This window comes from Homo sapiens, chromosome 4, assembly GCF_000001405.40.
Source record: "Homo sapiens chromosome 4, GRCh38.p14 Primary Assembly".
Lineage (NCBI taxonomy): Eukaryota > Metazoa > Chordata > Mammalia > Primates > Hominidae > Homo > Homo sapiens.
In genome coordinates, this window is record NC_000004.12 from 187,532,579 (window position 1) to 187,820,936 (window position 288,358).

At 38.3% G+C, this 288,358-nt stretch overlaps 5 long non-coding RNA genes and 1 pseudogene across 14 annotated transcripts, besides 6 other annotated features; 2 read left to right on the top strand and 4 right to left on the bottom strand.

Moving 5' to 3' along the window:
* Positions 1-299: 299 nt before the first annotated feature.
* LINC02492 (long intergenic non-protein coding RNA 2492) lies at positions 300-140,063 on the bottom strand. The gene is made up of 3 exons (NR_110436.1): positions 139,984-140,063; positions 133,184-133,260; positions 300-625 (listed from the first exon to the last, which is right to left on the bottom strand). It is a non-coding gene; the product is annotated as a long intergenic non-protein coding RNA 2492 (long non-coding RNA).
* Positions 32,052-113,786, bottom strand: LOC105377604 (uncharacterized). 3 transcript variants are annotated; one of them, XR_939614.3, is made up of 4 exons: positions 113,632-113,786; positions 60,165-60,349; positions 49,843-49,952; positions 32,052-32,295 (listed from the first exon to the last, which is right to left on the bottom strand). It is a non-coding gene; the product is annotated as an uncharacterized LOC105377604 (long non-coding RNA). The 3 variants fall into 3 exon arrangements; XR_939612.3 differs by lacking the exon at positions 32,052-32,295 and adding an exon at positions 32,436-33,319; XR_939613.3 differs by lacking the exon at positions 32,052-32,295 and adding an exon at positions 44,826-46,250.
* Positions 32,521-33,022: an enhancer, noted in NCBI's record as "H3K4me1 hESC enhancer chr4:188486253-188486754 (GRCh37/hg19 assembly coordinates)". NCBI's record gives its function as "activates a minimal SCP1, AML or CMV promoter by ChIP-STARR-seq in primed H9 embryonic stem cells {active_cell/tissue: H9 hESC(primed)}" and the evidence as "EXISTENCE:reporter gene assay evidence [ECO:0000049][PMID:30033119]".
* Positions 33,023-33,522: an enhancer, noted in NCBI's record as "H3K4me1 hESC enhancer chr4:188486755-188487254 (GRCh37/hg19 assembly coordinates)". NCBI's record gives its function as "activates a minimal SCP1, AML or CMV promoter by ChIP-STARR-seq in primed H9 embryonic stem cells {active_cell/tissue: H9 hESC(primed)}" and the evidence as "EXISTENCE:reporter gene assay evidence [ECO:0000049][PMID:30033119]".
* Positions 69,456-70,655: an enhancer, noted in NCBI's record as "BRD4-independent group 4 enhancer chr4:188523188-188524387 (GRCh37/hg19 assembly coordinates)". NCBI's record gives its function as "activates an origin of replication core promoter dependent on BRD2, P300/CBP, MED14 and CDK7 cofactors, and independent of BRD4, by STARR-seq in HCT116 cells {active_cell/tissue: HCT116}" and the evidence as "EXISTENCE:reporter gene assay evidence [ECO:0000049][PMID:35650434]".
* On the bottom strand, positions 80,342-83,144 carry LOC124900879 (uncharacterized). Its single transcript, XR_007058510.1, has 2 exons — positions 80,908-83,144; positions 80,342-80,767 (listed from the first exon to the last, which is right to left on the bottom strand). It is a non-coding gene; the product is annotated as an uncharacterized LOC124900879 (long non-coding RNA).
* On the top strand, positions 81,149-101,069 carry LOC105377603 (uncharacterized). 6 transcript variants are annotated; one of them, NR_188472.1, is made up of 3 exons: positions 81,149-81,421; positions 89,099-89,332; positions 100,072-101,069. It is a non-coding gene; the product is annotated as an uncharacterized LOC105377603 (long non-coding RNA). The 6 variants fall into 6 exon arrangements; NR_188473.1 differs by lacking the exon at positions 89,099-89,332 and adding an exon at positions 90,064-90,162; NR_188476.1 differs by lacking the exon at positions 100,072-101,069 and adding an exon at positions 94,201-94,787.
* Positions 138,728-139,927: an enhancer, noted in NCBI's record as "CDK7 strongly-dependent group 2 enhancer chr4:188592460-188593659 (GRCh37/hg19 assembly coordinates)". NCBI's record gives its function as "activates an origin of replication core promoter dependent on BRD2, BRD4, P300/CBP, MED14 and CDK7 cofactors, with strong dependence on CDK7, by STARR-seq in HCT116 cells {active_cell/tissue: HCT116}" and the evidence as "EXISTENCE:reporter gene assay evidence [ECO:0000049][PMID:35650434]".
* LOC107983963 (uncharacterized) lies at positions 139,207-181,724 on the top strand. Of its 3 annotated transcripts, XR_939608.2 has the most exons (4): positions 139,444-139,876; positions 141,005-141,176; positions 172,386-172,845; positions 179,166-179,658. It is a non-coding gene; the product is annotated as an uncharacterized LOC107983963 (long non-coding RNA). The 3 variants fall into 3 exon arrangements; XR_939607.3 differs by lacking the exon at positions 141,005-141,176 and having other exon boundaries at positions 139,207-139,876; positions 179,166-181,724; XR_939610.2 differs by lacking the exons at positions 139,444-139,876; positions 141,005-141,176 and adding an exon at positions 149,748-149,821.
* Positions 211,841-213,040: an enhancer, noted in NCBI's record as "P300/CBP strongly-dependent group 1 enhancer chr4:188665573-188666772 (GRCh37/hg19 assembly coordinates)". NCBI's record gives its function as "activates an origin of replication core promoter dependent on BRD2, BRD4, P300/CBP, MED14 and CDK7 cofactors, with strong dependence on P300/CBP, by STARR-seq in HCT116 cells {active_cell/tissue: HCT116}" and the evidence as "EXISTENCE:reporter gene assay evidence [ECO:0000049][PMID:35650434]".
* On the bottom strand, positions 213,556-215,627 carry ADAM20P3 (ADAM metallopeptidase domain 20 pseudogene 3; annotated as a pseudogene).
* Positions 256,346-256,942: an enhancer, noted in NCBI's record as "H3K27ac-H3K4me1 hESC enhancer chr4:188710078-188710674 (GRCh37/hg19 assembly coordinates)". NCBI's record gives its function as "activates a minimal SCP1, AML or CMV promoter by ChIP-STARR-seq in primed H9 embryonic stem cells {active_cell/tissue: H9 hESC(primed)}" and the evidence as "EXISTENCE:reporter gene assay evidence [ECO:0000049][PMID:30033119]".

Here is a 288,358-nt window from a genome sequence, read left to right on the forward strand (position 1 = left end):
TATCTTAGAATAGTATCTGTAAACATTTAAATGATATTACTATGTATATACATAAAACATTGCGTGAGCTTGGGAAATATACATATTTTTGCACTTGTAAGAACTGTTAAGAGGTGGAAAATATTTTTCTATTCTAGCAGTTGACAGTTTCTTTCTGTAAAGGGCCAGACAGTAAATATTTAGGGCTTCGTGATCATAAGGAACAATTCAGGGCATTATGTATGTACATATATAACCAGGGAAAAAAATCCCACAATTTGTATTGTCAAAATTTAGAATATGATAAAAATTGACTATGATTTTGTCATAATACAAATTTACTAATGAGAAGAACAAAAACCTTTTTTGAGGGGAAAGGTGATAATATTTTGTTTAGTTGCGGTTCAAAGTGAGTGTTCTCTCTTGTCAACCCAGTTTTAACATTCATCTGTAAAGACAGACTCATTTGTGGGCCGTAAAAAAAAACACACGTGCTGGACCGGATTTTGTTCATGGGCTACATGTAGTTCGCCGACTGCCGCTCTATTTAGTCTGCTCCCATTTAGCTGGAATCCAGACTTAGGATTTCTCAGCTCTCTGTTGTGAATCGCCAGGTTTCTTCTCAGTTTGTTGCAGAATCAATACTCTGTTAAACAAAATAAAAACTGAGTTACTATAAAAATGAAATTTAAAAAAAAAGCAGACATACAAAATATAGCCCCCAACATTTAATTATTAGAATTAATAAACAAAATTATCCTGCTAAATTACTACAAAAGTTTCTGAACACTTACATTTTCAATTTCCATATTTATATAGTGGCAAAAAGATAATAAAGAGCTTTGCAGCCTGATCCCAAATAGTTCCTTCATCTTTTTGGACTTTTAAAAAATATATTTTCTAACTGCATTGTAGTATAATTTCTAACATATATGGCATTGCCAAAACTTGGAATGTGCTTTTCTGCATCATTAGTGACTTCTGACTTCTCCGATTGGAACACACGTATGTTTGTTTCCTTTGCAGGCCTAATTGGCAAGACTGCAGATACCCTAGAGGAATTGAGGAAAGGTGGATAAAGCAACTGATTGCTTTTTTTCAGGACCCTTTAGTCTATTTCCTTTGTGAATTCGTTCATTTGGAGGACAACCTTAGAATGAGCATTAGTTACCAGATTGAGCCATCAACTATCTTCCGAGAGACAAACTATAATTTCCTGAATTTATTACCCAATATTTTATACCACTTGTCTTGCAGTATTTTGCTGTTATAAGATGCATTTATTACTGATGATTTCCATCTACTAAGGCGTAAGTCAAACCAGCATTCCATTTTGTCACTCTTCTGCATTTCATATTTAGCCAACTTAGAGTTCGATGGAATAGAAATACGCTCTATCGAAATTACTCAATTACTGTATTCAAAAGTTTCCACAAATGCTGTAGGTACTAAGAGAATATTTATGTAAATTCACATTTTCCAACCATGCTCATCTATGTTAGTTTAAAATGCAAGAGTTAAATTTTTCATTTTGTGGTGATACTATTCCCAAGTGCATTATGTTCATTGCTTTGAAGAAGCATCTATTACATCTTAAAACACACTTGCCATCATTTTCTTTCTTTGTAAGAATGAAAACACTTTAGAGCTACAGCAGACTCTTAATTAACTTAAGAAAAAGATGAAAAAAAAAGCCTTGCTTCCTTTCTCTGTCTCTGTCAGGCTGCAGGAGGACTACATTCTTGAGTAGGAAATGAAAGATTTACGACATTTTTGAGACTACAATTTTTAATGAGATGCACATTCCTTTTCTCATGTAAGCCTTGTCTCAGGGGGTCTCGGAGCAGAGAGGGAAGGGTTTTTTTGTCTGCGTCTCCTGATGGTCCTCACTGGATACGTTTTGTGGAGTGTTCTTCTGTTTAAGAATTATTTTCTTTCATATCGTTTTCCCCATTAAACACATATCTTATGGCATATTTGTTTTGTGCCATACAAAGGAAACGAAAACGCTAAGTCCTGTTTATAGCAACCGTTTACCTGAGTATCTGGAATCTATACAGTGCACGATTTTCTCCAAATTACTTGTATGTTTCTATTCTTTAAAATAAAGAATAAGGTAATTATAAAACAGTATTCTGATGTGTAACTTCCAAGATCCTAATTTCTCTCATACATATTGCTACTAATGGCCTGACAAAAAAGAAAATATACTTCATATACTTTTCTTTACTTCAGTCGCATTAAACCTAAACTGTGTAAAATTGATCCTTCTTGAATACAGAGTTGGAGCTCAACCATTGTTGTATGTTCTCATGTCACTGTTAGAAAAACAAAAAGGTGCTTTTAAGATCAAAGAACAACACAAACCCAGAATACACAGTCATGGTTTGAAAACATAGTTTTAGAAATGCACATTTTGATCTTAAAAGATCAATGAAGGAAAGGGTTTGTGTACTAGACTCTGCCACAAATGAGTACCTATATTTTGCATGTGACATGCTGAATGTAATCATATCAACACTAGTGAATGAATATCAGGGTATGCCACAAACAACAGCTCATTCTGATTAACTGGCTCATATGCTGTTTTCAGTCTTCCTCTTGGGAGAAAAGTATCTCATATCAACAAAGTTGATGTTTCTACAACTAATGTAATTCCAAGCTACTCTACATAGCCTAACATAGAGCAACCATGAGGTTTTAAAGCATTTTTCTTATAGAATATTAGGACTCACAAATACACTTCTAAATCTGCTTCAAAATACCTTGAGTTCTTATCAACACTGACACTAAGTTATCCCAGGTATCCATATTATAAATAAGCAGATAAGAATAATTTCATATTTTTGCAATAAAAGGATGCTATGTAGCTCATACTGCATAAAATTTTCAAAAATATAAATTTTTGGCTCCACGGCCTTCATTTCAAGCATCTTCTAAATGTGTGCCATTTCTGCAATCAGGGAGATGGCGGCTGGACAGCAATCTGAAGGTGCTGATTAGAGGTGTTCAGGGATGAACCCAATCAAAACAGTTAAGGGCAGGAACCTGCCAGTTCCAGGGAGTTTCACACTGAATGGAAAATACTGAGTAATCAGAATTTCAAGCAGTGGCCAATGACACAGAAAACTCATAAACATTCTAAAATAAAAATGTTGCAGGAATGCCACCTAAAGTTTTAAAAATCTTTAACAATAATAATAATAGTTAACATAGATGAAGTGCTTACTATGTGCGAGGGACTCTTCTAAACATTTTTACATCATTTGATTCTTACAGCATTTCTGTAAGTATATTATTATCCCCATTTTAAAATGGGGAAATAAAAACACAAAGAAGTCAATATCTTGCCCAAGATTACACAGCACAGAAATTCTGTAAATAAGATTTTAACTCTGATAGTTTGGTCTAGAGCCTGGGCTCTTAACCACTAGGTATAATGGTAAGCAAACATTGGTGAAAAAAAAGTCCTTATCTAAAACTATGAAAATTAATGTTAACATCATCACCACCACCATCATTTAAATATTGGATATGCTTGGGTTTAAAGCACAATTTAGTTCTGCTACTTAGGAGCTCCATCGTTAACATGTTTCTTAACCTCTGTAAAATGGTACAATAGCTGTCTTTCAGGGTTACTGCGAGATTGTTATGAATGTATGTAAACCACCGACACAACCTCCTGGCACATCGCAGTTGCTCCAAAAGGGGTATTTTTATTATAAGTATGATAACGGAAGTGATACATGCATGCTGCTTACATTAACTGCTTACCAGATGATTAAGCAGATATGTCTGAATATGAATACAAAATATAAATCCCACACCAGCAAACGTCTCAATAAAACATTTCAAAAAATGTATTGGGTCATGAAAATGAACTTCCTAGATGTAGTGTTTTACGGTTGTGTATCACATACGTATAACTTAGGGCATAAGGAGAAGTCTCGGCCCAGACTTCACAGCCTCAGTTTTGAAAAAAGGGTGTCCATGGTAGGTGTTTGATACGTGCTTGGGGCTGATGTTTATGCTGAGTTTCAATGATCATTCTCCCACATTAACGGGTTTGGCTGAAAATATCAATATGCAAGTAGCAGATGTGTATAGCAACTCAAAATGTTTATATAGCATGAAACTCATCTATGCAAGACAGAGACTTTGCTGGTATACTCTCCAAAGCTTGAAAGTAGAGGCCATTTAGCCGTAAGGCAACGGTCCCAATCTGCTGGTCCCTAACACCACCCCTTAAGGGTTCCCCCAACCTACAGTCGCACCAAGTACTATTTGCAAACTAATCACAAGCTGCTATTCTGATTAATAGACTACAAATTAACTCGGATGGATTGTTAAGGTCATAGTAGCATGTGTGTGTGTGTGTGTGTGTGTGTACAGAAGATTTTCTTTCTCTGGGGTAAATGCCCAAGAATGTGACTGCCGAGTCATAGGGTAAGTGCATTTTTAAAGATTTAAAATGAAATATACTTGATTTTTAGAGCAGTTTTAGAGCAAGTGAAGAAAGTGCATATATACCCTCTCCCTCCACACATGCACAGCTTCCCCCACTACCAACGTCCTGAACCAGAGCAGAACATGTTAGAATCCACGAACCTACTTGGACACACCATTATTCCCCAAAGTGTCTGTGGTATACATTAAGGTTCGCTCTTGGTGTTGTATATTCTACAGGTTTTGACAAATGTATAAAGATACATACTCACCATTTTAGTACCATCCAGCAATTTTCATTGCCCTAAACATCTACTGTGTTCTGTCTCCTCATCCCTCCCTTCTACCCCAATTCATGGCACTCACTGATCTTTTTCTGCCTTTTTCAGAAGATCATATAGTTGCAATCACACAGTATGTAGCCTTTTCAGAGTGGCTTCTTTCACTAAATAATATTTATTTCAGGATCCTCCATGTTTGTCTTCCTTGATAGTTCAGTTCCCTTTGTTGAGGAATATGAGTCCATTGTCCAAAGTGGCACAGTTTTTTTATATAGTCACCTGCTGAGGGGCATCTTGCTTGCTTCCAAGTTTGGGCAATTATGAATAAAGCTGCTGTAAGCATCACGTTTTGGTTTTTGTGTGGATGTAAGTTTTAACGCATTTGGTTAACTATCAAAGAGTGCAATTGCTGAATCCTATGATAAGAGGATGTTTAATTTTTAAAGAAACTGCCAAACTGTCTTCCAAAGTGGGCGTAGCATGTTGCCTTCCCACCAGCAATGAATGCGAATTCCTGTTGCTCCTCAGCAGCATCTGGTGTTCATATTGTAGACTTTGGCCATCTTAATAAGTGTGTAGTGATATTTCATTGCTGTTTGACCACAGTAGCTTTTCATCATGATATAGTATCTCAGTAAAAACACAGAAAAAGTATAATTACTTTATCATAAGGGGAAACTCAAAATTTTGTTGGAAAGAGGGACTCTCATATTCAAAGAGGTAAGGGATCACTAAGTAAAAGGATCCTGATGAGAAAATTGTACATTTCAAAGTACTTGTGCAAAAATGTCCCCTTTTACTTTCTGGCCACACACCATTCCTTTACCTGAAACTCTGGTGCAGCCTCCCAGTTCATGCTGTGCCTCCTATTTCTTCCCAATTTTATATTCCCTCAAAGCACATAAGGGAAAATTTCTCTTTCTCTTTCTCAAGAGAAATTCTCTAAAACTGTGCTCCATGAGATCCTGGTATTATGCAAGATGTCGTTAAAGGCTCTATGAAACAAAGTTCCATCTGTTTAATATAACTCGTTACACTTCTCCTTCTCTCCATGCATGGAGATACACAATATTTAATGGCCCATTAAAGGGTTTGAGAAGTATTAGAATTAAAACAATTAATAAAGTAGCATTCCAAACTATATTCACATGTCAGGGGCCCCATGGGTAGGCGGTGGAGGAGAGAGATTCAGCAGAATTTTTTTTCAGGCAGCACCATAATTACCTAGAAAACATCATGATTAGAAGAAGTCATGTGTCTAAGACTGTCCTTTCTGAAACAAGGGAGCAATTTCTACTTTAAAGATTTTTAAAGGGTGAGAGTGGCTGGGCACAGTGGCTCAGGCTTTTAATCCCAACACTTTGGGAGGCTGAAGTGAGCAGATCACCTGAGGTCAGGAGTTCAAGACCAGCTTGGTCAACATGGTGAAACCCCCTCTCTACAAAAAATACAAAAATTAGCCAGGCGTGGTGGCAGGCACCTGTAATCCCCGCTGCTCGGGAGGCTGAGGTGGGACAATCACTTGAACCTGGGAGGCAGAGGTTGCAGTGAGCTGAGATCACACCATTGTACTCCAGCCTGGGTGATAAAGCAAGACTCCATCTCAAAATAAATAAAATTAAAAATAAATAAATAATTAAAACTGTGAGAGAAAATATAGTGGAGATATGGATAAAGAAGTCAGAGGAGTATGCAGCACATCACCCTTCCTTAGACCATCAGTAAAAGTCTGCAAGATGAGGAAAGTGGATGGTACTGGATTTCCTATATAAAACAGTGACGGACGGACCAGCACACAAGGTGGCCACATGGACAAGGGATAGTCTGCATGGACAAGGCACAGAAGGCCGTTGTGGGCCCTGGACTCCTGTCAATGAGATCACTCAGCTCTCCCTACCAGCCAGAATTCTGCCCACTCGAGTTAACCCAAGAAGCTCAACTCCAGATACCTGAAACCCTTTAGAACATCATATGATAAGATGTAAACAGTGTACCCTCTCATTTCTGATGGCTTAAACTAACTATGCATTCATTAGGTATAACTATAAATTCATTAGCTTTTTCCACTTAAACCTGGCCAGGCCACATGGAATCTTTGATCTTGAGCCATACTTTTCTCCAGACAGAGACTGATAAATGACTTTTTCTGGTAGTTAGAACTGAATCTTTATTCATTGTTTCAGTATCTTCACTCTTTTATGCTCCTTTATAAAATACTATAAGAAAAATAGACATCTTCATTAAATAGAATTCTTTAAAAATTGCCTTTCATGGTATTTGCTAAATTTTATTTGCTTATAATAGATGATGCTCAACACAAGGCCAGCTGTTGATGGTGTGTTATTACGTAAAACTTGTAAACAAGGAAGCAAGGAAGTAAACTGTTTGGTCCATAGGCATGGGTCCACAGAATATCTACCCCAGAATCAACACAAGTGGGTTCTCAACATGCTGATTCCTAAGGCTGCCCTGGACCTATTAATCCTGAGGACCTGGGACGTGGCCAAGCAATCTGAAAGTTAATGGTCTCTGAACCACTGGGTTGGATCTTCATAGACAGCAAACCTGGCCCAAAGAATTACTCAGAGTACAAAGAGAACACAAAAGGATGAAGAAAAAGTAGTTGGAATTTTGCAATTTAGGGGCTGTAAGGGGCCTTAAAAGATCATCTAGCTCAACCCTATGTCTTTATAGTAGAGAAAAATATGTTATTTAACCCAGATCACCAAGTTGAATCAGTTGACATTCTTTCCCATCTAAAATGTCGTTAGTCTAGAAATTGAAGAAATGAAGAAAATCTGAAAGAATGGAAAAGGAAAGAAACATATATCTGGAAGAAGTCAACTAACCAGTTTCAGAGAAATGTTCTAATTGTTCAAGATGTACTCAACTTGAATCTGTGATCTTTTCTAAAGACATTTTTTTAACCTTAAGATTTGCTTTTCAGTATTAGTATTGCTTGAGACAATAGAAGCTAAATATTTGTGGAAATCTACATCATGAACAGGTACTCGCTTGGGCAGCAAATTACAGAGTAAGTAATCATTTTCTAATTTCAAGGTTCCTATTCTTTTAGTCATTTAAAATTCAGACTTCAAGCCAATCTATGAATGCCAGGTTTCTGTTAATTACAAACAATTCATCTTAATTAGCCTGAAAGATGGTTCTAACAAGAAATAAATTATTGAGCACAAAAAGCAAGTTTTATGACATGTTTAATGTTCATTTCAAATCCCTTTCAAAACAAATAGCAGTGGAGAACGTGGAGGGTTAGAAAGATAACTTTTGTTGCTGGATTGATTTCAAATCTTCCCTGGCTGCTTGCAGGTGTAGCACTGTTCACTTGAAAATTTATTGTAACAGATCACAATCATTACAATCATGATGGTAATCAATGTTCATTAAAGATACAATGAAAATTCCATGATTAAAGGCCATTTGTTTCATCACAATAAGATCATTTATTTATTATTGGGTAAATTGTTACAAATTGCATATGTTTGGGGCAGTTGAAACAGGGAACATGAATTTGGGGATTGAGGCCGTGAGTGCCTTTTACTTGGTGAAATTCTGACAATTCAAAGAGAAGACTGCATGTGGCCCGTGAAAGAAAGACAGGCTGTGCTTTTACTCACCACAATTCTACACTGTGATCTGATGGTCATTATTCCTCCCAACTCGGCTCTTCATTTTTCTAAATTAGACAATGCTGAACATATCCTGGTGCCTTTGCGCTGTGTTATAAATGGTTTTAAGCAGCATGGAAGTTGCACTGTTCTTTATTTAATTCCATCAGCACTCTTAGCTAGTCTACTATGTAAAAAGAGAGTTGAAGACATTATATGGGCTTCTTCTCTTTATTTTTGTTTTCGTTTTAAAACCAAAGCAAACATCTCAGATCAATTCAAAAGGAATGAGCAGGAAACCCTCACCAAGATGGAAAGTGCTAACATTTCACATGAAAAGAAGTTTTTTCCCTGAATTATGCTCCCTGTTTAACCATCTAACTCAGATTAACACTATCTTACTTGACAGCCACCAGCAAGATTCACCTACCCCTGCCATTCAAATTCCAAACAGTCAGTACAAACAAATTTTTTTTAAAGACGAATTCAACTGTTCTAGTGTAAAGCTGTTTTGGGCTCATCTGCAGGCCAAACACATTGGCTCAGAGAAACCTGTTTGCTGTCAGACAAAGGCTGTTGCTGTCATTAAGAGTTGTTCTTAGAGGGTGGCCAATCAGACACGGTGAGTCAGGTGGTCCCAAGGAAAGAGAAAGAAAATGCCACCCACCCACTCTGCGAAGGCTCCACTGGAAAGGTTCCATATGATCTGGCTGTCATTGCCCTTGAATTAGGGCTACGGGAACAATTTGCCTTACGATTCACTGAGCAGGAAAGGGTCCTCGTGTTCCCTTGTGTACAGAGGGTGCACATTTCCCTAAACTCTCCTACTTGGAAGATGGACAATTGCCGAGGAATACTAAATATGGCCAGCAAATTTTGTCCCCAAGAAATCTGAGTGATCTCTGAGGTCAGGCAAGAATGTGATAGCAATTTAGAATTGGGCGGGGTAGACAATTAAAATTAGTCATGAGGAAACATGCAAAAAACTTTTGCCTTCTCTGACTTCCGATCCCACGAAGCTGACTTCATGTTGCTAAATATTCCGATTACAAGTGAAAAACTCAGACATATGAAAATTCTGTTTATGAGAACCAAAATCTACAAAGAACACATTTTTCCCCAAGACACTAAATTTATGAGGTCTCAAGTTTATTAGTCAGTCCTTAGTTCCTATTTGAGGTTCCTATTTTGAGCCCTCAACAAGAGCTAAGAGGTTATGCCTTGATTAAGAATCAATCAGAACTGGAGTTTTACTCAATGATATACTTAACTCCTTACTTAACCTGACTTAGCACAATTAATTATATAAGCCACAATTTCCTACTCCTTAAAATGAAAGAAATAGTAATATCTGTGCCATGGAAATAGTAATAGAATTAAATGATACGATGTATGGACACATCCTATATGGCACATGCTTAACAATCAATGAAAGCTACTTACAACAACAACAAACAAACAAACAAACAAACAAAAAACCTAGGGCCAGGCACAGTGACTCACACCTGTAATTCAAGCACTTTGGAAGGCCAAGATAGAAGGATTGCTGGAGGCCAGGGTTTCCGTGAGCTACGATCGCACTGCTACACTCCAAAGATCTCTTTTTAGCCTAGGAGTTAATAATTAATTTCATCATTATTTATTGTTCTATTTGATGTAACCACATACAGAAACTGGAAAACAGAAAAAAGAAGATTTTCTTAGACACACAGACCGATGGAACAGAAAAGAGAACTCAGAAATAAGACTGCACACCTACAACCATCTGATCTTCGACAAACCTGACAAAAAAAAAAAGCAATGGGAAAAGGGCTCCCTATATAATAAATGGTGCTGGGAGAGCTGGCTAGCCATATGCAGAAAATTGAAACTGGAACCCTTCCTTACGACATACACAAAAATTAACTCAAGATGAATTAAAGACTTAAATGTAAAACCCAAAACAATAAAAACCCTAGAATAAAATCTAGGCAATACCATTCAGGACATAGAGGTATGGGGAAAGATTTCATGAAGAAAATACCAAAAGCAATTGCAACAAAAGCAAAAATTGACAAATGGGATCTAATTAAACTAAAAAGCTTCTGCACAGCAAAAGAAACTGTCATCAGAGTGAAGAGACAACCTACAGAATGGGAGAAAATTTTTTGCAATCTATCCATCTGACAAAGGTCTAATATCAAGAGTCTACAAGGAACTTAACAAATTTACAAGAAAAAAATAAATATCCCCATTAAAAAGTGGGCAAAGGACATGAACAGTCACTTCTCAATAGAAGACATACATGTGGCCAACAAACATGAAAAAAAGCTCAACATCACTGATCATCAAGGAAAAACCACGATGAGATAACATCTCACGCCCGTCAGAATGAGTGGCATTATTATTAAAAAGTCAAAAAACAACAGATTCTGGCAAGGTTGTGGAGAAAAAGGGATGCTTTTACACTGTAAATGGGAGTGCAAATATTTCAACCATTGTGGAAGACAGTGTGGCAATTCCTCAAAGACCTGGAGGTGGAAATACCATTTGACTCAGCAATCCTACTACTGGATATATACTCAAAGGGATATAAATCATTCTATTATAAAGATACATGCACATGTATGTTCACTGCAGCACTATTCACAATAGCAAAGACGTGGAATCAACCTAAATGTCCATCAGTGATAGACAAGATAAAGAAAATATGGCACACATACACCATGGAATACTATGCAGCCATACAAAGGAATGAGATTATGTCCTTTGCAGGGACATGGATGGAGTTGGAAGCAGTATCCTCAGCAAACTAATGCAGGAACAGAAAACCAAACACCACATGCAATCATTCATAAGTGGGAGGTGAATGATGAGAACACATGGACACATGGGGGAAGGACACACACTGGGGCCTGTGGAGGGGTGCAGGGAGAGGGAGAGCATCAGGAAGAATAGATAGTGGATGCTGGGCTTAATATCTAGGAGATGGGATGATCTGGGCAGCAAACCACCATGACACATGTTTACCCATGTAACAAACCTGCACATCCTACACATGTACCCCTGAACTTAAAATAAAAGTTGAAGAAAAAAAAAAGAGATGCTCCCAATTGCAAGATCCTAACAACTTCTGTTAGCATTTTGGTATAATTTTCCCAGCATTTTTTCCTGGCTGCATTTTTTTACATTCTCTCTCTCGCATATGTGTGTGTGTGTGTGTATATATATATATATATATATATGTATATATATATGTGTGTGTATATATATATGTATATATATATAAAACCTATATATAGTCCATATATAGAGATATATATGAGCTGTCTTTCCAACATTTCTTATAGCTTTAATCATGAAGTAAATCAATGTCATAATAAATTTTGGCCCTAATTATCTGCCATTGTTTATTTGCCTTTTTTCAAAGTCAATTAGAAAAAGAGAGAACATTATTAAGTATTTATTAAGTTAAAGCTCCTTAATATTAAAAAGATTAATATAGGAGAAGATATGAGGATCTAAGCCTAAACCTTAACTGGCATGAAAAAAAAATGACTTTATCCGATGCTACTTTGTTTCATTTAACACAGTACACTCATGTAGGATGTTCTCTTCTTTCCCTCTCAACAGAGGCATGTGGCACTCTAAGCTCCACATTGCTGAGTTATCTTTAACTTAGGTTTTTCTACGAGAAGAAATATGTGACTGCATGCAATACAAGTACCTGCAGAGATTTAGTTTAGCCTTGGGACAAAAATTCATAATGGCTAATTTAAAGCACAAAGGTGACGCCACCTTGCTGGAATGAATTTAGAGTTGTAACAGTTGTAAAGCATCAGTCCTGTAGTCTGGATACTCGGGGTTGTTGCTACTTTCTGTTTGATTTGGACTCACCATGATGTAACTCTGGCACCACTGAGACCACGCCTGGAAAATGCATATTCATTTGATGCCATATATAATCAACCAAATATACATTGTGTCCTTATTTTGATCTAGTCACCAGTGATACAACAATAAACAGGACCAGTCTCTGACCTCAAAGAATTCATCTAGTCATTCTACTGAGCTGATGTGTGCCAAGATTGAGTTACAATCAGCCTAGAACAGTAGCAACCATAGACACTTCCAGGGTGTCAGGCTGATTCCCCATCTTCTAAAATGCAGTACATTTCTTGAATAAATTGGCCACCCAAGGCAGACATGTGCCTCTTCACTCATCTAATTCAGTTCATCCATCCATGACTTTAGAATTGTTCAAAAATTGCCCAGCTTCCTAATACCAACAAATATTGATACTTCCCTGTTTTATTTTAGATCACATGGTATCTTTTCCCTAAATGTATTAGGTATATTTGTTAAATAGCAGACTACCAATCTGGGGAGCAACTGAAATCAGAAACATAGTGAAAGTACCCAAGATGTATATATGGGAATAATAATATTGGTGATTACTACAAGGAATTCTTGTGAGAATTGAATGGAAAATTATATACATATATATATTTATATATGTAATTTTTAACTTAATCTTGGCCCACATCACATAGAAATAGTAGTAGCAGATATTGTCTTCATCATCATCAAGATAATAAAACCATTTCAGCCCCTTTGGAAAATAATTTGGCATTTCCGCAAAATGTTGTGCATAAACCTACCATATCACCAAGCAATTCCACTCCTAAGTATCTGTCCAAGAGAAAAGAAACATCTATCTACATAAAGACTTGCACATCATTGTTTATAACAGCATTATTCATAAAAGCCAGGACCTGAAAACAACTTGACCACCCCTCAGTTGGCGAATGGATAAAAATATGGTCTATTCATATGATGAAATAGCATTGGATAATAAAAAGGAATGAACTGCTGGCACATGCTACATCATGGATGAACCTCAAAAACATTGCCCTAAGTGAAAGAAGCCAGTCACAAAAGACCACAGACTGTGGATTCCATTTTTAATGATCAATACTAGATTAGTAGTTGCCTGGGGATTAAAGTGTGAAAAAGAATTAACTGTAAATAGGCAGTAGGGATTTTAGATGGGGCATGAAAAAATGCTCCGAGATCGATTTATGGTGATATTCCTATCATGCCACAGAGTTACAAAACAGTCATTGAATTGTATACCTGCAATGGCTGAACTCTTATGATATGCAAAACAGACCTCAATAAAGTTCTTACAAGGAAGATAACAGAACCAAGTTCTAAGTACACCAATTATCCAGTTGCCTCCTTTGTATCTTTCATATATTTAGAGAATCTATGTCCACTAAAATCGCATTTATCCAGTTAAAGATGAGATTAAGAAATTGTGTTTTCCTGTTGATAGCCTGAACCTTAACAGTATAGGTAATATAGGACTTAACGTGATTTTTAGATTCGGAATGATATATTCATTTGTGAACCGTTTTCTGGATCACATAAAACTTTATTCCAAACATAAACTGTAGCACAAATGACACAGTCCTTCTTCACACAGATACACACACACACACACACACACACACAGCCATCAGTACGAGCAGAATGGGGCATAACCTTTCATTCCTCACATAACATCTCCACATGATCCTCCTGCCCCATTAAGAAGACGGCCCAAACCAAGTACCTCAAATCCAGTGTCCCAAGAACTGTTTTTAGTGTTTGAGGTTGTGTACCTGTCTTTACTTGTTCCCAAATTATTCTAATTCTAATCCTTTCAGGTCTCATTTTGATCTTCCCAGCTCTGATCTCCCAACTCTGTGACCCCAAGCTTGATCACTAACTATAGATTTATGGCTTTGAATTGATCTCTCTCTCTCTCTCTCTGCACAGTTTGTCTCCTGTGTGTCTGTCTCTGGGAGAAACCCTCTGCTCTAGCCATGTGAAAACAAATTCTGAACCAGGCCTTCTGACTCTGTCCTCATCCCTCCCTCACCATCTCCTAAACCCTTCGAAGAGGAAGCCATCTTTTTCTTTTCCACATACAGAGCCTTTTATCTGTACATCTATTATGAAATTTAATACTTTCTACTATATATTAAATATAGTTATTTATGTAGTTGTTGTAACCTCAATTGTTTCATCTTTACTTAATATCTTTCAAAGCATGGAATACAGAGCTTTGCTCTCAAGAAAGTATATTTTCCGAAGTGTCCCGATAGATTGAAATATCTGTTAAGTTTAAGTGAAAGGGTTGGTTCTGCTACAGTTTATTTCAGTTATCAGTATAGCACGCACTGATGCCTGAGTTACTGCTGGAAAATACTACCTTCCTGTCTTCTTAAGGCATTGCAAAAGGTATGGGGAAAGATCCTGAATTTGCCCCAATTTTTAAACAAACCAGAGAAACAGTAAAGCATTTAAATGACTTATTAATGTTAACCTATTTATATCTACATATTTGTTAGCCTGTGAGTAAATGGAACTTCGGATCTTTGCAAAAGAACTGCCGGGTTGTAAAAAGGATTGGAAAGTCAGGCTCACTTAGTAGTGTGCAGAGAAACAGACTCTATGCCTGGAGCAAAAAATCCCAGCATCCCCTCCACCTCTACGGTGTGATTTCTTAATGCTGTACTTGGCTCGACAAAGGAAGTCTGATATTTCAGAGGTGAGTTGCAAAGTGGCCAAACCACTCTTTAATGCACTATAGCTTGACATAATATTTGCTGCCAGCTTCTCGTTTAAAAATGCCATCAGTTTAACATTAACTGAAAAAGTAATTATTCTCCAGTTTCACGGAGCTATTAAGAAAAAAAAAGTTCATTGAAACTCCAGGAAATGAAATACTGTGCTTTCAGGACCTATTGGAAGCCTTTCAACATTCAGAGCAGAAAAACATAAATTTATTTTTTAAGAAGCAGATTTAGGAACTTTAGTGAATGGGAACAGAAAGCATTAACTTAAGCCTCAGGGGAGATAACGATTCAACAAAATTCTGAAAACCCTCCTTAGATCAAACTCTCACATATTCTGAAAACTCAGTACCATTTATTGTTACAAGATCCTTGATGATTTAGAAACATGTACCCACACATGTTAAGTCCTCTGTACTAAATCAAAGAAACTTCAAATTAGCTTGAACTTTGAAATGCTGTAAGTTACATGAATGATGATTCATTTCTTTATATTCAGTCACCAAATGTTATTGAGCCGATGATAAGCTTGAAGACGTTAAAGGCTTTGGGGTACAGAAGAGAGATACTAAAGTAACAGCCTGCACATGAGATCTTGACCTGTAATGAAGTGCCAATTTAGTTGTAAAGACAGAACATGTCATCTATAACATCTGAGGAAAATCTTGCTGTGTATGCGGCATAACCTCAGTTTATAAAAATTTGAGAGGAAATCACAAGAATGGAGAGGTTTTGCAAGGTTATGGAGTTTGTACACCATTTTTTTAGAACATGAGGTCTAAAATCAGATGCAAATGTGGGCTCCACATCCTATTTTTTAGGTAACTTTGAACAAGTCACCTCTTTGAACCTCAGTGAAATGCAGCTGAAAGTTCTTTGAAAACTGTAAAGATTATTTATTATTCAGAGATGATTTCTGTGGGTATAAGCAGAAAACACTACTTTTTGAATGAATTACAAACATAAAACCATGACTTTAATGCTAACATTTTTTGAAATTTTTATAAAACTTTCTAATTCACGTTCCCCTACTGTTCCAAAGTCAGTAATTTTAAGATACATGATTTAAAAAGGAAAAAAAAAAACCTAACTGTCAAGAAATATCGCTAACTAGATTGATCATGTTATTTCCTTATTTTTATAATTGAAAAAACCCAAAACTTTAATACTAATTTCTGGTTGCTTAAAAACAAATTAAATATAAAACTGTGTGGCTGTCATAGATGATGATATTTTAATCTATTGAAAATTATTACAGTAGAAAATTTTTAAAGTCTAGGAAGCAATAATCAGCACCAAAATATTGTTTTTGCTGTTGTATGCACAGCTTTAGTTTCCATTTTATGAATAAATACATAAAAATATAGGGTAAAAATATATGTATTTAATAGGATTCTTACAACTTTCTATTAGCACAATGAGTGCAGAGCATTTGTGAATAACATAGAACTAGGGTCTCCCCTACAGCTTTTGAGTTAAGTCTTTTTCTAACAACTGCTATTTATTCAGAGAGGATGCGAAGTAACAGGTCTAAACATTACATTGGCAAAGGAGTACCTTTAAATTGTATGTGGCACAAGCTAAATCTGGGAAAGGAAATGAAACACAAATGAAAGGGCAACTTCTTCTGGAAACCTCCCTTCCTTTGTGGTATTTTTGTCCTTCCTCCATTCCATGAATCCTATTAAGAAAAAAATTTCTCTTTTGCTTTCTAATTCCCAAATCTTTACTGCTTTTCTTTAACAAGGCTTCCAAGAAGAATCGGAAGGTGAAGGAAGGGATGGCCATAAAGAAGACTGTTCTTTAGATGAGATTTTTGTCATATTGTTACTGAAACACCAGGGGTTTGGTCTAGGTCCCCGCTGCTCCCAACACATAAGGCCAACGACTAGGGTGATGAGTATCGCCAAGGAAGAAGCTCTAATCAGGTGCTGCAGGCCAAGAGATGGCAGCTCAGTCTCAAATCTATCTCTGGGACCTACTCAAACTAGGAGTTTATATAGCAGGAAAGGATTGTAACAACGTGTAAGAAAACAGGAACTAGGGAGGGGAAAGGAAGCAATCATGATGAATGAGGGATCTGGCATCTCATTGTCTGGATGTGATGATCTAGTGAGTTTCAGTTCTTTGATACTTTTTTTGAGAGGTCTGAAGGGTCATTTCCCAAGGAAGGAACTCAGATAAAACAAATGTAAGTTTCAAGCTTTAAGACCAGAAGGATTGGCTGGTCACAGTGGCCCACGGCTGGGCGTGGTGGCTCATGCCTGTAATCCCAGCACTTTGGGGGTCCGAGGCAGGTGGATCAGAAGGTAGGAGTTCAAGACCAGCCTGGCCAACATAGTGAAACCCCGTCTCTACTAAAAATACAAAAAGTAGCCAGGCGTGATGGTGCACACCGGTACTCAGGAGGCTGATGCAGGAGAATCGCTTAAACCCGGGAGGCGGAGGTCGTAGTGAGCTGAGATTGTGCCATTGCACTCCAGCCTGGGCAATAGAGTGAGACTCCATCAAATAAAAAAAAAAACCGGAACGATCAATTTCTATATTTATCCAAACATGATTGTCTATGGGACTCCTGGATCAGTTTCAGGCCTCCCTTTCTATTTATCAATTCCTCAATCATGGGGAACCTGGTTGTTGATCTTCCTGGCTGCTTCCTGCTGAGGAGGGGTGTCATGGGCAGCTCCATACCATGGGTGACCACATGGCCACTCAGGAATCAAAGGTTAATCTCATATTAGAGTTTTGTTCTGAAACACAGTATTTCTCTCTCCAGCCCCCCCACATCCACCAGAGACAAATTGTTACTGAAACACCAGTGATTTGGTCTGGGTCCTGCTGCTCCCCAGACAGAAAGCCAATCGCTGAGACAACAGTGTTGCCAAGGAAGAAGGCTTTAATTTGGTGATGCAGCAGGGGTTTATATAGCAGGAAAGAATGTAACAATGTGTAAGAAAACAGGAACTCGGGAGGGGCAAGGAAGTGATCCTGGTGAATGAGGGGTATGGCATCTGGTGTGGTGATCTGGGTTCTTTGATGCTTTTTGTAAGAGGCCTGAAGGTCATTTCTTGAGGAAGGAATTCAGATAAAACCAATGTAAGGTTCAAGCCTTAACAGCAGAAGGGCCCATTTCTATGTTTATCCAGAAGCAACTGTCTATGGGACTCTTGGGGATGGTTTCAAAATCACAGCAGGACCAATCTACCTGCAAAATAAGCTTCAGTCCCATATACTAGCCTGATTACTCACACAGAATGCAACAAGATCATTGTCTACATAGGCATTCCTAGACTTGCTTTGCTGGAGCCTCTGACAAGGTCATTTCAGTCAAAGCCCTGGGAAATAACCAGTTCCTCCAACCGGGCGGGGTCGGGGGGTCCATTATAAAAGCAAACATGTTGTTATTATGCAAACAAACACATTGCCATGAGTTAAGAATATTCACAAATAGTTTACAAATTATGAAGAAATTGAGCAGAGAGAGAAATAGGCCTCAATTTCTGTTTATAAAAGTATACTCTATTCGGTACACTTAAAGCATACTTAAAGCCTGTAAATATCTCAAAAGGAAAAAATTATTCAGACTCTGAAAAACAAAACAAAAACAAACAGCAATATTTCAAACATAAAAATCATAAAAGATTATCTCAGTCCTTATTAGTTCAGTCTATGCAATCAGCTCCTGTTCTGCTTCATATTGGATTAGTGGCAATCTTTATACAACAGCCTTTCAATTAGGGGCCTAGAAGTTTTCTCTCTAATCCAATGGCACAATCTCCAAAGTTACCAGAAACTTCCATTCAAGAGTCCTTTTTATGAACTCTTCCAAAGAAGCAATGTTTGGACTGTGGCTGATTGTAAGTCACTTTTTGAGAAGGATCAAAGCAAAACAACAATTGTGGATAACAAAAAGTCTTGAGACAGCCATAGTTAGAGACACAGTTGACAAGAAAATTTGGTTATTTCTGTGGCATACAACAACTTAATAATTATAATTATTACTGACAACATATATTTAAAAATACCAGAATTTTAAGAATCTCATACAATCCTGGAACACATATTATCACCACATTTATATAAATATAACCCAAAGGAAGATAAACACCACCTCAGATTTGACAATGCTTCCTGCATAATTCTAACACAATGAATAAGCCTATTATGTCTGTCTTGCATGTCAGGGAACCTAATATCTAGAAAAGTTAGTTTGAGGACAAAAAGACTGAATTCAGAACTTGAAATTTTACTCCTAGAAAGTTTACCAAATATCAAAGTTTTAAGACACTTAATATCACAAAATAGGATCACAAGTCACTATAAAATAGTCCTTCATTTAGCCAAAGTGATAAATCAAAAACATTTACGTTTTGATAGAGACTCTGTTTCCCAAACAAAGACCTAATAAAGACAGCATGAGGCCAACTGAATCTGTCTCTCCCCACTCCCTTTTCTCTCTGCAATTTACTCAAAAAGTAAACAAAATCTTTTATCTCTCAATATTACATATTTTGTTTAAAAAAACCAAAATTTTCCTTTGAATGGTATGGTATTAATGTTAAAGCTAATTTTAATAAAATATTATAAACAAATCTATCTAATTTAACCACTTTGACTATAAGGTACAGATTTCTGTAAACTTTTTTTTTTTTTTTTTGAGACAGAGTCTCACTCTGTCACCCAGGCTGGAGTGCAATGGCACCATCTCAGCTCACTGCAACCTCCACCGCCCGGGATCAAGCAATTCTCTGCCTCAGCCTCCCGAGTACCTGGGACTACAAGCACCCGCCACCATGCCCGGCTAATTTTTATATTTTTGGTAGAGACGGGGTTTCACCATCTTGGCCAGGCTGGTCTTGAACTCCTAACCTCGTGATCCACCAGCCTCGGCCTCCCAAAGTGGTGGGACTACAGGCATGAGCCACTGTGCCTGGCCAATTTCTATAAACTTTTTGTAACCTTTTTCCAATTTTCTATTAAACAGCAGATCAATGCTTCAAGAAAACTGTTATTCCAAGACATGGGTCCAGACACTATTCTTGTATCAATGAGCTTTTGATATTAATGTTGTTTAATGTATAGAAAAACTCTGAACTAATCCTATGCCTCAAAAATCAGCCCTGACAATCTCACATGACTACCTCTTCCACAATAATCCCTGGGCCTAGAGGGATTAAGTAGTTTTAATTTCTGGCCTGTGTCTCACGAAACAGTTCCTTGTGATCGTCACCTTCTCCAGAGTCTGAAGAGAAACCTTTGACTGCTGTCAATGCTCAAAATTTAGCAGGAATTGGTGCCTTCTTCAACCCAAGAGTCAAAGCCCTGTTACTTAACAGCACAAGCGTTAGTTAATAGGATGTTTATACTACAGAAAGTCCTATCATTCCCTCTAACATGTTACAAACTAAAACACTGTGATTTGGCATTTGCGGGTTACTGCCTGCAGCGCTTCAAACCACTGTGTTAAAGTAGTTAGGTTACTCATTGCATAATTGCTAGGATTCTAGTGACAGAACTGTGACCAAAAGCATCAAAACGTGACAGGTTCTATGCCAAACTTTTCAAAGTAAGACAACTAATGTTTCTTGTTGTCATTTTAAAAAAAATGGTAAATGCAAATATCAGTTTTGGAAAAAATGTCATTTAAAAAATGGTAAATGCAAATATCAGTTTTGGAAATTCAGTATAAGAATTAATCATCTCCTTTCACTTAAATACTATACAACAAAACAGGGATAAAGTAAGGAAAAGCACACAGCAATTTATTTTCAGCTATTTTAAAAGAGCATCATCACACTTTTCCAAGATTGGTTTCTCGATGCAGTGCCGACCACCAACATTTTCAAAGCAGGGCAACACTGGTGCATATCTTGTTTCCAGGTACACACATGAAGGCCCACCAGTGATAAACAGCTTAGGATCAGAAATCACTACAAAGTCTCACATGTTTTAAATACTATTATTGCTTCATCCAAATGAATGTCACTTAATGGTAATAATGATAAACACAACTACAATAGTTTGAGGAAAATCCCAATCACTATAATTTCCTTAAGGAAAAGGCCAATATTTCCTGAACATTAAATTTGCATGTGTAACAGGTTTTCCTCATTAAAAGAAAAGATCTGAAACCAACTCAAATTATTGACTGTATTGAATTACCTTGGAAATAAATACCATTGAAACATTTTTACTCTCACCTACTTTTTCAAATAATAAATAATGTACTATTTCTGTTCAGAAGTTATAAAAAATCTTTTATGCAGTTTTTTTGCCAGGAACCTTAAAGCTCTCATAGCTCTCTAGATCATCAGAGGTAAGGAAAACCAACAAAATTTTAAATGGCTGATGTCCTCTATCAATTTTTGGAGGCTTCACAAAGGTATATTAGGAACTTTAGATCAATAGAACAAACAATGAATTGTTGGAAATGTATAGAAAACAAATGACTACTTATAGAACCAGATAGTTTCAAGCTTTAAGACCAGAATGGTCGATTTCTACGTTTATCCAAAAACAACTGTCTACGGGACTGTTAGGTCTGTTTTTTGGGGTTTTGTTGTTGTTGCTGTGGTTTTGTTTGTTTGTTTGTTGACGGAGTCTCGCTCTGTTGCCCAGACTAGAGTGCAATGGCGTAATCTCGGCTCACTGCAACCTCCGCCTCCCGGGTTCAAACGATTCTCCAGCCTCAGTCTCCCAAGTAGCTGGGACTACAGGCGTCCTCCACCACGCCTGGCTAATTATTGTGTTTTTAGTAGAGACGGGGTTTCACCATGTTGGCCAGACTGGTCTCGAACACCTGACATCAGGTGATCCATGCACCTCAGCCTCCCAAAGTGCGGGGATTACAGACGTGAGCCACCACGCCCAGCCGGGTCTGTTTCAATCTTCCTATTTGCAGCAGAATTGGTAAAGTGAGTTAACAGAGTAGCATCAAAATGATGGTAGTATTGTGACTGGGACATAAGATGCATAGATTCATGATACAGTGACAAAATGCAGCGTTCAAATAGGATCCCCCATAACTCTATGCTGTAGGCATATACAATATTGTGACTAGTCCACTTATAGGACATTTCTGTTTCCAAAGTTGGCACGAAAAAAAAGAGACAAAAAACAAAGACATGCCCAGCGAAGGTCTTGAGTGCTGGGATCTAGTTACAAAGGTTTGGGAAGTAGATTTTTTAATCTTAGAGGACTATTCATGGCTGATACTTTCTCAAATGTGCCTTAGAGATGCTTCCATTTGCAGCACACATTCCATAGACCGCATCAATCACTCCATTCAGTCATCCTTGTCTGTGTCCTTGTCTTGCCACGTGTGTCTGCTATTCTTTCCACAATAGGTGACTCTGGGTCCAGGATTCAGACTTGCTTTAGCCAATAGGATGAGGTGAGATGACAGTATGGGCTTCACAAGGTTCACAGTACCTCTGCTTGCCCTTCTGTGTCTCGGCCTCAGCCATTTTTGGGGGTCTCAGGAGGAAGATAAAAGACAAGTGGGACAGAGCCACACCCAAGGACCCCAACCCAACCCAGACGGCTTACACTCGGCTGGTGACATGCGTGAGTTGGTGCAATTAAGACTGCAACTTCTGATCCTGTCCTGCCTGGATCCATCCACCCTGGGAACTTGTAAGAAATAGTGAGTGATTATAGTTTGAAGTCATTGAGTTTGGTGTGCATGTGCCTGTGCATTTGGGGTGGGGGGAGGCAACAGGTAATAATAAAGGTAACTAATCTCAAAATTGTGGCCTTTTCTATTTCCAGGACCTCTGTAGAAATCATGTTTTTAGTATGTACAGACTGAATGCTAAACTTTTGTCTCCAAAGAGTAAATACTGTCCACAGGGGAGGTCTACAGAAAAGAAGTAAATATATGAGTCATAATCAGTCTCAAGATATAGTACACATGTCACTGAATAAACTGATGAACCAAATGGCTGAAGAGGAAAATTTTTAATGCTCTGCTTCACACTAATAAAAACACAGTAGGCTCAATTTCCATATTCTCTGAAATAATATAAATGATTTTGCAATGATATATTTACTTACATTTATTCTGCTCATTGAAATATTTCCTTTAAGGAAAAATACTTGGAATCCAACAAATTTCTTCACTCAGTATCTTCAGCACATATTCATACAGGTAAATAAGCAAACAATTTTTATTTAATATTTAAAGTATCAACTAAAACTATCTGAAAATTATCAAGAATGTAAATGACTATAGAGCAGTTAATTTTTTTTTAAGAAAACTTACTGTCAACTTGTCTTTCCTTTGATGGGTGGGATAAAAGGAGTAAGTTACAATTTCTTCCTTCATCTCTGCCTCTTTCAATGTCCCTTCCTTTATGCTCATGTCAGTCTCTCTTTAACCAAACTTGTAAGCTAAGTCTGGCAAGACACATAGCATTTTTCAAGAAGTCAATAAACATTTAGCCCTCTGAGGAGACATCAAAGAAGCAAATTAAATTTGTTACAACGACTTGATCCGTGTTCTTTTGGTCTAATGATTTAAGCCCCAAATCCAAAAGTTAAAAGAAAGCAGAATTAGTTTTAAATCACTTTGCACTTAATCTCTCTTTGCCTCTTCTCTCCCCACAGTACTCATTTTTTTTACCTAGAATATTCTTTCTTAAATATACTAGGATACAAACTCTAATATACACAGGGAAATTTGAGCCTTTAGTGCCCAACAGTGCTCCTCACAGCACTTAGCATGGGGATTTGTGACAGGTGCTCACTCTGCTATAAACCAATGTTGTCTGATACACCAATTGACCTAGCATGACCATTCATATTGAAAATCTTTGTGTTATCAAGGTTAATCTTTTCCTATTCACAAATTCCTTGAAAACATGATACATAGTGTCAAATATTGCCAAAATTGTGAGGTGTTGTATCTAAAACTGCAGCCTTTATTTTTTAAGGTGTTATAATAGTAAAATTCCAGGAAGAAATATGCCAAGATTGATGGAAATACTATTGTGTTTCACAAACAAATCTCAATGTATTTATATGTACGAGTAGTCTTCAACTTTACAACAACAGAAAAATTAAATAAGAACTCTAACAAAAATTTGTTTTTCTTTTTGAATGTTGACCAATTTGTGATTTTAAAATTTTTACTTGTGTCTCTGTTAAGTCTTTGAGACTATCCATTTTGCTTTTCTGATCTTAAGTTCTTTCCAAAAACACAGAAACTCTCCAAGCTGTCAGTGTCCCAGATGGAACCAAAGTTGTAGTTTGCACTGGACATTAAATGCCGAACTTGAAATTAATCAGATCTCTACTTGAGTAAAATGAAAGCTATCCAACGAAAAAGCACCAAAATATTGTACCTACACAGCCAGGAAAACATCAAAGGCCTTCAAAAAGCTAATATATCTAGTGTTGACAACCTAGTACCACACAAGAACTATGGGAATGCCAAGGTTACAATGTACTAAAAGCGCCTCCATGAAGAGATGAAATGGTCAAATGTCCAGGACTCTTTGAGAAAATAGGGGTAAATAGCTAAAGAATATTGAAGTTGCTCCAATAATCACCAATATGTTTCTTCTGGTTTTTCTTCCCCAACTAGAATTAAAAATTGTGTATGCTCCAATTTTATGCTTGAAATATAAAAGAATCAAAATTTTGAATAACACACAAGTAGATGTTTTTATTTACTTTTTAATTTTATGGATACATAGTAGGTATAAATATTTATGGGGTACATGAGATATTTTGACATAGGCATGCAATGCATAATAATGACATAAGAGTAAATGGTTTCAATTTAGAAAGATATTTTTGCTGGATACAGAATTCTAGGTTGGGAGGGACTTTTGCTCTTGTTGCTTTTTGGCACAGTCTTGCTTTCATTATTTGTGATAAAAAGTTAGCAGGATTTCTCATTTTTGTTTCTCTTTATCTCTGACTGCATTTAAGAGTTTCTCTTAATGTATTTTCAACAATCTTATTATAATGTGCCTTGATATGTTTTTCTTAGTGTTTCTCATGCTTAGGGTTTGTCAAGATTTTTGATCTACAGGTATATTTTTATTAGAAAGGGGATCATGAGTTAACCAGACATGAGCCATGCTTGGGAAGCTGTTACTGCTCCTGCGGCTACAGACACAATGGAAAGAGGTAAGGTTTCCACATGGACAATCACGGCGGGTTTCCTGACAGAAGCAGGGTTCACTGAAGGTGGGTGACTGGGAGAAATACTTTGGTTTTTCCATACCTGTTCTTCCCTAATCTTCTGTCAGTACCTCCTATAGTCAGAATTTACCCTGTGATGAATAGCAGAGCATGTGAAGGCTGGAAACGGAGCTCAGAGAAAATCAGCAGCTGCCCCTCACAAAAGCAACGTATTCTGATTTCTTCACTGTTGGATTCATGCCATCTGGAAGAACAACTGGGCATATATTTGTTGAATGAATGAATGAAATATAACTAAACTCATGTTTTATTATTGAGAAAATTGAAGCTCCTGCGGGCTTCACAATTTACTCAGGTGGTTAAGAACTAGGACTTAAATTTAGGCTATTTCATATTTTAACATAGCAATCACCTCTGACTTCTGTAAATTGAATCATATTTTAAATCCATATGAGAACTTTCTTTCCAAAGACACTCTGTATTGCGTTTTTTGCAAAACTGAAAATCCTTTATCACCTTTTTAGGTAGATTTTTCAAATTTCAGTTTCTCTTCAAGCTTTCTGGACTATTTCTTTCGCTGGGAGGTTTTACATAACAACTCTATTTTAAAAGAACAGAGCATTTCAAAAGGGTTATCATTTTGGTAAAAGAGTCAGCATAATGTGAAAGAAAGAGCATGGTTTTTGATACCAGATAGTACTACATTCTGATCTAGGATTTGCAAGTAATAGCAATTAGACATTAGAGAAAACACTTAACTTTCCTGGTCCTTGATTCCTTATTCTGTGAACTGGGGATAATAATACCTTCTCTAATCATGTCACAGAACTGTAAGAATGAAATTAGATGATGCGTATGTTATGCAAATACATTTCTTACTATTGCTTAGCTGTGAGTCACCTTCTCTCCAGATTAGCTTTTATTACTGATACTCATTGTGGACATAGAGTCCAGCTGATAGCTGGATGGGTGGGTATGGCTGAAGCAGAAGCATAGAATGTAAGAGACCTGCAATAGAGACTTCATTGTCTGATGAGATCTAGTGAGAACAGCAACACTCATAGCAGGTAAAAGTGCTGCAAAAAGTTGGTAGGAGGCAGTAAGAAAGTAACTGAGATGAATCTACTTATTTTGCATTTCCTATGCTAATGGTCATCTTCATTAATAAAGACAATCCAGTCACTTTAAACCAGAGGCTGGCATCACAGTAAAAAGGGACCATTTCCATTCTTCCAGTATCTATCCTTGGCACTTAAATCCACGTGATTTTTTAACAGCTTTATTGAGATGTAATTCACAGAACACACAATTCACCCATTTAAGAACACAGTTCAATGGCTTTTACTGTATACACAGAGTTATGCATCTATTGCCATGATCAATTTTAGAATCTTTTCACTACCCCCAAAAGGACCTCTCTTGGGTCCCTTAGCCATTACCCCTTGAGAAATTCCCCCAGCCCTGGGGAGCCCCTCATTTACTTTCTGTCTCTATAGACTTGCTTGTTCTGGACGTATTCACATGAATGGAATTATACAATATGTAGTGTTTTGTAGCTGGCCTATTTCGCTTAACATAATGTATTTGAGGTTCACCATGTTGTAACATGTATCAGTACTTTATTTCTTTTTATAGCTACATAATATTTGCTATATATTTTTTCAAGCATTCCACTTCACTGTTATTTGTTTTTCCACTTAATTTACCTGTTCTGATCATATGTAAGATCAAAGGAGTCCTTGGGTGTTATGAATTCAACCACTGTTTAATCTTGAAGAGAGAAAGTCTAAATTGTCAGAGGGTCCTGAGTCAAACACTTTCCTGTGTGCAGGAGGACACGGGGCCAGGCCCTGCCCTCTGACTGTGCACCACTGGCTTCCTCTAACACCGACTCCAAAATGGTAGAAATTCTCCTCCAGATAACATTTAATCATTATAAAATGCTTCCTTATCAAGGAACTCATAATCTGATCCCAAATTTGTATTGGTAAATAGGTAAAAGAGAACTATATATTTGAAGCATAAAATATAATTACTGGCCAAAATTCTCCAGATAATTTTAAAATAGACATATCTTACAATGAGCCCCCCAGATTGCCTTTTAAAATGATAATGTAAAATGTTTGCCTGGTCTCACTGATTACTTGGTAAATTCTGAATATGATGACTTTCTGTTCTTACAATCCATAAACGCAACAGCTATAAAAGCCACAAGAGTCTTGATGACAATGAAGAAGCATTTCTGTGCTGACAAAGTCATTCTGCTTTAGAACTGTGGATACTATAAGCCAACATAAGTCTTCTCTTTTCCTCCCCATAGCATGTCATAAACTTTCTGAGACCATTTGTACCAACGAGACCCAGAGCATGCATTTATATGCAATTGCTGACGTTTAAAATGCGATAATTTAATACCAGTACTAACAGAAGCTGCAGAATCAAGTGCTATTGGTCCTGCTATTTACACTAAAATGGGTAACCCCAGTGTGAGTGACGGCGAAGTCCTTTCAAACCCAGAGGTTAAAATCTTACTTCCTTTCTTACACTCCTTTTCATCTTTGCTTCGGTGTAAAATCTGCATGACTTATTATGCCATTGTTGAACTGCTCTCTGACCTCATTAACATTCTTATCTCCCAGAAAAAAAAAAAATGTTACAAGAGACCTGTCTGGTTATTATCTCTGCCACCTAAGACTTAAAGCTTCACTATAATTTCCAAATACATCTACCTTGAAATATCTAAGCTTACGTGTCTCAGCTACTTCCCCAAGTATGCTGAATTCTAACGGTAGAGATTCACTAAACCTATTTTCTTTTTCACACTTCATAATCCCTGGTACAGGAAATGGCTCAAAGCACTAAATTTGATTTGTTTTTCAAAAAACAACAAAGCCATAAAATTCTAGAACAGTAACACTCAATCTTAGGATATACAACAGGATACAGCTACAGATAAGAGCTCTTGGTTTATTCCGGTGTTTCAATAGGTATGAAATTGATTTTTGCAAATAGAAAATTGGCAGATTATAATTTTACTTGTGGAACATTTAGCATATTAATTATGAGTTTGAAAATTGCATTTTCGAATGATAGTGAGGGCAGCATAAGAACTGTGAAAGGATAAAAGGCATATCTCGAAAAAATTTTAAGACATATAAGTAAGTATATCTTCAATAATAATTTAATGATTGAAATAATATTACTTATTACTGTTTTAGGAGCACTTGATGTTTCTAGTAACACCCTGGCAGTTCTGTGCTCCTTCCCAGATCTTTCCATTTCTACCCCAACTTAAAGAAAATAACATTACAGCTGAAATCAAAGAGAATTTAAGCATCATTTGGTTTGAGAATTATCTTTCTCACTGGGTGGTTGTCAGACAACCTAAACGCTTGGCTTCTTTTTTTTTTTTTCTTTGAGACGGAGTCTCGCTCTGTCGCCCAGGCTGGAGTGCAGGGGTGCGATCTCGGCTCACTGCAAACTCCACCTCCCGGGTTCCCGCCATTCTCCTGCCTCAGCCTCCCGAATAGCTGGGACCACAGGCGCCCCCCACCACGCCCGGCTAATTTTTTTGTATTTTTAGTAGAGACGGGGTTTCACCCTGTTAGCCAGGATGGTCTCGATCTCCTGACCTCGTGATCCGCCCGCCTCGGCCTCCCAAAGTGCTGGGATTACAGGTGTGAGCCACCGTGCCCAGCCAACGCTTGGCTTCTTTTATAGCTTCCTCCAAAAGTGTGATTCAAGTCGGTATGAGGGTAGGGTGTAGGGCTGTTTGCTGAGACAGTGTTGTCCCCAAACTCACACACACAAACACACACATATACACCTGTGTTTACCTATATATGCCTGTGTATATGTGTAAACGTGTGGATCTCTATCTATAGATTCATCTACTGTTGGCCAATAGGACATAAAAAAACATCCAAGTTTTTTTTCATTCTTCTGCTCTGCTGGGCGGCTGGGGGTCAGGGGAATTGCCGTTTCTTCTCACAACAGAGACTTATTTTCGGTATCTGTCCTCTACTTCTTCCTCATTAATAAAACCCTGCATTTCAGATGGACTCAAATAAAGATCACATCCATTTCTCCCCTTGAAGTCAGCGACAGTAATGCATACAACTTACTATACCTGTTCTTTAAAAAGGGAGCCTAGTCTTCTCTTGCTGTTTCCTGCTGGTAGGAACACAGACACACGTGTGCGTAAACACACACACACACTGTGGGAGAGATGGAGCAGTTCTTGCCCCCTCGGACTACAGAGTGGAAGCTGCATGCTCCCAGCCTGCACATGGCAAGCATGGAGGTTCCTGAGGCTTGTGGAGCTCCTACAGCCTCACTGGGCTCACTTCACATGTAAGTGTTCACCAAACGTAGGTAGGCTTCTCATCAATATTCACTGGGTCAATCTCCACTTTATTCTTTGTGTCTAAGTTCAAATCCTCTTAAGCTCTTACCTAGGGTTTGGTAATGATCTCAAAATTGTTCTTTCTCTCTCCAGATCTCTCCCTCCCTTATTGTCTTCTGCCTGCTGTTGCCAAAATACAATTTGTAATGTACAAGTCTGCTCATAGAAAATAAGTAACAGAATCAGAATTCTAACTTATGTCTATCTTGATACAGAGCTAGAAATATTAGAGACATTGTGGATAGCTAGGAAAAAAAGGAGAAATTTGACCTAAAAAGAGGGCACGTGTTAAACTCAAATGACAGATGAAAGGTATGCAAGGGCTGAGCATGCCGGAGAAGACGTGACGGCTATGTTCCCTGTGTTAGGTCATGGGTGAGTTATTGCTTGCCATTATTTCATTTGTACCTTTATATTTAGCATCATATCTGAAGCAGCTTTTACACAACCTGGAATTGCTGTGAATGAGCAGCCACTAAGAACGAGTGCAGGAGATGAGAAGTGAGTGACATTTCCCAGCAGTTAAAAACCCTTCCTGCACAAAGCCATGCCTGACTCACATTCACCCGTGAACATCATTCTCTCCCTGTAAATTCTGCATGAGAATAATCCTAGGGTTTCTCAGTTATTACCATGAATTGTTCATTAGATTGCGCACATGGTGATTTTATCTATTGAACAGTTGAACCTACTTGAACAATTCTATACTTCTCCATAACAACCCACGGTGTAATATCACATTTTTAAAAAACACTAAATGAATGAGCTTAATTGAGTTGGGTATTTTGTAATTGAGGAAGAGGCAAAATACATTTTTTGAAGAGTAACTCCTTGATGAGAGATGTTAAATGATTCATGAATCCACATCAGTGATGGGGCTAGATAATGCAGGGTTTTCATTCTTAGATCAGAATCCTTAGTCTATCATTAGACCCACCAGATCCAAAAGATAACTTTATAAAGTCAAAGAAATGATTTTGTCTACTTGACTTATAGCCTGGATCATACAGGAATATTTTGTTTTCATACATGAAAAATGATCATATTTCCTCACTGATGTTTTACAATCCAAACTAAAGCAAATCCAAACTAAAGCAAAATCAGATGGTTTTACAATCCAAACTAAAGCAAAACGGTACTTTGAGAATAAAGAGTTAAAGACACTGCCTTTATACAAATAAAACACCATGTGTATTAAAATATATGATCCCTAATGAGATGGTATTTGAATGAGAAAAGCTGGGCATATCATAATTCTTAGCCTAGATATCGTAACTGTGCTTTAGAATTGGACCAAGACACTTTCTTACTAAGAACTATCTTTAGAAGCCATTGTGTGCAAATAACTTCTTTCTTTAACTAGTTGGTGGCCTTTTATTCTGTGAGGTATTTAACATTTAAGTCTGAGTCACTTGCTTTTAATGTGCCACAATGATGTGATCCCTTAATATCGCTGAACTATGACAGTGACATCCTCTTTGAAAAGACCAAGCTACCATTAGAAATGGGTCATGAAGCAAAAGTCATTAACTCATTTAAAAAAGGCCAGAGCCCAGCACCGCATTACTGACAAACCTCCTTCCCTGTGTCCATTTGTCTTTATCAAATATCACTTTAATATCCATCTCCCAAGCATGAGATAGGGTTGTGAAGCAGCTCCCTTTGAAAAATTAAAACCCTTAGCAATTAAATTTGCTTTCAAGTTTCACTTTAGATGAGCAACTTAATTCTTGTATGCAATATTATAAAGTAAGTATTAATAACTCCCAGTAATACAAATAATGATTCCAGAGTTGCTAGTCTGAAAACATTTGAGGACTCTTTTTTTTTGAGACGGAGTCTTGCTCTGTCACCCAGGCTGGAGTGCAGTGGCTTAATCTCGGCTCACTGCCAGCTCCGCCTCCGGGGTTCATGCCATTCTCCTCCCTCAGCCTCCCGAGTAGCTGGGACTACAGGCGCCCACCACCACGCCCAGCTAATTTTTTTGTATTTTTAGTAGAGATGGGGTTTCACCGTGTTAGCCAGGATGGTCTCGATCTCCTGACCTTGTGATCTGCCTGCCTCGGCCTCCCAAAGTGCTGGGATTACAGGCGTGAGCCACCGCGCCCAGCCTTGAGGACTCTTAAAAGAGGAAAATTCAATTAATAGAGTCAATGATGAAAAAGTCAAGACAGAGTTTCTAATATTTTCCTTGATGTTAGTTTTGCAGAAAGACAACATGAGATAGAGGTCGTATCTTTTCCACATACCAAATGAGAGGTTTATTTTAAAATAATGTTAAAGTAGTAACACAAATGATAGGGAATAATATATGTCAACGTGAGTGGGCTTCTTGTACTAACATTTTAAGTTTTATATCAGAATGAGCTTCCACCTTCAGCATTCAAATGGAAATTTCTCACAACAAGGAAAGATAATCTATGCTCTAGGAATCCCCTTCTGGTAGACAACCTTTGTAGAATCAATTTTTACGTCTGTTTTCCTCTGTTATATCTCTCAGAAAACAAAAAGTTTCATGAATTTTTTCTTCTCTGGGCTCTCAGCTACAGATGCTGTTGCAAAATGAGGCAAGAGTGAGTTCTGCCAAGAGCAATGTCCATCATGCAAAATGCCTACTACCTAGGAGCTTTCAGAAGAAGTAAGACAAAGGCTGAACATAGTAGAAGTTTGTGTTTCTTTCCTTCAACTGACCCCATGACAGGAAGCAGGTGGTGGCAGCTGTTTATCCAATAAAAGTATTTTTGTTTGTTTTGTTTTCTTTTGCTTTGAATGGAGTCGCCTATCATCTCAGATCTCAGATATACCTATAAATAAAATTTTAAAATTTAAATATTCAAATATTTTGGCCAACGTGCAACACAATCCGGTTGCTCTTTAAAAGCAGAGATAAAGCTATTTTATAGGCAAAGCAAAGCGCACAGTCACAACAGAACAGCACTGGATGTTTGCGTTTTACTTATTTTATTTTTATTTTTTATTGATTTTTATTTTTGTTTTTTTTTACAAGACGGTACTTTCATTATTGAACTTTAAACATGAAAGATTACATTTCTACAAATATAATAGAACAAAAATGAATGTGGAGAAAAAAGGAATTATGGTAACTGTACAGGGCATGAAATGGGCACTTTCCGATGATTGAGCAAGAAATTAAGTACAGATTATAATACATTCTTTTTAAATTCATTTGACACATTTTATCTTTATTTATAACCTATTCTTGTCTTCATTTTCCTCCTCCCTCCTCCCTTCCTCTTCCCCCTTTCTTCCTTTGTCTACCACTCTGATCTTCATTTTTCATTTCACTTTTTTCTTTTTTATTAAGCATTTGTCATGTATTTTATAAATCTATACTCCTCTGTTACAATAGGTATTAGTTATTCTGCAGCAGATCACCTCAGAGGGCCCCACGCACCCCACAATAATCCCTCCACAAACCCCCTCCACATTTGTTTCTCAGAGCTGAATCTTTAAGGCCACCTGCTGCTGGGGGCAGGCGCCCTCCAATCCGGCAGCTTGGATGGAGCTGAAGCTGTCCACGCGGAGGCTCCTGGGCCCCTGACCTGGCCTCACGGTGTCTCCTTCGGCTGCTGCTACATCCTTCCTCCTACCTCTGCTGCTGCTGCTGTTCTATTATACGTCCGACCTTGACCCAGCTCTGTTGCGGTGTTGACACCTGTCTGTCAGCACTCGTTGAATTTTAGAAAATGCTTGACATATTTTCTCCATCCTCTTATTTTCAGTCTTTCTGAGTATTCCTGTTTTCAGTTTCTCTTCCAGACAAGATATTTCTTCATCCAATTCAGGGTGTCACGTTCTTTTGTTTACCTTGGGTTTTAATTTGTGTAATTAGTATTAAATTAGATCTTATTTTTGACATCTTTATTCACATTTTCAATTTAGGTGTAAATTATAATTATTATTAAATTAAGGGCCAGGTGTGGTGGCTCACACCTGTAATCCCAAAACTTTGGGGGGCCGAGGCAGGGGGGATCACTTGAGATCAGGAGTTCAAGACCAGCCTGGCCAACATGGTGAAACCCCGTCTGTACTAAAAATACAAAAATTACCAGGCGTGGTGGTGCATGCCTGTAATCCCAGCTACTCAGGAAGTGAGGCGGGAGAATTGCTTGAACCCGGGAGGTGGAGGTTGCAGTGAGCTGAGATTGCACCACTGCACTCCAGCCTGGGCAACAGAGCAAGACTCCCTCTCAAAAATAATAATAATAATAATAATAATAATAATAATAATAATAATAATTAATTAAAACTTATTTCTGCCATCTTTTTTTTTATTTCTTCTCTTTCTTCAGACCTTTCTACCCCCCTTCTTTCCTCCTTTCAATAAGATAACTTCACATTTTCTCTTTCTGATTTAAAGGTAACATCTTTCTATTTTTATAATTATGATTGTCATATTTATGACCCATACTCTTTTTATTCTGTCCTTATTAATTTCCTAAATTTATATATATTCACATCTTCCTCCTAACACAATAAAAACTAGATTGTTTCTAATATTTATTTTGTCTTGCCTCTAGTGATTATGTTGTTATTTCCTAGGGCTTCAGTTTTAGATTGCTGTGGATAGACTTTTACTTGTTTTCATCCTTCTACTTACCTAACAAAAATGAGTTTTACTAAGATATATATTTATCCTTAATATCTGTTTTTTTTTTCTTCAAAATGTGTTTTAAATGAGGGCCATTTTATAGTTAAAAGTTCTGAGGCCTTTTAAATGTATGAAAAAACATATGAAAATACTTTTATAAAGCCTTCATTTTTATGAGTCAGCTTCTCTTTAGATTCATAGTTCTTTTTCTTTAGTACATTAAAAATAACCCTAAATTTTCCTATTATATTTAGTTTGCTACTGAGAAGTCAGCTAATCTGATTGTTTCTTTGCAGATGATCTTTCTTGCTGACATTCTTTAAATTTTCCTGCCTTTGAATTCTTAATTCTCATTATAATATTTAAATGCAAATTGTTCCTTATCTTTCCATTTTTCCTTGATAAACTCTTCAATTTGAAGTCTTTCAAGTTTCTTTAATTCTGAAAAATGTCTATTAATTCTCCGCATTTTTCCCCTTATCTTTTCACTTTTCTCTCCTTTTGGGACTCATCCAGGTATTGATATTTATTGTATTCTCTATATCTTTCAGTTTTTCTATTATGTTTTCTCTTTCTTTATTCCCTCAAGGAATTCCTTAATCTGATCTTTAAACTCACTTATTTACTCTTCAGCTGTAAACATCAAAATATTCCATCTATTATGTTCTTTATATCAGCAATTATATTTTATTATATAATATTTTTCCTATATTCTATTTTATGATTATTTCTTATTTTATATTGTTAACATCTTAGATTATCATCTTAACTATACTTATCATCCATTTATAAAATTCTTAGTCTACCTGCTCTGACAATTCTCATTTACAGGATATATAGTGACTATTTCATCTTGTTTCTTTATTTCAGCTCATAAAGGTGTAAGGGCCGTATTTGTGCCAGTCTTGGGTAAGTTTGAGGAAAAAGCTAGGGTTAAGATAAAATGCAGAGAGCCCAGGCATTGTAGGATCCCTCTCATCCAATGACATTCCTCCAAACAGTCCTTCTGATCATGGCTGTACTTCAAAGTCTTAAGATGAAGCTCTGGCCAGGCGTGTTGGCTCACACCTGTAATCCCAGCACTTTGGGAGGCCGAGGCAGGTGGATTGCCTGAGCTCAGGAGTTCGAGACCAGCCTAGGCAACATGGTGAAACCCCATCTCTACTAAAATACAAAAAAAAAACAAAAAAATAGGCATGGTGGTGGGCACCTGTAGTCCCAGCTATTTGGGAGGCTGAGGCAGGAGAATTGCTTGAACCCAGGAGGCAGAAGTTGCAGTGAGCCAAGATTGAGCCACTGCACCCCAGCCTGGGTGACAGAGCCAGACTCCATCTCCAAAAAAAAAAAAAAGATGAAGCCCCACTCGGAAAGGGCAGCCTCTCTAGGATCCGGTCCACCAGCCCTGAGTGCTGTGAGAGGCTAGAGGAGTGAATGTCTAAGGGCGGCTGGTAGGTCCACATTTTTCCAAAGATTTCCCAACCTTACAAGACTTTTGATCTGCTTACTATAACTTCAGAACACATCTGTAAGAAACTGGGCTATTGTTACTTTTTGCTATTCTGGAGGAATTTTTTTTAATGAATTATGAAAACTTTTCTACAATCTATTATGTTGTTCTCTTGCCAAAACTTTCAACCATGGTTCAAACCAGGACCATCTACCTAGTTTTCCCATCCACATCAACTCAAGCCAGCCTTCAGTCTCCCTAGGGTGGTTTCTCTCTCCTCTCTCCCTCCATCTCTCCCTTCCTCATTCCCTCCCTCCATCCCTTCTCTCTCTCTATGTCTGTCTGTCTGTCTCTCTCTCTCTTCCTGGTATCTTTCTCCTTGTATCTACAGTTTGTCCCACATTGATTTTGGGGGACTGCAGCAATCAGCAGCCTCAGCTTTTCCCAGAGGCCTTGCTCATACCTCCCAGGCCTGAACACCTAAAGAACCCATAGCTGCTGGACCCAGGAGGGATGGTTGACCAGTTGATTGGAGTTAGGAGGGAAGCACAGTTGGAATGCGTTCTAACTGCCATATCCCTAGAATCCTTTGGTGTTTAATATTTAGTGCAATAATTTTCATGTAGATTGAATTTAACTAAAGCAAGTGTCATGGCTTTGTCAGGAATCTTAATCATGAAACTTTCCTTGGCTTCCAGTATCTATTTGTGGTAAATGTTAACATGTACCTGACTAGGTGGCTCCTGTTGAAAGCAATTGCAAAAATAAAGGCATAGAGAAGTATGAGTGAAGGTCTGGATTACACTTTCTTTCAAATAAGAATTCAGCATGCATTCTTTTTTCCAGAGATCTTAATTCAAGATCCATAATATTGCATCTTTCTCTTTTCTTCTAAACCACAGGGTAAATGAGCCCTAAAATAATTGTGGGTTCTGAATCTTCACTGGATTCTACTTATGTCACCTGTCTCTTCAATTCTCTAACTACACCCTCCAGACACAACCTCTGAATAAGTGTCCCCAAGCACCTGACACTCTCACTTCCACGCCTTTGCAGATTCCTTCCGGCATGGAATACTCCGCACTTCTCATCTTATTCTCTTGTTCTGCCTATTCTCTGCTCATGCTGAAGAGGCTTCTTGGCGCCTTTTCACTAAGACGATTGGTGACGAGGCCTTCTCCTGGAAGCATGACATCACTCACCTCTCCCAGCCGACGCCATGCTCAAGTCTCCTTGCATGAGACCATCATACTCTGGTTTGGATTTTGTAATTTTTATTTGACTTTTTCTGCCACTGGAATATAGGGTCTTTGAGATCAGGACTCTATGTCCTAGACATTTTTACACTCAACCTTAGCCCCAGTTAGCTTTTAGACAAGTAATTATTGAATGGCAGTAAATATTCCTTGGGTTTCACTGAAGTCTGCTCTAAATGCAGTTGAGTTTAATGATCAAGAGCTTGGACTCTAGCATCAAATGTGAGTTCAGATTATTTCTCCATTACCTCCTAGTTGACTAACACCTACTTTCTGACTATAACAACAAATGTTACTGATAACTATTTCTAGGAAATTCATTAATAACATATCTATTATGTAGTAACTTATCAATAAAGACAAGCTGTTGTAATTTGATCAGGTCAACTTCCTTTCATTAAAAAAAAGGTGAAATTAACTAAATTTATCTTTGGTATGCCCAAAACCACTCTCCCATCTCTCCAGTAACTTCTCTGTGTCTTTATGTGACTCGGGACACTTCTTTGTCAGGAGATAAAATACTTTGATGAGGAGATTTACATAAAGGCGTAAGTAAGAACGACTTAAAAAATTATCTTTGATAACATAGTTGCTGCTAATCCAAAGGAGAAACTTTAATGCTGGAATGGCAGGCATTAACAATAAATAAACCGCTGGAAGTAATTTTGAACGGGATGGCCTATGGGAAACATCCTAGAAATCTTACTATGTAAGGAATCTACTTACTCATTTATTCACTAAGTTGAAAAATTCATACTGAATTCTTGCTGTGGGAAATATTTTTCTGGGTGTGTAGAAATGTAGAGATTTATATTACTTACTTTTATCCTCAAACGTGCTCATAATCTAACAAAGCAGACAATAATATCTTGTATTTATATTGTTTTACATATATTTACTTATAATAACTATCTTGTGATGAAGGTTAAGAATTTCATTCCCAGTGTTCAGGTTTGGAAAAGGAATTGGATTTACCCAAGGTGATACAGCTAGAAAGAGGAGAAATCTATACTCATATGCAGTTCTCCTGAATATAACTATTTTTCCCCCATGACACAATGCCTATACAACCATAATCCAAATAAACTGATAGGTATCATAAGTGCCAAAGTAATACATTTAGATGAGAGTAAAATTAATGTTTGCAATTAATTAGTAATGGTCTCATACATAGGGCATTTCAGTGCGTGGGCACTGAAGAATGAACTGGATTTTGACAGGTGGAGATGGTGGAAAGGACATTCCAGACTGGAAAACTGGAGAAAAAATAGGAAGTGCACAACAGAGGTGGGAAAGAACAGATCTTTTTTTTTTTTTTTTTTTTTTGAGACCGAGTCTCGCTCTGTCGCCCAGGCTGGAGTGCAGTGGCGTGATCTTGGCTCACTGCAAGCTCTGCCTCCTGGGTTCACACCATTCTCCTGCCTCAGCCTCCCGAATAGCTGGGATGACAGGTGCACGCCACCACACCCAGTTAATTTTGCTTTTGTATTTTTAGTAGAGACAGGGGTTCACCATGTTAACCAGGGTGATCTCGATCTCCTGACCTCATGATCCACCTGCCTCGGCCTCCCAAAGTGCTGGGATTACATGCATGAGCCACCATGCCCAGCCTAGAACAGATCATATTGTAGGAAGGCCAACCACCCTGGCTGACTAGAATATGGGGTATGTGAAAGAAAGAAGTGGTTTTGATAATATTTAAAATATAGATTGGAACTAGATTATAGAGAATTGTAAGTTTTCACTCTTTTCCAAAGCCAGTAGTACTCAGGCCTGGCTCAGAATCAGAGTCGATTTTGCAGCTTTTTTTTGAAATGCCCACGCCTTGGCAGCACTCCCAGAGATCCTATTCATTAGCTCTCAGGTGCATGGACATCTGCATATTTTAAGATTCCTCTATTGATCCTGCCCTGTAGGTACAGTAGAGGGTCCGCGTCATGGTGATTGAAGCGCGGTCCACTTGGCGTGTGGTCTGTAGACTGTGCTAGTTTTCAAAGGATTAGTGCCCATGAAGAGAAATTGAATAGTGAAAGGGTAAAAACTGTATAGCAGTTTGATGAAGTAATTTTATATCTGTTGAGACACAGAACTTAAAAATGGCAATGTGTTTTATATGTGTTTTGTTCATTCTTGCACAATTCATCTTATTATATTTTACAAAGATATTGTTACCTGAGAATTGGAAATTAAAAACAAAAACAAAACTGGGTTTTTCACACAGATAATCCAGGAAGTGTCATCACTCCAGGCCACGGTGGCATTCGTGAATGGGAAACAATGTTTGGAAAGTGTGCCGTTTTGACATCAGTGTGGCTCTGGCACGTTGGATGGATGAGATGAGTAGGAATCAGTGTGAAGTCCGCATTACAACATGCTTGGATTCAGTTATGCCAATGGTAATGGAAAGAAAGAGGAAAGATTTCAGAGAAGTATGCAAAGAAAAAAAAGAAACAAACTGTCAATAGATAGAATAAAAGAAAAGATAAAATCTAAAAATGTTCTTGATGTTTCATGCCTGCGTGACTGAAAAAAAAAGTGCTACTATTTAGAAGTATGTAGATATCATTAAGAACATTTGGGGGCAAAAAGGGGGTGGAAGTGAGGGTGGAGACAGTGATTTTAGCTCTAGGCACATTCAGTTTAAGAAGTCTGAAGTAAGGCCGGGCTCAGTGGCTCACGACTGTAATCCCAGCACTTTGGGAGGCCGAGGCAGGTGGATCACGAGGTCAGGAGATCGAGACCATCCTGGCTAACACGGTGAAACCCCGTCTCTACTAAAAATACAAAAAATTAGCCGGGCGTGGTGGCGGGCGCCTGTAGTCCCAGCTACTCGGGAGACTGAGGCAGGAGAATGGCGTGAACCCGGGAGGCGGAGCTTGCAGTGAGCCGAGATCGCGCCCCTGCACTCCAGCCTGGGCGACAGAGCGAGACTCCGCCTCGAAAAAACAAAAACAAAAACACAAAGTCTGAAGTAAGTCAAATGGAAATGTTTCCAAAGCCGGTGAACATATGGGCCCTGGAACAGTGACAGTCACAGCAGTTGGGATCATAATCAGGGGTGGTATTAAGGACATATTCAAAGTGGCCAGTGGAGCACAGCACTGACAGCCCCGAAGGCACAGTGGCCATAAATGCACGACGTTGCCAAGGGAGTGCCTGCCCACTGAAGGGCAGCCCTGGCTAGAGGTGGGATAACCCTGGATAAGAGTGGGCAGGGAGGGGGATCTCTGAGGGAGAGATGATAGAGAAAGCAAAGAGATTGTAAAATAACTCTTAGTGAAAGTGAGAGGAGAAAGGGGATGTGGGAAATGTGGAAGAATGATATAAAGTTGGTTTTCTTTCTTTCTTTTTTTTTTTTTTAGACAGAGTCTCGCTGTTGTTGCCCAGGCTGGAGTGCAAACCTCCGCTTCCCGGGTTCCAGCAATTCTCCTGCCTCAGCCTCCCGAGTAGTGGAGATTACAGGCGCCCGCCACCATGCCCAGCTAATTTTTGTATTTTTAGAGGAGACGGGGTTTCTCCATGTTGGCCAGACTGGTCTCAAACTCCTGACCTCAGGTGATCCACCCGACTCGGCCTCCCAAAGTGCTGGGATTACAGGTGTGAGCCACCATGCCCAGCCAGTTTTCTCTTGAAATCAGGAAGAGAAGAAATTTTAAAATGAAAAGAACAAGATGACAAACATTGATGAACCATACAGAGAAATGGAAGAGAATGAGAAATAAGTAAAGACTAGATTTAGGGAGCAAAAATAAACAGGAAAGCTTGAAGAAATCAGCTTTAGTATGTTAGGAAAAATTTAAGATATAGAGCAATGAATAGCAATATTTGGTAAATGCTACCGGCTGGATTGTGACGCCCTAAAACCCATATGTTGGAGCCCTCATTCCAATGTGATGGAATTTGGAAAAGGGACCTTGGGGAGGTAATTAGGTCATGAAGGTAGAGCCCTCATGAGAAGATGAGTGTCCTTACTGATTTTATTTTTATAGATTTAGGAGGTGAAAGTGCAGGTTTCTTACAGGCATATACTGTGTACTGGTGAAGTCTGGGCATTTAGTGTACTCATCACCTGAGCAGGAAACACTGTACACAACAGTTAATTTTCAACCCTCACCCCCCTCCCACCTTCCAGCTTTTGTAGTCTCCAATATCTAATTTTCCATTCTGTATGTTTTTGTGTACACATTGTTTAGTTCCCACTAATAAGTGAGAATGTGCTGTTTCTGATTTATTTTACTTAGGATAATGGCCTCCAGTTCCATCCATGTTGCTGCAAGACATAATTCTATTCTTTTTTTTTATTATTATTTTTGAGACGGAGTCTGGCTCTGTCGCCCAGGCTGGAGTGCAGTGGTGCGATCTCGGCTCACTGCAAGCTCTGCCTCCCGGGTTCACGCCATTCTCCTGCCTCAGCCTCCCGAGTAACTGGGACTACAGGCGCCCGCCACCACGACCGGCTAATTTTTTGTATTTTTAATAGAGATGAGGTTTCACTGTGTTGGCCAGAATCGTCTCAATCTCCTGACTTCATGATCCACCCGCCTCAGCCTCCCAAAGTGCTGGGATTACAGGTGTGAGCCACTGCAATCAGCCGATTTTATTCTTTTTATGTTCACGTAGTATTACAAGGAATATATATGCCACATCTTCTTTATGCAGTCGTCTGTTAATGGACTCTTAGTTTGATTCCATATGTTTGCTATTGTGAATAGTGTTGTGATAAACACAGGAGTGCAGGTGTCTTTTGGATGTAATGATTTATTTCCCTTTGGGTAGATACCCAGTAGTCAGATTGCTAGATTGAATGGTAGTTCTTTTTTTAGTTCTCTGAGAAATCTCTGTACTGTTGTTCAGAAAGGTTGAACTAATTTACATTTCCAAAAACAATGTATATGTGTTCCCTTTTTCTTGCATCCTCACCAACATCTGTTGTTTTTAGACTTTTTAATAATAGGCATTTTCTCTGGTGTAAGATGGTATATTCTTGTGGTTTTAATTTGCATTTATCTGATGATTAGTGATGTTGAGAATTTGCTTATATTTTTCTTGACCATTTGTATGTCTTCTTTTGAAAAAATGTCTTTTCATGTCTTTCCCCCACTTTTTAATGGGGTTGTTTTTGCCTTGTTGAGTTGTCTGAATTCCTTGTAGATTCTGGATATTAGCCTTTGGTCAAATGCATAGCTCACAAATATTTTTTACCATTCTGTAGATTATCTGTTTATTGATTGTTTCTTTTGCTGTGCAGAAGCAAATACAAAACACTGATGAAAGGAATCATGGATGACACAAACAATAGAAAAACATTCCATGCTTATGGATTGGAAGAATCAATATCATTAAAATGACCATACTGCCTAAAGTAATCTACAGATTCAACACAATTCCTATCAAATTACCAACATCATTTTTCAGAATTAGAAAAAAAAATCCTAAAATTCATATGGAACCAAAAAAGAGCCCAAATAGCCAAAGAAGTTCTAAGCAGAATGAGCACAGCTGGAAGTATCACATCATCTGATCTCAAAGTATACTACAAACTACAGAAACTAAAACAGCATGGTACTGGTGTAAAAATAGACATGAAGAACACTGAAACACAATAGAGAATCCGCAAATAAAGCCACATTCCTACAAATAACTGATCTTTGACAAAATCAACAAAAATATACACTGGAGAAAGGACACCCTATTCAATAAATGGTACTGGGAAAATTGGAGAGCTGTATGCAGAAGAATGGAGCTGGATCCATACCTCTCACCATATACTAAAATTAACTCAAGACAGATTAAAGACCTGAATGTAAAACCAAAAACTATAAAGATCCTAGAAGAAAACCTACGAAAAATTCTTCTGGACGTTGGCCTAGCAAAGAATTTATAACCAAGTTCTCAAACGTAAATGCAACAACAACAAAGACAAATGGGACTAAATTAGATTAATGTCTTTAAAAGACAAATAGGAGGCTGTCATCTGCAAGCCAGGAAGAAGTCCCTTACCAAGAACTAAATCTGCAGGCACCCAGATCATGGGGCTTCCTAGCCCCCAGAATGGTAAGAAAAATTTTCTGTTTTACAAGCCACCCAAGCTATGACATTTTGTTATGGCAGCCCAAGCAAGGAATGACACTAAAGAAGTGGAGGCAGTGAATATAAAGTCTTCACAATGCTACCAAATAAATGAAAGAAAAGGTAAGATTGTCGTTTAAGAAGGGTGAAGAAAACAAAGGCAGTATTTGAAGAGTGAGTGGCTGAAAATTATTCAGAAATGATGAAAGACATCAATTCAGAGATACTGGAATCCCAAGAAATATCAAACAAAATAAATAATATATATTCAATCCATTTTAATGAAACTGCTGAACATCAAATACATGGAAATCTTAAAAGTACTCAGAGATAGCAGGCATGTAACTTGCTACGTAAACTGAAAACAGATTTTTCAACAGAAACAGGGCAAGCTGGAAAATCGTAGAATCATATTTTCAAAATGCTAACAGAAAACTCAGAAATTCATTTCCAGCAAAAATCTTCCAATGGGAATGAAGGCAAAATAAAGACATTTTCAGACACACAGAACAGAGCTTGTCACTAAATACAATTTTCTGGCAGAAGGAAAATAATCCCAGTTAGAAAGTTGTGAATATAGAAGGGAATAAAATATGACAAGACTGGTAAATATGTGAAAAATTTAAATAAAGATCAACTACATTAACTTGGCCCAGGCTGGAGTGCAGTGGCACGATCTCAGCTCACTGCAACCTCCACCTCCCAGGTTCAAGTGATTCTCCTGCCTCAGCCTCCCGAGTAGCTGGTATTACAGGCACATGCCACCACATCCGGCTACTTTTTTTTTTTTTTTTGTATTTTTAGTAGAGATGAGGTTTCACCGTGTTAGCCAGATGATCTGGATCTCCTGATCTCGTGATCTGCCTGCCTCAGCCTCCCAAAGTGCTGGGATTACAGGTGTGAGCCACCACACCTGGCCAAAACTTATGTCTTGTAGAGTTTAAGATATGGAAAGTAAGTGACAACACTGTGTAAGTCACAGAGCAGTAAAAGAAGTTGGAATATTTTACCACAGTTGCAAAAAGGAGAGGGTTTGTGAGGCCCGGGCTTCTTTATATACAAGAAAAGGCAACACTGCCAAATCCGAGTCTAGGCGCCCAGAAAGCTAATGCAAAACCAGTGCCTAAAGGAGGAAAGTATCAATGTCACCTTGAAAGTGAACAGAGACACTACTGTTATTAAAAAGAAAAACAAGTCATGAGGAAGAAGAATGTATTGAGTCGTTAGCATGCTCAAGGAGGTTTCCACATATTAATATTATCTTAATTTATGTTATTTATTCCTGTTATATTCTAATACTATGTATTATTATTTATGCTAATACTATGTATTATTATCTCCTTTTTCCAAGGAGGAAACTGACTCTGTAGGGTGAGCTAACTCATCCTGAATCAAAGCTGCAATGTGGAGATTGGTGTGTTCCATTACATCTCATTGCCCCTTTAGAAGCAGGCTGTGCTGGGGACCAGGAGGAGGCCATTGGATGGGTGCCAGGAAGCTCAGGGCTTCAGGCATGGCTGACCCTGTTTCCACTGGGCCCCAGGGAAATTGAAGCCAAATGTATGAGGATGGAACAGTTCTGAGGCTTTCATAAGTTATTTTCTGTAATCCATTGACCATTTTGATGATCATTTTTCCTCCCAGAAAAATTCACTTACCCCTTTTCTCTTCTGTGGACTGCATTGCCACATTTTCCTCTCTCATTTGATTTCACAAGTGTCCATAATCTTACTTGCTCCTTTCCTTTGGCATTTTCTCTTGGAATCTAAGTATCTCTGTTTTTTATATTTTATAGTCACTTGCTTCATGTTTATCCTCTTTTTGTTTTCTATCTCTTTCTTTCCCCAAAGAAATAAGTCTTTGCTGCAATTCATAGGGGCTGATATTGAACCATACGTCCAGGGTATTACTTTACAATGTCCATAAGCTCCCAGAAATGCACCAGAAATACGCCAACAATTAAATGACACTTTATTTCTGGGCGTAGGTAGGGGTTCTTGCTGCCCAAGCACAGCCTGGCAGACAGAGGCAGGACTTCAAATGACCACTGCAAGCCTCTCTTTTTGACGGATGCAGCTCATCCAATACACCAAGAGAAGGATTGTCCAAATTAAAATCTATTTCTAACAGGAACCCATCAGGAACAATCCCTAATACTGTTCTTCCATGAAGAATAAAAAAGGTAAAAGTCATATAAAAGAGGGAAGACATGGCAAGATAGTTACAAGAATATTTTCAGAGTATAAGTTTTAGGAAATATGCTGAATTATCCAGTGTTTTAATTACCCTGAAGCTGGACTTTCCAACCAAAACTCATAATCTAATTAAGGAAGTCCATCATATCAACAGCACATAAAGCAACAAGCAATTAACATTTTCCAAAAATGAAACTGATGCAGGAGCATTTCGATTTACTCTAATTATACTGTGAATGCTGTGCCTAATGCAACAATGCCTTTGCATTTAAAAAATTGTCTTTAAAGGTCTCCCTCCAAATTGTAATAGGCTTATATTTCTCCCATTCTAGCTGCCTGTAATATACATAAAAATGAGAATTACAAAGAATTCTCAACTCATGGATATTATAAAATATAGATGACAGAAACTTGGCCCTGAATGCTCCCACAAGAACAGTTTGCAGCAATCACACTACAAAGAGTTGTAAGGATAGCACTTTGATCAATCTGCTTCATTCATCTCTATGCGCTTGAAAGAAATGTCTTGGAAAGGGCTAAGAGCCAGCGTTCCTGAACCTCCGAATACAGGCTTGTTCTTGCACCAGATATCGTGCCTACCGCAGTGCAGAGCTCGCTAAGCCTTCAGGAAGCTTTTGTTTCAGACCACAGTGGTGTGCACTCCTCTAAAGCATATGCTGCAGTACATGACTGAGCCTTCTGTCAGCTGATGAACTGCATCTGACTCCTGGTGTTTAAAGGGTCTGAAACAAGCATATCATTCTGCAAAGTCTGAGATTCAAAATAAGTAAATCCTATTGATTATATCAGTAGAAATTACAATCATGGGATTCTAGAAGTACAGGGAAACTGGAGGAAACTCCAGATGAAGAAGCTGACATCCAGGAAATAAATAGTTGCCCACTCCTACACAAAGTGGGAAACAAATTGGCTTTATTGACTCCTAAACTTTTGGAATCAGAAAGATCTGGCTTCAGATTCAACTTTTCCATTTAATGTGGGAATGTGAGCGAGTTACTTCCCTAGCCCTTTGGTTTCGTGGTCTTTAAAATGGAAACAGTAATACAGACCCCTTACAACATGAAGATCAGATGAAATGACACATGGGGAACCTTTGATGTTCCCACTGTTCTGAGCTGCAGGCTCTCTGAAGTGATCTTCTTCCTTCTCATGTCATTTTCTGAGGTAATAAAAAGCAGATGTGAAGTAAAAATTTGTCAGATAATTAATCAAGAAGAAAAACCAGAGCAGGCAGGACCTTCAGATATTCAAAATCATAAAGTTGACATTTTATCTAAATTCCTCAAGTTGGCTTTTCATAGAAGCTATATAACTGGTGTTTCACACTGCACGTCATGTTTTTACCGAAATAAGAGGAAGATTACATCCCTAAATACAAATTTACTACCAAATCATGACGTGAGAATAGGAGAAATAGCTCCGTGGGACATTAGCCAAGAACCGTGATAAATAAGAAGAGAGAAGAAGGTTGGGTGCTAAGTTAGATGATAAAGTTACCATGATTTTCTAGCTAATAATTATCCTACATTCTCAGATGCCTGAAGAAAGATACATGTGTTTGTGTGTATATATATATATGTGTGTGTGTGTGTATATATGGCATGCAACACCATAAATTAATTAGATGTGCCTTGTATCACATAGCTTGAATTAAGACCATAGAAAAGATAACAGAAGTAAGAATTTAAAAATAGGACCCAATATAAATATCTATTTGATTTATGAGTGCATTTATTAATTCATATATTTATTGATACTTCCTCTGTGAATAACTGTGCAAGTTTTAGAAATATAAAAATGCAGCTGGTGCAGTGGCTTACACCTGTAATCCCAGCACTTTGGGAGGCCAAAGTGAGTGGATCATGAGGTCAAGAGATCGAGACCATCCTGGCCAACATGGTGAAACCCCATCTCTACTAAAACTACAAAATTAGCTGGGTGTGGTGGCGGGTGCCTGTAGTCCCAGCTACTCAGGAGGCTGAGGCAGGAGAATCGCTTGAACCTGGGAGGTGGAGGTTGGCTCCACTGCACTGCAGCCTGGGCAACAGAGCAAGACTCCATCTCAAAAAACAACAAAAAAAAGAAATATAAAACTGAATTAAATATGATCCCAGCCATCAAAGAATGCACAATTCTAGAATAACAAAGCATAAGCTTATAGCACTGGCATGGTTTCCTGCTGAGTCTATAGAGCCTGCTTCCAATGTTATCATGCCACTGTCAAAAGACATACAAAATTAAACAATATTTTAAAGAGCAAAAAACCTCTGTGTCTCAAACTCCAACAAATACTATTTCTACAGGACATACAAGTTTTCAAATGCTTTGAGTTAGCCTTTCACAATAAATTATTTTCCAAAAAAATGATTTTTAATGTGTAAAAATTTTTCTGCTGTGAGAAAAAATAAAATATTGTTTAAAATCTTAATACTTTAACACTTTACAATACTTTATATATTATTTTATATAATTGTCCTCATAGAGTATATGTAAGTTTGTGTCATGTATTATATGCCTAGTGTTACATCCTAAACATGTCCCCAGTGGTAACCACTGTTTGTTTTTATGGCAGCACTGTATTAAATTTAAGTAATAATTTACTGAATAATGTCTGTATTGTTGGATATTTAGAATTTTTCTGCTTTGTGATCATAATAAACAATGTAATTGGTACAGGGCTTTAAAATGTGATAATTATTTAGACCATCACTGAAGTCCCAAAATACTAGCTACCATATTCCAAAGTTAAGTCAAGAAACCATGAAGGGCCGGGCGCAGGGGCTCATGCCTGTAATCGCAGCATTTCGGAGGCCGAGGTGGGTGGATCACATGAGGTCAGGAGTTCGAGACCAGCCTGGCCAACATGGTGAAACCCCGTCTCTCCTAAAAATACAAAAATTAGCAGGGCGTGGTGGCGCTTGCCTGTAATCTCAGCTACTCGGGAGGCTGAGGCAGGAGAATCGCTGGAAACTGGGAGGTGGAGGTTGTGAGTGAGATTGCGCCACTGCACTCCAGCCTGGGTGACACAGCAAGACTCTGTCTCAAAAAAAAGAGAAAGAAAGAGAGAAAGAAAGAAAGGAAGGAAGGAAGGAAGGAAGGAAGGAAGGAAGGAAGGAAGGAAGGAAGAAAGAAAGAAAGAAAGAAAGAAAGAAAGAAAGAAAGAAAGAAAGAAAGAAAGAAAGGGAGAAAGAGAGAAAGAAAGAGGAGGGAAGGAGGGAAGGAGGGAAGGAGCCATGAAGGACCTGTGCAGATATTGGGAAAAACTGTGTTAAGCCGGGTCATATCCCTGCCCCCCACGAATGCTTCCTCCTCATCTCAAGTGACGTAAGGCGATTTCCAAGAGCATGCTATGAGGCTCTGGGAATTTGGAACCTCGTGGCCTGGTCTGGCTCAGACAAGAGAAATGTAAAACACAGGAGACCTTGGCTGGCAAGGAGAGGTTACTGCATTGTTGGACAAAGGATGTGTGGCAATTGTCTCAAATACTGTCTAAAACACGTCAGAAAGAGAAAGACTTCCCAGATGCCTCAAAGATTAGCGAAATTACCAGCAACCTGTTAAAAAAGAAGTCTCACCAATATTAAGAGAACGCTAAGTAAAAGATCCCTGGAAATACGGTCTTCAAAGAACCCATGTGAGCATCCAGGAGGGACGTGTTGGCTTAAATACCTGCCAGACCAAAGGAGCGCCTGTCCCTTCTCATTCCAATCAGTGAAGTGAAACATGGCAGCCTCCTTTAAGTGAATGTATGTAGTGTGTAAGGGGTCGGAGAGGGAAGCCACAAAAGCAAAGGAGGGAAAAACAGAGGGGAAATCTTCCTCCCTCCCATCACAGGACTGAGGCTGAGGAGACAAGAAAGAATCTTTTTAAATAAATATGAAGCTGTAATCACTCTACTAGAGTAAAGAAACTAATTTGTAAGTGATTCTTCTTTGTTTTTCTAACCATAAGCATCAGTAGGACTCTTCACTATCTAAGAATGAGTTGGGGGACCACGAGATCTGAGCTCCTTGTCATCCAGGAAGATGGGAGGAATGAGTTTTACAGAATGGTTGTAACAAGAAGTCAGCAGATAGCAAGCTGATACCTGATACCGTACCAAGAGTCTTGCTTTTCCAACATAACAGTCAGACTATAATACAGATTACAATTTGTAATCCCAGCATTTTGGGAGGCCAAGGCAGGAGGATCCCTTGAGCCCAGCAGGTCGAGGCTGCAGTGTGCTATGATCACACTGTTGCACTCCAGCCTGGGCAACAGAGTGAGACCCTGTCTCTTAAAAAAGAGAGAAAAAGAAAAAAAGAAAAGAAAATTATGTTGCAATTACATTTTGCATTCTTTTAGTATATCTCCTTTGGATAAATCCTCAGAAGTGAGATTGCTAGGGATTTCATGCAGGTGCCATCATTTACTTAATCAAACCCTATTTGCAAACAATCTAGGAGTTTTTCCTTCATTTTTTATGATGATCAATGATGTTGAAATGGATGTAATTTTATGTAACAGATTTTTCCTCCTTTTGGGCTATTTACTGTTTATGTGTGACCCATGGGTGGAAATTGTTTTTGCTCTTGATGCATTTACAAATGGCTCTCTAAAGGGATTGTTCCCCCTTCATTATTACCAGTGGTGTGTGAACATCCATTTTACTAGAACTAGATATTATTTAAATACAAATTAATAAATATAAAATATCAATCTTTTAAATTTGAATCTCTTCTTTCACTAAAAATATTATCCCATTCACTTACCATTTACAATTTCTCCTTTGTGGAGTGGTTTATATTTTTGTCAATTTATCCCAAAGGGATTTTCTGATTATAGACTGCTCATGTTCTCACCCCAGGCTCTCCAGCTGCATCTGTACCAGCAGGGGGAAAAGGAATAAAATAGGTGATAATATAATCATAAATATTTGCAGGAATCCTGCTGTCCAAGTTTCCTACTACTCTGGGCATTCACATTTATTTATTTATTTATTATTTATTTTAGACAAGGTTTGGCTCTGTCACCCAGGCTGGAGTGAAGTGCCACGATCTTGGCTCACTGCAACATTTGCCTTCTGGGCTCAGGTGATCCTTCTGCATCAGTCTCCTGAGTAGCTGGAACTACAGGTGCATGCCACCATACCTGGCTAATTGTGTGTGTGTGTGTGTGTGTGCGTGTGTGTGTGTGTATGTGTGTACAGAAGGGGTCTCACCATGTTGCCCAGGGTGGGTTCAAACTCCTGGACTCAAGCGATCCACCCACCTTGGCCTTCCAAAGTGCTGGGATTACAGGCACGAGCCACCACATTTAATTCTTAATAAAGACAATGGAATTTCTAGGAAGAACTTCCTCTTACGAAAGGAGCTAATTTGTTTTCTTTTGCAAGATATGTTGTATTTATCATTATAACTTAGATCAAATGAAAAAAATAACAAGGGAATTTTGCATCTTTTTGGTAAAAAAATCTGATAAGTTTCAGCAATATTAAGATTACTGTAAAGGCTTCTCTTCACAAAGAGTCTAAATAGGACATTGAATAGCTTCTTAACCAAAATGAAGTAAAATTTGAGTAACTAAAGTAAAATAAAATTTTTCATGTCTGAGCCAGACCAGGCCACGTGGCTCCAAATTCCCAGAACCTCATAGCATGCGCTTGGAAATTGCCTTCCGTCACTTGAGATGAGGAAGCATTCATGGGGGGCAGGGGTATGATCTGGCTTCTGACAGCTTTTTCCCAATATCTGCTTCTCTTGCCCTCATCTCCAAAAGCCTCAGACCTTTGGCTCACAAGCCCTTCATGGTCTCCTTCTTTCTTCTTCTTCTTCTTTTTTTTTTTTTTTTGAGTAAAAGAACACTAAAACAGCAAGAAAATTTTTCTGTAGTTATCAGAAATTTCGCTGTTATGCGGATAGCTTTGTTTTTCATTATTAAACATAATTTTGTGTTTCTTCTAAAAGAAATTATATTTTGCATCTAAACGATAGCCACAACAAAATCATTAGAAAGATATTATACAACCATATCCAAGTAGGATAAATAGTTGTTGTAGAAATCACAAAGCAGAAATACGTTATCACAATCAGTGAATTTGATTTGAATTTTAGATAATCATATATTTCTACCCAAATGAATCTTGCATTTATATCTATGTGACAGCTGCCAAATTGGCCTGGAATGGAATTTGGCTGATGTAATTTACAACAGTTCATCTATTTGGTTTAAACAAATAGCAAAGACCAGGAATACCAGAGTTGGGACATACCTGATTTACAAAGAGCAATCAGACGAATCGGTGTTTTCATTCTACTCAGATCTACCCAGGTTGTGTCACTTTAGGTTAGGACACAGTCGTGGAGATTTTGTCTTTAACTGCTATGCGGTTTTGGTTGTGAGAAGCCAATCACCTTAGAACTGGCTTCTGCCACTTTTTGGAGGGAAACATCAGAAAAAAGGGCAAAGTAGAGTTTTCTCTCCTTGGCTTTCTTTGGTTATTAAGAGCTCCCCACCCTCTCTCTAGTATTTGTGATGCTGCTTCTGTCCCTCTACTTAATCCTATTGAAGCTCACATCACACTCTAGCCTGGCATCATTTTTGTGAGTCTTAGAGATAAAAATGGTACTGGAGTATTACTTAATAAAATCCACCCACTTTTCTAAATACAAACAAAACAAACTGACAAATGAATAGAACAATTACTTAGCAACCAATGGGTGGAGGATGACCTCCTGACAAAGGGTGGGTACCAACAGTATTTAACCTGCAGCATATACTTAGCAGAAAACATCAGAAGCCTGCTTGTTAAATATCCCAGCAACAAGACACAAATACTCCCTATCACTGGTACTATTCAAAACTGTAGAGAAAGTCCTGCCAAAAATATACAAGCTAAACGTGAGTGATAGGATTACTGGAAACAACGAAAAAAGAAATTCTACCTAGAAAAGCCAAAAAAAAATCAACTGACAAACTGGTAAGTCACTTTAGCCAGCTCAAAATATAAAATAAAAGCAGGACAAAATCAGTAACATCAGCACTAGGCTACTTGAAAATATAACTTAAAATGTTCAATTACACTAGCAACACACTTATCTACATAGGAAGATACCTAATTAGAAAAGGGTGAGTCCTGTATGAAAAAAACATAAAATTGAATTTAAGAACATAAAAGAAAGTGAAAACAGACCTACATCCTACGCCAGGTTAAGAGAGTTCCATATAATAGAAAAGTTTTTAATTCCTAAATTAATAAATTCTGTTCAATTTTTAAAGATAAGCATGTTTCCAAGAAACACTACCATTCAAAGCTTCATCTGGAAGAGTGAATTTAAAAACATAGACAAAGGAATTTTTTTTTTTTGAGATGGAGTCTCGCACTGTCGCCCAGGCTGGAGTGCAGTTGCGCCATCTCGGCTCACTGCAACCCCTGCCCCCTGGGTTCAAACAATTCTCCTGCCTCAGCCTCCCAAGTAGCTGGGATTACAGGCACCCGCCACCTTGCCCAGCTAATTTTTTGTGTTTTTAGTAGAGATGGGGTTTCATTATGTTGGTCAGGCTGGTCTTGAACTCCTGACCTCATGTGATCCACCCACCTCGGCCTCCCAAAGTGCTGGGATTACAGGTGTGAGCCACCACACCTGGCCAACAAAGGAATTTTTTAAAAAGAACAAGACTGTGAGGTGAAGCTAAAGAACTAGCCCTTAACAACATAAAAACATACCATAAAGTTGTAATAATTCAGTTAATCTCCATTACTGTTTTAAGTGAGGATTTGGCATAAGAAAGGAAAAAATCAATCTGTGAAACAGAATAGGAAATATAGAAACTGACCCATGTGTATAACTCATGTGCAGAATGATAAAGGTAAATCATTCAAAATTGTAGGAAAAGGATGGATAGGAAAATACAATAAAAATAGAATTTGAAAACCTATTTATCCATTTGTGGGGTAAAAATAACTTTACAGCTCACATGTCATATATTCCAGATTCAGTAAAACCATAATATTATTGTAAAAAATAGAATAATTTTCAGAATATGGAAGGCCTTGTAAGTAATAACTGGGAAAAAAACAATAATGGGAAAGACAGACAAGTTTGGCTACATAGAATGTAAATTTTTGTATAATAATAATAATAAAAGTAATATAAATAGAAGTCAAGAGACAGACTGGGAGAAACTCTTCCACTTAGAAAACATACAAAGACAATACCACACATTGGTGAAGAAAGGATGTAGACTGCGTTTGTCTGACTGTCTGACTTTGTGCCCAGCTCTGCCACCAACTGTGACCTTGGGCAAGGTCATTGTCATCAATTTGTTTAATATAGTTGCTGCTTTGGCATCCATTCCTAAGCCAGACATTTTATATATATATATATATATATATATATATATATATATATATATATATATTCCCCCCCAGACGGAGTTTCGCTTATGTCGACCAGGCTGGAGTAGGAGTACAATGGGGCAATCTTGGCTCACCGCAACCTCTGCCTCCTAGATTCAGGCGATTCTCCTGCCTCAGCCTCCCGAGTAGCTGGGATTACAGGCGTGCGCCACCACACCTAATTTTGGGATTTTTTTTTTTTTAAGTAGAGACGGAGTTTTATCATGTTGGTCAGGCTGGTCTTGAACTCCTGACCTCAGGGGATCCACCCACCCTGGCCTCCCAAAGTGCTGGGATTACAGGCGTGAGCCACCTTGCTCAGCCGTTAATATATTTTTTGAAGCTCAGCCGCACCCCATCACCTTTGTCCTAGTTAAACCTCCCCTCGCGTGTGAGTAGTTGTGATACAGCCTGCTTCTTCCTCATCTCACTGACCTGAAACCCAGCACACCCCACGGCTGCTGGTGGTGGTGAAGCCTCCTGGTCAGCACCAGAAACTATAACAAAGTTCCTCGCTTTGCCGTGGTTTCTTTACAGTCGCCCATCCACACCTGCACAGGGAAGGCCTAGGGGAAAACACCCATGGACCCCAATAAAGGCACAGCCCCCAAGTCCTCCCTCTCTCAGTCAGCCGCACCTTCTGCTTGAGCCTGTGTCCCTGACAGCCCTGACTGCTCCCCGCTTCCTGCTGGCCCCGTAAGGTCTGCTGCCCTCCCGCCGCGGGGTCTGTGAGTAATAAAACTGCTCTGTTCTGGATTTCGCTGTACTGCCTCCACTGTGTCTCACCTGGCCGACTCACCTGAACCCAGCTTCTTTCTCCGTCAAGACTCTCCTAGAGATCGGCCATCCTGGTAGGAATAAACTGCACACAGGTCAGGCAAGAGCCACAGGGTGTCTGCCAGTATCAACAAGCTTCTTGTGGAAGGGAGGCCTGGTCACAGGTTGGACATTTAGGCAGTAGGCTGTCTGCCAGAATGAAGTCGTTAGTAAAAGGCACACTGTCAACATCCGTGACCAAATGCCCAGGAATCTCATCAGGGCAGGGCTAAAGTTTGTAGCCACTCTGCTGAGAGAGACCTCCAGACGAAATGAGAAGCTACGTGCGCGCACACACACACACACACACACACACACACCCCAGTCTTTCAGCTCTCTGTGTCTCAATTCCCTTATTTGTAAAATGGGGACAGATGTGCCGGCTCACTGTACTGAAAGAATGAAATGCAGTCATCTATAAAAAGTGCTTAGAGCAGTACCAGGACTCAATTACCATTGGGTGTTATTATTATTATATACAACCAAAAACATCTAGAATATTTGACTATGCGAAAAACTCCTAAAATTAGTTTTAGAAGTATAAACAATACAATTTACAAATGAGCAAAAAATAAAGACAGGCAACTCACAAAAGAAACATGAATAGCCAATAAATAGAAACCAAAAATTTTCAACCACAATGATAATCAAAGAAATGCAAATTAAAATATCAGTAAGATGCCAACCTGCATGCATCAGGTTAGAAAACGTATGGGATAACTATGGCGATGGATACGACAACACCATAGTCAGACAGCCTGTTGACAGGCAGGCAGTCATTCCTACCAGTGTTGGTGAATACAAACCCATGCATTCTTTTGGGGGGTGAATTTGGTAGAATATTATAAAATGTAAAATGTAAACACTCTTTCATCTAACAGCTCCAATCCTTGAGTCTGCACTAGAGAAATACTCTAAACAGGTATTGTTCATCACTGAGAAGGTAGGACAGCCTCTAAATGCCCTACTTACAATACTGTAAGATAATTAGTAGTTCATGGTTCAATGCAACGATGCATATCTGTACATATTGCCAAGAAATTTTCAGTCATACTGTTGTTATTTTTTAAATTGAAGAACAATATATAAAAACTGGTCCCATATATATTTTAAAGCCCACAATAAAAAATAGTATATAATATAGAATTTACACATATAAACATATGTGGCATATAAAACATATTTATAGAACATATGTAAAATCATATGTATCATATGTAAATGAAGAGCAACAGTGATCAATTCTAAGGGGAAGGCATATGGGTAGGGGATTGGAGGAACAGAGATTTATCAAGGTTGAATTTTGTTTGCTGTGTATTGACTGAATTATTTACAATAAGGATGCATTCACTTACGGATTGTGAAATTTTAAAATTAAAAAAAAAGACCTGACATATAGGTAATATTCAGTAAATAATTGCTGTTATTGTAGATGTGAATGTAATTATTAATCTTGAAATTATGTATTAGTCTCTTGCTCTTTTTTTTTTGAGATGGAGTTTTGCTCTTGTTGCCCAGGCTGGAGTGCAATAGCATGATCTCGGCTCACTGCAACCCTCGCCTCTCGAGTTCAAGTGATTCTCCTGCCTCAGCCTCCCAAGTAGCTGAGATTACAGGTGCACACCACCATATCCAGCTAATTTTTGTATTTTTAGTAGAGACGGGGTTTCACCATGTTGGTCAGGCTGGTCTCGAACTCCTGACCTCATGTGATCCACCCGCCTCGACCTCCCAAAATGCTGGGATTACAGGCATGAACCACCACGCCCAGCCATCTCTTGATCTTAAGGCACCAAGAGTCTGCTTTTCTGACAACCAGAATGCCACTGTACTATTATTTTTTTTTAAGCTGAAGTCTTCAAACCAGTTTCATACAACCAAAGCAAAGAGGAAGCCTACAGAGTTTCATAAAGTGACCAGGAACAGCTGTCTGGATTGATTCGAAATGAAAGAAAAGCTCGAACTTCCACTGCAGCAATCTTGTACAGCACTTTACTTCGGTAGACCTGACCCAAGCAGCACAGAGCCCGGCATTTGCAAAGGGGAGTATACTTTCAGACATAATGGGAAAGAAGAGAATTAGCATTTTAAGGGTTGTGTCTTTTTTGCTTTATTTATTCATGCTTTATTTTCATCTTTTTAAATAAATCACATTAATAGGCTATATCTGTGTAGCAGACAGAAATGTAATTTATTTGAGAAAGGCAAAAATAAATTGCCATTGGTTTTTAATTTTGATTGTTAATAAGATGATACAGTTAATACTGATTTAAAACGCCTGCAAACAAGCTCTGCAGAATTCAAATTATTTATAGATAAAACGTTAAATATTCTATAACAAGCTTGTATCACAGAAACATCAGTAATTTTGGGTCTGCCTTGCAGCTTATGTCACAGAAACCTGTCTTTTTTTGGTGTGTCCTTCAGTTATTAGATATAAGGTCAACAGTCTCATGTATTATACTTAATGCGATGGTTGTGTCCAATTCATCTCTTTATCACCTAATGATAATTCTTATTAATGTAAGTTATTTGGAATAGATGGAGTCAGGCCAATCACAAAATCCCTTGACTGTAGTTTTGAAATATGCTCAACATCATAATGATGGAAAGTCATATTTGGAAACTCTGAGGGTATCTTCAACTTGGAAGTTAACTTCTTTAAGTAAATTAGGATTGTCCTTGGCAGATGGTGAAGGACCTCACTAAATGAAACACATAATTAGTTTTACACTGACATAAATATATCTCCTTATGCCTGTATTTGTTCATTTTAAAAATGAGATTTGATTAGATGATCTAATCCTATCTTTCAGTTACAAAAGAATGTATATACACATATATGCTCTCCTATAGATATCATACCATATAAAATTAGAACAATTGTAAATTATTTCTAAAGAAGAAAATAAAATATAGGTCTAACTCTGATGAAATTTCAGAACAGATCATCAAAGATGTGTTCCATTAGTACTTGGCAAATGAAAATAAAATGATAGTAAATGTAATAATAGTGATTAGCATGGGTTGCATGAGAAATTTTATCAAACAATACTAATCAGTAAATACGACATGCCTTCGGGTTGTTATCAAGATATTTTTTATAAGAAGATTGAAAAGTTTCAATAACAAGGTCTTCTTGTGGCTTGTAGAATAAAAAGGATTGATTATTTGTCCATTATCAGGCTGAAAGAGGATATCTGTTTTCTTCTGAAGTTTTTGTCCATGGCCCCGACTCAGTGCACACTTTTTTTAGATCAATAACTTGAAGATATAGAGAGTATCAAGTTTACAAATCATTTAAATCAAAGAGGCATGGCTAACTGTACATCTAGTAGCAAAAATATGATTCCAAAAGTTTAATAGGCTGAAAACATGAGATTAAAACTAAAACAGCAAGATGGGAGCTGGAGGCAGTGGCAGACACCTGTAGTTTCAGCTACTCTGGAGGCTGAGACTGGAGGACAGCTTGAGGCCAGGAGTTGGAGACTGCAGTGAGCTATGATTACGCCTGTGAATAGCCACAGCACCCCAGCGTGGACAACAAAGGGTGACCCTGTCTCTAACAAAAGAAAAGGCAAAAACTGAGCAAGATGAAATGTAGAAAGGATAAAATAAATAGAAAACCCAAATTACCGATATTCGCTGTGAATAAGACATAGAAGTTTATTTGTTCACAGTGAGCTCAATATGAGCCAGTGGTGTGATTGGTTGTGTTTCTTCCTTCTGAAAATGACTGCAGTTTAAACTAAACTATTAGTGTTCAACACACACAAAAATATAGTGGCACTTGGTTAGTTTATGTCTAGAAATCCATGTTTAGTTCTGGTTACCGTATTTAAAATATTTGGTTACCTTTTTAGTTCTGGTTACTATATTTAAAAGCAGATTACAGACATGCGTAGACAAAAGGTAGTTTTAAATATGGTAATGATATTGGGAAGTGTGTAATAGGAAGCCAAATGTTTTTAGCCTAGAAATGTAAGGTGTATGCATTTGTGTTAGGGTGCACGCTTTTAGAGAGGGTGACTATTATGATTGGGAGGGGAAATAAAGAGATGCCATTACTATGCAAATATTTATAGGACTATGTCTTAGAAAACACATTTGTCTTACATTTATCTTTTTACTCTGCTTTATATTTTTAATAGATGTTTAAAAAGAAAATTAAAATTATTCTTCACAGTCACCATTTTTGAAAAGACAAAAGTAGCAAAAAGAGAGATACCAGCTCATGCAAACTAAATAAAACAAAAGTGTTCCTGTTTCTCCACGTGTGTCCATCTTTATGTACTCAGTGTCAAATATACTGGCAGGCAGACAGCAGATGTTACATATGTACTGGCCAAATGAATGAATAATAAATCACTATGAAGTGAATGGCTTGTGAGAGCCCAGCCACTAGGCAAGCCTGGAGGATGACCATCTATGAGGGACCTCAGAGAAAGAACTGCTGAAAGAAGCCCATGGGCCTCCTTGACTTCTAAGATACATTTAGACATAATACTATTTAAGAGAGCAAGTAAGAGCAAATTTTCTCCCATAGTTCTGATTATCATTATAGTTTAAGCGTTAGACCTTGTTCAAACAAGCTTGGAAAACAAGCTGTCTTGTCTGTTAAGGGGAGAGTAAGTGATATAAAAATGTAAAGGTTAAGATTTCTGATAAGTTAAAGCTTGGTAAAATATTTCCACGTATGTAAATGATTATGCCAATTTAATTTGTTTCCAAAATTGGAATATCCTTTAGAATAGAAATAAAATATTTAATCTGAATGGTAATACACTGATCTCCTTTTGTCGTGAACTACCGAGTCCTTTCTACAGTTTTGGCCATACACATGAAAATTAAATTACAGTATTTTAAAATAGTATTTGTATATTCCATTTGGGATCCTAACTTACCTAAGCAGCTCGAATACATTTTAAATTAAAATCAAGTTTGGATTTTTTTCCCAGAGAGGTGACTTATTGCAAATAAGTAGCTCCCTCTATTTCATATTTGTCCATTTTTATTCTAAATATTTTAATACTATAACTTAAATATTCTATTGGTTTTATTTTTCTTAATATGATAATATTTTTATAAAGTATTTAAAGTAAACAAAATGTATTATAGTTATTGTTAGATAAAGGTGATAGACTTAAATAAACTAAGGCATGAGCCATATCTGGGGTTCATGGATATTGAAATAATTTATTCTTTTAAAGCACATTATTGAGATGTTACACACATTTGGAAACACAAAGGGTAATAACTTTAGTTTCTATCGATAATAAAAATTAGATAACCTGAGGAATCTTTAGAAGAGCATAGCAATGTAAAAAAAAAAAAGAGGCTAAAATAACACACATACGTTTTAACAGTGTTTGTCTTTTGCTGGTGGGACTATGAATGATTTTTCTCCCCACTGTCTACATTTTTACAATTAACATTATTTTAACAAGAAATAAAAATGGCGTGTTACTTTCTTTTAAAAAAAATTGTTAAATGTTAAGAGTAAAATAATGGCACTACACTATTTCAAAAGCAAAATATTAATTTCATGTTGAGCATAAAATTCTTATTAAGGCTGAGTCTCTTTGTGTCATACTAATAAAAAATTCTCCAATTATATATCTTAAGGGTACCTGGGCAGAGCAACCCTCAACATCACTAGGAAATGAATCCCTTCTTGGAACTAAATTCTCCAAATCAGGGAAGTCACTTTCTTAAGCAATAAAATATTTGGAAAATTAAACTTATTTATAAAGTCTGTTTTTCTACTAAGTCATTTAGCTCCTTTATTGCTTTCTTTATGTGGCTATTTTTCAACATTCTCTTAATGATTCAGAGATATTCTTGTGATTGTTAAAGACTTCACAATTAAATACGCGGCACCTGTTAGGATGTAGCGGGCACTAGTGACTAGCAAAGCTTTGGTTTTGAGTTACAGTGTTTGTTCTTTATGGAATTTCTGTATTTTCCCCTGTAGCCTTCCTGTTAGATATTACTGCTGTTACTGTATCTTTCTTTAACCACCTCTTCTTTCCTCGTCTTCTAGCTTCTGGCTTTTAATAAATGTGCTATGGTAAAAAAAAAAAAAAAAAAAGAAAGAAAAAAGTTAATATTGCTTACAGCTATGTGTAATAATATTCAGTAATTTTCTCAACAACAAATATCTTCTATGGCCAGGAATAGCATAAGGCCATTAAGTTGCTGTGAGATAGGAGCAGAGTGCATCTGCAGGTGTCTGAAGGAGGAGAGCAGAATGAGAATGCACTCAGAGAGTTCACGCAGCCCCTCGTTCCCTCATTTTTAGGCCAGGAAGTGGCTCATCTGGCTTATGTTTTAAATATCATTATGATTGGTCTATGCCAAATAGATTTTAGAGAAACAAGTGGTAGAAGTAAAATCAGGATAGAAATGACAGAGGCTTGGACTAGGGTAGCAGTGGTGGATATGATGAGAAGCAGTATAATACAATTTCTGTTTTGAAAATGTTAATACATAAAATCTTGTCAACTTTTTAAGGGGCTCAATATGGGAAAATGGGTTATAGATACGGGTAATGGCAAGAGCCACTGACAAGTTTACCAGTGACAAGATGTGCCAAAGGTTTAGGTATGGGCTGAGACACAGAAAGAAATAATAAAGGACACCTCCCAGGTTTTGGCCTGAGCAACTGCCTGAAGGTGATACCACTTACTGAGGGGCCCAGTAAGAAAAGCAAACTTGGCTGGGGAAGAACTAGAAAGGAAATCGAGAGTTCAGACCTGCCATGTTAAATGTGAGATGCAGCCATACAAGTGGACGTGATGACACCATTCTGTAGTTCAAGTGAATGTTCTGGCTAGAGATATCCATTTGGGAATTTTCACAGTAGATACAGAATTAAAACCTATGCAATTAGATATTATCAACCAGAGAGCAAGTAATGATAGAGAAAAACAAAGTATAAGGAAAACAGTAACTTGGGCAGTGCAATATTTAGATGTCATAAAGAGGAGGAAGATCCATCAACGCAGATAGAGAACACGCTAATGGGATAGAGGGAAAAAGTAACCCAATAGTACGTGGTGTCCTGGAAGCCAAATAAAGGAGGAAAAGCAGCTGGACTGTGTGATATGCTATTCAGAGACTGAGTAGGTCACCACTGCTTTGAGTTCCAGAATCTGAGTCTAGAGGGTCGCACATAAGACTTAATATTTAACGTATGTAATATTAGTTACATGTATTTTCCACCTCCTAAATTTCTCCCAAGCCCACCCTTCTTTCAGTTTTCCTACCTGTACAATAAATGGCCCTTATTAACCCATTCACTCATACTGAGTCCATTATAAAAACACAATAGTCCTTAACTCTGAAATATATTTCAAATCTACTCACTTCTCTCCGTCTCTACTGCCAACCTCCTTGTGCAAACCATGTTTGAGAACTTTTGTAACTCATTTTTTGAGAACTATTGTAACTGCTCTTTAACTAATTCCTCATCATCCCTTCTTTCCACTCTTGGCTTTTATAATCTAACATGCGGAGCTCTCAAGGTTTGCTGCCATGTTAAAAAAACAGTAGCAGAGAAAACCAGAAAAGAAAGCGGATTCTAAGGTTTTGGTCTGAGAACTCCGTGAATGGCAATGCCATTTATTAAAACAGGGAGCTCTAAGGAAGGTGAGTTTGATGAGGGATTGAGAAACGTGGAAATCATGTGTCTTATTATGTCATTTCCATTTTTTTTTTTTTTTTTTTAAGGCAGAGTCTCGCTCTGTCACTCAGGCTGGAGTGCAGTGGCGGGATCTCGGCTCACTGCAAGCTCCACCTCCCGGGTTCACGCCATTCTCCTGCCTCAGCTTCCTCAGTAGCTGGGACTACAGGCGCCCGCCATCACGCCTGGCTAATTTTTTTGTATTTTTGGTAGAGATGGAGTTTCACCGTGTTAGCCAGGATGGTCTGGATCTCCTGACCTCATGATCTGCCCGCCTCAGCCTCCCAAAGTGCTGGGATTACAGGTATGAGCCACCACGCCCAGCCTATCATTTCCATCTCTTTATCAGTTCTAAAAAATTATATTCACAATAGCATAAAAAGAATAAAATATGAGGGATATTTTAACAAAAGTAGTGCAGAGCTTGCACACTGAAAACCATAAAACATCGCTATGAAAAATCAGAGAAGATCTAAGTGAACAGAGAGATAGTCCATGTTTATGGATTCAAAGACTGAGTGTTGTTAAGATGGCAAATTCTTACCAAATTGATCTATAGATTCAACACAATCCCTATCAAGAATTCAGCAGGCTTTTCTCATTTAAAATTTTTGCAGAAATTAACAAGCTGGTGCTAACATTTATATAAAAACACAAAGGAATCAAATTAGCCACAATAATTTTGAAAAATAAAAATGAATTTAGACTACTTACACTTCCTGAATTTGAAATTTCTATAAAGATACAATAATCAAGACAGTGTGGTACTGACATAAGCATGGAAATACAGATCAATAAAGTAGAGTCAGGAATCCAGAAATAGCTCCTTACATATAAAATCAACTAATTTTTGACAAAGCTGTCAAGGTACTTCAGTAGGGAAAGGATAGTCTTTTCTACAAATGTGTTGGAACCCCTGGATAAATTCATGCAAAAAGAGGAATTTAGGCTGGGCACAGTGGCTCATGCCTGTAATCCCAGCACTTTGAGAGGATTACTTGAGCCCAGGAGGAGGATTACTTGAGCCCAGGAGGTCAAGACCAGCCTGGGCAACATGGCGAGACCTCATCTCTATTAAAAATACAGAAATTTCTGGGTGCAGTGGCTCATGCCTGTAATCTCAGCACTTTGGGAGTCCGAGGTGAGCGGATCACGAGGTCAGGAGTTCTAGACCAGCCTGACCAACATGGTAAAACCCTGTCTCTACTAAAAATACAAAAATTAGCTGGGCATGGTGGCAGGTGCCTATAATCCCAGCTACTCAGGAGACTGAGGCAGGAGAATCGCTTGAACCCAGGAGGCAGAGATTGCAGTGAGCCAAGATCGTACCTGTGCACTCCAACCTGGGTGACACAGCGAGACTCCGTCCTCCCCACCAAAAAAAAATATTAGCCAGGCATGGTGGCATGCAGTTATAGTCCCAACTACTTGGGAGGCTGAGGTGGGAGGATTGCTTGAGCCTAGATGGCAGAGGATGCAGTGAGCCGAGATTCTGCCACTGCACACACTAGCCTGGGAGACAGAGCGAGACTCTGTCTCAAAAAAAAAAAAAAAGAGAGAGAGAAATTTACACACTTTACTCATATAATACACAAAAACTAACTCTAGATAGATCATAGACTTAAACGTTAGAGTTAATATTATAAAACATCCAGAATAAAAACATAGAAGTATTTTTTGCGAACTTGTGTTAGAGAAGAGTTCTTAGACATGACACTGAAAGCTCAATTCATGAGTAAACAAAAAAAGATAAATTGTTCTTCATCAAAATTAAAAACTTCATCATCCAAAATATACCATTAGGAAATGAAAAGACAAGCTACACGCTGGAAAACATATTTGCAAATCATATATTTGACAAAGGACTTGTACCCAGACTATGTAAAAGGCTCCTACAGCTCTATTAGAAGACAACTCAATTAAAAACTGAGCATAATATTTGAATAGATATTCACTTAAAAAGATATATCAATGGCTAACAAACATGAAAATATTCTCCATGCCATTAATTAATCAGGGAAATTCAAATTAAAACATGCATGAGAAACTATTTCACAATCAGTAAAATGGTAATATCCAAAAAAATAAAAGATAATAATAATACACCCCCTACCACATGAATCAGCAGTTCTACTCAGAGGAATCTACTCAGGAGAAATAACACACATAGCCACACAAGGACTTGTATGCAAGTGTTCATACCAGTAAGAAAAGGCAAATCTTATAGGGGCACAGAGTAGATTAAATTAATGGTTGCCTAGGGCTGGGGAAAGAGTGTGGATTAATAAAAATGGACACAAGAGATCTTTTGGGAGTGAAAGAAATGTTCTAAAACTGAATTGCATTAATAGTAGCATAAGTCTATAAGTTTATACACATTGATTTGTACACTAAATCTCAGAGAATTTTATGGTGTGAAATTATAACTGAATAGTATTGTTAAAAAATGTAACGTTCTTTCTGCACAAATAAAGTCAATTAATCCTTAATAAAGGAGAAAAGCAATTCAATAGACAGAAAAAATAGTCTTTTCAACAAATGGTACTGGAATAATTGGACATGCATATGCAAATATAAAAAGTAAATATATTGAACTTACACTTTTCACAAAAACTGACTCAAAACAGATCTTCAACCTAAATATAAACCAAAATATTATAAAACTTCTGGAATAAACAAGAGGAGAAAAATTAATGTGATTTTGAGTTTGGCAATGGATTTTTAGATATAACATCAAAAGACATAATCAGTGAAAGAATAAAAATGTCAGTTTTATTAAAATTTAAAACTTCTCCACAAAAGACACTATCAAGAGAATGAAAAGACAAGCCACAGAATAGGAGAATATATTTGCAAAACAGATATTTGATAGAGGACTTATATTCAAAATCTACAAAGAACTCTAAGAAACTCTTAAAACTCAACAGTAAGAAAACAACACAATTCAAAACTGGGCAAAAGAACTGGAAAAAGACCAGGCTGTCAAAGATACAGAGACAGCAAACGAGCATGTGAGGAGATGCTCAGTGTCGCGCGTCATCAGGGAAATTTGATTGAAAACAGCATGCTGATACCATTATACACTCATTAGAATGGTTAAAATCAAAGAAACTCACATTACCAAATTCCTATGAGGATACAGACCAACAGGAACTCTCATTTTTTGTGGGAATGAAAAATGGTATAGCAGCTTTAGAAGACAACTTGGCAAACTCTTACAAAACTAAACATAATCTTACTATACAATCCAGTAATCTCATCCATATTTGATTTGAAAACTTATATCTACACAAAAACATGTATGAATGTTTAAGCAGCTTTATATATAATTGCCAAAATTGAAAGGAACCAAGAAGTCCTTCTATAGGTGAATGCATAAGCTAGTAGATCCATATAATGGAATATTATTCAGTGGTTAAAAAAAAGTGCAATCAAGTCACAAAGACAAGGAGGAAACTGAAATGCACGTTGGTAAGTGAAAAAAGCCAGTGTGAGAGGCTACATATGATATGATCCAATTATATGACTTGTAAAATGAAAACCTGCCATCTATGAAAACACAAATCCTGATTGCTAGGAAGTGAAGTCAGAGGGGATCAAGCACTGGGCTTGGGGCGATGGTGAAACCATCCTGTGTGATGCTGTAATGGTGGATGCACGACATTATGCATCTCTGAAAACTCATCAAACTTCACAGCATCAAGAGTGAGCCTTAAGGTATGCACAATTTAAAAAATAGGAGGCTGGGAATCCCAGAAAGATATGCAGAATATGACAGAGGAATGCGACTGTATCATAAATATATCAAATTACCTCACTGAATAGGGTCAGGAGAAAGGGGCTGACCTAAATAACTTTGGAATTGAGCAAAGTTTCTAAAAATTAAAGAACAGCAACTGCACGTAAGCACTGTACTGTAGCTGGCAAAGTTGTCTCCCATGGGAATACAGCTTCACGATTCTTAGCCCTCCCCTTACTTCTCTGTAAATTCTCAGTCTAACTGTAAGAACCTGGCTTCTCTCACCCACCATCGTTTATGTAGCTGTTCAGTGATATGACACCTTTATACAACTATTCGAATGGCTGAAATATAAGCAACTCACGTGACCAATGCTTATGAGGATACAGAGCAAAGGGAGCTCTCATTCATTTTTGGTGGGAACAAAAAAGATACAGCCACTTTAGAGTTTGGCAAACTCATACAAAGCTAAACATGAATAGGTATATAAATGAAGGTGGGTTGGAAAAGCCAGGTTATTTTTTGGTTAGAATTTACAGATAAGAGAAGGAGGCTAGAATGATGCCTTTGTTAGCATATTTGAATTGGAGACATCAGTATAAGCTCACATTTAGCTTAATATAGATACAGATGGCCACCTATGGAAATATTTATAGATGTATGTATATACATGCGTTAGGATACACACATCTATTTCTTTGCTCTATCAGCTGAGAAGATCTAAAACAAATGGCACCCTCGTATCAATGAACACACCTAGATCTTGCATTGACTACCTCCTCCAATAAAACAAACCAAGTCTTCTTGTAGAGAGGGCTGATACTAACACCAAGGCCAGGTGTATACAGGATGAGCCTGGAGCATCCAGTAGTCACAGAAAGCAGGGCGTGCACCCTCCTCCCCACAGAAAACCTCACATCATGAGGGTGTGTGAAGGGGGCACAAAGCCAACTGAAAGCGCTCCCAATGGCCAAAGCTGGAACGATTTGAGCCACAAAATAAGTCGTGTTGGATTATAATCCAAACTATAAAAGAAATATCCATGGCCTGGTGCAGTGGCTCACACCTGTAATCCCACCACTTTGGAAGGCCAAGATGGGTGGATTACAAGGTCAGGAGATCGACACCATCTTGGCCAACATGGTGAAACCCCATTTCTACTAAAATACAAAAATAAGCTGGGCGTGGCGGCGCGTGCCTGTAATCCCAGCTACTCAGGAGGCTGAGGCAGGAGAATCGCTTGAACCCAAGAGACAGAAGTTGCAGTGAGCCCAGATAGCACCACTGCACTACAGCCTGGCAACAGAGCAAGACCCTGTCTCAAAAAAAAAAAAAAAAATCCACGAGTCTACACTGATATAAAGAATGATTGAATAAATGAATAAATCGGGGAGTCAAATCAAATCCCCTGCCAAATCATTTCTAATAACTTATGCCACTGTTTTGCCTTTAAGGAAGCTACTCCAGCCTTGAGGGATTGGAGCATAACTCCTAATCCCTAAGTGTGAGCTACACATACAGACTCCCTTCCAAGGGGTAGATTCTGGAAAGTGCAGGGCGAGGCAGCGGAGGAGCCACTTTACAGGGAAGAAAACACGACCTCAGCCAGGTGATTCAAGTCGAAGTCAGAACCAACAGTCACAAATCATGCTGACAGTGCTTGCCCACGATATGATGCAATGAAAATGGCGGCTTAGCTTTGTGATTTTCCTCTACAAAAGACACAAATCTAGTCTAATCATGAGGGGAAAAAAAGTCAGAAAATTTCCAACAGAGGGCAACCTACAAAAGAGGACTTCTCAAAATTGTTGGGGTCATCAAAAACACAGGAAGTCTGAGAAACTATGACAGCCAAGAGGAGCCTGAGGAGTCACGGCCACTAAATGTAACATGGTGTCCCATAGGATTCCGGAACCTAAAGCTGATGTTGGGTAGAAACTAAGGAAGTCTGGGCCAGGCACAGTGGCTCACTCCTGTAATCCCAGCACTGTGGGAGGCCAAGGCTGGTGGATCACCTGAGGTCAGGAGTTCGAGACCAGCCTGGCCAACATGGTGAAACCCCTTCTCTGCTAAAAATACAAAAATTAGCCAGGTGTAGTGGTGCATGCCTGTAATCCCAGTTACTCAGGAGGCTGAGGCAGGAGAATCTCTTGAACCTGGGAGGTGGAGGTTGCAGTGAGCCAAGATCATGCCACTGCACTCCAGCCTGGGGAACTGAGTGCGACTAAGTTAAAAACAAAAAAAACCTAAGGAAGTCTGAATAAGCTATGGGCTTCAGTTCATAAGATATTTATAATATTAGTTCATTAATTATGCAAAGGTACCATGCTAATATAAGCTGTTAATGATAGTGGGAACTGGCTTGGGTGTATGGGAACTATCTGTACCATCTTCCTAATTTTTTTATGAACCTAAAACTGTTCTAAAAACTAAAGTCAGAGTCGATGTTTCTATCAGTATCCCCACTCTCCAGCCATGTCTTTGTGTTCCTCTTCCTCGCAGTGCATGTGAGGATTTGCTCCTTGGCCTGGAACACTGTTTCTCTTGCTGTGGATCAACATAAGCCTAATCCATTTAATCATGGCGATCTCATCATCAGCTCCCACCTAAACTGCTCCTCTTCACAGAAGAGTTTTGCTGCCTTCAATCTACTCCATTGCACTCTCACTACTCCCTCGAGTTTTTCTTCACAGGACAAGCCATATTTGTATTATCTGAGTGTTATTAATTAGTTAAAGTCTATCACCTCCAGAGACTATAAGCTCCATGAAAGCAAGGACTACATTTGCTCCCAATTTCAATACTGAGAGTAACATTGAATATTCGATCATTTTAATGAATGAATACACGACAGAAAAAATGAATCCTGACCTCTCAAAGATTATGTACTTATTTTTACTTCCTTCTTGGCAGCATGTAAGATTACATATATTCTAAATTATTGATAGTGAACTTCTGTCTAACCCACGTGGTATTCTAAAAGACATTTTAACTATTCAGATACAGCTGAATATTTGTATCAGGGTAATACAGGCATAAATATCCAGTGGTTAAACCTCCATGAATGTACAATATTTTAGTCCATATTTTACATAGTCATTAAATGCTTTATTGAAGCAGAGTAAAGTCTGAAAACTAAAGCCAAATCCTTTGACACTAAAAATAAAAAAAAAGCGGGTGTCCAAGCAACATAACGGTCAGTGATTTGCTACTTAACAAATGAAAAACAAAGAAACAAAATCCAAATCAATGTAAACAATATATACCTCTCTGTTGACAATGACAACAGGTGCTATCAACACAGAAGATGATATAAATGTAAGTGCTTTAGTCAACATTACAGCCAGATGATAATAAGAACATTTCACTCTGCATTTATAGGACCCAGTAGCAGTCGGCTGTTAAAGAAAAGTAACAATAATCAAACTGGGCTAAGTATTTTCTATGTGAAGGTATCATGAAATTTATGAAGTCTGTGTAAGAAAGATAAAGGCATTCACTTTTGAAAGAATAAGATAGTTTAAACCTCAACATTCTCTATGCTTAAAATTGAGCTAATTTGAATAAACAGACCATGACATGGAACTGTCACTTTACAAGTTCCTGCTTTAGTCTTTAACTCTCAAACTAGCATTCTTTAAACTGTCTAACACTGTGAACTAGTTTTAATGCCTCCAGCTTTGTCTCCTATTATTATGAGCACATTATATGGAGTGAAAAAAGAGGAATATTGTTGGACTTAATAGTAAATATAATATGGAAAATAATGCAATGAGCACTTAAACAAAGTTATAACCATGGTTAAACAAAAGAAAGATTGTATGTGTCAGCTGCTGAAAGACATTCTAAGTTATTTGTGTGCAATATACTGTTGTTTGACAGAACTGACACCTAAATGTGAATGATGGTTTGCTTTCGCTAATATTAGGGCATGAATCTAGGTTTAATCCAGTCCAGTCAAACCTGGACTATGCCTCACTTTTTCTTCATAGATTTGACAATGGGTCTTCATTTTAAAATCACTTACAACCACGAAGAGAAAAAAAAAATCTCTTCACTGGTCCGTTTGGCAAATGACAGTTTGCTTGAGATTTCCTTCTGAGATCAAAGAGGAGGAAATAATGTCACGCTGCAGGAATTTCTAATGATTAATGTTATTACCATGAACACCAAAGGAAGTGATAATAATTTGCCAAGTGTGCTGCCCGGTTTTCCAGTATTAACTCATCACTATTTGCTTCCTCAGAGTAAGGATTTCTCACAAATAAGGAAAAGGGATGAGGAGATATGTATTGCTTTTGTTTTCCGAGAATGCCACGCACCCACACTCAGCACACCCTAGCGAGATTTTAGCCTATGCATGTGCGTCTTTCCTGCCTTTGCCTGTTTCTGCCTCTTGACCAGCGTCTATCAACTATGGAGCTCGACTCCCTGCCATTAAGGAGACAGACTTCCTGGGGTGCTCTGCTCCCACCTGCTCCCTTTTGGACTAAACAATGTGTGTGCTCTTCTGTTACAGAGTCAGTTCCTTCCACAAAATTACCGTCTTGCTGTCATTGGTATGGCTGCCAGCAAACCATGCCAAGGTCTTCTGGTGTGCCTACAGCTAAATACTTGAGGAGAAAGAGGGGAACTTTGAAGCTCTTGATGCCACACTCAGCATGGAACAATTTTGGCAAAGCAACCATTTGAAATTTGCTTACTCTTCAATTTAGGGACGGCTCTGATGATTTATGAGTTCAGTGAGTTGAATTCAAAGATAGAAAAGAGCATGTTTCTCCTGGACAATTATGGAGAAAGGGAGAATTAGCTGTTCCTTATTCTTCTTGTTAGTTAAGTCCTATTTGAACTGTTCTTGCCTCATGTGATGGGAATGTCTAAAAATGCCAAAGGAGCCATCCATTTATTTCCAGAATTAGCAAAAACCACAAACTTCGCTGCTGAAGAGCAGGCTCCCACAGGAACTCATATAATTCTGCAGCGTGCCATTGACTTTAAATGGCCCCAAATACTTTCTTAAAACTCTCTGATGTGATCTATCTTTGTGGTAACCTTCCACACAAAGTGCTGGAACAGTGAGAAATAGAAATATACATGCTTCATAATGACTTGCTAGTTTAAAATGAGTGCTTTGCACATGGCATTGGGCATATCCAGGCCCTCTCTTGCTTGGGCATAAAGCCAGTCTGAAAAGTGAATGTATAAATCATTCAGCTAGATATGTCAGCTTTTAGATGTATACGCTTCAGCTTAGAGGCCTAAAATATATCACACTGTTTTCAGAGTTTTGTAGCTTATTATCGGAGCAATAGAGAAAGATTTTGATTGTAGAATCAGTGTGTCTAAGTGCATAGTATGGGGCAAATGTGGGTATCTAATGAGTTAATTCAAAATCATAAGCAGAGGCGCTATTCTTGCTTCTTAGTAATAAAGTGTTCCTATTGGAGTCATCAATGATAATACAACTTTAGTCTAAAGCAAGGATGGAATCAAGGAATTTTATTTATAGTACTGTAACCTGTTAATTTGATGGGCAAAGACTGACAAATTCAGGAATGAAAAGAATGTGCTTTTCTTTCCCTTTCCTCTCCTCTCCTCCCCTCCCCTCTCCTCTCCTCTCCTCCCCTCTCCTCTCCTCCCCTCCCCTCTCCTCTCCTCCTCTCCTCTCCTCTCCTCCCCTCTCCTCTCCTTCCCTCCCCTCTCCTCTCCTCCCCTCCCCTCTCCTCTCCTCCTCTCCTCTCCTCCCCTCCCCTCTCCCCCCCTTCCTCCCCTCCCTTCTCCTCTCCTCCCCTCCCCTCTCCTCCTCCCCTCCCCTCTGCTCTCCTCCCCTCTCCTCCCCTCCTCTCCTCTGCCCTCCCCTACCCTTCTCTCCCTTCCTTCTCTTCTTCCTCCCTTCCTTCCTTTATCCCTCTCTCCTTCCCACCCTCTTCTCTTCCTCCCTTCCTTCCTTCTGTATAAAGTAAGATAGAGGTAATAAACTCAGTAGATTCAGTATACCGATAGCATATAACACTGACAAATCAGGTACCAGAGGCAAGTTCTGCAGTAGAATCTACAAGTGAAACTTCTAGAATTGTATTATTAAACCATAAAACATGCATCCCTCCCACCCTAAAGCTATTTTTTCTTACCACTTAGATGTAAATCATCTGAAATAAAGTTACAGATTTTGAGTAACAATATTAGTATGTGAATATGTGTTGCTGCTTCTCTAAGAACCTCCTAGTATACCCAGTACACCTGTTGGTAAGCCCCTGTCAACAGACAGAGCTGGTCATCCCCAGCCACTTCACAGGAGTTCCTGCCGTTTACAGTATTTCTTCAGAAGTTACGTTCAACAATTCTGCTACTTATGGTTTTCTTTTTCTGTAAATTTACTAGGCAAGTCATCTCTGCCTGACTTGCAAATTCAATGCTTGACTCTCAGATTACTACTGCTTTCATATAGATGTGGATCTTCCTTTGCAATGGTTTTTTTTTTTTTTTTGAGGCTGGAATTCAAACGTATTATTGAACCTCTAGAATAAATTAATATTTCTTTTCAGGGTTACTATCGATGAGACTATATCTAACATGTCTGCCTGAGTAATTTGTTTTCTATAATTATGGATTACTAAAGGGTAGAATCAAAATATTTCTGAGGTTCTCATACAGTATAATGTCTAGAATTCAAAACTTTTTTGTTAAGTGAAAAGACAGACTGTCTTATTCAAAAGGTGCACATTCGCTTTAATAAATGTTGACAAAGATTCTGTCTTTGAAATTTAGCCAGGCTTCTCTGAGCCCATTCTTACCCTGGCCTTGGCCTCGGTCTATACAGACATGTTTGTAGTGGCCTCCAAACACTAAGTTCGTTTCTCACAGTTGAAAGCTGCATCCCCAGGGACGACCCCGACCCCGGCTCGGCTTCAGTGCCTGCCTGAGGACACTGCAGGCTGCCCAAGGAGTCTACTGTTTGCTCCAGCCAACCCCTGGAGAGAGGGCTCCCATCTCCTAGCCTCTGTGGGAGGGTAAGGGCCTCATCTTGACAAGCTCCAGTTAACAAAACAATGTGGGTTTCACACGGACCAATCCCCGATTTCCTGCTTTTTGTAATTTTCCACTTCTCTGACCAGACTGATCCCCCGTCACCCATGCTCTCTTCTCTCGCTCTTGCTTTAAAATGCCCAGTCTCCTCTGCACAAATAAAACTTGAGTTCAATTCATGCTGGACTTTTTCCTACTACGATGGTACGTTATGGATTAAAAAACCTGTCCTTCCAGCTTTACCTAATGGCAGGCTTTGTTTCTCTTTGGACCATGTGCATGGTGTATCTTTCTTCTCTGCTCTCAGTGTGCCAGAAGTAAAATTAAGGGATTGAACCAATGGCTAGAACATCTCCAAAATTCTTACTCACTCTGGGTATGGTCTGCTATTTTTGCATTTAAAAAAAATAACTTTTACTTTAGACACAGGGACTACATGTGCAGATTTGTTACATGAGTATATTACACCCAGGTGGTGAGCATAGTACCCAATAGGCGGTTTTTCAGCCCTTGCCTGCTCTCTCCCTACCACCTCTAGTAGTCTGCAGTGTCTCCATTTTTCCCATGTTTATGTCCATATGTGGTTAATGTTTAGTTCCCACTGGTAAGTGAGAACATGATGTATTTGGTTTTCTGTTTCTGCATTAATTCAATTAGGATTACGGATTCCAGCTACATCCATGTTGCTGTGAAGGACATAATTTTACCCTTTTTATGGCTGCATAGTGTTCCATAGTGTATATGTACCACATTTGCTTTAACCAGTCCACCACTGATGGTCACCTTAGGTTGATTTCATGTCTTTGCTATCGTGAACAGTGCTGCAATGAACATACGCGTGCATATATCTTTTTGGTACAATAATCTATTTTCCTTTGGATATACACACAGTAATGGGTTTGCTGGGTCAAATGCTAATTCTGTTTTAAGTTTTTTGAGAAATCTTCAAACGGCTTTCCACAATGGCTGAGCTAATTTACATTCCCACCAGCAGTGTATAAGCGTCCCCTTTTCTCCGTAGCCTGACCAGCATCTGTTGTTTTTTTACCTTTTAATAATAGCCATTCCTCTGATATGATATGGTATCTCACTGAGGTTTTGATTTGCATTTCTCTGATGATAATGATGTTGAGCATTTTTTCATGTTTGTTGCCCACGTGTATATCTTCTTTCAAGAAATGTCTGCTCATGTCCTTTGCCCATTTTTAATGGGGTCGTTCACCCTTCGCTTGTTGATTTGTTTGAGTTTCTTATAATTCTGGATATTAGACCTTTGTTGGATGCAGAGTTTGCAAATATTTTGTAATTCCCAGGCTAATCATATTATACAAACCCAGGTCTGTTAGCCTGAGCTGCAGTTTGAGATAAATACCAGTAGGTGGCAGTGCAGGTCACATGGTGGCTTATTCTGCACAAAGCTGCTTTCCCATGGGGGTATGCCCTTGGGAAGAGAGGACTCAGGCACCAGTCTGGACAAGCACCCTTTTGTTAACGCAAAGGAAATAAGTCAATCAAATCAACACCAGTAAAGAAAAGTATACTTAGAAATACCAAACAACAATATTAAAAGAAAAACATCCTTAAGAGTACTGTTTTCTTTTCTCCTCATACTATTTTTGAGTTTACATTGCTGCTGCATTTTATGAACTCTTTTTGCATTGCAGCCCCAGGTTCAAGGCTTGGTGGAGTCCTGTAGTAGCCACCCAAGATTTCACTGGTCTTCAGAAACTTGGAAATAATCTCTCACAATTCGTCTTAAAACCACTGAATGTATGGTTCTTATGGAGGAGAGGCTGGCTAAAGGCAAAGTAAATGTAGATTTCGTGTCTCATCACAGAGGTTCAGCAATCACTCGCCCTGTCCTCAGTAGTTCCCCAATAGTCCCCTCCCAGGTCCCCACTCACTGCCTCTGGGATGCATCCCCCACTCCCTCCCCACTCCCCTGGGGTCTGAACAATAAATGGAAAGCAACTCGGCCTCTTCCCTTTCAAGGTGGGCACCGCCACTCTAGTTTAGTGAAAAATCTTTCCCTAAAATGGTCAGATTGATAAAAGGTAGGCAACGGTTCAGGAATATTTGTGCTTCCATTAGTGAGATTTATGAACTTACTCCAACATTCTGAAACAATGGGGGTTGATGATACAGTTCCCTAAGGTTCTTTTTATAAATTTAGCTCCAAGATCTTTATTTATCTGTAACTTCTGTGCTTCTCCTGAGCCTGTGGTAACACACACCTCTTAAGCAAGGGCTGCTCAATTAAGAACACCCTAGGAGGCTTGCACCTGAAGGTTTGGCTTTATGCCAGATACCATATCTGCACTAAAGAGCTTGTCTTACTAAAGGGGCTCACTCCCATTCTTTTCCATTTTAACAAAGGTTAACTTAACTTAAACATAAAATATTTGAAATAATTCTATAGTGACTGTCCCATAGAGAGAGAGGAAATGTATTTACATTGGGAGCTCTATGGAAATTTCATAAAGTGAATAGTTCTAAAATGAAAAGACAGAAATCTCTAGCATAGGTTATATGTTCCAGTGTTATGAATTAAGTCTCAAAGAAATTAAGTTCTTCAAAAAAGTTCCTGTTATAATGACACATGCTGAACTCTTTGTGTGTGTGTGTGTGTGTGTGTGTGTGTGTGTGTTTGTGGGGCCTCTAATACCCTCATGTTTTCAGTTTATATTTTACAGTATCCCCATTTTTCAGTTGAAGAATCATAAGGAGATGCTTTAAATAGTTTGCCCAAGAACATCAAGTGAGTAATTTGACCAAGCCAGAAAAATTGCAACAAAAGCTGGGTTTCTGCATTGCATCAGCCAGAACCGTGCTTTCTCAGAACTCTAATTCAGTATTATAATATTTCTGCTCTAACACCTTGCAGTGGGGAAAAAATTAAAATCTGATATTATACACACACTTTGGAATCCTTTAAAGTAAATGAAATATTTATGATTCAACCTGGGTTCAAATGAAGGAAGTGTAGGCATATCAGCTACAGTAAACCAATTGATGACTCAAGATGGCCAATGATGATAAAGTTGAGAGTCAGCTGGATTTTCACTGGGGCTGGCAGCAAGACAGGCCTGATGTTGAAAAAAGCAGACACAACAGGTGGAAGAACGGCAGAGTGGCTCTTGCTTTTGGTCTGAACACTCCCACTGGCTGCAGCACTGAGTTCTATAGAAGCATCTGCTCACCTTTCCTCTTGGCTGGAAAGACTTACATCAAATGATTACAGGTTTAATGAGGGAGAAGTGTCAAGATTAGAAAGACTAAGCTGTAGGTTTCATCTGGTAAACAATACGGGAAAGAGGCTGGGCACACTGGCTCACGCTTATAATCCCAGCACTTTGGGAGGCCAGGGTAGGAGGGTCACCTGAGGCCAGGAGTTCAAGACCAGCCTGGGCAACACAGAAAGACCCTCATCTTGACAAAAAAAAAAAAAAAAAAAAAAAAAACAGCTGGACATGGTGGCATACACCTCTATTCCCAGCTACTTGAGAGGCTGAGGCAGGACGATCACTTGATCCCAGGAGTTTGAGGCTACAGTGAGCCATGAGTGCACTATTGCACTCCAGCCTGGGTGGCAGACTGAGACACTGTACAGAAAAAAAAAAAAGAAAAAAAGAAAAAAGAAAAGAAAAAGGAAGATATTTACTCTTGCAAAGAATATGGGAATAAAGGCTATTTTTAAAGATATGTGTGCATTTTTATTTTATCTTAAACAAAGCTCTCTTTTTACAGACCTATTCAAAAACACTGTATTATCTACATTTAAGGTTTCTGAATTGTTCTTGAAAAAGGTAAGCTTAGACTGGTAATTGTGGCTCATGACTGTAATCCTAGCACTTTGGGAGGCCCAGGTGAGAGGACTGCTTGAGGCCAGGAATTCAAGACCAGCCTGGACAACATAGTGAGATCCCACCTCTACAAAAAAATTTAAAAAATTAGCCGGGCATGGTGGCACACGCCTGTAGTCCCAGCTACAGAAGAGGTTGAGGCGAGAGGATAACTTGAGTCCAAGAGTTCGTAGCTGCAGTGAGCTATGATCATGCCATTGCCCTCCAGCCTGAGTGACAGAGCAAGACTCTATCTCTAATGCAAATGAAAGCCACAATGAGATACCATCTCACACCAGTTAGAATGGCGATCATTAAAAAGTCAGGAAACAACCGATGCTGGAGAGGATGTGGAAAAATAGGAATGCTTTTACACTGTTGGTGGGAGTGTAAATCAGTTCAACCATTGTGGAAGACAGTGTGGTGATTCCTCAAGGATCTAAAACCAGAAATACCATTTGACACAGCCATCCCATTACTGGGTATATACCCAAAGGATTATAAATCATTCTACTGGTCGGGGGCGGTGGTTCACGCCTGTAATTCCAGCACTTTGGGAGGGCGAGGTGGGCGGATCACGAGGTCAGAAGATCAAGACCAGCCTGGTTAACATGGTGAAACCCCGTCTCTACTAAAAATACAAAAAGTGAGCCAGGTGTGGTGGCTGGCACCTGTAGTCCCAGCTACTCTGGAGGCTGAGGCAGGAGAATAGCATGAACACAGGAGGCAGAGCTCGCAGTGAGCTGAGATCGCGCCACTGCACTCCATCCAGCCTGGGTGACAGAGCAAGACTCTGTCTCAAAAATAAATAAATAAATAAATAAATAAATAAATAAATAAATAATTCTACTATAAAGACACATGAACACATACGTTTACTGCAGCACTATTCACAATAGCAAAGACTTGGAACCAACCCAAATGCCCATCAATGATAGACTGGATAAAGAAAATGTGGCACGTATACACCATGGAATACTATGCAGCTATAAAAAAGGATGAGTTCATGTCCTTTGCAGGGACATGGATGAAGCTGGAAACCATCATTCTCAGCAAACTAACACAGGAACAGAAAATCAAACACCGCTTGTTCACACTCATAAGTGGGAGCTGAACAATGAGAACACGTGGACACAGGGAGGGGAACATCATACATTGGGGCCTATTGGGGGTTGGGGGGTTAGGGGAGGGAGAGCATTAGGAGAAATACCTAATGTAGATGACGGGTTGATGGGTGTATCAAACCACCATGGCACGTGTATATATCTATGTAACAAACCTGCACCTTCCACATGTATCCCAGAACTTAAAGTATAATAATAATTTTAAAAAGACTCTATCTGTAAAGAAAAAAAAGAAAGAAAAAGAAAAAGGTAACCTTGTCTGAAAATCTTATTTATTTGTATGAGATTTTCATACTATACTCAAATATTCATCCAAACATTTGATTTAAAAAAACCCTCTTTCTCAGTTTTCAGTTACGTTTAAACAAGTTAGGCAAAGTTACTAAATCATGATACAATGAAGATCGTATTACATTTTAAAATTGCTAAAATATAAAAAAGAACACTATATATCTTATTTTTGTTACAAACTCATAATAGATCAAACTCTATAATATTTAGATTTGTGACTTCTTTGCATTTAAGTTTGCAAAATTCCATAAAAATACATCCCACAATTTTGTTTCTAGTCTTATTTCACTGAAACAAATTTAAACGATTTTTATGTAGATTAGCAAAATAAATGCGATTTTTATTTCAGCTGGAAGTTGGGATTATTTTTTGTGAGCTGGAAGAAGTGATAATTTACTAATCACTATACTAAGGGGTCACTTTTGCAAAGAAAATATTTCTTTTACACCCCATTTTAAAAATATTATTGTTTTGTTGTATATGTAAGTTTTCTTTGGTTATTATATGTCTACTCATCTTAACAGTTTTTGCTTTACTTATGAATAAGAATGATAAAGATCACTGTATGCGTAACAGCTGAACTGTTGCTCATTTTCCTATTGAATATAACACGAAGGAAGAGTTTCTAAAGCATTGGAGGAAGCAGGAAGGAGTTGTTCTAACAAAGTGATCATATTCACAACGAGGAACTGTTAAAACTACTGCCAAAGTTCCTAACTGACATGAAAATCTGATGGAGTCCTGGGGGTAGTAATTTTCCCTGTGAGCTCTCTTCAAGAAGTCCCTAAGGAAAGAATATTGCAAAATCAGAAGTTGAAGAGAAACATACAGAAATATTCAGGTTGTGTCTTCCATGCAGAACATATCAAATAGCTAAGAGTCTGCTTAATAAAAGAGAATCAGAACAGGTAGATTGGAAGAAAATCTAACAAAAGTCGATTTGACTTTTTGTTTGTTTGTTTGTTTGTTTTGAGACGGAGTCTTGCTCTGTTGCCCAGGCTGGAGTGCACTGGCACAATCTCAGCTCACTGCAATCTCCGCCTCCCGGGTTCACGCCATTCTCCTGCCTCAGCCTCACGAGTAGCTGGGACTACAGGCACCTGCCACCACACCCGGCTAATATTTTATATTTTTAGTAGAGTCGGGGTTTCACCGTGTTAGCCAGGATGGTCTCAATCTCCTGACCTCCGCCTGCCTCGGCCTCCCAAAGTGAAGCCCCTTGGCACTGCGCCCGACCATTTGACTTTTTAAAGTGTTTTAATTTAACAACAATGTGTAGCTGGCTATATATTGGTAAGGGAAATTAGTGAAGTCAAATTTGTAGTTGAGGAGATCTTTTCTTCTGCATTTCCGCACATTGCTGTGTAAACATGAGTGCAGGTGACCGCTGGTAATTCTCTATTGGAAACTTGGTGTCTTCATTCTCCATCCTCCACGTGGCTCCGAAGCCCTGCTCTGCCTCAGGTCCCTGTGTGTCCAGGCCCTCTATGGTCATATTCTCTCACCTACACTTGGGCCAATGACATGAACAGAATTTTGACAGTTTCACAAAGCACTTTCACCTTGTGGGTGGGTTCAGTTTATTTCCTTACAGGAGGATATTAATATTGCAGGTTCTAAGGCGAGAGGAGCTTTGTGATAAGTTAAGAAATAAGGAATGAAGAGAGGCAGGGGAAAAGACTTCTGTGTGAAAATAGAAGAGGCCCATTTTAAGCACATAATTTTCCTTATTTCAAAGGGAATACGCAGGCAGGTTACTGTAGCAGAGTCACAAACAAGCCAATGTGACTTAAAAGTATGAGTCATGGGGAAATGGAGTGACACGAGATCAGCTCCAGGGATCACGCCTTCACTTTGCCTGCCTTGGGGACTCAGAGATCTGCTTGCGGGTTTCCTGACTCCTACGTGAGGTGTCAGTGAAAGCAGCAGTGATGTTAACTTTGAGGAAATTTGGTTATTGTGACAGGATAGATAAATGAACCGTATCGGGGTTTCTTCATTTTCGTAACTGTGGTGCTAATGAGGTATTCAGTATCTGTGGTTGACTGATTTATTCCCCACCAGAAAAGATGCTTGGGCTGCAGATTTCACATTTAGAAAAAAACATGATCCTTTGGAAAAGTTGCCACCAATTACTCAGTCTCCAGTTTCAGTCCATCCACGGAATGATCTGTCTATACCTCTGTAATGTACTGCGGCCCCAGTCAGCCACTTGGCAGCTTTGCAATCCCATGACCTTTTTAAATCCTGAAAATAAATAAAATTGTAACATTCTTGCCTTGTTAGCTCTTAAATTTTCAAATTTCTATGTGCCAAGTTGTTCTGCTTAATAAATCACCAAGGAGGTATTGTCATGATGGATTCGTATTTTATTTTTATTTTCAGTATTGTATGCAGTTTACTTAAAAAAGATTTGTGAAAAAAAGAGATAGCACTTTTAGCTATTGCTAAATGAGATCAGGAAATTGTCTTCCAAATAGGCAAGCACAAAGCTGAAAAAAAATGAACAAAATCATCCATTTCCATACTGTAGAAATTGAGCAAAGGCTTAACACAAATTTGAGAGGCACGGATGCTTAAAAACTGTCGAACTTCTGGGAAAAACGTGGGAACTATGTCACTCTGGCCTGGGCTGCCCACCTTGTCCAGGGTGGGACGAACTGTAGAGGGTTTTCTGCTGCTGGAAGGGCCTCTGTGGCTTTGGGGAGACGGCAGCGCCAGGGCCCGCGGGGCGGCAGGAGGGACTGGGAGGCCCACAGCGGTCCCGTGGGAAAGCTCTGTAGGGACGGGCAGGAGTGAACATGTTGTGTTTTGTGGGCTACAAACAGGCTCTATTTCCTCTCTGCCTCCTCCTCCTGCTTTTTCTTCCACTTTTTTTTAACATTTGTTTTTAAATGGAAAGTAGTTTTTAGCTCACAGGTCATACAAAAGCTGGCAAACGGCTGGCTTCGAACCGTCCTGGCTTCGAACCGTGGCTGCCATGTGCCTCCCGCTGCTCTACTCGCCTGAGGTTGACCCTGGTAAGCGGTTGCCGCCTGCAGACACGGCGCATGCGAGGGAGGGTGCAGGCCGAGACTCCGCCCCGAAGGGCGCGGCGTGCCCGAGAGATGCGAGCGTTGAGGAAACGGAAATCCAGCGCACACGTGAAAACGCCCCGGACTGCGGCTGCGCCGCTTACCCGCACACAGACGGTTGGCAGAGGAAGAAAGCCTTGTCACACTAAAGGAGAGACAGCGGATGTTCTGAACAGTCCTGTCGTGAAACGTTAGACAACGTGGACGAAACAGGCACATTCCTAAGCATCACACATTACTGAAACTCAGTCAAGAAGAAATAGAAAATCTGAATACATCCATGGCAAGCACAGAAACTGAACTAGGGGATTCGAAATCTTCCCACAAAGAAAAGCCTAGGCCCAACTGGCCTCTATGGTAAGTTCTATCAAATAGTCACAGAAGAAATCATGGCAGTTCATCACTTACTGTTGATGTTTCAGAAGATAGTGGACTAAGGAACAATCCCAAATCATTTTACAAGGCTAGTAGTACCCTGATAGCAAAGCCAAAGATATCACAAGAGGAAAAACATCACAGACCAGTATCTCTCATTAACATGGTTGCAAAATTCCTTAACAAAGTATTAAAAAAGTGAATCCAGCAAAATATAAAAATGATTATATACTATGACCCGATGGGGTTTATCCAAGAATGCTGGGTTCATTTGACATCCAAAAACCAATTTAATGTAATATACCAATCACATTCAATTTATAAAGGACTAAAATACTCCGTGATTATCTCAACAGATGTAGGAAAATAATTGGACGGCATGTAAGACCTATTTATGATTTAAAAAAAAAATCTTAAAAAACTGGAAATAGAACAAACGCTTTTTAAACTGACAAAAAGAATTTAGGAAAACACTACAGGTAACATCATATCTAATGGCAAAAGACTGAAAATCCCCCCTTAAGAACAGTAGAAAGATGTCTACTTTTATTATTTGTATTCACAATTATACTGGATTTTCTAGCCATTCCAAGAAAACAACCAACCAATCAATCAATCAACTAATTAAATGTATCCAAAGTGGAAATAAAGGAGTAAAACTGTCTTTATTTAAAAAGAAAATGATTCTATATGGAGAGAATCCCAAAAAATCCATTAAAAAAATCTAGAACTCATCAATGAGTTTAGGAAGGCCTTGGGATACAAGATCAATATATAAAAATCAATTGCATTTTTATATACTAGAAATACAAAAACACAAAAATTAAATGAAGAAAATTTCATTCACACATATGAAAATGTAAACTTTTTGGAAATTAACAAAAGAAGATGACATCTATTGAAAACTACAAAATGTTGCTGAGAGAAATTAAATATGTACATAAATAGACATTTCATATTGATGGATTAGAAGACTCAAGATGGAAATTCTCTCCAAATTAGTTTAGAAATTCAACACAATTCAAAAGCCCAGCAGGCTTTTTTTTGCAAAAATTCATAAGCTGATGCTAAAACTTATCTGCATATTCCGACAACCTGTTAAAAACAAAATACTGTTAAAAACAAAGAACTACTTGATTTCAAAAATTTTGTTAAAGCCACAGTAATCAAGACAACGTGGTGCTGGCACAAGCTTAGACGCATGCACATCAATGGAAAATAATTGAGTCCAGAAACAAATTCCTGCCTTTATGGAAAATTTACTTTTCACAAATGTTCTAAAACAACTCAATGGGGAAACTATAGGGCTTTCAATAAAAGCCTGCCCACACACACACACACACAACAACGTCTACCCCTAACCCACCAAACCTGTGACTATGTTACCTTAAACATGGCAAAGGAGAGTTTGCAGTGTGATTAACGGTATAGATCTAGAGATGGGGGGGATCATCCTGGATTATCTGGGGGCAGAGGGGCCAGTCTAGTGACTTGAGTCCTCAAGAGAGGAAGGGAAAGGCAGAAGGGTGGGTTAAAAAGACTCACTATGAGAAGTACTTCATCCTTCATTTCTAGCTTTGAAGATGCAAGTGGGGACCATGAGCCAAGCAGTGTGACAGGCTCTAAGAAGCTGGGAATGTCTGTCAGCTGACAGTCAATAAGAATTTGAGGACCTTCTTCTTGCACCCACAGTAAATTCATTTCTGCCAACAAACTGAATGAGATTGTCCCCTAGAGCCTCCAGAAAGGAACACAGCTTACTGTCATGTTTATTTTAGTTTGGTGAAACCCAACCCAGACTTTCCATCTATGGACCTATAATTAAAATAGTTTGGGGGCATTCTTAGTCCACAAATTTAGTCCAAATTTAATAACAAATTTGTGTTACTTTAAGCCCCTGAGTTTATGATTAATTCATTAAGATAGCAATAGAAATCTAATACACAATGGGATGAAAAAGAAATTAAAGAATTATAAAAGGATTTATGTGAACCATGTTAAGGAAGATTATTTAAAACTAGGAAAAAAGGCAAAAAAAGATGAGTAGTATGTCCTTTCAATGTCATATTGGAACACTTTATCAATTTCAAACAAGGATTATTTAATTTCCTATAATAATGCATTTTTACGTTTTGCTAATTGGATTTGATTGACAGCTCAAGTTTTAGGAAGTAACATGTTAACTTGACAGGTTTCATTTCAGTAGAAAAGATATTTCCAAAAGTTATGGTTTCATTGCCCTGTAGGGTATTAGCCAGTTTTGTACTAACCTAGCAACCCTATGACAAAGGTCTATTTTTAAAATACCTGTAAAGACTGTGTACTTCACAGACTCTTGGAAATGCTTTATATTCTACCTAGTTTGCTCACTCTTGAGCTAACAAGTCTTTGGTGTATATTAATTTTATGAATCATACTTTTAACTTTTTTAAAGCATTATAGCTGGACAACCATAATGTATTACTTTTAAGAATTCTGGATAATTTTGAGACATGCCAAATTAGACCCATCAGTAAAAAACAAGATTTAATAAATAGAAAAATAATGAATGACCATATGAATAAATAGATACAGAATAAACAAATGGTACATAAAGGTTGACAAGAAAAAGCCTTGATGATTCTGGAATGTTACATAATAATATAGGAATCAACTTAGGCTGTCATTTTCAATATCTTCATTGCTATCAATTTATGAGGGATTTTGTTAGCATTAATGTGATATACAATGGAAATTTGAGGAAAAAAATGACATTGTTTTAGGTGAAAATGGAAAATTTAACAGGAATATAAGGAAAAAAAATACTCCTGGGAAACAGTATTTCCCATACTTAAAGCAAGAAGACATTCTGGTGACCAATAGGCTCACATGCTAGTTTTGAGAGAATTTGTGTGGAAATTGATCAGTAAATTTTTTCTAAATGTCCTAGAGACTTTAGGTGATACTTTGGATGATGACAGGATTTTTAAATTATAATATTTCTGTAGCTACTTCTCTTTTTAAAGAAAAAGATAGCAATTTTTTTCTATCTCCTGGGTAGAATTTTGTAGTTTAACACATCTCTATAGCCAAGAGTTCATTTTTTTCCCTCAGATCAGATCCTTATGCCTGTATCTCTAGCTCTGATAGAACTTATGTTTCATTTTAATTATATATTATTACATTGTCCCTCAAATGATGGACAATGCATTTTCCTGTTAAATTTTAAAATTGCCTTAATTATGTAGTTGAGGGCCAAGGTACTTTACATACATCACAATTATACCAGAGAGAACCATGATGCAATAGAGTGCAATTGTGAGAGCTAGAGTATTGCCTCATTCTGCTACTAAATTTAAAATAGTCTGGGGGCACTCAGTCCAAAAATTTGGCTCCCGTTTCCCACTGTTCCTAACTCAGTTTCTTGTCTCATTTTGTATTCTCTGACCAAAGTTATTCAGGCTAAATCAGTATTAGGAAACAAAGATTAGCAAGTGAATTGTACTTTTAATTATTCAATATGCTTGTCTGTAAAATAAAGCTGAACAATGGCCGACTTCAATTCGTGGTTTTAAAATAAGTGGCTAAGGAAAAGCCAAACTGCTATGTGGATTTTTTTTTCCTCTACCCAAGTTTGTATCAATCCCAGGCACTATCGTAGCTACCAATCTGGCACACGTGACACACTTTGGGGCTGAGATCAGCATTTTACATAAATTTTCAACCCAGCCATCCAACTTGAAAGACAGAAACTTCCATCTCCAGAGTGGTTTTATCACCCATGAGGAAAGCTGGCCCCAGAGAAGTTAGGCCCCTTGGGTCTATGGTCACACAAGCTGACATTCAGACCCAGTTCTGCCTGAACCCGCCGGCTCTGTCCTTCCCATTAAAATGAGGGAATTGGGAAACCTGAGTTCTGGAGCTGCTTTGTGACTTAGAGTCAATCATGTTACCTCTCTAGATCTTTGTTTCTCCAACAATAAGAGAATATGACAAGGCTAAGTCAGGTTGAACATCTCTTCCAAACTTAAACGCAGATATGACACATAGTGCAGTGTTTACTATATAACCATGTTGTGCTTATCCTTTGAGGAAAAATAATAGAAATTCTAGGGCCAAACTTTTCAACTTTTTGGCCTGGGTGACTTGTTTTCCTCCTTAAAAAATCCATATCACAGAGCCACCTGCTTCCACAGTTACCATATTAAAATCATCCTAGGATTTTACCACTGATCTTCATACATGTGTATTTGGACTGAGTCACATTTTGTTGTAAAAATAAATGATGTCAGATAAAACATTGTGTTTAAAATAAGTGGTATTAATAATCTCTTTAAAATGCATGCCCATGAAACATTAAGTTGTCTGAAAGAAATATAATCTGCTTTCAATATATTTTCTCATTTAAGTTGAGCGTTCATGTGTTCAATTCACCCTAAATACAAAATAATTCTTACTTTCCTAAGAATTTTTCATGAAAGCATGTTAGGTAACTGGTAATGCCAAAATGAAACTAAGGCACTAAGTAATAGATTATGATAAAAAGAAAGAATTCATGCTGAGGGAAAAAAAGAAAAAGATGAGATTGGACTTAAAATAAGTTACATGGACCCATTTGGAGCTGAGTCTAACAAAATATGATTTATGTGCAAAGCATTTTTTGTTACATAATTTATGAAGCAAAAACGTGGAACATAGCATATGGTGAGTTGATTTGGAAGAGGGGATTTAAGCATAATCATTCAGCCTGGGGTTTATGCCGTGTTTGAATATCTGTCATACCTCTGCCTGGCTCCCATCCCCACATGTGACCTCCTGCATGGTGAGACTTACATCACATCCCACACACTTTCTGGACTGTTTTGATTATTCACTGTTAACCTTAAAAAGTATGGCTTCCTGTTAGGCACTTTTATTTCATACAACATAAGTTGTATGCAGTGTGCTTCAAATAAGTAAACAACCGGCAGGTCAGAATAGCTTTTATTTATTTGTTTTGTAAATCCCAGCTTTCTCTGGGTCCTCATAAAGAGGAGTAATAGAGAAATAGTTTCTGGCCACTCTGCTTTATTATTTCAGACATGCATGGCCTCCTATATAATTTGCTTATTGATTTCAATAATAAAGACCAGGAAATTACATCCTCTCTTGTCTGTGGAGCTATGAATCACAGATTGCTTAACCACTGTCAAATTAAACAACTTGCCTGTGACTGAGAAAGGATTCATATAAAGACTAAAATGATCATCAGCCTCCCACTAATCCAGTGTGTCCCCCATGTTAAATGAAGTCAGCATCACTCTGGGCAGCTGTGCTGCCTCCTTTGAGGAAATCAGCCTCCTTCTCAATCATTTGTACTGCCACACAGTTTGAATCCCGGATTCTGGAAGATTATGCCAGATACCTTTCTCTCCTGGGAGATAACTGCTCAAAAACAAAGACACAATTAAAATAAAAATTAGACATGAGCACAGTGGCTCATGCCTATAATCCCAGTGCTTTGGGAGACGGAGTCAGGAGAATCGCTTGAGGCCAAGAGTGTGAGACAAGCCTGGGCAACATAGAGGATCCCAATCTGTACAAAATAAAAAAATTAAAAGAATTAGCTAGGCGTGGAGGCTCATGTTTGTAGTCCCAGCTACCTGGGAGGCTGAAGCAGGAGGATCACTTGAGTCCAAAAGCTTGAGGCAGTGAGCTATATTCATGCCACTGCACTCTAGTTTGGGCCACAGAGTGAGATTCTGTTTCTACAATAAGAATAAAAATAAAAATAAAATAATAATAATAAAAATAAAATCAAACAAAACATTGAAAGAACTCTGGTTTCTGATTATCTAAAAGCTCCCAACTGATACCGGAAATACTGTTTTCTAATGCTAACATTTGAATACCCAAGGTCTCTCATAGATTTATTGCATCAAATCTCTGGGTTAAATTTAGAATGAGGTTGATCTTCAGGAGCAGATTCTCATTCTAAATCACACAATTGTATCTAGAGGCTGAGTGTTTAAAGGGACAAGACCAACAGTGGGCTCTGGGTGCCCAGCCGAGCAACCTCTAGAAGTGTTTTGCTTTTTCAGAAAGCAATGAAGGGGCTTAAAATCATTTGTGAAAATGATTTAAATGATTTAAGGGTTGAAAGCAAAAAACAAACAAACAAACAAAAAAACCTCATCTGGGCCCAGTATTCTCATTATAGGTAGAATAATGATAGAAATTGCAATGCACAATTTTACTGCAAATTTTGCTTGAAAGCAGACAAATCATCTTGGAAAAGTAGATTTGACTCCCTGCACTTTAGTTTCCTTATCTAAGCCTGAGGGTTTGATGATGTCTTCGATGTTTTTAGGAGTTCTAACTGTATATATTTTAATGCCAAAATAATCTTTGTGGCCAATCTTAATTCTACAATTTGAAAATAGTTTTAAGTTAAAGATTTTAATGCGCTTGGATAACCTGCAAATTTACATTTAAACCTGTTTATGTAATTATTCACTCACATTTAAATGTGGTAACTTCTGCCCATGTGATCTTAAATTAAAACATTCTTTGAAGCTAGATGAATACTTAGCATGTTAATAACATCTGATGAGACCCAGATGAAAGCTGGTATGAAGTACTTCTTGGTCAAGAAGTTCTCTCTCTTTGTTAATGTAAATTTTATAAGTTTCCATTACCCAATGAACAAGGTATATAAATTGGATGAGTTCTTCTTTTTTGAATTATCGTCAGGTTATACAAAGAGGAAAGGTGGAACATTAAAAAGAATGAAAATTCAAAGGACTTGAATCATTGGTCTGTTAGTAAATTTGCAATTTTATAAACCGCAATGATTTATAAACTATTCAAAACATTAATATTTACAAGCAAAATTATGCAAAGCATACACAACTTTTGCTGTCTTGATTAGACTGCATCTTTTGTCTCCAGGTAAAAATAACTTTTAAAGTTATTTTCAAAAAATATTTATTTTTTGATGCTTAATTTTTAGTTGCCTAGTGAAATGATTGCTATTCATATCTAAAAGGAAAACGAACCTCAGGTGGTATGTCACAGTGAGATGTCATTAAGTTATTATTAAAAATGGCTTATATGCAATTTAAAGCCAGCTTCCACGAATGACTCTTGTGGTGAACAAGAAACCAATATAGATTATTTGTAGAAATAAATATTCCTTGATTCCTAGACTCCTATAAAACCACCTGAATAATATTGTGCACTGACTGTGGAAGGATTTTGATAAAATGTACGTTTTTCATGTCAGAATGAATGAATTATGTGCATGATATAAAGCAATAGCTCCCAAATTTCCCACAAAGGACATCTTTTGTTATCACTGTTTTTTTTTTTTCATCAGTATCAGTGGTTTAAAAGATATTTTTCTATTACCACGAGATAGCCAGCAGTACCATATTGGCTTTCTACAAGGCATTTTTAGGTTGTGAGGTGCTTCTGAGGCTAAAGATATATTACATTTGGCTTTTTGAAATAGTGAAATATAAATCTCTAATAGTCTGAGAAGTTGAAATTGGGAATTACTAGTGTAAAGAAAATAACTTATAAACAAGGCCCTTGATTCAAGTCTTTTCCATGACTTTGGTTAACTTTATCTATTAAAAAAAAAACTAGGCAATTTTTAAGTTTCCCTTTTAATGCTAACATTTCATATTGTGTTTTCAGCATCCCACTTGATGAAAATTCCTGTTATAATAAATTAGCCCCTTGAGGTTCCTGGAAAAGCATGAAGACTTGATATCACCTCCTTCCTCCCACTCTCCATGTATACAAACACTCCAATTGATACTTTCTCTTATATTATTATTTAAACTATTTTCTTTCTGACTCTGCGTTCTATCTTCTGTCTTGACTTTATTCACCCAAGATGACCAAAAAGACAAAGATTTGAGCTATGAGGTAGGTGTATGATACATAGGGGAAAAACACATACATATATAGGTTATATGAATATATGTATATCTCCATATATATATGTTATATACCCATAAAATATGTACCAAATTGCTCCTTCAAGCTATATATTAGACCATAAACACAATTAAAGTATAAAACAAAATGAAAATATAATAAAGGTTTTTAATATCAATGACTGGTATAAAGGCATTCATAAATAGCATTTTAAAGAAAAATACATTTAAAATAATTAAAATATAAAATAAAAAAGTATTTTGAAACATTATCTTTAATGTTTATAGCCTAAAATATATTTTTTAAATAAATAAAGTACCTACATTAAAAGGTCTAAGTTTTTTTTAACAAAATAAACACAGGTCTAAAGAAAAAAGGAAAACATAAATGTATAAAAGAGAATGTAGCAAAATAGGAAATAACAAAGAGGATCAGTAAATATAAAAGTTATTTACCTTCCCCCCCCAAAAAAATGAATAAAATATACAAGTCTTTAAGCCAACTTTTACAGGGAGGTGCTGTGGTTTGAGTATATGTGTCCTCCCAAAATTCATCTGTTAAAACTTAATCCCCAATGTGATAATATCAAGAGCTGTGGCCTTTGGGAGGTAATTACGTCATGAGGGCTCCATGTTTATGAATGGAATAACACTTTTAATAAGTATCCTTACTTATTAAAGAAACTTAAGAGGAACTCTTTGCCCTTCTACCATGTAAAGATACAGCAAGAAGGTGCCATCTATGAAGGAGAAGACAAGCCCTCACCAGACACCAAATCTGCTGATGCTTTGATCTTGGACTTCCCAGCCTCCAGAACTGTGAGCAAGAAATTTCTATTTCTATTTCACCCAGTCCAAGGTATTTTGTAATAGTAGCCTGAGCAAACTAAGACAGGAAGAAAAAAAGTATATATAGCTGTATCAGAAATTAAAAGGGGACATAACTACGGTAGAATATATACTTATATATATATTTATATATATTTTGACAATATATCAAAAATTTAAGTTAATGCATTTGAAGAAGATAAAATTAATACCTTTCTGAAAATATAATTTTAAAGTATTCCTTAAATTACAAAATTTAAATACAATTATAGAAATTGAATCAGTAATTTAAATTGCCACACCCCAAGTTACCACAGATGTAATTTTGCAGATGCATTTTAGAAAACTTTAAGATAAAAACTTTTCATTTTCCCTTTTTTATTTCAAAGAATAGAAAAATGTTCCTCTTCCATTCGTGGCTAAGCAAATTCTTATTGAACCAACCCTTCCACAGATAGCAACTCTAAACAAAATGTTGAAAAAGCAACTACCTGCAGGCACTGGAGAGTGAAAATAATGTGGGAGACACTGGAGGGAAGTTATGAATAAGATAACAGTAGGGTGTGACTCTCCACTTGTTAACTGCTTTTAGAATGAGAGCAGTCTGCAGGTGTTGCCACACAAAGCAACTAAAATTCATATGGAAACCCATGGACTTACTGACTTGAAAGGCCAGGGGCAAAGACTCGGGCAACTGCAGCTGTTGGTAAGTGAAGGAGCATATTACAAAGAAGAAAGGACAATCACAGGGAAACAATTTTGCATAAAAAGCAGTCTGAATCTCTAGACTTCAAAAGGCCAACTAAGGTTTTACCCACACAGGGGAGATAGAATCAGAAGTTCAAGTTCAGCTACTGCTTAACATTTTTTCAATAAGAATGAAAATCCTTCAGAGTAACATAATTTAGAATTTAGAGTCTCTACAATGTATCACAGTGTTCAACAATCTTATATTACTTGGTATACAACAGAACAGAAAATAATAAACGTTCTCAAGAAGAAAGAATGTCAGAGACTAACCCTGAGACCATCCAGATAAAGATTTTGAAGTAGCCATTATAACTGTGCGCAAGGATAGCAAGGAATAGATTGTTAAAACAAATATAAGATAGAAAATCTCAGCAGAGAAGTTAAAACTATTACAAATGAAAATTAGAAAACTAAAATATATCTGAAATAAAAATTTTGCTGGATGAGTTTATCAGCAAAATAGAGAAGACAGAAGAATTAGTGAACTTGATGACTCCTCAATATAAAATATCCAACCTGAATAAGAAGGAAGACGATTCAGAAAAATAAATAATAGAACCTCAGAGAACTGTGGGACAATATCAAAATGTCAAGTGTGTGTGTGTGTGTCTCTCAGAGGAGAAAAAAGAGACAATAAAGCAGAAAAAAATTTTGAAGAAATAATGTCTGAAATTACACAATTGTGATGGAAGACATAATTTACAGATTCAAGAAACTCAGTGAACCCTAACAGGATAAAGTTATACATATGTACATACTCATGCACACACACAGAGGCCTTAATACATCATAGACAGACTACTAAAAACCAAAGATAAAGAGAACATCTAGAAAAAAGACAGAGGAAAATGATAAATTCCATATAAGTGAATAATGATTTGAATAACCTCAGGCTTCTCATCAGAAATAGTGAGAGCCAGAAAAAAAAAAAAAACAACTTTTTTAAAATACTAGAAGAAAAAAAATGTCAACCAAGAATTCTATATTCAATGAAAATATCCTTTAAGAATGTAGATAAAATGAAGACATTTTCAGAAAAATGAAATAAACTAATCTCTACTATAAGAAATGCTAGAGGGAGTTCTTCAGGCTAAGATAAAACTATAAAGAAACATGAATCTACTGGAAGAAATAAGATGTATTGCATTTACATGTGTTACAATCCCTGTAATATTTTAAAATTAGTATTATAGGGATTATAGCACATGCAAATACAGTACATATGACAACTAGAGAATCAAAACTGAGGGTGTGGTGAAGTGATCATGCACTTGCAGGATTTGTACACTGTATACAAAGTGGTTTAGTATTAACTGTGTAAACTATGAGGAGGTAAAGATTCATTGTAATTATAGGAACAACCACTAAAAAAGAAAATAGCTACAAAAATAAAAAAATTAAGTAAAAGAAAATAAAATTCCTAAAAAATTTATATATTCCAAAAGAATGCCAAAAAGGAGAAAGAGAAGTACAAAAACAAAGAGACAAATGCAACTCATAATAGGAAAATGATAGATATAAATCCAACTATATCAAGAATTACATTAGATCATCAATCACTCCAATTATAAGGCAGAAATTTTTGTAAGAAATAAAAAAGCAAGATTCAACTATATGCTATCTACAAGAGAAACATATTAAAAATAAAGAAATAGAAAGGTTTTGGTTGACAGTAAGTATACCTACCATGCAAATAGTACACATAAGAAGGTTGGAGTGTTTATGGTAAAATCATATAGATTTCAAGATAAGGAATATTAACAGATAAAAATGATGAAAGTTTTGTCAGGAAGACAAAACAATCATTAAAGTATATTTATCAAAGGATAGAAGAGAATGAAAAACTACTCATATCCTTAAAAAGATTATAAACTATACTGAAACTAGTCAATTTTAAGATAAGAAATAAGATGACAATCTCACATAGTATATATACAAAAATTTTCAATAAGCTATCAGCAAATTAAAATTGTCATTATAATAAAAAATTATAGCAAGAAGTGTTCATCTCAGAAATATAAAGATAATACATCACAAAACATAATACAACACATTTACATATTCTTTTTTTTTTTTTTTTTGGGGACAGAGTCTCCCTCTGTCGCCCAGGTTGGAGTGTAGTGGCGTGATCTCGGCTCACTGCAAGTTTCGCCTCCCAGGTTCACGCCATTCTCCTGCCTCAGCCTCCTGAGTAGCTGGGACTACAGGCACCTGCCACCACGCCCCACTAATTTTTTGTATTTTTAGTAGAGACGAGGTTTCACCATGTTAGCCAGCAAGGTCTCAATCTAAACAAAATAGTATGTTTATAATGGCAAAATTAATTTTAAAAATTTAATACTGACTCATCAAGAAAAATAACAACAAAAGAGGCCATTTTCAAAGCAGGAAGAGAAAGGATTTTTTTTCCCCGAGTAAGAGTTTCTAGTAAAAACTTTAACATACATCAGACTTAATGGTGACAGGTTAGAAAAAGTATTCCCATTAAACATATGAATAAGAACCAAGATGTCTGCAATGTTCCATTATGTTAGACATTACATTGGAGGTATGTGTAAAGATAAAGATTTTATGAGGAGATATTCCAAAGACAGATTTGTGATTCTTTGGATGTGGCACTGTTGAAGGTGAATCTAAAAGCTTTTATGGAGCAATGTCAAATTTGTGAGCCACACGGAGATGGAGATGAGATTATAATACACTTTTATATGTACTATCATAGATGTAAAACTCTCTATCTTAATATTAACTTTGAAAATGTTAAATTGAGAATCCTGTTAACTTACATTTTATGAATTGGCATATTGTATTACTGCAAGATATATTTGATTTTCAGCATAATGCCAAAACAAAAGATTTTTTAAAAAACTATAAAAATGCATATATTTTTCTAAATTTATTTTGTCTTAAAGCACACTTTAAATGTCATTTCTCATTGAGCAAAATTGTCAAATTTCTATGGAAAATTTTAAGATAAAAAGAAATAGGCAAAGAATTGGAAAGAGACAAAATTGACAATATTTATATCCAATTTAATATTCTAAGTATATAATCCAAGAAACCATACAGATAAGTTACTAAAACTTGTAAGAAGATTTGATATAGTTGCCAGATTACTATATAATTGAATAATTATATAGAAAATAAGTAGCATTCTAAGTGCCTTTAATAATTTAAGAAGGACTTCTGCTTATAGCCACAACAAAATAGCCAGAACTGGATTAACTGTCCCAGCTAAAATCACTAAAAAATAATCAAAATATATGTTTTTAAACACAGTTTCAGACTTTGGACAACATGTAGCCCAGGACAGTGATCCCTGAGAAAAGGAAGACAAATGAGGTGACACTGTGATAGACCCAGATCAACGCCTGGAAAAAGTTTCAAAGCTACAATGTGAGGAGTGGGGACAAAACAGTCTAGTGGCTTTGCTGAGTGGAGAAGGCAAGTACTGGAGTCCAGGCAAAGTATTGGTGAAGGTGGAGCCCTGGAGAAAAAGAACTCTAGAGATCTGTAAGAGGCTCTCCTTGAAACTTCTACTGAGCACAGTTCTGCACATGCATGTATAGAATTTACTCAAGATGAAGAAAGAACCAACGAAAAAAAGCATAGTATAATGCTGAGAACTCATAAAATCGAGTAGGAAATCTTGCCTATTGAAAGAGCATTGAGACAGAGTCCTCAGAAGGAATTTTCTCAGTGGTGGGAACAAATTAGCTATAAACCCAAGTTTGCTCTGATATTGCTATAACAAAGCTTAAAAGCAACTCTCAAAAGGCTCAAACTGAGTACAAAACATCTAATTGTAACCCAGGGTACTTCCCAACAGTATTCAAGGGAATAAAATATTTTGTGTATATTTTGTATTACAGGAATATATTGTATTCCTTTATATAGCATATTGTATTTCTTTATATATGAAATGATATATCATCCTAATTTAGAGCATGAAGTTACAGATGTATATTATAAACTCTAGAACAACCACTAACACTATTTTAGAAAGCTATAAATGATAAGCAAATAGAGATAAAATAGAATGATAAAATATAATCAATCCAGAATATGGGAAGAAAAAGAAAAAGGGAGCAAAAAAAAATGAAAAAAATGAAACAAATTGCAAGATGACAGATTTAAACCTAATCATATTATAACCACATTATATATAAATAGGCTATATACTCCAATTACAAAACAAAGATTGTTGAATAAAAAAGTAAGACCCAACTACATACTTTCAGCAAGAAACCCACTTCAGATATAAAGACATAAATTCAGTAAAACTCATAAGTCAATGTCATAAATACATATATATAATATGCTCGCACTAATTAAAAGAAAGCTGGAATGACTGCATTAATATCAGAAAATGTAGATTTCAGAGCAAAGAATAGTACCAGGGATAAAGAGGCTGAATTCACATATTATAGGGGTAAAATATTTGAGAGAACATAAGATTAGTCTATGTGTATATCTGATAGCCCAGCTTCAATATATATGAAAGAAAAATTAGTGGAACTGAGTGGCTAGATATACATATCTACAATTGTATTTGCAAAGTTCAACAACTTATTCTTAATCATTAATAGATCAAGTAGAGAAAGTAAGGATTTACAAGAATTGAAAACATCACCAACCATCTTGACATTTATCGAGCAACTCCACCCAACAAGAGCAGGAGGTATATTCTTTTCAATTTCCCATGGAACATTGAATAAGATAGATCATAAAACAGGTCTCAGTAAATGCAAAAACATTAAAACCACACAAAAGAACGGTCCATGTCCACAAATGAATTAAATTAGAAATCAATAGCAGAATATTTTAAATATTCATCCATATTTTCAAACCAAACAATATACTTCTAAATAACTCATGGGTCATAAAAGAAATGACGAGGCAAGTCAGAAAGTATTTTGAACTGAGTGGTAATGAAGCACTACACATCAAAATCTGAGGGACAGAGATAGGTAATGTTTAGAGAAAAAATCATAAAATTAAATGCTCATATTAGAATAAAAAGTTTGTCAAATCAATCATTTTGAAGCCTGCATCTTAAGAAATGTTCAGTCTTCAAGATGGTGGAATAGAACCTTTCAGCAGTTGTCATCAATGTGAACAACTATCCACACTTGAAGACACCTTTGCAAGCATTAAGGAATCCAGGTGAGAGACTATGACACCTGAGTGTAGTATGGAACTAAGAAATGCACTGAAGAGAGTGGAAGGACAGTTTCACATGACCCATGTCACCCTTTTCCATGCCCAGGCAGCACAGCACAGAGATGCCCTCTGGGTGGGAAAGTAGAGTGATGTCACCACCTGACTTTGTGTGGAGCCCAGCACCAGGTACACCCCAGAGAAACCCAGTGCTGGGCTGATTCCAGCAGCCCCAGGATCCAGATTAGCCTCTGTAGATATAGGCTGCAGGCTTGCCCGGCATCAAGCTGGCCCCTGTTGCCCCAGACTCTCGGCTGGTTGCAATGGCCACATGTTCCCAGCTGACCCAGTCCCCAGGCCCATGTCAGTGCCAGAGACCTAGCCACTGCGGACCTAGCCTTCAGGCCAGCATCCACAGATGCAGTCTCTTGGCCAGGCTCCATGTACCCAGGCTCTATGCTAGCCCCATAGTCTCATGTACTAGGCCAGCACTCATGGACACAGGCTTGAGACTGGCCCCTGCAGACCCAGGTTCCCAGGCCTGTCCCAGGACCAAGACAGCCCAAGCTCCATGTCAGTCCCCACATCCACAGGCTTCAGTGGACCCAAGGTCCAGTCTTGCTCCAGTAGATTCAGAGTGCAGGCTCACCTCAAAGTCAGCAGAAGGAAGGAAATAATAAATATCAGAGCAGAAATAAATGAAATAGATAGTTTAAAAATCAGTGTAAATATCAATGAAACTAAGAGATGGTTTTTTGAAAAGATAACTAAAATTGGCAAGTCCTTAGCTAAAGAAAGAGAAAAGACTCAAACAACTAAAATAAGAAATGAAAGAGGAAGTATTACAACTGACACCACAGAAATACAAAGGATTATAAGAGAATACATTAGCCATTAGCCATATAACAGCCTGAGCCATTATACATTGCCAACAAATTGGATAACACAAAAGAAATGGATAAATTCCTAGAATCATACAACCCACCAAGGATGATTCATGAAGAAATAGAAAATCTAAATAGAGCAATAATGAGTAAAGAGATTGAATCAGTGATCAAAATATCTCTCAACAACAACAACAAAAAGCTCAGGTCCTGATTACTTCACTGGTAAATTCTAGCAAACATTTAAGGAAGAATTAATATCAATTCTTCTCAAACTCTCCCAAAAACTTGAGGGGAAAGAAATGCTATCAAATTCAATTTACAAAATCAGCGTTATTCTAATATAAAAGCCAGACAGGGACACTGCAGGAAAAGAAAATTACAGACCAATATCCCTGATGAACATAGATGCAAAAATCCTTAAGAAATACTAGAAATCCAAATTCAGCAGCACATTACAAAGACCATTCATTTAGGTGAGATTTACCCTTGGATGCAAAGATGGATCACCATATACAATCAATAAATGTGATATACTGCATTAACCATATGAAAGATAAAAATCATATGGTCATCTTAATATATGCAGAAAAATCTTTTGAAAAACATCAGCATCTTTTCATCATAAAAACTCTTAACAAATTAGGTATAGAAAGATTATACTTCAACATTATAGAGATCATGTATGACAAGCCCACAGCTAACATACTCAATGGTGAAAAAGGTGAAAAACTAAAAATTTTTCCCCCAAGATAGGGAACAGAACAAGGGTACATACTCTCACTACATCTATTCAGTATAGTACAGGAAGTCCTAGCCAGAGTAATTAGGCAAGAAAAAGAAATAAAAGGCATCTAAATTGAAAAGCAAGAATTATAACTGTCTGTTTCTGCAGATGACATTTTTTATATAGAGAAAATCCCTGAAGACTCCCCCCAAAAACTGTTAGAACTAATAAACAAATTCAGTAAAGTTGCAGGATATAAAATGGACATAAAAAATCAGTAGTAATTTATATACTAATAACAAACTATCTGAAAAAGAAATTTTAAAAAAGATCTCATTTACAATAGCATCAAAAAGAATAAAATACTTAGGCATACATTTAACCAAGGAGGTGAAAGATCTGTATGCTGAAAACTATAAAACTTTGATTCAAGAGGCTGAAGAAAACACAGATAAATGGGAAGATATCCCATTTTTATGGATTCGAATTGATAGTGTTAAAATGTCCATACCAACTAAAGCAATCTACATATTCAATGCAACCCCTATCAAAATTCCAGTGGCATTTTCCTCAGAAATAGAAAAAAAATTCTAAAATTTGTGTGAAACCACAAAAAAAAGTCAAAGCAACATGGACCAAGAAGAACAAAGCTGGAGGCATCACAATACCTGATTTCAAAAGATACTACAAAGCTATAGTAACTCAAACATCATGGTACTGGATAAAAACAGACATGTAGAACAATGAAACAAAATATAGAGTCCAGAAATAAATCCATGCATTTTGGTCAATTAATCTTCAACAAAGATGCCAAAAGCATGCAATAGGAAAAGGACAGTCTCTTTGATGAATGGTGATGGGAAACCGGATATCATATGCAGAAGAATAAAATTGGACTCATCTTACACCATATACAAAATCAACTCACAATAGATTAAACCTTAAACTTAAGACCTGAATCTTTAAATTTATTAGAAGAAACAATAGGAAAAAAGCTTCTTGACATAGAACTGGCCAAAGATTTTTTTGATATGACCTCAAAACACAGGCAATAAAAGCAAACCTAAACAAATGGGATTACATCATACTGAAGAGCTTCAGCACAGCTAGGGCAACAGTCAACAGAGTGAAGAGACAGCCTATAGAACAGGAGACAATATTTGCAAACATACATCTGATAAAGGATTAATATCCAAAACATACAAGGAACTCAAATAACTCAATAGCAAGAAAACAAATCACTGGATTAAAAAAAAAATGAACAAAATATTTGAACTGACATTTCTCAAAAAAAGACAAAGGGCCAATAACAATGTGAAAAAAATGCTTATTATCACTAATCATCAGGCAAATGCAAATTAAAATCACAATGAGATAATAACAGCTTATATTTGTATTCTGTATATATAGGCCAAACATTGTTTCAAAAGCTTTATGTAAATTAAGCCATGTAATCCCTACAACATTCCAATGAGGTAAGTGATATTACTACCATTTTATAGAGAAGTTAAATAATTTGCTGAAATTCAAACAGCAAATCAGTTGACAGTCAGGATTTTATTCTAGGAAGATTGGTAGTCATTTCACAAAAGAGAAAACAGAAATGGCCAGTAAACTTAAATATATACTGTCTCAAAAATAATATGAGAAATACAAAAAGTGCTGTTACACCATGTGCTAGCAATGATACTAAGAAATGAAAATGCTTACACATGGCTGGTGTGAAAATACATTAAGATGACAAGAAACATAGCAAAATGCAATAAATTTGAACATGATATATTTTCATCCAAGCAATTTTACTCCAAGAAGACAAGAATAAAAACATATTGTAGCGTTTTTAACTTGTAACAAAATACTGCAAATAATCTAAGCACCCTGGACTGGACAAGTAAATGGACAAAAAAAAAAAAACAAAAAAAACAAAACTCATGGCATATTCATAAAATGGAGTAATGTGCTAATAGAGATAATATATGAACTTGCAGTACCTGTACCATTTCAGATATGCTCAACAATATACTCAAGTTAAAAACACATAAGGTTGCAGAATGATGCTAATTTTGTAAAACTAGGAAATCTCAAAGCTTATTCTACTGATTGATTCTGAAACAGGAAGTAAAAGTATAAGAAACATTCGTGAGAATAACAGACATCAAACCAAGGAATGTGGCTCCCTCTGAACAGGGCAGATGGGAATCTCTATTAGAGAAAAGTCACAGTACACTTCTTCTTCATGCACTAATGGGTTGGGATTTGAGGTTTTAAGATAATAGGACTTGATTCTACTTGAAGGATGAAAATTTTCTTCCAATAAGATGACTTTACCCTATTTCTTGTGAAGTGATCTTTCTTGATCTGCTTTGTATTTTAAACCAGGCTCACACCCCTTTATTAACTGAAGCTGACTTAACCCGAACTATCTGAAGCTGACTCAACCCGAACTATCCGAGATCACACGTAAATGTTTTCCTTCTGATCTCAACTTTTCTCCTTATCGTGGGGCATGGAAAGGAGGAGATCGCAGCAGGGAAGTTTTTGTTCTTGTTCACATGCTAACAATGGTAAGCTTCTTAAAAGTGAATCACAGTAGCATCACAGAGTTTGGACAGGTGATGTAACTAGGAGCTACGAAAATTGAGTGCCATAAAAGAATCATCTTTAAATACTGAAGTGCTTCTGTATGCTTGAATTATACAGCATTTCCTGTTTCAAAGCAGTTTCACACAATCTCATTTAACACTTTTAAAGTCATAGTAGTTGAACCGAGTATATCGCACCCCTGTTACGGCTTTTTCTTGATTATAGGACAAAATGAAAAGAACTTTTATGATCTGGCTCCAATTATACTTTCAAGGTTCAAGTCTTCCCATCCGGTAAGATTTTTCTTCTTTACAAAATGCCCCAACTGAGGCACTCATGTACTAGGCACAGGAGACTACCTGTTTGAAATATCCCTTGCTTCTGCTGGAAATGCTGTTCCCACACTGAACTCATGTGCCAACTCTCAGCTCAAAAGTGCATGTTTGTCTCTACCAGTGGACTAAGGACCAGCTCCTAGGATGGGAGCAGTTTCTTACTCATGTTTATAAAGTGCTATGCAGAAAATAGCAGGGCTATGGGAAAGAAAGAGACCAGGTTAGAAAAGTCATTTGAATCGGATCTGCATGAAAAAAGGCACTTTAGATAAGACCTGATAGCAAAGGGCTGTAAGAGGAGAAAAGGGCAAATCAAAGGTACCGACAGAACATATTAAGCATGGCCTAGGCTGAGCAAAGCCAAATTTAAACATAATTTTGTATGTTGAAGCACATTATTTTCCAATATGTTAATGTGTAGCCATTCTCACATACATAATAAAGCTAATGGATTATTTATTCAATTGTATGTTTTGTTATAGGAGCCTCTGTCATTAAAAAGAAAATTTATTTTCGTATCTGGGAAAAGTTGCCAAGGCAAAAAACACACACCTGGCCATGCATCTTTAGTTTGTTATTGTTTTTAGGTTTATTTGAAACTTACAAAGTGAAAAAAATCAATGACTTCTCAGAAAAAGGAAAAAAATAGATGTAGGTGGAAGAGAAAGAATACATAGGATTATAATAGGTTTGGCGAGGATCTCATGTTGCTGAAGAAAACGAGTCTTGGGATTCTTTGTAGTGGGTCTTCAGAACAGGCAAAGAAATGGTTACGAGTGAGGATACCAGAAGGAGAAGAAAACTAGAAATTTGAATAGAAAGTTGAACAAAATGAACTTTGGATACCAATAACCTTCAGTGAATGGGTGAAGAAGAAAAAACCTTTCTCTAGTTCTGTTTCAAAGGCAGTAATGAATAGAATAGCAAAAGTTAAGCATGAATGAAATCCATATTTATCTATTTTTTGAAAGGTAATGCATGTCTTATTTTCACTGCATTATTTCCAGAGCATAATAATTTCAGCCTAAGTTAACTTTCAATGGTCAGTCTTTGCTGTCCAGCACTGCATTGCTCAGGAGATTCATTAATCAATCAATCGATCAATCAATCAGTTCCTTCTGTTTCTTTCCCACCTGGAGCTCTGCTGTCAGAGTTGCACATGTGAGTGAGATGTAGCTCACTTAGGAATCCATGCCTGCAGCTACCCTGGGAGCTGACTGCCAGTCTCTGCTCAGAGGCCCTTGTTCCCACAGGCATTTGCTCTCTGCTGTGTAATTTATAGTTTAAGTCAAATGATTCCAAACACAGTCTCTAACATTTGGGTAAAATCTGTCTAGTACTTTCTTGTGACACAGAAACATAGAGGGAAAATATTGCTATATTTATGCAAATATAGAATCTTTACTCTGAGGCTTTTCTTAAATTCACAGTCACCCATATGCCAAGTGGATTTACTGTTCATTACTCAGTGTCTTTACTGTTTGTAACTCAGATCACGTTTTCCTTCACAAAGCCTGCTTACTGAATATTTGTGTGATGATTTGAACTCAATTAGCTACTTATTGCTAGGTTATATTTTCCCCTTTGCAGCAAGCATGTCAAAGATTATACATTTTTTTAACAGATTGCTTTTAATTGTATTAGTTGAAGAGCAGTCTTTATATGTAAAATAGTGAATTATAGTTAAGGGACCAAGGGCCATTGTGTCTTAAGTTTTAATTGTTCAATAGATCACCTAATAGTTTTTAAAATTTTTATAGGAATGTCTGATCTTATCCACAAACTTTAACAAATGGGCATAAAAATATTCCTCCCTTAATTTTTCTGACCTGCACTTTTTCTGTTTTGTTTTTGTATTTTTTATTTTGTTGGTTACTCCACGTCATTGGTTACTTCATGTCAGGATTATTTGCAGCAATCTTCTGTCCTTAATATATTGATGTTTTGGGGGCTTCTAACCTAAGCTCTATTCTTTTTCCATTCTTTAAATTCTCCAAGTAATCATACATTCAGTTGGCTTTGATTACTATGTATATTAATAATTCTGGCCAGGCGTGTTGGCTCACACCTGTAATCCCAGCACTTTGGGAGGCTGAGGTGGGTGGATCACGAGGTCAGGAGTTCGAGACCAGCCTGGCCAAAATGGTGAAACCCTGTCTCTACTAAAAAATACAAAAATTAGCTGGGCACGATGGCGGGCGCCTGTAATCCCAGCTACTCGGGAGGCTGAGGCAGGAGAATCGCTTCAACCCGGCAGGCGGAGGTTGCAGTGAACCGAGATCACACCACTGCACTCCAGCCTGGGTGACACAGCAAGACTCCATCTCAAAAAAACAATAATAATAATAATAATAATAATTCCAACACCCCATCTCTATGTCCACCCATTTCTTTTCTAAACTTCAGGCTCAACTGCTTGTTCAAGCTCTCCATTGTTTACCTCACAGGAATCTCAAGGTAACTTGTTCAACTTGAGTGTCTCTGGACCTCCCCTCTCTACTGGCTTCTCTGCAAACGTTTTTCTTGGTGAGTGCATCTGCTTTCCCAGCTGCTCAAACCAGATTTCTAGGGCTCTCCCTTTGCTGTTTCCCATCCGACACTCCCCATCCTGGAAATCACATAGCTTTGTCAATTTCATCACTAGAAACACCAGCCCCTGCCCTTCTGTCCTACCGGCATCACTGTACAGCATGCTACTCTCATCTCTTGTAGCCTCATTGCAGTTTACCTCCCTGTTTCTAACTGGGCCCTGCTCCAATCCACTTTCCACACTGTATCCAAGGGATCTTTGTAAAATTCTAATCTGATTGTGCCATTCCCTTGTTAATACCAATCAATAAATTCCCAAAGTTCTTAAGTAAATCTAGGTAAGTTGTTTATAAATTCCTTCATGTTATCATCTCCATTTACTTTTTTATCCTCGTTTCTACCCAACCAAAACACCTTTAAGTGCAACAGTCCCACAGTTCTAAATTACATTCATTTTTTATGGTATGCTATTTCTCACTTTCAGCATTTCTATTTGCTGTTGATTCTGCCCAGAATGCCGTGGACAGTCCCCTCTCCTTGCCTCTCATGCTCATTTTTAACCAGCTTCTACTCATCTTTATTTTTCATATATCGTCTCAGATATCACTTCTTCTGAGACACAATCTTTAGGGCCTCAAAGCTGATCTAGGTGTCCCTCTTATGTACTTTAATTTCTTGATCACATCAAATATAGTACTGAAATATTATTTTTCAGTGATGCTTAACACTGGTTCTATTTTTCTTTTTCTTTTTTAATACTTGGAAAACTTTCACTAACTAACTTACTATCATTGAGTTTCTTGACTGGGGTCCCATACTTTTTTTAAAGGTGGATATTAGATTTGGAATAACCTCATGGGTGATTCCAATACATCTTTGGGGCAACATCTCTGACTATACATTGAGAAACACTACTTATTGCAATTCTTGTTTATTTATTTATATTCTACATTAGCCTGTAAGCTAGCTCTATCAGGGTTGTGCCTCTATTTAAAAATCTTACTGCTGTATCCCCCGTACTTATCAGGCACTTTGCAAGTAACAGGAATTCAACAGATGATGGAGTCATTGAATGAACAGCTTTTGTCAATGAATGAAATGTTCAGGAGCACTTTCTTTCTTTCTTTCTTTCTTTTTTTGACGGAGTCTTGCTCTGTTGCTAGGCTGGAGTGCAGTGGCACAATCTTGGCTCACTGCAATTTCCACCTCCCAAGTTCAAACTATTCTCCTGCCTCAGCCTCCTGAGTAGTTGGGACTACAGGTGCATGCCACCACACCCAGCTAATTTTTGTATTTTTAGTAGAGATGGGGTTTCGCCATGTTGGCCAGGATGGTCTTGATCTCTTGACCTCATGATCCGCCTGCCTTGGCCCCCCAAAGTGCTGGGATTACAGACGTGAGCCACAGTGCTCAGCTGAGAAGGAGCACTTTCAAGGGAAGGAAAATAACCCTAGAAATGTCAGATTTGTGTCTACATAATTAATTTCTACTGTTATTCCAGGAATGTGACCAAAATTTATTAGATCTGTGCTTAAGAACAGTAAAGAACTTAAAAATTATCAAAAGCCTTAAAATGTGCATACAGCAATTCTAATTCTGGGAATTTATACTGGCAAAACATAAAAATTAGCATTAGTATTTAATTACCTTGAGTTTTTATAATGGTAAAAATTGTGAATGACCTAAATGATCAATAATAGAGGATTGATTTATGAACTTATGGTATATTTATACAATAAACTATAATTTAGACATTAAATCATATTTTTAAATGTTATGTGTATTTTTTTAAAAACTTTAAGTATATTGAAGGTTTATTACATAGGTAAACTCACGACACAGGGGTTTGGTATACAGATAATTTAATCGCCCAGGTACTAAGCCTTGTAGCCAATAGTTATTTTTCTTAATCCCCTCCGTCCTCCCTCCTCCCTCTCTTCACCCTCAAGTAGGCCCCAGTGTATGTTGTTCCCCTCTTCTTGTCTATGTATTCTCATCATCTAGTGCCCACTTGTAAGTGAGAACATGTGGCATTTGGTTTTCTGTTTCTGTGTTAGTTTGCTAGGGATAGTGGCCTCCAGCTCCATCCATGTTTCAGCAAAGGACATGATTGTGCTCCCTTTTGTGATTGCATAGTATTCCATCGTGTATATGTACCACTTTTTTTATTCAATCTGCCATTGATTCCACGTCTTTGCTATTGTGAATAGTGCTGCAATGAACAAACACATCCATGTATCTTTATGGTAGGATAATTTATATTCCTTTGGGTATATACCCAATAATGATATTGCTGGGTCAAATGGTTGTTCTCTTTTTAGCTCTTTGAGGAAGTGCCACACTGCTTTCCGCAATGGTTGAACTAATTTACATTCCCACCAATGGTATAAAAGTGTTCCTTTTTCTCCACAACCTCAACAGCATCTGTTATTTTTTGACTTTTAGCAATAGCCATTCTGACTGGTGTGAGATGGTATCACATTGTTGTTTGAATTTGTACTTCTCTAATGATCAGTGATACTGAGCTTTTTTTCATATGCTTTTTGGCTGCATGTATGTCTTCTTTTGAAAAGTGTCTGTTCACGTCCTTTGCTCACTTTTGATGGGATTGTTTTCTTTCTTGTAAATTTGTTTAGGTGTCTTATAGATTATGAATATTAGGCCTTTAACAGGTGCATACTTTGCAAATATTTTCTCCCATCCTGCAGGCTGTTTACTCTATTGATAGTTTTTCTGTGCAGAAGATCTTAAGTTTAATTAGATCCCATTTGTCAATTTTTGCTTTTGCTGTAATTGCTTTTGGTGTCTTCATCATGAAACTTTTGCCATCTCCTACGACCAGAATGGTTTTGCCTAGGTTGTCTTTCAGAGTTTTGACAGTTTTGGGTTTTACATTTAAGTCTTCAATCATCTTAAGTTGATTTTTGTACATGGTATAAGGAAGGGGTCCAATTTCAATCTTCTGCATATTGCTAGCCAGTTATCCCAGCACCATTTATTAAATAGGGAATCCTTTCCCCATTGCTTGTTTTTTGCAGCTTTGTCAAAGATCAGATAGTTGTAGGTGTGTGGCCTTATTTCTGGGTTCTCTATTCTGTTCCATTGGTTTATGTGTCTGTTTTTGTACTAGTACCATACTATTTGGGTTACTGTAGCTCTGTAGTCTAGTTTAAAGTGGGGTAACATGATTCCTTTTTTGTAATAGTTTTAGCAGGAATAGTACCAGTTCTTGTCTGTACATCTGGTAGAATTCAGCTGTGAATCCATCTGGTCCTGGGCTTTTTTTGGTTGGTAGGATATTTATTATTGTAAAATCATATTTTAGAAGTGTATCTACTGATATGCATTTAATAATATATAATAGACAAAAAAGATTACCAAAAACTACACACATAATTTCATTTGTTAAATTTATATTTTATACATTTAATATATTATATAAGAAACAGTGTTCACTGATATGTACAATCATATTCATAATTTTTATCACCCTAGCATAAGATAATTTTGTATATTCTCTTTCTGTTTTTTGGTTTTAGTAATTATTATTTTTTTACTCTGAAAGTGTGTTTCACAAATTACAAAATGTTCCTAAATATTAAAGTATGTGGAAACTAAAGAGAAGTATTTGCTCAAATTTTTACTGAAATCTTCTTCATCCATCACTTCCCACTAACCCAGTGTTTTTCTCAGGAGGCCCACACAATTGCCTATTATCAAGAAAAGATACTTTCAAAAAAACTGAAGGGAGCGGTTATATGCTGTGGCACAGCAATTTCAATATAAGTTGTGGATATTTCCCAAAGAATAGTGTCTTGTTCATGGAAATGCACTCTTGCTTAATCAGATGATGACCTGGGATATGGTGTTAACTAGATTAAAAAAAAGGCCATCTGTGCCTGAGGCTCTTCTGGTAGGAAAAACTTGGAGCTTAAATTGTTTTCATTACTAGAATTTGCATGACAGTGGTTTTTAGTAACATACAAAGAAAAACATGGTACTTAAAAATACTATCAAAATACTTTTCTTACTTTAAAAGAAAAAAGTTCTACTTTTTTTTTTTTTTTTTTTTTTTTTTTTTTGAGACGGAGTCTCCCTCTATAGCCCAGGCTGGAGTGCAGTGGCGCGATCTCGGCTCACTGCAAGCTCTGCCTCCCGGATTCATGCCATTCTCCTGCCTCAGCCTCCCGAGTAGCTGGGACTACAGGCACCCGCCACTGCCCCCAGCTAATTTTTTGTATTTTTAGTAGAGACGGTGTTTCACTGTGATCTCGATCTCCTGAACTCGTGATCCGCCCGCCTCGGCCTCCCAAAGTGTTGGGATTACAGGCGTGAGCCACTGCACCCGGCCAAAAAGTACTATTAGATAGTGTTACTAAATATTAAAAGGAACATTGTAAGAATTCTTACACATCTTATAGTGTGAGGAAAATATCCTCTTATTCTTAATTGTGTTATTTTAGACTTACTGCCTTTACATTTTAAACCTTTCCTGACACTTTTTTTTATTATGAATACATTAGTGTTATGTACTTTACCAAAATTATTGCTTTAGGGTAAAAACACTATTGAATAGTTTAGACTAAGGAATTTTGAAGGCTCATTAGTTTTGTTCATATAAATTGCCTATGAAATTAGGGATTCCTGAAAGGATAGTGGTATCTTTTGAGTCAATTGTGTTGTCAGAAATAATAATAATAATAATAATAACTTCACAAGCCCATGCTTCGGATCCTAGCTCTGCAGCCATTCTGTGACCTCACAGGCGTTGGACCCTACAGTCACTGCTATAGAAGTCACATCTGCATCACAGACCTTAGAGCAATGGTTGCTCCACACAAACCCACATTCTGGACCCCGGTTCCATAACAGCTCTACATGTGCCAGTGCCTACAACACAAGAGCCACTACTGCTTTAGAAGCACCCATGCCCTGGACCATACAGAAACTATAGGTATCCACATGCCTTTGTTTCAGACCCTGGCTTTCCAGCTGTTCCATAAGCATCTGTTCATTGCACATTGAGACCAACACTGGAGCCGGGGTGCCTGCATGTTAAGCACCAGTGCCACTGCCACCATGAACATAACCATGAACCAAACCCAACACCAAGAGGGATCCCCTTGGCCATGACTTCCCACACGGGAGAACAAGAAATCAGGAGGGCTCCTACCACCTTCACCAACTCTTAACCCAACAGCCCTCACCACCACTGTGGACATCTGCAGCCTTGGCCACTGAGGACCCTTGCAATCTTCAACGGATGGAAATACACAGAGACTATGCTTTTGTATCTTCACTGGAGCTGGAATTGCTGCATCCCACCCATCAGTACCCTCATACCACCTGTAGGTGAAGGACTTTCCTCACAGAAAGTAGCCTGTAAATTCTGGAATAGGTGACTGCCCCAGCAAATATGCAGACATCAATGCAAGACAAGAAAAGCAGAAAACATCAAGAAAACATGACACTACCAAAGGAAAACCATAATTTCCAGTAGCCAGTCTTCCATAATGGAGATCTACAAATTGTCACAGAAAGATTTCAAAATAAATGCCTTAAGAAAGCTCAAGCTACAAGCAGACTCAATGATATCAAGAAAACAATACATGAAAAAAATGGGGTAAATAAAGAGATATAAATAATTTTCAAAAACAATAAAACAAATTCTGAAGCTGATGAATACAATGAATGAAATGAAAAAAATACAACAGTGACAAAGCAGACTTGATCAAGCAGAAAAAAAATTTGCGAGCTCAAAGACAGGTAATTTGAAATTACCCAGTTAAAGGAAGAAAAAGAAAAAAAGAGTGAAAATGAGTGCAGAAAGCCTATAGGATTTATGAGATACCATCAAGCAGCCCAATTTACACATTATGATAATGTAAGGAGAAGAGAGAGAAAAAGAAATAATATTTAAAGAAATAGTGGCTGAAAATTCCTGAAATCTGAGGAAATATATATACATCAGGATACATTAAGCGCAAAATTTCCCAAACAAATTTAACTCAAAGAGGTCTCCACTGAGGCACATTATAATAAAATTTTTAAGTATCAAAGAAAGAGAGATTTTGAAAGCATCAAGAGAAAAGAGACTCTTCACATAAAGGGGAAATTTCATTAGACTACAGATGATTTCTTAGCAGAAACTTTTCAGGCCAGAAGAATAGGCTGATAAATCCTAAGTGCTAAAATAAGAAGAGAAAAACTACCAAACAAGAATACTTTACTGAGCCAATCTGTCCTTAAGAAATGAAGAAGAGATAAAGACTTTCCCAGACCAAAAAACAAACAAACAAACAAAAAACAAATGAGGGAGTCTGTTACCACAAGACCTGCCTTACAAGAAAGTTCTCCATGCTGAAATGAAAAGACTTTAGTAAGATGAAAATATAAGAAAATATAAAAATCATTAGTAAAAATAAATACATAGTCAAATTGAAAATATTCAAATACTATAATAGTGATAGGTAAATCACTCTTAACTGTGGTATAATGGTTAAAAGACAAAAGTATTTTTTAAAACTATAGTTAATTTTTCAATAAACATACATAATAAAAATATGTAAACTGTGAGATCAAGAAACATAAAATATATTTAGGGGGAGTGGAGGAAAGAAAGGGCAGAGTTTTTGTATGTGATTAAGGTTAACTTGTTATTAGTATAAAATAGACTGTTATAAATCTAATGTGTTTTGTGTTAGCCTCCTGGTAATTGCACAGGAAAAACCTATAGTAGATACAGATAAGATAAAGAGTAAGGAATCATCAGATATCACTACAGAAAATCAATAACAAAGGAAGTGTACAAGAGAGGAAGAAAGAAGCAAAAGAACTACAAAAGAGACAGACACAATTGAAAAAAGGCAATAGTAAGTCCATGCCTATCAATACTTACTTTAAATATAAATGGATTAAATTATTCAATCAGAAGACATAGAGTGGATAAAAATAAACAAATGTGCACATATGCACACACCCACACAAACCAAACTATATGCTGCCTACAAGAGACTCACCTCAGCTTTAATGACATTTATAGGTCAAAAGTGAAGGGATGGAAATGGAAATGGAAACCAAAACAATGGAGAGGTTGCTATACTTACATCAGACAATACAGACTATAAGTCCAAAACTGCCACAAGAGACAAAGAAGGTCATTATAGACAGACAAAAGAATCAACAAATCCAGAGTATATAACAATTGTAAATACATACGCACACAACATTGAGGCACCTACATATATAACATAAATATTACCAGAACTAAATGGAGAAATACACAACACTACAACAAATAGTAGGTAAATTCAACACCTTCACTTTCAACAATGAACATACTTTCCAGAAACAAAATTAATAAACACATTGGATTTGAACTACACTCAGACCAACTGTCCTAACAGACATATGCAGAACACTCCATCCAACAGTAACTAAATACACATTTTTTTCAAGTGCACATTAAACATCCTCCAGGACAGATCATAGTTGAGGCAAAAAAAAAAAAAAAAAAAAATAGGCCATAGCACAGGTAAAAAAATTGAAATCATATCAAGTATTTTTCCAACCACATGATATGAAACTAGAAATCAACAATAAGAGAAAAACTAAAAATTTACAAATATGTGAAAATTAAACAACACACTCCTAAACAACAAATGAGTCAAAGAAGACATCAAAAGGGAAATAAAAAGATTGTAAAACAAATAAAAGTAAAACATACCAAAACTTATGGGATGCAGCATAAGCAGTACAGGAAGTTTACAGTAATAAACACCTATATTAAGAAAAAAGAAACATCTCAAATAAATAACCCAACTTTACACCTTAAGAAATTAGAAAGAACAATCTATACTTAAAATCAGCAGAAGAAAAGAAATAATAAAGATCAGAGCAGAAATAAATAGATACTTAAAAAACAATGTAAAGGATCATGGCTAGGCACACTGACTCATGCCTGTAATCCCAGCACTTTGGGAGGCTGAGGTGGGTGGAGGTCAGGAGTTCGTGACTAACCTGACTAACATGGAGAAACCCAATTTCTACTAAAAATACAAAATTAGCCAGGCGTGTGGTGCATGCCTGTAATCCCAGCTACTTGGGAGGTTGAGGTAGGAGAATCACTTGAACCTGGAAGGCAGAGGTTGTGTTGAGCCGAGTTTGCACCATTGCACTCCAGCTTGGGCAACAAGAGAGAAACTCTGCTCAAAAAAAGAAAAAAAAGTGTAAAGGATTAAGAAAACTAATACATGTTTTTTGAAAAATTTAAAAAATTAACAAACTTTCATTTAAATTAACTGAGAAAGAAAGAGAGAAGACCCAAATAAATAAAAGTACACATTAAAGAGGAGGCCTTTAAATGATATCACAAAGACACAAATTACTGAAAGAGACTATTATGAACAATTATATACCAACAAATTTGATAAGCTAGATGAATTTGGGTAAATTTCTAGAAACACAAAACCTACCAAAACTGAATCATGAAGAAATAGAAAACTTGGACAGACTAATAATAACTAAGGAAATTTAACCAATAATAAAAAATCGCTCACCAAAGAAAAACCCAGGACCTGATAAAATTTACTATTTGGTAGACCTCACTGTTGAATTCAACAGTGAATTCTACTGAACATTTAAGGAGAATTAATGTAAGTCACTTTCAAATTCATCCAAAAAATTGAAAGATAAAGAAAATTTTAAACTAAGGCTAATATTAAGGTATTAAGGCTAATATTACCTTAATACCAAAGCCAGATAAAGACACGAAAATATAAAATTACAGGCCAATATCCCTGAGGAACACAGAGGCAAAAATCCTTAACAAAATATTAGCAACCTGAATTTAACAGCATTAAAAGGATCACATACCTTTATCAAGTGGTATTTATCTCTGAGATGCAAGGATGGTTCAACATACCAAAATCAATAAGTGTGATACACATTAACCATATGAAAAGTAGAAATCATATGATTATCTTATAGATGCAGAAAAAGTATTTAACACAATTCAACATTGTTTCATGATAAAAGCTCTCAACAAATTGGATATAGAAGAAATGTATCTCAACATAACACAGTTTATATGTAACAAGCTCCAAAATAACCGTATACTCAGGAGTGAAAAGGTGGAAGTTTTTCCTCAATGATCAAGAACAAGGTTGCCCACTCTCACCACTTCAACTTAACATAGTACTAGAAGGCTTAGTTAGGGCAATTAGGCAAGAAAACAGAAAAAAAAAAAGGCATCTAAATTAGAAAGGAAGATGTAAAATAGTCTCCTGTTGCAAATGATATGATCTATATATAGATAATCCTGAAGACTCCACCAAAAACACTGTTAGGACTAAGAAACAATTTCATTAAGGTTTCAGGATACAAAAGCAACATACAAGAGGTAGTAATATTTCTATACACTAACTGAAACTGCTTGAAAAATAATTTTTTAAATTCCATTTAAAATAGCATCAAAAATAATATATTTGGAAATAAATTTAAACAAGAAGGTGAAAGATCTGTACACTGAAAACTATAAAACTTTGATAAAGGAAATTGAAGAAGATGCAAATAAATAAAAAGATATTCCGTGTTCATGATTTGGAAAAATTGATGTTGTTAAAATATCTACACTATCCAAAGCAATCTATAGACTCATTGCGTTCCATACCAGAATTTCAATGACATTTTTCACAGAAATAGAAAAACGATTCTAAAATTTTTATGGAACCACAAAAGACCCCTAATAGCTAAAGCAATCTTGAGCAAGAAGAACAAACCTGGAGGTATTACACTTTCTGATTTCCAATTATGTTACAAAGATATAGTAATCAAAACAGTATGGTATTGGGATAAAAATTAGACATATAGATCAATGGAGCAGAATAGAGAGCTTAGAAATAAACCCACACATATGTGGTCAACTAATTTTCCACAAAGGTGTCCAGAAAAAACAATGAAGAAAATACAGTGTTTTCAATAAATTATGTTAGGAAAACTGGACATCCACATGCAAAAGAATGAAATTAGACACTTATCCTACACCATATAGAAAAATCAACTCAAAATGGAGTAAATAATTAAACTTAAGACCCAAACCCTTCAACTTCTAACAGAAAATACAAGGGAAAAACTCCTTGATATTGGTTCTGGCTATATATGTATTTTTTGGTTACAACCCAAAAGTTTCAGGCAACAAAAGCAAATATAATAAGTGGTACTACAAAACACTGAAACATGTTTACACAGCAAAGAAAACAATCCAGAAAATGAAAAGGTGACCTACAGAATGGGGGAAAATAGTTACAAACCAATTATCTAATAAGGGGTTCATATTCAACATATGCGATAGCCCCTCAACCCCCATCCATAGTTTCACTTTCCATGGTTTCAGTTACCCATGGTTAACTGCAGTCTGAAAATATTAAATGGGAAATTCTCAAAATAAACAGTTTATAAGTTTTAAATTAGCATGATGAAATCTCACTCTGACCTGCTCCATTCTGTCTGGGATGTGAATCATCTTTTTGTCCAACATATCCATGCTGTATATGATATTCATCTTTTAATCATCCACATGGCCTGCTCCTGACATCCAACCAGTAACATTATCATGGCTCAAAGATCAGGAACACCCACAGCAGATGATCCTCCTTCTGACATATGATCAGAAGATCAATAGTAGCCTAATGCTACATCACAATGCCTGCATTATTTACCTCACTTCATCTCATTAGGTAAGCATTTTATCATCTCACATCATCATAAAAAGGGTGAATGCAGCGCAATAAAATATGGGCCAGGCATGGTAGCTCACACTTGTAATCCCAGTACTTTGGGAGGCTGAGATTGGTGGATCACTTGAGCCCAGGAGTACTAGACCAGCCTGGCCAACATGGCAGAACCCTGTCTCTACAGAAAATACAAAAATTAGCCAGGCATGGAGGAACATGCCTGTAATGCTAGCGACCTAGGAGGCAAAGGTGGGAGGATCGCTTGAACCCAGAAGGCAGAGGTTTCATTGAGCCCAGATCATGCCACTGCCCTCCAGCCTGAGTGACAGAGTGAGACTCTGTCTAAAAAAAAAAAAAAAAAAAAAAAAAAAATTTAGAGACCATATTCCATATTCCCATAATTTTAATTACAGTATATTGTTATAACTGTTCTACTTTACTGTTAGCTATTGTTCATCTCTTACTGTCCCTAATTTATAAATCAAATTGTATGGTAAGTATGTATGTATAGAGAAAAAAGCATAGTGTATACAGAGTTTGGTACTATCTGCTGTTTCATGTATCCACTATAGGTACTGGAAGATATACCCCCAGAAAAGTAGAGACTACTCTATAAAGAACATATATAACCCAATAGCAAATAAAGCAAATAGCCCAATAAAAATATAGGCAAAGGAGCTCAATAGACATTTTTCCAAAGAAAGCCATGCAGATGGCCAACAGGAATATAAAAATGTGCTCGGTGTTACTAATCCTCAGGAAAATGCAAATTAAAACAACAATGAGATATCTCATAGCATTCAATAAGACAGTTATTATCAAAAGTCAAAAGATCACAAGTGTTGTTGAGGGTATGGAGAAAAGGGACCCCTTGTACACTGTTGGTGGGAATTTAAATTGAAAACAGTATGGAAGTTTTTCAAAAAATTAAAAATGCAATTACCATATGATTCAGCAACCCCACTTCTGGGTATATACCCAAAGGAAATAAAACGACTATCTCAAACAGATCTATGCACTCTCATAGTCATAGCAGCATTATTCATGGTCGCTAAGATACAGAAACAATCTAACTGTCCATCCACAAATGAATGAATAAAGAAAATGTAGCATATATATATATATATATATATATATATATATAATGAAATATTATTTAGTCTTACAAAAGAGGGAAATCTTTACAACACAATGGATGAACCAGGACATCCTGCTAATTTAAATAAGCCAGGCATAGAAAGACAAATAAATATTGCATGATCTCACATGTGAAATATAAAAATGAATAATTAAATAAACTTATCACCTCACTTCATTCCTATTTTTCTGTATGTGGTAAAAACATCTCAGATCTATCTATTCTTTTAGCAAATTTCAAGTATACAACACCTTATTATTAATTTATAGTCATCATGCCATACACTGGTATGCAAAACTTATTTACCTTAAAGCTTGCATCTTTTGACCACCATCTCACACCACACACAGAAAAAGTAGGTATGAGGTGAGGTGATGGATATGATAGTTTTATTGTGGTAAGAATTTCACAATACATAAGTATATCAAAGCATTATATTGTATATTTCAAATATACACAATTTTGTCAATTATACCTCAATAAAGCTGGAAAAAAGAAATCTAATAGCTCCACTTAAATGATGTTCAGCTTCAACGACTTTGTTTGCCAAAAAATTTTGTTAAAAGGTGTTACAGTAATAATCATCTTCTTTAAAATGAGCACTAAAACTCAGAAAATTAATATAGATGTACATAAAATAATGTCAATTTCTTAAATCCTAGAGCATTTGGTTTTTAAAACAAGAGCTGTGATTTCTATTTTGATTGGGGCTCTGATAAAAGTCAGCCAGATTCATTTGCTGCATAAATTACTCACAGATCATTAACAGAAGTTTTTTCTGCAGCTGCAATAACTCATCCAGGCTGTTACAGAACTATGTAACTCACTGCAGGCAGAACTTCCTAAATGTCAACTTAGGAACCAAAGAGGTTTCATGGATCTATATGAAGCTTTAGTACCATCCTGGGTTTTGAACACAGACACTCCACAGACCTGTGACTGTATTTACAGTAGCATAATGATTCAGTTGCTATCTAACATCTAATCTCCAGCCTCTAAATATGCCACAAATGCCACTGTTCACTGCTTATGTGCTAGACTTGCCCACCTTGTCTCATACCTACTTTTAACTACTCTTCTTTATGCTTCTCCCCATAATTTTATGCTAGGCAGTCACCTCCATTGGAAATATTTAGAAAGAGCCAAAAATATATTTAAATGTAAGAAACTCAAGGAGGAATGCACAATCAAGGAGGAATTATGAGGAAATGAGTAGGGATGCAAATAATTCACAGGGTACTAAATATTCTTCCATCTTCCAATTTCCCTTTATGGTACTTTTCCATATTCATCCTCAACTTGAGCTTCCAAGATAATAATGCAATAGCAATTCATATCCCTAGATTATCCACAGATAAAATAGACTGTAGCAGCTGCTGTCCTCTGCCCAGGTCCCCCTTCAGTCTTCAAGGATGTAGTCCCTCAGCTGCGTAGAGTGCTATGGCTGACAGTCCTCAATGATCACCTCTCTCTTGGAATTGCCTGTTGGTGGAGAGAGCTGCCTCTCTTGATGTCACAATCCTTTCCTAAGGGAAATCTGTTTCCAATGCCTGTTGAGGAAGCTTGGCCCCTCACTCACTCAGGTGCAGCTTTCAAAGACAGCTATGAGGGGGAATTCTCTCAGTGTGCAGGGCTTCACGCACTACACTTGGTCATCAAATTCATGTTGAAAGAGATGCAGCCTCAGCCTCAGTTTGGAATATACACAGACGGGTAGGTGCTGAAGGGCACAGACAGATCATCAGAGGCCTAGTGGGAGAGAAATTAGGAGATCATAGACAAGGATATCTGGAGTAGTGTTGTGTAGATGACACTATGGGAGAAGACACAATGTGGGAAGATCTTTCAGTTGCAGGTTAACACCTACCAGAAATCATCTATTTTGGAAGAGGCACTAGACAGCCAAGTAGATGGACTGACTCAGCCACTTGATGCCAGCCAGTTTCTGTCATTGGCCATTCCAGTGCTGCTGAAATGAACACATGAAAAGAGTAGCTTTAGTGTCAGAGATGTTAGGTTATGCTCGGGCCCAACAGCATGGGCTCCCATTCATCAAAGCTGGTCTAGCTCCAGGTGCTGCCGAACAGCAAACTTGCCAGTAACAAAGATGACATCTTCATCCCCAATATTGCATCATTTCTTCAGGAGATCATCCCATCACTAAGCGGCAAGTTCACCACAGTCTACTTCTTTCATCTTGCCAGGGTCAGTGGTTCATTTTTGACAGTAACAAATTCTGAACATGAATTTGCTTTTTCTGTCCCCATGGTTTCAGGCAACACTGTTATCTGAATGCTTGCAGAGTGTCAGATCCAACAACAGCAATTTCACTTATAATTATGTCAGGCAGAGGGACAAACCTTAAAACCAAGCAGGTCCATCAGTGGGTCCATAATGACAGGATCTGCTGGTCATATCACAAGCCACACCACTCTATTGCATCAACCTGATAGAGTGCTGAAACAGCCTGTTGAAACACAACGGAGGTGTAGGCCCAGACATGCTTCCCTGTGAGAATGAGACAGCACTCTCCAGGACATAGCATCTATCCTGAATCAATGAGCATTCGCGGGCTCTGGGTTCCCGATAAACAGAATACATAGATGAGAAACCAAAGTCTAGAAGCAAGAGTGGCCTCTGTTACCAACATTCCCAGTGACCCACTGGAGAATTTGTGCTTCTTGTTCCTGCAACTCTGGGGTCTGTGGGTTTAAAGATCTTGGTTCCCAAAGGAAGAACATTTCTGCCATGAACACATCATCATTTCCCTTGAATCTAAGCTGTGGTAGCTTCCTGGACACATTAAATTTCTCATGGCAAAGGACAAAAGGACAAGAAAAGCAGTCACCATCCTAACAGAGGTAATGGATTCTGGCCCTCCTTTATGCCCCACCTCAGGAGGAGGAGCTGCTGCTACAGGGAGGAATATGCTGGCAATCTACCTTTGGAAAGTCCTTGACCAATTGTTTCGGTAAATGGACAAGTGTAGCGGCCCCAGCCTGAGGCAGGTATAGTGCCCAGGGTTTCATGCCAGTAGATGACCCATCCAGAAGAGCAGAGGTGATGTCTGAGGGTGAGTAGAATCTAGGATGGACAGTAGAAGAGGGAGACTGTGTACTAATTGTGGGTCTTGAGACAAAATGCAGTGGTCAGGCCTGTAATTTTCCTTCAGGATGCTCACTGGAATCCCTGGAGAGGCTACCCCAACATTTAAGTAAAGAAGCAGAACAAGTACAGCAGGGAATGAGCTATAGTAGACATAGCTGAGCTGCCCAGATTCTCCCGCAGGATTGAAGGGCCTGTTCCTCCCCTTTCTCCTCCTGGCACTGGTAGATATCAGCCCAGAGATGTGCAGTGTACTCTGAGCACCTCGAGTTTGGGGCTTGACTTACAGTGCCATGGTGCTTAACACACTTGAAGAGAGGGTGAACGACTGTGTGATAGAATGACTGTTTTAATTACAGCGTAGCAGGGTGTTGACTCTTCTCTTTTGGCTTTGAGACAATGTTCTTGTTCAAGTCATGAAGTCACCTGTCTTTAGAATCACTAAGACTTGGTCCAAGATAACTTAGTTGACTCAAACACTACATTAATCATGTTATGTGACCTATGAAATAGTCTGCTGGAAAGCAAATTATGTCATTTCATTAAATCATCTTATCAGGGATGACCACAAAACCCATGAAATAAGCCACTTTTTCTTAATTTCTTTCATAGATTTCATATTATTCATAAACAAATTTTTAAGAAAGTAATTTAATTTGGGTACAAAAATAATTATATATTAAGATACACTGGATTTTATGTTATGATTGGAAAGTCATATTCATCTGGACGCATTTAGGTAGCAGCTGTAGGATCTTATGTAAGTTTCTGAACTTTTCTGTATTTTAATTTCTGGGCCTTGTTTGTTAAATATACCTTCCTTTTAAGGTTGATGTGAAAATTATATGAGTCAGTAAGGCACTTAAAATGTGCTTGACACAGAGTAAGCCGTCATGTTATTATTATTTTTGAATGCCTATCGTATGTCAGAGACAATAAGAAGGTTTCTCTTGGATAATTGCTTGTACACACATCATCTCATTTAATCCACACAATAACCCTAATGTATAGCTGTTCTTCATGTTACTTATGAGGAAAATGAGGGCCAGAAAAATGAAGCAATCGGCTCAAGGTCACACAGCTAGATAGTGGCCATGCTAAGGCAGCAAAGGTCAAAGCTAGAAGAAACAATCCTGTAGGTACCTTAGCAATTCTTCACAGTCTTTCTTTTCTTGGCTTTATTATGACTCTTTCCATCTGGCCATGTCATCTGTTTGGCCTATTCTCCAGAAGTCAAGAGATTAGATCTGAATCTCAGCAGTCTTGTCCTTGATGCAATAGAGAGCTGAAATCCTCTCTCAGAATACATATCAATATAGGCCGGGCACGGCGGCTCAAGCCTGTAATCCCAGCACGTTGGGAGGCCGAGGTGGGAGGATCACAAGGTCAGGAGATCAAGACCATCCTGGCTAACACAGTGAAACCCTGTCTCTACTAAAAATACAAAGAATTAGCTGGGCGTGGTGGTGGGCGCCTGTAGTCCCAGCTACTTGGGAGGCTGAGGCAGGAGAATGGCTTGAACCCAGGAGGTGGAGCTTGCAGTGAGCTGAGATCGCGCCACTGCACTCCAGCCTGGGCGACAGAGCGAGGCTCCATCTCAAAAAAAAAGAAAAAAGAGAAAGAATACATAACAATATAAAGCTTGATTCTTCCAGCAACTCTGGGAACCAACTCTAAGTTTGCTGATGAAATACCTGTTCCAGCTTACCTCTCAAATATTGCTCTCTGAATATTTTTTGTTGAATTCAAAGAAGTTTGCATGCTTTTATCCATTCGAGAACAAAATTTTCTGCAAATACACCTGAGACATACAATATATGCATGTGGATTTTTTTACTGAAAGCAAGTTTACTGCTCTATCCTTCCGTTTTTCTTCAAAGTATCAAGTTGTACTGAAGTTTGTTACCTCAGTGCTGAATGCCATTTTCTTTTTTTTTTTTTTTTTTGAGATGGAGCCTCACTCTGTCGCCCAGGCTGGAGTGCAGTGGCACGACCTCAGCTCACTGCAACCTCCACCTCTTGGGTTCAAGCGAGTCTCCTGCCTCACCCTCCCGAGTAGCTGGGACTACAGGCGCTCACTGTCATAGCCGGCTAATTTTTGTATTTTTAGTAGAGACAGGGTTTCATCATATTGGCCAGGCTGGTCTTGAACTCCCGACATGAACTGATCCACCTACCTCAGCCTCCCAAAGTGCTGGGATTACAGGCGTAAGCCCCTGTGCCTGGCCCATTTTTATATCATAAAATAAAGCTACATATTTATTTACCTATACTTTTCAAAGTATTGTCACATAGTTATTCTATCTAAAGCAAGACTTAACTTTCAATGTTCAATTAAATCATTCACTGCATTGTGTTTATTTAACATTATATCACCATTGGTTCACATTGTATGTCCTCCTTTGAACTGAGTCAAATATTAACAGTAAAAAGTTATCTTTTTGATAAAAGTTTTAAGCACACTAAATAGGAAATTTATAATGAATCTCAGTTATAGATCTGTTAAAATATGTTTTTAAAGGTATATTTCAAGTTTTCTATCAGAGAATATAGCAATCTGATGAGAGATATCTAGTGCCTCTTTATTAATAGAAAATGACTGAAGCTTAGTCTCACTCTTGATAAAATCATAAATAATTTTTTGAAAACCACATACAGATAATAATGAATGTCTACATTTATAAGAAGTAGAATAATGTTTTGTTATATCATCATCTATTAGAAACATAAAATTTTTTAAACTACAATAACTGTAGGTCCATGGACTGAGTTGAATTATTTCATTAGAAAATAATTTTAAAAGAAAGCCGATTCACTTATCAACATAAAGTATTGTGAAATGGAGTTAATATCTTACTTGTAATATTTCTAGACTTTTTAAAAGGGCTAATATTAAAAGAGAAAGAGAGAGAGAGAGAGAGAGAGAAGCTTGATTAGCCATCAGGGAAATGCAAATACAAACCAAAATTAGATACCACTTCACACCGAGCGTGAAGTGAATGGCTACAGTAGAAAAGACAGACAATCACAAGTACTGGTGAGGATGTGGTGAGATCGGACCCCTCATGTTCTGCTGGTGTGTATATAAAATGTGCAACTTCTTTGGAAAACAGTCTGGCAGTTCCCCACACAGTTAAACAGAGTTACCACATGATCAAGCAATTTCACTCCTAGGTGAATACCCAAGAAAAATGAAACCATGTGTCCACATAAAAGTCTGTACACAAATGTATACAGCAGCATTATTCATATAGCCCCAAAGTGGAATCAACCCAAGTGTCCGTCTGATGAAGGGACAAACAAATGCCCTCATTCATACTATTAAATGGAATACTATTCAGCAATAAAAAGGAATTCAGTACAGATACTTGTTACAACGTGAATGAATCTTGAAATCATGTTAAGTGAAAGAAGATAGTCACCAAGGATGGCTGTATGATTCCACTTATAACAAATGTACAGAATAGGCAATTTATAAAGACAGAAGCTAGATAGGTGATTACCCAAGGCTGGTGAAATGGGGAGATTTAGGAGCCCTGACTGAGTGCAGAATTTATTTTAGAGATCATAAAGAGTGTTTTAAAATTGACTGTGATGATGGCTGTACAACTCTGTAAATATGCTAAAAATAATTAAATTGTATTTTATAAGTGGGTAAATTTTGTGGTGTGAAGATTATATCTTAACAAAGTTGTTAAAAAAAGAGAAACAGTGAAGTGTGTCATACTTAAATGAAAAAAATCTTCATTTCCCTCCAAATTTATTTTAAAATCTTGCCAAAGTGTAGTATATGTAATAAATTGAACGATGAATAGTACTGGATTTTAATCACACTTTACTAATTCTTAATCAAAATATATGCTAGATGAATACTGTTCAATTTGTAATTACTTTGCATAGGCTTTTAAATAGTACTAAATTACTCTAGGTATGAAAAGTCTTTGAAATGAATATTCCACCTATAGAAATATATCCTTTGGAAATAATTAACCACATGTATAATTATTTCACTTCAAGAATGTTCACTAATAATGTTTCTGATAATAAAAATTTAAGATAATCAAAATGCCCAACATTAAGTATTAGTTTAGATAATTTCACATTATTTAAAGATTCAATATTCTCCCCTTTTAAAAAAGCTGTGAACGTACCTATTGAAATGAAAATGCTTATAATATGGAGTTTAATGACTAAAACAGTTTTAAATGAGCATGTACCGTGTGATCATTTTTCTTAAAGATATGCATGGAAAGTTATCTATTAATAGTAATGGTTGTCTCTGGGCAGTGTGAGCATATGATTATGGTGTGTCTCCTTTTATTCATCTATACTTACAAGTCTTTCCTATAATGAGCATCTATTGATTTGGTAACATGTAAGATATTTTTAATTTTAAAAAATAACCAAATCGCATTTTAATGTTAACAGCAAGCAGCACAAAGTACTATGTTGCTCCCTGAATATTTCACCAGAAGGGTTAACTTACATTACCCTGGAAGGAAGACAATAAGAAATGGTGAGCCTGATGGAATAGAGAGAGAGGCTGAGGAGTAGTTCTACCTGCCTGTTTTTCCATGGTGACAGTGGAATATTAATCACAGATGGATGAGACTTAACATTGCTCAGACTATCATTAGCTGTTTTCATCAATCACTGTCCAGTTATTGCTAATCCTCTACCATTCTCATCCTGTGGGGGGTGGAAAATGACAGACTGCGTGTATCAAGCAAGGTTCCCAGGTACAAGCAACAAGAAAAAAAAAATGAAGTTGGCTATGTTAAGATAAATGAATCAACTGGAAGTATGTAGAGGGCTCAGAAAACAAAGGTGATGTAGGGGAACCTGCTTAAACAACCAGTAAGAACAAAAGAAGTTCTAGAAGCCAAGTTGCAACAAATTCCTAGATGGAATGCCAATACCCAGGACCACTCTTAGGCCCAGGCAAGAAGGGCCATTGCCCCAGCTCTGGGTTTTAAAGAAACTCTGGCCCTGTGGCCTTGTCCCTAAGGCAAGAGTCTATGAAGTTGAGGATGCATGTTACCCAGATCCCAAGCCCTGCCTTGAGACCATGTTGGGACACGTATGACCCCAGGATTGTTTGCACAAGTAGTCCTTAACTCACTCAAAGCCTATGCAGTCCTCTTCACAGGCTCCACCCACTCGAACAGAAACTGCATACAGGTGGACCTAGGAGTAGCCAACATGCAGCTTTCTGTTGGGGGTTATGGATGAAGCTTAGATCTATAGGTCAGGCTGTCCACTTGTGTAGGCACAAATTTCTTACAGAGCAAAACACAGCCAAGAGCAAGAATCTAGGGGAAAAGGGCTCGCATACTAAGACCAAACACTGGAGGCCAGTATTCCCAAGCTTCCAGAATCCAGCATGCAAGCCCCAGGGAGCTAAGAATTCTAAACTCAAACATGGCCACCTGGGTTTTTATGAAGGCACATTTTTCCAGGGAGTAGAATAGATATACATATTATGTATATGATTAAGCAGTTTTTAAGATTAACCTACAACTTTTAAATATTTAGTTTTATGGCATGTGGACTTCCATGTATACAGTTGGGTCTTGCAAATGTCATCATTGCCAGACAAACCTAGCAAAGTCTAAGTATATGCTGGTCACTCCTTTATCTTTGCATTTCTTTTCCCTCAAGATACAAAGACCCAGAAAACAAATATATTCATCCCAGGTCATAAGTCACACCCTTGCTGCCAGGTCTTGAGAGAGGGGGATATGGCCTTTGGCAGCCTCTCCAGTGGGAGGCAGGGCCCTATTGACCCACAGGAACACACATAATGGCGATGACCTGCTCTTCTTCTATTAATAAGGAGAGAGAAGTGCATGCTGGACAGCCAAACAAGGCAAAACCCAAAGAAATATGCATTGTATTGGGAGGAAGAAGGCCATCCTTACTCAACTAGCTATATGAGGTCAATGACATTAAGCCTCTTTTTCTCCCTTATAAAATAACCATAAAAATCCCTACTTCATTGGATTGTTAACACCATTAAAAAGATAATATGTGTGAAAAAATGCTCTGCAAACTGCAAAGTGCTATACAAATTAGCATATTAGTGTTATACTCTTGGGAGAGCTCTGGCAGTTGCTAATCAAGAATTAAGAGAAATATGCTAATTAGAGGAGACACCTGACAATGATGAAGATAGGTGGCAGGTAAGACCCCACCTGCTTCAATGCAGCCCTATTCAAATCTTTACATTTTGTATGCTGCTACTCAGCCCCACATTACAATAAATATCTCCCACATAATCTGCACAATTTCCCTACAATAAATTGTCAAGCTTCATCTGGTCATCCCTATAAACTCAATATACTCTAAGCAGGTTGTTAAGTACATTCAAGGATTTCACAATGAACAGCTGAGATCCAGTTATCATTAAAATGAAGTGCTGACACTGGAATAAAGCCACAAGAAAGTGTTTACTGCTACTGCTGCTCTGGAATTATAATCATTTCTTTGCTTGGCCTTTAGAGGACTGAATCATCTGATGCATATCTATCTTGTTTAGTAATAAGATTTGAAACCTAATGTTGAAATGTCCATATCTATGTTTATTAGAACTAGAAACCAGGTCCACATTAAGCTCACAAAACCATAGCTTCTTTATTAATTGCCTACATTTATTATCTATGCTGGCTGCACACAATTTTATGAAGTGATAACTATTTTCCAGTTTAACAGAGTATGAGCTGCAAAGTGGAGAGTTTGGGAAGAAGCTTGACATTTAGTAGGAAGCAAAAGATAAGAGTGAAGTGTTCCTCTCCCCTCTCCCCACGGTCTCCCTCTCCCTCTCTTTCCACGGTCTCCCTCTGATGCCGAGCCGAAGCTGGACTGTACTGCTGCCATCTTGGCTCACTGCAACCTCCCTGCCTGATTCTCCTGCCTCAGCCTGCCGAGTGCCTGCGATTGCAGGCGCGCGCCGCCACGCCTGACTGGTTTTCGTATTTTTTTGGTGGAGACGGGGTTTCGCTGTGTTGGCCGGGCTGGTCTCCAGCTCCTAACCGCGAGTGATCTGCCAGCCTCGGCCTCCCGAGGTGCCGGGATTGCAGACGGAGTCTCGTTCACTCAGTGCTCAATGGTGCCCAGGCTGGAGTGCAGTGGCGTGATCTCGGCTCGACACAACCTCCACCTCCCAGCCACCTGCCTTGGCCTCCCAAAGTGCCGAGAGTGCAGCCTCTGCCCGGCCGCCACCCCGTCTGGGAAGTGAGGAGCGTCTCTGCCTGGCCGCCCATCGTCCGAGATGTGGGGAGCGCCTCTGCCTGGCTGCCCAGTCTGGGAAGTGAAGAGCGCCTCTTCCAGGCTGCCATCCCGTCTAGGAAGTGAGGAGTGTCTCTGCCCGGCCACCCATCGTCTGAGATGTGGGGAGCACCTCTGCCCCGCCGCCCTGTCTGAGAAGTGAGGAGCGTCTCCGCCCGGCAGCCGCCCCGTCTGGGAAGTGAGGAGCTCCTCCGCCCGGCAGCCGCCCCATCTGGGAAGTGAGGAGCGTCTCCGCCCGGCAGCCACCCCGTCCGGGAGGGAGGTGGGGGTCAGCCCCCGCCCGGCCAGCCGCCCCGTCCGGGAGGTGGGGGGCGCCTCTGCCCAGCCGCCCCTTCTGGGAAGTGAGGAGCCCCTCTGCCCGGCCACCACCCCGTCTGGGAGGTGTACCCAACAGCTCATTGAGAACAGGCCATGATGACAATGGCGGTTTTGTGGAATAGAAAAGGGGGAAAGGTGGGGAAAAGATTGAGAAATCGGATGGTTGCTGTGTCTGTGTAGAAAGAAGTAGACATGGGAGACTTTTCTTTTTGTTCTGTACTAAGAAAAATTCTTCTGCCTTGGGATCCTGTTGATCTATGACCTTACCCCCAACCCCTTGCTCTCTGAAACATGTGCTGTGTCCACTCAGGGTTGAATGGATTAAGGGTGGTGCAAGATGTGCTTTGTTAAACAGATGCTTGAAGGCAGCATGCTCGTTAAGAGTCATCACCACTCCCTAATCTCAAGTACCCAGGGACACAAACACTGCGGAAGGCCGCAGGGTCCTCTGCCTAGGAAAACCAGAGACCTTTGTTCACTTGTTTACCTGCTGACCTTCCCTCCACTATTGTCCTATGACCCTGCCAAATCCCCCTCTGCGAGAAACACCCAAGAATGATCAATTAAAAAAAAAAAAAAGAATTTGACAAAGTAAAAAAAAAAAAAAAAAAAAAAAAAAGGAGATTTACTAATGTGGAAGATTAATATGGAAGATTCCTGCTATATGTTCTTTTTTTTTTTTTGAGACAGGGTATCTCTATGTCACCCAGGTTGGAGTGCCTGGGTGCAATCATAGCTCACTGGCTCACTGCAGCCTCTACCTCCTGGGCTCAAGTGATCCCCACTGCCTCAGCCTCTCAAGTATCTGGGACCATAGGCATGTGCCACCATGCCAGGCTAATTTTTAAATTTTTTTGTAAAGATAGAATCTTGCCATGTTGCCCAGGCTGGTCCTGAACTTTTGGGCTCAAGCAATCCTCCCACCTCGGCCTCCAAAAGTGCTAGAATTACAGGCATGAGCCATCATGCCTGGCCATGTTCTCTATTAAATAAAAGCCTTCCATCTCTTTCTTCATTTCAGCCAGTTAAATTGAGATCTAAAGGCTTGAATTTACTATTTAATGCTACCTAATGACATTTCAGAGACTGGCTATAAAAAAGCAAGTGTTGAAAATTAACAAAAACGTCTCTACAAAGGAAATGAAAATGTTCCCTCTTCCTTGAACCAACAGAGAGAGAAATATCCTTTCACTTTATAAAATGAATTCCAAGACTCTGATTTGATGCAGCGTTAAATTGAAAACATTTAGGAAAATATCAATCTTGTTTTCTCCATTTCCATTTGTGCAAAATGGAGACTTGCTGACTATTCATAATTATCAACTTACTCTGTACTGTTTTCTATTAATGTGAATTCATTGGAAGTATACTTTGAAAAGGAGGTCATGTAAAACTCTTGTCCTGGGAAAATTACTTTCAAAATTAAAAAAAAAAAAAAAAGAGTGAAGTGTTTTGATTTAGGAGAAGATGTACATCCAAAGAGACTTCTGTCTTAGGAAACATGAGAATTTTGCTGTAAAGCTCAACCTAGATGCAAAGGAGACTAAAGACAAGCATCCCAGACAATTATAGACCAAGCATTGGGAAAGGAATAAGTTGGGACTGACTCATAAGACACTTAGATGAAGCTAGGACAATGGACATTACGTTAGCTAACCCTGAATTTGTGCTGGAAAGATTTGACAAAACCTAAACCTTATCTATTTCTTATAAGTGCAGAGAACAAATAGTTCAAAACACAGTATCTATAGATAACTCTGTAAAACAAAACAAATTTGTTGTTTGGTTAATTCTCCTCAAGACATAGGTTGCAACTGATATTAAATTTCTTCTCATAGACTATCGATTTACAGCAATGGATTGGTCAAGGAAGGATAAAGAAACTTGGAAAGAACTATCATGATACCTGCCCTGAGAAGCCAAAATTTGGTTTAACTTTGTGTTGTTTACTGTTTGGTTCTATAAAAGCTAAGTTTATAAAATATTGTATGACAGGTGAATTTAAATGTTACTAACCATCTTGGATGTCCTGCTCTTCTGCTGTACAGCAATAAAGTCTCTCTAAATGCAATGTTTGGGACAGAGTTGCTCTGGGAAATATAGTGGTTTGAAAGGTGGCTATTGTACCCAAGATGAATATGTTATTATCTCATTGGACATAGCATCAAATGTTATTTATGAAAATGCTTATCACTGCCACAGGCTTCTGGTCTATACCCATGAAGACATCGCTCAAGCATAGCACCTCAACAGAGTGAAAAGTGCAACCCAATGCTATAGTAAAGGCATCACCTAAAACTTCCTTGCCTCAGACACCTGAATGGCAGTGTCTTCACTCAGGTCCCCACTCAAATGTCACCCCATCAGCAATGTCTTCACCAATAGCACTGTATAAAATGGCAAGTCCACTCTCCAAACAAGTACTTCTTCTCCTTTCTCCACATTATTTATCTCCACCCCACTATGGCCATCTAATGAAGTCTGCATGTATTTGATTCTACATTAGTTTTCCCTCTCTCCCTATATTTTTGCATGTCCAGCTCCATGGACCCAAAAGTACAGTCTGAGCAAGATGTTTGAAACCACCTTTGCAAAAATTATGACATTGAAAGTAATCGGACATAGCTGAATCCATCTTGCTTCTAACCTCACATGCTGCCCTTGTTCACTTCTAGGCATAGGCCAAGCTAACTATGGGAGGAATTTGGTTTATAGTTTAACTTTAAACAAAGACAACCGTCCTTTCCTGAAACTAACTCCCTTCCCAATGGCTCCTATAGATACTACTATTGTAAAACCTAACATTGGTGTTTGAGCTATTTTTTTGACCCTACATTCTGATGGATCAGCTGGCACCACCTGGCCTGATAACCCATACCAAGAAACTGGTTTATCTGGTCTTGTGACCCTCACCCAGGAACTGACTCAGCATAAGAAGACAGCTTCCAACTCCAATGATTTCATCCCTGACCCAACCAATCAGCATCCCCATTCCCTACGCCTCTGCCCACCAAACTACCCTTGAAAAAACCTAGCCTCTGAATTCTTGGGAGGGCAGATTTGAGAATTATCTCCCATCCTTCTGCTTCGTTGGCCCTGTGATTATCAAACTCTTTCTTTGCTGCAAAACCTGCTGTTCTCAGTGAATTGGCTTTTCTGGGCAGTGGGCAAGAAGAAGTAGTCAGGCTGTTACACCTTCACAGCACTCAGTGATGGTTCTTAGATGAAAGTAACAACTTATAAGCACGTGGATCTGGATGAGTCCAGCATGTCCCGAGATGTGTAGCATGTTTGCGCAGTAGAACAAAGGCTTCAGGGATGTCTGGTTCACATGTGGCAGTCAAAAAAGTCACAATATTAAATTATAAACCTTCTTCCTTCCCCTTCCTTTTTTTCCTTTAGATTCTCAATAAGATTCTATTTTGAAATAAAATAGAACAAAGGCTGATGTGCTACTAACAAAACCTTTTGAAGGAAATTTCAAAACAAGAGCAAGTTAAGGCATGCCAATTTATTATCATACTCTTGGATTAAATTCCCACTTTTTGCCTGTATTTTCACATCTGTAATTTGGAGGAGTAACTTCATGGGTTGTTAAAACAGCAATTAATAACTGTGTGTTTTAAGTGTTAGTTTTAAATATTACTTTCTATGTAGCAAAAAGATTTCTGATAGTGCTATAATTCTCCAAAGAGTAGGGTCCTGAGTAAAACAGAATGTCACTGTTACTACTTGACGATTGTCTTCTGAAATAACATATTCAAACCCATGTACTTTACTTACTATGAAGCATTTTATGGCTTTGACGAAACCATTTCAACCCCATTCTTTCCCATGTTTTAAGGGTTTTTTTAGGTAGCTCAAACTCAGCACATCCACGAAATATCTCATCATCTTTCCCCCCACACTCTGTGTCTATACCTGAATTCTCTTTGATGAATAGCAAAATTTCCTTCAAGTTACTCTTACCAATAACTTTGGAAATATAGATTTGTGAAAGGAAAAGAAAATCTCAGGACCCCAAACTCTCTGTCAAAGGGAAAGCAAGTCACACAAAAAAACTGCCTTCCTCTTGTTCCCAAGCAGACAACTGTAATTTCACATGTGAAATGTAGATTTGCCAAGCCAGGAAAAGACATACTTGACCTTTTCCACCACTCCTCTCTTTTCACATGTCAAACAAAGATTTTTGTGAGTGCTAATCAAAGCCTCGCAAGAATGTAATGACCACACTGCCTAAGTTCTACCTCCCCCCCACTTTTTTTTCTTTCCTCCTTCCCCTCCTGCCTGCTCTTTCCCCCTGTAGTATTGAAGTTCTCAAAACCTTCTTTGGAAAAAGCACAGTCCACATTCCAGGCACATCCTCAACTGTGGCAATATACACCTCTAAATCTGTGGCAGACACTTTTGGTTTACAGCATGATGCATCCTGATGGATGCATTCTGAAGTCAGATTGAGCTGCATCTAAACTCTGCTTTACCAACACCTGTGCAATCTCAGCCAAGAGCTCGAAACTCTCAGAGCCTCCAGTTCCTTCGTCATTGAAGTGAGTACAGAGTACCCACTCATAGGTTCCTTGTGAAGAGTAAATGAGATAATGTTCACAAAATACTTAGCATGCTACTGGCTTATAATATCCATTCAATTAAAATTGATGATGATGATTCAGGCTTTAATCATTTCTTGCACTGATGGCTTTCTTGTCAGTTTTTCTTTCAGGAACATGCAATTCTTCCTACTCTGGTTTTGTTTCTCCGCATGTCTACAGAGCTGCCAGAGGGTTACATTTAAAGTACATGACTGTTCATGCCAATCTCCTACTGTCCTTCAATGGCTCCCCAAGGCTTTCTTTCTAAAGTAAAAACTCCTTTCATTAGCACGCAAGTCCCTTCACGGATTGAGTACCCTCTGTTCCTCTAACCTCATCTCTAACGCTCTCAAGACTTGCCATTTCTGCAACAGACAGATCCAACTGCTTTGAGCACTTCCAATGAGTCATGCAGATCATGTGTCTGTACATCCCACCCAGATATACGAGGCACTAGCCACTGTTCCAATTTATCAAGCAAATGCTTACTCACACTTTAGGGAAACTTCTTTAATAATTTAGAATCACCTGTATCTTTTCTCCCCCAGCATATACATACTCCCCCAGTGTATGTATATTTGTTGCAAAGCTTATTACATTTTGGTGTGGATGTGATTTACTTGTTTATTTCTTTCCAAGTAATCAAACCAATTCATCTTTCCATCTCACAATGTTAGACACCGTGCTTGGCACATACAGATATATAATGGATATATATTAACTAAGCAGATACATATGTTAAAATGAGATCTGAGTCATGAAGATAATGAGCTTCTCTTTCCCAGCTCACTGCAGTACTCTTCTTACTGTGCCTGACTCTGATGGGCTCCATTTTAGAATTTTAAGGTTGTGAGGTTGTGTTACCAGAAAGGGGTCATGATCCAGACCCCACAAGAGGGTCCTTGGATCTCTCCCACGAAAGAATCAGGGTGAGTCCCCAGTGCAAAGTAAAAGCAAGTTTATTAAGAAAGTAGTGAAAGTACAGCTACTCCATAGACTGAGTAGGGCGTTTCCAAAAGTAAGAGGAGGAACATGTCCACCCTAGGTACAATGCTTGTATACACGGGGAGATGTGCTCTGCCACAAGGGTTTGTGATAAAGGATTAATTTTCTTAATTACTGTATTTTGCAAGAATCAATATTATTATCTTTAAAGCAAAATTAGGAGTGCCTTTGTTCTCCAGATATCGGGATATCTGGACACCCCCAGGTCAGGTTTGTTTAATCAACATTATTAATCTGTTCCCTTAACTGTAAACATCTAGAGGCGAGAAATGTGTGACTTTCTGGGAATGCGGCCCGGCAAGTCCCAGCATCATTTTCCTGCCCCTCACTCAAGATGGAGTCATTCTGGTTTCAACACCTCTGACAGTTGACAGGGCATTATAGGTAAAGTAGTAGATCTCTCATCAGAAACAAGAATCCCCACTACAACCAGGCCCCAACTCACCTTATTTCAGAAATGAGTGAAAAAGAAAACATCTTCAAAGAGGTTATCTGTGCTCCTGTCCCTTACGAGCAAGATAAAATCCACTGTACTTCACTTAGTACTATAATGTTAAGTGTCTGCTTCAAGGTGAAAGATTTAACTGCTATTTTTTACACGTGGCACTGATAAAACTCAAAATGGGACACAAGGCAGAATAGCATGACAATGACATCAGATTTAGGGAGGCCCAAGTACGTCTGTCTTTACAGGATTATTTCTTAGAAGTTAACTGGGCTCAGAGAGAGTATATTCAAGGTCTTTTTTTTCCTTTTCTTTTTAATTAGTGTGGGTCAGAGGAATTTTGGGAGTGGATCAATAGATTGCCAACCTCCCACTACATCAATGTACCTTCCAAGGGAAAATAGACAATTTAGTTAAGCTCTGCATTTCCTGAACAACTTCTGGATCAAGAGTTCATTATCTGCTATATTTGCCAATATGTAAAGCCTTCAGGATAGTTGCCATAATTAAACAAACAAAACCTTGTATTTGCAGACATATGATTTGAGATTCAAAAGGATTTCTTCTTTTATTTTTGGTGTTAGCTTTGACCCTTATTCTGCTTGTCACTTTTTCTTTAGGGAGTGTGCAATTCTAAATGCTTCTCGCTTAGACAGTAGCTTTGACATCCAGTACAAGTGGACCCCTCACCTTTTACAAAACAGTTAAGCTACTTATCAGATTTCCTGGTTTCTCAAACCACTCTTTTCTATCAGGTGGAAAGGACTATTCTCTTGGGAGATCGAGGGCCATGAGATATAATTAACTTTCCCCATCCCTTCCCTCTTAGGAAATGGCTTTTAAACAACTTCTATGCATCCCACCATGGTTTATGACTACACTATATTAAACATGATGAAGCATTTTCAGAGAGGAGGGCCATCATTATGAAGTGAGTTTAAAAACAAATTCCCATGAGATCTGATAATTATCTCATGGAGCAGAGATTATCTGCCTACTGTAAGAGGCTTTATTTTGTTCACTGCTGTGCTCATAATAATAGCTTGCAGTGTGATATAAAAAGGAGAGAGTGAAGCATACAATCTCAGGAGACCAGAGACACCACTTCAGTTCTATAAAGGAAATCAGACATAAGAAGACAAAAACAGTGCAAATAACAATCATATTCTGAAAAAGAATTTGATCAACTCTCAGTCATCTTTCTTGGTTCACATTGACGCAGTTTAGCAGAAACATTTATTGTTCGTATTATTCCATGTCTCTGGCTTTCATTCCCACATGCAGTCTACAAATCAGGTGGAGATATTTAAACCAAAGTACTTCATTCCCTTCCCCAAATGAGGAAGTAGTGATGAGAAAAACCGCAGAGAAAGAGAGAGCAAGAGCGCGAGAGAAGGAGAGTAAAGATAAGAAGGCTAGCTTACTCTGACACTTGTCACCAGCAGGAGATGTGGTCTAGCCATTCCTCACAGAGCAGGAAACCAGGGGCTGTTGCATTCAGCTGTGAGCAGAAGACAGAGAGGGAGCCTGAAGGTGGGACTTCATTATATTATTTAAAGCAAATTTACAAAATCTCCTATTCATGCGTAAGTTAAAGTACAGAATCACATTTCCAGGCCAAGTATAAATGCAATATTGTACTTAGTACCAATTCAAATAAAGACGAATGGATAATTGAGACCTGTGAGCAACACACTCCTTGGTACCAATTCAAATAAAGACAAATGGATAATTGAAACCCGTGAGCAACACACTCACAGGTGTCAGGATTGGAGTACCACAGAAACTGATCATCGCTGCAGCCCTACGAGAGCATTTGGTTCCATCCTCTCACTCTGCAGATGAATATAAGCCAGAGAGATGAATCACCACACTGAGACCCAGACTGGGTGGTCTTTCTCCAACGAGTTATGCAAAGATTATGTTTATGTTACATACAAGTAAGTTGTGTGTGTGTGTGTGTGTGTGTGTGTGTGTGTCTTTTTGGCCATTTTAAGAGTATAGTATTTCCAGGGGGCTGTTGTAAGTATTATGTGTCTCAAAACATCAAAAGAGTGTAGAATCCTAGTGGATGGAAATAATATAATAATATTTATTGCACGCCTGCTAGGTATGCAATGAGGTATGTTACCTATATTGTCACATTAATTCTCAAACAGCCCTATGAGAAACACCTCATCTTCCAGGTGAGGGGTGCTGACACTCTGAGCAGTTAAGTGCCTCTTGCTATGTTGACAAAGAAATGGAGAATGAGTTTAAACCTGGTCACTGGTGTCCCAAATCCCAGTCTTTCTGCCTCATTAGACTGCCTTCGGCACGTCCACTAGCATGGTCTCAGGAAATTCTGTTTGTGAAGTTCCTGCTTGTGTTTTAGCAAGCGAACGAGTCGTTGGAAATAAATAACTGTCCCGTGACTCCCACTCATGACTTTTCTTGACAACCTGATGGCAGCATTGCACAAGATGGAAAATGCTGTGCGATGTCTAAGGAGGGTGGAGCAGGCTCAGCTGCAACATGAAACATCCATCTTCCTTTAGCGTCTCCTCTGCACATCATTCACACTTACAGTGCAGCCCAACTTTTCTCAAGAAAAGCCATCATGTCCCGTGAGGCTTTCTGGGCTCTGATCCTAAAAGGACAGTACATTTGGAAGCTGCCTTTGAAGCCTGTTCACACATGTCTGCTGCTGAAGTTAAGTTTCCAGTATGTGAGGACTCTCAGCATAGGGGTTGGATAAAGTAGTTGATGAGGATTCACGTGTAAATAATGAAAGAAGCAAGTCGATCTTTGTTGCTGTTATTCTGAGGGAGAAAATAGATGGGCTGGCCTGCCACTCAGAGGCTGCAAGGAATAATTTATCAGGTGATGTTATGTTTGAAACACAAAAATAAGAGTTAGGAAATTTGAAAGTTGGTCAGCATTAATTTTCTGCTAGCAAACAACTAGAGATGTTGTCAAAAATGCCAGCTAAGGCATTTAATGAGGGGGTGTACCATGAAAACAAGTAGCAGACACAAGCTCATTCATTATCTTTGTTCCTTACCTGTGAATACTGAACAATTTGTCTTTCTAAATCAGTTATGTTTATATTATGATCATTCAACACAGAAAGAATTATCCAATCTAAAATCACCTAATTTATCTAGATCAGGGTTTGGCAAATATTTTCTGTAAAAACCCAGATAGTATTTCTGGCCAAATTAGACAAATCCTGGCCTATTTTTTTTTTTTTTTTTCGTAATTGTTGGCAGTAGCATGTTTAATATGAGAAAGTCTTCTTTGTTTATGTTCAAGGACAAGGAGAAAGAGAATTTGGGAGAGATGATTTGAGTAGGCCAGACTGGAAGCGGCAGTAGGAGATTACAGTACGGCTGCTTCCTTGCTGTGGGGGATTTATCTTTGTACTCTTTGCTTGGGAGAGATAGTTAATGAGTCTTAACATCGGCTCACGACACAGGTGATTTGCCAGAAAAGAGTCCTCAAGGGCGAATTAAGGAACAGCCCAGAACAACAGGATCCCAAGTTATTCTATCATGGTAACTTCTGTCTGTTCAAGACCACACAGCCTCATCTCTCAATAGCACTTTTTTCCCCAAAAGAAATGCTATTTTCAACATCTGACTTAATTTCACACTGAGTTCCTTTGTTTTTAATTTTTAATTTAATTATTATAGGATGTGATTATTTTGTATTCAACGGGGCTTACTTTGCTTTGGATATTATTATACTTTATCTTAGCCTTTCATCAAATAACAGTATCCTACGGTGTAATCAGGCATCAAGAGATAGAGAAAGATCATGCATGGTTTTAGGGTCCAGGCACTTCCACATGCAAAGCATCTAACTATAGTTTCTCTCTGAACCCCAGGTGGCTCATGTATGAAATGAGGCTGGGTGCGGTGGCTCATGCCTGTAATCCCAGCACTTTGGGAGGCTGAGGTGGGTGGATCACCTGAATTCAGGAGTTGGAGATCAGCCAGCCAACATGGTGAAACCCTATCTTTACTAAAAATACAAAAAATTGGCTGGGCATGGTGGCAGGTGCTTGTAAATCCAGCCACTAGGGAAGCTGAGGCAGGAGAATCACCTGAACCCGGGAAGTGGAGGTTGCAGTGAGCCAAGATAGTGCCATTGCACTCCAGCCTAGGTGACAAGAGTAAGACTGTATCAAAAAAAAAAAAGAGAGAGAGAAAGAAAGAAGGAAAGAAAGAGAGAGAGGGAAGGAAGGAAGGAAGAGGAAGGAAGGAAGGAAAGGAAAGGAAAGGAAAGGAATAATTTCTCACTCCTAAGGTCATTGTGAGAACTGGAGATGACACAGGCCCAGTGCTTGTCATAATGTCTAGCCCATCCTAGATACTCAGTGCTGGCTGTTCGTAGCCTAATATAGCAAAGTGCTGCTTTCAAAGCCATGTCACTTTGTTTCTCTCGTTTTTTTAAGCAGCTGAATATAATGTCTATTACGTGTGGGAGTCTCCTTTTTCTCTGAAGTAAATTATGTCTAAACAATTTATATTATGAATCATTGGGATGGGTGTTTCACTGTCTAGAACTCATATTTTCCTATGACTTCCCTTTTGACTCATTATACTTAGTGAACTAAGTTTCTAGTAACAGTCCAGGAGGCAGGGGCCTGTTTCATGACTGACAGTGGTTTTGTGCTGCGAAGAGATCAAAAGGCTTGATTTTACATTGTCATACCTTATTTTTCCTGGACTTTGCTTATGCTCTGTTGATGGTGATAGCACAAGGATTCCTATAAGTTTGTATATAATAATGTAGTTGTTTGTAGAATTTGGAGCTTAGAATAAGTATTTTTTTTCTTTAAAACAGAAAATTGTAATAGTTTCCCTTAAAGGGCTGTCCTCTCACACAGTTAAAATTAGCTGTCTTACTAGGTAAAACTATATTATTTTGTAATGATTAAACTAGTATGGCCATTCACCTCATGTCTCTCAACAGTTTCTTGTCAAATTTGGGAGAAAAAAAAAAGCGACCTTATAAGATTACTGCATTCCAAATGCTAGAGTGCATTATGCCTGGGACCAAATGGGACAGGATATATGCTCGCCTCTACTTGGCTGTGTAAAATTTGCTTGGAAAAGAGACATTCTGTCTTTTGAAAGAGAGCATGACTTTCCCTTGCATTGTGATCTATGAGCTGTAGCTAAGAGCACCCTCGGCAGTGCAGACCCTAAGGCAAACCTACCACATGTGTCTCTCCTTCTCCCAAGGATGTTTTCTACAGGCAAAACCCGAATAGTAGAGTGAGCATAAAGGCTGTCTTGAGAGAGAGAGAGGATCCAGAAATTTTTAAAGAATTGCTTAATTGACTTGTTTCATGCTCTTTCTATTCCCCCTCCCCCTCCCACACAGAATAGATAGTGCATCATCTCCTTTTATCTCTTATCTTGTTTCTGTGGGGTTTTTTTTTTTAACGTCATTCATGCTGTAAATCACTTTTTTGTTTGTTTGTACTTTGCTTCTTTATTTTTAATTTTTCCATAAGTTATTGGAGCACAGGTGGTATTTGGTTATATGAGCAAGTTCTTTAGTGGTGATTGGTGAGACACTGGTGCACTCATCACCCAAGCAGTATGCACTGCACCATATTTGTAGGCTTTTATCCCTCGCCCCCTCCCACTCTGCCCCCCAAGTCCCCAAAGTCCATTGCATCATTCTTATGACTTTGTATTCTCAGAGCTTAGCTCCCACATATCAGTGAGAACCATACAATGGTTTGGTTTTCCATTTCTGAATTACTTCACTTAGAATAATAGTCTCTAATCTCATCCAGGTCACTGCAAATGCTGTTAATTCATTTCTTTTTATGGCTGCATAGTATTCCATCGTATACATATACCACAGTTTCTTTATCCACTTGTTGATTGATGGGCATTTGGGTTGGTTCCATGATTTTGCAATTATGAATTATGCTGCTGTAAGCATGAGTGTGCAAGTATCTTTTTCAAATAGTGACTTCTTTTCCTCTGAGTAGATATCCAGTAGTGGGATTGTTGGATCCAATGGTAGTTCTACTTTTAGTTCTTTAAGGAATCTCCACACTGTTTTCCACAGTGGCTGTACTAGTTTACATTCCCATCAGCAGTGTAGAAGTGTTCCCTGATCACTGCATCCACACCAACATCTACCGTTTTTTTTGTTTTTTGATTATGGCCATTCTTGCAGGAGTAAGGTGGTATGGCATGGTGGTTTTGATTTGCATTTCCCTGATCATTAGTGTTGTTGAGCATTTTTTCATGTTTGCTGGTCATTTGTATGTCTTCTTTTGAGAATTGTCTATTCATTTCCTTAGCCCACTTTTTGATGAGATTGTTTGTTTTTTTTTCTTACTGATTTGCTTGAGTTTGTTGTAGATTCTGGGTATTAGTCCTTTGTCAGATGTATAGATTGTGAAGATTTTCTCCCACTCTGTGGGTTGTCTGTTTACTCTGCTGACAGTTCCTTTTGCCTTGTGAAAGCGCTTTAGTTTAATTAAGTCTCAGCTATTTATCTTTGTTTATATTGCATTTGCTTTTGGGTTCTTGGTCATGAAATCCTTGCCTAAGCCAACGTCTAGAAGGATTTTTCCGATGTTTGCTTCTAGAATTGTTATAGTTTCAGGTCTTAGGTTTAAGTCCTTAATCCATTTTGAGTTGATTTTTGCATAAGGGGGGAGATGAGGATCCAGTTTCATTCTCCTACATGTGGCTAGCCAATTATCCCAGCATCATTTGTTGAAAAGGGTGTCCTTTCCCCACTTTATGTTTTTGTTTGCTTTGTCAAAGATCAGTTGACTGTAAGTATTTGGGATTATTTCTGGGTTCTCTATTCTGTTCCATTGGTCTATGTGCCGGTTCCCTCCCTGATTAGCTTAATAACTAACCTCCTGAATTCTTTTTCAGGTAAATCAGGGATTTCTTCTTGGTTTGGATCCAGTGCTGGTGAATCAGTGTGATTTTGGGGGGGTGTTGAAGAGCCTCATTTTGTCATATTACCAGGGTTGGTTTTCTGGTTCCTTCTCATTTGAGTAGGCTCTCTGAGAGAAGGTCTAGGGCTGAAGGCTGTCGTTCACATTCTTTCGTCCCCCAGGTTGTTCCCTTGATGTAGTACTCTCTTCCTTTTCCTATGGATGTGGCTTCCTGAGAGCCAAACTGCAGTGATCGTTGTCTCTCTTCTGGGTCTAGCCACCCAGTGGGTCTACCCGGCTCCGGGCTGGTACTGGGGTTTGTCTGCAACGTCCTGTGATGTGACCTATGGGTCTCTCAGCCATGGATACCAGCGCCTGTTCTGGTGGAGGTGGCAATGATGGGGGTGCAATGGACTCCGTGAGGGTTCTTAGCTTTGGTGGTTTAATGCTCTATTTTTGTGCTGTTTGGCCTCCTGCCGGGAGGGGGCGCTTTCCAGAGAGCATCAGCTGTGGTAGTGTGGCGAGGAACCGGCGGTGGGCGGGGCCCTAGAACTCCAAGATGATATGCCCTTTGTCTTCTGCTACCAGGGTGGGTAGGGAAGGACCCTCAGGTGAGGGTGGGGTAGGCACCTCTGAGCTCAGGCTCTCCTTGGGCGGTCCTTGCTGCGGCTGCTGTGGGGGCTGGGGGTGAGATTCCCAGGTCACTGGAGTTATGTACCTAGGAGGATTATGTCTGCCTCTGCTGAGTCATGCAGGTTGTCAGGGAAGTGGGGGAAAGCCGGCAGTCACAGGGCTCACCCAGCTCCCACCCAAACCAAAGGGCCGGTCTCACTCCCACCGTGCACCCCCCAACAGCCCCCAGTCCGTTTCCAGGCGGAGAGGGATACAGGCCTGAAAACCTGCCCCAGGCTACCCGCCTCCCAGCTGCGAGAGAAAAAGGCTTGGTTCTTCCCCCGCCTGTGGAGTCAGCACCCCGGATTCGTGCCCTGCCCTAGTTCTGGCCAGGAGGATTCTCACCCAGTTCAAACTGTTACAACGCTCAGCTAGAGATTTCCTTCTCCCTGTGGAGTTTTACCCCCTCCTCTCCCGATGGATCCCTGTGGTGCCAGCAGGAATGGGCTGCTCGGGGACCCAGCGAGCTCCGCGGGCCTTTCCGCTGCTTCCTCTACCCCTGTACCTCACTGGGCTCCCCAGACGGACTCAGCTCCAGGTAAAGTTGGAAATTCTCCCGCAAGCAGACCTTCAGCTTCCCCAGTGGGGGTGTGTGTTTGGGAGAGGAGGGTCTCCCTCTCCCACTTCTGCAGTTGGGGCACTCACACTTTTGCGGGGGTCTCCCGGGTCCTGCAGGAGCAGCCCACTTCCTTCAGAGGGTCTGCGGGTCCTCTCGGGACTGCTGGTTTCTTCCTGCAGTCCATCTGGAGCTAAAAGTCACAATGCGAGCCCCGCACGCTGCCCTGTCGGGAGCTGCAATGTAGTCCTGCCTCCCGTCCGCCATGATGATCTGTTCTCCTGCTGTAAATTCATTCCAGATCCAGATTCTTTCTCAGCGGCCCTTGGTGTGTGTCAGAAGCCATAATCGGTGTGTGCTACCCACCCCTACTATGCAGGGCAGCTTCATTTCCATGGGTTGCATTGATAATTATTGGCTTATTATTATATTTTTCTATGTCACTTTACATTTCTTAGTGTTTCTTACATGCTTAGCATATTTCTACACATTTTTTTCTAATTCCCAAATGAGAAGAAAGCAAATACCAACAGTATTTTCTTTCTTTGATCGTATATCCCTCTGTTCCTGTGTCAGGAAAATGTGAAGATTCAAAAGATAATTGAAAGATGATTTTAAAAAGTATTTAACATTTATTTTAAAAGCACTAAAGTTTGTTAGCAAAAGGCTTCTGTTAAATGTTGGGAGAAAAGAAAGACTTTTGGAATTTCATGGAAATATTATTCATGTGTATTTACCAATTGGTTATATGAGACATGAAGTTTTTTCCTAAGAGATAAATTCTGATCTTATACAAACCTGAGAATCTATAGGGTAAGAGGTGGAGAGGAGAGACGAACATCACATACACATCTAGCAATAATATAATAATATAAATTAGTAAAACATTCTTGAGTACAGTTAGCAATCTGTATTGAAAGCCTTAAAATACAAATGTAAAGGTGGGCGATAGACACCTTCTCTTTAGTAATCAGAAAAATTAAGGCAAAGTTGCCATCAGTTGAGATACCCAGTAATTTTTTACTTGCATGTTCCTCCTGGCTTTGTATATAATTATTGCAAATATAGCTTATAGCCTAATTCCTTTCCTTTATGTTTTAAAACTCCTAGTGTTTCTTTCATGCTGCAGTGCCTTCCTTCAGTTCAACTAATGTTCACAGAAAATCTGTAGAATGAGCAGGTAAATCCTGGAACCTCAGAATGTCAGGAAGTAGAGCAGAGAAGGAGGGGTACGGGCAGGTGCGCAGCTCGGCCTCTCTCAGTGCTCGGGTGTGTGGTACAGGTGAGTGAACACCTGGGCTTGCTTGTGCCCATAGACACATTAAATACCAGACAATTAAAGTAGGACAAAATCAACACTTTCCTGGAACACCGGGGGCAAGATCAATCCCAGGCAAACAGCTGCCTTCGTGGCTGCCCTTTTGATATTCTACTTTCTCAAATTATTCTTACATTCTTTCATTTATTCATCAAATATGTTTTGCTCCCTACAACATGCCATGTACTTTGCTAAGATTAGGGTATATAGATAAATAAGCCATGACTGCTTCTAGCACAAGAATATGTATAAAGAAAGTTGTAGATCTATATAGAAGAATAGAAGCAAAGGGGCAGAGTGGCACAGTGACCAAGTGCGGACTTGCAGGTGAGTTAGAGTTTCAGAACTCCTTTGTGTCATTTATGTGACTTGGGTAACTTATTTAACTTCCATGAGCTTCAGTTTCATTATCGTAAAAGGGGATAAAATGCCTATGTTAGGAAGTTATAGTGGAAATGAAGTCAAAGGAAAGAGTGTGGTAAAACAGCGAGCATGTATTTGGGACACGATAGCAGCCAAAATATTGCTTAAGCATTACACATATGTAACGTATCTCCTGCTTACCTAGTTGGTTTTCTTTTTTTTTTTTTTTGAGACGGAGTCTTGCTCTGTCACCAGGCTGGAGTGCGGTGGTGCGATCTTGGCTCACTGCAAGCTCCGCCTCCCGGGTTCAAGCGACTTTTCTGCCTCAGCCTCCGAGTAGCTGTGACTACAGGCGCGCGCCACCACGCCTGGCTAATTTTTGTATTTTTAGTAGAGATGGGATTTCACCATGTTGGCCAGGATCATCTCAATCTCTTGACCTTGTCATCCACCCACCTCGGCCTCCCAAAGTGCTGGGACTACAGACATGAGCCACCGTGCCCCGCCGCTGCTCACCCTGTTTGACGAAAAGTTTCAAGTGGCTCAGGTCCTGGGTGGTCGGCGGGGACAGATGGGGAGAGGTCTACCCTCATTCCTGGGCCACTACACAAGCTGTAAATGTTCTGTAAGCTCTGCCGCCTCACCTTTGGACGAGTCATTCTTTCTCCGCAGTGTGCAGACACACCTGCAGGTTTTGGGGAGCAGAAAAATCTCATTCCACAAGTCTTAACACAAATCCTTTTCCCTGTCACTTAGGCCAGCTTCTCAGAGTCTCTGTCTTAGCTTTGCAGCGGCTGCCATGCTCAGGAATGTGATCTCTAGAGTATCAGGTGTGAACAGATGTGGGAAATATACCAAGAACACATAAATCAAAGTTGCATGATACAACCACAGAGGTGATAGAACAGAGGAGTCCCCAAATCCACCCCCATGAGGTCAAGAAAAATTTCTCAGAGAAAGCATCCTTTGAAATGGGCTATTGTAAGAAAATAAGGAATTGCATGGGTGGGACAGATATGGGAGGGTATTCCAGGCAGATGAAATAAATTATGAAGTACTGAATCCCAAATTATATATTTGTGTATACCCCGTTTGTTCCCTGCTAGTGAGTGCAAATAAGGGCATTTTAATGCCCCATCACCATGGCTCTTACTAGCCAAACTGAAGGGCATTAGCCAGCCCTGTCTTCAAACATGCTCCATCCACTGTTCTCTATCCCAGAACCTGTAGGAAAATATCAGAGATGTTGAGAGAGAAGCCCACTCATGTTCTGGTGCTCCACTTTCCCCATGGAAAGCTGCTCACTGGTAAGTGGCGTGACCCATGAAGGTCAGTGTCAATGCCAGGGGGAGACAGTATATCCTGCTGGATGGAGATGCCGGGGGGAGACAGTATCTCCTGCTGGATGGAGGGCGTGCAGTTCCTCCATCACAGCTTGACACTCCCAAAAAATAGCGACAACTTTGTTCAAGTGCAAAAAGAACAATCGGATTTGTATTGGAGAAACTTTACTCTGGCTGCTGGATGGGGACCGGATTTAGGGAGAACCATCAGGAGCCTGTCCTCATTATTCAGGTACAAAATGATCATGGCATGAGTTGGCAGTGGCAGTTGTGATGAAAGGAAGTGGATAAACTTAAGAGATATTTAGAAGGAGAATCAATAGCACTTCGTGATCACCTGGAGACCCCGAGCAACAACAGGGCAAAGTCATGAGTAATTTAGCAGATTCTGGATTGGAAATGGGATGCAGAGTGCTGCTGGGCCCTCCGTGAGGCTGGGAGAGCTGAGTGTGTGTGTGTGTGTGTGTGTGTGTGTGTGTGTGTGTGTGTGTGTGTAGAGCTGGGTAAGTATTTGGGACAGGGAAGCTGGGACAATAACAAGGTTGAAACTCAACTTAGAGTTGGAGGTGCCTGTGGGATATTCAAGCAGAGGGTTTCCACCAAATGTCACAAGCTTGTCCTATTTCTTTTCTTTTTTTTTTTTATACTTGAAGTTTTAGGGTACATGTGCTGAACGTGCAGGTTTGTTACATATGTGTACATGTGCCACGTTGGTGTGCTGCAACCATTAACTTGTCATTTAGCATTAGGTATATCTCCTAATCCTATCCCTCCCCCCTGCCCCCACCCCACGACAGTCCCTGGTGTGTGATGTTCCCCTTCCTGTGTCCATGTGTTCTCATTGTTCAATTCCCACCTGTGAGTGAGAACATGCGGTGTTTGGATTTTTGTCCTTGTGATAGTTTGCTGAGAATGACGGTTTCCAGCTTCATCTATGTCCCTACAAAGGACATGAACTCATCATTTTTTATGGCTGCATAGTATTCCATGGTGTATATGTGCCACCTTTTCTTAATCCAGTCTATCATTGTGGACATTTGGGTTGGTTCCAAGTCTTTGCTATTGTGAATAGTGCCGCAGTAAACATACGTGTGCATGTGTCTTTATAGCAGCATGATTTATAATCCTTTGGGTATATACCCTATTTCTTCTTTGTGCATTTCCATGGGACTAGAATGAGCCCCTGCCCTCCGTGAGCCAACGCCAACTCTTTGTCCACATCCTCCACACCATCCTTCCCAGTGGCCCCAGGCCACACTGAGCCCCTAGCACCGGAATGCCTGGAGTCCCACTGTCTGTGCAGTTCACGAGCTGCTCAGAAGATGCTGCCTCCCCTAGTAAATCACAGCCTCCCCTAACCGAGAAGAGGGCTGCAAACAGTGGGAAGTTAAATATATATATATATTTTGTTTAGGTTGTTGGAAAAAGCCAGGAAATGCAAAGGTTCTAAATGATGAGAAACCAGATGAGATGAGGGTGATCTTTCTTTCTGAAGGACAGGAGAAATTGACTCTGTGTTCACAACATGAACAGCTAACCATTAGGGAATGCTGGTTGTAAGTTCGGCATTGCTCTACACACTTTACATACCTTATTACTATATTCATCACAATAACCCTATGAAGTAGAAACTATTGTTATCGTTATTTCTACAGATGATAAAACTGAAGCTCAGAGAGTTTAAGTCACTTTCCCCAAAGTCACACAGCTAGGAAGTGCTAATCAAGTCAGGAAGTCTACATTTTTGAGACAGAGTCTGGCTCTGTCACCTGGGCTGAGTGCAATGGCACGATCTTGGCTCACTGCAGCCTTTGCCTCTCGGGTTCAAGTGATTCTCCTGCCTCAGCCTCCCAAGGAGCTGGGATTAGAGGCATGCACCACCATGCCCAGCTAATTTTTGTATTTTTAGTAAAGACGGTGTTTTGCCATGTTGGCCAGGCTGGTCTTGAACTCCTGACTTCAAGCAATCCGCCCGCCTTGGCCTCCCAAAGTTCTGGGATTACAGACATGAGTCACTGCACCCAGCCAGGAAGCCCCTTCTAAATCAGAATTCTAACTTGGTAGTTTAGGCTCTGAACCATTCAAAGAATCTTAATTTTTAAAGGAATAAACACATATAAAGGAAGACTCATTCTTAAAGAAGGGAGTTGCCTTTAGAGGTGTAAGTATTTTGAGTCTTTGTACATATACGCTTTCTGTGTACTCTGTTCCCAAAAGAAGTAAAAGTTCTACCACCTAAAATTTTTTTATTGGAATTTACATCTTTATTGCTAGGTAAACATAAGTTACAACTGAACGACTTAGTCTCCTTTGATCATATTTTAGTGTCAGATACCATTTTTTTTTTGTTTTTCCTAAGTAAATAATTGTCTTGTTTGTTTGCCTAGTTTTCCATGTAACTATTAGTAACTCATCTTCAAGCTTCTTTTTTTTATTTTATTTTATTTTTGAGGCAGGATCTCACTCTGTCACCTAAGCTGGAGTGCAGTGGTACAGTCATGGCTCACGGCAGCCTACGGCCTTGACCTTCCCCAGGCTCAAGCCATCCTCCTGCCTCAGCCTCTCCAGTAGCTGGGACTACAGGGCATGCACCACCACACCCGGCTAAATTTTGTATTTTTGGAGAGATGGTGTTTCACCATGTTGGCCAGGTTGGTCTCGAGCTCCTGAGCTCAAGCAATCCACCCTCCTTGGCTTCCCAAAGTGCTGAGATTACAGGTGCAAGTCGCCACACCTCACCAATATCCTCAAATTTTCTGATAAAAAATATGATACTCTTCTCAGCCTGTCTACCACCTAACATTTAGCATAAATTTATTTTTTAAAAGTAGCCCCAATTTATTAAATACATGCTCTGTACTAGGCATAGTGCTAAGTAGCTTCCACTATTTGTAATTTTCACAGGAGTTCTATTCGCTAATTATGAGTCCCATATTCCACCTAGACACATTGAGTTTTGAAGGAGTTAAGCCATTTCCACTTAGCAAGTGGAAGGGTAGAATGGGACTCGAATCTGTGACTGACCAATCTCAGAATCCAAACTACTTTCTCTACCCCTTCTTAAAACAAACCTTGGCAACTCAGGGCTTACGAAATTGGCAAGTCCTTGAGAACACAACTAGTGACCATGGTAAACTACGGAAGCTCTTCAAGCTGCGTTCAGGCTGCACACTGGAATCCCATCTGAGTTTCAGAGGAGGGGGAAGCTTCCTTTCTCCAAGAGTTGTCAGGAGTAACTCACTGTTCTGGGCAATGGTGGCCACAGTGCTAAATACAGACGGTAAACTACACTCCTTCTGGAAAGAATAAAATCCAGCACATACACGTGAAAGATGATAGCTGCTGTGTGGGAGAATGGAGTGAACACATGAGTTTTAATATTCTGAATGTGTAAAAAAGGCAATTTCTTATTATAAGGGCGTTCTGTATATTCTGTCAGCATAGAAGAGACAAAAGGGACTAAAACTTTTAAAATTGAATGTCATCTACATTTTTAGCTTGGATGGATGGTAGAAAATTGCTTCATGAATCATGTGGAATAGATGGAAAGGGAAAGTGGAAAAAATGGAACAAGTCCCAGCTGTGAAACAAAAGGATTTTGAGTCCATTTCCTGAGTTCAGTAAAAAGCTGTGTGATATTTGGAGGAGTCTCCTAACTTCTTAGCACTTCAACTTACTTGACCATAAATTATAGATTATAATACCTACTTTATAAGACAAACAAACAAATACATGCGTGCAAGGCTAATGTGGAAATGCATTCACTCCACAATTACTGTTCTTAACTCCTACTTTTCATAGTGCTATACCTCTAAAATGGTTTTATATGCATTATTTCATCTAACCACACAATACTATAAGACGTTTAAAGATGTGGTGCTAGAATATAAAATTCCCAATTTTAACATTTGAAAACAGGAACTATAATTTTAAAGCATGTATTATAAGAATAATATTTCTTTAAGACTATTCTTACTATTTTATATTTAAACACATTCTTTTACTGTTAACTTCAAATTCACTGCATTGTATTGTGAAAGAAGAATTTTAATGATCTTTCTGACTGTCAGAAGTTCTCTTGCTCATTCTTCATAGGAAATAGGTGCTGTTACGTTCTTGTTTATTTTTTCTACACATAGTTATCTTATTGTGAAAGGCTGTTTTGCAAGAAATAGGAAATCTGCTTACCACAAATTCTGATAATTAGATGGTGAAATGAGACCCACCTAAGATGATTAAAGAGTTAGAAAATATGGCCTAAGTAGAAGCATTAACACAGTTACGCTGTATAATTTTTAATCCTTTTTTTAAAGAATGGGTTGATTTAACAACAAACTGTTTCAGGTAGCTGCCAATAATATTTCTATCTATCTTAATTTTTTTTTTTTTTTAAGTCAGAGTCTCAGTCTGTCACCCAGGCTGGAGTACAGTGGCGCTATTTTGGCTTGCAGCAACTTCTGCCTCCTGGGTTCAAGCGACTCTCTTGCCTCAGCCTCCTGAGTAGCTGGGATTACAGGCGCGTGCCACCATGCCTGGCTGATTTTTATATTTTTAGTAAAGACAGGGTTTCACCATGTTGGTCAGGCTGGTCTTGACCTCCTGACCTCGTGATCCACCCGCCTCAGCCTCCTAAAGTGCTGGGATTACAGGCGTGAGCCACTGTGCTCAGCCCTTCATTTCTTATAGATCAAGAAAAACTGAGTTTTTATTGCTGCATGAGATCAATAGTTTAGGAATAAAGGGTAATTTTTGATAGGATTTATGTAGTGGCAACATGACTAAGCTGAAAGAGCTAGGAATTGGAAGACCTGTATGAATGACCTAGCTCTTCTGCTTAATTGGTGGCTTGATCTTGGCCACGTTTTCAGATGAGCCTCCCTTGCTTGTTTGTAATGGGAAGAAGCTGTGCGTGCCTCCCACCTCACCTGTTGTGAAGGTCCAAATAAGAAAATGCATAAAAAGCACTTTGTAAACTGTAAGGGCCAAACAGATAAAGCTGTTTTTGAATGAGGGAATTGGAGACAGAAATCTTTTTTTGCTAAAAGTCTTCAAAAGTAAGTCAGAATCTCATTTTTCTGGGGGTAGTTCTAGCCAGTCTTTTCCACAAGTAGCAAGAAAGACTAGGGGAGCACTGTCAACATTTGTCATGAGGGGGTCGGGGGTTTTGTTCTGCTTGCATATATAGCTGAAAACTTCAAGACTCTTTATGAACTGACTTGACAAGATACTCCATCACCAGCCGTGATTATCTGGTATAAAAGCCTTATGGGGATGTTGCTCTTTGTCCTGAACTCTCTCTCTCTTTTTTCCGACTCCTGTGTCTGGCGAGTACATACTCCCTTCTTTGTACTATGCTGGAACACCTTGCTGTGCTGCAGTCATCATTGTTGAATCCGACGTGGCTTCCCTCATTCGTGCAATAGGAAATTCACTAATTAATGACTGTATGCCAGCTGTGCCTCCCAGCCGCTCTTCACCCTGCCCTGTTGTACTTGCACATCCCCATTCCTTCCCTCCCACTGCCTATCTCCACAGCGGAAGCTGGACACCCTGGAACACCTACATTCTAAAACTGATTTTAAGTCTAACAGGATGAGAATGTCCTACTAGGCTACCTGAGAACTTGATCTATAAACTGTACCGGTCACATACCCCCACTCTTTCAGAAATTGCTTGTATTTTATTGTAAAAATTATTGTTACAGGGTTAAGTGCTGCTAGGAAAGTCATGCCGCAAGGAGAGCAAACAGCCCTCGTGTCCTGGGCATGTCCTGATTTCTTCCGCTTCAATCGGTGCCACTATTCTTTTTATCAAGACCTGAAATTATTCTATAATTTCCTTCCAGCACCAAAGATGCTATATTTTGAAATATTTTTATCTATTAAATTGCTTTTCATTCAGTAATATTTTTGTCTTTATTAATCAGATCTATCAATCAAAATTCATGATCAGGGTGAGACAACTATTTGTTACCACACATGGCTGATAAACTCGCAGCCAGAAGCAAACGATTTTGCGGTTTTTCTTAGCCTGGGCTGCTTTAAGGAGTGTAAATTTATGAATCTCAATTTCACTGTTTGGAAGTATCTATAAGAGCTCTGTTATGGACGGCAGATTTTGGTTCCCCCATCCTGCCCCTCTTCCACATGTCAAAGACCTGACCCTCCAGTGAGATGGTGTTTGGAGCTAGGGCCCTTGGGGGGTAATTAAGTTTAGATGAGATCATGAGGGTGGACCTCTCGTGATGGGATTAGTGGCCTTCTAAAAATAGGAAGAGAGAGAGATCTCTCTCCAAACACACGCATCAAGGAAAAGCCACGTAAGAACATAGCAGCAAGAAGGCAGCATTCTGCAAATTAGGAAGAGGGCCCATACCACAACCCAACAGTGCTGGCAGCCTGATCTCAGCCCTCCAGACTGCAGAACTGTGAGAAATAAGTATCTGTTCTTTAGGCCACCCAGTCTATGGTATTTTGTTATAGCAGCCCTGGCTCATTAAGAGGAGCGCTCTCAATCCTCTTGCTATCTCCTTGCACCCTTAGGATTGAGAACTTTTTTTTTTTCTTTGACGGAGTCTCGCGCTGTCGCCCAGGCCGGAGTGCAGTGGCGCGATCTTGCCTCACTGCAACCTCTGCCTCCCAGGTTCATGCCATTCTCCTGCCTCAGCCTCCCAATTAGCTGGGACTACAGGCACCCGCCACCATGCTCGGCTAATTGTTTGTATTTTTAGTAGAGGCGGGGTTTCACCATGTTAGCCAGGATGGTCTCGATCTCCTGACCTCGTGATCCTCCCACCTCAGCCGCCCAAAGTGCTGGGATTACAGGCGTGAGCCACCGCACCCGGCCAGGATTGAGAACTTCCAACATGGGAACCACTACAACAGAACAAGACCCTTGAAACAGGTTTGTGATTGTAATTCCTTAATGCTGACCATGATGTGTAAATTACAATATGTGGCTTTCATTAATTCAACATTAGTTTGAGCCATTCTATTCGATTATATTATCAGTCACCATATATTAGTTATTCTGTGGGCTCAGGAAAATATGCTAAGTATTTTATTTGTGTGGGAAATATGTTTTTTAAGACCAAGTATTTGTAAATGTTCTCTTTTCTGTAGGATTTTTTTTCTTTTGGATACAAATATAGTTAAAGCTCATTGAGAACCTGCCTGATGGATGCTTCTATGCCTTGTTTCTAACAGTTCCCCAACACTTTAAGAAACTGAATATTAAAGAAGATATTTGTCCAGGGCCACTCAACTGGCTGGTGGTAGAGCTGAGATCTGCCTTCTAGGTTTTATGCCTCCAAAGCTCCTGAACTTCAAAGTAGATTTCACAGTCACTTTAGCAAATGGTCTGACCCACATTCTTCCCAAAATTAGATTTACTGCTCAAGTCAATTGGAGTCTTTAAAAAGTTACTTATTTTCATGGCCTAGACTCAGACAAATGCATTCCTAGTGAAACTGAAGGCCTGGGTCACTGAGGTATTGGCCTTTCAGTCAGCCCACCATCGTGGCCACCACCTAAGGTGGATGAGTTGTCATGCAAGGAGAATGAGGAGGGTGGGAAGGGTTCTTATGCTTACCCATGAAGAACTGGGGAGATTCTGTCTGGAGAGGAGAGAAAAGAACCCATGCCTTTCAGCAGGAAGAGATATCTTGTCATCTGATATTTAAGTAACATTTCATGGCCGGGCACCATGGCTCAAGCCTTTAATCCCAGCACTTTGGGGGGCCGAGGTGGGCAGATCACGAGGTCAAGAGATCGAGACCAGCCTGGCCAATGTGGTGAAACCCCGTCTCTACTAAAAATATAAAAATTAGCTGGGCGTGGTGGCGCGCACTTGTAATCCCAGCTACTCGGGAGGCTGAGGCAGGAGAATCGCTTGAACCCAGGAGGCAGAGGTTGCAGTGAGCCAAGATCAGGCCACTGCACTCCAGCCTGGCAACAGAGCAAGACCCCATCTAAAAAAAAAAAAAAAAAGTAACATTTCATTAAGGTTCAGCAGTGATTTTACTAACCATACCCTTTAACCACACACACACACACACACACACACACACACACACCACACACACATGTAAAAGAGACTTCTGGCTCTGCCACTTTCTAGCTGTCTGACGTCTGTTTCAGTTTTCCCATCTGTAAATTGGGGCTTAATAATTGTACCTAATTTTTAGAGTTCTTATAGAGATTAGATATCTTCATACAGATAAGTCCCTTAGAAAGATTCCTGACACAATAATGTTGGATATTATGACAGTAATTATTATTTTCAGACTGTATGCTCTGATGCCTATAAATAAATATGCCAATAGAAATACATCCTCCTGACTTTTATTTGACTTGGCCCATGCTGCAATATATAATGTCCATTTACTGCTCCATTCCCTTTGTAATCACCACTTCCCAAAATAATGATTCCTTCTCATTTGAGGCGTCTTGCAGAAAACACTGGAATGAGATTTGAAATCACAATCAACACATCCCCAAAGACATAGGTTAAAAACTTATTGATCCAATCCAGTGAACAAAATAGAGACTACTCAAATCAAAGATGGTGCAAAGATAAATGTGAAGGTCATATTAACACAAGGAAATGTTGCCAAGGTAGGAAATAAATATCAACCAAAAAATGACAACAGCCTGGAAAAATGCAAACTAGAAAATCTGGAGGGAAGGAAGTGCTGAAATATAAACCAGGAATATGCTTCAAAAAAGTCTGGTATAAAATACAAAATAAGCTTGAAATAAAGCAAAAAATGTATGATCTTAAGAACTACAGTTAAGGAGACGTGAATGCCTTATCTTATAAGCTTCTTAAAGGCATTGAATTTGCTTGGTCTTTAACAGATATATAAATGTCATATAATATCATACTTGTTTTTAACTATCTGGTTGAGGTATGACAGTAGGAATAAGTGTTAGAATCATTAATCTGTTTTTAATTCTGTTTTCAAATCTTGTGCATGAGTGTGCAGGTTAGTGAGCAGCTGGGTACTGGTGTACTGACCCTACCACTTTTTCCTACACATTTTCATCCAGTTAAGCAATAGTGGGGGAATCTAGCAGAATTCAAATCATCAGCTTTATGACTTGTAAATTGAATTAGAGCATTCGATTTTGGTCTGCAGACTGCCCACTCCCCTTTTAAATTAGATTCACTCTCCTAGTCCCAGGCACAACTGTCCATGTACTGTCTTTGCAGATGGCTTCCATTTCTTGGGCTAAGACTATTGCTCTAATCCTGGAGTATAAGAAACATAGTAAAACATGTCAATATAGGAAAACATAGTAAGCAGATCATGGATCTTGGAAGTCAGACAGACCAGAATTCATATCTGGCTTTGCTACTTATCAGTTTTATCATCCTGAGGAAGTTATTTAAATTCTTCAGACATCCTATTACTCTTCTCTAGTATGCTTGCTCCAGATGGAAATGTCAGAATCCAAAATCCACAATGTAAGCATATAAATTTTTTATTTAACTAGATCAATTTCTGATGTTAAACTTTTGTTTGGAGAATGCATCTTCACTTTGAACTGGAGGCAAACTATTCACTGGAATAGTCTCTTTCCTCCAAATTACTTTTCAGAGAACTTTTGTTCTTCCTCTCCTCCTTCCTTCCTTTCTTTCCTTCCTTCTTTTTCTTTCTTTATCCCTTCCTTTTTTCCCTTCTTACTCTCTTTCTTTCTTTCCTTCCTCCCTCCCTCTCTCTTTCCTTCCTCCCTCCCTCTCTCCTTCCTTCCTTTCTTCCTTTGGAAAAAAAAAAAAAGAAAGAAAATTCTTGTTTTACAATACTGGTAGAACACAGGCTTCGTCAGGTTGAGGGCTTCTACCCACCATGCAGTGGTGTTACAGACCGTTTCTACATCTTAAAGTTGTCAAGGGTGTCGGGGTGGAGAGGAGGGACGCTTGCCTGAGTCCTCAGTATCCATGTTATGGGTGAGTCAGGTGTTGACTCATCTCACACGGCCCCATCCTGGTCCACGGCTTTGGCAGATTCTCTGCTACAATGGGGACAAGATCTTTTTGAAATTGCCCCTACTTCCCTCTGCCAGCTGCTCTTTGAATCCACACTCACCTGGAGGCTCACAGCCTCCAGGAAGCAATGCCAGAAATCTGGGGCTGGGTTTCCCCTGATGCAGGACCTCAAAATATATATTCTTCTTTTCTGTTCCCCTTCAACCATTGAAGACATTTTTTTTTTCTAATTTGTGGTGGGGAAACAGCTCCTTTCTCCTATTTGCAGCTCCAAGATGATACTCCTTTGGTGAGCTAATTCTCTTGTACATTTCTTCTGCTTCGTCTGAAAAGTCTTTGATTTCTTCAAAGAACTTAGACTTTTCTTCCTGCTCCCTCCTAAGACATTGTGGTATCTTCTTGACTGAAAGAAACAGACAGGTTAAAATGTGTGCATGGGGGTAGGGGTTGGAGGAGGAGAACAAAACAAAGCAAAACTTACACACACAAGTTAATATCTGAGTACAGCACCCAGTTATAGCACCTGCGTGCTATTGATTGGAGATAAATGTGCCCTGTCTATAGGACATTAGTAACATAAGGTATATTCTATTAGAAATAATGCATGTAAGTGATGGATCATTTTTGTTGAATAATGTGAAAATCATTACAGTGAAAAGAGAAGACTTCAGACCTACAACTGTGTTTGTGTATGTGTATCCCTCGTGTCTGTATATATATTTAGAATACTTAAAACACATTCAATTTACTAATGGTTTACTGCTTCCCATGCCCTGTTTGCTGTACAGCTAGTATTGTGCTAAATATAATGGTAGATATGAAGTAAGCTTCACACATGTAAAATTCTTTCGGAGTTATATGGAACGACTAGGAAATTATTTGTCAGAGCAGCTTTGACTTCACTCTTTAAAAAAGTCTCTCTGAAAAGTTGACACTTTTGTCAAAAAGATTCCCACATAATATGACAACATAAGAGTAAACTTGCACTGATACAGAGTCAAAAATAAGAAGTCCTTCTACATGACTTCAAGCTCCCAGTCAGATTTCCTTGTAGATGACTGACTACTCCAGAAGAACTTTAAAGAATTCTGGCATGCCCAGTAATGAAGGGGACCCGTCCAGCACTGAAGGAACAAGAGGATTTCTAAAAAGGGACACTTTTCTAATGCGATTCACTGATCTATTTAGAAACCATGGCACAAATGAAAACATCAAGTGTTTGTGTTAGAAAACTGATGAACCCTGATGAACACAAATAAGTGATGTTTTCATGTTTTTTTTTTTTGCTAAGAAAAAAGATTATAGAAAAATAGCAGGCAACCCTTATTTGCCAATTAGACACAAAATGAAATCAAAACCCAACATTTATAGAAAGAACAATTAAGAAACTTTTGGCCAACTACAAGTTCAAAGAAAATAACAATAGTAGGCGACAAAGTAGAAATAAGTCGTTTTGCTCTGAAAGGTTATAGTTGAAAGAAGGTGACTATCTAGCCTAGAGATTTCGTAGAAATTGTGGCATAGTAAACTCACCTAAAAAGTGTTACAGTATTTCAAATTAGCTGCTCACAAAAGCGAAAGCCAAGTCTCATTTTTATAAACTCCAGTCCTTCTGTCCAAGTTCTTTTGTGTTAACTGGATTCTACAGTCTTTTTTTAAAAGAAAACAACAACAACAACAAAACAAAAAAAACACTTAATGGATTAAGGTTGCATCTTGGGATTTAGTCATTTTAATATGTGGAACTTCTCTCATAATTCTTGATGAATGTTCTTTCAAATTTTACCTGCGTCATATTTCACAAATATTGATTGCAGACAGCAAATGTTGCTCACTTCTTCACCAATTGTTTTCTCAGACTCAATCCTCGTTTTAGTTGCCACTGACAGACTTTGTACTCACCCAAGAACATTTTAGAGGAGACCTAGAGCTTTTAGTTGGACATTTTCTTGGAAGCATCTATCTCTTATGTAATTCAAGCCTTGCTTGAAACTAAATGTGGAGAAAACAAATTACAAAAATTCAGAAAGCATTATAATTACAATGCTGGGGGCATTTTATTCCCATTAGGAGGACCATGGATCTCTCCTTCCTAACTATAACACCTGCAGATCATTTCTCTGTGTGGACTTACCAGAGTCCAGTTTCTAACCCGTAGGGTGGAGAATAAGGTACTTCATTACAAACCTCAAATGCAGTGTCAACATGCTGAGACCATTTCCCTGAGCACTTGTTCCCTACAGCATGAGAGAAAATGACCCTTTAATGTGTATTCAGTCAAAAAAAATATATTTGTATTAGGAATATTTCTCTGAGACTTCTGTGCTGGGAATTAAAGCTATATCTATATACGTAAAATAAACAAACTGCCCCGTGGCTGGTCTGCTCATTTCAGCTGTCTTCATGATCAATGTGGATTGTTGCACAATCGATTCAACCACAGCAATCAGTATTATTCATGCACTCTAGGAAACTTGGTGCAAGTAAAATGGCTGGGATGTTGGAAAGTGTACTCACTTGTTAGATATTTGATTTAAGGAATTTTGAAAAAATCGCATTTTATTTTTTTAAACTCTCAATTTAATCTTTTCTGAGTCAAAATGTTGGATCCCTAGAATAAAACCTGAAGTTTGAGATAATCTTTTCAACATCTCATTAATGATAATTTCTGTAAAATCTTAATAATTTATCGTGAGTCTTCTAGTGCTAAATATACACTTAAAACTCAGAGAAAAATTGCCATCATAATTTCCAGGACAGTAAAGCTTGAATGTCTAGAAAAACAGTGTGTGGTTCACAGAAACTTAGATTAAAGTCCAGTTGGTTAAAAAAAATACTCTTTGCAAAATTTTCTCTAGCATGTATCATACGCAAAAATGCCCAATTTGGCAGCTTTTCTAGGTAGCTTTCCAATCATCAGTCCGGCAGCAACCTACAAGGATTTAATAATTCTTATATCTAGGCTTTTCAAAGACTCTTTGTAAGAAATTTTGATTTTTTCTATATTGTAAATATCAAAGAGATTAACTTCCCAAGAAGTCACTTTGTTTAGTAAAAGCCAACTACAAACAAGAGGCCGCAAATCAAAGTATGTTGTACAGACATCATTATTGGCCACATAGTGAAATTCTACAATATCAAATGCCCCAAAGTAAATTGGATTCCAGGTGAATTTCTGTGATAATATTGAATGCATCTGCCATTGAAAAGAGACATCTGTAGGTCTTCAGGTGAAATTGTTTACTAACTTAGGTCAATATAATTTGACTACCAATTGACAAAATTGTTCTATTGGATATATAAAGGCTATCCTCCAGGAAAGTTAAATATCTGCTAAAATTGCGAAGATTCTGATATCCAAAAATACCATGAATACCATGTGAGAAGCAGAGTCTACTATGAAGACCACAGAATATCTGTGTTGTCAGTTCATTTCGACTAGAAATCAGTTGTATTCCTCGTGGAATATAAGGAATATATTCCTTCAAGGCAGCAGATGTTAAACTTCTTGGTCTCAGGATACCTTTTCACTTTAAAAAATATTGAGGGCTTCAGGAGTTTATATATATGTTGACTATCTCTGTCAATATATAGCATATTAAAATTTAAACTGAGAAATTTTTTAAACACAAGAATACACAGGCACACGTTCCATTGGCTGTCAGAGTGATCGCATAGTCACTCTTCGTGAAACCTCTGGAGAACACTGCGTGCCCACGGGAGAATGAGAGCAACAATGGCAAACAACGTCTCCTTATTAAAATGCTTTGACCTCACCAAGGCCTTGAAACAGTATTGGGGACCCCTAAACACGTCTCAGGGACCTGTTTCACACATCATGAGAAATGCTGTTCCAAAGACTTTTTCTCACTTGTAGAAGCTGGATAATAATAATCACAAAGATTTGTTTGTTACATATATGTTGTGTAAATATAAATGATCATTACTGAGCAAACTTCCTAACCTCTCCAAGCATGAGTTCCATCAGCTGTTAAATGGATATAACAATACCAGTCTTGAGGGATAGCATTAGGAGATATACTTAATGTTAAATGACGAGTTAATGGGTGCAGCACACCAACATGGCACATGTATATATATGTAACAAACCTGCACATTGTGCACATGTACCCTAAAACTTAAAGTATAATAAAAAAATAATAATAATAGTACCTCCAAAAAAAAAAAAAAAAACCAGTCTTGCACGGTGGTTGTGAAAATTAGCATTGATGTGTGTCTAACCCAAAGTAGGCACTTACACATTACAAAATTTATCTAATTTGTTTAACTTCTTTCTAACTATTAATTAATTATGAAGCAAAGCTATGAAAAATGTATAATCTAGGAAAGGTTTTTCTTCTTATGCAATAATGACCAAATGAAGGGAACACGTCAAGAACTATCCTCTGGCTATTGTTATTCTGATGCAAAATGTGCTGCTGAATGTTTCTTACTAGATACTTACAGAAGCATGAAGAACATTTGTCAAACTTAGTCCTGAAAAGGTATGGAATTTGTGGGGCATAATTAAACATGAATATAACATTTCACACAAAGTGATAACACTGGAATGAAAAAAGAACTGGGGCTTCATGGAGCATGGAGCATTTGTGGTGTATTTGAAGGGAGAGGAGGTATTTGACGATAAGACACTGGTAGGAGTTGAGTGAAGCACATTTTTTTATTATTATTATTATTATTATTATACTTTAAGTTTTAGGGTACATGTGCACAATGTGCAGGTTAGTTACATATGTATACATGTGCCATGCTGGTGTGCTGCACCCATTAACTCGTCATTTAGCATTAGGTATATCTCCTAAAGCTATCCCTCCCCCCTCCCCCCACCCCACAACAGTCCCCAGAGTGTGATGTTCCCCTTCCTGTGTCCATGTGTTCTCATTGTTCAATTCCCACCTATGAGTGAGAATATGTGGTGTTTGGTTTTTTGTCCTTGCGATAGTTTACTGAGAATGGTGATTTCCAATTTCATCCATGTCCCTACAAAGGACATGAACTCATCATTTTTTATGGCTGCATAGTATTCCATGGTGTATATGTGCCACATTTTCTTAATCCAGTCTATCATTGTTGGACATTTGGGTTGGTTCCAAGTATTTGCTATTGTGAATAGTGCCGCAATAAACATACATGTGCATGTGTCTTTATGGCAGCATGATTTATAGTCCTTTGGAAGCACATTTTAAGAGAAAGAAATCTTCAAAGCTTGACTGTTGGTCACAAGTCAAGGTTGGAGGCACCTCCAAGCCCTCCAAATACTAGATAAGGATGAGCTGACAGCAATAGGATTGCATAGAAGTTGTGTTAGGCTCCCAAGTACTCTCCCTGATTCCATGCAGTCATGGGAAATTGCTTCTCCTCATCCTGGCAGAAGCAAGGTTTGCTTTCTGCAGACACTCATTCAGAGAAGCTGTGTGTAGGTGTAAGGCACTGCCCCAGGGGAGTGTCAGGTGCTGCTGAACACAGAGGGATGAAACTGGTGTCTCCATCCTGAAGAGTGACAGCCCTGTCCCTTGCACTTGAACCCTGAACACTGGCACCCTAGATAATATCATTCAGGGAAAAGAATAACTCAAAAGGAATGAAATTTGGATATTGATTTTGGGAATCTACCAAGAAAATGACTGGCTCCTTAATCAGTGTATAGTGAGGCCCATCAGTCAACAAGCTCACCCAGGTACAGGGAGTTTCTGAGAAGTTGTCTGCATCTTGTTCTTAAATTTTACTAGTGACCTAAGAAATAAGGATTACTATACATTTGAGAATAGCTTGTCATATGTAAGATAGGGAGCAAACCTCCCCATACTCTGATAGCCAGCTGGGTAGCTAGCTAGAAGACTGATGATAGGTAGGTAGGTAGGTAGGTAGGTAGATAGACAGATACATACATACATACAGATAGATACATACATAAGTAGATACATAGATTAGATGATAGGTAGATACATACATACAGATAGATATATACATACATAAAAAGATACATAGATTAGATGATAGAAGATAGATAGATAGATAGATAGATAGATAGATAGATAGATAGATAGACAGATAGACCGACCAATAGATAAAAGAGCTCTGAAGTCAGACTGCTTGGGTTGAAACATTGTCCCTGCCCCCTTTGCTAATCGAATGACCTTGAATAAGTCACTTAAATCCTGAAGCCTCAATTTTCCTTATCTGTGACATGAGGATAATAATAGTTCCTACCTAATAAAGGTGAAGATTACATGAAATAAAGTATGACGTGCAGACTAAGCATCTAATACATATTTTCAACATAATTGGCAAAAAGTGCAGGGTATGCTTGAAAAACTCCGTTTTTCGGCTTAGTTGAATTACTCTGAACATAAAGTAGAAAGCGAAGATAGAGCCAGATGGTATTTTATTTTGACTATTACATACTAATATAACTTAGGCTATGTGAGAGAATTATTTACAGGGAAAAGTTTACTAACCTTTTCTTCACCTAAGAAAGTTCCCACGAGGCACTGCCTCACACCTTCTGCCCCCAACAAGAAACAGTGCGTGACTCTTGAGTACACAGGGTGTGAAAAGCTCATAATACCCTAATATGTCTCTCTAAGTACAATTGGTTGTTCATGTTAAATTGGAAACACTTAATAACTGCAAAGTTAATATGTGATTAAATAACAACAGCAAAAAACCTCTTCTCCCTCTTGCCCAAATAGGGGCTCATAGCTCTTTCAGTGTACCCGGGGCCCCTTTCTCAGCTTCAGAAGGCTGGATATTGTGGCAATTAATTGTTTAAACACACTACGAAGGATTATGATGAGAGGAAAACATAAAACATAATAAACACTTGGTAACCAGTTTATTTCAATAGCAGCTCCTCTGCCAAGCCAGCAGATTTTTCTAGGACAGAGCTCCCTTCCATAGGCAGCTAATCTAGGACAGAGCTCCCTTCCATAGGCAGCTAATCTAGGACAGAGCTCCCTTCCATAGGCAGCTAATCTAGGAAGAGCTCCCTTCCATAGGCAGCTAATCTAGGACAGAGCTCCCTTCCATAGGCAGCTAATCTAGGAAGAGCTCCCTTCCATACACAGCTAAGAAAGATCAGGGGAATGGCCTTCAATGGACCCCGCTCATCATTCCCTACACAGTCGCAAAAGGCTCACCACCTCCTTCCCATGGCCCGGCTAAAAGAAAAGGTGTTATGTTTCTTTAACTCTTTGGAGCATAAAGGAGCTGTTTTTTTTTTTTAGTAAGAATAACATTATAATCAGGTGTTGTTTAAAAATAGCAACAAGGCACAAAGAAAACAGGCATTGACACCAAGAAAAATTAGCTGACACCACGTAATAGGAGAGATTTATTCATGAATGACGGAAAGTTATAGAACTTCTTTTCTTTCCTTAGCAGCATGTCATCATTGCAACAAAGTCATGGCAAGAGCACGTGCAACATTAGGTTCAATTGATCTCAGATCCTTCCTCACCAGTGTCGCAGCAAATTCATTCTTCACCAATAGCTTAAGTCTTTCTAGGTTCCTAGACTCCTATGTCTCAGGTGGGGTTTTTTAATTTATTTTTGTTTTTGTTTTACCCCCCAACATTAATGTTCCTGAGAGGTGTGTTTGTTTTGTTTTGTTTTGTTTTGTTTTGTTTGAGATAGAGTCTCGCTCTGTTGCCCAGGCTGGAGTGCGGTGGCGCGATCTCGGCTCACTGCAAGCTCTGCCTCCCGGGTTCACGCCATTCTCCTGCCTCAGCCTCCCGAGTAGCTGGGACTACAGGCTCCCGCCACCACGCCCGGCTAATTTTTTGTATTTTTAGTAGAGACAGGGTTTCACCATGTTAGCCAGGATGGTCTCGATCTCCTGACCTTGTGATCCACCCGCCTCGGCCTTCCAAAGTGCTGGGATTACAGGCGTGAGCCACCGCGCCCGGCCGAGAGGTGGTTTTTTAATTGGTGAGAGGGCTGGGGGGATCAGGCAGGGGAGGTTGCAGTGGCATTGGAGAAGACAATGCCTAGGGGTTGATTAGTTACCACTACTAAGGGCCTACAGATTCATTTGGGAAAAATTCTATGGAAAATCAACTGGAGGAAGGTTTCTTCCTTGGGGAGGGTAATGCAGGGTGCCCATGTGGACATGCATGTGAGCATGTGCGTGCTGTGTGTAGGCTCCAATTACCCTTCAAATGCTAATCTTCTATGATTTTACACATTGATACCATGACCAAAACATGTTAATTACACATGTGCACAGATCACTGGAAAATGTATATCGCTGAAGACTTAGTTTCTTCCATGTCTAGAGCTCAGTTTATTAATATGTTGTTCCATATAACAAGTTCATTAATGTTGCTGATTTTTAACATTTAGAATATTAATAGTTCTGAGCATGATATTTTGATCTTTCCTCAGAGTGATTTTTGAAAATATGAAAAATGAGAAGAGAAGTAGTTACCTATTAACTTGCTGAAGTCTGACAGGAACAGTTGACCAGAGTCCCCTGCAAGGGCTCTTGGGAGCACTGGGTACCGAGCAGAGCCTTCATCCTTGTTAATTAACCGTCCAACATTGAGACAGGACTTCTGCTTAGAATAAATGGCTTGTTAGAAAACAGAGCTACACACATACACAGAATCTTTTCATTCACGGATAACTGAGTGTTTTAGAAAATCCAGACTTTTCTAAGACTTTCCAAGTTTTAATTTCAAATATATTTTCCATGTTTACATTATAACTGACCATGTGTCTAAATATAGCTAGTCTATACTATATGTATTCTAATTGCTTGATATGGAGCCTGCAGCTGAGTACTTGAATCCAGCATTCACAGAGTGATACAGTGTATGAAAACCTTTTACAATATTTTCAAACAAATGTAATGAATAATAATGATTTAAAGGTCATAACTCTTAGCTATTCTTATATTTTATGACATTCCTCTGCAAGGCAATATGCATTAAACAATGGCTAAACATTAAAAATATGTTTTAGAAGATTTTAAAAATAAGAGGCATTTCAGATCTGCAGAAAATCCTCATGTGTCATATTATTTTAAAGAAATGCTGGAATGCAAATATGAATTGACCTATACTTGATTATCTGTTTTGATTTCATTATTCAATGTCTTCACATGGAAGATCTTGACAGTCCAACAATTCGTTTTCTGTTCTCTTTTCAGATTTTTTTTTAATTTGGAAAAAGAAAATGGCATTTTATTTCCTGCTTTTATGGACTCCAAAGTCATAAAATTGTAAAGAGGAGAAAAACTGTCAATTTTTTAAAGGTTAAATGCAAGAAAATTAGAGTGCCTAGAAGAGCAGACTCTGGATTCAGTGCTGAAAGGTAGATAGCGCTGGAAGGCAAACTCAAGGCTGAGTATTGAACAAAAAGATTGAGCAAGGGTAAATATGCAGAAGCAGCCCCGGTGAACCATTCCAGTGATTTCCTTTGCCCATGTAGTTGCATTGAGTTGCACTGAATGTGTGCAGCCTTTTTACTGCATAGTAGAAGAATGGCAATTGTGTTTTTAAGCTGACCATTAACTTTAGAGGGAAAGCTGCCGAAAGGCAAAATTTTCCTTCCCTTCTGCCCTCAATTTTTCCTCTCAAGGTGTAGGATGGAAGCTTTGTAGTTAAGAAAAATCTCAGTAGGCCTGTCAGAAAAACTAGATTCTAATTGCTGAGTGTAGCAGAGCTAGCACAGTTTTTAATGTTTGCACAGTAGAATTAGTTAAAGCAAGCTCTGCAGATACAGGTTTCCATGTGGGGAACACATGATGTTCTGACCGACAAGTTGGGTGTTTTTAGTTCCAGACATTGCTTGAAACAATAGACACCATGGGTGAAAGAAAGAAAGGGGGACTTATCACTGCAGAACCTGGCACGCATGAAGAGGATTTCCCCCGGCCCAGTGAAAACATGGGCCTATGAATATTTTCAAGAAAAGATTTTCACTTAACTCTCTCTGTAAAACACAGTTGTTGGGGTGTGGTATGGTTTGGCTGTGTCCCCACCCAAATCTCATCTTGAATTGTAGCTCCCATAATTCCCATGTGTCCTGGGAGGGACCCAGTGGGAGGTAATCGAATCATGGGGGTGGGCCTTTCCTGTGCTGTTCTCATGATGGTGGATAAGTCTCATGAGACCTGATGGTTTTATAAAGGGCAGTTCCCTTGCACAAGCTCTCTTGCCTGCTGCCAGTAAGACATGCCTTCGCGTCTCCTTTGCCTTCTGCCATGTGTGAGGCCTCCCCAGCCATGTGGAGCTGTGAGTCCATTAAACCTGTTTCCTTTATAAATTACCCAGACTCAGGTATGTCTTTATTAGCAGTGTGAGAATGGACTAATACAGAAAATTCATACTGGGTAGTGGGGTGCTGCTGTAAAGATACCCAAAAATGTGGAAGCAACTTTGGAACTGGGTAACAGGCAGAGGTTGGAACAGTTTGGAGGGATCAGAAGACAGGAAGATGTGGGAAAGTTTGGAACTTCCTAGAGACTTGTTGAATGGCTTTGACCAAAATGCTGATAGTGATATGGACAATAAAGTCCTGAGGTGGTCTCATATGGAGATGAGGAACTTGTTGGGAACTGGAGCAAAGGCAACTCTTGTTATGTTTTAGCAAAGAGACTGGCAGCATTTTCTCCCTGCCCTATAGATCTGTGGAACTTTGAACTTAGAGATGATTCACAGAATCTGGCAGAAGAATTTAAGCAGCAAAGCATTCAACAGGTGATTTGGTGCTGGTAAAAGCATTCAATTTTATGTATTCACGAAGATATGGTTTAGAATTGGAACTTATGTTTAAAAGGGAAGCAGAGCATAAAAGTTTGAAAAATTTGCAGCTTAACAATGTGATAGAAAAGAAAAACCCAGGCTGGGCACAGTGGCTCATGCCTGTAATCTCAACACTTTGGGAGGCTGAGGCAGGCAGATCACGAGGTCAGGAGTTCGAGACCAGCCTGGCCAACATGGTGAAACCCAGTCTCTACGAAAAGTACAAAAAAACTAGCTGGGTGAGGTGGTGCACGCCTGTAGTCCCAGCTACTCGGGAGGCTGAGGCAGGAGAATTGTTTGAACCCAGGAGGCAGAGGTTGCAGTGAGCTGAGATTGAGCCACTGCACTCCAGCCTGGGCAATAGAGGGAGACTCCATCTCAAAAAACAACAAAAAAGAAAAACCCATTTTCTGAGGAGAAACTCAAGCCTGCTGCATAAATTTGCATAAGTAATGAGAAGCCAAATATTTATCACCAGGACAACGGAGAAAATGTCTCCAAGACATGTTAGAGGTCTTCATGGCAGCCCCTCCCATCACAGGCCTGGAGGCCTAGGAGGAGAAAAAATGGTTTAACAGGCTGAGCTCAGGGCCTGGCTGCTTTGTGCAGTCTCAGGACTTGGTGGCTGGCATCCCAGCCATGGCCAAAAGGGGCCAACGTACAACTCAGACCATTGCTTCAGAGGGTGCAAGCCCTAAGCCTTGGCATCCTACCTGCAGTGTTGGGCCTTCAGGGGCACAGAAGTCAAGAACTGAGCTTTGGGAACCTCAGCCTAGATTTCAAAGGATGTACGGAAATTCCTCAATGTCCAGGCAGAGGTGCACTGCAGGAGCAGAGCCCTCATGGAGAACCACTGCTAGGGCAGCACAGAAGGAAAATGTAGTGTGGGAGGTCCCACACAGAGTCCCCACTGGGGCACTGCCTGGTGGAGCTGTGAGAAAAGGGCCACCATCCTCCAGACCCCAGAATGGTAGATCCACCAACAGCTTGCACGGTGCACATGGAAAAGCCACAGACACGCAATGCCAGCCTGGGAAAGCAGCCAGGAGTGGGGCTGTACCCTGTAAAGCCACAGGGGCAGAGATGTTCAAGGCTGTGGGAGCCCACCAGGTCATCAGCATGACCTGGATGTGAGACATAGAGTCAAAGGAGATCATTTTAGAGCTTTAAGATTTGACTGCCCTGCTGGATTTCAGACTTGCATGGTACCTGTATTCCCTTTGTTTTGGCCAATTTCTCCCATTTGGAATGGCTGTATTTACCCAATGGCTATACCCCCATTGTATCTAGGAAGTAACCAACGTATTTACCCAATGGCTGTACCCCCATTGTATCTAGGAAGTAACCAACTTGCTTTTGATTTTACAGGCTGATAGGTGGCAAGGACTAGCCTTGTTTCAGATGAGACCTTGGACTGTGGACTTTTGAGTTAATGCTGAAATGAGTTAAGACTTCAGGGGACTGTTGGGAAGGCATGATTGGTTTTGAAATGTAAGGACATGAGAATTGGGAGGGCTCAGGGACAGAATTATATAGTTTGGCTGTGTTCCCACCCATATCTCATCTTGAATTGTAGCTCTCACAATGCCCACATATGTAGTGGGAAACACCCGGTGAGAGGTAATGGAATCACGGGGGCGGGTCTTTCCCACGCCGTTCTCATGATAGTGCATGAGTCTCACAAGATCTGATGGTTTTTTAAAGGGCAGCTGCCCTGCACATGCTCTCTTGCTTGCTGCCGTGTAAGACATGACTTTGCTTCTCCTTTGCCTTCCACCATGATTGTGAGGCTTCTCCAGCCATGTGGAACTGTGTGTGCATTAAACCTCTTTCCTTTATAAATTACTCAGTTTGGGGTATATCTTTATTAGCAGCATGAGAATAGACAAATACAGGCTGTTTCAGAGCTTAGTGTGTCCTGCTGATGCTTGCACAGTCCTTTGGAACCATCTGTGCCCTGCAGTGAGTCCTGTTCCTTTTTTCATATTAGCTCTGAAACCACCCTTTACAAGTATTTTCAAACTATCTGAAAAACAGCACTTGATTTTCCTCAGTGTTACAGATGCAGGAAGCCATCAAAGTATTATTTGTTTCAAAGCTCTATGAATTTTTAGGCAAATGTCACTCTATGAATTTTTAGGCAAATTCAGGCAAAAAACAAGTAAATTCTCATTTAATATGCCATATGTTTCTGGTGCCTAAACTCCTCTTGGAGAATAAAAGGAACCTTTAGAACACTGTGTGGCCTCCCACACTCTTCAAGGCACTTACCTTACTCTCGAGGAATAACAGAGACATCTAGGTAATCTTAATTAATTACTACTGACAGGATGGGAGAGAAGTGTGTCTAAGGCACTTATCAGTATCATCAACAGAATTACATTTAGAAAATCTGCTCTGTATAGGAAATTGTGCTCCATAGTGCCCTGGGGAAAATAACAATAACATATGACACACTGCCTGCCTTCAAGGAAATTATTATCTGGGTGAAAATAAGATAGACACCTGTGAAGGTAAATAGCAAAACGGGTGGTATCAGTTACCTGCAAAATGAGAGGTACGAGGAAGTAATCCAGAAAATCAGAGTAGTATATCACCCCAGCATTGGAAAAGACATTAAAAGTCTTCTAGTTCAGTAATTTACTGATGCTTGAGTTCACTTGCAACATAAGAGTTCACATTTATTGAGTATTATTATTGCAGACATTGTTCAAAGTATTATGAAAATACATATTGAAAATATATGTTCATTGTTTCACATAACATTTTCATGAGCTGGGATTGTTTACAAAGGAGAGAATTAAAAATCAGAAAACGTGAATAATTTGTCCAAAGTCCCATAGTCACTAAATGATAGGGCAGTGGTTCAAACTCAGGTCTTCCCTACCTAGAGCCAGTGCCCTTCATCAGTGTAAGATAGTCATGCTGGCCTCTCCAGTCATGGAGGCCCAGACAATTCCCAGTGGCTCATTCCATCACAGGGAGATGGGGAGAATAGTAAGGGTTTCATAGACTTGAATGTTCCAGAAAGAAGGAAGTCAAAAAGTTAAAATTAAAGAAATACTAATTAATATTTTAAAAGGCAAATTCCAAACCACACATGTAATCTGTAGAATGCAGATTTGTACACCTTTGAGGGAACTCAACTTTCAACTATCAGAATCAGTCCTGGGTAGCTAGGATGATGGTTTGAGAATAGTGTTATTTTTCAAGATCTTTGCTTCTGTGAAATTTTAAAAGGTAATTGAAATATTGAGAAGCCTATGAAGAGGTGAATTTAATATAATCCACAGAATGACAAATGTACATTTAGAGGATTTAAATTTAGGAATGATGGGCAACTGATGCAATGGTTACTATTGGCCGTTTGATAAAAGTTCTTTGGTTTTGGAATTTATTTAGTATCCAACAACATCTTTTGCTAAATCTATAGCTCTCCCTTGAGTTTTATCTTTTCTCTTGTTCATTGGTTTATTTAATTTCAAAGACAATTACACACGCCAAAGTAATGATCCTACAGATGTATAAGTGTATCCTGAGATGAATAAATTATGGACATTTTGGTAATTAGCAAATGGAAGGGGAGCAGCTGGATGCTTAACACAGATGGGTTTATTGGTTAAAATAAACTTCAGTTTGCCTTTTTTTCAAATTAAGCAATATTAGCCCCTTTTGTTGCTTTGTGAACAATCAACCAAACAGCATAATTCTAGATGGATTGCTCTTTGATTGCCATTGCTAAATCTAATTCTAATGATTTAATTGTTTTTAATTTCTCTGTGGCCTATATGTGTGGGCTGTGTCCCTGTCTGTGAGGCTTAAAATCTGAGGAAAAACATGCTTCATATTCTCATGAGCAAAGTATTCATATGTGATCTGGATTGTAGCTTTGTGCCAAGCTTCTTCTACAAATGAGAATGAAAGGAAAATTTGTCGAATACAATTTTACCCTCTTAGGTTTTTCTTTATAAGAAATAACAGTTCAGTGTGATTATGTAAAATCATTGGGAATGGGGTGATCCAGTGTTTTAAGAATACGTGTGTAAATATAAAAGATAGAATTATTGATTAAAATATCCTTACAAAATAATCATGTCACTTCACTGCACCAAATGGCGATGGATCACCCCCTTCTATAAAAGAAAAAACAAAACTTCCTTGACAGCGCATTAAATGTCTTGCATAATCCGACCACAGTCACACTGACTTGGACTAGATATTGGGGACCCCAAGTGATACAATGCATGCAAAGATTGTTGAAGGAGCCCTTTGGATCTGGGTTAAACTGTGACCCAGCACATGCTAGTTGAGCAGCCTCAAACACGTGAATTAAACTGTCTAAATGTGGTTTTCCTCACTGAGGGGGGATAATAATGCTACCTTTCCTACAAGGTCGTAAGACTAGATGAAATGATAAAAAGGGCTTAGCACAGTGCTTGGCTTTATGCTCCATGCGTGATCTACTTACCTTTCGTTTCTGTATTGTTGCTGCTGTTGTAACTTTTATTATCTGACCTCTCATGCGTATTTGCACCTGAAGATCTGTCTAGAGTGCTCTTTTGTCATCTGAATGATCAAATTCCATAAATCTTTCAGGACTCAGCTCATCGGCCATCTCTTCCACTACATTTTGCCAGTCTTCCCTAGCTAAAAGCTAATTCTTCTTCTATAAAAGCATTGCAATTCTTATTGTCAGTGACAGTCATTTGTACTTAATCCTTACAGGCTTCTTTAGGTATTTATCTCTTCATGTACTTCTCAGTGAGATAGCAGACTCCTTAAAAGCAGGAACTGAGGCAATTTCTACATATCTTTTGCAGTTTCTGGCAGAATTGCAAGCAATGAATATTTGTTGTTTTATTATTTTTTATCCTTCATGGTTGGGAATTATATGTTGTTTTAATCAACACTCAACAAATCCAGAATGCCTCATCATTAGATGAAATGGCCAGAGTTAAATGGCAACCTAATCTGATAGCTCACATTTATTAAACATTACTGCTAATGTTTTTTATGTCCCAGACACTGGTTCTAAGCACTTCATAAGTTTTATTTTCTTTAATCCTCTTGCAGACACTATGAGGTCTGTATTATTTTAATTATTTTAGATCAGAAGATAATAAAGCACAGAAGGTTCAAAAAAATTTTTCCAAGGTTATATAGTCAGCTTGAGATTGAGCCAGGGTTTAAATCCAGGCAGACTAAGTCCAGACAGAGACCATGCTCTTAACCTCTATTCAATTCTATCTATCCATTAATATATTCAGTCATCTTCTTAGGTTCTTTTCAACTGGGCAAAACCCATAAAGCTGAGAAATAACTATGGCAGATGTCATTTTTCATCCTTTTAGGGGGCATATTATGTAAATATGCCTATTTACATAATAAAAAATCAAGTCTATAGATAATGAGACAAAATATTTTAAATTAAGACTGCCTTGGCAAAAATCTGGGTACAAGATGAAAATAAAAATAGGTAACACATTTTGAGGTATCAGGTATTAGGCTGATAAAGTGAATTTTCATATTTTGGTTATTACTGCTGAGAAAGAGAAAAACAGCCTCTGGCAGCTGGGAGCTAGCTTGGCATTATGAGCTGGGCCTTGATGTTCTCCTGTGCACATAAACTATTTCACAGAGCATCAGCGTTAGCATCAGCTAGGACCACTCTCTGACCAGGATGGATCCAGGCAAAAACATCACCACTCCAGAGGCATGTCTGAACCCAGACAGAAACAAGAACATTTTCCAAACCACAAAATTCACCAAACATCCTCTTATCCTGGCTAAAGTGAGAGGCTGCTGCTGCTTTACCAGTGATAGCTTTAGCCTTCTCTGTTCCTCCTGTCTTCTGGATGAGAATTATTAAGATACTGAGTCACAAAAATGCCACTGCTCCTGAAAAGCATCCCATCCAGAACAAAGCTTTCCTTCTTTGAGCCTTTTCCTAAATCACTTAGGATAAACCCCAATTCTGCCAGTTCTTTCTAATATTCTCTTACTGATGTGGCCCCCAGATCCCCATGATGTGAGTTGCCCCGCACTGGAACATTTCAATAAACCAGTTCTCCAACTACAAGTTTCCTGGTGCTGTGAATCTGGAGAGCATTAACACTATTATTATCCTTATCTCAGCAATGAAGGAACACTGAGTAAGGTCAAAACTACTGTTTGATTCTATATTTAAACCCAGTTTGTCTCTATTGCTGTCATTATTTTTGTTTTTGTTTGTTTTTATTACGTAGGCTCCGGAAACTGCTCTCTTAACCACTACGTTATACAGCTCCCTTATGGTTACTGCAAACACAGATAAATAATAAGATGAGAGGAAGTGACCGTCTACTGCATTACTATCACGTGCTACCTAAATTGATATGTTTTTCTAATTTAAATCTCACAACCCTTTCAAGCAACAATCCTTCTTTTACAGAAGCTCATTTCAGCTATTAAAGAAGTCCATATTTAAAAATATGAAGTAATTTCCCTTTATAACAGAAGTCTCATGACTAGCAAGTTTTGAATTTTAATTCCACTGTCTCAGGTAATATACTCACATGCTTACACCACATTGGAATAGTTATTATCTGGAAAGGAGCTGAAGCAAGCACTGTCTTAGAGCATCGTCTGGTCTGGTATTGCTCCTTATTTCTTGGTAAGGTCCAGCAAGAAACACATGATCAGAATGCACCTTCTTTATATTTCCAACTGCTGTTTGTTCTTTATCACAAATATTAGAATTGGGGATGCCTTATCTCCTTCTTTATTATCTATTGAGATTGACTCGATTTTGAGAGTAGGTCAATTATCACGATAGAACTTTTAATCTTATACATATAATGGCTCTGACTTTAAAGTTTCTAAAAGAAAATTGAGAAAATATAATTAAATGTATGTTTCAGGGAATGGGGCCTGTCTAACTTATGATATCAATAAATGCTATAATAAATTATCCTTATTCTAAACAATTGCTGCCAGTCCTCTGAACTATGGCATGACGATAACTGGAGTATCTTGGGATCCTGGGGTGCTTCTATCCCAAGAGTATGTGAAGTCCTGTTTCATTTATTTTATATTTTTCTATACCAAAATCATTTTCCGAAAGACTACAAGAAGAAGAAAGGAAAACAGGAAGACCTACCATCTCAGACTCCTCATTTTTATGTGATACCAACTTTCAAAATAAGTTCTATTTAGGTGATAGATTGTTTGGTGAAAAACTACTTAAAACTGTATTTGAGCAGGAATTCTTTGTGATACCAAGGAGGACTAGATAGATATCAAGTAAACTCCTGATTTAGAGATGAGAACTAGATAGATATTATTAAGTCAACTCCTGATTTCAGAGATGAGAACTCCATAGATATTATTAAGTCAACTCCTGGTTTCAGAGATGAGAACTCCATAGATATCATTAAGTCAACTCCTGATTTCAGAGATGAGAACTCAATAGATAGCGTTAAGTCAACTCCTGATTTCAGAGATGAGAACTCGATAGATAGCGTTAAGTCAACTCCTGATTTCAGAGATGAGAACTCGATAGATAGCGTTAAGTGAACTCCTGATTTCTTACAGTCTCTGCTAATCTGCTCACTAGCATGGCTAAAGGAAATGTTGAAATTTTAACTAGAAAGAAAGTATTTGACTATTTGAATTTTCATACTCTTGTTTAAAATGAAATAGTAGTAAAACATTTGGGAAATGTAATTAAAATTCTGGTTCTAAACATCTTCATGAAGATGACATCATTAGTTATGCCAGAATTCCTGGACTGATTTTTCAGATTAAGTGTTGTCATTAATGGGCATCAATCTGTATTGAGGAGGTTTTTTTTCCTGAAAATATAAACATTACATACATTATGAGTGACAACAAATCTTCATGTCATATAGAGAACCATTTACACTTCATATCTGTGAACATTCATGTATATATTGAACAATGTAATTCTTAATGAAATATTGATTTCTAAGTGCCATTTACTTATAAAACTTGAGTCATGATTTCAGTTTAAGTTGGACAACAAACTCCAAAAGAAACCCTGCAGCCAGTGTGTCTCATGTTTTAGGAAGTGCCCAGGCAGCTATGTGGTATTTTTTCCAACACAGAGCACTCAAGATCCAGGTCCTGCAGATGAAATTTGTAGCCTTAATAAACATATAGGGTTGTTGAACAGTAAAGGGGTTTATTTGTACTTTTATGAGTACATTTTTCTCTTTTGTTTACTAATGAACTAAAATTTTTCTGCATGAAAAAGCTCAATATAGATGTAGAAATCTTTTAGAGACATGACAAAATGTACTACGTCAGAGCCACCAGTACTCACGTTAAGTAGACAGATCACACAGACAGCGATCAGATTTCACGTTCAAGAGTTCATCTTGAGTTACCGTTCTATAGACTCAGAATGAAGATCACCTCGCTTATTAAAGGCAATAAAAGATAAAGAAAATAGGAAATAAGAAAGACTTGATTAAATGGCCATTTCACTGAATTCAGCATGAGTCCTGCACAAATTAGACATTTAGATTAACAGCTTCTTTGATTATTAGAAAGCCTGGAAAATGGGGTCTGACAGGATTATAGCATAAGCTCATTTATAATGATTCATTTTTTGGAATGTAGCTTTTTCATAAGCCAAATAGAAATTACACATACAAATTCATATTTGGAATTTTGTTCTTATTTTTGAATTTTGCCTATCTTTTCAGGTGTCTGTGAACTCAAGAGAAGCCTTTCATTCTAGACATAGTAGTTATTTTCTAAATCATCTTTAAACTTATTTGCTGGAATATTGTGGGGGTAAAGTGCAAACTTCCCCTTCACCATCTGAAGGTTTGCTAAAAATCAACAGGCAGAAGGCGAATTAACAGGAGAAATGGCATGCCAATTTGTTTGATCACAGTTTTACATGAAGAATGAAGACCCAAAGACACATGAGAAATTGTCCATTTTTATGCAACACCAGACCAGGCGATGCTCTAAGACAGGTACAACAAAGTATGGACATGCGTGTAGAAATACGAGTCAACTAAAGGGTGTGATCTACTGCTAATAGGCTGAGTGGGGACACCCAGACTCTTCCTGGCCCCTGTGAGCAGCTTCCTTTCCTTCTGGTGTGGGGCAGGAACTTCTCTGGAATGGGGATCTTCTGACCCACAGTCAAACAAGGTAGGTCACAGTTTCTTTATGGCCAGTTCTTACACAGAATGGTGGGGGAAAGTTAGAATAATATTCTTAGGTTTTATGGCTGTCTTTGGGAGAAGGGGTTTTGGTTTCTCTGACGCACCTTAGGGAAAGAAAATTTCTAGTTTCTCTGTCTAGCCTCAAGAGAGAATGAGGCTCAGAGACATAAGGGCAGAAGAAAGTCAGGGAGGGTTTTTTGCCACTGAGCTTGCTTCTGAGGCCATCTCTGAGGCCTTCACTTTGGGGTGTCATTTTATGAGCCCCAGCAATATCTTTCTAAAAAATATGGAAAAGGCTTAAAAGACTCAGGCCATTTTAGAGCTATATAAACTTGTATAACTAAGAATGGAGAATTGTTACTGAAAGATACTAGGTCTCTTTTTATACTAAATTTATAATACAGTGTAGCTCCCTCAGAAAGAAAAAGTGAGGTTCATTCATTCATTTATTCACTTACTCATTCACAAATGTTTGTTAATCACACTAGTCTCCTCTCAAGTAAGTGAAAGATAACATATAATATACATAACAGGCCGGGCGCGGTGGCTCACGCCTGTAATCCCACCACTTTGGGAGGCCAAGGCGGGCGGATTACCTGAGGTCAGGAGTCTGAGACCAGCCTGCCCAACAAGGCGAAACCCCGTCTGGACAAAAAATACAAAAAATTAGCCGGGCGTGGTTGTGGCGGGTGCCTGTAGTCCCAGCTACTCGGAAAGCTGAGGCAGGAGAATTGCTTGAACCCGAAAGATTGCAGTGAGCCGAGATCGCGCCACTGCACTCCAGCCTGGGAGACAAGAGTGAAACTCCGTCTCAAAATAACAACAACAACAGCAATAATAATAATATACACAACAAACATATTTTGAAGGTGATAAGTGCAACAAGAGAAAAGAGTCGAACAAGGGGAATGGAGACTGCAGGGAGTAGGGGAGGGATAGTATGAGTAGAAGTTCATTGGTGTAGACAGGATAAGCCTCCTTGAGAAGGCAACACTAAAACACTTTTTTTTTTTTTAAAAAAAAAAGAGAAATTTCTGTGGGGACATGAAAGGTATTAAACTTGTACATAGAGGCAGCAGCCAGTGCAAAAACTCTGTAGGAGGAATGTGATCACTCCAGGAATAAGAGGGGTCCATGCTCTGTGACAGGACAAGAAGAGGGCAGGAAGAAATTAACTGGAGTGATAGAGCAAGGCTGACCGTGCAGGATCTTGCAAACCACTGTGATGCGAAGTCTTGAGCTTTTAATTGAAGAGAAATAGGAACCCACTGGAAGTTTAAGCTGAGAAGTGACGTGATCGCTGCTGAATTTTTGGAGGATTATTCTGGTTTTGTGTTGAAACTTCAGTAGATCAAGGCTGGAAGTACTGGAGAACTGTTGAGAGGCCACTGAAATAATCCAGGTGAGATACAAGGGTGGCTGCACCAAGGTTGTAACTGTGGAGGGACTGATATGTACCAGGTCTTGGATACATTTAAAAGGTAAAAGCATATAGGTTTTCCTAAAAAACTGGATATAGAAGAGGTAAGAAAGATGGAGGAGTCCATCATTTGGCTTCAGGAACAAGAAGAATGGATTTGCCATTAACTGCGATGGGTAAAACTGTGAAGGAAAGCAAAATATTTCACCCAAAATATATTTCTTTGGCATGCTTCAAGATGGCTATTCAGAGAAGCTGCAAACCACAGGAACAGATTTGGAAAGTTGTCTTTTTTATGGAACGTTTGCACATGTAGAGAAAAATCTACAGCAAAGTAAATAGCAGATACAAAAAGTCTTTTTCTAAGCCCACCCTTGTCCAAATGTAGGAAAAATACACAGGAGAGACCAAAAGTCTAATATTTTTAAGAGTCTGATGACAGGCCCCCATCTATTCTTTTTTTTTTTTTCTTTTTTTTTAAAGATTGCATTTTGCTATGTTGCCCAGGCTTGTCTCAAACTCTTGGGCCTCCAGTGATCCTCCCACCCCAGCCTCCTGAGTATCTGAGACTATAGCCTTGCATCTGTTCTTTTTGAGAGCTAGTGCTTCATTTGCATAACAAGATCAGCTCTGATTGACAACATTTCCTCCCCTCATTCTCCCATAGCCTGTGAGGCTACCTCCCTGGAGCTCACAGAAACTTTGTCCTAGGCCGTTGTTCTTTGGGCTCATTCATTTCCCCTGAAAATTATTTACTTCTGCATTCCCCATCTCTGTCCTCCCCAGTGAAGAGGGCATTTAAGCCAGACAAGGACAAAATAAAAAAATAATAATGGCCAGTCACAGTGGCTCACACCTGTAATCCCAGCACTTTGGGAGGCCAAGGTGGGCAGATCACGAGGTCAGGAGTTTGAGACCATACTGGCCAACATGGTGAAACCCCGTCTCTACTAAAAATACAAAAAATTAGCCAGGCATAGTGGCAGGTATCTGTAGTCTCAGCTACTCAGGAGGTTGAGGCAGGAGAATTGTTTGAAACCAGAAGCTGGAGGTTGCAGTGAGCTGAGATTGCACCACTGCACTCCAGCCTGGGCCACAGAGTGAGACTCTGTCTCAAAAAAATAAAATAAAAAATAAAAAAAATCACAAGCCAATATCATTGATGAACTTAGATGCAAAAACCCTCAACTAGTTAGCTGAAGTCAACAACACATTAAAAAGATCATTCACCATGATTAAGTGGGATTCAGCCTAGGAATGCAAGGATGGTTCAACATATGCAAATCAATAAACAGGATACATCATATTAACAGAACCAGAAGCAAAAACTGTATGATTATTTCAATAGATGCTGAAAAAATATTCAGTAAAATTCAACAATTCTTTATTATAAAAACCCTCAATAATCTGGATAGAAGGAACACATCCCGAAATGATAAAGACTATATCTGACAAACCCACAGCTAACATCATACTGAATGGGAAAAATTTGAAGGCCTTTCCCCAGAGATCTGGAACAAGACAAGAAGGTCCACTTTCATCATTTTTATTCAATGTAATACTGCAAGTCTGAGCCAGGGCAATTAAGCAAGAAAAAGAAATGAAGGGCATCCAAATTGGAAAGGAAGAAGTCAAATTAGACTTGTTTGCAGATGGCACAATGTTATACTTAGAAAAACCTAAAGACTCCAGCAAAATCAGTTAGAACTGATAAATGTATTCAGTAAAGTTGCAGAATAAAAAATCAGCATACAAATATCAGTAACTTTTTTATTTTTCTGAGGCAGGGTTTTACAAATGTCACCCAGGCTGGAGTGCAATGATGTGATCTCAGCTCACTGCAACCTTCACCTACTGGGATCAGGCAATTCTCCTGCCTCAGCCTCCTGAGTACCTGGGACTACAGGCACACGCCACTGCATCCAGCTAATTTTTGTATTTTTTTGTAGAGACAGGGTTTTGCCATGTTGTCCAGGCTGGTTTCAAACTCCTGAGCTCAGGTGATTTACTGCCTCGCAAAGTGCTGGGACTACAGGAGTGAGCCACTGCATCTGGTCAAATATCAGTAACAGTTTTATATGCCAATAGCAAGCAATCTGAAAAAGAAATCAAGAACACAATCTCATTTACAACAGCTTCAAAGAATATAAAACACCTAAGAATTAATTTAAGTAAAAAAGTGAAAGATCCACACAAGGAAAACTATGAAATACTGATGAAAAAAATTGAAGAGGACACGAAAATATGGAAGGATATACAGTGCTCTTGGATTGAAAGAAGTAGTATTGCTAAAATGAACATACTCAAAGTAATTTACAGATTCAGTGCAATCTCTATCAAAATATCAATAACAGTCTTTACAGAAACAGGAAAAAAAATCCTAAAATGTATATGGAACTACAAACACACCAAGTAGCCATGGCAATACTGAGCAAAGGAACAAAACTGGAGGCATCACATTCCCTGACTCCAAAATATACTACAATGCTATAGTAACCAAATCAACATGGTACTGGCATAAAAACTCATGCATGCACTGATGGAACAGAATAGAGAACCCAGATATCAACCCACACATTTACAACCAACTCATTTTTTACAAAGTCACCAAAAATATACAATGGGTAAAACAGAGTCTTTTCAAAAATGATGGTAGGAAAACTGGATAACCATGTACAGAATCATGAAACTAGACCCCTGTCTCTCACTATATACAAAAACCAAATCAAAATGGATTAAATACTTAAATCTAAGACTTGAAACTATAAAACTACCGGAAGAAAACAATGGAGAAATGCTCCAGGACATTGGTCAGGGCAAATATTTTTTGTGTAAGATCTCAAAAGCACAGGCAACCCAAGCACAGTTAGAGATACAGAATTACATCAAACTAAAAAGCTTCTGCACAGCAAAGGAAACAATCAACAAAGTGAAGAGACAATCTAAAAAATAATTAAAAAAAAAAAATTTGAGGCCAGGCACGGTGGCTCACGCCTATAATCCCAGCACTTTGGGAGGCCGCGGCGGGCGGATCAAGAGGTCAGGAGATCGAGACCATCCTGGCTAACATGGTGAAACCCTGTCTTTACTAAAAATACAAAAAAAAAATTAGCCAGGTGTGGTGATGGGCACCTGTAGTCCCAGCTACTCAGGAGGCTGAGGCAGGAGAATGGTGTGAACCTGGGAGGCAGAGCTTGCAGTGAGCTGAGATAATGCCACTGCATTCCAGCCTGGGCGACAGAGAGAGACTCTGTCTAAAAAACTAAAAAAAAAAAAAATTTGCAAACTACCCATGTGACAATATTAATAACTAGAATATATAAGTAACTCAAACAACTCAACAGCAAAAAAAAAAAAACCACAATAATCCAGTTTAAAAATGGGCAAAACATCTTATCAGTTAGTTCTTAAGAGAAAACAGATAAATGGCCAACAGGTATATGAAAAAAATGTTCAGCATCACTAATCATCAGAGAAATGTGATCTAAAACTGAGACATACTCTCATCCCAGTTAAAATGGCTTTTATCAAAAAGACAGGCAATAATGCATAGTGGTAACGATTTAGAGAAAAGGGAAACCTTCGTACATTGTTGGTGGGAATATCAACTAGTACCGCCACTACAGACAACAGTATGGAGGTTCCTCATTAAAAACCTAAAAACTGAGCTACCATATGATCCAGCTCCATTGTACTGCTGGGTATTTATCCAAAAGAAAGGAAATTAGTATATTGATGACATCTGCATGCCCATCTTGATTACAACACTATTCACAAAGCCAATCAACCTATGTGTCTATCAATAGATGAATGGATAACAAAAATGTAGTACATATACATAATTAAATACCATTCAGTCATAAAAAAGAATTCTGTCATTTGCAGCAACATGGATGAAACTGGAGGTCATTATATCAAATGAAATAAGCCAGGCATAGAAAGACAAATATCTCATGTTCTCATGCATCTGTGGGGGTTCAAAAGGTAAATCTCATGAAGACAAAGAGTGTATTGGTGGTTACCAGGGCCCAGGAAAGGTAGTGGGGAGGGAAGTATGAAGAGAGGTTGATAAATGGGTACAAATATACATTCTGACAGAAGAAGTAAGACCCAGTATTTGACAGAGCAGTAGGGTGACTATAGTTTACAATAATCTAATGTATACTTCAAAATAGAAGAAAATAATTTGAATATTTCTAAAATAAAGACAAATATTTAAGGTGATGGATAGTTCAATTATATTGAGTTGATCTTTACAAATTTTATCAATGTATTAAATTATCACGTGTCCTGAAAATATGTACATCTATTATGTATCAATACAAAAATTTTTAAAAAACTATTCTGTACAGGACAATGGTCTAAACACTTGGAATACAGGATTGACAAAGCCTTCTGAAATTTACTTCAGAGGAGGAAATATATAGTAAACAAATAAACAGCAAAATGAAAACCTAGAGACCATGTGATAAACAGTATGAGGAAAATAAAACTGAGTCTTATGATAGCTTCTAATGGAGCGTCATTGAGTGGGGTGTTATTTTAGGTTGAGTGATGAGCAAAGGCCCTCAAAAGATCACATTGAACTGAAACAATATTGTCCTAAAAAAGAGTAAGCCATGGCAAATTCTAGAGAAAAAGATTTCCAAGCAGAGAAAATAGCTAGTGCAATGGTCTGGAGGAAGCAAGAAGCTCAGTATATTTGAGAAAAGGGGAGGCCAACTGAGCTCTGGCACAGAGAATGGAGGAGGGTGATAGGAGATGAATTTAGGGAGGCAAGAAAGCACCCAACTCTGCAGTGGCCTGTGGGCTGTACAAGCATTTTAGATGCCAGTCCTTGGAGGAGTTTCCAGGCTGTGATAAGACCTTATTTGTGTTTTTGACAGAATTGGACAGAAGTCACATCAGGGAGACCAGAGACTAGAGTATTGCATCATAGAGGAAAGACACTGATGACAAGACCTCAGGGGAGCAGTGGAACTGGAGGCCTGGGAGCTTGGGACGTGTTCTCCGGGTGAAGTTGGCTGGCCAGCTGATGACCTACACCAGTGCCATTCACTCCTCATGTGTCCCCCGGGAATTCATAGTGTGTGTCATCAGGTAAAAGCAACACTACTTTCAGATGTTTTCTGATCTCTTTGAGATCTGGACAACACTACTGTGTACATATGGCCAGCAACAAATTACACTCAATGAATATTTTAGAGAGCAGCAAAGTAATCAATTAAAATGTGGGTAAACAAAAATCACTGTGATCACAGCTCTGTCTACATGGTTCTTTGGTAAAAAATTAGAATCCTGGGGATTAGTCTGAGGATAAATATTATTTAAAAAGCATTTTGGTTAAATAGTAATTAGTAAATTTTGCTCTGCCGAAAAATCATATATATTGACAATAAATTTTGTCAAATTTATTAATAACCAGTCTGAAACTCTATAAAGATGAATCCTCAAAATATGGATATAAAAGAAGGGTTTAGTTTTGTTTTATTTTCAGACAGCTATTTTTAAAAAAATAGTAAAAATGTCAAAACAATCTGGTTTTATTTTATTATAAATTACAAAGAAAAAAATACTTCCCTTTTTGTTGTTGAGCTTATCTATTCACAAACACAGAAAGTAGCAAAAGAGGTTTTTGATAGCACGCCATCCCCCATTTAAAATACATTTAAAGACATCCAATAATCATCATCATTTAGAAGGAATCCATCAAAACGTTTCCTATTAATACTCATTTTATTAGTTCAGCTGAATGGAAACAGTAGCATGCTTACATTTAAGAAAGTTCATTATGGGTTCGTTTTCTTTTTAACAAGAAAGGGGAAACAAAATAATGCCCAAACACACAGTGTTGCTGGAGTCAAAACAAAGAAAATTCATCAAAGCATCTATGAGAGCTATCCTGGGATAATCTATTCTAGAGAAGACAATACAAATTGGCTGCAATTGACAGGTCGTAAGTTCCTGGGGGAAAGTCATTATAAGCACATCATAGCACATTTGGCCGATTGCTCAGTGTTCCACACACTGACATCAAGAACACATTTCCAATCCATATTCTGATTGGTTAAATGTGGTTTAGGCAGCCTTTCAGCTTTCAGAGAAATGGTCAAATTCTTTCTTTTCAAAATTCCCAGGCCAAGTCATAATAATGTACTGATCTCATGGAAGTATTCCTGCAGTAATCACTTCGAGTTCCTTCGTTGTGCCTCCACTGCTCTTTCATTCAGCAATTGCCGTTTTGTGTGTTATCATAGAAGAATAACAAAGAATTAGACTCATGACTCTGAACAGAGGCTTGCTTTTTACATGAGTATTATTATTTCATCCTTGGAAATCCTGGAAAACTTCTTACTATTTTGGATACTAGGTCCAGAGTCTGTTTGTTTACAGCATGGATGCTGACTGGTTGCAGTCAGAGGGTGATATGCCAGTGCGTGAAGGAAATAGGGCAAAATGTAAACATTGTACGTTTAGTAGTGCTCTTTCTGCAGGCAAGGAGAGATTGATTGATTTCTCAAGTGCAACTTGTCTGGGGGAACATGGGATTTTATTCTATTTTATTTCATTTCATTTCATTTCATTTATGTTTGAGACAGACTCTTGCTGTGTTCCCCAGGCTGGAGTACAATGGCGTGATGTCGGCCCACTGCAACCTCCGCCTCCTGGGTTCAAGCAATTCTCCTGCCTCAGCCTCCTGGGTAGCTGGGATTATAGGCGCACACCATCATGCCTAGCTAATTTTTGTATTTTCGTAGAGACGAGGTTTCTCCATGTTGGTCAGGCTGGTCTTGAACTCCTGACCTCAGGTGATCTGCCCGCCTCGGCCTCCCAAAGTGCTGGGATTACAGATATAAGCCTCTGTGCCCGGCCAAGCATGGGATTTTACAATAGCATCGTAAGAAATTCTATCTTTTTCCCTGAGTATTCAATTTACACCCATGTTTCGAATGAGCAGTGAGCACCAGCACGGAGATCGGAGCCCCGTGTTACTTGTACGTGAAGGTGTCAGTGCCTGAGTGTGCTAGTGCTGCTGATACTCACACCAAATAGCAAACAAGAGCCGGCAATCTAACCTGTTAAAAATAATAGGCAAATGGGAAGAGAGGACTGAGGAATCTCCTTGAAGTTTCCCTTCACTGATGGGTGCTAAAGATGTATGCCTTGGGGTTTTTTAGATGACATCGATGTAATCCCCTTCAAAAATAGTGACGGAAGAACAGACTTCTTCACCTTATTAATTTCCTGCGGCATCAAAGTCCCTTTGAGAGTCTTTCTGTTCCAATTTTTCCTCAAGTTCACAAAATGTTGGCTGTCAGCGTTATTGTGGGTTAAGACAGAAGGTCCTCCTTTCCTGACCCCAGAGATCCCAGATCATCCCAGTGTTTGTTTATTTTCTAAAATGTCCATTTTGCTTAGAAATAAACACAAATTGGTGACATTTATTCCTTGCACTATCTTCTAACAATTTATTCTAGGTTTACTAATTCTCATGATGTTCTGCTAGAGAAATATGAAGAGGCAATTTACTTGTGTAGAAATGTGAGTCAAATCAAGTGAATATTATCATTGTCAGATTCAGCATTTATCAGTCTTCCCTCACAAGATTCAGAGAGTTCTTTTTCTGTTCAGTTTGGTAATAAGAGAAGTTATAATCAATTTGGTCATAAAAATTGTGCAAAATTAGATTTTTTTATTCCACTTTCTGCTATGAAATATTCTTTTGTTTGTTAGTTTGCTTGAGACCGTGTCTAATTCTGTCACCCAGGCTGGAGTGCAGTAATGTGTTCTCAGCTCACTGCAACCTCCGCCTCCCGGGCTCAAGTGATTCTCCCACCTTGGCCTCCCGAGTAGCTGGGGCTACAGGTGTGCACCATACGCCTGGCTAATTTTTGTATTTTTTTTTTTTTAGAGACAGACTTTAACCATGTTGCAGAGGCTGGTCTCAATTTCCTGGGCTCAAGTGATCCTCCTGCCTTGGCCTCCCAAAGTGCTGGGATTATAGGCGTGAGCCACCACGCCTGGCCTAAATATTCTTTAAATATGTGTGACTTTGGAGGAAAGGGAATCGGATGGGTTAAAATATGTGAAGTTCATTGTCAACTGTTATCCTTGAGAAATATTTAAGCTTCCCTTAATGTTGTGTCTTAAATGACACATAATAATCCAGGAAGGGATTTTTATGACCATAATGGGTTTTTAGCTTAATTTTAGGTAGCAAAGAGAAACATCTGCTATGGAAAAAGCTTAATTGATTTTTATCTGATGTCACGAAGCTGCTACGAGGCACCATCACCAGCAGGTGGGTGCTGATTACGCCCTGTGCCGAGGACTCCGTTTTATGAAAAACATCAATCCTGCCATCTAAGAGGAGAAGACATGCTCAATAAGTTTATCTCTGCCTCCCTACCCATGTTCAACAAGGTATCCCAGAAGAACTTAAAAGCTATTTACTCTGGATTATAATAGATCCTCTTGACATTCTGTAACTGGTGAAGCCATGGGAGAGTCCTGGCTTAATTATAAACAACCACAAAGTTATCATCAGTGCTACCTGGCTACAAATTGTTTCTTGCAGAGAAAATTTTTAGCTATTTAAGTCCCACGAAAGTAAATTTGGGGGCTGAAAATTTTTAATAAGTATTTAAACAGCAGACCTTCAATTTCTCTAGACCCAGTGAAAACAGAAAACAGGATGGAGTATTTGCTTGCCATGAACCTTTCCTCCCACAACAACTGTGCATTTTAGGAAGTCAGTAGTAACTAGCTTATAAAATACAGAGCTCTGGAAATCATATGCCTCATCAGACTGTAGCTAATGGGGAAGACACACTACTTCCTGTATTTCAAACAATAAAAACCATGATGTAATAAAGAGCAAGTTTATCCTGAGGATAGAAAGTAGCCCTTACATAAATGAGTAAATCAGTAAAATAAAACAAAAAGTACCCCTCAACAAATAAAATACTTTTCTTTAAACTTATAATTTGGGAAATTATCTTAATGTTAATCACTGCTTAATAATTTTTAATTAGCATCTGCAAAAATGTAATTTAATTTTAAGTTAGAGATTTCTTGGTACTTTAAAACTAATTAAATATTTAATTATGTTGTTTGATACCCACATATTACATAAGAAATGTCAGTTTATTTGTTAAATGTCTCACACTGAAAATCTCGGTTAGCACATTCTTTTGAGTTTTATGTTTTTAAAGCAATATTTGCAAAAGAATTTCTCAAAAGAAGTCAGTACTGTTTCTGGACAGTTCATGAATCATCTAATGGAAGATCTTAGAGCTGATATTTGTACCAGAAAAGATGTTACACCTAAAGGTGCTCATTACTTTATTCAATGGACAAGAGAAATAAATATTATCTTACAGGTATTATAGAAATCTTTATCTATTTCACTTTCTCTCCCTGTCCTAGATAAACCCACACACACACACACTAGCAATGTAAAATCCAAATATATTTTTATTCAAACACGTTAAATCAAGCAACAGAATTCTAGTACAGTTTTGCTGTATTGGTCATGTCTGGCATACAAAAAATGTTTAAGTCTTCAAAATTATTCTGGTATCATATCTGTGATCCCAATACTCAACTGGGTTTCTATAAATATACCAGTAAATATTCGTTGGCTACTAACTAGGTGTCTTTTTTTGTGCTAAGATTTGTGAAGGATGAGAAAGTATTCTGGAGAGGCATACTAAACATTATAAACACTTCCTGATAATAATTTCTAAAGCACGATCAGAGCTGTCCGTCATCATATAAAGATGGTTAAAAAAAAAAATCCGCCAGGCACGGTGGCTTACTCCTGTAATCCCAGCACTTTGGGAGGCCGAGGCGGGTGGATCACGAGGTCAGAAGATCAAGACCATCCTGGCTAACATGGTGAAACCCCGTCTCTACTAAAATATAAAAAATTAGCCGGGCGTGGTGGCGGGCGCCTTTAGTCCCAGCTACTCGGGAGGCTGAGGCGGGAGAATGGTGGGAACCCGGGAGGCGGAGCTTGCAGTGAGCCGAGATCGCGCCACTGCACTCCAGCCTGGGCGACAGAGCGAGACTCCGTCTTGGAAAAAAAAAAACAAAAACAAACAACAGCAACAACAACAACAACAAAAATCACCCCATAACAATATGCTACACCATATCCAGGTGAGAAAAATCAACAATGAAACTGATTTTGCAAAATTCCACTGTGCCTTCTATAGTCATCTTCAAGGTCTGGGGTTATTGACATGCTGGGAGAATGAACCTGATATTCTGTTTAATGACTCAGATATTGTAGACATATTTCAGACACAGAAAAACTACTATACCAATACATTTAAAAAAAAATAAACTGTATTCAGGATTTGTGATTTTTTTAGGCCCATCAAGAGCAAATTATAAATTTATTTCAATAAGGATTGCATGAACTTTGTGGTTTTAAAATTAAGCTTTTATAGACCTGCTTATTAAGATAAGCATATTCATCCAAGATTAAACATAATATTTCCAGTAGAATCTTTGCTCCATCTGAATAATGAGTTAAACTCAGAATTATAGCAACTTTCTGTAGCATTTCTGATCTTAACGCATGCAAGTAGATATCTCTAAAATATATTTGAAATGGGTTAGGGACCTTTCATTATGGAATGGCTAGGCAGAAAAGGACTATTTTTGTTACATACCATTTCCTCCCTAACATAATGGTGAAATACAAACTTTACCAGGTCGATTTTTGTTATGCGGGAAACCAGTGTTTCTGCAAGATAAAAATGAGGAACTAATTGTTTATATTAGAGCCTTAAGACTGATGCTATTTTATATGCAAATTTACTAGAGCAATTTGTTTTACATGTGTATTACGTCAAATGAATCAAATTGTCTGAATGGGTGAAACTACGAATATAGACCATTTCATTCTATTTGAAAATAATTTGCAATTCCGCATTTTATACAAATCTAATTGAAATATAATCATGCCTCCGTAAAACAGTGATAAACTTAATATATGAGAACAGTTGTTATGTGCCAATAAAATATCAAAACCAAGCAAATTATAGAATAGTTATCAGGATGACTGTAAAATAACATAACTAGCTCTAAAGCTGAGTCAAAAATAATTATTTCCGCTGTAAGAAGGGCCATCTAGTAGAACAAACTACATTTTCTGACTGCAGATTGTTTCTTTATAAAATGACAATAGCAGATTGTATCGAGTTGGACCGTGCATTTAGAGTTCAGAAGGCTCATGATTACCTGAGCCAGTGCCAGCCTCAATTCTCAGGCCCACGTGCAGGACTAAATGGTTTATGGCCTGCAACAAAAAGGCCTATGGCCATTTAGGAAGTGAGGTGTTCGGTTATCGTTGCAGTAAAAGAGGTAAAATAATCTTTTTTGAATGATAAAGTCACAAGTCATTGAAAACTGTGTGCCTAGTTATTATCAGCTGTTTTTCTTTCCTCCTTTGACTCTTTGTGGTCAGTGCTAATGTAAGTCTTTGCTTGAACAAGCCTGCAGTGCAAAAATGGTTTCCAGCAGTGACTGGCAGAACCAGGACCCTAGACAGTTGCATTGCAGGAGGAATGAGAAGGCATCACAAAATAGAAAGTTCTAACACCCTAGATGGCATTTTGTGTCATCGTTTTCTGTAAGTGCCTCTTAATACTCTTGGTTTTGTTTTGTGTTTTTTTTTTTTTTCACTATAATCTGTTCTTTTTCCTTTTTTTTTCAATTGAATCTAACCTAAATATCTCTATGAGAAACTTTTGACTCATTAACAAGATAATTAAATGATGGAGCAGAGTGAATACTTTTCACTGGGTGTCCTATAGTTTGTAAATGCTTGCCCTTTCAGTGAGCTTTGAAATATTTTTAAGTGTAACAGTCCTTGGTAATAGCTTTACAATGGGGTGCAAATACAGAAGTCAGTTTACAAGAAATTTCTGTTCTCTTTATATTCACGCATCTGAGTCCAGAATTCTAAAAGACTGCTCATCATCCTACCTATAATACAAACAAGGTGCCCTCCATGTTAACTGCAGAATCCTGCAGTTACAGTCTAGACACACGAACCTTGCAGAAGGGTGCATCGGTTACTTTACATACTTTGCATAAACGAGGTACTAAAATCCTCATAATTATCCACCTTTCAGAACATGTCCGACTCAAAATATTGGAAGAACATTTGAGAAGAATCTACAGGCTAGAATCTTTTTGAATCTTTTCTTTTGCTTGTTTGTTGTTTGTTTGTTTGTTTGTTTTCAGTTATTTGGGACTTTAATGTTCCTGAGACAAGAAAAGGAAACATGGAAGCACGCACACTTAGAAATGAGTCTCAGAAACGGAAAATCCAACCAGCTAAATCATCACAGCACTCCTGGCAAAATTCTCTAATGATAAAAGTTGTTTGTTTTGTTTTGTTTTTCTGATTTTTCTTTTCAGACACATTAATAATCTCTTGACTAGGAAAGGGGAACCCACAAAATAAGTCCTTCTTCATTCTTGTGTGCAGTTAATTTTGTTTCTACATGTGTCTGCAAAAGGCAAAGATGACCTCCAAAGCAGATTCTAGCTCTATTTGGATGAGTCTGTGAGTTTTGGTCAATGAAAATGGGCAGAAATCCTGTCACAGGAGAGAGCTAAGTAGACAACCTCATTGGAAGTTAAAAATGTATATTGTCATGTCAACGCAAGGAAGCAATTATAGGCCTCATGCCAACTGCACATCGTCTGTGTGAGTCCACGTCTCCAGGATTCCGAGTCTGTGTGAGTAAGTGCTGTTCCCACTTCAGGAGGAGCAGTGGAGACAATTAGTAGGAATGAAGTCTCCTTGGTGTCAGTAATATGAAAAAATATACCATGATCAAATAAGCATGTAGGAAAACACCTACATTTTCAAATTCAAAAACTATTGGAAAACATTAAACTGAGCTTTATGTCTTTACAATTTCTTTTCATAGCAATGCCCAGTTAATGCGCCATTCCACACTTTCTGATTTATCTTCAGATAAATGAGCTTCTTCAGCCGTTTGCCTCATGTGTCCTCCTTGCCCTTAGTAGAGAGCAGCACATAGGATGTTTTGATAGACTTTGTTTGTGGACAAATACAAGCAAAGCAGCAAGCTGAGGAAAGCCATCATTGCTTTTAATATTTTGTAAACAATAGGACTTGCTTTTATAGTCATATTAATAAAAGCAAACTATTCTTACAGTTCAGTTAGGCTAGGATTAGACCAAAACACCAAACAAAACAGCTGACCTTGCAATGAAAATGTAGGCGAAAATCACGAATTTGAGAAGAGATGTTTAAGAAATATTTTTAAAATAAAATTGAAAAAATGGAAGAGTAACTTGTAGCAAGTGCTCTAGTAAAAACTTCCTCTGTATACACGTTTGAAGTATACAGATGAACCCAGTAGAAAGAGAGCTTGGAGGTGACGGGAGAAACCTGATTATTACGATAATAATAAGGTCCTAATGAGACAGGAAGGGAAAGATCGAGGGGCTGATTGAGCAGGCTGTTGGTTTAATTCTTGCTTCTGCAGCCATTCCCATCTTCTGGAAGGAGGCAAAGAGGTTGGTTGTACATATTACAGTCCATAAACCAGAATCTATCTGAGAGCTGTCAGCCAATAGCCCATTGGAACCCTAAAGACCCCTAAGTCCTAGAGCTAGATATAAATCCTTTAGAACTATATCAGAAAAAAAAAACTTTCTTATACATTTTCTCCATGTGAGAAAAACATTATTATGTTTGTGTTTTAGCATTGGTTTCACATCTCAAAACTTTTTGCTAACATATGGAGTTTGCTTTAGTTAATAAAATTAAGTGTTTTTTTTACATTACCAGATGATATAAAATTCAGCAAATACTTTTTTATATAGAAATGGAAATTATGCTGTGTTACTATGTGAAATATTAACTGCTCCTTTAGCTATTCATCTACTGGCTCGGGATGACTCTTATTTTAAATGCTAATTTTTCAGAATCTTTTTGAAGGGTGTTATATATGTTATTTTATCACATGGTCCTGTGAGATTTGTATAGTGTCCATAAAATTGTGAAGTGGGCATAGGTTTTTTTAAGTATGACATATAATTAGGATTAAATATTCACATGATTATAGGGCTATTCTTGCAGATATAAAGCCAGGCAAATTCCCAATGGATAATACTTCAAGAAATATTTGCATCCTTAACATTAAATCTGTCTTACTAAGTTAACTTTAAAATTGCTCTCATGACCAATTTTGCATCCTAAAGGTAAATAAATAAATAAATCAAAACATGACCTAAAACATAACTAATTGAACAAGAGAAAAAAGTGTAGAACACAAATTATTGATTTCATTTTCATATTTTAACTAGTTGTTCTTTCATTAATAAGTATAATGTATATACAATTTTCCCACTGTTTAATTATTCAAAGATTTTAAAACTGAATTGAATACTTCATGAACTAAAAATTATAAAATCTTTATTCCTGAATAGCTGGAAAACAAAACAAGGAACTTTGTCTTTTTTAATGGCATAGTTCTGTATTACCTTGGTGACTCTAAACTCTATGCTTTATTCAATTTTTTTAATTGTTGGAGACAAGGAGAATCATAATCTCAACCTGCATTTACATAGTGCTGGAAGAAAAGACCGACCGGGAATGTGTGATCTGTCACTTGGCTTTGGAAACACTTGAAGAAGTTGCACTAATGTAAAAAAGAAACAGAAAGATTTAAATCTATAGAATATACTCATTGCATAAAGATGAATTCAGCAAATATATTGTTGTGAGCATCTTCTATGGTGCAGCGCCAGGTCCTTTATTTATTTATTTATTTTATTTATTTATTTTTTTGAGATGGAGTCTCACTCTGTCGCCCAGGCTGGAGTGCAGTGGCGTGATCTCGGCTCACTGCAAGCTCCACCTCCCGGGTTCATGCCATTCTCCTGCCTCAGCCTCCCGAGTAGCTGGGACTACAGGTGCCCACCACCATGCCCAGCTAATTTTTTTGTATTTTTAGTAAAGACAGGGATTCACCGGGATTCACCGTGTTAGCCAGGATGGTCTCGATCTCCTGACCTCATGATCCGCCCTCCTCGGCTTCCCAAAGTGCTGGGATTACAGGCGTGAGCCACTGCGCCCGGCCTATTTATTTATTTTCAAGACAAAGTCTCCCTTTGTTGCCCAGGCCGGAGTGCAGTGGCTCGATCTTGGCTCACTGCAACCTTTGCCTCCTGGGTTCCAAGAATTCTTGCGCCTCAGCCTCTCGAGTAGCTGGGATTACAAGTGTGCACCACCATGTCTGGCTAATTTTTTGTATTTTTAGTGGAGACAGCATTTCGCCATGTTGGTCAGGCTGGTCTCAAACTCCTGGCCTCAAGTGACCCACCTGCCTCAGCCTCCCAAAGTGCTGGGATTACAGGCGTGAGCCACCATCCCAGGCCTAGCACCATCTCCTTCGGAAGATGGAACTCCAGTGGAGCTCTTACTAGCCAGGAGCTTAGAGCATGCATGCACTTTAGAAAGGAGGTGTCTATGTTTCTTTCAAAATTGTTTTCCCTCAGACAATTTTATATCAGAGTGCTTAAGATTTTATGTAAACTCCATGAGTGTAATGTCTTTTCTTTTTAAGAATAGTAGGAATAACAAAGATATAGAATCAACCCAAATGCCCATCAATGATAGACTGGATAAAGAAAATATGCTACATATACACCATGGTATATATACACCATGGAATACTACGCAGGGACATGGATGAAGCTGGAAGCCATCATCCTCAGCAAACTAACATACGAACAGAAAAACAAGCATCACATGTTCTCGCTTATAAATGAGAGCTGAACAATGAAAACACACGGACACAGGGAAGGGAATGACACACACTTGGGGCTGTTCCTCATCTAGCACATCCAGTACAAAGTATGGAACACATTTTCAATATACGTTTTTTGGTTTTTTGGTTTTATTTTTATTTTTCTGAGATGGAGTCTTGCTCTGTAGCCCAGGCTGGAGTGCAGTGGTGTGATCTCAGCTCACTGCAACCTCCGCCTCCTGGATTCCAGTACAAAGTACGTAACACATTTTCAATACATGTTTTTTGGTTTTTTGTTTTCATTTTTATTTTTCTGAGATGGAGTCTTGCTCTGTCGCCCACGCTGGAGTGCAGTGGTGTGATCTCAGCTCACCGCAACCTCCGCCTCCTGGATTCCAGTACAAAGTATGTAACACATTTTCAATACATGTTTTTTGGTTTTTTGGTTTTATTTTTATTTTTCTGAGATGGAGTCTTGCTCTGTCGCCCAGGCTGGAGTGCAGTGGTGTGATCTCAGCTCACTGCAACCTCCGCCTCCTGGATTCCAGTACAAAGTATGGAACACATTTTCAATATATGCTTTTTGGTTTTTTGTTTTTATTTTTATTTTTCTGAGATGGAGTCTTGCTCTGTCGCCCAGGCTGGAGTACAGTGGCATGATCTCAGCTCACTGCAACCTCCACCTCCTGGATTCAAGCAATTCTCCTGCCTCAGCCTCCCGAGTAGCTGGGATTACAGGTGCACACCACCACACCTGGCTAATTTTTTGTATTTTTAGTAGAGACGAGGTTTCACCGTGTTACCCAGGATGGTCTCGATCTCCTGACCTCATGATCCACCTACCTCAGCCTCCCAAAGTGCCAGGATTACAGGTGTGAGCCACCACACCCAGCCTAATAAATATTTTTTGTAATGAAAACATAGATAAGTAAATGAGAAGTGAGATAAAAATAAAATGAAATGAGGCATAAATGCGTATGGAGTGGAGAGGGAAAAAGGTCAGGTAGCAGAGGGCCAGAGATGAGAGGCTTAGGAACACCAGAATTGTATATGGATACAACTGGGGTTCAGCCAGCTCCTGGGTCAGGTGACTGTGCAGGGAGCTGCTTATAAAAGAGGAGGCAATAGTTCTGTTGCTTTTCTTCATCTCAGAAGAACAGTCTTGATACTTAGGTATGTTTTTGGTAGAATTGTTGTGTTAATAACTCTTCTTTAAGGGAAAAGTATCTTTAAATTATTGCCACATTGCCACGTGATTGTGATTAGGAGTTTTAGCAATTTCCTAAAAAGGTCTACTTTCAAATGAAACATTTGGAGAAGTTTTTGTTTTCTTTTGTTTCTATTGAAGGAAATAAAGCGTTGACTAGTTATTTTCAAGTTTGGGGAACCATAAGTGCATATATTTCCTAAATGACATAAGAGCTCATTTACTGAAAGAATTAACCAAATAAAATTAATAATCCAAAGAATTGTCACTTAATATCTATAATATCCTGATACAACTACATTGCAAAATTCAAAGGCTATTTTTTACAACTACTTTAGTGAGATTCTACTTTCTGAATAAGTTAAATTAATGAATATAATCTTATAATTTAGAAAACAAAACAAAAATGTTCTCTTTTCCCAAGAAATATACCTGATTTAATATTTTGCCTCTATTGTACAAAAAGTACAAGTGTACTTTTGTACCATCTTTACTCTTAAGGGATATCTGGAAAAATATTTTAACAATCCCAAGAGAAGGCTGATTGCAAAAACAGAACTTATTTCTGCAAATTCTAAGGTCCTCTCTGTTTGAATTAGAAGTCCTGCAGCCAGCCAAAGCAATTCCTTATAGTCTACATTTTCTGTTCACAGATTTCATTTCCCACGTTTCCTGTCTTCAAATGAAGCAATATAGAACGGGGTAATTGAACAGGCTTTAGGATCTTCCAGTTTGAGTTCAGACCCTGTCTCATTGCTTACCGGGATATGGGAACTTGGCACCTCACTGGACTTCAGGAAGCCTCAGCTTTCCTATCTGGTGTGTGGCAAATGTCCAACCACGAAGGCAGCACTTCACTCAGCATCCAGTACAGAGGAAGGATGTCAGCAGTGCTGTAGATTGTCATTACATGTTTGCTCAACCAAGAATGTTTCCACTGAGTGAGGCTGATTGGGAAAAAATATTATAGGGCGGTTCACTCAACATAACTTCTCAAATCTTTCTGCTTATTGAATTATATTAAAAATTCATTTTCACTAGTAATTTGAGTCTCAAAATCTGAAGGGCTGGGTGCAGTGGCTCATGCCTGTAATCCCAGCACTTTGGGAAGCTGAGGCGGGCAGATCATGGGGTCAGGAGTTTGAGAACAGCCTGGCCAATATGATAAAACCCCGTCTCTACTAAAAATACAAAAACTAGCCAGGCGTGGTGACGTGCACCTGTAGTCCCAGCTACTCGGGAGGCTGAGGCAGAAGAATCGCTTGAACCCAGGAGGCGGAGGTTGCAGTGAGCTGAGATCACGCCACTGCACTCCAGCCTGGGCGACAGAGCGATATTCCATCAAACAAAACAAAACAAAACAAAACAAAATCTGAGTCTTCTATGCCTCTCAAAGAAATAGCATTCAAGCTTAACATAGAAAACAAACTCATTGAGGGTGCATAAGCAGACCTGTATACTCAGGTCTGAAAAAGTCATCTTTCTCTTAAGATGCTTGCACTTTCTTGCCTGATTTAAGTTATGTTGAATAATCTCAAATAATATAAGAAAAATAACTATTTAAAAAGTAGAGTTATGAGCAGCGGGGTACAGGAGCAGGAATCGGCTTGGTGCTTAAAGAAATATATAATCTAATTCCTTAACTCCTGTAAAATAAAACCAAAATGTAGGTACTAAGTTCAGTTATATTTCGGAGGCTAACATTAGCCTAACGTACTGTGCTGTAAGACCTGGTTCCTACCACCACAGAACAACGTGCAGTTAGAATCCAGCCTCGTTTTCCCTCTCTCTCTGCCCCATGAGCTCCACCTGACTTTTTGAAAGGCCCCCTCCCTTTGAGCAGAACTTGGTTCCTCATTCAATCCAATTCCCATTTCTTTATCCTTCCTCCTGAGCTCCGTTTTCGAAATCCGTTTTTCCACCCTCCCTTGTAGGTCTAATGCCTGTTCCTGTCTCTCTACACTGCTTCCATTATGGTAACCTGCACAGTCTTAACTTGAATTTCTTTCAGAAATATAATAATTCTGCCACCGCATCACTTCTGTTTGTTTGCCCTAATCAAGGTTAGGCATTTGGGGACACCTAGATTCAAGGGATGCTGGGAAATACGCATAACTGAAAGACGCCCAGCACCGTCTTGAGAGGATTTGTTCTTAAAGGAAAAGGCACACATGTAACCTGTTAGATAAAGAGCTGCCTCCAACAAAGCAGGGAAGAAGAGAAGACACCGTGAGGCCATCTTGCTGTGGCCTAGGATCGGGGTCCCCAGGCTGGGTGTGAGTCTTCCAGGCCTGAGGACTCACCTTGGTTCTCAGGGCCAGCCTCTGCGGAGGCACAAGTCCTGATAGATCTCCTTTTGCTTCTGGCACGGATTTCTCTGCAGGCCCCTTGCCTGCGTCCCTGGTCCCTCCTTTCCAGTCTCCTTCCTTGCTCCCTCCCATCCTATGGGAAGTCGGTATCTTAGCAGATGCCACATACTTGCCTCCTAACACATCTGTGATACCAAATGCCAACTTTCTGGAGCGCCTATCTTAAAAAAAAAATTTCAATTTTTATTAATTTGTAGGTTTTTTTCATACAGTAAAGTTAACTTCTCTTCTGTGTGCAGTTCTATGAGCTACAGAACAGCTCCTGGGCAATCCCTCATACTGTCCCTCATGCTCTCCCTGACATCACCTCCTGGTGACATTGATGTTCTCCACCCCTATCGGTTTGCCTTTTCTAGAATCTCATATGAATGGGATCGTCCAGCGTGTACCTTTCTCTGTGCATCAATACAGCAGGAGTTGGCTCCTCTCCCTGAGTGCACGTCAGTTTCACTTCTGCTGTTGCACCTGTCAATTGTTCGTCCTACTCATGCCACTGCGGGGCTCCACCATGGCTTATTTATTCATTCACCAGCTAAAGGGCATTTGGGTTTCCAGTGTTTGGTAATTACAAATAAAGCTATTACAAACATTCATGGATAGTTTTTTGTGGGAATGTAGGTTATTTCACTGGGGTCAATGCCTAGGAGTAGGACTTCTAGGTTTTTTGGTACATACGTATTTAACTTTGCAGTAAACTGCCAAGTTGTTTTTCAAAGTAACTGTACCATTTTGCATGTCCACCATTAGTGTATGACATGCAAAATGCTGTGGCTGGAGAACCTTTGCATCTACATTTTCTCCTCTCTCAATGGTCCATCTTGCCCTATCAGCCTGTCTGTTAACACTACACTCACATCTCTGGTTTGAAACTTCATATCTATTATTTAAGTTAGCAAACATTATTCAGGACCAGCTATGTGTTAGGTTACTCTTCCTGGTGTTATAATTCAGTGATGAATTTGAGATTTAAATTCCATAAACTTTATAGATTGACATTCTGGTAACACATGCATGCATAATTAAATGGATAGACAGATCTATAAATTTAAAAATAAATTTATTTTAGAATCTGCAGCATCCAACATAGTAGCCCTCAGCCACATGTGGCCATTGCTCCGTGAACTGTGGCCAATATGGACGCAATGAGCTGTAAGTGTAAAATGCTCACGAACTGCTGAAGACTTAATATAAAATGACTTATGATTTTTACATTGATTACATGTTGAAATGACAATAGTTTAGGCATACAGAGTTAAATAACAGTAAAATTAATTTTACTGTTTCTTTTTTAAAAATATAACTATGAAAACATTTAAAATAACATATATGGTTTGTATTTTATCCATATTTCTATCGCTATGCACCATTTTTCATAGTGAGGTGTAATACCAAAAACTCAAAAAAGCATGCTATTACAGAGCGGCTGATGTTACAGCCAGATAATACTTTTAATACAAGAGTCAGGAAAAGTTTTCCGAGACCCTGGCATGTGCAGTCCAATCTGGATGATGGGAAAGAGGCAGGCATGTGACGGTCCGAGGGAAATGTGTCCAGCTGAAGAAACAGGACAAGCTTGGTCCTGAAAGAGCAATGAACTCTGGGTGTTTGAAGAGTCAAAGAAGCCAGTGGGGTTGAAGTGGAGTGGTGAAGAGAAGACCGGTGGGAGGGAGCGCAGAGTGGTCTGCAGAATTCAGAGCCTCAGAAAACGTGGTAGGAAACATGGATTGGTACCGAGCCACCACTCTTCCCAGGGAACTCTTGCAATGTCTCCTAATCCAACAACACTCCCTTTATTCATTGCCGCCCTCAAATATGAAGCATGACTACCATTTACTAAGCTCCTACTAAGTGCCAGGTGCTGACCACACTCGGCACTCTGTGGCTTGCTCCAGTTGGAATTCAGGCTTCCTTTGCCATTGGCAGAGGTTCTCTCCTGTTAGCATCGTTTCTTCACTTGCCCTCTGGGATCTGCATTCTCCTGGCCCTGTGTCATCCATTATCTCCCTGTCTAGCAAGTTAGGGCCAGGTCAAGAAAACCTGTATCTCTCACCTTCATAGATTTTTGCCTTCACCTTTACCCTGGTTGATATACGAGATGGATGCACTTTAGATTTTTAATCTAATCTATTGATGTTGGAGCTGTCAAAAGACCCAAGTTTCATGTTTTTAGATACACATATTTTTCCCAGTAGAACCTCTTTGTAATCAAGATGCTTCTTAAAATCAGCAGCTGTCAAGAGAGAGTTGTGAAACTGTTGCCTTTGTCAGCACTTGAGCAAGTGTGATCACAGGTTCATTTTCTCAGTACGTGAGCAAGTGTGATCCCAGGGGTTCATTTCTCAGCACGTGAGCAAGTGTGATCACAGGTTCATTTCTCAGCATGTGAGCAAGTGTGATCACGGGTTCATTTCTCAGCACGTGAGCAAGTGTGATCCCAGGGGTTCATTTGTCATGACTTCAAGTGAGTTGTGCATGTTGCGTGTTGTGATCCATATGTGGAGTTTTGATACTTAACATATCTGCAAATAGATTGCACTATAATTTGTCTTTGAAATAAGTTATTGTGTTTACAGAAAGACAGGGACATAAAACTATAATCCATAAAGCACACAGCAATTTTATATTATATAAAATATAACAGTTGATATTAGTAAAAAAGACACTAGCCATTAGAGAAATAACCATAATTTGATATTTTCTTATAAATCATCAACAGAGAGTTTTATATAAGACATCTACAAGTAAATGAAGATATGCTGCATTTGACTACTGCTATGCAGGTAAAACTACTACCTATAGTGTGCCAAAAAAAATAGAACTGGAGGCAGGGAATATTGCTCAGTCCCAAGAGAGCACCCTCTTGATGGCATATACTAAGCAAAAGACACAGCCACCAAGTCACAATGTTTTCTTATAAAATTCACAATCAATATGAAGATTTAGGCATACATTTCCAGTGTTTTTGGCTTATAGCATTGTTTATATTCCACAAAAATACCATATGATTTTAAAAATCCTTATCTAAGTTTAGAGGAGCTCTTTCATAAGTATAAAATTTTAAAACTGGAAGTGATTAAAAAAAGCATGTATAAATGAATTAGCAGCATTATCTCTGCTAGTAGTACAGAAATAAGGGTGTACCTTTCACTATACAGTTGATCCTTGAACAACACAGGTTTCAACTGCATGGTTCCACTTATAGGCAGATTTTTAAAAATAAATGTATTGGAAATATCTTTAGATATTTGTGACAATTTTCAAAAAACTTGAAGATGAGCTATGTATCTTAGAATTATCAAAAAATGTAAGAAATGATATGTCATGAATGCCTAAAATATATGTAGATACTAGTCTATTTTATAATTTGCCACCATAAAATATATATGAATCTATTATTAAAAAGTTAACACTTAGAGACCATACACGAAGCCATTCACATTTGAGAGAAATGTAAACAAATAGGAAGATGCAGCATTAGATTATAACTTACTATATTCGTTACTGAATTCGTCTGTTTTCATTGCTATAAGGAAGTACCTGAGATTGGGTAATTAACTAAAAGAGGTTTATTTTGGCTCACAAGCGTCAGCATCTGCTCCTGATGAGGCCCCAGGAAGCTTCCAATCATGGTGGAAGGTGCAGGGGCAGCAGGCGTGTCACACAGCGAGAGAGGGAGCAAGAGAGAGAGTGGGGAGGTGCCAGGCTCCCTTCAAAATAACCAGAGCTCACATGAACTCACAGAGTGAGAGAATAACTCATCAACATGAGGGCAGCACCAAGCCATTCACGAGATCATCCCCACCACCTCCCACTGAGGGCTCACCTCCAGTATTTGGGCATCCGGAACCTCTGGTGAGGCCCGCAGGAAGTTTCCAATCATGGTGGAAGGTGAAGGGGGAGCAGGCATGTCACATGCAGAAAGAGGGAGCAAGAGAGAGAAGGAGAGGTGATACAGGTTGCATGTTTGTTCTCTCCAAATCTCATGGTGACATGTGATTCTCAGTATAGAAGGTGAGGCCTGGAGGGTGGAGACTAGATCACGAGAGAAGATGCCTCATAAACAGTTTAGTTCCATCCCCTCGGTGGTAAGAGAGTTCTCGCTCAGTTAATTCATGTGATATTTGGCTGTTTAAAAGGGTCTGGGGCCTCCCCCTTCTCCGTGTCACTCGTTCTCTTGCCATACCTCATGCCTGCCCCTGCTTCACCTTCTGCCATGATTGGAAGCCTCCTGAGGCCTCACCAGAAGCCAAGCAGAAGCCAGCATCATGCTTCCTGTACAGCCTGCAGAACCATGAGCCAATTCAACCTCTTTTCTTTATAAATTACCCAGCCTCAGGTATTTCTTTATAGCAACACAAGAACAGCCTAACACAGGAGGCGCTAGGCTCCTTTTTAAAACAACCAGATTACACATGAACTCAGAGAGAGAGAAATTCCCTATTTACGGTGAGGACAGCACCAAGCCAGGCATGAGGGATCTGTCCCCGTCACCCAAACACCTCCCACGAGGCCCGCCTCCAACATCGGAGGTCACATTTCAACATGAGATTTGGAAGGGGCAAGCCATTCAAACCATATCAGATACCTACTGTACTGCTGCAATAATATTATTGTCGTCTCCCATTGCTACTATAATGAGCTCAAATATCCACCTACAACACTGCGTGATGCTAATCATCTCTGCTTGAGGAATTTGTCTTTCCAGTAAATTCTGTGGTGTAGTGAAAAGTGATTTCTCAAGGTTCTTGTGTATTTTTCATCATGTTTAGTGCAATATCATAAACCTTGAATAACACCATGTGGCCCTTATGAAGTGCCACTTGTAACGCTGGAAGTGGTCCCAAGAAGCAGAGAAAACTCATGACATTACAATAAAAAGTTGAATTGCTTGATATGCACCATCAATTGCGCTCTGCAGCTGCGGCGACACCATTTTAAGATGAATGAATCTGGTGTTAGGGCTCCTGTAAATAAAGAAAAGGAAATTTGTGAAGCTGTCACTGCAGCTAACCAGGAGGTGTGAAAATCTTGCACAAAAGGTATTTTGTAAAATACCTTTTTAATCTCACTTTGAAATATAGCATTTATGAGGGTGCAGAATGGCTATACAAAAGGCATGTCTATAGATTCTAATATGATTTGAGAAAAAGCAAAGTCATTGTGTGACAACTTAAAGCAAAAAGAAGGTGAAGGATCTAAAACTGGAGATTTTAACGCTAGCAAAGGATGGTTTGATAATTCTAGAAAAAAAGGTTGGCTTTCAAAAATGTCCAGATAACAAGAGAAGCAGTTTCTGCCAACCAAGAGCCAGCAGATAAGTTCCCAGATGCCATTAAGAAAATCATTGAGGAGAAAGGACATCTGCCTGAACAGGCTTTTAATGCAGACGAAAGTGCCCTATTCTGGGAGAGAATGCCGCAAAGGAAATTTATTAGTAAGGACGAGATGAGTGCTGCTGAGCCAGTGCCAGACGATGAGGAAGGAGATGTAGGAAAAGCAGTCCTGGAAAACAAATTGGCATCAGACAGTCTGGCAGAGGGTTCTGATGATTCGAAAGAGCTTTTGTCTTCTTTCACTCTATGGGCACTCCTATGGGCTCTGAAACTACAAAAATCAGTGGAAGAAGGATTGATACAATAAAGACACTTTTTTAGAGAAATGAAGAAGAAAAGAGTCAGGCAGAAATTACAACATAGCTCCATAAAGTTACATGGAGTGTGCCTGCCTCTCCTGTCTCCCCTCCCACCTCCTCCACTTCTTCCACCTCTGCCACCCCGAGACAGAAAGACCAGCCCCTCCCCGTCCTCCTCCTCCCCCTCAGCCTACTCAATGTGAAGGTGAGGATGAAGGTGATTATGATGATCCACTTCCACTTAATAAATATTAAATGTATTTTCTCTTCCTTATGATTAATAATATTTTCTTTCTCTAGCTTACTTCATTGTAAGAATACAGTATAACATACATAAAACATAAAAAATACGGTTAATCGACTGTTCATGTTATTGGTAAGGCTTCCTAGCAACAGCAGGCTAACAGTAGTTAAGTTTTGGGGAGTCAAAAGTTATACATGGATTTTTGACTACATGGGCGTTGGCACCCTTCACCCTCACGTTGTTCAAGTATTAGACTCCTTGATGCCAAGATGTCAAATGAGTCTAGAGCCATATGGAAATTTTCTATGATCAAGAGTGAACACTTGTGTCTCTCACCTTAAACATTCTCTGGCCAGCAGGCCAGTAAGGCAGTGGAAAGATCAAAAGGAGGATTTCCCATTGGCACCCGCTCACCTTACGCTCTCATCCTAAGGTCAAAAATCATCCAGTGATTTTCAACAGCAGTAATCATGCCCTCATGCCCAGGAGCCACGGAAACAGGGGAAGGAAGGAAGTTGGGGTCACAAGGACTTGGGCAGCAGAAGATATTTGTTGATAAAGCTGATAAATGTTTTGAAATCCCAAGGACAGTTCTGCATAATGAAGAATTGTCCCAGCCAAAATGTGAGTAATGTCCTGTTGAGAAACCTGGATATTATGTGTGGCTTGAGCTTACTTTATAGATGCAGTCCTCTTACTTATCAGGAAATGCTCAAGATGCCTGTGCTAGGCCTGACCTAGCTGAGCTGTTGACTTGAATGTGCAGAAGGAAGTCCTAATGGTACATGAGCACCTCTCACACCATTCAGAGATTTCCTCAGATTGGATCACTCTGTCTAGTTTCTGTCATTTCTAAATACTTCAAAAAGTTACAAGTACCAAAGGCAGGGGAGCATCGGCAGAGATGGGGTCACAGTGGGTATTCTTTATAAAAATTTTGTCTAATCTGTACCACAGACTTGGAAGAAAGGCTTTGTTGGACATTAAGGTGAGCAGGGCTCATGCCCATACAGGTGGCTAGCTAAGGAAAACGATGCTTCACAGTGTCCTGCCTGTGAGTCAGCAGGGCTGGACTCTACACAGCAATGTACACTCGGATCCCTGACTTTGTTAGCACATTGAAAATAATTTAGTCTCTCAGGAGTGGATCACACAAATCATGATCACTGACACTCATTGCACTTCACTTTCAGATTGTCCTTGCCAACAGAGAACTGCATTCCCTTCATGGAGGCAACCTAAGTGTAAAGTCACCTTATTAGAATTAACTTGACATCCTTCACCCCACTTTGAACATTCAAAGATCAATATAATTTCGTAGGATAATCCCACTCCTAGGAATGCATTTCTCTTTATTTTGCCTCATGAAAATCCCATGCAATACTTCCTTCAAAGCAAAATGCAAAGGCTATTCTTTTGAAGCTCATTTTATTACTTGATTTGCTTCACCCTGAACACCTAATGCTCGTCAATAGTTCCATTCCTGTGTCACTTAGCATGGACTATATTCCATTCTAGTCATTTAAGAATATCTCATTTTCTCTACTCAATTGTAATCTTTTTGAAGGCAACAGCCATAATCATAAATTAATTTTTACAAAGAACCTAGGGTAGCAGGTATCAAAAAATGGCTATCAAATTATGAGAATCTTTGCCTTAGAAGATGAAAAATACTTGGGAGATGAAATAATAAGTTTGAGTCAAATTAGGTGGACTATTAAATGGTAACATTAAAAGTGAAGTCTGACTTGGACTCTCAGTCTTAACTCTAGATTAGTGGTTCTCCACCAGGGCTGTTTTGCTTCTCAGGGGACATTTGGTAATGTCTGGAGATATTTTCGTTTGTGGTAGAGAGATCAAGAGTACTTCTAAATAGCTTATAATGCAGAGGACAGCCCATTACACACACACACACACACACACACACACACACACACACACACACATACACACACTTCTGACCCAAAATGTTAATAGCATCAAGATGGAAAATATCTGTTCTAGATCTACCAAATTAATTTCTTTTTTCTTGTTTTCATGGGCTAGCTAAGTTTAAGGACCTATGGAGTCCACTGAGGATATTCTTTTTAGGTAATCTCAATGTTGCAGAAAGCGTCATTATTATCTTTACCATCATTATCATCATAACCATCGTCAGCTTCAACAGCAGCAACACTTCATCAAAATTAAATATTGTGATAGTTTGAGAAATTTTAGGGAAACTAGAGCATAATCTTCACAATTCTGAAACTCAGGGATGAAAACTGTGTGTGCAGTAATCTTAGAACTATTGAATACTAGATTAGGGGGAAACTGAGAGGGCAGCTGTCATTATTTCTGTCATTTCAAACATTGGCATCACTAGTACATCTAGCACCTTCCATTCAAAGATGAGATTAGAGGAAAAACTATTTTAGAGTCAAAGATTTTTCCTTGTAGGTACATATTTTGTAGAGAACAAAGTTCTCTATCTTTCCTGTATCATGATCTATGCATCTTAAAAAGTGTCAAGAAATTTCTTTCTATTTAATTCAGTTTTTTTCTGGTTGGATCCCAAAGCATTTTTTTTTTGGTTTGCTCCTCTATGAAGCTTTTCTCTGCCTATTCTGTATAACAACTGTTTACAGGTTTAGAAATGCATGAGCAAATGTTTTTGCAACCTTCTCTTCCTGAGGAAAAATAATCAAGTGACCTTATCACAGCCTCCTGGTATCCATCCTTATTTTGTCCCTGTCAGTTTATTCATCTGTCCCCTCTCTTAATTTCTTGGTTCCTTTAACCTATGTATCTGTAGTCTGCAACACACACAGATACACACACACACACACACACACACACACACACATCCCTCTACAGGACAGTTATACAAAAATGCAAAATGAAAGAAGTGGAGAATAGAGTATTTACGCAATGAAAAAAAGCTGAATCCTAGAATAATGAATAAAGAGAATTGTGGGTTCAGATTTTCAAAGTATACTTAGCTTAGTGACAGTGAATGGAAACAACTGCTATGTTGAATGACAGAATGATTCAATGAACTTGAGTTCTTTCACTCTGGGCCGCCTCAATTTCTGCCTCTGTTTCTGTCTCTTGAGCAAGAATGGTGTAGGTTTCATAATAAGCATGGATTACTGAATAGATGTCAGGAAGAGAATATTTGTCCTCTAAATCAAGTATTCAATTGACTTTCTATAGATCTGGCATGAACTATGATGTAGTCCAAGAATTAAAAACTTTTAAAGTAGTTGTAGAAAATGGTTTCTCAGTCGTCCAGTTTTTCAGGTTTGCCAGTCCCAAGTGTATTAGCAAAATTCTGTAAATGCGAATTATAGAGTTAAAAACACTAGAAGAGGAGGAAAAAATAGGTAGTGGTGGATGAAAATTTTGTGCAATTGATAAGAAAAATTTTTATCTAGGCTCTCCAGGAACCAGCTAACTGACTTGGGCTGCTCACTAGCCCTGTCTGGGTCTTAATGTCTTTGTCCTTAAAAGGGAATATATGGTGTTCATCTGCTGCCAGTAGTATCATATGTCATTAATCTTTTGGGTTCCCATATGGCTCTAGATATGATGCATTTTGATGTCCTATAAAATGGGACATGTTAAAAGTTATATATGAAAGCACAAATTACTAACATCAACAACGAAAGAGGGACCATTACTACAAACCCCATGGACACTAAAAGGATAGTAAAGGGATATTGTAAAAAATTCTATGCCCACAAATTTGATAACTTAGATGAAATGGACCAATTCTTTGAAAAATACAATCTACCAAAACTCACACAAGAAGAAATAAACAAGCTGAATAAGTTCAGAAATTGAATTAAATTACAAAAGAAATTGAATCAATAATTAATCATCTAAAACAGAAAACACCAGGTCCAGATGGATTTACTGGACAATTCTGCTAAACATTTAAGAAATAAATTTTACCAATTCTCTACAATCTCTTCTAGATGCCAAAAGCAGATGGAATACTTTCTCGCTTACTCTATAAAGGCAGCATTACTCTAATACCATACCAGACAGACCTTTGGAAATGTAAGAAAAGAAAATGTAAGAAAGTGCCAATATCTGTCATGAGCACAGCTGCTAAGGTCCTCAGTAAAATACTAGAAAATTTCATCCAGCAATGTATAAAAAGAATCATACACCACAGAAAATGGATTTATCCCAGGTACTCAAGGCTTGCTTAACATTTGCAAACCAATCAGTGTATTCCATCACAATCAACAGGCCAAAGAAATAAAAATCACATGAACATATCAATAGATACAGAAAACACATTTGACAAGGTCCAACACAAATTTATAATGAAAATCTCTCAGTAAACTAGAATAGATAAAGAATTTCTTCAACTTTATAAAGAATATCTACAAAAAAAAACTACAGCTAACAACACTTAATGGTGAGAAACCCAAAGCTTTTCCGAAAATATTGAAAATAAGGAAACAAGGCAAGGATGTATGCTCTTACTACTGCTTTTCAATATTTTACTAGAAGTCTTTGCTCATGTAATAAGGCAAAAAAAAAGAAAAAAAGAAAAAAAGAAAATGTGTACAGATTGGGAAAGAAGAAATAAAACTGCCTTTGCAGATAATATGATTGTCTATGTAGAAAATCCAAAAAAAATGGACAAAAAAAATTCCTGGAACTAATAAGCAATTACAACAATATTGCAGAATACATGGTTAATATGCAAAAGTCAATGAACAAGTGGAATATAAACTTTAAAACAATAACATTTACATTAGCATCCTCAAGAAAGAAATACTTAGGCGTAAGTCTAACAATTTATATACAAGATCAATATGAGGAAAACTACAAAACTTTGATAAATGAAGTTAAAGAATAAATAAATACATACATCAATAAATAATTAGGGAAATATTCCATTTTCATAAATAGCCCCAATATTGTCAAGATGCCAGCTTATCTCAACTTGACCTATAGATTTAATATAATCCCAATCTAAATCCCAAGTAGTTTGGATATATCTATAAACTGATTCTAAAGGTTATATGGAGAGAGAAAAGAGCCAGAATAGTTAACAGATTATTGAAGGAGAAGAACAAGGTTGGACAGGCACTAGTCGACTACAACCTACTATAAATCTGCAGTAATCAATACAGTGTGATATTGGTGAAGGAGTAGTCAACTAGATCAGTGGAACAGAACAGAGAGACCAGAAATAGGTTCACATAAATATAGTCAAGTAATCTTTGACAAAGGAAACAGGCAATACGATGAAGAAAATATAGTCTTTTCAATAAATGGTGCTGGAACAACTGATCATCCATGTGCAAACAAATAAATAAATAAATCATGACACAGGCCATACACACTTCACAAAAATTAACTCAGTGTGGATTATAGACATGAATGTAAACTGCAAAATTATAAAACTCCTACATATAACATAGAAAACAATCTAGATGATCCTGGGTTTGGTAATGACTTTTTAGGTGTAACACTAAGGGTGCAATACATGAAAAAAAGAATTGATGAAGTGTCCCTTTGAGAAAGATGTTGTTTTTTAGTGTGCTTCAGCCATTTGAAAATAGCAAGATAGTGCATACAGATCAACTCTGTGAGCTTTAGTTAAAGAAGAAAAATGAGAATCCACTGGAATAATGAAAGACACTTCAGATCCCAGGGAGAAGAACGTTGGCAAACAGCCCCCTTGATGTTGTCCAGCTGATAAAAATGAGTGAAACCCCAGTATATGAGAGAGGTAGAGAGCCTCCCCCTGGCTCACCTTTCCACTGGGGAGCTGAGCAACCCAGGCCAAGGGAGGCCACATTATTTCTCTGAAGCCCTGGAGCTAACTTGAGGAGAGGCTTAGAGATGCTGTGAGGGAAAGACACTGAGGAAAGCTTCAGACATTTTCCCAAACCCAGGACTGAGAACAAGATACCATTTTTAATCCAGGAGCATACATGGTCAGCTATTCTTAGGTGATCTGGCAGCATGGTCATGCAGGCATTTAAGTTTCCGGCCAGATACTGGAACATTTGCTCTGGAGTAGGGTAGGGACTTCCACAACCAGAACTGTGGAAAGTTTGTCAGCAGTAGGCACTGGAATTATGCTTTCTCTCGTCTCAACCTTGGGGTAGGAAAAGAGCTGCCACAGCTGCAATATCTCTTGGGCAGCAAGACTTACAGCCAGGGCCAGCTTGGTGACCAGAAACTGGTCTCTGTGTGTGTCATTTCTGGATGCCCCAGACTGCTCTCCTGAGATCATGGTGTAGTGAAGCCCTCACTGCTCCATGCCCAGGCAGATTGCCAGGCATTCGGAGCACCCACTCACCTGGTTCAGCAACCTGAGCCCCCCACCCATAGTGTGCACCTTTCCTCTGCTACATGCCCAAACACATCTCCAGGTATCTGGAGCATCCACTTTTCTGGATTAGGAGTTTAAGCTGACTCTCACCCCTGTGCAGAGAACTTGAGGCCAAGGAGTTTTATCAGCTCCACACCTAGGCACACCTCTGGGTACTTGGTGGCCGCCCACTGGATTCTCCCTCAGTGTTGGTGCTTTTGTGTGCCGTTTGGGAATGTGCAGGTAGGGCCTGCCTGGTCTGGCACCACCCATCTGGCCACTAGCCCCCAGGGATGAGCAGGGAGCTCAAACCACTGTGCATTCCATGAATCAGTTCATTGTCTGAGGTGCCAGAGAGCTTCTGCAAGTAAAAAAGGATCAAGTATATGCCCAGCCTCATTGGCCACAGCCTGCTCTTACCTACGAGTACCATCTACTGGCTTGTAGGTTGAGCTACACGGTGCAACATAAAACCTAATTAAAGAACTGCACGGGGCTAGAGAAGCAAAAGCCAAAAGCATTCTTTAGCATCATACCTCTAGGAAGGCTGGGAAAAAGAAAGAGAATAAAATAATAAATTATTGTTATATAGAAAAAAATAAAAAGTAAAAATTCTACCCACACAAAAATAATTACAAAAAATTGTAAGTGCCGGTGTCTTCAAATAAGAAGAAGGAGAACAAAAATTGTGACGCCATAAAAAATCTGAATGTAGTGATACCACCAAAGGATTGCATTAGCTCTTCAGCAATGCTCCCTAACTAAAATAGAAACTCAGAAATGACAGAAAAAGAATTCAAAGCATGGATTGCAAAGGATCTCAACAAGATCCAAGACAAGGTTGAAAATTAACACAAAGAAACTTCTTAAACAATCCAGGAAATAAAAAAGATAAATATCTTTAAAAAAAAAACAGAGCTGCTGGAATTGAAAAAAAAATCACTTAAATTTCAAAATATAATTGAAAGCTTTATCAATAAGTTGGACCAAGCAGCAGAAAAAAGTTCAGAGCTTAAGACCAGTCTTTCTAACTAACCCAGTCAGACAAAAATAAAGAAAAAGTAATTTTTAATAAAGTCTTTGAGAAATATGGGATTATGTAATGCAACAAAACCTATGAATTATTGGCATGTCTGAGAGGGAAGGAGAAAAAGCAAATAACCTGGAAAACATATTTGAGGGAATAATCCAAGAAAATACCTCTAATCTTGCTAGAGAGGTCGATATCCTGATATGAGAAATCCAAGGAACACCTGCAAGATACTACATGAAACAAACATCACCAAGGCATATAGTCACCAGACTATCCAAAGTCAATGCAAAAGAAAAAATCTTAAAGACAGTTACAGAAAAAACTCTGATCACATACAAAGACAATGTCTTAAGGCTAAGAGGGGACTTCTTAGCGGAAACCTTACAAGTCAGGAGAGATTACAGGCCTATTTTCAGCATCCTTGAAGAAAATAAATTCCAACCAAGAATTTCATATGCTGCCAAACCAAGCTTTACAAGCAAAGGAAGAATAAAATACTTTCCAGACAAGCAAGCACTAAGGGAATTTGTTACCACTGGACCAGCCTTACAAGAGATTCTTAAGGGAGTTCTAAACATGGGAACAAAATAATAATACTTGCTACCACAAAACACACAGCACATAGCTCACAGACCCTATAAGTCAACCACACAATATAAACTACAAAGCAACCAATTAACAACTTCACAATAAAATCAAAACTTCACATATCACTCTTAACCTCAAATATGGATGGCCTAAATGCCCTACCTAAAAAGCACAGAGCAGCAAGTTGGATTTTAAATAAGACCCATAAGCCTTCTGTTTTCAACAGACCCACATCACATGTAATGACACCAATAGTTTCAAAGTAAAGGGCTGAAGAAAGACCAAATAAGCAAATGGAAAACAAACAAACAAAAAAGATCAGGGAGCGCTATTCTTATATCAGATAAAACAGACTTTAAACCAACAACAGTAAAATAGGGAAAACAAGGGCATTACATCATGATAAAGGATTCAATTCAACAAGAGGAGTTTAACAATCCTGCCCCCAGTATTGCAGCACCCAGAATTATGAAACAGGTACTTCTAGACACATAAAAGGACTTAGAAAGCCACACAATTGTAGTAGGGGACCTCAACACCCCACTGTCAGCATTAGACATATCATCAAGGCAGAAAACTAACAAAGAAATTCTGAACTTAAACTAAACACTTGATCAATTGGACCTAATAAACATCTACAGAAGATTCTACTCACCAATCACAGAATATATGATACATTCTTTTCACTTGCACATGAAACATACCCTTTTTTCACCACTGAGTATGATGTTAGCTATTGGCTTGTCATATAAGGCCTTTATTATGTTGAGATACATTCCATCTATACTTAATTTGTTAAGAGTTTTTATTATAAAAGGATGTTGAGTTTTGTCAAATGTCTTGTCTGCATCCATTGAGATAATCATATGATTTTTATCCTCCATCTGTTTATATGTTGTATCTACCTTTTTGATTTGCATATTTTGAATCATACTTGCATCCCAGGGAAAAATTACACTTGATCATGGTGTATGATCCTTTTAACACACTATTAAATTTGTTTTGCTAGTATTTTGTTAAGGATTTTTCACCCACATTTATCAGAGATATTGGCTTGTAATTTTTTTTTCTTGTAGTATCCTCTTCTGGCTTTGGTGTCAGACCAATGCTCATTGTAAAATGGGTTTGAAATTATTTTTTACTCTTCAATTTTTTAAAAAGAGTTTGAGAAGAATTGTTATTAATTTTACTTAAGTGTTTGATAGAGTTACCAGCAAAGCCATTGGATCCTGAGATTTTTGTGTCATTTTGGGGAGTTTTTCTATTACTGATTCAATCTCCTTACCTGTTATTGGGCTATTTAGGTTTTCTATTTCTATGTGTTTATCCTTTTCTTTACAGTCATCAATTTTTTGGTGTATAAATGCTCATAGAGGCCAGTTTTGATTCTTTGTATTTATCTGGAATCAATCGTAAAGTCTCCTCTTTCATTTTGAATCAAAATTCACAAATATGTAAAAATTAAACAATAAACTTTGGAACAACCACTAGGTCAAAGAAGAAGTAAAAGAAAATTAGGAAATATATTAAGACAAACCAAAATAAAAACCGCATACCCCAAACTTATGGGATGTGGCAAAAGGCATACAAAGCAGGGCATTCATAGCATTAAACATCTACATTAAAAAAAAAAAAAGATCCCCAAAAAACTCTAAATTTCCACCTTAAGGAACTAGAAAGACAAGAATAATTTAATCCGAAATTTAGCCAAAGGAAGGAAATAACAAAGGCTAGATGAGCCAAATATATAGAAAAATTTTTTAAATAGAAAAAAAGTAATAAAATGAAGCATTGTTTTTGAAAAGATAAAGAATATTTAAAAACTCTTAGTTAAACTAAGAAAAAAGTGAGAGAGATCTAAAATAAATAAAGCCAGAAATAGAGAAGAAGGCAATATATCAGCTGTTGATGATAAAAAAATTATAAGGGACTATTATGAATAATTGTACACAAATAAATTAGATATCAGAATAAATGGATAACTTGAAAGACACAACGTGCTAAGACTGAATCACGAAAAATTGGAAACTCTGAATATATCAATAACAAATAAGGAGACTTAATGAATAATAAAAAATCTTACATCAAAGAAAGGCCTAGGACCAATTAGCTTCACTGGTGAATTCTACCAAACACTTAATAATGAACACCTGTACTTCTCAAATGAAATACTTCCAAACTGACTTTATGAGGCCAGCATCACCCCAATACCAAAGCTACACAAAGCTACCACAAGGAAAGAGAACTATAGGCCAATATCTTTGATGAACTTAGGTGCCAAATCCTCAATAAAATACTAGCAATTTGAATTCATCAGTATATTAAAAGGATCATACACCCTGACAAAGTGTGAATTCTCCCTGAGATTCAGGGATGGTTCAACAGATGCAAATCAATCAACATTTACACCACATTAACAGAATAAAAGATAAAATTTGCATGATCATCTTCAAAGATACAGAAAATGACATCTGACAAAATTCAAGAGTATTTCCTGATAAAAAGTCTCAACATAATAAAAGTCATGTATGATAAGCTCACAGTTAACATTCTTGGTGATAGCAAATTGAAACTTTTTTCTCTAAGATCAGGAACAAGGCAAGGAGGTCCACCGTCATCACTACTATTCAACATAGTACTGGAAGTCCTAGCCAGAGCAATAAGATAAAAAGAAATGAAGGCCATTCAAACTGGAAAGCAAAAAGTCAAATTAACGCTTTTTCTTCAGAAGACATAACTATATGATCTACAGATATATGTGAAAAATCCTAACAATCCCACGAAAGTGTTAAAACTAAGAAGTGAATTTCTCACCGACTCAAGGGGACTAAGCACAATTTCTGAACAAATATAAGTTATTTAAAAGCAACGCTGAATATGTAGAAAGAGATGGAAATTATATCAAACAACCAAATGGAAATTTCTGAAGTGAAAAGTATAATTATCAAAATGAAACATTTCACAGAGAGGATAATAAAAAGATTTGAACTGGCAGAAGAAAGAATAAGCAAATTTAAGGCAGATTATTAAGAAAGATAGAATCTGAAGAAGAGAAAGAAAGAAAAGAAAAATTAAAGGTGCCTCTGGGAAATACGTGACCCACTCTGAACCAGTTGTTAAATCTTTCCTTCCTTTTAAAGCAATTGACAACAAACAGCTCGGACTATTCCTGCTATTCAAGTGTCATTTATTTTCTCCAGGACTCCCATATTAGGGATGTTAGACTTCTTATACTGTTCAGACACCTCATCCCTAAGTTTTAAGTTTGTCTTCTGTGTGCTTCAGTGTAGGAATCTTGCCCTTGACCTATTTTCCAGTTAAGCAATTCTGTAATCTGAACTGTCCAATCTACTGTTAAATGCATCTACTGAATTCTTAAATCATATTTAGTTCTGAAATATCCGTTTGAAAATTTCCAGCTTACGCAGGATATTTTACATTGTTTGATATACTGTGTGCATTTTTCCTTCTAATTTAAAGCATGGTAATTATAGTCATTTTAAAAATATTCTCCCCTATGTATGTGCTCCCCTGTCTGGATCATCTTGACACTACTTAGAGTGTCTCCTTCTGCTTCTTTCTTTTCCTTTTTTCATTCTCTGATAAGAGGTCATACTTGTTTTACTCATAACCTACATAGAAATGAGTTACTTTGTCAGGTAACTGATTACAAAGCAAGCACAGATGCTCCGGGTACCTCCATTGAAGATGTTCCCCTCTTTTTTCTGTTAGACTGGGGAGCCAATTAATTCCCTGAGTCAGTCATGAATTGAGCTAGGTCTGAAGTAAGTGAGTTTTCCATGTATCTTGGACTAATTCTCTCTCTCTCATGTTGCTGAGGTCTGGGCCTGCTAGACTTTCACTTGGGTATCTGTGTGGCTCTATTTCCTCAGCTCTGAAACAATATAAGGATTCATCTCTATTACACAAAGGTTCACAGCCCAGCTCTCCAGTCTCTTGCTACAAGCAAGCCCCAAATTAGGTAAGTGTCTTAACAGACAGACAATCCCTGTTTAACTATGCTTCGTGTCCAAAATATCACATCAGTTTAGGAAACTGTATCCTTTGATAACATTGAGGCTAGCTTATCAACATCCCACAAAGCCTTAACATTCATCATATGTGACCTGGGGAGAAATGATTCAGAATTGAAGGCTCCAGAACATCTGATCTGTGAATCTAGTCCTGAGTAGCAATGAAGAGGGTTGGTGGTTTCCCTTTCTCTCAGCACACGGTCTCTAACTAGGTCAAACGTAATCCTCAATTCACATCCAGCATCTGTAAGTGCTCCCAAAAAAATGAATGACTGCAATATTCAACTCATTTCAGAACTGTTTTCCATGCCTAAAGTTTTAGTTCATTAAGTACTTCTTGCTTGCACAACTTCTGATGCCCTTAAAATATGGTTTTTGGCCGGGCGCGGTGGCTCACGCCTGTAATCCCAGCACGTTGGGAGGCCGAGGCCGGCGGATCACGAGGTCAGGAGATCGAGACCATCCCGGCTAAAACGGTGAAACCCCATCTCTACTAAAAATACAAAAAATTAGCCGGGCGTGGTGGCGGGCGCCTGTAGTCCCAGCTACTCGGGAGGCTGAGGCAGGAGAATGGCGTGAACCCGGGAGGCGGAGCTTGCCGTGAGCCGAGATCGCGCCCCTGCAGTCCAGCCTGGGCGACAGAGCGAGACTCCGTCTCAAGAAAAAAAAAAAAAAATATGGTTTTTGAAGTTTAATTGGGATTTCTGGTGTTTTCCCAGAGAAAACATGGCTTTCTAAGACTTATTCTATCCTACATAGAATTCGTTCTTCTTTATCCTATTTTATTACCAAAATTACAGAGGGGTTGATTGGCAAGTGCTATTCTCTTTATCAGATTTTGAAAACAGTGTTTCTAAGTTTCAGTCTTTTCCCCAAGATGGGAAAAGGCAATGAGGAGAAAATTCCAACGCTTCCGATGTCTGCTTCCTTCCCGTGTTTTCCACCGTAGCAAGGTAAGGACTGCGTCACTTAGACTTCAATCACAAAATGAGAAACCACACCCTGGGCTAACCATGAGTCACTAACAGGAAGATGTAGCGATCACTACTAGGACTGGAGATCAAAGGGAAAGGAGTGGGGTTAATGGAACCCGCAAGCTTGGAATAGATCCCCTGGTTCCAGGACTTCAACCTCTTAGGAGAGGGTAGAGCCAACCTACCGCTGAAACCTCTGGAATTCGTAGAGGATCCAAAGACCCTCTGAGGCGACTAAGACCTCTGAAGGTAAGATGGATGTTTGATGGCTGTGCTGGTATCCCTGGGGCTGACAATGCTATTGGACCTGGGAGTTATGGAATATATGTAGGCAAAACGTGCAGGCACAAAGCTACTGCTGCTGCCAAGGCGGAAGCTGTGTGTTACTCAGGTAACATTGACATAAACAGCTATCAGACACTTCTGTCAGGTTTCCGGTCTCTCTAGTTCCCCCAACGGCAAATACTAACAGAGAGGATGGGCAAAGAGGAAATGGAGTGTGTAGGTTCCCGTTCTCCCTGTGACAAAGCGCAAGGATAAAGAGTAAAAAGGGGAAGGAGGCTTGGAATTGAAAGACAGCGAATTAAAACACACAGAACCCATTCGTGAGCTGTGTCTTTGCTCAAGAAACCCAAGTCTAATTTTATAACAAATAAAACACTAAAATTGCTTTAAAATAATGAAAAAGCAGGAATAAGCTGGCATTACCTTATTCAATAGCCAACATTTATGATTCTAAACTATAAAAGACCTTGGGGATTTCTGTCAGTGGTCTCAGGCATATGCAATAAAATTTCTCCTGACAGCACACACAAAATTAATACGTGAGAAATTTCATGAATGATTAAGCTTCTTTTCTGAAGTTTTAATTTGTTTTCAAGTTTTTTGTAGGTGAAGTTTGAACATTTTGCTTTTCTTTCTTAGGTGACATTTGAACATGTTGCTTTACTTTTTCAGGTAAAGTTTGAGCATTTGGCTCTTCTTTGTTTTTCTGTGCGTGATCAACAACAACATAAACAGAAAGCAAAGCAAAAGCAAAAAGGGAATCCATAAATATGGTGTTACACCCCTTGCTTGCACACCTCATTTTCTCCCTTTTTCCTGGGGGTGGTGGTGCCACTATCAACACTACCCTCAGTGCCTTCTCTCAGGCAGTCAGGAGGCTTCCACTCTCGGCAGCAATGGCAGTGATGTTTATTGTTGCAGACAGGTCTCATATTACAGGTCACGGGCAAACAGGTACTGTTCAAAAGTGACATAGTGACACATTTCCTGTGCATACAGACGTGTTCTGAACCACACTCGGTAGCATCTTTCACGTCACCAATATCAGGAGTGCTTATCCCCATTCGATAGCCGGTATCCCAGCAGGTGACACCAATGAAGTGAGTCCGGTGCAGAGTAGAATGATCTCTCAAAAGGGGGATTTCTTGCATGTTCTCACACTCAACTCTCCCACACAAGATATCTGTGACCTCACATCTTACCTATTTGGTGCCATTGAAACCACAGTGACCAAAATGATCACCTCGGATGTTCATATTACTGCAGCAACTCTGATTTGCACTGTTGGCTACCTGGCCAAAAATTTGTCTACACTGTTCATCACAGTTATTACATCTCTTTTCGTAGCAGTGGCCACTGCCCTTGCAGGGGATCCCGTCCTGCAAACACACATCTTCTGCACACTCATGCGAAGTCCCGTTGAACCACTCTGGAAGATCCCATTCGCTGGACTCTTGTCTGCACACTTCGACCGATGGCATGATCTGGCAGTTTTTGCAGCAAAGCCCCAAAACACAAGCAGCCCCAGGTTTGAAAGTGCAATTTGCAAAGCAACATGGCTCTTTTCACACGATGGTAAGTTTCCGCGGTCATACTCTTCTTCTACCGCACCATTCCCACAGCACCTCTGTGTCATGATTCTATCTCGATTTGGTGAAGCATGCATGCAGATCGTTGTTACAGTGGTTTGAAAAAATCTAGCATTAACTACAGTTGCTGAATCTTTTTGTGGAAGTTGCCGTTGGAAACATTATACACTTTTTTGCCCACAGGAACATGTTTTTGTATCATGAGTCATACCCAAATTATGACCAAGCTCAGGTGCTGCTACGAGTGCAAAAGATCCCACTCTGTTATGTCCAAAACTGTTAATTGCATAATTACTTTCTCTATAACATACTGTTCCAACATTGGCTAAGCCAAGAGTAATACCATAGGAGCGTTTTACAATAAGATGTGCAACATCATGAGGAATGCAAGAATTAAAGCTAGTTTGTTTCCATTTGCAAATTTCTTTCAGGCCAACACCTGCAGTGTCCATTGTAATGAAGTTTTCTTGAGTCCAGATCTCAAGTCCCACTACAGTGACAATTGGCACCCAGTGGAATATAAAATGCATCAGCTTTTTGATACAGCATGAGTACTTCCTCCTGCACATTTGAGGTATGACTTTCCAGATAAAGGAATCATTCATCATCTACCACTACTGCCAGTTCAACAAACAATTTATGGGTCCACCAGCCCTCAAAGCCACTTTGCATTAGAGTAGAAGGATCTTGAAACTTCAATTGTCTTGCTATTTCTTCCTCTATCAACCCACATCTCATGGGTGGGAATTGTGTCTCCTCATTGTCCATCTTATATATCAGATGTTCAAATGTGGCTGAAACCCTTTTGGGCTTGATTTCCTAAGCAGTGTCATTTATCTGTGGTATTCCTTGAAAGCCCCCCAAACAGCTGCTAAGAGCAACCAGGGATTCTGGGTCCCCTTCCACATAACTGTGATAGTAGCAGTCATCCTGGACAAAAGTTGGTCCTCAAAAATAGCACCCTGGTCTGAGTAGGTGAACACAGAGAAGGATTTGGATATCAAAAATATCAAAAGCTTATTGACCTTCATGTGGACAATGTACCTTTGGCTGCCAACTTGCAGGCCATAGGACAGCCAGCCTTGAGTGTCCGTGCCTCTGTCAGCACCAGTTATCCTCAGGGGTATCACCACTTCTGGGAGGCTTTGGTGTTGACAGAGCCCAATCTGGAGCCATCCAGAAAAGAACAGAAACACTCCCAGCCAGAGCAGCAGATGGATGAACCTCACATGGACCAGGGCCTCGCTCACTGCCCTCATGGAGCCACTGTGATGGAGCTATGGGTGAGAGCAAAGGAGGGGAGGCAGGAGGCACAGCTGGTCTGTCTCCTCCTCTGAGTTGCTTTTGTTTGATGTTGAGCTTAATGGTCTTTCTGCTGGCAGAGTCAGTCTATCAGAGCAGCACAGCTAAAAGATAAAGTGAAAAGAATGGCAGAGATGGGGTGGTGTGAGCAGAACAGAGTGGAAAAGAGAGAGCTGGGTGTGGGTAAAATGGAGTCATATTTGGCTCAGGACGTAACTCATTATACTGCATTGGATTTGCTTCTGCATATTGGCAAGGCAGAGTGAGACTGTGGGTGTAAAAAAGAATGACAGTTGGCTGCAGGTTGATAATTACTGAACCTAGATGAAGGACACATGGGTTCATTACACTGTTGTCTAAATACACGTATGTGTGTGAACATTTCTGCAACAAATACCTAAAACAGAAGAGTCTTAATGGAAAGGGGAACGTATATCTCATTTTGATGAGAGAACCTTGATTTATGCATATAGACTTGGAATAAGTGTAGATATTTCTTATCAATTTCAAATGATAAATTATTCAGTCACCTTACTCAGAAGAGAGACATAAAAATATTCACACATCTTACTTTCTTATCATGGTCCTCAATATATACTTCTCTGCAAAATATTACTTGTCCTATCTTCATCTAATACTGTCAAACTGCGTAGTGTCAAAATATCAATTATCCTTCAAAAACGTTAGCGTCTATTTTAATGGATCCCAAATTCAATATAATAATAAACCATTGTGGAATTAAAAGAGGATATACCTTGGGTTGACAGACGTTCCCGAAAGATGATCATATTTGCTTATACTCTTATGAAAAGTAACATTTGTCAAAGCCTCTAACAAAATAAAATGGAAAGGAAATCAAACTAGCTGGAAAAGCAACAGTTGGAAGTGGGAAGACATGGAAGGGAAAGCAAAGTACCTTCAGAAATAAATAGAAAATCAATGAGCTCCAAAACCAGGAAGGAAAGCTTTGGAGGAAGGTAGGATTTTTGTCCTTGAGCAAAGATATCAAAATCCATGGCATTTTTAGGGTTATAAGGTGACCACTCCTGAGATCCACCCTTGAAGGTATTTATGGGATAAATAAAAATACCTATTCCATCAAAAAAATAAAATACAAAAAAGGTCTCAATAATACAAATGTATCATCAGATATTTATGAAAATGAGAGATCTGGTACTAGCACGGTGCCTGGCTGCCAATACTGATTTATTGCTGTTCTTGAATAAAATATTAATAAAACCACCTGATATACAGACATTATGCTGCAAATTTTAGAATATAAATGAATGATACTGGCCTAAATAATTTAGTAGTCTGGAGCAAACATTTAGGGAGAATGTTTGGGGCAAAAACACACTTTAGGAATCTGCATAATTACATTCAATATTTTACATGTAAAATGCCTAATGTTGTTTAGCTAGTGAGAGTAACCACAGTCTTTATCAGACAAGTAAAGTAATGAGATTAAGAATTATTAGTCAAGTTGAGAAAAAAAAAGACCTGAGGAAATTGAAATCTGCTTTGAGTGACCTAAAACAGAGTGATCAAATTCCACTTTTCATAGTAGGTATTATAAAAACAAAAGACGCCAGATTCAGCACCTAACATCTCTTGGACTTGGACCCATTTTTCTTTAAAATTTCCTTAATTTTTCTTTTATCTTGATTCTAAGTGTTTGATCTCTCTGCAATCATTTTCTTGTCACTCATGGAATCTTCCTTTCATGAAAAGCAACAAGAATCTTTTCTCTATTCACAAGGTTTTATGGTGAGCTTCTTATTCATACTAGGTTTTACAAAAATGTATATCTCAACAATGTGAATCCCAGCAGAAAGGAGGCTTTGTCATATGCCCTGCAGAACATATGTAGAGATATGGTTTTGCCATGTTGGCCAGGCTGGTCTCAAACTCCTGAGCTGAAGTGTTCTGCCCACCCCAGCCTCCCAGAGTACTGGGATTACAGGAATGAGCCACTGAGCCTGGCCCAATAATAGTTTTGAGTAAAAATATTGCATTAATGTTTAAGCTATAGTTATCTAGAAAATATTAAGTTTTATATTGCTTATAATTAGTAAGTTTCCCATTAATCCTTTTGCTTCTTACTTTACCATCTAGAAACCAAGGCTACTAATACTATGAGGAACTTGTTGGGAATTGGAGAAAAGGTGACTTTCATTATGCTTTAGCAAAGAGACTGGCAGCATTTTGCCTTTTCTCTTCAGATCTATGGAACATTGAACTTGAGAGAAATGATTTAGAGTATCTGGTGGAAGAAATTTCTAAGCAGCAAAGCATTCAAGATATGATGTGGGTGCTGTTAAAGACATTCGGTTTTATGTATTCACAAAGATATGGTTTGGAATTGGAACTTATGTTTAAAAGAGAAGCAGAGCATGAAAGTTTGAAAAATTTGCAGTCTGACAATGCAATAGAAAAGAAAAACTCATTTTCTGAGGAGAAATTCAAGCTGGCTGTAGAAATTTGCATAAGTAATGAGGACCCAAATGTTAATTGCCAAGACAATGGGGAAAATGTCTCCAGGACATGTCAGAGGTCTTCATGGCAGCCCCTCCCATCACAGGCCTAGAGGCCTAGGAGGGAAAAATGGTTTCATGGGCCAAGCCCAGGGCCTTGCTGCTTTGTGCAGTCTCGGGACATGGCACCCTGTATCCCAGCCATGGCTAAAAGGGCCCAATGTACAGCTCAAGCCATTGCTTCAGAGGGTTCAAGCTCCAAGCCTTGGCAGCTTATATGTGTGTTGGGCATGCAGGTGTACAGAAGTCAAGAATTAAGATTTGGAAACCTCTGCCTAGATTTCAGAGGATGCATGGAAATGCCTGGATGTCCAAGCAGAGTTGTGCTTCAGGGGAGGAGCCCTCATGAAGAACCTCTGATAGGGAAATGCAGAAGGGAAATGTGGGGTCAGAGCCCCCACACAGAGTCCCCAGGAGGGCACTGCCTAGTAGAGCTGTGAAAAGAGGGCCACCATCCTCCAGACCACAGAATGATAGATCCACTGACAGCTTGCACCATGTGCCTGGAAAAGCTGCAGACACTCAATACCAGCCTGTGAAAGCAGCTGGGTGGGGGTGGGGATGGGGGTGCTGTACCCTACAAACCCACAGGGGCAGAGCTGCCCAAGACCATAGGAACTGACCTCTAGCATCAATGTGACCTGGATGTGAGACATAAAGTAAAAGGAGATCATTTTATGTCTTGACTGTCCTGACAGATTTCGGACTTGCATGGGGCCTACAGCCCCCTTCATTTTGGCCAGTTTCTCCCATTTGGAATGAGTGTATTTACCCTGTGCCTGTACCCCCATTGTATCTAGGAAGTAACTAGCTCTTTCTTACTAGACATAAAATTAACTGAGACAGTTTTAATTTCATTTTGATTTTTTTCTTTAGCAAAGGGAAGGTTCAAGGCCCCCCCAAATCAGTATCAAGCAGAAGCATTTTTTCAACAAAACGCTTTTCATAATCAGATACAATCCACATTGATTCCCTCAGAGATATACTACAGAGGTTCTCTTTCTTGAAATGTTTATATGTTAAAGTAGAACTGGAGACTCCCTTGTCTCTGGATGGGTAAACAAAAAGAAGATGACCACGGGCAAAGTTACTGAGCACAGGTTACTTACTGTTATGTAACAAATTAATCTAGTGGCTTAAAAATTCATTTTATAATTTATTATTATTTATTATATTATTTATGTGTAGGGCAGGAATTCAGGCAGGGTATGGCTGGACAATTTTCGCTCCACGTGATGTCAATCAGTGTTCATCTGGTGGCAGACAGCTGGTGGTTTGACTGGTCTTGAGGGTCTGAGGTACATTTACTCATTGTCTATTCCTTGACAGAGATGGCCCAGAAGGCTGAGCTTGGTACAGTCTGTTCCTTAGAGAGCCTACATAATACCTCTGCTGCATGAATTTCTTCTTACACTACAGTGCTCCAAGAACAATCATTCCAGGAGGTACAGGCAGAAACTAACAAGGCTTCTTAGGATTTAGCTTCAGAAGTCTCAGTACATAACTTGCCACATTACATTAGTCAAGCAAAAAGTAAGGCTAGGTGAGATTCAAGTGAATTTGGAAGGTTTTAAAAGGAGGAAGAGATTCCATTTCACATTTAAAAAAATGGCATGTGTCTTCAGCAAAGGAATATATAGCTGAAACACATCACAGGCACAAGGTACTTCAGTTTATACTCTAGCTCCACAATTTAATTTGGGTGATTATTTTTAATAGACTATTTTTTAGAGCAATTTTAGGTTCCAAGCAAAACTGAGTGGAAGGTACAGAGATATCTCAAATGGCTCCTACCCCTATGTAAGCATGGCTTCCCTCATTATTATCAACCCTCTCCAAAGTGGTACATTTGTTACAACTGATGAACTTATATTGACACATCATTGTCACCTGAAATCCATAGTTAACATTAGGTTTTACTTTTAGTGTTATACTCTCTATGGGTTTGACAAATGGATAATGACATGTATTCCACATAGTATCATACAGAGCACTTTCACTGCCCTCATAATCTTGGCACTTAGACTTTTCATCCCTCCTTTCCCCTAAGCCCTAAGAAAAACCATATCTTTTAACACTCTTCATAGTTTTGCCATTTTCAGATGTCATATTGTTGCAATAACATGGTATGTAGTCTTTTCAAATTGGGTTTCTTCACTTAGCAATAGGCGTTTAAGTTTCCTCCATGTCTTTTCATGGCTCGCTAGTGCATTTCTTTAAGTGCTGAATAATATTTTATTGCCTGGCTATATCCCAACTTATTTATCCATTCATGTACTTAAGGGCATTTTGGTTGCTTCCAAGTTTTGACAATTATGAAGAAAATGATATAAACATCCACATGCAGGTTTTGTTTGAACATAAGTTTTAAATTCTTTTGTGTAAATTCCTAAGGACTGCAATTGTTGACCATATGGAGGGGTGTGTTTATTTTATTTATTTATTTATTTATTTGAGATGGCGTCTTGCTGTCACCCAGACTGGAGTGCAGTGGTGCGATCTCAGCTCACTGCAAGCTCTGCCTCCCGGGTTCACGCCATTTTCCTGCCTCAGCCTCCTCAGTAGCTGGGACCACAGGCACCTGCCACCACTCGCGGCTAATTTTTTTGTTTTTAGTAGAGACGGGGTTTCAGTGTGTTAGCCAGGATGGTCTCAATCTCCTGACCTCATGATCCACCCGCCTCGTCCTCCCAAAGTGCTGGGATTACAGGCGTGAGCCACTGCGCCTGGCCGGGGTGTGTTTATTTTTAAGAATACAAGGTATATTACAAAGTAGCTGAACTATTATGAATTCCCACAAGCAATGAATGAGAGTTCTTGTGGCTCATCATCCTCGCCAGCATTTGATGTCATTAGTATTTTGGATTTTGGCTCTTCCAATGTGTGTATAGTGGTATTTTGTTGTTTTAATTTGTACGGTCCTGATGATGGATTATGTGGAGCATCTTTTCATATGCTTATTTGCCATCTGCATAACTTCTTCAGATGTCTGTTAGTCTTTGATCCAATTTTTTAAATCAGTTGTTTCCTTACTGCTCATTTTTAAGAGCTCTTTCTCTATTTTGAATAATTATTTATCAGAAAAGTATTTTAAAAATGTTTTTCTCCCAGTCTGTATCTTTACTTTTCATTCCCTTGACAGTGTCTTTTTTCTTTCTTTCTTTCTTTTATTTTTCAACTTTTATTTTAGATTCAGGGGATACATGTGTAGGTTTGTTATATGGGTATATTGCATGATGCTGAGGTTTGGAGTATAAATGATCCCATCACCCAGGTAGTGAGCACAGTACCAAATAGATTTTTAACCCATGCCCTTTTCTCCCTTCCCTCTCCAATAGTCCTCAGTTTCTGCTGTTGCCATCTTTATGTCCATGAGTACCTAATGTTTAGCTCTCACTTATGAGTATGAACATATGGTATTGGTGTTCTGTTTCTGTGCTAATTCACTTAGGGTAATGGCCTACAGCTGCATCCATGTTGCTGCACGTAGACATGTTTCTATTCTTTCTTATGGCTGTGTAGTATTCCATGGTGTATATGTACCACATTTGCTTTATCCCATCTGTCACCGATGGGCTCCTAGGTTGATTCCATGTCTTTGCTATTGTGAATCGTGCTGTGATGAACAGGCAAGTGCATGTGTCTTTTTGGTGAAATGATTTGTTTTCTTTTGGATGTATATCTAGTAATGGGACTACTGAGTCAAATGGTAGTTCTGTTTTAAGTTCTTTGAAAAATCTTCAAACTGCTTTCCACAGTGGCTGAACTCATTTGCATTCCCACCAACAGCGTATAAGTGTTCCCTTTTCTCTGCAGCCTCACCAGCATCTGTTGTTTTCTTTGACTTTTTAATAATAGCCATTCTGACTGGTGTGAAATGGTATCTCATTGTGGTTTGGATTTGCATATTTCTGACAATTAGTAATGTTCAGCATTTTTTCATATGTTTGTTGCCTTACCGTGTGTCTTTAGAAGTGTCTGTTTATGTCCTTTGCCCACTTTTTAATGGGGTTGTTTTTTGCTTGTTGATGTAAGTTTCCTATAGATTCTGGATATTAGACCTTTGTTGGATACATAGTTTGTGAACATTTTCTCCCATTTTGTAGGGTGTCTGTTTACTCTGATGATTTATTTTGCTGCACAGAAGCTCTTTAGTTTAATTAGGTCCCACCTGTCAATTTTTGTTTTTATTGTGATTGCTTTTGGAGTCTTAGCCATAAATTATTTGCCAAGGCCGGTGTCTAGAGTGGTAATTCCTAGGTTTCCTTCTAGGATTCTTATAGTTTTGAGTTTTGCATTTAAATCTTTAATTCATCTTGGGTTAATTTTTCTATATGGTAAAATGGAGTGATCCAGTTTTAATCTTCTGCATATGGCTAGTCACCTATCTCAGTGTTATTTATTGAATAGGGAGTCCTTTCCCCATTGCTTATTTTTGTTGACTTTTGTTGAAGACCAGATGGCTGTAGGTGTGCAGCTTTATTTCTGAGTTCTCTATTCTGGTCCATTGGTCTATGCATCTATTTATGTACCAGTACCATGCTGTTTTGGCTACTACAGCCTTATAGTACAGTTTGAGGTCAGTTAATGTGATGCTTCTGGCTTTGTTCTTTTTGCTTAGGATTGCAGTGTCTATTCAGGCTGCTGCTTTTTTGGTTATACATAAATTTTAGAATGGTTTTTCCTACTTCTGTGAAAAATGGCATTGGTGATTTTATAGGAATAGTGTTGAATCTGTAGATTGCTTTGGGCAGTATGGCCATTTTAACAATGTTGATTCTTCCTATATATGAGCATGGAAAGTTTTTTTATTTGTTTGTGTCATCTATGATATTTTTCAACAATGTTTGGTAGTTCTCCTTATAGAGATCTTTCACCTTCTTGGTTTGGTGTGTTCTTAGGTATTTTATTTTTGTGTGGCTATTGTAAATGGGATTGTTTTCTTGTATTGTAAATGGAAATGTTATTGGTTTATAGAAATGCTACTGATTTTTGTACATTAATTTGTATCCTAAAACTTTACTGAAGTCATTTATCAGTTCCAGGAGCCTTTTGGCAGAGTCTAGGATTTTCTAGATATAGAAGTATATAATCAGCAAAGAGAGATCATTTGACTCTTTTTTCTATTTGGATTCCTTTTATTTATTTTTCTTTTATAATTGCTCTGGCTAGCACTTCCAATACTATGTTGAGTAGGAGTGGTTAGCATGAGCATCCTTGTCTTGTTACAGCTCTCAAAGGTGGGGATGGTTCCAGTTTTGTCCATTCAGTATAATGTGGGCTGTGGTTTTGCCATTGATGGTTCTTATTATTTTGAGATATGTTTCTTCACTGCCTAGTTTCTTGAGCATTTTTTTATAAAGGGATGTTGGATTTTATGGAAAGATTTTTCTGCATCTATTGAAATATCATATGGTTTTTGTTTTTAATTTTGCTTATGTGGTGAATCACATTTATTCATTTATGTATGTTGAACCAACCTTGCATTTCAGGAATGAAACTATCTGTATTGCAGTGAATTAACTTTTTGGTGTGCTATTGGATTTAGTTTGCAAGTATTTTGTTGAGGATTTTTGCATATCTATGTTCATCAGGAATTTTGGCCTGTAGTTTTCTTTTTTCATTGTATCTTTGCCAGGAATTTGTATCAGGGTGATGCTGGCTTTGTAAAATGAATCAGGGAGGAGTCTCTTCTCAATTTATTTGAATAGTTTCAAATAAATAGCTTTTTTTTTTTTGTATATCTGGTAGACTTCAAATGTTAATCCTTCTAGTCCATGGATTTTTTTTTTTGGTTGGTAGGTTTTTTATTATTGGTTCAATATTATAACTCAATATTGGTCTGTTCAGTGTTCAATTTCTTCCTGATTCAATCTTGGGAAATTGAGTATTTCTAGGAATTTAACAATTTTGTCTAGATTGTCTAGTTTATGTGCATAGAGCTGTTCACAATACTGCCTGAGTATCTTTTGTATTTCTGTGAAAACGGTGGGAAAGTCATCTTTGTTGTTTCTGCTTCTGCTTATGTGAATCTTCCTTTCTTTCATTCTTTCTTTCTTTCTTTCTTTCTTTGTTAATCTAGCTAGTAGTCTATTGATCTTGTTTATCCTTTCAAATAACCAACTTTTGGTTTTGTTGATACTTTGTATGGGTTTTTTGTACCTCAATTTTGTTCAGTTCTGCTCTGATTTACTTCTTTTCTTCTGCTAGCTTTGAGGTTAGTTTGTTTTTGTTTTTCTAGTTCCTCTAAGTGTTATGTTCGATCATGAATTTTAGACCTTTCTGTGTTTTTGAGGTAGGTGAGTAGTGCTATAAATTTTCCTCCTAACACTGCTTTTGCTGCATCCCAGATATTTTAGCACAGTGTGTCTCTATTTTCATTTATTTCAAATAATATTTTTAATTTCTGCTTTAATTTTGTTGTTTCCCCAAAAGTCATTCTGAAGCAAATTGTTTAATTTCCGTGTAATTGTGTGGTTTTGAGAGATCTTGCTCATATTGATTTCTTTTTTTATTCCACTGCAGTCTGTGAGTATGGTTGGTATAATTTTAACATCCTTGAATCCATTGAGACTTGCTTTAGGGTTGAGCATCTGTTCAATCTTGGAGTATGTTCCCAAGATGAATTATTCGTAGAGCTATAATATATAGCATAGGTAATATCGTTAATAATAATGTATTGCATACTAGGAATTTGCTATGGGAATAGAAGTTATGTTCTCACTACATCAGAAAAAGGAGTATGTCAGGTGATGAATATATTAATTTGCTTAATTGTAAGAATCATTACATAAAGTATATTTATATCAAAATACCATGTTATACTTCTTAAATATATACAATTTCTACATGTCAATTATATCTCAATAAGACTGGGAAAATAAAAGTAAAAGTATAATATTCTAAATGTAGCCATAAATCTCTCAATTACCAAAAATGAACTTGAAAGCTCTATCTACCTCAATAGGCGGAGAGTTTCTGCTTTAAGACTCATTTTTCAAAATCTTGTGCTAAAAGAGGCCATTTATTTACTCCTGTACATTTTCCATAGTCTTCTATTCTTCCCCATTTTCTTCTTTCTTGAGTGTATAATGTACTTCCGACTACTGGGAAAACTGTCTCAAATACTACTGATTGAACTATAATTGGCTTTTTAAAAGCCACATGGAGAAAAAACTACTAAGATAGTCATCAATTTTGCAGAAAATACAACCACCTCTTATTTTCCAAGCTGTGTCTACACATTGGCAGAGACAGGCTACGAGAACTTTTTCTTCAAATTTGCATTGTGGGTTCATCATTACTGGCAAAAATAATTTTTCACAGATTCTTTATAAGTTAAACATAAGCTTAAATAATGCTCTTCAAACCTTGGCCCTAATGCACATCCTTTTATTTTATAAAATATAACTAGCCCCATTTAGAGTTAGAAGGAAAAAGGCAGAGCAGTAATTGAGATTATTTCAATTTGCTATAATAAGTTGAGATTATTTGTAATAATTGAGATTATTTCAATTTGCTATATATCTTCCAAGTCTTCAGGTTCCAAAACTGTATTGCTACAGAAGCATCAGAAAACTCTCAGCTTTAACTCAACTCCCATTTAACTTATAAAACATATCTGAAAAAGTAATTCTTTTTCCATTTGATGCATGTCTTTTATGATTTTTTTGGTTAGAAACATAAAATTTAGAAACTCATTTTTGCTTCAAGGCAAAAGTATATGCCCACTGAAAACATCCTAGGAACAAGTTGTTTTTCACTGAAGCCACTCGAATGAAAACATCACAAACCAAAATGTTTGTCAGGGATCCATTGAGTGTTAGAAACAGTAGAGAAGAGACATACCAAACCTGGGAGCAGGTTCCTGGAAGCTTATCATGTAGTTAAGATGAGAAGTTATGTAACAATAACAACAAAACAACTTTTATATAATATCACGCTTCAATATAATATAACATAATATAGTATATAAATGAATTATATGATGACAACCATGTGTCAGGCACCTGCCTAAGCACTTTACCTATATTAACTCATTTAATACTTACAGTGGCCTTACAGGATGCTTATAATTACTATGATTATTCACATTTTACAGATAAGAAAAAAGACAAAGAGCAAAGCAATTTTAGAGTTAGATCATTAACCCAGCCCATGTATCTCCCATGTCCGTTTTCTTATTTGCTAGATGCTGCTGCTTCTCTTATTATATCATGTCTTACAAGGGCAGAGGCACCAAATGGGTGCAACAGAACTGCAGAGAATGGAAGGAAGTCATTGTGGCTTGAAGAATTTGAAGAATAAAAGAGGCATGGGGCTAGGTCTTATGTGAACAGGAAAAAGCTACTTTAAGCTCATAAGTGCAGGCAAAAAACCTAGAGATCATCTTTGTCCTTCCCTTTCATTACCACTTCCCACACATTCCATCACACAATTATCTCCTTCTTTCTTCTAACTGGCTTTCTCATTATTCTACTTCTCTTCATTGCTACTGTCATTATAGCTTTCTGTCATGGATTTTGCTTGAACTAATGCTATAGTCTCCTGACTCACCCCCCTGCCCTTGATATTTTTTCAATTCATTCTCCACATTGTAGTTAGAGTAATGTTTCTACAAAACAAATCTGATTGTATTATTCTCTTGCTCAAAATTATTCATTAGCTCCCAATTTTCCTTAGGAAAAAATATGAGTTCCTTAGCATGGCTTAGAATGCCCTTCATGGACTAACCATTGCATAATTCTGTAATCTCAGCCTCAGAGCAAACCCTCTCACCATCACCACTACCACCACCACAGCTCGTGGCAGCATACCTTTTTCCACTAATGAATTTCTTTGAATTCGTCAAATATCTTTCTTGTTTCCTTGAGTTTTTCAAATAATATCTTTCCTGAGTATCTCCTTCTTCCCTATTACATATTATTTACCATTCAAGTCCTGGCATCAACATTTCTTCATTTGGAAAGTCATCCATAACCCCCAAAATGATGCTAATTGTTTGAATGTGATCCCTATTCTTATATTCTTATTTTTATGGGCAGTCCTCAGCATACTTTAAGATAATTACCGGTTATTTGTTCAGTTATCTCTAAGACTAGAAGTCTGCGAGGTTAGAGACCCCTCTTTTATTATTCATGATTTTATCTCCGGTACTCAGGGTACCAAATCCCTGTCTCCTAAGCATGCATACAAAGAGATGCCATGCACTTCAAAAGTAAACACGGCAGGGTGTGGTGGCTCATGCCTATAATCCCAGAACCTTGAGAGGCCAAGGCAGGTGGATTGCTTGAGCTCAGGAGTTTGAGACCAGCCTGAGCAACATGGTAAAACCCCGTCTCTACCAAAAATACAAAAAAACTAGCCAGACATGGTGGTGTGTGCCTGTAGTCCCAGCTACTGAGGAGGCTGATGTGGGAGGATCACTAGAGCCCAGGAGGTGGAGGATGCAGTGAGCCAAGACTGGGTGACACCCAGCCTAGGCGACAGGGTGAGACCCCATCTCAAAAAAGAAAAAAAAAAGGTAAAGATAGGGAAACTTGAAATTATTGCAGTGTAAATTACCCAAGCTAAAGCACAGAGGAAGAAAAGACTAAATAAATACATCCATAACAGAGCCTTGGGCAGTGAGTACAACATCTAGTGGATTAACATATCTAAAACTAGAATAATTGAAGACAGACGGCTTAAAATAATGGCTTAAAATGTTTACATTTGGTGAAAATTATAAATCCACTATTTCAGGAAATTTAACAACTCCCTGGTGAGTTTTATTTTGCTTTAACCAAATAAAAACCACAGCAAGGCATATCATAATATAAATCATTGGTAAAAATTTGTATTCGCTGGATCTTTATAAACATCCAGAGAATAATAAGTACATTTATATTTCAGGGAACAACAATAGCAATCATCTCCGACTTCACATCAAAAGTAATGAGACAAAAGACAATGGAAAGATAGCTTAGAAGTCTTGACAGAAAGAAATACTGTGAAGCTAGAATTATATAACTAGACAGTTTTTAAGAAATGAATTCAAATAAAATATCTTCCAGGCAAACAAAAGCAGAGAGAATTTATTGTCAGCAAATATGCACTATGAGAAATGTTAAAGAAAATTCTTCAGAGGGAAGGGAAATAATGTCAGATGAAACTTATATCTGTAAAATGAAGGATTTCAGAAATAGAGAATGTGTAGGTAAATACCAAGTGTATATTTCGATTAATTTTGTTACAAGATAAATGGTCGCTTAAAGCAAAAATAATAATGAACTGAGGGATTAGTAACATATATGAAAGTAAAATAGTTGTATTAGGGTCCTCCAGAGAAACAGAACTAATAGAGAAAGAAACATAGAAAGAGAGAGAGAAAGACTGACTGTAAGAAGGCTGGGCGTGGTGGCTCATGCTTGTAATCCCAGCACTTTGGGAGGCTGAGGTGGGTGGATCACGAGGTCAGGAGTTCGAGACCAGCCTGACCAACAGGTGAAAACTACCAAAATTAGCTGGGTGTGGTGGTGCGTGCCTGTAATCCCAGCTACTCAGGAGGCTGAGGCAGGAGAATCGCTTGAACCTGGGAGGCGGAGATTGCAGTGAGCCGAGATTGCACTGCTGCACTCCAGTCTGAGCGACAGAGGGAGACTCTGTCTCAAAAAAAAAATAATAAAAAAAAATAATAAATTGATTGTAAGAAATTGGCTTATGCAATTGCTAGCAGTCTTCATAACCAGGAAGAGCAGATGTTCCCGTTCAAAGGCAGTCAGGCAGAAGAATTTTTTTTTCATCTGGGGAGAGGTCAGCCTTTCGTTCTAGTCACACCTTCAACTGATTGGATGAGGCTCACCCAGTATTGGTAAGGGCAGTGTGCTTTACCTAGTCTACCAATGTAAATGTTAATCTCATCCAGAAACACCCTTGCAGATACACCCAAAAGAATGTTTGACAAAATATCTGGGCACCACCTGCCCTAGTCAAGTTGACACATAAAACTAGACATCACAAGTTTACCCCTTGTCAACTTGGCATCTATAACATCTCCTTAAATTGTACTTAAACTCCAAGTAAAGACAATAACAAGGCCATAATTTCACCTAGTCTGATATAACTACCCTGTGTGAAACCAAAAATGCACTAATTCCTTCCCCAGAAAAGGAGGTAAAGTCCTTGCATGATATTTACTTTTCTTTTTGAACTCCCATAGCTTAATTACTATAATGTAAAGTTAACAATACTTAAGTACTACGATATAAAGTCAACATATCTTATGTTACACAATAAGGATATAATAGAGGAAAAATAAGATATTATTATATGCACATAAACAAATATATTGATTAAAAATAAAGGGGAAATACTCAGATAATTACAGTTCTCATTTCTGTAATGGGTCGCATGGTCATAGCTGGTATTTATAACTAAGTTCTTGCACTTTGCCTTTAGCAGGTACCTCAGCTCTGGTTGTGATTCTTTATTAACAGGTATGGGAGCAAGCATATGACAGGTTAATATCTGCATCCTATGTACCAGGGGATATATTAACTTTCTCAAGCAATGAAGCCACATCTGGTACAAAAGCTGCAGTTGGATTCATCATCTGGATAAACATAGGATAATCCACTTTAATTCTCCAAGATCCATCAGTCTTCTGCACAGGCCACATAAACTCATTGAATGGGGATGTGTTGGGAATCACCACCTCTGCATCTTTCACGTCCTTGATAGTGCCCCTAATTCTCTGCAGTCCCTCCGGGAATGTGGTATTGCTTTTGATTTACTAGGTAGAGGCAATTCGAGTGGCTTTCACTTGGCCATTCTCACTATAACATCCCTCACTTCACAGGTCAGGGAACCAATATGAGGATTCTCCTAGATGCTGAATATGTTTATTCTAATGATGCACTCTAGAACTGGGGAAATATCCAAGTTCATGGACCCAGTGGGCCAACTGTAAAAAAGACCTGAACTAAAACTCCATTGACCACCTGAGCTCGATAAGCCCCTACTCTGACTGGTGGATCACAGTCACTTGGGGTTTCCTGGAATTAGCGTCACTTCAGAGCCATTGTCCAGTAGCCTCCAAAGGTTTGATTACTTCTGTTTCTCTTAGTGTGCAGCTACCCTGGTAACAGCCATAAGTCCTTTGGGGGAAGGTTAGGAGACAGATTAACAGCATAAATGTTGGCAATGTACCAGGGGTCTTCTTTAAGGGGCCAGTCCCTTATTCAAGGGGTTCTGGGTCTATAAGCCAGCTCAAATCTAAGAACTGATTGAGGGGCTGTGACTCTCTGTTTTTATGATTCAAGTTAGACTTTAATTCACTTGACCTAGAAGGTCTCTGCTTATGTAGATCGAGTATGAACTTAGTAGGGCTTCCTATCTATTTCACTCTGGGAACATTATCATCAAATAGCCAATGTCACCAGGCGTGTGTGTCAGACTATTCTGAGTGCTGCTGTGCCTCTGCTGTTTATTATGGTAACCACTCCCACCTCGCTTTGGGCAGGTTAGTGCTGCCACTTGGCCCTGACACCCTGGGATTCAATTACTCCACTGCATTCTGTTATCCAGGTCAGTGACTGCAGTTCCCACCGTAAGGTCTGGCCTACAGAGAAAAGTTATCACAGGCTCTGCAAGGATGCTGGGGCTCTCCTCACAAGTTTATTTCTCAGAGGATTAGTGAAAGGTCTGTCTTCTGAACCCTCTGAGGATAGGTGAGTAGGTTTTAACCAACAAATGGTCTCTAACCTTCCAATCTCCCTAACATTTCAATCTTTCCTTTGAATCCCTTCTCCTACATACAACCAAGACAGGTCCAGAATTTCCAACTTGCTTATTGTGGGCCATCTTTTGGTCCATATTTAAGTCAACAAACTGGTAGAGCCCTTTTTATCTCCCAGAGCTACAGCATTAACTGCAGGATCTCTGCTTAGTCAACCAAGGTCAATGAATTTGACCTGATCCAATTTTATGTTCCTTCTACCATTATTCCACACCCTTAATATCCATTTTCCCACACGTTCCCCAGATTTCTTTCTGTGCAAGTTAAAAAACCTCAAGTAGGTCTTCTGAAGTGTAGTAAACTCTTATAAGTCACACTTTGCACCTCACCTTGAGAAGCCTGCTGGGACCGGAGTGAAGTGGCAGGTCTAGAAGCAAAGAGGGGTGGTAGGGTGGGGTCCTGATAAGAACAGCATTGTGTTGCACGCCTCGGGGGAGGCCATGACAGTTTCCTTGAGCAATACAGGGTTAATCTCCTCAGACACAGGTGAAAAGGCAACTTTCCCTGGCAGTGGGAAGGCTGCTTGCACTGGAGCTAGGCCTCTTCCACTGGCCAAAAAGAGCTACCAGAATTTAGGGGCTCAATAGCTCCAGTTTCATCAGTTTCTCCCACATGTCCCTGTTTCATACTTCAGAATTCTATTTCTTCCCAATCGCTTCCTCACTTTAACAGTAGACGCCCTGCAAGTCTGGCAGTTTACCTCACGTTGTAACTCAGCTGGTCACAGGACAAGATTCAGGCTTGATTTTCAGCAGTCTCAGCCCTGTGGCTAGAGGGATGAGGCCTCCTGAGCTGGTCACAGGACAAGATTCAGGCTTCATTTTCAGCAATCTCAGCCCTGTGGCTAGAGGGATGAGGCCTCCTGAGCTGGTCACAGGACAAGATTCAGGCTTGATTTTCAGCAATCTCAGCCCTGTGGCTAGAGAGATGAGGCAAGATTCAGGCTTGATTTTCAGCAGTCTCAGCCCTGTGGCTAGAGAGATGAGGCCTCCTGAGCTGGTCACAGGACAAGATTCAGGCTTGATTTTCAGCAATCTCAGCCCTGTGGCTAGAGGGATGAGTCCTCCTGAGCTGGTCACAGGACAAGATTCAGGCTTGATTTTCAGCAATCTCAGCCCTGTGGCTAGAGAGATGAGGCAAGATTCAGGCTTGATTTTCAGCAGTCTCAGCCCTGTGGCTAGAGAGATGAGGCCTCCTGAGCTGGTCACAGGACAAGATTCAGGCTTGATTTTCAGCAATCTCAGCCCTATGGCTAGAGATGAGGCCTCCTAGAGGGCACACATTGAAGTTTTCAGGTCATCTATTGAACCCTTGAGCTGGGAGCTTATTTCTTTCTTTTCCCACATTGTCCAGTGACATTAGGAGCAAACAGCCAATATCATTATACTCATTATTTTGACAAAAATATTGAAGAATATTGTATACACACTCACCCTGCTTCTTATAAGCGGTTGATTAGGGGAATCTAATGGTAATATTTTGCAAATTTCTACTGCCAGATCATGCTATGAACTGTCAATGCTCTCCATACTACTGGAAATAGTCATTGGTACCTCTAAATGTAAGTGAGGGGAAAATAGGATCTGGAGGTGAGAGACAGGACTAGCTGGATTTCCTAGGCCAACTAGGAATCCCTAAGCCTAGCTGGGAAGGTGACCACATCCACCTTTAAACACGGGGCTTGCAACTTAGCTCACACCTGACCAATCAGAGAGCTCACTAAAATGCGAATTAGGCAAAAACAGGAGGTAAAGAAATAGCCAATCATCTATTGCCTGAGAGCGCAGCGGGAGGGACAAGGATTGGGATATAAAGCCAGGCATTCGAGCTGGCAACCGCAACCCCCTTTGGGTCCCCTCCCTTTGTATGGGAGCTCTGTTTTCACTCTATTAAATCTTGCAACTGCACTCTCTTCTGGTCCGTGTTTGCTATCGCTCAAGCTGAGCTTTCGCTCGCCATCCACCACTACTGTTAGCTGCCGTCGCAGACCCGCTGCTGACTCCCATCCCTCCGGATCCAGCAGGGAGTCAGCTGTGCTCCTGATCTGGCGAGGCACCCATTGCAGCTCCTGATCAGGGTAAAGGCTTGCCATTGTTCCTGCACGGCTAAGTGCCCGGGTTCGTCCTAATTGAGCTGAACACTAGTCACTAGGTTCCACGGTTCTCTTCCGTGACCCACGGCTTCTAATAGAGCTATAACACTCACTGCATGGCCCAAGATTCCATTCCTTGGAATCCGTGAGGCCAAGAACCCCAGGTCAGAGAACACAAGGCTTGCCACCATCTTGGAAGCGGCCAGTTACCATCTTGGGAGCTTTGTGAGCAAGGACCCCCCACCCGGGTAACTGAGGCAGGGAACATGAGATCGATTCACACTTCAGCTATGAGAGAAAATATCCTCTCCATTTACATAGGGCATATGCTCAGTAAATGACTTTGTAACTTTACTTCATCCTCTACATTTATGTAGAGTGTACACCAAGTAACCAATGGAAATCTCTCAAGGGTATTTAAACTCCCCAACATTCTGTAACAGGGCCCTTGAGCTCCTATGCTCGGGTCCATTCCCACACTGTGGTGTCTACTTTTATTTTCAATAAATCTCTTAATTCCTCCCTCGCTTTGCTTGTGTGTTTTGTCCAGTACTTTGTTCAAGACGCCAAGAACCTGGACACCCTCCGCCAGTAACATAAGCGTATCAGAGAGCAGATTTTAGAAAGCCTGAAATCAACCCAGACAACTCATTCTCAAAATTCTTTCTCCAGGGCAACTTTTGGTATCAAAAGCTATATGAGTTAGGGTTCTCCAGAGAAACAGAATAGATGACAGACAGGGAGATAGATAGATAGATAGATAGATAGATAGATAGATAGATAGATATAGATTACATAGATAGATACAGATTACATAGATAGATACATTGAGCAAGTTCATTGGTGCCATTTTTCAAACATTATGTGTTCACTTCATGTCCGCATGTCAGCATATTTTAGCCATAAATATTTTTAATTAAGGCATATATGTTGTTTTTTAGACATAATGCTTTGCACACTGAATAGATGATAGTATAGTGAAAACATAACTTCCGTATGCACTGGCATCCATGCACACAATACATATGCATATTTCCCAATCTATACATAGATATTAGTGAGCATAATGGAGAAAAGAATCATCAAAGCAAGAATTATTGACTTCAGATGGGATTGTGCTAACTTTCTCTCACTTCTCAAAACCAAGTGAGAATTCTGAGAAATTCAATAAGGGACACCTTGTGGAGCAACAATGATTACCTTTTGTGATGAGATTGTAAAGATAATGACACATGTATAATAGGAAAAAAATAAGCATTGCTTTCTATAATATCTTACTGCTGCCCAAGAGGCCCATTGTTGGATTGGCACCAATGGTAGCTATGGAGAGGCAAATGTAGATGTGGAAACTGGGACAGGGACTAAACTACTCCACATAATAAGGATTAGAGGAATTTGAGGTGTGAAGGGTGAGAATAAAGGGAGGAATGTATGAAGAAGAAGCTAAAAATGATAATTTAAAGCTTTGTAGGGGCAAGAACAGAGTAAAAAACCTATGCTGATGGTTCTGAAGGAAAGAAAATGTAATTTTTACTTCAGCTCTCATAAGTTCATAGTTGTGACAGACTCCTACAACAAAGGACAAGGTAACGAGAAAAACAAGCAAGTTCTTTAACACATGCAGGGCATCACATGGAAGAAAAGTAACTCAAAGCAGTAGTCTAGGAGTCTGGCTTATACAGCATGTCAACAAGGAGCAGTAGGTTTCACAAGTGAAAAGACAAAGAAAAGCAGTTACAGGCTTCCATTGGTGGGAAACGGTAGGAAGGTAAATATATGGAAATACACTAATAAAGTCAAGTCGGCTTGAGATTGCTCTGGGCCATTTCTGGGCTGATAAGAGTTGGAATGGAGAATTTACATACTGTCTTTAGGGGAGAAAAGAAGGAGAGAGTAGGAAAGTGTTTTCTTCTGTAAATCTCTATCCTGCTTTTAGGCAAACAGAGGGAAGGCAGAGACTCCCCTGAATCTTCATTGTCTTCAGCTCAACAATATTTATGTCAAAGAAGCACATTTTGAGATGACACCTTCTGGTTTCCTTCAGTCTCCCCTTTGAAACTTTCCTTTCAGAAAGTTTTACATAGAAGAGCCAAGTTGGTAGCTTTGGAGCAATTTGGCTAGGGGTTGTGAGATAAGGGATTGGCAAAGGCAGAGAAAAACATAGATTGAAACAAACAGAAAAGAACAAATTTGAGTAAGTTATCCCATATCTTATTGAATCAGTCTCTGAGTCCTGGGAATACATATGGTATTTAAACAGGTGTGTTTCATTTCAGGATGTGGCCTTGCACATGTGTTCCCATCAAAGGCCTCCATATGGTGCAGGCAAATATATTTATGAAGAAGCATTTCTATGGAAATAAAAGAAAAACAAAAGATTAATAATTGGAGCCATCTACAAACTACTATCTGAGTCTGGAGGGCAGCCAGCTGAGAAGATTTCTAGATGTTCAACTCAAGCATCTTTTTTTTTTTTTTTTTTTTTTTCCAGACGAAGTCTCACTCTGCTGCCTACACTGGAGTGCCGTGGTGCAATCTCGGCTCACTGCAACCTCCGCCTACTGGGTTCAAGTGATTCTCCTGCCTCAGCCTCCCGAGAAGCTGGGACCACGGGCATCTGCCACCACGCCCAGCTAATTTTTGTATTTTCTGTAGAGACAGAGTTTCGCCGTGTTGGCCAGGCTGGTCTGGAACTCTTGACTTCAGGTGATCCTTCCACCTCAGCCTCCTAAAGTGCTGGGATTACAGGCATGAGCCACCACGCCCGGCCTAGACTCAAGCATCTTTAGTTGAAGCAGGAGCAGGCAGTGGCAAGCTGACAAATATTTCTGGTTTGCCATTTAAATGTCGTAAAGCTTGTCTATAAATAAGCTGTTGTGATTTCTTGGAAGTTTGTATCAAGTTGTCTGGCTTCTGCTTGGAAAAGCACAGTGTTAGTTTTCATAATTTCAAGGCAGAAATAATGGAAGAAAATTTTCAAATACTAGTTTGGAAAGTCACAGCCAGACATTTGAGAAAACTAAAAGAATTCAGAATCCAGTCCAGTTTACAGGTAAATAATAAAATCTCAAAAACAATGAATATGGTTAGAATCTAATTATCAGGTGCATAACAGTTTCCTATTTCTTTTTTATGAAATATAAATTTTTTCTCTGTAGTCCCCCTATTTTTACCAAAGATAATAATGGTAAGTCCAATTTATTTGCAAAGTAAGTTTGGTCCCTCATTAAATTTAGCTTGATCACTTACATAGTACAGCAAGAATGGTGATTGATCATATAGGCTTTTTATAAATTTGCTTTGCTGGATCTTTTTATAAGGAATCTCACATTAGACTTTTGAAAACCTCTTACAACTAGGAAGCTAAGCTAAGGACTCACGATCAAACGTTGCCAGTAATGCCTGTCAATGAGCACGAATACATGTGTTCTGGAGGTTCCTCAAAGTATCATGAGTTTCCTGGGCCCATCATGAACCAACATTGTTTACTCACTGTAAGTACAGAAACGTTGTAAGGAAACCATGTATTCAAGGTACCAGGCCAGTTTTTTCAAGGGGCTTTTATTGGCTCCATAAAATCAGCCTTAATTTCTTAAAACTCTGTGGTCATGTCTGAAAATATGACATTCCTGGCAGCTTTGGTAATGTAATCAGTGTTTCCAATTGTTGCCTGCTGCAAGAAGAATATATTTTTATTAAACTTATACAAATAACTATATTGTCATAGAAGTAAGAATACTTCTAAATAGTTTTCAAATTTTTAGGTAGGGAGAAAAGGTAATTGTTTTAATTCTGCTCACAAAAATATACTTTACCAAATGCCACAAGCTATAGATAGCTTAAGAGAAAAGTTTTCCTTAAGTCTGGAAAATAAAATATAAAATGAATCAGCAATGTTTCAAAGAAAAATCTATTTAAAAATTATAATCCTTCATCAGTTCTGTGTTGTGCAATCAATTCTTTTGCTTGATGTTAACAATTTTATTAACTCACTTTTCCCATTAGTTTTCAAAATTCTTATCCACTCAACGGAGTGTTCTTAAAGTTATCAGAAACTTGCTTTTAACAGTACTTATCAGAATCTTCACAATTTTCTCTGAAAAAGAAGTAATTTTGGACTGTAGCTGATTGGAAAAAAAAATTAGATAAGAATCAAAGCTGTTGGCTGGGTGCGGGGGCTCAGGCCTGTAATCCTAGCACTTTGGGAGGCTGTGGCGGGCGGATTGCCTGAGCTCAGGAGTTTCAGACCAGCTTGGGCAACATGATGAAACCCTGTCTCTACTAAAATACAAAAAAAGCCGGGCACAGTGGCTCACACCTATAATCCCAGCACTTTGGGAGGCCAAGGTGGGCAGATCAAGAGGTCAGCAGATCGAGACCATCCTGGCTAACATCGTGAAACCCTGTCTCTACTAAAAATACAAAAAATTATCTGGGCGGGGTGGCGGGGCCTGTAGTCCCAGCTACTGGGGAGGCTGGGGCGGGAGAATGGGGTGAACCCGGGAGGCGGAGCTTGCAGTGAACCAAGATAGCGCCACTGCACTCCAGCCTGGGCGACAGAGCGAAACTCCGTCTCAAAAAAAAAAAAAAAAAAAAAAAAAAATCAAAGCTGCTATCTATGGATGACAAAGACTTAGAATGACGTCTGAACTCTCATCAGGTTGTTAGCAATCTTGTGAACCCAGAAAATCTGAGACAGGTCTCAGTTAATTTAGAAGGTTTATTTTGCCAAGGTTGATGATGCGTCTGTGACACAGCCTCAGGAAATCCTGACCACATGTGCCCAAGGTGGTCGGGGCACAGCTTGGTTTATACATTTTAGGGAGACACAGCAATCAATATACGGAAGAAGTACATTGGTTCGGAGACACATCAATCAACATATGGACGAAGTACATGGGTTCGGTCTGGAAAGGCGGGACAACTTGAAGCAAAGGCAGGAAGACTCCAAGCAGGGAGGGAGCTTCCCGGTTTCAGGTAGGTGATATACAAATGGTTGCATTCTTTTGAGTTTCTGATTAGGCTTTCCAAAGGAGGAAATCAGCTATGCCACTATCTCAGTGAGCAGAGGGGTGACTTTGAATAGAATGGGAGGCGGGTTTGCCCTAAGCCATTTCCAGCTTGAGTTTTCCTTATTGATTTTGGGGGCCCAAGATACTTTCCTTTCACATTCCCCCTCTTTTCTTTTAAAAAACCTTTTGGAAAAAGCATTTTACAAGAAGATGAATCTCCGGTCTCAGGTTTCATCTGATCTCTCATGACTAGAACGGTTTATTCCTAGATGGGGAGGTCCCAAAAGCTCATTTTTAGCAGGTTGTGAAGTCTCATGTCCTGTGAAGAGAAAATAGTGGGAAGGAAGGGAGAAAAAGCAACAACAAACAAAAGAACAATCCTGGAAAAATCGATATAGGCCACGTTACGCTGAAGTCCATACATTAGTAGGCAGGTGTGAAAGTGGCTTTTGGATGTGAATAAGTTTCTATTATTTTCTTCTGAAATTTAAGTTGTGTGGCTTCAGTTTGGAGGGTTTAAAGAAAGCACAGCTTAGTTTTCAGTGACTCTGAATTAGGAAAAATGAAAAAGAAGACGGAAAAAATTGAAAATGTTATTTTGAATACTTGTAGCCAAGAAAAATTATAATTCAGTCCAAACTGTAGAAAATAATAAAAATTAAAAAAAAAATTAGGCAAGACTAGAATCTAATAATAGATGTACTATAGTTTTGAAACATATTTTTTTCTCTCCAGTTTCCCATTTTTAACTAAAATTATGGTAGGACTGGTTGCCTTTATTATACTTGGCCTAATTATTTGTATATAGTGCAGCAAGAATAATTATTTTTTTACATAGGCCTTTACATTGGCTTTGATGGAACTTTGTTCCATAGGAGGAATCTCAGACAAGACTTTTAAAGCCAAGCCCAGCCATGGATTTGTACCATCAAATACCTATGGGTTGGGTGAATTTCCTCTCCTCTGGAGGTTCCAAGATAAACCTGGGGCTTCTGCACCTGTCAGAAAGTGACATTCTTTACTTCCCACAGATCACAAGCCCTGTACAGAGACTGTGTACACAAAATATGAGGCTAGTTTCCAATGGCTTTATTGGCTTCATAAGTCAAGTTTGATTCCTTAAAGGAAAGCACACCATTCCAGTCAAAGCCATGGTAAAATAACCAGTTTCTTCAATTGTGTCCCACTGCAAATGAAAACAGTTTCTTTTTTTTGACAGAGTCTTGCTCTGTCACCAGGCTGGAGTGCAGTGGCACAATCTCAGCTCACTGCAACCTCTGCCTCCTGGGTTCAAGCAATTCCCCTGCCTCAGCCTCCCAAGTAGCTGGAATTACAGGCACACGCCGCCACACCCAGCTAATTTTTTTGTATTTTAGCAGAGATGGGGTTTCTCCATGTTGGCCAGGAAGGTCTCGATCTCCTGACCTCGTGATCCACCCACTTCGGCCTCCCAAAGTACTGGGATTACAGGCGTGAGCCACTGCGCCTGCCCTGAAAACAGATTCTTATTGCACTTATGCAAATAACTGTATTGCCACACCTTAAGAATACTCACAAAGTTTCCAAATTCTGGAGAAATCACATAAAGAGAAACAAATGTGCTCCAAATTTTGTTCATAGGAGTATACCAAATTGTTAAAAGCTGCCAATAGCTCAAAAGAAAAGTTTTGAGACTCTGAAAATGAAACAAAGGATCAGCAAACATATTAAGCAAAAAGTCAAAAAGATTGGTTTAGTTCATGCAGCGAAATCCTGTTCTGCTTGATACTCTTGAAAATTTTAGCTCTCCATGAGTCCTGAAACTTTTTCCTCTATTCTGATGTCACAATCTCCCAAGTTATCAGAAACCTGCATTTAAGAGCACCTGTTGGAGTTTTATAGCTGATTATAAAAGCACCTTGTAAAGGGGACCAAAACAAGACAACAATTGTCCACAGGTGAAAAAAAGTTTTAAGGCAGTCATAGTCAAAAGACACAATTGACAAGGAAACTTGTTACCTCTGGCACACAATAATTTTTACATAACAATTATGATTATTACTCACAATATACGCTGTTATATCAGAATTACATGAGTTTCCCATAATTTTGGAACACATACCAATAATCAACTTATACAAATACAGCCCAAAGAAAACCAAAAATATTTCATATTTGACAATGCTTTCTATATAATTTTTATACCAAATAAGCCAAATTATGTCATTTTTGGACTTTAGGAAACTAATATCTTAAAGGATTAATTAGGTTAGAAAGAGACATAATTTATAACTTGATTTTGGAAAGTTTGTCAAATATAAAAGGTTTAAAACATTTGATATTACAAAATAAGATTACAGGTCATTGTAAAATCATTTATTTAACCAAAATGATAATTCAAGGATTTCAAAAAAAAGCAAAAACCTTCATTCATTGCAAGAGAAGACTTAATTCTCTAAACAAGAAGCCCTAATAAAGACAGAGTGAAGCCAATTACATTTGTTTTTCAAAATTTTGTAAACAATCTATAAAATTTAATCTTGATTATAAAACTTCCATAAGCCTTTTCTAACCTTTATAACCTTTATTAAGGGGTTGGTTCATGCTTCAAGAAAACCTTGCTAATCTGACACAGGGGTCCATATACTGGTTTTGCATCAGCGTGCCTTTGACATTAATAATTAATTTGTAGAGAAACTGAACTTACTTTATCTTTCAAAATTGACCCTTACAATCTTATGCTCCCACCTCTTTTGCAATTGTCCCTGGGTCTTGAGGAGTTGCATAGCTTTAATTTCTGGCCCTGTGTCTCAGGAATGTAGTTTGTTTTGATTGGCATCCTCTATGGGGCCTGAAGATGAGGCTTTAATTGTTGCCAGTGTTTAAGATTTAACAGGACTTGTTGTCCTTTTTAGACCAAGGAATTAAAGCCCTCTAACTCAATGTTACAAGGACTTTAAAAGCATATACAGGAAGATACGTGGATATAATAACCTCAATTTTTAAAAAAAATTATCTCCATTTTTTTTTCCTAAGCAAACCAAAACTTAATAATAATATGACAGCTTGATTATATAAAAGTTTTTGGGTTTTTTAAATATATAAACCCTCTTATTGTGACTCACACTGACTGCTCATCAGACTTTCTGATTTGTTTTGAATATCCCTTCTTTTTAAACAACCAGTTATTTCATTTTAGAATGAAACTATACAAGATTCTTTCATATATAATATTATTTCTCTTTAAGCTTTTTTTAACCTCAAAAACAATCTCTTTATTTTGATAACTTTCTTTACATCTTTTTTATTTCCTGATTCCTTTTACCTTGTTTTATACATAACCTTTAAATAAGCTTTGAGTTAGACAAAACTTGTTCACCTTTAAAGAAAAAAATAAAAGAGACACACTTGTTTTTTGTTTGTTTAGCAAGAATGTTTTCCTACAATATATATTTATTGGAAAATACCCAAATAATGAAATATCCCTTATTTGGTTTAATGTAACTTTATAATCTAAATTATGGCCAGTTTGTCTACAAGTATTTATCCCATTATATTTACCTAATTATTTTATTTTGTTTACATAGATTCTTTATGAAAATTGTGATAGTCATGATTTAAAGTTATGAAACCACCATTGCAAAATTATAACTGAGACAGTGGAAAAAGATTTAACGTAACTGATTCCATATTGCTCTTAACCTCCAGGCTGTCCTTGTTCATTCCTGGGCTCAGGCTGAACTACCTTTGGGAGGAACTTAGTTTATAGTTTAGCTTTGAAACAAAGATGATAACAGTCGTTTTGCAAAACAAACCTCCTTATTGTCTGTGGACTAAATTGCCTAAAGCCACAGGATTAGAAGTTATGGTAACCTTACTAAATTCAAGATGGAACTATTTTCATTAAAGTCATATTGATGTCTTATTTATTAAAAATTACACAAGCAAAGATCATTCTGTTTTGGACCAGGTTTATAGTTTTGTAACCCCTATGCCAAATTTTTAACACCTTATAGTGTTTGGCAGGGATAAGTATGAAATAGTTTAATAAATGCAAACAAAAATGTATGCTGGCAATTCTTTTTTTTTTTTTTTTTTTTTTGTGACGGAGTCTCACTCCGTGTCCCAGGCTGGAGTGCAGTGGCACGATCTCGGCTCACTACAAGCTCCGCCTTCCAGGTTCACACCATTCTCCTGCCTCAGCCTCCTGAGTAGCTGGGACTACAGGCGCCCGCCACCACGCCTGGCTAATTTTTTTGTACTTTTAGTAGAGATGGGGTTTCACCGTGTTAGCCAGGATGGTGTCGATCTCCTGACCTCGTGATCCACCTGCCTCAGCCTCCCAAAGTGCTGGGCTTACAGGCGTGAGCCACCACGCCTGGTCTATGCTGGCAATTCTTAAGACATTTCTAATATGACTTTACCAAGTTAGCTCATGCTGGTCCCAAGCACCGATAGATTTGTCAAAGGTCAGGGGCATCTCCACTCAGAATCCCCGCAATGGTTACCGAAATGTGAACCCAGAAAATCTGAGACAAGTCTTAGTTAATTTAGAAAGTTTATTTTGCCAGGGTTAAGGATGAGCCTGTGGCACAGCCTCAGGAAGTCCTGACAACATGTGCCCAAGGTGGTGGAGCACAGCTTGGTTTTATACATTTTAGGGAGACGTGAGACATCAATCAATATGTGTAAGAAGTACATTGGTTTGGTCTGGAGCAAAGGCAGGAAGACTTAAAGTGAGGAAGGAGCTTCCAGGTCACAGATAGGTGACACACAAATGGTTGCATTCTTTTGAGTTTCTGATTAGCCTTTTCAAAGGCGGCAATCACATATGCATCTATCTCATGAAGCAGAGGGGTAACTTTGAATAGAATGGGAGGTGGGTTTGCCCTAGGCCGTTCCCAGTTTGAGTTTTCCTTAGTGATTTTGGGGGCCCAAGATACTTTCCTTTCACAATTTGCTAAGAGTTTATTATAATAATGATACAATTGACCAAAAAAAGTGGTTATTTCTGTGGCATACAATATTTTAACATAAAAATCGTAATTATGACAGATAACATTTTAATACATACATATTATGTATAAGAAATCTTACAGAATTTTGGAACACATGTTAATATACTCATACAAAGATAACTCAAAACTGTTGAACATTATTTCTTATTTGACAATTCCTCCCATGTAATTTAATATAAAAAATAAGCCTAATAAGTATATCTTTTATATTTCCTTTGGGAAGTTCCAGGGTCCTTTGGGACATCTCAAAGTTACACTAAGGTCAAAAAGACTTAATTTAGAATTTGATCTTTGGGAAATTCATCTTACAGCAAAGGTATAAAACACTTGATTAAAATATAATCACAGGTTACTATGAAATATTAGTCATTTACTTAACTGGAGTGATATTTACAGATTTCAAAAGCAAATAAAAGAATTTATAGACTTGTAGAAAAACCTTAACTCTTTCAATATTCACTTTTCTTAAGTAATCAGAGACCTAATGAAGACAGCATGAAGCATAGGAAATTATCTTGATGAAACACAGAATTTTTCTCTCTTCTTTCTCTCCTCTCACTTTTTTTAGTTTACTTAAAAGAGAAACAAAAATATTTTACTGTCTCTTATCAATTCCACATGAAAATTTTGTTTTTAAAAGGTCATGTTCTACTTTTGCATCAGTGCACTTTTGATATGAAGATTTAATTTTTAGAAAAACTTATAAATATCATCTAAGTTTAGCCAGCTTGATATACACAAAATTTCTTTCACAAGATTTATCTTCAACAAACCTTTCACAACTTTCTAATCCATTCATTTTATCTATATCACTCCTTTTGTTATTCATTCATTCTGCAAAAACATCTAAATAACCTCCAAACTAAGCAAAACTCTCCTTCCTCAATAAAAGCATATCATAATATCTCATGACACTGTAATTTTCTTGTATACTTTGTGTACAGAATTATTTCCTTATCTCTAGTAGTTTAAGTTACATATTAGAATTTTAGGCCTTATAACTTAATTTCCAGTAAAAATCCAGGAAGTAAGATATTTTGAAGTCTTATTTACCAGTATTTTATAAGTACATATTTTATAATTTCTAGAGACATAAGCTTTCTCTTAGAACAATTTTTTCATGTGGAACAGGACATGTTTACTAACATCTCAGATATATTTGTCTTTATGTAAAATTTAAGAAACCAAAAGTAAATAAACTTATGTTCAGCAATTAATGTTTCAGTATTTTATCTTATTTGGAACTGATCTAGATCTTCAATGAGCATCTGTCATTTAACTTAGCAAAACTGTAAGGGTATAGGTAGAGACTTGAGAAACTAAGTAAGCACCTTATAAAATATAGCTTTTTAAGAGTATTTTTATAAACTTTTACCTAACTTACATCTTATTTAATTCATTCTTTTTTAACAATTATGCCTGGAAAATTTATGAGACATTAGACAAAGCTAGTCATCAAAGAAGATAATCTGTTTGATTTAAAAGTCACTTATAGGCCAGGTGCAGTGGCTCATGCCTGTAATCCCAGCACTTTGGGAGGCCAAGGCAGGTGGATCACCTGCGGTTGGGAGTTTGAGACCAGCCTGACCAACATGGAGAAAACCCATCTCTACTAAAATACAAAATTAGCCAGGTGTGGTGGTGCATGCCTGTAATCCCAGCTACTCGAGAGGCTGAGGCAGGAGAATCACTTGAACCTAGGAGGCAGAGGTTGTGGTGAGCCGAGATCATACCATTGCACTCCAGCCTGAGCAACAAGAGCGAAACTCCATCTCAAAAAAAAAAAGGTCACTTATTAGATAAAAGTCTAAAGGTCCTCTAAGTTCTTGTTGTCTTGAAATCACTCTACCTACCACGTTATTAATTTGGAAGCCTATTTTTCCCTGTTTTGGCCAGAAAAAATTTAAAACTTACAGCAAGCTTTTGAAATCAGTAACAGTTCTTTTTTCTTGTGTCTATAGGTCTGTTTAATTGTCTAGTTAGTGTAGGTGAGAAATGGCTTTCAAAGGTTATTTTCAGGGTTGGTGTTTTGTTGTTATTGTTGTTATTTTTCTTATCCATGCACTGCAGACAAAGCATTTTTAATTGTCAGATAAGCATACCTTTTCTTGTTGTTTTCAGTTCAAGATTTTGGCCAAAGCAAAATAGTGGTTTAAAAAGTAGACTTGGTTAATCTGTGTTGCAGCTCTTCACTCTTGTTGTTTGGCAAGTGGGAGGGAGTGTTACAGCTCTTTTATTCCCACCATGGGCAAGCGCCAGGCTCTTGTCCCATGACAAGGAAGAATAAGGCACATGGACACCAGAGAGAGTGAGGCAGAGTCAGATTTACTAAATGATAGAAAAGCACTTAGCAGAGAGAGGACCCGAAAGCCACCCATGAGTCTGAGTTTGGGGGTTTTTATGGACTGCAATGTGAGAGGAGTGTGCTGACTGGTCTGCAAGCTGTCTTGGAGACAGCACCACTCAAAAAGAGGTATGATAGTGTAAACAGCCAATTGAAGGCAGAGGTGAAGGCTTGGCCTGGGACGTTGGCCTGGGACAAATCAGTGGCTGAAGTGATGATTCACTCTATGTAAATGAAGATTCAGCTTGTTGTCAATCACAGAAAGGTAGGCGTATATAAAATAAGTGAAAAGTAAGAGACTAAGGTGCACCAAGGAGAGAGAAATGTGTCCAAAAAGGAAGTGGAATTTGTTCATCTGGGTTCACAGAGTAGGTGTTTCCATTCAAGGATGCTGGCTCCTTCTTATCTGGGGCCTGCAGTTTGATTTTCAGGCTGTTCTTGGTTTGAAGGAGTTTTACCAGGGACCCACCCTAATTGCCTGCCTGACTGGTTTCTTCCTTTCTCCTCTCTCATGAGAGTCATCAACAGATTCAGAATAAAAGTTGTATGTCTACAGTGTATTTATTGCTGATAGATATGTCTGCTTAAATTAAACCAATAGTATTAAACTAGTATTATTTACCAAAGATTTACCCAAGTAACATAAACTTAGAAAGCATTTGGGTTAGTTCCTATATTTTATCATCTTTAAGCATATATTTTATATGAGTACTCATTTATGTCTTTAGCCAATTAAATAGACTATTTTAAGAGATTTTATATCATATAGACATAATGTGCAAGTATACATATACACATGTATAAATATACACAAACATACAGATAGACACAAACAAATATCTTGTAGCTTTTATTTTTAAATTTTAGTTAAGAGACAGGTATAATAGTATAAAACTTACTAGTCTATAAAAGGACAGTTAGATCCATTAGAAAGAACAGAGATGCCTCAAAATATATATTGATAGATTGATAGGCATAGCCTGAATATCAGCTTCCAATTAAACTAACTTTTGACCATAGACCTCTTTATTAAAAATATTCTTTTCAAATATTTTTATTATCAAATTTAGCTGGGGCAAACAGCAAACAATTCTGCTTCCTAGCTTCTCGTTCCCTGAAATTTGCATTTGAAAAGGGATGGTTTCTTGGTAAAACTGATTAGGAAATTTATATCTCAAAGGCTCAGGGAAATACAGTTTTCACCAAGAAGGTATTTTGGGGAGGTATATTTGCCTATTAAAGGTCTAGGATAATTGCTATTCAAAATTCCTTTTTTAAAAAGTGCAAGAGAGCCCTGTTTCCTGATGCTTTTCAGTATCAGATAACATCCTGAGGTGAATAGGTGAGGTTTGGGGTTTTCTTTGAATTGCTTTAAAGCAATTAAATTTTTGTTTTTGTAAAGACTCAATTTGTAAGACAAGAATAGTTACTTTTTTTTTTTTTGAGATAGAGTTTTGCTCTTGTTGCCCAGGCTGGAGTGCAATGGTGCAATCTTGGCTCACTGCAACCTCTGCCTCCTGGGTTCAAGCGATTCTCCTCCTGCCTCAGCCTCCTGAGTAGCTGGGATTATAGCCATGCGCCACCACACTTGGCTAATTTTGTATTTTTACTAGAGACTGGGTTTCTCCATGTTGGTCAGGCTGGTCTTGAACCTACAACCTCAGGTGATCTGCCTGCCTCAGCCTCCCAAAATGCTGGGATTACAGGTGTGAGCCACTGCGCCTGGCCTAAGAATAGGTACTTCTAATTCCCTTAAGAATTGGGTGGCAGCCTGAATGATTTTAAGGGACTGTCCCATCTATCCAACTATATTATCTTTAACTTATTTCTCTCTATCAAGGAGCAGATTTTCAACTAAGATGAAAATCAAAAGATCTTTCTGTTCCAGATATAGACTTAATTACCTTTGAAATGTTTTAATATTTTTTTTTCTGAATATATCGTTCCATTTTAGCTAAGGAGACAAGGCAAAAAAAGCAAACAGAAGTTTCTGTAAGAACGAAGTTTCAAACCAAAGGTATACCTGGAAAATGACTCAAGGCAAAATTAATACTTAAGACAAAACCAATAAGACTTTAAGGCTTTAATTAACATCTCCAAAAAAAGAGCAAAAATATGCATCCCTTTCAAAATACAGACCCTCCCAAAAAACAGCCAAAAGCGAGAAAACCTTTGCCAGCCACAAATAGGGTACAACAAACATTTTCCTCCAGAGACATTCTTAAGTCTCCCAACCTTTTGGCTGGCTGCCTGCAAACAAAGGCCCAATAACCTGTGGGCCTTTGGTGGATGCAAAGTCATAAAGACAATAGTCAGTAAGACAAAGAGAAAGACAAGCTTGCCATTAGGTGTAGGGGGAAGGATCACTAATGTAGGGGCCAAGGGAAGACTTCCCCCACTTATTGTAGGGACAATAAATGATTACCAGAGAGAACAAACGGATCAGGGAGCAGAGATTAACCTGTAAATGATCCTCCTTGGAAACTGAGCCTGAAAGAGGGACATTATCTTGTGAATGGGTCTGGTCAGGTGTGGTTCCATTCTTCAGTCTTCTTTTCTATAATAAATAATAAGATGACATGGAGGGGAAGGAAACACAATTGCTCCCTGTGGTCTTTATGTAGGTGGGGAAGGTCTGCCAGCATCTGTTGATCTGTAAGGGCCCGTAATTCAAAATACTGATTATACCAGGGAGCCATATTTTAGAGTAAAATTCCCTGCACTCCTTTACTAACAATAAGCCTTTATATGACTTAAAACCACAGATGCAAGTATCAGGTTCCAAAGTGGGTGCAAAAGATGCAGCCCCTCAAGATCTAAAGTTTTTACCTAAGATACCCTAGGAAAGCAAAAACTCTCATTATTAACAAGGTAACGAAGGTTGAGGCAATTAAGACAAACTCCTGAGAGCTGGCATGGTGAGACAAATGTTTGGACTTCTAGCTAGCCGGCATAAGTACAACAACTTGTGATCCCCAGGCTGGCCCAAGATACTACAAAGACTAACCTTTGAGACACAGCAGGGACCCCCTATTAGGGCCCTGAGAGCCCCCCAAAAAGCATGGAAATATGGAAAGATCTTGAGTTCCTTCAAAGGAAATTCCAGGCACATAGCTAGCCCTGAGAAGTAAATAAACAACTTATTAAAGGAGATAATAGTAGCCTGAAACGATGGCCAAGGAAGCTGGGGTCAGGAGATGTTTGCTTTCCCTATGGAAACTAAGGATGACATCTTAACATATGTCCCTGAGTTGTCTTTCAGAAACATGGACCCCCACCAGGATCCCCACAGAACAGATTCACTGGCATGTAGACCTCAAATGAGGGAGAACTGAAGGCTGAACTGTGACCACCACTCTTTGTCCCAAATGTCTTCCTGAGAGGCCTGGTGGGAGTCACACCCATGAGCTGGTTAACATTCTTTTCTGCTGATCCCTAATTTTAAAATAAAGCTTCTCTTCCTTAATCAATTGCAAATCAGAAAATCTTTGAATGTGCCCATGACTTGTAAGCCCTTGCTACAGGATTTCCCACCCTTTTAGGCCAGAACCAATGTAACCTCCATGTATTGAATTATGATTTTTCCTGTAGCTTCTACTCCTGCCTTGAAAAATTCTTGCCTGCAAACCATTTGGGAGGCCAGGATTTGAAGATGAGCTGTCTGGTCCTGCTTGTTTGGCACCCTGAAAATAAATGACTTCCTTTCTGCCACTGCAACCTCAGTGTGGATATCTGGTTTTACTGTGTTGGGTGAGTGGACTCCAGTTCTGTAACACCTTGCTGGTTACAAAGCCAAACTCTCAAAACATAAAGAAAAACAAAAGGAAGATATTTTCATAATTTTCCTCCTTAAGACAAACCACACAAAAGACAGAGATAAGGAAAACAAAGACCTCCTGGAAGGCTAAAGATCAATAACTAGGCTGGGCTTGGTGGCTCACGCCTGTAATCCCAGCACTTTGGGAGGCCGAGGCAGGTGGATCATGAGGTCAGGAGATGGAGACCATCCTGGCTAACATGGTGAAACCCCCTCTCTACTAAAAATACAAAAAATTACCCGGGCGTGGTGGTGGGCACCTGTAGTCCCAGCTACTCAGGAGGCTGAGGCAGGAGAATGGCATGAACAAGGAGGCGGAGCTTGCAGTGAGCCAAGATCGCGTCTCTGCACTCCAGCCTGGGCGACAAAGCGAGACTCTGTCTCAACAAAAAAAAAAAAAAAAAGATCAATAACTAACAGGTGCCCAAACCAAATCCACAAGAGTCACCAATTCAAATAATTAATTATTTTTTCAAAATCATTTTTTTCTGTTGCAAATTTGAATTTAAAAAACAAAAAAAATAGGAGTTTTGTTTTTTTTTTCCTTTCTCTCTCAGCGAGGCACTACACATAGAGATACGAGAGAGCTCACTTTGGTAAAAATTCTCTTTTTTCTGCCAGCTTCTGCCACTTCTCCCAGGATCACATCTGCAGCTGTCAGGGCAAGTGGAGTGTGCCAGAATCTCTTGGCTAGATCACCAAAATCAAGCAGAGAAAATAAAAATTTTAACTCAATCCTCCCAAGTTCACAGTTGGAACAGACTCCTGTAACACGAGACTGATTAACAAAAGAAAAATAGGTGACTTATTAACACATGCAGTGCACATCACCTGTGAGAAAAGGAACTCAAAGCAGTGATCTAGGACTTACATAAACAAAGAACAATAAGTTTTATACAAGTGACAAGACAAAGAAAAGCAGCACCAGACTTCCAAACACCAGAAACTGTGGGAAGGTAAATATATGGAAATACACTAACGAAGTAAAAATCTGCTCACAGATTCCTCTGAGCCATTTCTGAGCTGATGAGCGTTGGAGTGGAGAATTTACATCCGTGTTTATGTGAGAAAACAAGGGAAGGATAGGAAAGATGTTTTCTTCTATCAATCTCTGTCCTGCTTTTAGGCAAACAGAGAGGGAAGGCAGAGACTCTTAGTTGAGAATCTAAGTTGTCTTAGAGAATCTTAGTTGTCTTCAGTTCAACAATATTTATGTCAAAGAGGCATACTTTGAGGTGACACATTCTGGTTTCCTTCAGTTCAAAGACCAGATTTTGAAGGAAAGACATGACTGATAAAGATTATTCAGGGATTTGTTCCTCTCTCTTTAGTACAAAATAGCTATAAAATTTATGCTGTTCACAAATGCTGGGGGATTTGAAGAGTTGCTGAATTTTGAGCCAAGGACATGTGTATGTATATAAACAATGACATGTATATATTTTTTCTTTTTATAAACTTGTAAATTTCTTGAAATCCAAAATAAATTCATATAAATTTGTCCTCCAATTGTGACTTCTAAGAAATATTTATTAAATGAAAGACATCCTAACAATGACACTAACTCGTCCTCCAGACATCATTACAGTTGGCTCCTTGTCATCATTTGGCCCCCAGTGCAAATGTTCCTCCTCAGCAGTGCTATAGAAAGCAGCTCCACCTTCCCTAGGCACCCTCTACAGTATCATCTATTCATTATTTAATTGTTTTCACAGTATTAATCAGAACCTGAAATTATCTTATTCAAGTATTTGGTTACTGACATGACCACTCTCCTTCATCCTGGAAGCATTATGATAACTAAGACCTGGTATGTTTTCTTACCATTCTACTCCTAGTCCCTTGAACAGTGCCTGGTATATAATAGGTAAATACTAAATATTTTTCGAATGAAGGAAGGGATAAATAAATGGGTTCAGTAGAATCCATTTCACTCAACGGAATCCAACTGAAAACATACTCTCTAGTCAGCAAGGTTTTTAACATGCAGATTAGAAGCTCTGGGGAGGGGTTGATTGTATCTAGGAGGATGTACTTAAATTTCTTCTTTGGGCATAGGGGCTTCTGGCAAATTTTGTAGCAAATTAGTATTTCTATTGGAATCCTAGTCAGATATTTCTGAGTTTTAGACCTAAGTAGTTTTCACATCAATTATGAAAGATAAAATTATTTCAAAAGATACTTGAATTCAAATCTAGTATATAGAGTGAATGCATTTTAAAAGTTAAAAAAATAAGAAATTAGGTTATATTTGAAAGAATCTCAGCTGAAGATTTTTGTGCTTTTATTACAAAGGAAGAGGTACCACTCTCGCCGGTTTTACATCTTGCATTTTAAAAAGTTAAGTACAGCCAGACACGGTGGCTCACACCTGTAATCCCAGCACTTTGGGAGACCAAGGCGGAAGGATCCTTTGAGCCCAGGAGTTCAAGACCAGGCTGAGCAACATGGTGACAAAATTAAAAAATAAAAATAAATAAAAATGTTAAGTAGTGATACGAGAAAGGAGCAGGAAAGTGCTGGGTTGAGAAAGATGGGGTCCCTGGTGAGAGCTTCACTCTCGAGCCTGTGCCCACGGACCCAAATGAGGACAGGCATTTCTGATTTTGTGTCCAAAAAGTTGCCCTTTGGCCCACGACACCCCCCATCCTGTGCCCATAAAAACCCAGGACCCAACAGGCACATACACAAGTGGCTGGACATTGAGAGGAGCAGAAGAAGACACACTGGCAGACATCAGCAGGCCAGTGATAATGGAACGACACAGATGCTGAGGGGAATTCGGCCAGGTCCAGTCGAAGAAGAGTCCAGTGCTGGGCAGCCCGACTCCAGGGGAAGGCCACCTTTCCACTCCATCCCCTTTCCAGCTCCCCATCCATCTCACTGAGAGCCACCTCCACCACTCAGTAAAACCCAGCACTTGTCCTCCAAGCCCACATATGATCCAATTTTTCTGATACGCTAGAGCAAGAACCCGGGATATAGAAAGCCCTCTGTCCTTGCCATAAGGCAGAGGGTCTAATCGAGCTGATTAATACAAGCTTCTGCAGACAACAAAGCTGAAAGAGTGCACTGTAACACGTGCCCACTGGGGCTTCGGGAGCTGTAAACACTCAACCCTAGACACTGCCATGGGGTCGGAGCCCAGAAATGCTCCCCACAACCTGCCTGCCTGCATGCTCCCCGTAGGGGTTTGGGCAGCAGGGCAAGCCATGCCCCTGTCACATGCCCTGAGAGGGGGGATAAGGGAACTTCTTCTGTTTTAGTAGGAAGTACTCGTCTAGCTTTCCTACCAGTTAAAAATAAAATCAAGGTCTTTTGGCTTGTGTACAAAAAATTCATCAGGATTGTAGTTATTGTAATGCTTATTAATAATCTACAATGGATCTTCAGTTCAACTCAAAGTCATGATGGACACTGTTTGGCCTCCAGCTATGATCTCAGCCTTAGTGTTGAAGAAAGCCCCTGAAATACGGGCAGACAGTGATATTCAGAGCCGCATGTAAAGAGCCTTTCGGAAATCCCCTTTGCTCTGCCCTGTTTCATTCCACATCCGTCTGCACCTTAGCCAGCATTGCATCTATTCTAACTAATTGGTTCTTAAAATGATAAAGCAGAACAACAGATAACAATAAGAAAGTCCTGGACTGTGGGCGCTTCTATTTGTAGAGAATGGAAGACTAACTGAGCCTATCAATATTTTAGTCTCAAGAGCATTACCCCTGGACAGTATAATGCTGCTAACTTGTCTAGAGAAGTATCATTGTACGTGCTAAGTAATAGGAAGAATATGTCTAGCATCAATTATAAGTTGCAATTCACACTGTGCAGGGTGCTCTTCAAAGCCGCAATACCTTCATCCTTACACAACTGTAAATCATGATTTTATTTCAGAATAGGGTCTCTGCTTTTTTACTCACTTTGAAAAGAATCTGACACAGTGTGAAAGTGAACATTTAATAAGTACTTCCTTCTACACCTGCACACAGGGAATGGATGATAAATGCTGTTGTCTGAGTTTATCATGATAAGACGAGGCACAATGGAGAGACAATTAATGAATATCCTTTGATTGATGATAAGACAAGCAGTACAAATATGGATTTTTCTTCTTTTGCAGCTCTTCTCAAATAGCTCTAAACAAAAGCAAAACATGCTCTGGCCACAGAAAAGACTTACGACACAAGATTATTTCTTATTGCCATTAATTTCATCTTAATAGACATTATTAGCTTATTACACAGATTATATTATATTATATTTGCATAAATTTATCACATAGCTTATTATGTGCCACACACCATTTACATGCTATATACATGCAAATGTGTTTAGTCCTCAAATCCACCCTAATAATAATGATGGTGATAATCATAACATACTATTATGATTCCTATTTCTACAGATGAAGAGAATGCACAGAGAGAAAGTATCTTGTCAAAGAGCATGGTGCTAGTAAGTGTCAGAGTCAGGATTTGAACCTAGGTAGCCCAGTACCTGAATGTGTGTACTTACACTATTTATCATTTATTTATATTTATTTATTGTATTTATTTTTATTATTTATTATCATTTATTTATTTTTATTTTTATTTTATTATTTATTTTTATTTTTTATTATTTATCATTCATTTAATATCATTTAGTGTAGGAACACCAAATGATGTAGTGAAGTAATTTTCTTTAACATGCTCAACACATAAAGGACTTCACACTATAATAAACCCAGAGATATTTTAATGAGCTCCATAGGAACATATCTCTAAGTTAGTCATTTAACTTAAAATCCCACTGTACCTAGCTTCCACTATTAGTAAATCAAAGAGTGTTCTATCAAAAAATTCCTTTTCTCCTTACCTCCAACCCTCCTTATTTCATAGACCTTGCCTACCACACTTTCTAAATGGAGATGTAGTCCCAGTTGTATTTCTACTGTTCAGAGAGCGAACAGGCATCCGTCTCCAACTACAAACTATACACTTGTGCTACGTGACTGAGAACAGCATGTGGATGCAAGTTCACCTTGGAATTCCACCACAATGAAGCTGTTTGTGAGCCGCTTTCTGCTTAAAGAACACTTTAAGTTTCCTCAGTAAACATCTTTTCATAATGTGAAGGTAATCTCAAATTTTATTTAATACTAAGTAGGTCATAAAAAGTTAGAGTTTATAAGTTTCATTTGACCATTTCTTGTTGAAAAGATTTTGGAAATGAGGACATAGGTCTTTCTTGAGGCAGAAAGCATTATGGATATAAAGAAAAAGATAAAGAGCATAGGGTCAGAGAGACCTCAGTTTAAATTTTAAACACATCTGAGCCTCAGTTTGCACATCCTTAAAATGGGGTAAATACTACACCTGACACACATAAGGTTTATCTGTAATGTGCAAATTAACAATGTCCTTGCCAACATAATATTTAAAAGTCTGCTTTGTTCCCAACCTTGTTAGAATTTCCATTTGGGTCTTCTGCACATTATTTTTCAATAAAATGCTGATTTTTCAGTCCTTGACCCTCTTCTCTTAACTCTTGGTAGTAAAATAAATCTCTACTCAGACAATTACTAAAGTTCCATCTCCAGCCTGGACCTCTCCCATGAAATGTGACTCATATATTCAACTGTCTGCTTCACTTCTCTTCAGAAATATTATAATATAATAATATTATTATAATGGTGTAATATATAATAAGTATCTCAAATGTAACTTCTTCAATACTACACTTTTGACTTGGACACTCAACCATAGTTCATGCTGCAGTCTTTCTTATCACAATAGATGACATCTCTTGCTTCTTAGTACACAGTCCTAAAGCTCTGGAGTTGTCCTTGAGACATTTTTCTCTGAAACTTATATCTTGACAACAGCAAATTCTATCTATTCTACATGTTTAAAAATATTTGGCTGCTTCAAGGTCAGAAAGATATTCTCCTATTTTTTTCTTATAAAAACATCACTGTTTAATCTTTCATTTTTAGATCTGGAATTATTTTTGTGTGTATTGTGAGGTAGAAGCAAAATACATTTTTTGTATTGATTTCCAACTGACCTACAGCCATTTATTGAAAGGGTCATCCTTTCTCCCACTGCCTTTTTTGTCATAAATCTAGATTCTCTACTCTTTTCCGTTGGCTTTAGCCATTGGCATACATAGTTAAGATTTAATTACTATACCTTTATAATTGGCATTTATATCTAAAAATGTAAATCTTCCAGCTAAATTCTGTTTTCCTTGACTATTCTTGATCATTTGCAATTTCATAGGAATTACAAAATGAGCTTGTTAATTTATGTAAACACACATGCATACACACCCTGCTAAGATATAGGATTGAGATTGTGTGGAATTCCAGATCAGTTTAGAGAGAATTGACAAAAATGGGCACAAGACTGAACCAGCACTTAAGAAGAGTATATCCAAATGACCAATAAATATATCAAAACTTTATTCTTCGTCAGAGAAATTAAAATTAAAATCATATTAAGATTCCACTACATATTTGCCAAATGTCTAGAATGAAAAACACAGGTAATACCAAATGTTGGTAAGAATGTAGAACAACTAGAATTCTCAGGCAAAACTTTGGAAAAGCATTTGGCCGTGTCTACTAGAAATGACCATATGTATCTCCTATTTCTTGGCAATTTCACATCTAAAATATGTGCAACAGAAGTGGATATTTATGTCCACCAAATATGTATGTATGTTTGTGGGTTTGTGTATATACATATATATAGAAAACTGAATGAGAGTCAACAATAGGATGGATAAATACATTGTGCTATAGTCATACAATGAAATCCAATACAGCAATGACAATTAACAAGCTACATCTATACAAAGCAGTGCTGATGAGTCTAAAATCATAGTAGGCAAAATAAGTTAGACCCAAATAATACATTTTGTATTATTTAATTTATATATATTTCAAAAGCAATCAAAACAAATTCATGGTGATAGAAGTCAGCATAGTTGTTCCCCCTGGGGAAAAGTGATTCAAAGAGACACAGGATGAGCCGGGTGCGGTGGCTCATGCCTGTAATCCCAGCACTTTGGGAGGCCAAGGTGGGTGGATCACCTGAGGTTAGGAGTTCGAGACCAGCCTGGCCAACATGGTGAAACCCTGTCTCTACTAAAAATACAAAAAATTAGCCTGGTGACTCATGTCTGTAATCCCAGCTACTAGGGATGCTGAGGCAGGAGAATTGCTTGAACCCAGAAGGTGGAGGTTGCAGTGAGCCAGGATCACACCACTGCACTCCAGCTTGGGGGATGAGTGAAAATCTGACTCAAAAAAACAAAAAAACAAAACGAAACAAAAAAAACAGAGACACAGGATGGCTCTGAGATGCTGGCAATGTTCTGTGTGTTATCTGCATGCTAGTCACAGTGATGGCGGTGGCAGCCCTTCTGGAGCAGCCTCTGCGGGACACCAGCTGCAGTGGGGGAGGTGTGGCCGGGGCTGCGTGCTACACAGAGTCAGCCAGGTTGGGAACAAGTGGGAGCCCCACCCCTTACCAAGTTGGCAGGTTGGGAGCCCAGTGCTCTGGGAACAGCTGCAGCCACCCAGCCACGGCTCTGGACTCGGCATCCCTGCGGTCTCAGTGGCCCAGGAAGCCGCCCCCCTCAACCAACAGACTTGGAATTGCCTCCTCCTGTTCCCTGGTGTTTCCCTGCTCCCATTGCCTCCAATTTTGGAGCAAAGTTGTGGCAGAGCCAAAGTGCTTTGGCAACCTGGCCATGTATGTGTACGCTCAGGGCAGCGCTGACACACCAGCCCCCTGCCACCTCAGCCCCCTCTGGACTTTGGGTGTCAACAAGCATGGGAGGGAGGCTGAGGGGACGCTGAGGGTGGCTCAGCATGGGCCTGCAGGTGCCCCTCAGCAGGAACAGCCTTAGTGCTGTGGATGGCATGTTGATGGTGGCAGGAGGCAGGCTCCTGGGTGGAAAGGCGTGGGTCCCCAGTGAAACCCAACCTTTAAGCCAGGGACAGACTGAAGCCTGGGGACCAAGCTGCCAGCTCCAGGTGGAGTCTATGGCCAGGAGTGAGAACTTATGGTGCTTTTTCTGGGCCGCCCATGGCCATCCATGGACCAATCAGCACGCATTTCCTCCCTTCTGAGCCCATAAAAACCCTGGACTCAGCCAGACTCAAACAGACATTGAGACTACCAGCTGCTTCATAAATTAGTTAATAAAAGCTAGTGAGTTTTGAATGCCACATTAGTAGAATGAACACTTTTTTTTTCTTCAATTATCTTAAGCTCAGGGGTGCATGTGCAGGATATGCAGGTTTGTGACATAGGTAAACGTGCACCATGGTGGTTTGCTGCACAGGTGGTCCCATCACCTAGGTATGATGCCCAGCATTCATTAGCGGTTCTTCCTGATGCTCTTTCTCCCACTCCCAACAGGTCCCAGTGTGTGTTGTGCCCCCACCCTCCATGTTTCCATGTGTTCTCAGCACAGAATGGGCGTTTGAAGGAAGACTTTGAAGAAGAAAATGGGAATGATTTCCAGTAAGTATTTTTTATCAGTCTTTTTATGACTCATACAAATATTTGTGGGCCTAAAGTAAATGTAAACACTAATCTTAAGAAATATTTGTCCTTTTTGAGTTTTAATGTGTCTTTATGTTTGCATTTATCCAATTAATATCAGAACAAAAATATATAATAAGTACTAGAGACAATTTAAAGAAATTAAACTGTTTCCAGAAGGTAGCTAAATAAATCATTACTTGTATTTAGAGGCAGAAAATAGAGAAGTAAAATTTAATGCTAACTTTAGTTGATGTACTGTGTCATATAATATATTGCAATTTTTAGCTAATTTAAATTAAAATAGTTATATCAATGATTTTGAAACCATGAAGCAACAATTATCATAAATGTTGTTTTTTCAAAAATTAGATGGTTCCAGTAGTTTTTGCTACGTGAAATCTCTGACTACTACATCATCTAAGGCACTTTTTACGTTTCGTTTATAAAGCTCATAAAATAACCTAAATGAAAAAGATAAATAGTAAAAAGCCTGAAGAGCTGATGGAGCTATGTTTCTTGATTTATTCATCTCTATTCCATATCTGAAAAAATAATTTATGACAATTTCTTTGTATGGAAGAAAAATTTTATAATGTTTAGATCTATTGGGGGAAGAATGATTTCCTAGGATTTGAAGCTATAAGAATAATGGAAAAAAAGATATATCATTCTTCTATCTTTTATCATGTGTAAAGTCGATTTTTAATATGGCAAGATATTCAATCTAAAGCCATTAAAGATATTTCCAAAACCTTACACCAGCTTCAGATATGTTACCTATTATACAATGACTTTATTTTTAAAAAGTAAGGAAATATTCATCCTTTTACTAGTAGTAGATGATTGGACAGCTGTCTTCATTGGTAATTTAAATGTAATTTTGCCTGAAGTAGATAGAAAAACTAATCACCTCTTGGGGTCTTTTACAGTGATATAATTTTATGCCAACTTTCAACACTAGAAAAGTAAGCATATTCTTTATGAAATAACCAGAATTTATAGCTGAAAGGAATTTTAGAAATCTAGTTCAGGGGTCAGCAAACTACTGCCCATTGCCTGTTTTTGTAAATAAGATTTTATTGTAACAGCCATTCTCATGTTTATTCACTCATTTGTTGAAATGTTGTCTATGGCTGCCTTGGTCCTACGATGGCACTGTGGACCAGTTGCAAATGAGACCATATGGTCTACAAAGTAAAAATATTCCCTAGAACTTGAAGTATAATAAAAAAAAAAATTATCTAGCCCTTTACAGAAAGACCTGTTAATCTCTAATCTAGTTCATCCACCTCTTTTACAGATGAAGAAGTTGAACCCCTGAGGAATAAAGTAACTTGCCCATGGTTACATAGACAGTAAAAGTTAGCCGAAGACACAGGTCTTTTGCTTTCAGATTCAGTAAAGGTCTCATTACATTATCCCACTACTCATAATGTAAAATAATGTGTTTGATATTTTCTAGTATTCATGTTATGATGAAATAATCCCTTGGTAAGTAAAATTTTCCATACAGGCAGTCAGTCTGCCTCTGTTAGCCTTATTCTTTTCCCTTGAAATTCAGAGGAAAATTTTAAAGGTAAGAAACTGAAACACATATTTTGGTCCTTATATTGTCAGTGTTTCTACATAAGGAAAACAATGTGACTAAAACAGATGACATCTATTATTGGATTTCCACTCAATAAAATGTTTATTTTCTCTAATCAACTCCACTTTTTTTTTCTGCCCATTAGTGTTATCCAAGTAATACATCACGTAAGGACACCATTAAGTAGAATGCCTGTCTGTATCTACAGAAAATGAGCAGATGGTTGGTTCCTCAAACATTTAAAATAAAGACAAATGTAGTCTTGGGTTTAGGGGTGAGACAGTGGCAGGCAGGACACTTGGGATGAAATGTATAATGACGTTGTACTCCACACTCCCTGCATGTTTACAATGTACTATAGATGTGAAAGTTAATGCACCATAAAAAATTGTTATAAAATTTTATTTTATTTTAAGAGCATGAGTTGGGTCTGGTCACTTTCTTGATTGTGTTAATGGTTTTATGTGTTTATTCACATGACAAAATTTACCAGATTTTGTACTTTAAATACCTGCAGTTTCTTAGGTGTCAATGACATCTTTAATTGAAAAAAAGGAGTAACAGAAAACAAAAACAATGAGATAAATGTTTTTTTTCTTTTTTAGCAAGAAAAGAAAATATAAGCTAGTCATTTCAGATACATGTATGTATTGACATCAGGTTTGTTTGTGACAAATCTTCACTCTGTGACGAAAAAGTACACATTTTCCTGTTGGACCAAATCTTTGTTTATTCTTGTAGCTTAACTCAACATAAAGAACATGATTTTTATTTCATATTTTTGTGGTGATAAATATTTTCATGCAAATGCTTTATATCAGATGGAAGAACAAATTACTAAAACAAATACAGTTCATATCCAGTATTATGTATTCACCAGAAACTGTTATATTAATGATTCTAGTTTAATGCAGAGAAAATTTCAGTTCTGAAGAGTACTTACGAAGACACATTTTGTGCATTAATGCAAAACTGTAGAAACATGAAAAGTACAGTGCAATAAAGAATAACAAGATAACATGGGTCTAGAGTACATTTTTCCAAGTTTGAAGTTAAATAAAATTATTTCTTTCAAGAACCTAACTTCTACTTTAATTAAGATAGGAAAGAAGTCAGACTTACAATTGTTTGTTTTTGTATTAGCCCAATAAAAATCCTAGAAATGATGTTCTTTATGTTTCTAAAATAAGGAAGAGTATCCTGGGGAAGAAAATAACACTTCTTTAGTTAAGTTGTATGTTGTGTGCCTAGTGAAAATACCCACGCTTTGTTGGTAATATCCCAATTTGCCATCTTCTTTCCATATTTGCTCTCAGGGGATTAGTGTTGACTTCTAAGGAGTTAAAGCTGCTCTTAGAATCATCTTTTCTAACCCACTGTAGCTGTCTGGAAAACAGTAAGATCCCAAGGGATTTTACAAAATGTAATTCTTCAACATGCACAATAAATGAAAAGAATAATTTATATTTCATACAACTCTAATTATCATATGGTAAAAGGAAAAAGAAAGGTCATATCCTTGAAGTTACAAATTATGTATACGACCCATCTGAAGCCATCACTTTCATACAAGGTAGGTTTATGGCTCATTAACTCTGTTCTGTGTAACATGAGTTATATGATCTTACTGTTTATGCATTTTAAACTATGGATATATTGATTATTATATATTTCTAAATAACTAGTGTGTAAAATTATGACAGGAATGATTGGATGTATCTTGGGATAAATATATTAACTAGAATTAGTTTCTTCTCAACTATTGGAAGAACTAAAACAAAATTCTTAAACAGAAGTGATTCAAATGATATTGTTATTCTAAAAATCAAAAAATCTTTTAAATATTCAACAATTACAGCAAGTGGGACACAATATGTGTTCCATTTTTTTCTTGTTTTCTGTTTTAAAATCTGAAATAACATTTTATGTATACCTCCAAGAGCCCAGGCTGCAGTGCAGTGGCAGGATCTTGGCTCACTGCAACCTCCACCGCCTAGGTTCAAGCAATTCTCCTGCCTCAGCCTCACAAATAGCTGGGATTACAGGTGCACGCCACCATGCCCAGCTAATTTTTGCATTTTTAGTAGAAACAGGTTTCACCATGTTGGCCAGGCTGCTCTCAGACTCCTGACCTCAGGTGATTGGCTTGCCTCGACCTCCCAAAGTGCTAGCATTACAGGCGTGAGCCAACACGTCTGGCCCAAGAAGAAATTTTAAAGCCTTCTCATGACAGCTATTCGCCTAGAATTTGACATGATAAAACTTTTTTATTTTAAAAAAGAGAAAATAGAATAATTCTCCACTCTTGACTTGTACATTTGAATCAACATTAAGTTGTCGTGGGATTATCTTTAAACAAAGGTGATGGGTTTTGTCATGGGGCTGAGGAGTTTCATTTGCTTTATTTTATTATAAAATGAATAGTATAATATTCTAAACTCTACAGAAGATTATACAGTGAAAAGTTCAAGTTTCCCTCTGCCCTTCTCTACCCAATCTTTCCCTCCTGAAGTAACCACAGTTAACAACTTTTTGTGTACTGCTTAGGTTATTTTCTTTCTTTCTTTTTTTTTTTTTTTTTTTTGAGGTGGGGAGAGGGACAGGATCTGGCTCTGTCACCCAGGCTGGAGCGCAGTGGCGCATTCACTGCAACCTTCGCCTCCTTGGCTCTAGCGATCCTCTCACCTCAGCCTTCTGAGTATTTGGGACTACAGGTGCGCACCACCACACCTAGCTAATTTTTTTGTATTTTTGGTAGAGATGGGATCTTGCTATGTTGCCTAGCCTGGTCTCAAACTCCTGGGGTCTGGCCATCCACCAGCCTCCACCTCCCAGGCAATCCACTCACCTGAGCCTCCCAAAGTGATGGGATTACAGGTGTGAGCCACTGCACAGAGCAGTGTTCGGGTTATTTTCTATGCGTATACATATAGGTTTTATAGTGCCAAGGCTTGTAGAGAATAGGTGACAGCCAGTGATCAAAGTGGAATATTTTAGAAGAATAGAAAGCAGTATTCAATTCAATAAAACACTTTTATTGGACACCTGCTGTGTGCAAAACCACAATAATAAATTTCACAGAAGGCATAGGAAAGCACTAGGATGAAGAAGTCACCGTAGTTCTGTCTTCAATTGGTATGTGTTTCTGAAATGTGCAAACACCATTACTGCAAAAAAACTCAAGAATGTTACGCAGCATTAAAGACTGTTTGGGAGAAAAAAAACACAGCAGGATTGACTCTACTTTGATGAATTTTTAATCTCATCATATAGTCATGGAAGACTGACACTGAATAGCATATTTGCAGAAGGGAAATATCCTAGCATGGTCCAAGTTTAAACTACATGAGGTTAAGAAAATAGCTGGGTAACATTTTGGATTTTATCCAACAGACAAAGTAGTGACATTAATGGTTATTTTAAAATAGTCTATCAATATCAGATGTATTTTTTTTAATATATATCCAGTTGAAAGGAGAATGGATCAGAGATGGAAAAGAATAAGATGAGCAAAACAGGCACTTAGTGTGATCCTCCAGGCAAGGACCCAACTTAATAGGAGCCATAGTAAGACTGAACTCAGAGACATTTCAGCAAAGGTGGGACTGGCATGGATGTGGGGTATGAACACTTGAATTTGGGGTATAGAACAGACAACTTGGGAAGCTACAGGATTTCTTGTGTGAGTGATTGTGTAGATGTTGAAGTTGTTAGTTAAGAAAGAGAATATAGAAGAAGTAGCTGGTGCAGAGTGGGAAGAATAATAAACTTGGCTTTGCAAACACTACATTTGGATTGTCTATGAGGCCTTTCCATAAATCCTCCCAGAAGCAATGTGTGGGACATTTAAGTTCATTGACTGTGTGGAACTTGGAGCCATACAGTTAAAGATTATTTGCTAGAGTTAGTATCACTCCACAAGATTTTTATTTTTTTATGTCAACCTTTATTTTGGATTCAGGGAGTACATGTGCAGGTTTATGGCATGGGTGTGCCTGGGTGTTCATAGGTGGCAGGCTTGGTGTACAAATGACCCCATCACCCAGGTACTGAGCATAGTACCCAATATGTAGTTCTTCAGGCTTTGTCCCCCTTCCTCCCTCTCCCTTCAAATAGTTCCTAGTGTCTATTGTTGCCATCTCTATATCCTTGAGTACCCAATGTTTAGCTCCCACTTAAAAGCAAGAACATGTGGTATTTGGTTTTCTGTTCCTGCATGAATTCACTTAGGATAATGGCCTCCAGCTGCATCCATGTTGCTGCAAAAGACATGATTGCATTCTTTTCTGTGTCTGCATAGTATTCCATGGTATATGCATACCACATTGTCTTTATCTAGTCCACCACTGATGGGCACGTAGCTTGATTCCATGTCTTTGCTATTGCGAATAGTGCTGTGATGAACATGCAAGGGCATGTGTCTTTTTGGTAGAACAATTTGTTTTCTTTTGGATATATACCCAGTAACGGAGTTGCTGGGTCAGATGGTAGGTCTCTTTTAAATTCTTTGAGAAATCTCCAAACTGGTTTCTAAGAGGTAAACACATCCACCTAGCTGAAAATGCTAAAGTGGGTGGTAAAAAGAGGTGGACACAGAAGGAGAGCACTTCATCATGGAAGAGAAATAGCACCTTGATCTCAAACAGGCACCTCATCCTCCTGCTGGCTCACAGGGCTCAGCACCACTCCCGCTCTGGCATTGGTCCAAAGACTCCTTTCGTTACTGTGCTCCTGGGCTGTAGTGACGGGTCTGTCTGGCCCACTCTTTGTTATCAGCAGCCATTCCTCCACTCACATTCTCATCTTACTAGATTTTAGTTAGTTTCTCTTTCACCCTCTTGTCCCCAAGAGTTAGAATTTATTTTGAGTTTAAAGAGTTTTTACTACTAAATACTTCATGAAAAAGGAAAAGATTTTAAAAAATAGAAACAATAAGAAAGTGATAAGAATTAAATAAACTCTTAAATGTTTTTACCTTAGTATTCATGTTCATCTTTGAAATGTGAGGAAAACACAATGAGTGGTTCTTAGCTATCTTCATTGCCTCAAGTCTTGTATTTTCCTTCTTTGCATCAAAACTTTTAAAACTTTAATGATTTTTTTTATCCCACAGGCTCTTCCCCTGAGTCTTTACCAAATCTTCTAACCATATTCTTTCCCAGCCATTACACTGGGAAGCCCTCAAATCAATCTGAATGTTGAACAGCAACTGCATGCACCTGTAAGACTCATTTATAATTCAGAGATTATCACATGATTATCACATGATCAGTGTTTTTGCTGCTTAATGGAGGAAAATGCTCCGTGTTATTCTTTTTTTTTTTTTTCTGTTGAGACAGAGTCTCGCTCTGTCGCCCAGGCTGGAGTGCAGTGGTGCCATCTCGGCTCACTGCAAGCTCGGCTCCCAGGTTCACATCATTCTCCTGCCTCAACCTCCTGAGTAGCTGGGACTACAGGCGCCGCCACCACGCCTGCTAATTTTTTTTTGTATTTTTTAGTAGAGGCAGGGTTTCAGCAGGGTCTTGATCTCCTGACCTCGTGATCCGCCCGCCTCGGCCTCCCAAAGTGCTGGGATTACAGGCGTGAGCCACCGCGCCCGGCCTGTTCTGTGTTATTCTTAACATAATTAAGGACACAAAGTGGAATATAAGATATTTTTGTCTTCTCCATGTTTTATTTCAGTTTCAACAACAATAAACATTTACTGACTGCTTCCTGGCCAGAACACTGGAAAATAAAAGAAAGTGTTACGTGTGTTTTTGGTTCTCAAAAGGCTTACTAAAGGATAGTTATGTAAACACTGGAAGAGAACAGATAACCTCAGAAGAGAGAATTCCCTACATAACCAGTTAGCATATCCTAAACAAGATATCACACAATTATGCTATTAAAAGGGATATTTTATATACGTACTATATAAAAATATGTTTTATATATTTTTATATATTATATATAATGCATATTTATATAAAATAAACATTATTGAATAATTATTTTTATATTTGGGAGGAAGGTCAATTTAAATCCATACCACATTATAACCCAAAATAATTCTATTTAAAAATATTTTAAAGACTATTTTTCCCCAAATCTCAAAGGTTCTCTTTCTTAGGTTCTCTTTCTTTCTTTCTTTTTTCAAAAAAATTTTAAGGAAAAAGCCATGTACAAGATTTTCTTTCTTAAACTGCTAAAAGCATCAATAGATTTGAGGATAATGGCACACAAGAATGTTATGTTTAAAAATCATCCAAGTTAGAAACATAAACATGCATTAGTTAAATGATAAAAGGATATGAACTTGCAGTTGAAACAAGAGGTAGTGAAGTTTTAACTAAATGTTGGCTTTAAAATGTGGTAAAGGAACCGGTGGAGGGAGATGGCTGAAAAGAAGACCCTACTGACCATCTCCCCAGCAGGAACACCAACCTCAACATCTACACAAGAAAAGCACCTTCATAGAGCTTAAAATCAGGTGAGCACTCACAGTGTCTGGTTTAAACTTCTAATCGCTGAAAGAGGCAGCGAAGCAGGTAGGAAAGGGTCTTGAATCACCGAGGCCACCCTTCCCCCATCCTCCAGCAGCAGCTGCAGGGCATGGAGAATCTACGCACTTGGGGAAAGGAGAGCGCAGTGTCGGTGAGACATCACATGAACTTAGCGCTTCCCTGTCACCGTGGAAAGCAAAACCAGGCTGAACTCAGCTGACACCTACCCACAGAGGGAGCCTTTAGACTAGCCTGAGCCAGAGGGGAGTTGCCTGTCCCAGCAGTCAGAACTTGAGTCTGGCAAGCCTTGCCACCATGGGCTAAAGGGGGAGCTCCAAATAAACTTGAAAGGCAATCTAGGCCGCGAGGCCTGTGATTCCCGGACAGGTCCTTGGACAGGTCCTAGTGCTAAGCTGGGTTCGAAGCCAGTGGACTTAAAAGGCATACAACCTACTAAGACACCAGCCAGGGTGGCTAAGGGAGTGCTTGCGCCATTCCCCCAACCCCAGGCAGCACAGCTTACAGCTCTGAAAGAGATCCTTTCATTCCCCTTGCAGAGAGGAGAGGGTAAAGAGGACTTTGTCTTGCATCTTGGATAACAGCTCGGCCACAGTAAGATGGACAGGTACCCACCAGTCAGGGTTGTGAGGCCTCCTTTCTGGGCCCTAGCTCCTGGACCACATTTCTAGACACACCCTGGGACAGAGGGGACCCCTCTACCTTGTAGGGAAGAACCCCATTGTGGCAGGAACCATTGCCTGATGACTAAAGAGCCCTTAGGCCATGCATAACCAGCAGTGACACCCAGGTATTATTCTGTGGGCCTTGGGTGAGATTCTGAGACTTACTGGCTCCAGATGAGACCCAGCACATTCCCAGCAGGGGTGGCTATGGAGCTATGGCTCCTTCTGCTTGAGAAACCAGAGAGAAAACTAAAGGGGACTATATCTTGCACCTTAGGTACCAGCCTGGCTACAGAGGGGTAGAATACCAAGTGAGCTCTTGAGGTCTTCAATTCCAGAGCTTGGCTCTTGAATGGCATTTCTGGACCTGCCCCGACCCAGAGGGGAGCCCACTGCTCCGAAGAGTGAGTGCCAGGCCTGACAGTGTTCACCGCAAGCTGACTGAAGAGCCGTTTGGCCTTAAGGGAATATCAGTAGTAGCCCAGAGGTACTCCCATGGGCCTGTGGTGGTGGCAGCCACCAGGCGAGTCTCCTCTACCTGTGCTAAGGGGAAGGAAGAGCGAGGAGGGCTACATCTCATGGTTTAAGGGCCAACTCAGCTGAAGTGTAATATAACACTAGGTAGATTTCTAAGGTTTTTGACTCCAGTCCCTGGCTCCTGGAAAGCACCTTTTGACCCTCCTGGGGCCTGGGGGCACTCAGTGTCCTGAAGCCTGGCTGGCTTTGCCATCTGCTTATCACAGAGCTCTAGGGCCTTGAGCAAACCTAGGTGGTAGCCAGATAGTGGTTATAGGAAGCCTTGGGTGATACCCAGCACTGTGCTGGTTTCAGGTCTGACTCAGCAGTCTCAGTGGTGGTGGCCACAGGGGTGCTCGTGTCACTCCACCCCCCGGTCCAGGCAGCTCACTACAGAGAGAGAGAGAGGCTCCATTTGTTTGTGAGAAAGTAAGGAAAGATAGTGAGATTCTCTGCCTGACAATCCACAGAATTCTTCTTGACCTTATCCAAGACCAACAAGTCAGCTCAGTCTTACTGAGCTTGGGTGCCCTCTAATGCAGATACAGCTTAGACCACAACATCCAAGTCTTTTCAAATACCTGAAAAGCGTTTCCAAGAAGGTTGGGTACAAATAAGCCCAGACTGCAAAGACTACAATAAATACCTAACTCTTCAATGCCCAGACACCAACAAACATTCAAAAGCATCAAGATCATCCACAGAAATATGACCTTACCACATTAGCTAAATAAGACACCAGGGACCAATCCTGAAGAAATACAGATATCTGACCTTTCCAAAAGACAATTCAAAATGGCTGTTTTAAAGAAACTCAAAGAAATTCAAGCTAACACAGAGAAGGAATTTAGAATTGTATCAGATAGATTTAACAAAGAGATTGAAATAATTATATAGAATCAAGCAGAAATTCTGGAGCTGAACAGTGCATCTGACATACTGAAGAATGCATAAGAGTGTTTTAATAGCAGAACTGATCAACCTGAAGAAAGAATTAGTGAGCTTGAAGACAGGTTATTTGAAAATACATGGTAAGAGGAGACAAAAGAAAAATGAATAAAAGATAATGAAGCATGCCTATAGGATCTAGAAAATATCCTCAAAAGGGCAAATCTAAGGGTTATTGGCCTTAAGGAGGAGGGAGAGGTAGGGGTAGAAAGTTTATTGAAAGGGATAATAACACAGAACTTCCCAAACCTGGAGAAAGATATTAATATCCAAGTACAAGAAGGTTATAGAAGACAAAGCAGATTTAACCAAAAGAAGACAACCTCAAGGTATTTAATAATCAAACTTTAAAGGTCAAGGATAAAGAAAGGATTTTAAAAGCATCAAGAGAAAAGAAACAAATAATATACAATGGAGTTTCAATAAGTCTGGCAGCAGACTTTTGAATAGAAACTTTACAGGCCAGGAGAGAGTGGCATTACATATTTAAAGTGCTAAAGGAAGAAAACTTTTATCCTAGAATAGTATATCTGGTGAAAATATCCTTCAGACATGAAGGGGAAATAAAGACTTTCCACTCAAACAAAAGCTGAGGGATTTCATCAACACCAGACTTGTCCTACAAGAAATGCTAAAGGAGTACTTCATCAGAAAGAAAAGGAAACTAATGAGCGATAAGAAATCATCTGAAGGTTTAGAACTCACTGGTGGTAGTACACAGAGAAATTGAGAATATTATAACACTGTAACTGTGATGTGTAAATTACTCTTATCCTAAGGAGAAAGACTAAACAATCAACCAATAAAAAATAATAACTATGACAACTTTTCAATATATACTAAACAGTATATACTATACTATACTATACTATACTATAGTATAGTATAGTTTCAATACTATACTAAACAGTATAGTAAGATGTAAAGAGAAACAATAAAAAGTAAAAAGCAAGGGGACAAAGTTAAGGTGTAGAATTTATATTAGTTTTCTCTTTGTTTCTTTATTTATGCAAACAGTGCTAAGCTGTTTTCAGCTTAAAATAATGGGTTATAAGATAGTATCTGCAAGTCTCATGGTAACCGCAAATTGAAAAACATAAAACAAATACACAAAAAATAGAAATCAAGAAATTAAATCATACCGCCAGAGAAAATCACCTTCACTGAAAGGAAGACAGCAAGGAAATAAAAAAGAAAGAAGACCAGAAATAACCAGAAAGCAAATAACAAAATGGCAGGATAAGTCCTTACTTAGGATTAATAACATTGAATGTAAATAGACTAAACTCTCCAATTAAAAGACACAGAGCCTCTGAATGGATGAAAAAGCAAGACTCAACCATCTGTTGCCTACCAAACAACACGCTTAACCTATAAAGACACACATAGATGGCCAGGCATGGTAGCTCATGCCTGTAATCCCAGCACTTTGGGAGGCCGAGGCGGGTGGATCACCTGAGGTCAGGAGTTCGAGACCAGCCTGGCCAACATGGTGAAACCCTGTCTCCACTAAAAATACAAGAAAATTAGCTGGGCGTGGTGGTGGGCACCTATTATCCCAGCTACTTGGGAGGCTGAGGCAAGAGAATCGCTTGAACTGGGAGGTGGAGGTTGCAGTGAGCTGAGATTGCACCACTGCCCTCCAGCCTGGGTGACAAGAGTGACACCCCATCTCAAAAGAAAACCAAAATGCAACAACAATAACAACAACAACCAAAAACACACATAGACTGAAAATAGATGGATAGAAAAAGATATTCCATGTCAATGGAAACCGAAAAAGAGGAGTAGTTATTCTTTTTTTTTTTTTTTTTTTTTTTGAGATGGAGTCTCTCTCTGTCACCCAGGCTGGAGTGCAGTGGTGCGATCTCGGCTCACTGCAAGCTCTGCCTCCTGGGTTCATGCCATTCTCCTACCTCAGCCTCCCAAGTAGCTGGGACTACAGGCGCCCGCCACCACACGTGGCCAATTTTTTGTATTTTTAGTAGAGATGAGGTTTCACCATGTTAGCCAGGATGGTCTCAATCTCCTGACCTTGTGATCCACCCACCTCAGCCTCCCAAAGTGCTGGGATTAAAGGCATGAGCCACCGTGCCCAGCCAAAGAGGAGTAGCTCCTCTTAGACAAAATAGACTTCAAGACAAAACCCGTAAGAACAGACAAAGAAGGTCATTATATAATGATAACAGAGTCTATTCAGCAAGAAGATATAATAATTGTAAATACATATGCATCAAACAGTGGAGCACTCAGTTATATAAAGCAAATATTATTAGAGCTAAAGAGAGAGTCAGACTTCAGCACAGTAATAGCTAGAGCCTTCAACACCCTACTTTCAGCACCGAACAAATCTGCCAGAGAGAAAATCAACAAAGAAACATAGGACGTAATCTGCACTATCAAATAAATGGACCTAGTAGATATTTACAGAACATTTCACCCAATGGCTACAGAATACATATTCTTTTCTTTAGCACATGGATTTTTCTTAAGGATAGACCATATGTTAAGTCACAAAACAAGTCTTAAAATTTTCAGAAACATTGAAATAATATCAAGCATCTTCTCTGACTCCAGTGGAATAAAATTAGAAATTAATAATGAGGGGAATTTTGGAAATTATATAAACACATGGAAATTAAACAATATGCTCCCAAATGACCAGTTGGAAAATGAAGAAATTAAGAAGAAAACTGAAAAATGTCTTGAAACAAGTAATAATGGAAACACAATGTGCCAAACCTATGGAATACAGTGAAAGTGGTACTAAGAGGGAAGTTTATAGCCATAAGTGCCTGCATGAAAAAAGAAGAAAAAGTTCAAATAAACAACCTAATGATGCATCTTAAATAACTGTAAAAACAAGAGAAAGTAATCTGAAAATTAGTAGAATTTAAAAATGAAGATCAGAGCAGAAATAAATGAAGTTGAAATAAAACAATTAAGAAGATCAATAAAATAAAAAGTTGCTTTTTTAAAAAGATAAACAAAATTGGCAAAGCTTTAGCCACACTAAGAAAAAGGAGAAGGCCCAAATAAATAAAATGAGATGAAAAAGGAAACTTTTAACTGATACTGCAGAAATGGAAAGGATCACCAGTGGCTACTATGAGCAACTATATACCAACTAATTGGAAAATCTAAATGAAATTGACAAATTCCTAGACAGATGCAATCTACAAGATTGAATCAGAAAGAAATCTAAAACCTGAACAAAACAATAACAAGTAATAAAATCAAAGTCATAATAGAAAGTCTCCAAGCAAAGAAAAGCCCAGGACCTGATTACCTCACTGCTGAATTCTACCAAACATTTAAGTAACTAATACCAATCTTACTCAAAATATTTTGAAAAATAGAGGAGGAGGGAATACTTCTAAACTCATTCTATGAGGCCAAATTGCCCTGATACTAAAACCAGACAAAGACACCACAAAAAAAGAAAACTATAAACCAATATCACTGATAAATATTGAAGCAAAAATCCTCAGCAAAATACTAGCAAACTGAATTCAACAACACATTAAGAAGATCATTCATCACGACCTAGTGGGATTTATCCCAGGGATGCAAGGGTGGTCCAACATAAGGAAATCAATCAATGTGATACATCATATCAACAGAATGAAGGACAAAAAGCATGGGATCATTTTCATTGATGCTGAAAAAGCATTTGACAAAATTCAACATTCCTTCATGATAAAAATTTCCAGAAAACTGGGTATAGAAGGAGCATACTTCTACATAACAAAAGCCATGTATGACAGACCCACAGCTAGTATTATATTGAATGGGACAAAACTGAAAGCCTTTCCTTTAAGATCTGGAACATGACAGGGATGCCTACTGTTACCACTGTTATTCAACATAGTACTGGAAGCTCTAGCTACATAATCAGACAAGAGAAAAAGGGCATTCAGATTGGAAAGGAAGAAGTCCAATTATCCTTATTTGCAAATGATATGATCTTATATTTGCAGAAAACTAAAGACTCCATTAAAAAACCTATTAGAACTAATAAACAAACTCAGTAAAGTTGCAGGATACACAATCAACATACAAAAGCCAGTAGCACTTTATATAGAAGCAAACAATCTGAAAAAGAAATCAAGAAGGTAATCCCATTTAAAATACCTACAAATAAAATAAAATACTTAGGAATTAATTTAACCAAAGCAGTGAAAGATCTCTACAATGAAAACTATAAAACATTGATGCAAGAAATTAAAGAGAACACACAAGAAATGGAAAGATGTTCCATGTTTATGAATTGGAAAAATCAATACTGTTAAAATGTCCATACTACCCAAAGCAATCTACAGATTTAATGCAATCTCTATCAAAATACCATTGACATTCTTCAGAGAAATGGAAAAAAAAAATCCTAAAATTTATATGGAACAACAAAAGACCCAGAACAGCTAAAGTTATCCTAAGCAAAAAGAACACAACTGGAGAAATCACATTACCTGACTTCAAATTATATTGCAGAGCTATAGTAACCAAAATAGCATGGCACCGGCATAAAAGTCAACATACAAACCGGTGGAACAGAATAGAGAACACAGAAAGAAACCCACATATCTACAGTGAACTCTTTTTTGCCATTTCCCAAGAACATACACTGGGGGAAAGGACAGTGTCTTCAATAAATGGTGCTGGGAAAATTAGACATCCACATACAAAAGAATGAGACTAGAACCCTATCTCTCACCATATACAAACATCAAATCAAAATGGATTAAAAACTTAAATCTAAAACCTCAAACCATAAAACTACTAAGAGAAAACATTGGAGAAACTCTCCAGGACCTTGAACGGGGCAAATATTTCTTCAGTAATATTCCATAAGCACAGGCAACCAAAGCAAAAATGGGCAAATGGGATCACATCAAGTTAAAATGCCTCTGTACAGTAAAGGAAACAATCAATAAAGTGAAGAGACAATCCATAGAATGGAAGAAGGTGTTTGCAAATTACTCATCTGACAAGGGATTAATAGCTAGAATATATAAAAAGCTAAAACAACTCTATAGGAAAACGTCTAACACTCTGATTAAAAATGGGGAAAAGATTTGAATAGACATTTTAAGACATACAAATGGCAAACAGGTATATGGAAAGGTGCTCAACATATTGATCATCAGAGAAATGCAAATCAAAACTACAATGAGATATTATCTAATCTCAGTTAAAATGGCTTTTATCCAAAAGACAGGCAATAACAAATGCTAGTGAGAATGCAGAGAAGAGGGAATCCTCATACACTGTTGGTGGGAATGTAAATTAGTAGAACCACTATGGAAAACAGTTTTGAGGATCATAAAAAAACTAAAAATAGAGCTACCATATGGTCCACCAATTCCACACCTAGGTATATACCCAAAAGAAAGAAAATCAGTATATCAAAGAGATACCTGCACTCCCACATTTATTGCAGCACTGTTCACAATAGCCAAGATTTGGAAGCAACCTAAGTGTCCGTCGATAGATGAGTGGATAAAGAAAATGTGGTACATGTATACAATGGAATACTACTCAGCCGTAAAGAAGAATGAGATCTAGTCATTTGACAACATGAGTGGAAATGGAGGTCATTATGTTAAGTGAAATACCCTAGGCATAGAAAGACAAACATATTCTCACTTATTTGTGGGAGCTAAAAATTAAACGATTAAATTCATGGAGATTGAGAGTAGAAGGATGGTTACAGAGGCTGGGAAGGGTAGTGGGGGCGGTGGGGAGGAAGTGAGGATGGTCAGTGTGTCCAAAGAAGAAGTTAGAAGGATGAATAAGACCTAGTATTTGCTAGCAATATAGGGTGACTATAGTAAAAAATAATTTAATTGTACATTTAAAAATAGTTGAGTATAATTGGATTGTTCCTAACACAAAAGATAAATGCTTCTCGTGATGGATACACCATTTACCCTGCTGTGATTATTACTGATTGCATGGTTGTATCAAAATATCTCATGTAACCCATAAATATATACACTTACTATATAACAACAAAAATTAAAAATAAAAACATTTTTAAAATGTGATACAGTGTGGAAACTAAATAAATATGAAAAATTTTAGATGGTAAAACCGCAGTAAAGTAGGATTGCTTTCACATATTGTTGGTGGCAGCCTAAATTTTTATAACCATTTTAGAAAGCAATTTGGCAATATAAGGTAAAAGTCTCTATATTCTTTAAATCAGTAAATGTAGTGCAGAACAAGCTAAAATATATTCTCAGGAAATAAATTGTAAATTATGATTAACTCAATATAGCATCCATTAAAATTATAATTTTACGATTCTAGAAATAGTGTAAAGTTATAAGTGGAAAATCATGGATATTAAATTACATATACAAGGTCATTGCTACTAGGTAAAATTGGTTTGTTCATTTGAAATATGATATATAAAATGTACAAAAATGTTAGCAGTATTTTGAAAGAGTGATTATACCTGAGTATTTTTGCAATTATTCAAATTTTGTTATTGGTTATATGTGGTTTTTATGATTTTTTTTAAAGAAAAGTGCTCCTGGTTCCAGCTAAATGGACCTGGGGTCATTGGTTTTCTTTCCCCTTTGCCTTTTCACTTGATAACTCTCAGGTTTTCTAACTTGTCTTTTTATTTTCTCCAGGATTAATTTATCTAAAATATGTTGTTACCAAGGACAGTGCATTATTAAGTTATTGCTGCAATAATACTGCTGATCAAATCACTCTGATCTCAGTGGTCGACACTGAAGAACATTAATTTTTGGAGTGGGGGCTCCAAGTTCTGCAGACCAATTAGGGCAACTCTAATTGAGGATGCAGGTTGCCAGGGCTTGACTCTGGGGTCTAGGCTGCAGGGCTGACCCATTCGTCTCATTTGGGGGCTAAAGCTCCATGGAGGTAGCTACTGAGGCATGCTCTTCTCATATACCTTTGCTGAATTTCTATTGGTTGGATGAAGTTATGGGACTAAAGCCAACATCAATGGGAAGGAGAAATATATCTCACCCACTCTGTGATTCCACAAAGTCACATGGCAGAGGGAAGGAGCAAAGAATTAACAATAATACGGTCTACCATAAGTAGGTTAACTGTCATCTGTATATTTCACAATCTCCATCTATAAGTAAAAGATGTTTGGTTATATAATCTCATCAGCGAGTTATTTAACCTAAGCCTCAATTTCCTCCTTAAGTATGGATGATGATAGTATCTGTTTATGGAATGCAATGGGATTAAATTAGATAATGCTTGCAAAACACTCAACATAATGTTCAACATGCTATCTGTTATTAATCTTCAAGTCTCATGCAGCTGTGTGAGACATCTATGATATTTCACGGTCTACAATAAACTCTAGTATAAATAGAGACACAGGGAAAAGACAAGAAAAATCTCTCTCCACTTTACTTCACATTCTCTATGGGGCCTCCAAAGGCTAATGGAGATTCATTTCAGGTCTCTATGTCATCTGGATCACCCCTTGAGGGCTTATGTATAAACACTGAGGCCAGGTCATCCTTGGTTTTCAGGACTCTGCACTATTAGAGATGGTTTTAAGATGACTTGAGTAACAAGTTTGCTCTGTGCAAGAACTGAGAATCTAATTCAAGTTAAGGAAGATTTACAATCTTTACTTAGGTTCCAAGTAAATCTAACTACCTCTAAGAAGTTGCAGTCGCCAAAGGGATTCAGAATAGTCTCTGAGAGTTAAGTACCTCTGGGCCACCCAGATCTCGTGCCCTGGGAAGCAGGATACCCTGGCCCATCAAACTGACAAAGTACTCGGCCATGGGATGGTCACACCTTTGTTATGTTCAGATTTTTTTCTTGTCTATTCACCTTATATTACCTAAAGATAGCATAGTCATCAACATATAAGCCCTATAAAGATTAATATTAGACAAAATTAAAATTATCATTAATGTAAAATTTCTAAAACATTATCAATATATTATTTTAATGCTTGCCCTTCATTTTAGCAGAAGTATTGAGGTAATTTTTCTATTCTGCTTACCTTTTTGTGGAAATGCTGTGAAGATACATTGATAAAAATATTAAGTATTTTATTATGTGATGTCATGTGTTATTTTGCTTTAAGGAGACCAGTCTCAACTTCTGATTTCCCATAAAATTATTATGGGAAATGTATTAGGTAGCACTGCTTCTTATATGTATGGCATTTATTAGAAACTGGTAGCATAAATCTTAAGAATAAGGAAAAAAGAGAGAATTAAAAAGACAGAGAGAAAGAAAGAGAGAGAGGAAAGAAGGAAGGAAAAGAAAAGATGAGGGAAAGGCAGGAAATAACTTGCCAAAAGGAAGCATGTTTGAAACTAATATAGCAAGGACATTAGACTATGCGTTATTTTGAATTTAGTTATCACCTTTTCTAGTTTTCTTTATATTTTTATATGTTCAATATTAAACATCCACCAAATTCCATTTACCTGCATTATCAAAGAATTAAAAAAGCATACTTTATCATGCACCTAGCTCTCCTTTTGTTCAGTTGAAACTCTGGATTAAACTCATTGAAGAGTCTTTGAAAATATGAAATAATCTGTTTATTTATAACCTTTAATTAAGGAAATATCCATTACCATGTTTCCAGTTGACAAGAATAATGTCTTGGTCATTTCGTGATTTATTATTTTTTAAGTACTTTTCAGATAACTTGTTCAGAATAGGGTAGAAAAAGTCATGTATTTGAATCATGTGTCTCACTCTGCGATTCAGGTACAGGCCTAAAACTCCCGGGGCTTTCATCAACATCGCATTTCACAGGATGCCACACTAAGCCACATGCACAGACACGCTCCATTTGCTTCTTCCATTCCAGTGACATGGTGCAGTTCTCCTGCCTTCTGTTAGGCTGGGTTCTCCGTGGAGTGCTGGCCTGAGTGAATACCGGAAAGAAGCTACTCCCTGAAAAACGCCTTTGTCTCCTTCAGGGATTCCTTCTCGTTACTTGGGGTGGCCCCCTTGCATCTTCCCTGGAAAGATCCTGCCGGTCAGGAGCCAGGCCTTGGTCTGTTGCCGACCATTCTCCTTCCCTCTTATCTCAATTCTGATAGGCCTTTTTCTGTTACCCACATCTTTACCTTCTCTCCAGCCTTCAATATTGTATACCTCTCTGAGTTCTCTCCTAGTGTATTAAAAACACTGAGCTTCCCTCACATGCACAAAACAAACAAAAACCCTATTTGCTATCAGGAGCAGCGATTCCTCATTACAAGAAATGTCTGAGTTCCACGAGGCGTGATCTTCTTCTGAATCTTCTGGCCTCGCTCATGCAATCACCTGCCTCCTCTAAAAACCTCCTTGCCTTTAAAACTATGCATCCCCACACAAGTTTCCAAAGAACCTTTCTTAAATTCAAAGTATTTTTCTCCTTGTTTTATAAAACGTCCTCCCAGGTTATGTGACTTTAACATCATTAACTAACTTCCCTGTGCCTTGCTAGGTTTCCTCACATAAAGATAAATAATACCTTCCTCATAAAGTAACAGTGAGGATTAAATAATAATGTGTGAAAGGTGCTCAGTACGACTCCAGATTCTACGGAAAAGATCAAGGAAAGATGGCTATTGTTGGCTTTTATTGTTAATACCTCACAGCCCATAGGCTTCAAAACCAATGCTATCTTATTTGATATTTTAATTATTTGCTGTTTTTGGTTATCTTCTTATTTGATTTTTTAATTATTTGCTGTTTTTGGTCATCTTCTTTGGTCATCTTTGGACTCTCCCAAAGGTGACAGTCCTCCCACGTGCCAGTGCTCAAGTCCTACTCCAAAATAAGTTGGCTTTCTCTGAGGCTTAACACTTCCCAGTCCAGAGATATAATTCAGCAAACTACTCAAACTTGAAAATAACTTTAAAATCCCACCCTAATTCAAGCTGCCACCATTTCTCATCTGGTGTCCCAAAGCTTCCTGACTCATCTCCACATGTCACGCTGCTGCAGCACATCCAAACCCACTCCTACACACTGTGCTGCTGGAGACCGTCACTGTGCATGGAAAGGTCCAAATCCCAACTCCCTAACTTCACCTTCCTGATTTCACATGTCCTGTCCTCTGCTTACCTCCCCACTGTCCCTTCAGCCACTCTTCCTTTGTCTTTATCTTCTCTTACCTCACAGTTTCTCTCATCTCCTCCCAATTACCTTTTGCCCTTTTTAATCTTCTTTTTTAGGAAAATTCATACAATACAATGTAAACTCTACCAGGATGTTTTTCCTCTCAAACTTCCCTCCTCCCTTCCTGCTTCCTCAGCCTACCTGACCGTAGGTAACATTCAAAGTGCAGCTCAATGGCCAGGCACGGTCGCTCATGCCTGTAATCCCAGCCCTTTGGGAAGCTTAGGCTGGTGGATCACCTGAGGTCAGGAGTTCAAGACCAGCCTGGCCACTATGGAGAAACCCTGTCTCTACTAAAAATACAAAAAAAAAAAAAAAAAGCTGGATATGGTGGTGGATGCACGTAATCTCAGCTACTCAGGAGGCTGAGGCAGGAGAATCGCTTGAACCCAGGAGGTAGAGGTTGCAGTGAGCCAAGATCACGCCATTGCACTCCAGCCTGGGTGACAAGAGTGAGACTCCTTCTCAAAAAAAAAAAAAAAAGGAAAAAGTGCACCTCAAGGATTGCTTCCTTACAAAAGACTTCCCTTAACCCTCCAACTAAATCAGAAGCCTCTGTAACATCCTCTCATCCGTCTAGAGATCATTTCTTTCATGACCCTTCTCCAGACTTTACCTTTTGTTTATTTATTTGTTTGATTCTTGCATATGCTCGCTTGTCCTTGCTAGAACATATATGTTCAGTGAGGGAAGGATCCTTTCTGCCTTGTTTATTGCTGTATCTCAGAATCTAGAAGAATGGGGCATAGAATAGTAAAGTTTCTATTTAAAAAAGAGCAAGAATTGCACGTCCTTTAAAATATTTTCAATAAATATTTTTAAAAAGTCATTTAATGAATTTCATTGAATTGTGTTCATGGGACAATTAAATTGTCTCCCTCACTTGACAGTAATTCCAAAGGCTTATGGAAACCTTCTGCTGGTCGACTGTTGCAGGTGGAGCCTACACAGTGCACGGCGCGACGGTTGGGGCTCCTTTAATATTAGATCAATCAACATGCATCTTTAGGGTGCCCCCACTGTGCCTGCGTGAGAACGTGAAACGTTACTGCTTCCTCAGCCTTCTTTCTTCCACACCTCTGAGTGGCACCCTGAGGAGGAAGTGCTCATGACTTCCGTAGTGAAGGCTGTTCTCTCTGAAGATGTCACTGGGGAAATTTTATCCTTTCTAAATTTAGAAAGTGGGGGAGAGAAATGCAGCTAAATGGTTCAGATTCAGAGGGAGATAGTGAGAACCCTGAAAATGAATCATGGTACTTTTCACACACATAGTGAATCAAAATTTAATGGCAGTGAAAGGCTGTTGATAACATTCCTTTAAAAAATCCACATAACCAAAGACATTTACTTGCAGAAAACTTCCTGGACTTCTAAGTAGAATACTAGGCAGGTCTGTATTTTTAAATTTAGAAACCAGTCACAGATTTTTTTTCTCTAAACTTCATTAAGAGCTGTGCTCTGTATCAGCTGGTAAGCCTCTAATCCTACAAAGGTTGCTTATCAGGTTTGGGGAAAAAATATTTTAAAGGGAATACAATTCTTGCTCTTTCTTAAATAGAAATTTTACTATTCTATATTACATTGTCGTATAACATGTCATTTGGTGCCCCTGGAATCTCCTGTAAAATAGAAGCGTACGCTAGTAAATGTCATGATGAAATGAAACCAGGGATTATGAAAGTTGTGAAGCTTTCATTAAATATAAAATCTTATATTCGGTACCTTAGAATCAGTGACTCTAATACGTTATTTTTAAAATTTATTGTCAATATTAGCCGTGTCCCCAAATTAAGAAACTGCACTGAGCGTTTACGGCATTGACTTAAGAGAAATACAGTCAACGTATTTTAAATATATTACCATCTGTACCCAAATATAAAATGATCTTTAAATGTAAGGTAGTTCCCCATTTTATCACAAACTGTTTTGATCAACTTGAAATAGAAGCCCTTAAATGAAAGTGTCAAATGTCAATTTACAATATTAATCATTTCAGTTACCCAGACATTTAAAATTACATATTCTGGTACAGCACTGTTTAGGGAACTTTCTGTGATGACAGAAATGTTCCACATTTACTCTAATACGGGAGCCACCGGTCACATACGGCTAGTGGGCATGTGTGCCCACTTGAAACACGGCTAGTACAACCGAGGAACTGAATTTGTAAATTAATTTAATCTTAACTAATTTAAGTTTAAATTGGTTGGTGTGGCTAGTGGCTACTGAACCAGATAACACAGCTCTAGAAAACTAAAGATTTTTTTAGAAATGTTGCTATTTTCTACTCTCATTCAAACTCCACACGCTTCATTGACAACACTATTGTCATCATCATAACAATGATGTTAGATATGTTATTTAATTTTTCACAGCACATAATTTTTACTTCTAAGTTGATTGAAAATACAAAAAAAATTAGAAAAATGTTATGTGAAAAGGAATATAGAATAAGAAAAATGTGCCCTGATACTCATGGGGCCAGATTAGCCCTTGTGTAAAAAGAGTTTGAGGAGAGGAGGCACAAATCAAGAGATCCGGGCCCTGTTCTCTTTGAAGAAGATTCTACTTAGATGTTCGGGTTTAGCACTTTGTTCTTCTAAGTTCTCAGAAACCAAAGAATTTGTGTAGAAATGGTAATTTTACCTGATGTATTACCCAAGAGGCCTCTTAAGGACAAGGGTAGCCCTCTTTTATGAAGGCAATTTTTGAGAAAAAAAGCCATTGCTTTATATATGGTACATATGGTAAGTAAGAACAATTGAAGAAGAACTGAACACCACTTATTTAAAAATTGTGTACTTTATTTACAACCACATGAAATATTTTCCAATCACCAAGCCATCTTTAGAAGTTTTCCTTCCTTAATCATCAAAATGTCAGTACAAGAAGTTTGGATTTAGTTGTGAGTGACTGGGTGCTGTAAAGTCCACCAAGTAGTGGCATCATAGAGCACCAGGTGGCTCCCTAAACAGTGAGACCTGGGCACAGGTGTCAATCCCCAGAGATTCTGTCATCTAAGTCATGAGGTCATCTAAGTCATGAGCATCCACATGGAACATACAGCTATGCAGTTACTGGCAAATAAAACAAAATACCGACTGTGTCTCCTACAGTGAGATCAAAGAACCACTCTCCACTTACTCTGCAAACTTGCCTTGGTACCATCTCCTTCCGAGATTCAATAATTGATGTTTAATATGTGCTATTTAGTTCTGCTTTATTATTAAGAATTCCTTGAATGAGATGAATGAAAAGAATATTAATCTACTTCAATCTAGAAAAAAAAATCCTCATATCCATAAAATGAAATTAATGATTTCCAGAAGCAAATAATTTCTGTGATGATGTTCTCAGAAGAATTAAGGTGCTATCTGGTGCCCTGCTTGGATCGTTAGCCTAATGGGACTGATCAATCAGAAGGATAATGGCTAGATGGATATTTTTGTTGTTTTATTTTTAATGAATAAGAGATACTTATATTCATTAAAATTAGAAAAAAGATAATGAATCACCTCAAATTACAGAATTTCCATATTTCCCAAAAAACTGACAGTGTGTCTGCCAATAATAGCCACATACAATATTTATGCAAGCCTGGCTTTCTGTAATGAGAAATTCAACAATTGCCATGGTGATATCTTGGGAGGCAAGGAGGAAATACTGGTGATAACGGGAGTCTTGAGTGGTGATGGCGGGCAGCATCATACCATCCCCCTTGGGCCTGGGATGCTGCCAAGGTCTGCAGCGTGATGTTTGTCCTCCTCCATCGTCATCCAAACAAACAGGAAACTTGCTCTACAGAAAGTAATTCTTGCTGTTTTTCTTTATACATTTCTCAAAATATCTTTTAAATACTTTGTTACAGTAGGTAGTCAGGCCTACATGAGCAGGGCAAGAGAGCCCTTCCATCCCAACAGAAATGTCAGGTTACCATTAGATGATGGTCAGGCAGTTGTTAAACTGTCTCTCTAAAAAAATAATTGGTTACAGCCAGTGCCGTGGAAAGGCAGTCTCCCAGCAGATAGAAACACCTGAAACTGGTGATCAGCTTCCCAGTAAGGTCTCAGGAGTTGCGCAAGTGGGCTCAAGCATGCGCATTAAGAGGCAAAATGGCGGAGTTTAACTGGTAGATGACCTTGCACGGACATTTGACTGGTACGGGAAGAACGCTTCAAATGAGCATACATACAGCTCCGGTAAACACACTGCACGTGTGGCACCTCCAAGAGCGGGCAGGCAACTGCACAGGCAGACAGCCCACCCCAAGGGCAGAATCAGGGAAGAAGAGACGCAGGACCCCGGAAGCATGCCAACGTCACACCGCGCACTTCATCCCTCAAGTCACCCGCGTGGCCCTCTTGCGAGTGAGCTTTGCTTCCTTTCGTTCCTGCTCTGAAGCTTTTTAATGAACTTTCACTCCTGCTCCAAAACTTGCCTCGGTTTCTGTGTCTTACGCGCCTCAGTCGTATTCTTTCTTCTGAGGAGGCTAGGGCTGAGGTTGCCGCAGACCTGCCCCGATTCGCCGCTGCTAAGAATTTCTCAGACTCCAAGTTTCCAGTCTTCCCTGAGCAGCTCTCTGTGACTTTTTTCTTCCTGCGCTGTCTCGCACTTTACACACAGTTTTCTCTGAGGAACCTTCCTCCTACTAAATGTTCTAAGTTAGTTTTCCATGATTTTTTTTCTCCTCCTTCTTCCCTTGACTGTTGGGATACAGAAATATTTCACACAAATGATTTCTAATACGATTGAGTAGGAAGGAAATCAGCTTACTTTAAAAGTCTAGAAGCATTCTTAAGTCTGCTTTTCAATAATCGTCTTTTTTCATATAATACTTTTCTTGCCCTCTTTGGAAACTTTGAGCCTGAATACAAATTAGAACAACACAAAATTCAAGTCCTTATGATGGAATTCAAATTTGTATTTTGGCTCAATTAGCTGCTTTCTAGTACATTTAGGATCATAGCATTTAGCCCACATTTAGTGGCAAAGGTAGTAACATTAACGTTGGGTTAAGTACAAAACATTAACCAAAAAATCTTGTAGAGAATTGAGATGTTATGACTAGAAAGAAATTATGAAGATGTTATTTTCAGGGTATACATGGACTTTAACTGGGCACTGATTTTTATCAAGAAGTATTAGCAATTAAATTAACTGTCTTTCATGTGTTTAAGAAATCAGTCTTCTATCCATATTATATGAGACAAGAACATGACAAAATATTTTAAAAAGCAAAAGAATGATTATAAAAAATAATGCAGAAATAATATTTTTAAAGAAAATATATTTAAAATGCAGTTTTGGGATATTTTACAGCAAGTTACTTCAACCATACCTCTAGTTATACAGAATTTTGTCAAGAAACAAATCATATTTTAACATATCTAGTTTGAAGTTTTCCAAATACAAATAAATAAGGCATCTTAAAAGCATGACAATTTATTCTGTCATTACTTAAAGCTTTTAATTTTGCATACTTAGGGCTAGTAAAGATATAATAAGAAATAGATTGGAAGCAGCTGAACAAACATAGTGTTCATAAATGCATTTGATTTGATATTGACGTCAAGCAGTTCTACCAAAGTGATTTAAGAACTTGAGAGATAAGCTAATACGGTGGTCTAAAGGGAGTCTTATCTTGTTCTGTACATATGAGTTCAGAGCTCTCTATTGAATTCTACTTTTTACCACATCTGATTATTCTTCACGGACCACTGGGAATAGACCAAATTGGGGCCACTGATCCTAATTTAAGTCCTTTCTGACCCCTTTCTGAGTCTTCAATTCTTGCTTGCAAAAGAGAGTATTCAAAATGTCCGTATCAAAATAATATTTAGATAAAAGGTGTGAATAATTCATGATAAAAAATTTGCTTTCTGATTATGTAGGTTATTATATTAACTAAACATGTTTATTTTACCTTTTGATGTGGCTCTGTTCTGTTAGCCCTACCACAAAGATGATATTTGTCACAGTGTAACAGTCTATTATATTACCTCTTACAAAGGCATGATATTCTATTGATGTTTAATAGAATAATTTTTAAAGTACAAATAAATGATTTAATTTATTTAAATAATTTATATTAAATATTAAAATGTATATATATCACAGATATTTTATATGTATATTACCTATATTCAGGCATGCAGTTAGGGAAAGAAACGGAGGGAAATTGTTAGTTAAACATGATCTTAAGAATTTCTTCCATATGTGGAAAAGTCATCAGTTCATCTGGCATATAGCAATATATACATATATATATACATATATATAGAATGCTATGTATACATTTATCCTACATTCATTTAACATCAAAACATAAAAAAGTTATTTCTTTATTCTCTCTAAGCAAAAACCAGTAATAACAGCTCTGTAAATAGACTCTAGACCAACAGATCAAGGGAACAGGTTAAACCCCTTGCTTATTTGTTAGAATTCAAAGAGCCTCACTTTAGCTAATCTGATTGGGCTAATTTGTGTGTAAATACAGATATGGATAGATAGAACTATATATATATATACAAACAATATATATTTTATGTAATATAAAATACATATAATAGATAAATTAGAATCTATTCATTTAACTTACCTGAAACCATATAATCACTCAAATGTGTCTGCATGTCTGTGTGTATCTGTGTATGCATGTGTATGAAATGTAGTTTTTTAACTTGACATATAATAGATGTAAATATTTTCGGGGTACATGCGATAATGTGTTACATTCGTATAATCAAATAAGGATAATTGGAATATCCATCATCTTAAATATTCATCTTTATGTTAGAAACACTAAAGTTATTATCTTCTAGCTGTTTTGAAGTGTACAATAGATTAATGTTAACTATAGCTATCCTACTGATACATCAAATACTAGGTCTTATTTCTTCTGTTATAATGCATATTCGTACCCATTAATCAACCTCTCTTTAGCTCCCCTTTCCCCCAACCCTTGGTAGCCTCTGGTAATCACCAATCTACTTTTTATCTTCATGATATCTTTTTAGCTCCCACATATGAGTGACAGCATTCAATATTTGTCTTGCTGTGCTTGGCTTATTTCACTTAACATAATGGCATCCAGTTCTATTCATGTTACTGCAAATGACAGAACTTCATTCTGTTTTATGGATGAATAATACTCCATTGTGTGTGTGTGTGTGTGTGTGTGTGTGTGTATCACATTTTCTTTATCCATTCATCCAATGATGGACACTTAGGTTGATTCCATATCTTGGCTATTGTGAATAGTGGTGCAGTAAATACAGGAGTGCAGATGTCTCTTCGATATACTAATTTCCTTTCTTTTGAGTATATACCCAGTAGTGGCATTGCTGGATCATATGGTAGTTCTATTTTTAGTTTGTTTAGGAACCTCCATACTGTTCTCCATAGTGGTGTTATTAATTTACATTTCCACGAACAGCATATGGGGGTTCCCCTTTCTCCACATCCTCACCAACATTTATTATTACCTGTCTTTTTGATAAAAGTTATTTTAGCTAGAGTAACTCCTTGTAGTTTTGATTTGCAATTCTCTGACGGTGAGTGATGTTGAGTATTTTTTCATATACCTGTTGATCATTTGCATGTCTTGTTTTAAGAAATGTCTATTCAGATCTTTTGCCCATTTTAAAAATCAGATTATTTATTTTCTTGCTATTGAGTTGTTTGAGCTCCTATATTCTGGTTATTAATTCCTGTCAGATTGATAGTTTGTAAATATTTTCTCCCACTCTGTGGGTTGTCTCTTCGCTTTTTTTATTGTTTCCTTTGCCGTGCAGAAGTTTTTAGCTTAATGTTATCTGATTTGTCTATTTTTGCTTTGGTTGCCTGTGTTTTTTGAAATCTTACACACAAAGTATTTTTCCAGACCTATGTTCTGTAGCATTTCCCCATGTTTTTCTCAGTAGTTATATGGTTTCAGATATTAAATTTAAGTCTTCAATCCATTTTAATTTGATTTTTGCATATGGCAAGGGCTAAGAGTCTAGTTTCGTTCTTCTGCGTATGGATATCCAGTTTTCCCAGGTCCGTTTATTGAAAAGACTCATCTTTCCCCATTGTGTCTTCTTGGCACCATTGTCAAAAATGGGTTGGCTGTAAATATGTGGATTTATATTTGGGTTCTCTATTCTGTTCTGTTGATCTATATGTCTGCTTTTATGCCAGTATTACACTGATTTGGTTACTACAACTTTGTGGTATATTTTGAAGTCAAATTGTGTGATGCCTTCAGTTTCGTTCTTTTGTAGTTCCATATAAATTTTAGGATAGTTTTTTCTAGTTTTTTGAAGAGTGTCATTGGTATTTTCATGGGGGTTCCATTGAATCTACATTTTAGGGTAGTGTTGTCATTTTATCAATACTAATTCTTTCAGTGCAAAAGCATGACATATCCTTTCATTATTTTGTGTCCTCTGCAGTGTCTTTTATCAGCGTTTGATAGTTTTCCTTGTACAGATCTTTCATATCTTTGGTTAAGTTGATTCCTAGGTATTTTATATTCTTCTTAGCTATTGTAAATGGGATTAGTTTCTTGATTTCTTTTCTAGATTGTTTGCTGTTGCCACATCTAAATGCTACTTATTTTGGAATGCTGATTTTTATATCCTGCAACTTGTAATGGAGTTTTGGTGGTTATGACTATGCATGTCTTTGAACTGATTTGGTAGTTGAAAGACATATATTTTTAAAACTTCAAAAATTAGAGAATTGATATGGGTAGATATTTAAACTCTACTTCATTAATTCATCTCATTTTATGAATGTGATAAGATACTAGAAAGCAAGTGGCTTCCAAGGGGCAAAAACTAATAAATTACAGAGACAAGACTTTAGCCTAACTTGTTTAACTTACAATAAAGTGGTACTTCTCTACCTCACTTAGAATAAAGCAGTATTGTATCTCCTCCAAAGTCTGTGGTGAAACTTAATTCTCAGCACAACTGTATCAAAAGGCTGGCCCTTAGGAAATAATCAGACCATGAGGCCTCTGCCCTCATGAAGAAAGGGCTGGAGAGAACTAACTAGCCCTCTTTTGTACTTTTTTGCCTTTCCCTCCCTTCTGGCATGTGAATATACAGTGTTTGCTCCTCTGGAGAATGCAACATATAAGGCGCCATCCTGGGAGCAAAGACAGGGCCCTCACTAGACCCTGAACCTGCCAGCCCCTTGATCTTGGACTTCTCTGTTTTCAGAACTATGAGAAATCAATTTCCATTGTTTATAAATTACTCACTCTGTGGTATTTTTTTATAACAACACAAAAAAACTAAGACAAATTGGTACCACCAGAAATGGGTGTTGCTATAAAAATACCTCAAAATGTGAAAGTGCCTTTGAAACTGAGTAATGGGTAGAGCCTGGAAGAATTTGGAGGTGCATGCTAGAAAAAGATTAGATTGCCATGAACAGTGCATTAAGGGTGATTCTGATGGGAGTTCAGAAGAGAAGAGCTGTAGACAGAGCCTCAATCTTCTTAGATATTACATACATGGTCATGGTGAGAATGCTGGTAGAAATATGGACAGTAAGGCTATTCTTAGTTCTCTTATTTGGAGATGAGGAATGTCTTATGGGAAACTGGAAGAAAAGCATCCTAGTTATAAATGGCAAAGAACATGGCTGAATTGTGTCTGTGTCCTAGTGTTTTATGAAAGGCACAACTTAGAAGTGATAAGCTGGGACATTTCGTGAACGAAATATCTAACAAAGCATTGAGGTTGTCGTATAGCTTCTCTTGACTGCTTATAGTAAAGTGCAAGAAAAGAGAAACCTGAAATATGATCAGAGCTGAAATCTATAATCAAAAGGGAAACAGAACTTAAAGATTTGAAAATTTTGGGCACAGCCAGATGGTAAAAAATAAAAAAGCATGTTTGGGAGAAAACACCAAGGGTGTGGCTAAGGGAGCATTTGGTAAAGAGGTTGGTATGGGTAGAAGAAGGCCAGGCACTATTCATCAGAACAATGAAATAATCACCCCAAAGCATTTCTGAATTCTTTGTGGCTGCCCTACTCATCATAGGCCCAGCATGCCAGGGCCTTGAGGGTTGAACTGTTTCGAAAGAAGGGCCCAGTGTGGCCTTACTGACTGGGATTGCCTCAAGTCTATGTTCCTTGCATTTCAGTGCAGTGCTCCTTGGTCACCCCAGCGTGGCTCAAGTGGGCCCAGGTGTGGCTCAGGCTGTTGCCTCAGA